Consider the following 225249-nt stretch of genomic DNA (forward strand, 5'->3'; position numbering starts at 1 on the left):
CAGGGCTCCAGTCCAGGCGTTCACGGCCTGCCTTCAGCTCCTCTACCTGACTTCTGCAGCTGCTTCAGGCTGCTGTGGCTCTGTTAGCATAAATGTGGCACAGCAACATCCCACCAGGAGCAATCCTTCCCTTCCCTGGCTCCAAGCTCTCCAGGAGCAGCAGTGATCAATGCCTCAGAAGAGATTTAAGCCCTCTGTTTACAGACCCGTAAGAGGCAGCAGCATCGCCCTGCTGAGACCGGGCTGTAATTATGGCTTTGAGACCACAGCTTATTAAACATCCTCAGCTCTGTATGTTGGGATAAGCAATTATATCCTGGGTGCCACCAGTGAGTTCAGCCTGCAACAGTGACAGTCACTGCCAGTCTGTGCGGGGAGCAGGGGGGAGCTGGGGCAGGGGGGGACCGTTTGATGTCCAGGACTTGCCACCAAAGGGCCACACAGTCATATGTGGGGGTGGTCTGCAGGTAGAAGCTGAGGAGAATCACATCCCTGGAGTCCTTCAGAAGTACTTTATTTGCCCCTTTTAGAGCTGTTTCCCCCCCCCATCACTTGTGATCCACAGAATCAGGGGAAACACCAGGGGCACCATCTTCAACCACGTTTTCATTTACAGCTTCTGTGAGAAACAGTTTGTAGGATAGCTTGGGTGAGCTGATCCGGTGACCTAATGCTTTCGAGCACATTCTTATTTTACAAATCGCAGTTACATCTGTTAAGAAAATCCACTCTTTGCCAGTTCAATGTCCATGCCAGCTATTTGGAAGCCGCTGCAGTCCCCTGAGCCCAGCTAGCGCCCTCCCAGCCAGATCCACCCCATAAAATACCACCCAGCACCGTTTCCCCACAGAAGAGGGGGACAGGTTTAGCACTGATTGCAACCCAAAGAGCTCAAAGCTGCCTCACTGGGTGCTGAAGACCCCCCTTACCCACGGTATCCCCGTTACCAGGCTGACATTTGTCCCCTCTGCGTGCTCCCTGCTGCGTGCTCTGGCAGCACAGCACCACAAGTGCCCTTTGGCACATTTTAAAGCTGGCATCCTCCTCGCTTCCCACCCTCCCGCAGCTTTCCCAGGGCCTTGTTTGAGGCTCTGCCTGGGGACTGCCTGTCCTCGTCCCCTCTCCCTGAGGTTTGGCCGTGCGGTGCCGATGACTCCCTCATGGCCTCCCCGGGACCCGCGGCCCTTTGCAGGCTGCTAGATGGGAAGCCCCAGTCCTGGCTGGGAGCTGTGTTTGGAAAGACTCATTCTGGAGGAGAAAAAAAGGGGAAAAAAAGAACTTTTATCAAGGCAACACAACACTCCCCCCTGGGTCACAGCCAGACCCATGGATAGCTGCGATGGCCGCAGTAGGAAATGCCACACAAGCTGAGAGCAGCTGCACTTCTTCAGGCAGCCCCGGGAAGGGCCGTGCCTCCCAGCAGCCGTTTTTTGGGGGGGAAAAGCCTCGTTTCAGCCTCCCTCTGAGGGCAGCTTCCCCTGCTCGGGGGCCGCACAGGAGGCACTAACGGGGTGCTGACCCCTCAGCCCCACACCTCACACACCACAAGCACCCACCCACGAGTCAATTCCACAGCTGACAGAAAACACCGAGCACTAAACACACCCCACCTTCCCTAGGGGGGTTGACACAGACACATATTTTATTAATTTCCTCAGGAAATCAGGGCTGGACGATTACAGCATGCCTATTAAGCGGCTAACGGGCTGGGCTGGGCGCTGCGTTTGGGGTCGGCGCTGCCTGTCCCGAGTGCAGGTGGTGGCTGGGGATGGCGGGGGGCGAGGGGACACGGGGCCATGGGGGCTCCTTGGGGGGCTCCATGGGGTCTCTGGGGGTCTGTGAGGTGTTGGTGGGGCACGGGCCGGCTCCAGAGGCCGAGGGCCGGGGTTGGGGCCGGGGCTGCTCCGCGGCGGCTCCACACGAGGGCGCCGGGCTCGGGGCTGAGGGGGCGGTGTGAGGGGCCGCGGAGGGGGCGGGTGGATGGAGGCTGAGGGAAGGGAAGGGGAGAGGAGGCAGGAGGAGAAGGAGGAGGAGGAGAAGGAGAAGAAGGAGGAGGAGGAGGAGGAGGAAGGGGAGGCGGCCCCAGCTCGCAGCCGGCTGCTGGGTGCCGCTGCCATGGGGCCCGGCCCCGCCGGGCTGCGGGAGGGAGCTGCAGGCAGCGGGTGAGACCCGGGATGGGGATGGGGATGGGGATGGGGATGGGGAGGCGAGCCCGGCCAGGGTGAGCCCTTCCCGGGGAGGGGATGCTCGAGGCTGACGGCTCTGCTTCTCCCTGCCTTTCCCCATGGCTCCCTTCCCCTTCCTCCTCCGCAGGCCGTCGCTGTGCAGGGCTGTGTAAGCCTGAAGAGCTCGGGGGTTTTTAGGGGTTAAAATCCCCGCCTCACGCACGGCAACCATGCCCGAGCAAAGCAACGACTACAGGGTGGTCGTGTTCGGGGCCGCCGGGGTGGGCAAAAGCTCCCTGGTCCTGCGTTTCGTCAGGGGAACCTTTCGGGAAACCTACATCCCCACCATCGAGGACACGTACCGGCAGGTGATCAGCTGCGACAAGAGCATCTGCACCCTCCAGATCACGGACACCACGGGCAGCCACCAGTTCCCCGCCATGCAGAGGCTGTCCATATCCAAGGGGCACGCGTTCATCCTGGTGTACTCCGTCACCAGCAGGCAGTCCATGGAGGATCTGCAGCCCATCTTCGAGCAGATCTGCCAGATCAAAGGGGACGTCCAAAAAATCCCCATCATGTTGGTGGGTAACAAAAGCGACGAGACCCAGAGGGAGCTGGAGGCTAGCGAGGGGGAGGCGCTGGCCAGCAAGTGGAAGTGCTCCTTCATGGAGACCTCAGCCAAAATGAACTACAACGTGCAGGAGCTCTTCCAGGAGCTCTTGAATCTGGAGAAGAGGAGAACTGTCAGCCTCCAAGTGGATGGAAAGAAATCCAAGCAGCAGAAGAAGAAAGACAAACTGAAAGGCAAGTGCTCTGTTATGTGATTGATGGTGGCTGGACTTGCACGCTGCATGGTGTAAACAGAGCGTGGACTCTGAGAAAATACGCTTCAGAGGGATCCTTGCCTTACAGGGCTACTGCTTTTCTGTAAAATCTCTGGATTATTTCGTGTTGGTCTTAAAGGGGATGGCTTTGTGCATGTTTATTTTTTTAAACAATAAACGTTCAATGTTAGTAATGACGTGATGAAGTTTTTAATGCGAGAAGTTTACAGAAGAGAAAAATGTCACTTAGAAACCAACATCTCTATTCCTGTGAGTACATGCTCGTTTTTAAGTATTTCCAGGCTGTTAGCTTGAAAGAAATTGTTATTTATAAAATGTATATTTCAAAAACCATTTTCAGGAATCTTATCAGAGCAACCCCCTAAAAAAGCTAGGGGTCTGCACTGCGAGTGATCATGTCTGTGACTCCAGATGCTTACACTTCTGGGCACGAAGGCTGGCTTGCCTACCAAAGACATAACTTTTTCATTGTCGAAATTGTTTTCCTGTGTGCTCTGCAGTTCCTGAGTCTTCTGCAGTTCTGTGAATGATTAAAGCTATACCTGTGTATAATCAGGATGGTTTTTGCTTATTTTTTTCCCCCCTTGCTACCATGTCTATTTTCCAATGCACTGTGCTAATGGTTGGTTTTACTTCTGCCTTGTTGACCTCTGTCCCTCAAACCAGTGTGAGCCCTGTAGGGGGTACAGCACCTCCAGGACATAGTGGGAGAAGAGCTGGCTTGAAGCTGGAGTTCAGATCTCGGAGCCTGGCCAGCAGGTGTGAAGAGGCAGCTAATTCTTCCTTTCCAATGTGAGCCTGAATGACTGGAATAATGCCGTAAACTTGTACGGTGCTTTTACACTCTACTTGTGTAAGAGCTTTAAAAGGTGAGCAAGTTCTGTCCTCGTGCTTCTGGGGAGCAGTGGGTACAGACTGGAGGGAACTTCAGCCTCTGTGCAGCCCAGGTGTTGCCACCGTTCACTGAGGCAGGAGGTTTTGTGCTTTTTGGCTCCACATGTCAGGTGATTCCTGGCATCTTTATGTAAGAGCAACATCCTTCATGAAGTTAATCAGGCTGCTCTGAGTACCAGGTGGTTTAATAGCTGGCTACTTTGGTGATTCACCTTTCATCCTCCTGGCTTTCCATGTGACTGTTACTCTTGTAGTATCTTTTCCCCACACCTCTTTATTTCATCCGAGTTACCAAGGTTTTGGTTGAAATTCATGAGAAGCTGTTTTAGATAACACTGCTTCAGGAAGAAACATCTGAGCTTGGAAGCTCCTCTCCTGCTGAAACTTCTGGCAAACACTTTCCACAAACGAGAGGACAGGAGATGTGGATTTTGTTTAGCTCTTGCGTGTTCCTCTTTTGTGTGGGCTGTTCTTAGCAAGAGACAGGCAGGATAAGCCTCATCTGCAGGGCATGATTGAAAACGATACCTGGGAAATAAATATTCATTGTATGCCACAGATCTGCTGCTTTGGGTATGGATCAGTCCAGGGCTGCAGCCTTCAGGAAGGGAGGGTGGATTCACAGTTGAATTTACAACTTCCAGCAGATTTAGAATTGAATTTTACCCTTCCCTCTGTCCCCACAGGTGTTTGGTTTGGGTGGGCTGCTGACGGGTTGCAGGACTGGGACAGAGGACGAGGGGCCCCTGGAGCCAGCTGGGCTGAGTGTGGGGTGCTGGTTTGGCTGCTGTGGGTCTCTCAGGAGAGCTGCGGGGATGGTGGCTTGCTCAGAACCACGGGGCCTCCTGAGCTGAGAGCAATCCTACAAAGTTTGCCCTGAGTGAAGCAGGAGGCTGTAAGGACTTCAGGATCACGCAGCAGACTGGATTTTTTAAACGGTAACTTTGTCTTGACAGGAGATATATTGCTTTTTTTATAGCACTTCTAGTGAAAGGAGTTAATTGTTGAGTAAAATGTGAGCTGCTTTTTGTCATCTTAGACTGGTTCTGCATGGACCTAAGGGGTCAGTTAGCTTTGTGGTGGTGTGCTGGGGGATTTGCCCCCCTCACAGCTGGGGCTCTCACACCACGGAGCCAGCAGAAAGCCCTCAGGAGCTGATTGCAGGAACAACAGGAGTGCTCGGTGCAGGATGAAACGTTTTGCAGTTTTCTCTCCTCGCCCATATGTGCTCAATCTCTTTGCCAAAATAAAGAGTGGGTTTGCCAAGTTGGTCCGTTGATACGGAGGCCCCACACCTTTTTCCTGGAGATGCCGTCCCGCAGCGCTGGGTGCGAGGCTGGGCCCTGCACTCGGGGGGCTCACACTGACGGGGGGCTGCAGAAGCAGCCGTAATGGCTTTGCTTGAAAACAATTTGCTTTTTCCTCTCTGTGCCTGGATTTCGGTCTGTGCTCTTTCACTTCCAAACTGTTGGCCTTTGTTAGTGTCTGGCAATTCTGATGGCAAAGACTATTCCAGTTCCGTTCCAGCCTTTGAAAGCCCTGTAAGACATTACCTATTTAAGCCTATTTAAAAAGTCATAAGACCTAGTAATGCCTTTACAACTCCCACTGCCTTCGTGGAGACGTCTGCACGAAGGCAGAGCAGCACGTACCCGCAGTTACTCACACGTGGGTGCTCTGAGATGTGTCCTCGTTGCTCTGGTGTTTCTCCTGTGTCCCCCATGGACACAGCTCCAGAATGGGGCCTGGTGGAGCGTGGGGAATTCCTGATACCACGGGGACGGACAGACCCCTCAGCACCCGGCAGAACCACCAGCAAGTCTCCCGAGCTGCTGTGGTGGCCGTGAGATGGGAAGTCCTGCGTGGTGGAGCACGATGGAGGTGCCCTGGGTGGTGCAGGGGCATCCACACGGGTGGCTGCCTCTTACCATGTCCAAAGGGGTGTTCGGGGCGTGCTAGGTCAACTGCAGCAGTTGTACAGCTGTAAACCAAAATTATTAATAAAACTGTATGAGTACTGCATGGTGTAATCATATTTATTTCCATACAAACTGAATTAGTTTGATTTCTTCTGTAATATTCCTATACAAAGAGAAATTTAATTGTGGTGGTGCCTGTCAAGGTGTTAGCCCCACACAAATCCGAATTCCAGGGTAGGATCCCCACGGTGAGCCGGGGGACTGTGCAGGCAGTGGCGATAGTTAGGAGCAGGGTGACAAACACCACGCTGCAGGCACCAGTTGTTACAAACCTGTGGCTCCTACATGGGAGCAATTTCCTGAGCCCTGCGTTCGAGGCTGCTTACTCACAGCCAGGGTCTGACGGGCTGCTGTGGAGTGGGATGCTCCGGCACTGCTCATCCTGTGCTGCTACAACCAAAAATACCGGCTGGTAGTGTTCTGGCACTATAACCACGGAGTTATGACCAAATAGCTGGAGATCTGTCATTTTGGGGTGCTGATGGGTGAGCTTTTGCTACACCAACCCTAAAGCATTACTCACCTCACCTCTTACAGCACATGGGGGCCTTATTGCACAGGTGCAGGTTTTTCTGATGCAGGAGCATTTAGCTGAATTAAAGGCATAGTTTTTTTTAATTTAAGTATTAAAATGCTTTATAGCTTAAGGACTGTAAGTTGGTAGCAAATGCTTTAACCTTGTATTTGCATAGGTGGGGTCCTTAAACAGATCTCCTAAAAAAAAGACTGATTAAAGGCGTTCAGGAAGAGTCAGTTGTCTGGAGCCAACAGGCAGCTCTGATGCAGCTCCTATAGGAAGTCACCAGCCCTGTCCTTCGCTGCTGGTTGCCATCAGTGTGTTTTTCATGGGGCTATTTCCATATCCCGTTCCAGGTCCCTCAAACTGGCTGCACTTGCACTGAGAGCTGCTTGTGCCTGCCCGGTGCCTCCCTCCCCCCGGAGGAGCACCACGGGCAGCAGCAGCGTTTGCTCCTTCAAAACCTGGCTGGCACTGGGCTCCCTGCAGCGGGGAAGCTCAGAAAGGAAATTTTTCCTTCCTACGCCAGAAGTGATAACTTCCAGGCCAGCCAGCAGTGGGCGAGGATGCCTGATGCAGCCAGAACCAGCGAGATGACAAAATCCCCCGGCCCTGCCTCTGCCCACCCAGCAGAGCCCCAGGAGAGGATGGAAGCGAGGTGGAAGGATGGAGCATCAGCCCAGGCTTTCCGTACGTCTGCGTCTCAGGACCTCTGGCTTGCCTAAAGCTTGGCTCCAGTTTTGCTCAGTCAGCTCCTTCCTTCCCACGGCTGCAGAGCTCTTTTAAATAACTCAGAAACTCTCGCACTGGCCTCGTTCACCTCTGCAGACTTGGTGGGCAGGATGCAGATGAGGTGTCAAATCATCTCTGTCCTAATGGACCAAGATAATAGCTCTGCAGGCCTTCTGCTTCTTTGCTCCAGGAAAAAAAGTGATCGACAGCTTTCATTTTAAAGCCGCTCCGTGGCTTCCTCTCTGCCACCCAGAAATTCAGACACTTCTCAATTAGCAGCGCTTATTATTTCCACGCAGCGCTTGTCAACTGGCTTGAGGCAGCCCCTTCCTGAATCTGGCCAGCAAAATCGGTGTCAAGAGAAAGCACCAGGGAGGAGAACTGCAAACAGCTCCTCTGCAGCTTGCAAGAGACAAACGTGAGCAGCAGCTGGAGCGCCCACCCACACAAGTATCTTAAAAACAAGCAGCCAGAATATTGCTATATTCTAATTCCTCTTCCCGGAGCACAGCAAGCACATGATTAATGTGACAAACAGCCCTGAATAATGCGCAATATTGTTTTATGTGCACGGTCTGCAGCTACGAGATACCCGGAGCTGGAGGAACACGAGCACATCTTAATCACCTGCCATCCTCTGCAGGTTATGGAGTGAGTTAACTATGCCAAATGCACCCAAGAGCTGGCAAAAATGCTAAAGACCGGACTCGACCACGTGAGTGAGATGGATTTTCTCGAGCTTTTCAGGGTCAGCTCTGTTTATGCATTTCAGCTCTGGGAAATGCGATGATCTGTACCTGTCAGGCTCTGGTTTGTTTTATTTAGCTGGAGTGAAAATTAAGCACTTAAGCAAGTGCTGGCAAAAAGTCTGAAGCTGAACCCAACCCAAATTGACTTCTCGTGCGCAGTTTTTCCCAGAAATGCATAAATGACTCAGTAGCTGAGTCCCTTTGGCTGCAGGAGGTCCTAGGGAATACGGCCGAGCAGCCTGCAGTTGGCTGGCACAGAGCTCGTGCCATCTTTAGCACACAGAAGTAATCCAGCCTCTCGTTCTGGGCAGCCAGGCAGCTTTTCTGTGCGAGCTGCTTTGCTCCTAAAACAGCAGTTTAAATCTAGAAAAATCCACAAGGGAAGCCGGATCCTCCAGGAGGAGCTGGAAGTGGGGTGATGCGAACCCCAGAGCACGGCGCGTGCCCTTTCCCTGTTGGAAGCAGTCTCCTGCTGGAAGGTATTGGAGTGGTTCTCAGTGAGTGCAATTAAAAACATCTTACTGACAGTGACGTTATTAACACACCCCTGATGAGACCACGGTGTGTCCTCCAGCTGGGGGAGATCGTTTCTGAGTGCCTGGGAGTGCTGCCACCGTGCTGAAACACCCGGGCAGGGCAGGAGCCAAAGCCTCGCATCTTGGGCTGCTCCCTTCACCTCTGCTTTCCTGCAGGGGCTCTCCTGGTGTGCCAGCTGGCTGCTCCTTGGGGTGAGACCGACATAAAACAAGTCAGCGTCCCAAGGCTGAGCAACCCAAGTTTGCAGAGATGCTCCAGGACCCCTAGCGGAGGCGGGGACGTTGTTTGCAGTCTGGCGACCAGAAATATGCAGAATCCGACAGGGAAGCATCAACTGCTCAGCAAACGCTTCCCAGCTGGTGCTCAGGGGTCTTCAAGGACTGGTGTCTGAATGCCAGGGCACGTGGCTGAGTCCTCTGCCTGCGAGACGGGGGTCTCCTGGGAGCACCTGCAGGAGAAATATAAAGGAAATGTGTGCGACCACTGCAGCGAGTGAAGGAAACGCTCGGGAGCCTCGGTGGCACATTACAATGCTGCCCGTGTTGCAGCGAGCTTGCAGCCCAGCCGTGCTCCTCCTGCTGCATCCTGCTTGCAGCCGGGGACAGAGGAGGAAAAAAAACCATGTCCTTGGCAGAACCCTTACCAAAGCACGCCGTGGGCATAGACTGAGAGGAGAAAAGGAGCAGCAGGTTGGAAAATTAGGAATAACACCTAAATCAGCATTGTAAAATCCATCCTAAATGCATTTGTTTGTATGATGATTACAGTTTTCAGAGGAAATCTCTGAGGAAAGCTCTGCTGTTCACTGAACCCGTCCTTGCTCCCAGCACCAGTCTGCTTGGGGTCGGAAAGCAGTGACCACGCCGAGGGGGATGTGCTCTGCCATCCCCTGGCTCAGTCCCCACCCCGTACCGCAGTCCCTGGCCTGCCAAAATGTGCCCCAGGAGAAAATTGGTTGGGGTGCGCTCCCAAACCGAGGGGCTCAGCGGAACCGCCTGGCTGGGAGGTGAAAAAAATATATAAAATTGGCTCACGCTCCATAAAACAGCACCCGTATTTCGTGTTCTTTGGAAACACTTAAATCTTGTTCTTGGACGTGGCCTTGGAGAGCATCCAGCTCCCGAAGGGAGAGCCAGACGGGCCCAAGGAGAAAGACCTGACGGGGACACGGCGCGGCCCTCGCTGCACGACCCACGGCAGCAAGGCCCTCACCAGCATTTGGGATCGGAATGGGGAATGAGACCGGGACAGCGACCAGAAACATCCCTTCATGAGCATGGACAGCATCCAAATCCCCCTCACCAGAGCTGCGTGTTAAGCAGATCCCCAAATCTTTCTATTGACCATACGAAACTCCTCTTTTCCACCGACGTAACTCCAGGCATTGGTTCGTTGGGTTCTTTTTTTGGGGGCGAAAAATGGTCTGTGCACAACAGAGGGGATGCTAAATGGGGCTCGGTGCTTCTCCACAGCGTGAGTAACGCGTAACAGTGGGATGCCTGGCATCTCACATTTTCGTGGCATTCATTTCTGTTGTAACAGCACCGGAGGAAGCCGTGCTCAGAAAGCAAAAAGGGAGGGATGGGGGATGCGAGGGGTGCTCGCCCGGCTGGCCGTACCCAGGGACTTCCCCGTGGGTTAAAGCCCTGCTGTGTTGTGTGCTGGGGCTGCCCTGGGGAGGGGAACAGCCTGGGGAGGGGAACAACTCCGCTCCCCGATCCCTCTCCTTTCCTCCTGCTCTTTCTCCTTTAGCACAGGCTGTTCAGCATTCAGCAGAGCGGCCAAGATATTGATTTTTTTTTGGCTCATTAATTCAGGCTCTGCGAAAATGAGAAAGTCCTGCGCTGGGGTGGCTGGGACGGAGCCCACGGGCAGCAGCTTTGGCGCATGGGGTGATTGTGGCTGGGAACGCTGCCCTGTGGTGGGATGGGGTTATCGGGGGGGGACAAGGGTGGGCTGGGACCCGTGGGACCCCTCAGCGGCGTCAGCAGCTCTGTCAGTGGTGATGCCACAGCCGGCGTGACTCAGAGCCGGGGGTGGAGAGGGAGCAGCAGCCCTATTTTGAGCAGCAGCCTGCTGGGGAGGATCAGTGCCCCCGGCCGCTCTGCCCCAGAGCTGCGGGGGATCCCCTCGGTGCTGCAGAGCAGCCCCAAACGGGGCCTCTCCACGTCACAGCCACCAGAGGAGCAGCTCTGCTGACGGGCACGATGCCAGCGTGTGTACAAACACACACAGAAGGGGACACCGTGGCCACAGGCTCGGGCTGGCCTCCAGCGCATCGCTGTGATGGGTGACGGTGACCTGCAAATTGCGTCGTGTCTCCTGCACCTCCGGTCCTCCTGCCCTGGATGCCCACCAGAATCGGATTAGTGCTCTGCTCCAGAGAAAGCCCTGCTGGCTGCGGGCATCCTTCTGTTTCATGCGCGAAGTACCTGCCTGTAGATATTGCTCCAGGCTCTGCGCAGTGAGCCAAACGCACCGTGGGTCTGGGGCTGCCCCTTCCCAAAGGAAATCACAGCCACACACCTCGGCCCTGCGTGCAAACCAGGAGGAAGCCCTTGCCTCGTCTTAGCTGTTTTCTGAGTAGCTTTTCTGTGTATTTATAGTTAAGCACAACCTCAGCAGAGCCGTCAAGACAAAAATCACATTTTTCAGGAAAGAAATCCTGGGGAAAATCCTCCGGCACTGCCCCGTCCCCTGGACACGGGGTTTGCTCAGGGCTCTGCCATCGCAGGTGGGGTGACACCTCACCCATCCCACAGCTCCAGCTGACCTCTAAGCCATGTTCTGAGGCTAACAGAGATTTCCTCTTCTTCACCACTGGAACTGGCTAAAAGGCACCCGGACAGGAGGAGCAGAGCGCTCAGAGGAGATCTTGCCTTGCATTAGCAGGGCCGAAGGACGTGCCGAGAGCAGATCTTCTGTTTTCCAGGTTTGCTGTTGCAGTGTGTCCCCTGGCTGAACTCTAGATGTTGTCACACATGGAATAATAAGAGTTCAGCAAAGATAAATGGTTGTGGTGGACACGATGACACCCTGAGTACTGCACCAAATCCCACAGGCTGGTGCTGATACCTCACATTCAAAACAGTGCTCATGCGCCCTGCTACGGGTTAAGGGGAGCAAAGTAAAATAATAAAGTAACAGAAAAGTCTTTGCAGTAGCCCAAGTGGAAATACAGATGCAATATATGTAAAAAGCAAGCTGCAAAAACAAACCCCTGCGTTGTGTGGTTGTCCTTGTGTGTGTTCGTGCCAGAAGGAAGTGGTTACAAGTACATGTAGAAGCAATGCCGAGACAGAAGGACAAGGAGGTCGGGGCTGTGGCACCACTGACCTCGCTGCAGGGCATATTTCTGCAGTTTTCTCTGAGCTGGTTGCTGTCACCGCTCTGCTTTGTGTCCTCGAGAAAGTCACTTTGTCTTCCCCCTGTCTCCTCCAAGTCCTTCTGGATGGACAAAGTGTAGAAAGCAGGAAAGTTCTTGAGGCAAAGACTCTGAGGATATTAAATATTGTGGGACTCTAGGCTTAGTCCTCTTGCAGTATACATTAACAGTAATCAGTTTTATATATTTGTAGTGGAGGAGAAAGGAAATACGGTGCTCGTGTCATTCTGCAGATCAGAACTCAGTCCTGTGTCCTCAGACAAATGTGAGGAAGCCCTGGCTTTAGGGGCTCTGGGGCAGGAAAACATCAGATCCCAAAAGGATGCATGGCCAAGAGTGTCTCCTCTGGCTGAGTCCTTATCCAGTCCTGTCCAAAAAGTAAAACAGAAGTTTAAGAGAGAAAATACACAGCTCAGACTGCTCTAATTTTTACGGTTTTGTTGCTCTGAGCCAGAGCTGGAAGTTTAGTCCCACGCGTGGCAATTTTGTACTACTTGGGGTTTTTTGGTTTTTTGTTTTGTAAGATGGAGAGGTGTAAGATGTGAAGGTGTAGGATGTGAAGGTGTAAGATGTGAAGGTGTAAGATGTGAAGGTGTAAGATGTGAAGGTGTAAGATGCTGTAGCGTTGCTTAGCCTGGAAAGGAGGAGCCACCAAAAAGGGCAGTCTGTTTTGGACCGAGAGGTTTAAACGCCAACATTTCTGCGGCCCTGCTATTAATTATTGCTGGCTTCATACAAGTGTAGTCATTCTCCAGACATATGGCCGCTATTTGTTTGGTAGTTGTGGATGGCATATAAAATGCCTTTTTTAAAGGATAAGTGTATAAAAATAAACGAAGCTCATTAATCACCGCAAGGACGGCTGGAACAGCAAATCCTATCGTTCATCAAAGGAATTATTCAGCTGGTCAAGAAGCACAATTTTGCTGCTAAACACCTGAATTTTTTGCATAGTCCCGATGCGAGTGTACTTAGTGCTTTTCAAAACCTAGATAATACTTGCTCCATTTCGCCCAAAGATGGGAATTGAGCTCAGTTTTCTCCTCTTCTTCTGTGTGTTGAATGTGGGAGCCACCAACAAAAGACCCTGCTCCCATCAGAAGACCGTCGGAGGAAATGTGTCAGCAGGTAGGTAAATGGTGGTTAATTAAGCTGATGACTATAAATGAATTACTGGATAGCTGCTGCTTTAGCCCACGAGAGGGCATTGCTTCCTGGGAGCCAGCTGGCTGCCTGCAAAGCTGGAGGAAAATTGTCTTTTTAATTAGAAATTGCATGAGTTCACTCTCTTTTGACTTTTTTTTTTTTTTTTTTTTAATCTCTGTTGCTTTTACATCAAAATGCAAACAGTGGTCTTTAAAAGCCAGCTCACTTAAGAGAAAAACAGACACCTTTACACTAATTTGGGAAAAATAAGCCCTAACAAAAACTTGAAAAACCAGATCAGGATTCTTGCCATTGTCAGAAGTCTGAAAACTTACATCTGTAATGAAAACTGCTGCCAGAAATGCAGTGGGAGCGCACCTGGGGTGAAAAGACCCATTTTCCCCCAAGCTAGGCAGAAAACCATAGCCACACAGCCCTGTGCCTGCTCTGTCCCCATCCCTCCCTGCCAATGGGGACACCAAACGAGGTGGCAGGGGGACACCGTCCTGCTGCGGGATGCCCACAGGTGTGTGTCGGGTGATGTTTTTTGGGTGCAGAGCCCTTTTTTTGGGCTGTGTTGTTTCTGGCCCCGGTGCGGGTGACACCTCCCTGCCTGCGGAGGGGCTGACACCGTGCCCAGACCTGGCTCTGCCAGGAGAATCAGGGCTTGGCTGCGCTGGGAAGGCGTCAAAGCCAGCTCGGCTGTGGGAATTAGAGGACAGGACAGCCGTCCCTGGGACCGTCACCTCTGCCAGACTGCGGGGCTGCAGCTCGGGGGATGCTCTCTGCACCAAATCCCTGCTGATAGCACAGCAGCTTCCCCAGTGTCGGTCTCAGAAAGCCACGGCCACGATGGGGCCGCCGTTTGCTCCTTCCCCAGTGCCTCCTTCAGGCCCTTTGCAGGGTGAAGGCAGCCGCTTGCGTCCCCCTCGATCCTCACAGAAATCATCCGGGAACAGACCCCAAACTGAACGTGATCTAACAAGCGCTGCCGCGGGCTTCCAGGCCTGCGTTCGGATTTCCACCAGCACCTTCCCCTGCCAACAAACATGATTTTCAGGCCACGGGGGCACCGGGCAAGCCCTGACAGCCCAGCACAGCCCAGCTCCTGCCTCCGCAGCGGCACTGGGGGAACTGGAGGGACCGGGTTTGGTGGCGCAACCGCTTGCAGGGCTGGAGGAGGCCCTGGCTCTGTATCGGGGTGTTATCAGGGGCATCCCAGCACGGAGCCGGGCCGTGGTGCCGTGGTTGGTGCCTCCTGGCACCAGGTCCCCATGGAGGCTGCTAGCCAGGGCCTGGTGCCATAGACATGGAGTATTTTTGGGGTTCTATGGGTTTGCTCAGCCCCCGTTCTGGTCTCTCAGAGTGAGGGCACTGAGCTTGGTAAAACGCCAAAGAATTGCCAAAATTTGTCTGTGAAGTGCTTGGGGCTGCTGTGCCACCCCAAACCCCGAACCCCGCTGTCACCGTCCTGCTGCTGGGGACAGCAGGAGCCGGGCTGTGTGAACCCCCCCATACACCACAGCACTCCAACAGCCCCTCACCGCCCCCAAAACAAGAGAAAAGCCTCATTTTTAACACAAAAAACGTTTATTTCCGACAGCCCCAAACCGCGTGGCACCACCGGCAGCACCGGGCACCCCCCAGCGCGCAGCCCCCGGCCCCAGCCCCGGCCTCTCCGGGGCGCTGCGGGACCGGACCGGGGCCTCTCGGAGCCTCCGGGGGCCTCCTCCGGGATCCTCCGGGATCCTCCCGGATCCTCCCCGGGGCTTCCCGGGGCCGGGCCAGGCGGGGCGAGCGCGGGCGGAGCGGGGCGGAGGAGGCGGAGCGCGGGGCCCGGCCGCCCGCCCGCTCCGGTCGCCCCTGGAGACGGGCGGAGGGGCCGGAAGGACGGACGGACCGGGGGACGGACAGACGGACAGGCAGACCGAGGGACAGACGGACCGAGGGACAGACCGACGGTGGGTCGGGGGCTGGAGCCGTGCCCGGGGCGGTGGCGGCGCAGGGCAGCGGGTGGGCCCGGCCTCGGGTGGGCCCGGAGCGCAGTTTGTAGCTTTTTTTTTTTTTTTTTTAAATTTATTTATTTATTTTGCCGCTTTTTGCTGCTTTTTGTGTTTTTTCCTTTTTCCTTTTTTTTTTTTTTTTTTTTCCCGTCCCCATTGACGCTTTGCCCGCCGCGTGCCGGCCCCGCTGGGGGCTGCAGGATGTAAATTGGAAATTCTGCCCCACGCTGCGAGATTCGCTCGGTTTGGGGCAAAAAAAGGGGAAATGCGCCCTGCCCGCCCAGCGTGGCTGTACAAACCCTGGCGTCGCCTGCACAGCCTCGCCCCGCCAGCCACATGTGCTTGGCAGGAGGGCGATGGTGAGACCGGGACCAGCACCAGGACTGGGACCAGCACCGGGACCAGCACTGGGAAACGGGGCCAGGACGGGGCCGTCCCCATGGCCCAGGGGCTGCAGTGGGACCGGGGGGACCAGGAGGTCCTAGTGAATGGCACGGTTTGGGTAGAGCCGTGTGTTGCGTTGGGTTGGGTGCCCCCCGTCAGGCTGCTCGCTGGCACTTCGAGAGAAAATTGTGTGAGTAAATGTGGAGTACCGGGTGGCCGTAGTAGTGTTTTGTGCCTCTGCTGTGCCACTGAATGGGATTAAGGGATTAGCACGCGGTTAATGACTTCTCAATCCCGTGCTTCATCCTCGCTCCGGGTGCGTTGCGGTAACTCGGGGTGTCTTTGATCGAGCGCTGAAGTGGGAAATAAATTCAAAAAGGGAGCGCCTTGCGAGGGCTGAGCCGTGCTGTAAGGCTGGCTGCTGTGGTCGCACAGCTGAGGGGACCACCTTTGCTTGTTAACGAAGCACTCGTTAACATCATAACGAAGACATCGAGGGACCCCAGACAGCAGTCGCTGCTGATCGGCATCACCACCAGCATCCCGACCCCTCACCAGGACTGTGTTTTAGCACAGCCACCGCGTTTCAGACACCGCTGCCGTTTCCGATCTCTCCCCGTGGCTACGTAACAACTCTTTTATGAACGCTCGAAGTTCATTTCGCAGGCTGCCTGCCTCCAAATACTCGGAATACTTGAGCCCAGCTCACGAGGAGTTCCTACACAGCGACGTGGGCGACGCGGGCTCCACAATACCTCCGGCTGTTCCCGAGGCCCTCAGCCCGCCGGGGACACAGCGAGCGCCATGGCCCTTCCGGGTGGGAGCGAGCTTTCCTCCCAAAACGCATCGTCTGGTGACGAGGCTCACTGCAAAAGCAAGTTCAGACCTCTCCAGGAGCCCGCGGGGCAGCCCCGTAAATCCCCACCGTGGGCTGCATCGCTTCGTCCCCCCACCAGGGCAAAGATCTCAGCGCGAGCCATGCCGTCAGGGGCAGAACGAGGGGCTTCCGAAGCAGTTTTAATTAGCACCGAAGCTTGCCCCGATAATATTGGCCAAATTATTTAGCAGCGTGCTTCGAAGGCTTGTACTGCTGCAAATAGGTTGTCTCCCAGCAAGGAGCGGGGCTCTCGGGGCTCGTGTTCCAGCACAGAAAATCCCTTATCTCGCCGAGATAGGAATCGGTAGTAAAACTTTCACTGGCTGTAACGAAAGCAGCAGGCGAGCTCCCCGGATCTGGGAAGTAGCTGTGGGCTTGCCGGTTCTTGGGAAACTGCAGCTGCAGATGTTGGGTGGCTCTCGGGATTTGCCCGGAGTTAATCGCTGCTGGAATCGTGCGGCTGTGCTCCGCGTTTTGTGCTCGCACACGCTGAGAGTTTGGGTTCCCAACCCGAGCACCGGCGCTGCGTTTGCCACGGTGCTCTCCTCTGAAATCTGTTGAGGATTATAGGAGGGAGGGAGAAGAGCAAATCCTGAAGGCATGAGCAAAAGATTTTTGCTCTGTGTTCTCTAAGGATTAATGAGAAGGAGCAGAAGGAATGACAGCAGTCCTCGAAGCTACGCTGGAATTCTCTGCGGGGTTTTCTGGAGGCAGGTAAAAGTAGGGGTTAGCAGAGGAAAACCCTAAATATGGACAAATGGGTAGTGTGGCAGGCTGCGAGAGGACAGATTCAGATGGTTGCCTGCCGAATAAATCAGCAGGGTGTGGGTAATGCCACTAAACCCCATTTACTGCCTCGCCTGTCATGCCTCCTCCAGCATACCCCTGTGCAAGCAGAGCTTCCAGGTAAGCGTTGGTCAGGGGCTGGACCCCAGCCCCATCCCATGGCACTGTCCCCAGCCCGTGGCACTGTCCCCAGCCTCATGCACGTGGGCCCAGGGCTGGCTTCACGCTGGGGATTTCGGAGCGGGGCGGGCAGGGCGTGAGCAGGGCGTTCTCCTCGGAAGCAGTGGGTGTCGTTCGGAAGGGAAGGTGTGGGCAGGGGATGGGGAAACCTGTTGTTGGAGTCTGGCTTGCAGAGCAGGACCTGCAGCGGCGGCCCTGGGTGGGTTGGAAAAGCCTCACGGGCAGCGGCTCCAGCCCCAAGGAAGGGTGTAAGAGCTGGGAGGGATTTGGGCTGTCCTGCTGTGTCTGCTGCAGCACCACCGCCCCGCACAGCCCCGAACCTCCCCCAGGATCTCCTGCCTCTGGGCATCTCCCAGACAGCCCCAGGAGCAGCAGGGTTGGTGGCCCCAGTGCCTGCAGCGTTTCTGAAGCGCAGAGCCTCGCTGTAAGGAAGAAACCCCTCGGCCCATGGTCACTGCAACGCTTCTGCTGCTTTTCCCTGCTTCGTGTCCCTGCAAAGCTTTCACAGCACCAACCGTGTGCGTTATTACACGGGGGTATCGGACAGAAACAAAGCGATTTTAGTTGTTTAAAGCTTATTTCAAATTGGTTATAACGTAGGAAGTCTGGCTGCAGCAGGCCCGCTCCTGAGCCGCCTGTCCCTCGTGGGACGTGTTTGGATTTCTGTCCTGCCCTCTCAGCTCTCTGTGCTTCAGCTTCCCCGATCGTGGTGCAGTCTGCACGTCTGAGGAGTTTGATGTGTCTGCGTATGCCTTTTAAGCTAATAAAAGAGGAAAAGGCTCTTTGCAAGGCCATCAATCACTTCAGTGAGCAGCCGGTGTACTTCCAGAAGAAAATCTCCTTTCTGGTTTTAAAAATAAAATCAGACCAACACAGGAGGCATTGACACCTGATTTTTTTTTTTCTGTGCTGCCACTTTAGAGTAAACGTGGAAGAGGTTCTGCCCAGGGTGGTTTACTCCAGCTTGTGTTGGGGAAATGAGGTTCTCCTGAAGGAGCCCTTGCAGCACTGCTGTGCTTTCAAACGTGCTCTCTGTGTGTGGGGATGGGGCTGCCCCCTCCTCGAAACTCTTAGAGAGTTTCAGACTCGGGCAAGTATGGTTTAGGCAGGCTAATGCATCACGAGAGGAGGTAAGATTGTGTTTGTGTATAGGTTTGGTTTAGTGCCGAGCTTGTAAAAACCTCTCAGGCATCTAGCAGCCTGGAAATCACCAAAAAAAACACAGAGTTTGCTCTGCCCTCTCCCTTCGGCTGGCCTGAACCTCCGCGGGCACAGCGCTGCTGCAGGCCGTGCCTGAGGGGCACGTGAACCAACATTAGGTGTGGGTTTAGAGCCAGGTACTGGTGATGCAGAAGCCCAGAGGGCACTGATTTCTGAATCAAATAATGAGAAGAGAACCCCTGAGTTAAGCCACCGGGAAAGGTGTTGAGGTGTTGGTCTCAGCGCTGCGGAGGGAAGTTAAGCGAGCGCGATGGAAAGATTGAAGGTTCAAGCCAAAGGACTCGGGTGTTTGGGTCTCTGCTCGAGCCGGGCTGAGCAGAAGGCAGCTCTGGAAGCCTTGGTTTGTGTCGCTGTGAGACTGGGGGGATTTGCCCTGAAAAAGGGGCTGGTGTTGCTGCAGCCGGTGCTGGGCCCCCTGCCTGCCTCCTGCTCGTCCCGCTGCACGCACGTTCGAGCTGCTTCTGGAGCCAAAACTTCCTCATTTCAGACGGATTTTTTAGGTGGGCAGAAGCCTCCTCCTTTGGTTTCGCTGCAAAGCAAAAGCTCGTTGCCATAAAAAGCTTGTTTTGTGCCACGCAGCCATCCGTATGTGTGCAGGCTGGGTGCTGGGTGCTTCGTGTCCTCGCTGTGCGTGAGCAGCACGGGCTCAGGGCTGGGATAACAACTCCTGCAGCTGGGCAGCCTCCCTTGGGATGCTGTCAGTGGTGATCCTGGCTCCTGCCAGGCCCTGGTTAATGAGTTATTGGTGTCCCGGCTTCTTCCTCAGCCTGAAGGCAGCCGGGGTGGGTGGTCGGCGGCTGGCACGGTGCGGGCTCTGCAGGGACAGGGCTGTATAAATTTGCATTGTAAATGCCAGGGGAGGTGAATGTGCTGATCACAGCCAGGGCCAGAGGCCTCCTGCTGGCTGCACAGCCTGAAGATGTGCTGCACACCCCTGGAGTCACAGAGTCGAGAGCAGAGCCAAGGCAAGGAGACTAAAAAAGCAACCTGGACTCGTGAGAGAAGGCCCTGCTCTTGCTCCCACAGCAGGTGGGTCGCCTTGGCATCGCCTCTCCCACCCCAGCATCTTACGGCAGGGAACGGCACCTGGAGCAGGAGTTTTGTGCTTTTAGGGTTGGCCAAACTGCGGGAGCGTGGTGCTGCTGTGCTGCGAGGCTGGCACGGGGCTCCTGCAGTGGGGGAGCACCACCCGCAGGTCTGCGTTCATTTTTCTGTGATACAGAGCAAGGTTTGCGACCAGTGCTGCGTTAATCTCGTTTCTTGTAATCCTGTAGTCAAGTGTGCCTGTTAATTTACTTATTTTCCCCAGTGGTAGCGTGGTGGCAGTGAGAATGTGCTGGCTCCCCGCACGGCTGGCAGGGGGCACAGAGCTGGGTGGAGGGAAGGCTTGAGGGAGATGTTTTGGGGGGCCTGGCTCAAAATGCTGCTGTCCTTGCGACCAGAAATAAACCCCGGGTGCTCGTTCCTCTTTGCTTTGGCTTTCCTGCACTCCTTACAGTTGTTTTTCTCTGTTTCAGGCTCGCTGCACAAATAAAATCCAAGCCAGGCGGACAAGCACCGAGGCTGCCTATGTAGGTGAGTGTCCGGCACACACACACTCCTTTCTTCATTGCAGAACACCAAGCAGCACGGCAAGGCCCAAACCCCTGTGATTTCATTTAATTCTGGAGCAAAACCATCAGAAAACGCTCAGGCTCTTTGCAGAGGGCTGCGTCAGTTAGCCAGGGGTGGCACGGAGCCCTCCATAACTTCAGTACTTGAAGTGCATTCCTAATTATCGCTTTCCTACTCATTTCCTCCTAATTCTCCCTTTTCTCAAATGAAACACTCGGATATCCTGCAGCCAAGCACCTCGCGTGCTGCTGTGCACCCCTTTGGTGGCTTTGACCCGGGAGCCTTGGAGCTCTCCGCAGAGCATCTCCCACCCAGCTCTCCTTTCTCTCTCTTTCAGACTGAAGAATTTGCTCAAGGTCACGTAAAACCTGCGGCCGGGCTGCATCTTGTGACTCCCTCCCCGTCTGGAGCTTTGACCGCGGGCCGTTCCTGCTTTACATGCCGTAAGACCAGCTGCTTTTGGTGCAGCCCACGTCTCTCTGCACGTTTCTGTAGATGGTTTTTGTCTTTTTCTGCTGTCCACAAGCGGGGCAGCGCTGCGCGGGGAGGAGCAGCTCCCATCCTGGGGGAAGCTGCGCCCCCGTTTGGCAGGGAGCAGGTTGCCTTTCCTCAGGGCATCGGGCTGGTGACTTGAAAACATCAATCCTCAGATGTTTCTCAAGGTAACCTGGATCTGGAAGTGAGTTTTCATGGCTTTAATTTACACTGAAGACATAAAAAGGCCAGGCAGTAAAAACACAGAGGAAAATACAAGCAGGTTTTTCCACTGCTCCTTTCCCAAGAAGTAAATTGGGCTTGTCAGAATCACGTGCTGGGAGGCTGGCTTTGAAATCCAGCGTAGCCGGAGCCCAGCCTCAGTCAGGGCTGTACTGGGCTAACTGGTGGAAAGCAGCTGGAGAGGGAACAAGTCCTTAACGGAGAGCCCAGGTGGCCAAATCCGTGTGAAGATCTTGGCGGCTGTCAATTTTTCATTTCGGATTATTGGGGGTTGCTGTGCGTGTTAGAAAGAGCTGCAGGTGAAAGGAGAGTTTGTGGTTGCTGTGCATTTCCTGTTAAAAAAGCGATTTAGAAATCGCTCAGGAGCAGGTCTTGGTGCAAGACCCCAGGGCTTGCACCAAGGGAGCTGTGCTCAGGGCAGCACCGTGCACAAACGTCCCCGAGCCCTCTCCGTGCAGGCAGAAGGGTCAGAAACCATCTCCAGTCCACGCTGGGTTTTGCCCCTTACGCTGCTGTGTGAGGAGGGCAGGGTTCGGCTGTGTTCCCACTCACCCAGCGCTGTTTCCTGCTGTGTCTGGCAGAAGGAGGAGGCTCAGCAGCTGCCTTCCCCTCCGCCAGGCGTCTCGCCCTGCTTTCCACTGGGTGTCAGTGCGGCCCCGCGCAGGGCTGGGCGCCTCTCTGTCCGTCCGTCCCTCTGTCTGTCCCTCGGGCAGCCCCAGGGGCAGGGTGCTGAAGGTGCTGTTCCCCCCTGCCGAGCTGGAGGAGGGCTGGACACCTCCTCTCCTTTGGGTGCTCTCTATTTAGGGCTGCAGCCAGGACAGCGGGGTCCCCACCATGGGTGGCTTCTGTGGCGTGGCTTTTGGAGCTGTGGATGGGACGAGCAGCGCTGCCCAGGAGGCAGGCAGGGAAATGCTGAAGGTGTCAGCAGGCTGACGGATGGGGGAAGCTGTTCTCCTTCCTCTCCCTCCTCACCACGTTGTGCACCACGCTCGGTGCCCATCCTGGCTTCCAGCTCCTGATGCAAGCCGTGCTGTGCCCTCAGTGCCTGGGGCTGGAGAGGGGTGAGCAAAATCGCTGAGCACGGAGGTAGGAGCGAGCTCTGGCCTTTTATTCCTGTTAGCACTGTGGAGGTAAGAGGAGAGGGGTGGCTGGATGTGGATTTTCCTGCTGTTTTCTTACTGAGAGGGCGCCCAGGAGGGTGGTGTGGGGGTAAGGTCCCCGCAGAGGGCTGTGGGGTGGCTCTGTAAGCAGCTGGGGCTGCTGGAGTCCTCGCCTTGGTGGGGATGTGCGAGAGGCACCCGGCTCCAGCTTGCAGAAAAGCCTCCAAAGCACCCACGGGCAGGACCCCACCGTGCAGGGCTGGTGCTGTGGCAAGCCCGTGGCTGGCCGCAGGAGGGCTGTGAGCACCTTGTGCGCCTCTGCACGCCGCCCTTCTTATCACAGCCCCTCCAGGTGTGGTTTAATCCGCCTGGCTGACCTGCAGTTTTGAGTTACCCGGCTTAAAAGCTGTTTTCCTTCCCCAGGAGCAGTAAGGGGACACCCGCCTGAGCCCCGTGCAGCTGCTGTGCCCGAGCTGCCTTTACGTAACGCGGGGCTGGGTAATCACAGCGAGCTCAGCAGGGCCAGCGCTCGGAGCCGGGGGAGCACGAGGCACAAATTGGGCTTTAATTTGCCTTCATGCCCAGCTGGGGACCTGCCGGGCCGTTGTGCCGAGCGCCTGCTGCATCCTGACCTCCTCACTGACTGCCTGCGCGGAGAGGTAGGGCAGAGCCTTACAAGCAGGGTGCTTGGAGGGAGGAGAGGCAGCTCCACCTGCTCCTGGCCATTTCTGGTCTCACTTAGTAAAAAAAAAAAAAAAAAAAATGCTGCTGGTGGGCGTCCCTCCCCCGTAATAACTTCATCCTAGAGCCTCACGGCGTGCTCAGGAGAGCTTGTAGCATTTCTGCACATCTGGTGCCCTGGGCTGTGTCCCTTTAGAGGGGATTATGGACTGTAAAAGTGTTCTCCAGGGCAGCTAATGCCGTCCTTTCACGATGGAGGAGTGGGAGACGCAGTAACAAACAGAGCAGGAGGGTTGGGGACTGCTGGCAGAGGGCACGAGGTGACCCCGAGCGCACGGCAGCTGTGCCACGGTGTGTGGTGAGCTGGGATCCGGAGCTGAGTCCTGCTGGGGGTGCTGGCTCCTGCAGCAGAAGCTGATGGCTGATCTTGCAGCCATCCGGCTGCACCTTTCTGCTCCTGCAGGCTCCTCGTATTCAGAAGGGGAAATCAAAGCTGCCCGGGGTGCTGAGGGCTCGGGGAAGCAGCTCGGGGGCTGACCCAGTTGTTGGCAGATCTCTGCAGGAGGGGTTCGGTAACCCTAGGAGGGCCGTCAGGGCAACGCCGCTTCTGTTTGCGCGAGGAGGAGATGCAGCACGCTGATTTTCTAATGTTACATGGTTTTGAAACATCTCATTTGTTAATGCAGCCGGGAAAATAAGCACGGCAGCTTTGGGAACGAGGCCGTTCCTTCAGGGAGGGGGCACTCGGTGGCAGAGGCTCTGTGCTGGGGGCGCGGGGAGCAGGGGCAACAAAAACCTTACAGCTGCCAGCGAAATGGAAGCTTTTAGTCCTGGCTTTTAGGTCTGTGGTAGCAGGTTTTAACCCCGTGTTTTTACAACTGAAGTGCCAGGGGGGCACTGCTCAAAAAAAAAACAGCGGGGGGCCACGGGGCAGCAGCGGGACCTGCCCGGAGGAACAGCCCCGTGCCTCCCACTGGTCCTGCTGCCTCCCCTTGCTCTCGGGTGAAGGAGCTCAGCACCCCTCTCCCTGCCAGCCCTCCTCACGGGCAGGGTCTCTCCCCCAAATTCACACAGCTCTGCTTTGCTTTTCTGTGCGGTGACCCCCGGCGTGCTCCTGCGTTGCGCGCTGCTGCGTCAGCCTGCCTGGTTGGCTGGGCTGCCCGTCACCGACTGCAGTTGGAAAAGGCTCCTGCGTGTGACTCACAGGTCTCCAGGTTAATGTGCCGTGGCTTTTGCCTCGAATTCCTGGGAGCGTTTTCACTTTGATTGCATTTGACAGGTAAGGTGGAACGCGTCCAGCGTGCCCCTCCCTCCCCTTCCCAGTGGCAGACAGGCCCCGCGCCGTCCCCTGTCCCAGCAGGAAGGCGAAGCACCTGGAAATGAACCTGGGTGAGCAGGCTGTGACTGTCCCAGACCGAGGTGTCAGTGTCACTCAGCTTCTCTCCTGCAGCCTGGATCACCCAGCGCCGTGCCTGGCTCGGGCGGCGCAGCGCTGGTGATCCAGCACGCACGGTGCTCACTAAGGACCACATCCCGGTGCTGGGCACGGTCCTGGCAGCAGCACGGCGCTGTGTAGGGCGTAGCTGGCTGTCACTGTGACCTGCTGGTGGTGTGTGCACAGCTTTGGGACACCACACGTCCCCCCTTCATCCCGGAGGCACAGCCGGACTTTGCCCCCCGGCCGGAGCTGCTCGCGGCGCCATCCCCGCCCCGGCGCTGGCTGACTCACGGCGTGGCTGCCTCGCCTCCTGCCTCTCCATGCGGGCTGGAGCAGGCTTGCAGCGCTGCAGGGCGAGCTGCTGCCGTGCAGACAGCCCTGCCTGCCTGCCTCCCGCTCGGCGGGCGGCGTTGATGCTCCTTGATGCTGGCTGCCTGCACCCAGGGCCGCTCGCGGTGCGCAGCGCGCTGCCAGCGCGGCCACGTCCCGGCCCCAGCAGCAGCTCTCAGCCTGCAGGGTGCTGAGCAGGGCTCCTGCTGCACCTCCTGGTGCTGCCGCCCCGCGGGCTGAGCGCTGCAAGGAGCCTCCTGCTCCTCTTCCCTTGCTTCTGCTTTGGGGAGCGGGGGGTTCATGGGGAGAGGGGCAGCCAAAATGCGGGTGTTGACCCGGCTGTGGCAGCGGCACAGCCACCTGCATGGCTGTCCTGCTGCATGCTGCTGGGATTCAGCTGCTTGTTGCCCTGCCCAGGGGCACGGGGGGCTCCTCTGCTCACATCCCTGCAGCTTCTCTGCAGCTCTCCCCGGGCAGCTGCAGGCAGGCCAGCGGGACGGGCACGCTCAGGGTTGGTGCTGCAAGCGCAGCGCCTTCCTGCAGCCACCTACAGCCTCGTCTGCTGCCGAGCACTTGCTTGGCGCCGTGATCTTTGAACTGGCACACGTTTAAAGACTCTGAACTTAAAAAAAAAAAAAAAAAAAAAAAAAAAAAGCACTTCCCCCGCTTACCCCGGGGTTGGCACTCGGCGTGCGTGCGGCGTTTGAACCGGTTCTGCTCCGCGCCTGCCTCCTCCCGGCTGCACGCAGCAGGAAAGCAGCCAGCAGCACAGGAGGCGGCTGCTCTGCGGCCACAAGGATCAGGGAGATTCGTAAAAGTGTTTTACTGGTTGTTTAGGGACACAGGATTGTCATATAGGGTTGAAATCCCAGCACCAGTGATTGCTGGCCTGCGTGTGAGCAGGAGGCATCCCTCGCACCTTGCGATCACCGTGAGCCAGGGCAGCGCCGTGCAGGCAGCCCTCCCGCGTCCTGCCAGCACGGCTGCTCCCAACCCGAGCTCAAGGAGGCTCAGAAGCTGCCCCGTGCCCTGCTGGAGGCTCCCCAGGGGCTGCACGAGGCAGCTGGGAGCTGCGAAGCGTGAAATACCTGTTGGTACGGCCCTCAGTGCCGCACCACGAGCTGCTTAGCCCAAAGTTAATCATCCCAGCCTAGTTAATCATTTAAAGATGTCTTTAATGGATACGAAGTTGTTTTCTCCAAGTCAGCCGACGCTGTCACGGCCTCCCCACACTCTCTTTTTGGAGGATAACCTGCTTCTTGCCTGCTCGGCTGAGCCCCGGGTGCAAGCTGCCTGCCGGGGGGCTTTGGGCAGGCAGCAGGGTTCCTGCCTTGGGAACCCCTGGGCTTGGGCTGCAAGGGGCTCTCGGGGTCTCGGGGCAGCAGCTGGGGCTGCTCTGCTGTCATCTCAGAGCCACGGAGGCCACCGGGCCGGTGCTTTGCCTTCTTACCCAGAGCAGGAAAGTCCCAGGGCTGCTCTTTTATTTTTTTTTTTGCCTGCACGGCCATATGGGAGCAGACGGCAGCTGGCAGTGTTTCTGTGAACTTTGCCTGTTGTTCTGTGTGTGCGTGGTGGTTTTTTTTTTCCCCTCGGCTGTGTCACAAAGCTGCTGCAGGCCTGGAACAGCCCAAGCAGATGGGGCAGGGCAGGGGACCCGCTGGGGTGGCGGTGGCAGCACCCAACAGGAGGGCTCCATGCAGTTTTCCTGGGGATTTAGCTAGCTGACACGCAGCTGGCAGCTCCCGTCGTGTAAAATAAGAAAAAAACACTTTTTTCAGTGTGTTGCTGTTGCCTCTTTGTCGGGGTGCAAAGCGCCGGGCCAGCTCCTGGGCAAATAACCCTCCGTCTTTCCAACAGAGCGCCTCCGGATCCCTGAAGATGTCTGGCAAAACGGCGAGCACCACCAACAACATCGCTCAGGCCCGCAGGACCGTCCAGCAGCTGAGAATAGAAGCCTCGATAGAGCGGATAAAGGTGGGGGCCCGTCCTGCTTCACCCCTCCTTTCCTCCTGTTTTGCCCTCGGAGTGCTGTGCGTGGGGGCACGCTGTTTGTTTGTTTTTTTTTCCCCCATTTGGAGCTTGACCTTTGTGCTGCAGCCCGGGAAATCTGAGCACAGCCCAGTCTTGGGGCCGCTCTGAGAGGTGGCCTCGGGTACTTCGGTGTTTCCTGGGCTTGCAAAATGGACCGAAGCAAAACGTGAATGCAGGTCAAAAGGGAAAAAAAACAAAAAACAACCAAAAAAACAGGTGTAAGCTTCCAGTTTGATGTGTTGTGTTCCTTTGGAGATTTTGCTACATCCTTCCAATGGCTGCAGGTTGCGTCTGCACCTTTGTGTCACCGAAAGGAAGGTCACTGAAACGGCTTTTCAAGGCACAAAAGAAGCCCGGCTCTTTTCCCGGCTGGCAGGGATGGGATACTGGGTACGTTGCTAACATTGCCTGGACAGATGTTGTCTGTTTGGCTTCTCGAATTATTGCCCAGCCCCTCGTGGAGGCCAGCAGCACAAAGCCCGGGGTGCACGCAGCAAAGGTGCCGTGTCCATGCTGGCTGCGGGGCGGCGTTACGCAAGGAGGGACCGCGCGCAGCATTGTAGAAAGTGTTAGTCATCTCAGGACACCTCTGTTTGTTCTCCCCAGCTTTACAGGTGATAAGTTCCTTATTACAAAGCTGCTGGATATTTCGAACCCCTCCTGTTTGTTTATGGTTTTCAGCAGGAGCTACATAGAAGCTGAGCAGCACTTTCACCTGCTGCCGCAAGCTAGCCCCAGGAGGAGCATGGCACCGGGATTCATCTCCTTCTTCCCCCTGCAGATAAAGCTGGCCCCAGCGTGACACCCAGGGCAGTCTGCCTTTCGCAGGAAACAGGGTCTGGGCCCAAACAACGTGTTGACTGCCCAGCATCAATCTGTTCGTGCACAGGGCTTTTCCCCAGTGGGCAGCTCGTCTTGCTAATTGCGGGGAAATCCGTGGCCATTTCATGTTTTTTTTTTTTCTGTCTTCCGCAGGTGTCAAAGGCATCGGCAGACCTAATGCTCTATTGCGAAGAGCATGCCAAGAAAGATCCGTTGCTAATGGGCATTCCTGCCTCTGAGAACCCCTTCAAGGACAAGAAGACGTGCGTGTTGTTATAGGAGCGCCCGCGCTACCGCCGCTCTGCGACGCGGGGCGAGGCACAGGCAGATGTATAGACAAATAACCCGTAAGGTACCTGCTAGTAACTCTTCCTTTTCCACGTGTATAAATGGTTTCTTAAGCTTTCTAAAGCATTTCCTCTCTTCCCGGTCTTCATTAGGAAGCAGGTCTCAAACAGATTTAATTGCCCTCTGGGCCGGCGGGCGCGGGGCTGGCTGCGCCGTGAGAGCCGCCCGTGTGCCCGGGGAGCTGCTCGGCTCCGGCCCCGCTCCCGAGATCCACAAACACCACCAAAGTTGCCTGGCTTTGCCGACAGAACAGGGACAGATTGGGAATCCCAATTAACCATCGTTTGTTTCAGTTTTTTAGACCGCGCGTGCACGCAGGGCGGGCAGCGCTGCCTGCCTGGGGAGCGCACAGCCGTGCCCTCGTGCACATGCACACGTCCAAGTGCATTATTTAGCAACAGCTGCCTTGAAAACCATTGTAGCAACTGCTGGCGAGCTCCAGCGACTCATGCCTACATCTCTGTTATGCCTCTTTCTCTTGATGGGTTTGTAAGTGCGAAACCTGAAGTGTCAGGAGTCAGGTGTCTGAGGGGTTTTTCGTAGCTCCTCAAGAGGAGTTGAAAAAGCAGAGTTCTCAGCTTCAGTTCTGCTCGATTCTGCTTTTCTGCTTTCTCTAATTAAACCTCTGTGTTGGTATTCAAAAAAGCTGTCAAAAGAATCAAAGGCTGCAAGCTCACGTTTCCCTGGCTTTGTGGCTGAGGTAGAGGTATGGTTCTGTCACTCCAAGCCTCGTCTGTGTTTTGTACAGGGATTCAGAATTTGGCTCTCTTTTAAATTCCTTTTTAGAGGGGAAAAAAATGCCAAATTGTCTCCAGATTGTGGTTATGCAAATATAATTGGGGAGCCTTTCCATCAAGTACGTGATTTTATATATATACATAATAAAAACCTCCTTGTGTGTGTGTGTGTGTATAAACTTTAATAGAATATTTATACAAACATTGCATATTAACAGAAAACTTTGAGGGGATTTGAAACAATCCCGACTTCAGCAGGCTCCCGATGCTCTTTGCCTTTCCCTGTAGCCGGTGGTTGGGAGGCTGAAGTCCTGATCTGCCATAACCGTGCATTTCTGTAACCACGTCTACGGAACTTATTAACCACTTGTAATTTACTGTCTTACATTGCCTATTTGTCATTTCTATATTAAATTATATACGCACTGTTGATAATACATTGAGAAATGGTATCTTTGTTTAACAAGCCTCTTTAACCCACAGCTCTAAATCCGAACGCGGGGCTGGCAGTGAGGGAGCCGTACTGCTCATTCTCTGCTCACCTTCAAATTATTTTTACAACTATTTTTCTAGTGACAATTTCACAACAATGACGTAGATCCACGCTGAGTTTTTTTTACTCTCATTTTATAAGGCACCTAGTTGAGAACAGCCCTTGGCTGCGGGTGGGTGGAAAGGGCCAGGGGCACCAGGGGGCCTGAGCAGCTCGGGGGCGAGGGGAGGCTGCCCGCGGGGTGTTCTGCCAGCCTGTTGGAGCTGTGTGGACACAAGGATGGCTTCAATGCCGTGCTTTTTCCCTGTACTGTTCCACCGAGCCACGTGGGGGCTGCTGGCCGGGGGTGCCTCTGCCTGTGGGAAATCCATCGTGTCCTACAGACCTGTTCCCTACAAGGTGCATTTTTCTGCTTCTTCATACAATTTTGAACTCTTTGCAGCTCTGGGGTGAAGATTTATCCCAGTATCTCCTTCGTTCTTGCTTCCACGTTGGAAGATGGTGTGGTCAGAGACGTGGGATTAGGAACGCTGCAGGTTTTCCTCCAGGTGCTTCTCAGTTCAGGCAGCCCACCCGAGGGTGTCAGCTCGCCCAGCAGCACGCGGGTGGCAGCTTCTGGCAATGTGCTTTATGGCTGCTCAGGTACTTTCTGTGCTTGTACCTGCACTACACGGGGGGGGTGTGGCCGCACACCCGTCTCCGCTTGTAACTTTGCTCCTTTGCTATAAATACTCCACGAAACAACAGGAGTTGTGCAGCTCTGAAGAATCACAGACTCGTAATCAGTAAAATGAAAAAGGAGAAACGAAACCAGTGGCATGGGCAGCAGCCGGGAGGTTCTGGCGGGGCAGGATGGGGCAGGGCCCTGCCTCGGGGTGCTCCCACCTCCAGGCCCTGATGCCAGGAGGCCCTGCTACCACCCCAGTGTGTGCTGCTGTCCTGCCCCACAGACCAAGCAGCCCCTCAGGTGGCTTTGTTTTCCTCTGTACTTCTCATCGAGGCACTTTGGTTTGGAGGCAAAGGCCCGATGTTTGTTACAAGCCCAGAAAAGGAGGCTTTGGGAGCAAAAAGCCTTTAGTTTTACGCGTGTGTGTGTCTATAAATACACATAAATATGTACATATGGGGGGGGTGTATTTCAGGAGCTGTCTGTTACTGGGTTGATGGAAGCAGGGCCTGAACCACCCCCTGCTATGGGGCTGGCCCCAAGCAGCAGCCCCAGCTTGTCCCGAAAGGCAGGCCTGGCGCTGTACCCCCAGGTATCTTTGGCCCCACCTCCAGCCTTTTCCCCCGTTCCCAAATTTGTGCTTCCCAAGCACCACGCAGCGGGAGGGGGCTGTGTGAACACGCACACACGTTGGCTTTAGAAGTGCTGACGCCGGCCACGTGCTGTAAAAACAAAGCTAAAAAAAAAAAAAACAACGAGCTCAGAAAGCTCCCGTTCGGTGCGGCGGCGGCGGTGCCCCAGCACAACCCGAGCTGTCCCCAGCGCCTGGACCGGGGAGAAAAATAATGAAAAAATAATGAAAAAATAATGTAGGATTGGTGTCCCAGCCCCCCGAGCCGGGGCTGCAGAAAGCAGGGCATCTCGGCAGGCAGGATGTAGGTCAGCGGTGTCCCCGGAGCCTCCCACCTTGGCCTGGGGCAGAGCGTGGGCGCTGCTGTGCCGGCACGGTGCCGCTGCCAGCTGCCCGGCTCCTTTGGGGCCAGGATTGGGGATTTCTGCCCCGCGGAGCTCGGCTTTGTGTGGTGTGCGACAAGAAGAAGGAAAGCAGCTGCTGGCGGGGCCCTGCCTGGCCGCGGAGAGGCTCGGGGAACGAAGCCAGCAGGGAAGAAAGGGGCGCAGCTGGCGGGGCGTGCTGCACCGCGCCGGGGGCTCAGCACATGAAGGGTTCCTGCAGAAAGGAGCCGAGTTCCCCCAATTTTCCAGAAGACTCAACCCCCCCCGCGGGGCTTTCAGGGCGTCCCTAAACGCTTCCTGGTGTTCAAACTATGCTTTTAAGTGGCGGGGTGGAAGAAAAATAGCTACCATTTCCTGCAGAGCGCCGGCTGCTTTTTCGGTGGCTGGTTTGGGGCGGGGTGCGGCAGGAGCCCAGGTGCCATTCCGGGACCCGTGCACCAGGACCAGGACCCGCCGAGCGAGCCAAGGAAGGCAACACAACAGCACAGAGGATCCGAGAGTCAACTTTATTCCAAAAAAAAAACAACAAAAAAAAAAAAAAAAAAAAGAAGAAAAAAACACCCCAGAACAAAGCATTATCCACTTTCCAACACCGCCAGTAGGGCAGCTCTCAGCAGCCTCCTGTTAAGAGGTGGCGTCGGCCAGGACCAGCTGCTGCAGGGGTGCCTGCTTCAGAGACCGCAGGGTATAAATAACTTTTTTTTTTTTTTTAAAGTCAATATCATAAAATAACTTACTATATATCTTAGCATTAAAAACTCGAGACTGAACATCCCAGAAACACGCTAAAAATCGGCTGCAAAGCGTTCCGATCAACCGCCGAGCTCCTCGCGGAGTCGAGCCACAACCTGCGAGCGAGTCGCACTTCAGGGAACCTCGAGGGGCGTTCGGCGGCGTCCTCGCTCCTGGGGCAGGCTCCGGCTCCTCCCAGCCTCCTTCCCTTCGCTTCCCGGGCCGCGTCGCTCGTCCTCCATCCATCCCACGCAGCTCAACCCCTCGATATTATTTTTAAATCCTTTTTTTTTTTTTCTTTTTTCTTTTTTTGGACGATTTTTTTTTTGTTTTTTTTTTTAAAACCTTTATCCCCCCCCCCCCCCTCCCCTTCCCCTGCTGCGTCCTCGCACGAGGGCAGGGGGGATTTTTTTTTCCTTCCTGAGCTAAGCGCCAACGCACGGAAAGCATCCCACCGACCCCGGTGCAGTGCTGTCACCGCTCGGGGAGGTTGATGACCGGCACCCACTGGTCGGCGTAGCGCCGCTCCCGGCAGAAACACATGAGCTGACTCAGCGCCGGGTCCTTCCACTGGGACGCGTGGGGGTTCTGGAACGAGAAGAGGGGTCAGCACGGGGAATTAAAACCCTAAATCCGGGTGCAAACAGCGGGAAGGTCCCGGGGACCCAGGCTTTGCTTCAGCCCCGTCCTCACCGTGACCAGGACGCAGTGGAGGTCGGTGGGGGGCTCGGTGGCGGTGTGGGGCAGCAGGAGCTGCGCCAGGCGGGCCGGGTTGCTGACCCGCAGGATGTTGATGTCGTTCTCGCAGCAGAAAGCCTGGATCAGGGTGAAGTGGATCTGCAGCGCCGCGTCCTCCGCTTCCTCCTCGTCCGCCGCCAGCAGGCACAGCACCACGTTGTCCGGGTCCCTGCGGGGGCACCGGGAGGGGTCACCGGGAACACTGGGGGGTCACCGGGGGGGGGTTTACCAGGGGGAAAGGGGTCACCGGGAGGGGTCACCGGAGCACCAAGGGGGGGTTACCGGGGTCACCGTGGGGGTCACCAGGAGCACTGGGGGTGGGGTGGGGGGGGGGTGTCACCGGGAATAGCGGGGGCTGGGGGGTCCCCGGGGGGCAGCACTCACACGTTGAGCAGTTTGGCCGCCTCGTAGACGCCCAGGGTGAGGCTCCGCTGGCTCAGCGCCTTGCTCAGCACCTCCTCCAGCGCGTCCCCCGCCTGCTCCATCCTGCGGGAGGGCACACGGCGTTGGGGAGCACCGGGGGGAGCACCGGGAGACCCCGACCCCCCCCCCCCCCCAACCCCCCGGTCCCGGTGCCGGTGCCGGTCCCGGTGCCGGTCCCTACCTGCCGGCCGTGCGGTGCTCGCCAGGCAGCCCCTCCAGAGTCATAGTGCGGCAGCAGGGCAGGGCAGCGCCGCCGCCAGCCCCGGGGCCGCTCCCGGGCCCGATTACGGATCCGGATTCGGATCCCGGTCCTAATCCGGATCCCAATCCGGATCCCGATCCCGGTGCCGGCCCCGTCCCCGCTCGCCCCGCGCCGCCGCCGCCTCTGCGGACAAAGGCTCCCCGCGGGCGTTGTCCTGCCCCGCGCCGCCCTCATTTGCATGCCCCCGCGCCATTGGGCCATGCAAATGAGGCCACGCCCCCTCCCCCCTCCCTCCCGGCCTTTCGCCTTTTATCCCCCGAGCGCACCCCGCGAGGCTGCCACGGGAACCGGAGAGGGCGCCGCCGCTGATTGGATGAGGGGAGAAAGGGGCGTGGTTTGGGGGAGGGGGCGGGGTCTGTATGGAAAGGGGCGGGGCTTGCGGCGCGCCATCCCGGGCAGGGCGCCGCGGGCTCCCCCCGGCTGCTGGGTCCCAGCGGGTCCGGGTGCTCCCCGGAGCCTTCCTCCTGCTCCTCCTCCTCCTCCTCCTCCTCCTCCTCCTCCTCCTCCTGCTCCTGCTCCTGCTCCTGCTCCTGCTTACTCCTAGGTGCCCATTTCCCAAAGCAGTGCCTGGGTTTGGCTCAGGAGCTGGGCCCGTGACCCCGGCACATGGCTGGGGGATGCTCAGTTTTGGGATATGCTCAGCTCTGGGATGTGCTCAGCTCTGGGATATGCTCAGTTTTGGGATATGCTCAGCACCGAGGGATGCTCAGTTTTGGGATGTGCTCAGCTCTGGGATGTGCTCAGCACCGAGGGATGCTCAGTTTTGGGATATGCTCAGCTTTAGGGTATGCTCCTCTCTGGGATATGCTCAGCACTGGGATATGCTCAGTTTTGGGATATGCTCCTCTCTGGGCAATGCTCAGCTCTGGGTGATACTCAGCTTTAGGATATGCTCCTCTCTGGGATATGCTCAGTTTTGGGATATCCTCAGCTCTAGGATATGCTCAGCTCTGGGATATGCTCATCTTTAGGATATGCTCCTCTCTGGGATATGCTCAGTTTTGGGATATGCTCCTCTCTGGGATACGCTCAGCACCAGGTGATGCTGAGCACCGGGCACGCTGCCTGCCATCACCTCACCCCCTCTCAGGACACCCTTTCCTTCTGGAAGGGCTCTGCGCAGCCAAACACAAATCCCTGGGTGCAGACACTGCCAAACAAACCCCTTTGGGGATCTCCAGGAAGGTGCCCGAAGGTCATCCCCGGCCGATCCCAGTGCCCCACGGCACTGCCCGACCCCCGAGAAGCGCTCAGGTGGGGGCGGCAGATGGCAGGGCCCCGGCGCAACAGGTGGGAGCTTTGTTTGGTGGCCTCCCAATTAAATCCGCTTCATTTGCCCCATCTCTCATGGCAACCGGAGCCCCCGATCTGTCTGGGAGGGAGCCGACCAGCAGCCGGGGCCGGTTCGGGGTCTCGCCGGGTATCGGCGGTGCCCTGGGCCGTGTCTCCAGCCTCCTGCTGGCCCTGGGTAGCTCTGGTGGTGCAGGATGATCGAGGAGGGGTCTCCTCGGGGTCCTGTGCCCGTGCCTGATGGGTGCTGCAGGAGGAGGTGCTGCGCCAGCACGGGGTGGGTGCCCTGCACGTCAGAGCTTTGAGTTGTTTAAGGTTTTTATTAAATTCCCCAAAACTTAACCAGCAGCCGTGGTGGGATGCGCGCAGCCGCTCGGCACCAGGCCTGCAGGGAAGGCCGAGGCCGGCAGGTGAATAACCCGGCGTAGCCAGGCAGGGACGAGAAAATCAGGCTGGTTCGCTCACAGCGAGGGAAGTGAGTCCTCATTACTCACCCCCATCTGCAAAATACCCGCAGCAGCATCCCTCTGCCCGGCCTGCCCTCTGCCCCAGCCCCGGGCGGGGATGCCATCTGAAGGGTTTGCCTTGGCCCCGAGCTGACCACGTCCCTACCCCACATCCCCTGCCCCCGGGCTGCCCCCTGCCCCTGCAGCTCCCCCTCCTGCTGGCTCCTTGCTGGCCCCGTTTTGCAGCAATGTCCCCATCCATTCCCAGGGCCGTGTCCCCCTGGGGCTGGCCGAGCCTCTCACCCACCCCGCTGAGCCCCCGTTTTCCCCCAGCCCTGCTCCGTGAGGGTCCTGGGCTTTGCGTTTTGGCCACAGACCCGTGCTGCCCGCACGCTGAGCACCAAAAAGCCCCCGCAGAGCTCGCTCAGCCCCTGGCATCCCTCCTCCCGCAGCATCCCCCGGGTAGGAGCTCAGCGCAGGGGGCACCTCGGGGTCCCTCCAGCCCCCCCGGAGACCCCCGGCCCCCTGCCCATATCAGCATCAGCAAGGCGGCCAGGGGCTGAGCCCCCGCTCAAGGTCCTAAGGAGCGCCATAAAAGGGTTGTTATTATCATTATTAGCATCATTTTATCTTTTTTATTTTTTTTATTTTTAATAAAATTAGCATTTTATTTGGTTAAGAAAATGCTGGTGCTGCTCCGGGTGTGGGGTGCCGCAGGCTCCCCCCTGTCCCCAGGCAGCCTCCCCAAACCCCAGCCCTCCCCGGCCGTCCCGCTCGGGATGCTGGCAGCAGCCGGCCCCGCTGGTTTTATTTTCCTGCCCGGTGGGAGCTGCCAGCACCTCCCAGCAGCTAATTAACTGCAGGATTTTCGCCGGGGAAGAGCGGCTGCGACGAGCCCCCGCGTGGCCCTGCAGTGCTGGAACCTCAGGGCCGGGCCGGGGGCTCCTCTTTTCCATGGGAATCCCGTTTGGGGTCTGGCTTTTCCCATCTCCCGGCTGGGCACGGGGTGCTGGTGCACCTGGGGAGCTGATATTGAACTGATTTATAGGGGTGTAGTCCATATATTGACAGCTGTGCGCAAATGATACATACACACATGGCATCTATAGGATAATTATATATGAAATACGCAACAAAATGCTGTGGAGAACATGGGTACGAAACGATATCCCTAAATATTTAATGCCAGATCTGGCACACCACGGATGGGTTGGCTTTGAGGCTGTACGGGAGCAGGTGAAGGAGGGCACGGGATGGGGGGGATGCTCTGCAGGAGATGGGGATGATGCTGGCATCATGGCCCTGGGTTTAAGCACCACACGAGGGCCGGCTGAAGCCCAGTAGGAGCAGATCCCTTTAGGAACGGTGCCTTGGGGCTGGAGGAGCTGGCAGGCTGGGTGCCGAGGGGTGGGCAGGACGCGGCCATTCCCCCCGCAGGGCGGCCGGCCGGGCGCGGGTGCCGTTCCCCACGTAGCCGCCTGCTGCAGCCAAGCTGCTCCCAGCACCCTGTGCTGCGCCTCTTTCATCAGCGGCACTCGGAGCAACTCGCGGGCGGTGATTTGGGTGTGCAGCACGCCCACGGTGAATGCAAATGCTTTTTTTTTTTTGCTTTTTTTTTTTTTTTTTAAACTCCGTTCTCGCACGCGTGCGCGCTGCCTGGGTTGCAGAGCGGGCGCTCCGGTGTCCCTTGCCGTGCATCGGGCACAGGGATGCACCAACCCCATCCACCTGAATCCTCCAACTCTTCTTCCAGGCCTCGAAATCTGTCTCTGGAGATGTTTGTGGTCGGGCTGTGCCGAGGCGTGTCCCCCCCGTGCCCCCTGCAGCCCTGGGACACGCACCCCGTTATCGCAGCGGGTGCCCCGTGCTGGGAACCGGGACCTCGGGCTCGGCACCGTGCTTATCGCAGCCAACAGCCCCCGTGCTGCTTTATCCATCCCAGCAGCACTGCCCCCCCAAAGGCTGCACCGCTCGGCCAGGAGCTGAGGATGCTCGGGATCTCTGCAAACCTTGCCTGAGCCCACGCCAGGCGGTGCCACCAGCGCGTGTCCCCAAGCAGCAGGTCCCAGAGCAGTGACCGACCCCACGGGGCACCTCCCGCATGCTTCAGCCCCCGTAAGCTCCCTGCCCGGCCGCTGCGGCCAGGGGACCTGGGCCTGTGGTGCCTGTGATGGGGGACGGGGAGGAGCAGGAGCAGGGAGGAAGCCTTGGGAGCAGAGCCCAGCATGTGACAACAGCCCCGGGCTTTGTTTGGGCTGCACCGGTCAGGCAGCCCCACGCTGCTCATTAGCAGAGAGCCGGGGTAGTTCCCCCGCCTGTAATCACCCTAATGAGCACTTGTCTTGCCCATCTGCAGCAGAGGCGATGCCGTGACCTGTTTTCAGGCTGTTTGATCTTGTTCTCCCCGAATTTCCCCGCCGGGGCGAGCCTGCTGCCGCAGCGTGCGTGCCGGAGCACGTGCGGGCCGAGCGCACCCAGCAGCGGCACGTTCACTGGGGCCGGGGTCCGGCAGCGCCCCGAAACGCTCTGCGTGCTCCCTCCTCGCCTCCTGGGAGCTCAAACCTCATTAGTGAGCGACAGCACCAGCACTAATGGCTCGGGCTAATTGCCCCGGCCTGACATGGGGCTGAGCAGGGTGCTCCTGGGCACCCCCGCCTGCCCGGTGCGTGCTGGTGCCAAGGGAATCTGCAGCAGGTTTTGGGGTTCCCCTTGTTGCTTCTTGCTGCCTTCACGTATGAAGCTTGGTGCCTCAGAGCCAGCACGGGCACCCAGGGCTCATCTCTGCTCCCCGTCCCCCAGCCCGAACGCGCTGCGTGTCCTCCCCTCGCTCCTCCTCCGGCTGGGAGGGCGGCCTCGAAACTCGGGTCTGCCAGTGGCAAAATGCAGGAAAACGCCCAGAAACGCACAAAGTGCAACGCCTTCTTCCCAGGAGCGCCGCGCGGGATGGCAGAGGGCTTCCCTTGGCCTCCCGACGCCGCCTGCACTCTTTGGTTTAATCAAAAAAGGGGCCTGGGGGTGGTGTGGGGGGACACGGGGGGCTGGGGGTCGTGCCCGTGCGCCGTCCTCATCCCCGCAGGGAGCAGCGCGTGCAGGCAGTGCCAGGGCTGTGCTGGCAAAGGTCCTGCAGTCAGTCTGAGCTGCTTTTTAGGAAAAATTTCAGCGGTGGGAGGGCGAGCTGCAGGGCTGGGCTGGGAGCACTTTTTCTAACGCGTTAAGGAGGTGATTTTTTGGTGTGCCACGCTCCCAGCGCAACCAGGAATGAGCCGGGGGAGATGCTGGCACGGCGAAACCAGCAGGTCCCTTCTCTTTGCACCACGGAGAGGGCTCTACGGGGAGGCAGTGAGGCTGGATCCTGGAGGCTGCGAGGCTCGGTGGCTGCAGGCAGGCTGGGGACGGGGAGGGGGACGCCTCACGAAGCCGTGGGCTCCACAAGCAGCACGCAGAGGGGACGGGCTGCTTTGTGGCACGGGGACAGGCTGGGCTGGAAGTGGTGCTGCACAAAACGATGCCCTGCATGGCCTGGCAGGCGCTGGGGGCCGTGCTGATGGCTTTCCCCAAAAATGCACGGGCTGCAGGCTGCTCTGGGTCGGCTTCCAGGGGACGGCCACCGGCACAGCGCAGCAGCAGAGCACCGAGCACGCGCTGCAGGGAAGCAGCGGCCAGGCCTGCCCCCAAAACCCGGCAGCACCACTCCCTTTTTCCCCCTTGTATTGCCAGAGAGCTGATCCAGCTTAAAAATAATAACACGGACCAGAAGGAAAAAAAAAAAAAAGAAAAAAAAGAAAAAAAAAGCGTGCTTGCTTTTTTTCCTGCAGAGCAGCAGCCATGGCAATGGGAAAGTGCCCGTGGCCGCGGAGGCCGGTTCAGCCGGCAGGGAAGAGCAGCTCTCTGCCCGGGCAGCCACCCGCCAGCCTGCAGGATTTGCTTTGGCTTGTCCTGGGCTTCCCAGCACTGCTGCCGGCCCTTTCGCCGCGGCACCTCTGCGTTCCCTGCTCTTTTCCCCAGTGCCACCCGTGGGAAGAGGCACCGCGGGTGCTGCGCCTGCTGCGTGCTCGGGCTGGGCTCCCACGGCACCGCTCGTCCCACCGCTGCGGGTTTTAATTCCCCCCCAGCCAATGCTCTGCAGATCTCGGAGGAAATGTTTTTCTCTCCCCTTCTCCATCTTCTGAGCAGTGCCGAGGGGCGCGCAGAGCAGGGCCGGCAGGAGCGAGCCCCGCGGAGGGGGCTGATAAAAGCAGCGCTCAGGCTCCCTGACCTTCTGCTTCTTTCTTCCTGTTCCAGCGCTCGTTTTCGGAGCTAAAAATACCTTTTACCTTGGCTGCTGTTAAGGAGGAACTCCCTCTTTGCAGGTTGTTTGGGATTCGAGGGAAGAAAGAGCCTGGCTGAATGTGCAGGCAAAGCTCTGCGGCTGCACGGTGTGTTCCCTTGCCCGGTGCACATTTTGATGGGCCTTTTTTTCTCCTCCGTGCACGTACTTGGTGTTGTTATTCCTGTGTTTACAGCCCTCCTCATAATGCCTCTGCTGGTTTTTCTGCTCTGAAAAAAAAAAAAAAGCCCAGAGCCGTGCTGAAATGAGCAGAATATCCGGGAGGACAAAGCCGCGGTGCAGCTCGTGCGGTGCAGCTTTCCTGAGCTCTGCCGGACCCCTCCTGGTCATCCCCGCTGCCCGGCTCAGCGCTGTGTAATCCTGGGACTTTATCCCAATCAGAAGCCCTGTGCCACGAACCCACTGATGCGAACATCTCCGTAAAAAGTGCTCGGTGTGCGTGCTGCCCGCTGTATTCACCGCGGTGAGCCAGCAGCAGCAGGTGCCTCTGAGTTAACGCAGCGTGCTTTTAATTGCAAAAAATTAGCCGTAGGTAGGCTGCTTGGTTTTCTTCCACCGTCTGCTATTTCACACTCGCCGGCACCCATACTCTTCACCCACAAGACCTGCCACAAGTAGGCCATCCGGCACACTTCACCCCCCGAGCTGTCCCTGCTGGAGTTGTGCAACGCGTTTTGGACACTCGGTGTCTTCATGCAGCAGGTTGAAAACCCAGTGAAAACAACTGCAAAAAAAATGAGCAGAAAGTCGCTGAAGGTACTTTGTGGTGCCGTGATTACGTGGTGTGTGAAGTTTTCCGTCCTGTTCTGAAGTCCTGGCCGTACCTGACTTCATTCAGAAGCAAATGTCATGTTTTTTTTGTATAAAAAAACAGAGCATTTTGTATGACCTGGGAAGAGATCCACCTCGAAGAGATCCCGAGCAACCTCCTCCTGCTCGGCGTGCTGTGTGCTCTGGCAGGGAGGGGTGCATGCATCTGGAGAAAACCAGCAGCACGGCTTTGTAAACGTCCTTCAGCCAAAAAAAAAAAAACAGGAAAAATGCACCTCAGAGATGGAACAAAGACCCAGACGGGTTCGTCTCCCCCTGCCCTGAACTTGCCGCGTTTCCTCCTCTTGCTTCATAAGCAGACAGCCGACAGCTGCTGGCAAAGGCTTGAAAATAGCCTGGGTGCAGCGTGTCACACAGCACGCCGAGCCTCTTTTGGGCAGGAGCTCCCTCGCTGGGTTATCTATAGGCCAGCTTCAGGCTGCCTGCCCCGGCCACAAATAGCACCCGCAGCCCCTGGGAGCGCTGGTTCTGTGCTGGGCCTGAGCAATAATGGATAAAATCAGGCTCTGCTCCCCCAAAACCCAGCACTGCCATCCTGTCATTGATGCCAGCTCTTGGAAGCCGCCTGTGAGCGTTTCAATCAGCCTCTAACGACCGCATCAGCAAACAGCGCTAACGAAATGACCGTCCTGAGACTGCCGTGCGGGGTTTCGGCGATTTGGAAGCCGTAACATAAAAGTTACAGCCCTGATTAGAAGCAGAAGTGCCGTGTTAATAGTCCTTGGCTATTTAATTCCCAGGCTATGGCTGTCCGCGGTTCAGGTTTTCAGGATCGATTGCAGTTGGGCATCACTGAGCGTGCACAAATGGTCCTCCAGCTGCAAATTTTGTCATTCAGCCGACGTCGACAGAATCACAAAGCCCCAAACCTTGTCACCAGCCCTCCTCTGGGCTGGCCATAGCACCAGCTATGTCCTGAGTGTCCATCAGCCCTGTCCTGAGCACCAGGACGTGGGGAGCTGCGATCCCCCAGCAGCTCTGCTAGGCAGGAGCACGGAGGGATGTGCCTGTCCCCGTATGTGTGAGCAAACTGTGCCCGTGGCCTGCAGGGGAGCTGGGGCCGTTTCTCCAAAAAGTGCTGTGTGGAGGGTTTGGCCGTGGTTGCTGCTGGCTGTGCCGAGCTGCCTGGTGCGGTGCAATGGGTGCTGCCCCTTCGCCCTGCGCTGGAAGCCGGCCCTGCTTATCTGCAGCAGCACCACCCAAAAAACAGCAGGCAGAAAACCACCTTTTCCACCAATTCCTTTTTCCCTGGCTGTGCCCAGGAGAAAACGTGTGTGGGCCAAGCTTCCTAGGGAAGCAAGGCATGCCCAAACCCCAGCCTCAGCCCCCCTCCCGGTCTCCTTTGAGCCCTCTGCCCAGCAGATTTGACGGAGCAGCAGCCCTTCGGGGAGCCTTATCTTCCCGGCAGCCTTGTGCACCAGGCAGCTGGGCCCAGCTGATGCCCCCGCAGGAGGGCAACGCTCTGGCCTCTGCGAGATACCAGCGAGCCCTCGGGAGCCCACCCCGAGCTCCCCAGGTGTAGGCAGCCCGGCCTGTCGGTTCTGCAGCTCACAGTCACTCGTCAGACCCAAGACTTTCTTCATTTTGTGTTTGAGGGATGCAGCCAGCCGCCCTTCACACCCCATCGCGTTTCCTGCCTGTTTTCCCCGCAGACCACAGCCCGCCCGCCTGGCCAGGCTCCAGAGCCCTGCCTGATCCCCTCGGTGGCATTTCAGCTCCTAGTTCCTCAGGTGAACATGGACCTGAGGCCTCCCCAGCTGCTGCATTTCTCCGGGGGGTGATGCACAACTGCAAGGTGCAGTCCTGAGCAGGAAAGGCCAGAGAAGGGAGCTGCCACGTAAACATCTGGGTTGGGATTTCTGCAGCACTGCGCTGGGTGTGCCTGTCCAGAGAGGCAGAAGTTATCACCGTGAACGTGGCGATCAATGAATTTGCTTTTCAAATACAAAGTGCCTGAAAACTGGGCCCCGCGTGGCTGGTAATTAGGCCTCTTTATTGCAAATGTCCATGTGCAAGCACAGTGTGTGACAAAGCACGCAGCTTCCTACCATGCACCCTTCAACTTTGGCTTCTTGCTGTGTGGAATAAACACATCTGGCTGTTGGTGAGCATGTACATACGATAGCCAGTTTATTTTTCAGTTTATATTAAAGCATTTTGAATCTGTTTTGTGTGTGCTTGATTCAAGGCGTGACTCAAATCCCATTAGGTCATAGCTTCACTTGGGAAATTTGGGAATACTGAATATATCTTGGCTTTCTTTGTCTACGGTGGGATTTCATTAGGTGGTTAGAAGGCACTAGAGTGCAGAGCTCTTCGTATGGAACCAGTGTAACAAGCGAAGGTGAAATATGCACGGTCCTTGCAAAACCAACAAAACAGAGCTGCTGTGGCTTCCATTTGAGTGAAAAATCCTACAGGCAGGTGACTGAAAAATCCATTTGTGTAATCGAATGCCATCGTACAACCACGAAGCCATCCATGCCATCTGGCAAGCAGCGCTTCAAGGCTCTGAGTGTGAATGCTTGCATTTTATTAATAAAATGTATGTGATGCAATGCAGGCTCGGTGCCTGTGACGGAGCAGGGTGCTGAAATGGGTTCCAGCTTTTTCCAGAAAACTTCTGCCCTGACTGTTAATTATGTGCACGTATCATTTGGTGGTATTTGATTCATTCCAAAAGCAAACAGGCTTGCTTGAGGAAAATATATTGAGTTCTGAGGATTTCATTTGCGGGAATCACTTAAAATATCCCAAGAAGAGCGTGAGCTTCTTATGCGAGAGATCCGGAGCTTCAAGGGGGGCTTCCTCAGAGATATTAGAAATATTATCCTTGCTGGGGATAAACACAAATATACAATCAGGTACCACAAGGCTCTGACATACAGAAAACATGTATTTTAGAAAATAAATATATGTAGAGAAAAAAAGTATTTTAGAAGGAGATGTCAAGTATGTGCCAGTTAAGTATGTTTTAACTTTTAGGATGTTTATAATTTACACTGAGTATAAAAAGAACTAACGACTAATTAGTACTGCTAATATTTACCATCTTGTTTTTCTGACAACTTGATATTGTCTTCTAATTGTATCTGCTAATTAGAAGAACATAATTGTTAATGGAAGACGGAAATATTATACCTCTAAGCTCAAGGTAAATCTTTGAGGTTGTGAAACAACAAGTTTTATTGGTTATAGCAGCAAACCTCTTAAACCAGTGTCACTGAAGTTGCATTCAATGACACATTTATCGCAGTGCCGTGCTTTAAAAAGCCATTTAGTGCTAGTGTGCGGCGTCAGATTCACAGCTTTTGAATGCAAAAACAAACACTATCTTCCCAAGAGCAACGCATCCCTCTGTTAACTCCATCTCTTGACAGCAGCACTGCGTCCACACTCCAGCTTGCCCAGCCTCCACGTGCAGTGTGTTCCTGTAACAATATTCACCCGCACGACGTGTGATGTTCACGATGTGCATGATTTTATTGTAAAATCAGACTCCCCACAGGAGCACACGGAGCGGTGCTGCTGACACCCGCCGCGGGGACGAGCACACGGAGGCCTTGGGTACCCAGGGCACCCATGCCACCGCCTGCCCCCGTGGCCTTCCTGTCCCCAAAGGTTTTTAGGGGGCTGCAGGGTGGCTGTGGGGACATGGAGCTGCTCCCTGGGCACAATTTTCCCCCCGGACATGTCTGAGGGCAACGTGTGGGTCCGTGACTGGGGCACATTCCCCTCAGAGCAATAGGAAGACTGAATATATCTCAGCTGGCTTTGTCTACAGTGGCATTTCATTAGGTGGCTAGAAGACACTAGAGTGCAGAGCTCTTTGTATGGAACCAGTACAACAAGCAGAGGTGAAATATGCACGGTCCTTGCAAAACCAACAAAACAGAGCTGCTGTGACTGCCATTCCAGTGAAAAACCCTACGGGACGGTGGGGTGGTATATGGGGAATGGCGCTCTGCTGCAGCCGGCCTGCCTCCCAGCTCAGTACCCGCATGTCCAGGTGCTTTGTGACACTTGTGGGGCACAGTGTGTTCAAAAACGTGGCGTTTTACTCCAGATTTGGGGACTGTTTATTGACAGGGCCTCGAATTTGACTCAATTCACCGCTGCCACACCACCTCTGGCGGGGGGCGACGGGGCTGCGCGCGGAGCCCCCTCAGCAGCGCCCTGTGCCCAACGCCCTCCCTGAGGCGACCTCGGGGGGGGGGGGGGGGGGGGGGGGGGGGGGGGCACCGCCATGACACCCCCCCCCTTTATCCCCCCCCCCCCCAATTAAAGGCGGCGCGGGGCACGCCGGGAGTTGTAGTCCAGCGGGCGGGCGCGGGCGGCGGCGGGCTCGGGCCGCCTCCAAGTCCCGTGAGTCCCCGCGCGGGGGTGAGGTGCCCGGATGCGGCCGGGCGCCGGAAGAGAAGCGCGTCTGCTCGGGGCCGGCCATCTTGTGCGGCAGGCGGCAGGGCGCGGAGAGAAGGGGGGGGGGGGGGCCCGGCAGCATCGCAGCAGGATCCCGCCGACGGGGCCCCATCATGCCCGGACACCTGCAGGAGGGCTTCGGCTGCGTCGTCACCAACCGCTTCGACCAGCTCTTCGATGACGAGTCCGACCCCTTCGAGGTGCTGCGGGCGGCCGAGACGCGGCGGAAAGAGAGCGGCGGCGGCGGCGGCCACCAAGGGGGCGGAGGGGCCCGAGGGGGCCCGGCCGGGGCCCAGAGCGGCTCCACGGGCGGCGGAGCTGGAGGTGGCGGCGGAGGCCCGGGCCAGGCGGGAGCCGGCGGGGGAGCCGGCAGCGCGGCCAAGCAGCTGCGCCGGGAGTCGCAGAAGGAGCGCAAGAACCCGCTGCCCCCCTTCGCCGCCTCGGCCGGGGGCGCCGCCGACCGCCGTGAGGAAGGGAGCGGGCAGCCCGGAGCCCCGCTGCGCAAGGAGGGTGAGCGGGGACGGGGGGGGGGGCTCAGCACAAAGGGGATGCGGGTTTTGGGGTGTTTTTTTGTTATTTTGGGGGGTGGGGTCCTGCTGGAGGCCCCCCTGGGGGAATGGGGTTGGGAGCGGGGCTCTCTCGGCACCTGCTGGGGCAGGGCCTGGCCCCTGGAGCCCCGCGGGGCCGCCGCACGTGGCCGCCCGCGAGGCGCCCAAAATGGAGCCGGGGCTGGGGTTGGGGCTGGGGCTGGGCTCGGGGCTGGGGGCACGGCTCGGGACGGGGCTCAGCACGCCCTAAAGGTGTCCCCCGCAAAATGCTGTGCGGCCATGGGGGTGGGGGTGGGCTCTGTGCGCCCCACACGGCTCTGCGAAGCCAGCAGGGCTCTCTGGACAGGTGAGCCAAGGGGTTCTGCCTTCACTCCGTGTAAAAGAAAAGCAATCAGAGTGTAAATAGAGTAAATAAATACAGCCAGGGTGCAGCGAGGGCTGTGACAGGGCGCTGCGTGACAAGCGGTAGGTGTCGGCCCTCCACGTGCTCCCGTGGCGGGCAGCGCGGCCGCGGCGCCCAGCGAGCTGCTGGGGCCCTCGGGCTGTGCCAGAGCCTGGGGAAAACTCGGTGTGCGAGCGAGGAGCTGATTTTCTAACTGCAATTCACTCCCCTGATCTTCACAGAAATGCCCCCAGCCCAGAACGTGGGGCTGCGTGGAAGCGCGGTGCCGCTTTCGCCCTTCCCACCGTGCCAAACGGCCCCCACCACGCCTTAACTTTTCTAATACGGCGTAAAAACGCGTTCCTGTGCAAAGCAATACCTGCAAAAAACCCCAAACGGCTCTGCAACAAGCAGAAGTTGGGAGCTGTGTTGCAGCACTCGCTGCCTGTGGATGTTTTGTACTTTAAAGCGTGACACTCGAGAGCTTTTTTCCCGTGAGGAATGCAGTAATTTGTCCCAAGTGGCAATTTACTAAGCCTGCGTCCTCTGTAAATGTTAGTCAGATGCAGATTAATGGCGTTAGCCCTCGTGAGGCAAGCCTGAAACATGGGCAGTGTTTTTGGCCGACACAACAGAACGCGAGGGCTTGGTTTTTTTGCTAGGACAAGTTGTTCATATTTACCTCCCAGCTCTCGTGTTTACTTTCAAGAGCAAACACTGCATTACGGAGGAAAAAAATAGCATTTTGGGGCTTATTATAGCAATGAAACGGAGAAAATCAGACCTGCTTCTGCAGCAGTGTGTCCGGAGCGCTGGAGTGAAGACTCACTTTCCGGATTGAAAATTTCTGCTTGCTGTAGGAGACAGTGGTCACATCTGGCAGGGTGTTGGGTGCCATGGCAGTGCCAGGGTTTGTTTCTGAGTGAATATATTTCTGTCCAAACTACTGCCCTGCTCTGGAGAGGTGTGGATGATTTGGCTAGTGAGATACCAGGTCAAAGTTTTGTGCTACTCACAAAAAAATCCCTCACTGTGGTGAGGCTCCCCTGGAAGCAGGTTTTTGTGAGTGCAGGGCTTGAAATTTGAAAGCTGTGGATTGTTCATTCCAGTTCTGCAGCGTGCCTCCCGTCTGCCACCGGCCTGCTGGCTTCCCTTGCTAGCCTGTGCCTCCGAATCAAATGGTTCCTCTCAGCTCCAGAGCTCTTCTCAGGGTAAATTTAACCCCCCCGTGTTCCTCGGGGAGCGAGGGCTCCCCAAAAGCAGCGCATGTCATGCAAACTTCATGCTAAGTACAGCTTGTAAGGTGAGGAAGACATTGTTCATCTGGGTGTGTTGGCTTGGATATCATTACAGCTGCAACTTCTGGGGCCCCACCCAGCACGGCATTGCTTGTTAGGCAGGAACTTCTCTCTTGGAGAATATTAAAAAGCGGCTTTTTTTTAAAATTTAAAAGATAGCTCACGCTTCTCGAGGCAGCCGGAGTGGGTGGCGGTTTGGGGAGGATTTTCTTCCCTAAACGTTTTGGAAATAGGGCAGTATAACGAGAGGGGTGAGTGGCAGTGCTCTGCAGGAAGAGCTGTGGAACAGGCCTGTCGGGAGGCGAGTGGAAGGGAAAGCTGTGCGAGAGCCCTCTCGCACCCCAAAGGGAGTGTGTTGGAGCACGTGGGGCAGTGTGGGGCAGCGTGGGGCAGCGCTCCACGCAGTGAGCAGCCCCTTTTGTAGGGGGCTCGCCGCTCCTTAGGGTGCCTTGCCTGGGTACTCCTGCTGGCCACAAATATCTCCGGGCAGCACGCGTTAGGATGAAGCAAGGCGGCTGTCACGGGGACGTAGTTGCAGTGAAGTTGCTGACCCTTTGGTGCCTACCAAAGGAGAAGCCCAGGGGCTGCCTGAGAAGTGCCCAAGTGCCCTTCAGGGAAAACCAAAACTTCTCTCGCCCCTCTGCAAGCTGGCCGCTTACCACAGGTCACTAACGGGTGTGTGCTCTGACAGGTCTTGGTTTCTGCAGCACTGTAAGAGCGTACGCTTGTACGACGTGCAGCTTGATTGCCTAAAAACGTGGAGTAGAAGAGTCAAATGGTCTGCAGTGACCTTTTTATAAAGGTATTGTTCCGGTGGTTGTGTGGTCACAGGGCTAGAAGAAAAACTTGAATTCCTGCTTACGGTCACAGTGCTACAACCAGTATCTCTCCCGGAGCAGCTCCGCATTCTGCTGATGTGTTTTGCCTGATGTTTCAGGGATAAGGCGCATTGGCAGGAGGCCTGACCAGCAGCAGCAACAGCAGCAGCAGCAGCAGGGGGAAGGCAAGCCCATCGAAAGGAGACCGGAGCGGCGACCTCCTCGCGAGCGCCGATTTGATAAACCTGCTGATGAGAAGGGCGAAGGAGGAGAATTTTCCGTTGATAAGTAAGAACTTCTCTTGCGTGAGGAGGAGATTTGTGATATTCTGGAGCGGGGCTGTCCTATCTTCTGCTACTAAGCTTAAAAAAACCCCAAACCCCACTGTTTCACTCAAAATTTAATAGATGGAATTGGATTTGTCAGTCACAAGAAGAGCCTGTGTCAAAACACTTCTCTTTCCTTTTGCATGACCTTAGTGGCAAACGTGGCTCAAGTTCTAGACCAGGAATCACGTAATGTGAACAGTCCTGCTGGTTTAACAGGAGGCATGGCTTAAATCAGTTGGGTACCCACCACACTCCTCACAATCCATTTCAGAGAGGAAAAGAGGAGCTCAAGTGTTGCTCTTGCCTGCAGCCTGAGATGTTTGCTCTTACGGCTGTTGCTTAAATCCATACAGCTGACTTCAAGTTTGGCTGTGTAGGTGTTCACACCTTGGCTGCAGTGGCTTCAGATCTGGAAGTGATGAAGCCATCTTATGGCTCAGGTGTTTTAAGTGTCATGTAATAGTCACTGCTAAAATACTTTTAAATTTGGGTGAGCGTGAAATGAGTGGAAATTGTGGCATCAGCTAGTGGTGTGACACAGCACAAACACTGGGTTGGAATAGTGGGCAGAAGATGCAAATAGTAACCCAGAAGAGTGTTTCTTCCAGATTGTAAAATGCAGACTGCACGTGGGTTTGGTGTTGAACTGCACATAAAATGAGTCCCTTTGGAAGGGCCCCCCAAAGACCCTGCAGCCCAGCTGCCTGCCCACCCCCAGGCCATCACATTCCCGAGGCCATCACCCAAACGCCTCCTGCACCCCTCCAGGCGTGGGGCACCAACCGCCCCCAGGGAGCCCACGCCACGCAGGGAGGCAATTTTTCCTTAGAAGTTGAGAGTCCTGACATAAGCACAAAAAGTAATTATCAAAGGAGAAGTAAGTAAATAAAATTCTTGCTAGAGGAAAAAGAAAACCGTAAGAGCCATGTCATAAACTCCTGGTGGTGAAGTACTGCAGTTTGCCTGTTCCATCTAGACCCATTCTTGACCGACCTATGCGTGGACGTGGTGGACTTGGAAGAGGACGTGGCCGTGGCCGTGGCATGGGCAGAGGAGATGGGTTTGACTCTCGTGGCAAGCGTGAATTTGACAGACATAGTGGCAGCGATAGATCGTAAGTCTTCCTCTACTGCTTCTTTGGCTGTTCTTTACAGTAATTACGTTTTTAAGTTTGCCTTTGAATTCCTGTATCTGGACACTATGATGTTAACTCAGTTTTGTTAGTTCTGTTTCACATTCACATTTCAGCGGCCTGAAGCATGAGGACAAGCGTGGTGGCAGTGGATCACACAACTGGGGAACCGTCAAAGATGAGCTAACGTTAGTAATCACTAATTCCTCAGAATTAGCACTGTGTTAATAAATCTGAATTGCTACGCCTTGCAAAATGTAAACCAAGGCTGCTTTTTTGCCTTTGGTTTTGCTAATTGTTGGTAAACTAGTAAAGAAGCCTTTGCAGAATTCAGAAAATTACAAATTTAGTAATGGATGAGATGGCTTCGACTTCTAAAATGGGGATTTTTTTTTGAAGTTTGGAAAAGGGGCTGTCTTGTACTTCTTTTACGAAGAACAGCCTAGTTTTCACAGCTTTTTTATCACGTTAAGCATACTTTTCTCCAAGTATTGCAGTGAAAACAATGTTGTCAATGTCTAGATGCCTTTAGTGTCTCAAGGTATGATGGGAGGCGTTCAGAATGGGAGCTTCTCAGTGGGGAAAAACAAGGGAAGATGGAAGACAGAATTGTACCGGTGGGGAGGGCAGCAATTTTTAATGAAATAGACACAGCCTACTCTTCTTTAGAAAGAACTATGTCCTATAGAACCTAGTCATTCGTCTTGCATAGTTTAAAGTAGGGATGAACTTTAAATTTAAAAAATGTAATTACAGCGAGTTGGATCAGTCGGCTGTAACTGAGGAAACGCCAGAGGGAGAGGAACATCCGCCTGCTGACTCTGAAAATAAGTGAGTAGCCCCCTCTTTTCAGATGTTCTTTGATTGCTTCAAAGGTATCGATGATTTGCCTTTAACTTCTGATCATTTTCCTACTTCTGCTTTTAAAACATCCAGATTATGTCCTTCAGTAGATCCAGAATCACAATCTAGCTGAAAACCTGTCTCCTAAAAAAATAATCTGCATCTGTAGAAGTTATCTTGAACTTTCTGTTAATGTCACACAAGCTCTTAGGTCACTTTCAGATTTAGTTATTAATAATCAGTTGTAATGTGCTTAGGATCTCAGGATTGCAAGTGCAAGTACCAAATCCAAAAGCAACCACGCTCATAACTACTTAGAACAACCAAGCAGAGAGAATAGGATGTTCTTCTGATGGTGGAAGGCAACTCTTTAAACTTAGCTTTTCAAAACAACTGCTGAGACAGTGTGGCTGGTGTTGTGGAAGCAGGGATGTATCTCACTCTTCCATTCTCTGGCTTCTGGGCAGCTGAGAAGTGAAGTTGCTTCTCATTTCACTTCGGCGCTGTTAAAGAAGAAGCCAGTGACTGGGTGAATCAAATAACTTCAGAGAAGCAGAGTGGTCAGCTGTGGGACCTGAACTTCATTTAGTGGAATACCATTTTTTAGGGAAGTGCAGTATTTTAAAGTGTGTTTTATGGTGCATTCAAAAGAAAATGGCAAATGGGTATATTAAATACTTGTTTGCCCACAATTTTTAGTGTGCAGTCATCTGTAGCTTGATTTCCTCAGTTAGTGGTAAAGGGGAGACAACTGCTCAGTAGAGATTAAGTGATTACTTTTAATTACATCACTAAATGCTGTCATTTCTCTGAGGTTCTGGGTGTCCAAGGGTAAAGTTGTCTTGTAAACAGAAGGAGCCCAAGGATTTTTAAGCAACTACAGCTTCAGCGTTGGTCAGAAAATACAAACTTGCTAGTCCTGGAAAAAAAAATGTGTTAAAAATCTGGATCTACGAAATCAGCTGTGTATGCAGTATTTTCTGGGTCTTTAGTAGTAGTGTCCTGGTGCTTCAACAGATACCAGCCCGTCCTTGTGCAGATCAGCCATCTGCAAAGTTCTGATGGGTTTTTTTCTTCCTCAGATCTGCAGAAAATGAGTGTTCTTTGTGGTTTCAAGTATACCACTTCTGCTGCAATCCAACAGTTACATTTACAAGCATCTTCACACGGGTTAATTTCCAGTTTGTCTATTTTGGATCGCTAATTTAAATATTTCAGTAGAACTGTGGGAGGTTTTACTGGATGAAAATAGGGGGAATACCAAGGAGTAGTGTCTTTGCACCGAGCAATAAGCATGCTTTTGAATATGTAACATTTAAAAAAAAATGATTCTGTTCTGTGGAATGCGAAAAATCTGAAATAGAGTAATTTTGATGCAAAACCTCTTTGTTATTACATCAAAATTAATGGCTGCAGAAAAGCCTTTTCTTCTAAGTTGATGCTTTTGTGATGTTTGTGCTGCACATGTGACACTACCCTTCTGTAATGTCAAAATACCTCGTAAATCAAATGGAGTTGCATAAGCACGCAGAAGAATGACGAGAGGATTGACTGCCTGTATAGCTGGAACACGATCTGTTACTGAACATGGTGGCTGTGTTTTACTTAAAAATAGCTCTTTGGCAGGAGCTGGAGAGGATTTACAATGAGGTGATACATCTCAAGTCACTGAGTTGTGTGCGCTTGCTTTGTCAAGTTAGCTGAGAGTAAAAAATTGGTTACCTGGGATGTTAATAACTGTCTTTGAATAAAGGAAGCTGATTATTAAAAATAAAGTTCTGAGAATTACGGTAAGAACAAGCTCCATCGCACTGTCCAACTTGAAACGTGAGGAAGGTCTTGGAAAAGGTTGAGAAACTTGTTACAGTCTGTTGGAGAAGGTGGGCTCCCACGTTGGAAAGAAATTTGCAATTAATATGGAGAACAGACAGCATCAGTGAGAGAGGGGGAATTGGGTTTTAGATAAATACACACATTTCAATGCTTTTCTTATAACAATGGAAATGGTTATTATAATCTGGTGCTGATGAGGAACTGCTTTTGAATTCTCTGTGTATGGAGTACGAATTCCAAGTGATGATCATGGTATCCGTGAATTTACCACAGGGAGAATGAGGTTGAAGAAGTTAAGGAGGAAGGTCCTAAGGAAATGACCCTGGACGAATGGAAAGCTATTCAAAGTAAGGATCGTGCAAAAGTTGAGTTCAACATCCGTAAACCAAATGAGGGTGCTGATGGGCAATGGAAAAAAGGATTTGTTCTTCACAAGTCAAAGAGCGAGGAGGTAAAGTGATTTTCGATATTTGCTAGTGTCCAGATTGTTTAGGCTTGTCTATTGATGCATATTTCTGGAGGGGAAAGCTCTGCTCCAACAGGCTGACCTGCTGCTGAAAGTTTATCGAGTGAGAATAACATTTCTCATCGTAAAGTTGAGGCTGTGCAGCAGTAGCTACTCTTCAAATGGTTAGTTCTTGTGTTTGGTGTATGTCCTGAGGCTGACGTGTAAATGCTGTGTTACAACCTAACCTCTCCGAGTGGAGACTGCAGTGCTGCTGGGTCATGGCGTAAGGACTGTCCCGTGGTGAACATTTCTTCAGAAGTTCGTTCATCACAATTAAATTTTCTCGCTTTTTAAAAAGGGTTCACGATTCTGTTAGCCTCACTCAGCGTGCAGACTGCCTGCCTGCTAAACTCTGTGTCAGGCTGAAGAAATAAATACTGGTGGTGCCTCAGCCACCTCGGTGCCTGAAGTTTGTGGCTTCTGGTTCTGTAATACTCCAAGGCCATGTGCCTCTGAAGTTCCTGTAGCCACCAGGTGAATGATGTTTGTATGCTGCAGCGATACTGCACGTAGTTGCTGCAGAATCACTTTAACACTGTAGTTTCTCAACCGTACTCATTGTGGTCATTACAAAGTGTAATTTCCTTCTTAAATAGTGAGCGTGCCCGGGAGAGACACATCTGTCCCACTTCAGAGGGAGGGAGGTGCTGAGAGCTCTGTTCCCTAATGCAGGGCGATGGCAGCTGGATTCAGTTCCAGAACTGTCAGGACCTTTTAATCTCTTGCTTTTAACACTCAGTAATATCTGCGATGGCCTTTGGCTCTGTTCAGCAGATGGTTTTGACTCCCTTTGAAGTAACTCAACACTGTGTAATGTGCTGCTTGGTCTTCCGATGTGTATTTCTGCTGTTTACACCTTGTCACTTTTTTCTTGTAAGCTGGGGCCTGGTGTGCAATGGGAAGCGCTGTTCATCACTGCTCCATGAGAACTCCATTTCTGATCTCATTGAACTTGGAATGAGTTTGCCACAACCATGCCACTTTCTTTTCCTACCGTGTGCAGTAGTTCTGTTATTTTCCTGAAGCTGCTTAGTGCTTGAAATCTTCATAAAACGCTGCTTTCTCTGAAATAGAGCTAGACTCAATGCTGCTGCGTACTAGGACAATGAAGTTGAACAGAAGTTCTCACTGACTTTACCAAGATGTATTAAACTGGAATCCTGCGAGTGTCAAGAAATTCCCCCCAGCTCCAGTCTCTGGAGCAGCTGTGTGATGTTCAGTTAGTGGCACGCAGTATTTTTCTTAAACATACAAACATATGATAGCGTAAGAAGATGGTTGTGTTCTTGGGTAGTTCAAAGCTGCAAAACTCCATCCAAAAAATAAATCGGTTAATAGATAAGGAGAAGGAGTAATCAAATTACTTTAGTAATTAGTAGGTTGTTCTTTTTGAGGTTTATCCAGTTAATTTACGCTGGTATGAATGAATTGGGTATGTTTAACACTTGCCTAAGTTAACTGTTCCTTGCTGCATAAGCACAGAAGTGAGAAACCAAGAAAAGTGCCTCCAAATCTAGAAGCTTCCAGATTCTATCCAGCCAACGTCTGTGCCCGCTGCAGTAATTCATTGTTCGCTGATCCCCTGGGAGACAGCGTGTGTTCTTCTGCGAGTTTTAGAGCAGGACAGTTCTTGAAACACAGGTGTTAGGTAAGCTTTGGCTGCAGTTCTCTTGTGAAGAGTTTGAGAGGGTGGAATGATGAGAAGTTAGGAACAAAGCCTCCTAATCATCTGCTGCTCTTGCTCTCCGTCTTCTTGGACATCCCTTTGAGTCATGAGGTGAGCTTGGTGTAAGGCTTCTGTGACAGTGATAAGAAGGGTGTTGACACGTGCAAGTGACTTGGTTTATAGGTAAATTCTGTGTTTCAGCCCCAAAACTTCTGTACTTGAGTAATCGCAATGTGTACCAGCAGATTTTTCTGAGAAACTGGGAGTTCAGTGTTGCAAGAACCTCCCTTCTTCTTGTAGCTCGAGATCTCCTGGGAGAACGCCCTAGGAAGCACGTGGGGATCTAGTGCTGCTCATCTGCCTCAGTCTTGTGAAAGAGCTGCCGTCCTCCTCCTCCTGTTCCTCACCGAGGGCTGAAATGCTCAGCTGTATCTTGAGTCTTCCCTCTCTTTCCCCTTTGCCGTGCAGTTACCAGAAAGTGCCACATTACGTGCAGTGAACTCCTAATACCCTCTCATTCTTGCTGTCTACTTCAAATCCATATGTGCTGGCAGCCCTCGTGTGCTGAGCCTCCTTCCAGAAGGCTGGGTCATGTCGTAAGAGATCCTTCTTCTCTGCAGCTGGCATAATGTCTTCAGTATTTTGTTCTGCTGATGCAGCTGAACAAAAAAATGGGAAGGAGTTAAACTGAGATGAGATCTTAAAACTTGTTGAGAGCTCGCTGCAAGTTCCTTGGAACAATTCACCTCGTGGTACATCGGTTCCTGCTCTATTCATCTGCGCTGGGCCCCTTCTCCGGGACTTGAGGCTTTCTTGCTGCTCTGATCATTTCCTTAGAGGGCAGATCACAATGGAGGGCTGGGAAACGTGTTTTGGAAAATAGTTCATCCTCTCAAAACGGAGAGGAGTCACTCTTGAATCCAGGCCGTGCAGAAAGCCTTGTTCCATTAACAGGAATTATTCTGAACAAAGCCAGCCCCCAGCTCCACCATCTCTTGCAGCTCTGTGCCTCGGGGAGCTCCCAGCAGCTTGCATTAAACAACTTCTTATTCCTGATCCGAGATGTCTGTCTCCCCATACAAGTCCATCCTCTGCTCCTTCTGGCTGCACAACTTGCTCTCATCCTTCTGCTGCCCCGTGTGCTCAGTGCCACCCGTACCCAAGCTCGTGCGACCTTGTTACCTGTTGTTTCTGTGTGTAGCTGAGTCTCATCTCTCCCTTTTGTTTTCTCCCCTTGTTCTTTTGTCACTTGGGCGTGGACACGCAACTTTCATCAGACAAAGGCGATGACAGAAATGCAGGGGAGTCAGCTGGAGTCGAATGAGGTACTGGTCCTTTATATCTAACTGGCAGTGTGGGTTTTGATCCGAGCCCCTTCTCAAACGAAGGTCTTTGACGCAAAGAAGTCACAAAACTAGCAAATACGAAGCTCTTCTGTCCATGCCTGTTGTCTCACCATGCACCACGTAGGACTCCTCGTAATTAGTACCTCTGCTCCTAACGAAGCTGAATTCCAGCCTTACCACAAATGCTTCTGTCATGAATCTCTTGCGTTTTGTTGTTGCTGTTTTCCATCTCTCTGCTTTGGCTCTCTTCCCGTTAGCAGCTTGTTCTTAGCATTTTCGACAGCCTTCCCTGGGACCCACACGTGCAGCACCCGATGCCTTCAGGAAGCTATCAGTTACTAGATCAGAGCACGGCCGAGAGCTGCAGTGCGTGCCAATTAAATACTTCCCAAGCTGATTCACAATAAGCAGTCCTGTGGCGTGTCTGGGACTGTGTGTTACCACCCAACATCGGGAAGAGAACAAGGAAGAGGTGCCAAGTCATCTTCTAGTGTTTTACATCATCTTGAGTTATTCGGGGTAAAAAATTCCGTAGGTTACACGTAAAATGTGCTGCTTGGTGAGTTTAGTGGTTAAATCCAAGTGAAATTGTAAAAATAAAATGTTTTGATAGACTGCAGTCAATTTTTCGTGCAGTAACAGTGTAGGGAAGGAAACGCACAGGACTGCTGTACCAAGGCACTGATACGATACCACCTCTCAGAAAGAAGTCGTTGAACTACCAGACAGCTGAAAGTACCATCTTAATACCTTGCAGGGACCAAAGCAGCAGGTGAAAACAGTAGGTAACGAGAGAGGAAGTGAAACCATGCCAAAAGGTGGTGCTGCAGCAATCCCCAGAGCTGCCACCACCTGCGCTGGGGTATCAGAGCTCTGCTTGTGCCGTGCCAGGTTCTCTGAACAGGACCTGCTGAGGCTGACTTCTGGGGCTTGGAAAAGAGCTCTCAGGGGTGGGAGTGGAATTGGTGGAATTGGCCAGGGAGCAGCAGTTACCTGGAATAAATACCCCGATGGGATGTGTTTGAAATGAAGCAGCGTGGAGTGGGAGCTGTCCCTGTGCCCTCCTCTGCGGGGTGCTGGGGAGGCCACGGGCACAGCTGGGCCTGGAAAGGGGTTAATAAATAAAAAAAATCCATGGGGGCAGAGACTTTGGGGTGTTGGGGCTGACCCGAGGCATCTCCGAGAGCAGCTTTCAGCCTTTGGGCTGCAGCCCCCTCTGTATCCACTGCTGCCTTGAGCAGGATCAACAAGTGGTAATTAAAGGTGTCCCCCCTGATTGCAGGGCGCTTACCCTTGATACTGCAGGAGCTGGGAGGCTGCAGGGGAGGAAGGGCTGCTGCCAAACACCACGAGTGGGCTTTGTAGGAGGCAGCAGGATAAACCCAGCCTGATCCTGTGCGGGCAGTTCTGCCTTTTGTTTATCTTTGTAGTGCCAAAACCGGACTTATCAGACGGAGAAATCGTTCTGTGCAAAGTAGGAGAAATAAACATAGCTGGTGCTTGTTGTGCTCAGGGCTGTGCTGCCGAGCTGCGCTCAGGGCATTAGGTGGAACCGGTCAGCACACACCTTGCTCTTGGGCTCGGGTTTCTCATCCTTCATGCGTTGGGAACAAGGAGCTGTGAGAGGCTGTTTGATCGTGGCAGAGGTGGTACGAGTCACAGGAGTCCTTTCTCGGTGTGATTTGTGTGATCAGTTCTCTGTTTTAGCAGAAATGTGCTGGTTACCCCAGTTACGCTATCTGGAGGGTGGTGGTGCCTCTTCTCGCTGCCTGTTGTGGCTACTACAAACAGTAAGGGGTCCTTGCGGTCTCTCTTGCTTTAAATATTTACACAAAGCCAGGCAAATGGAGTGTAAACCACTCGCTGAGCAAAATTGAGATGGATTGCTGAGTACTTAAAAATAAATGAATTGGCAGAACCCAAAGATTCCTCAGAATAGGAAGTGAAAAGCTAGAAAGTAGGGCTCTTTTTGGCTCCATAGTCAGTTTGGTCTCAGGTGAGCCTGGCCTCGTTCCTGTGAAGGAGCTCTAGACTTTCCCTCAGTATCCTGAAAATGTGAAATGGCTTTGTTGGAGTGCTTAAACTCAGAGATTGTTACCTGTGTGTGCTTTGTGGTACTGTTCGGTTCGTAGCAGCCCTGCTCTGGTGAGAGTGCAGCTGCAGCTGAAGACATTTCCTTGGTGGTTGCTCTCGCTCACTCACACCCCTCGTTGCAGGCTCATGCTGAGGACTCTGTAATGGATCACCACTTCCGTAAGCCCGCGAACGACATCACGTCCCAGCTGGAGATCAACTTTGGAGACCTTGGCCGCCCCGGACGCGGTGGCCGAGGGGGACGGGGTGGCCGAGGGCGTGGTGGCAGGGCCAGCCGCGGAGGCAGGACTGACAAGGTGGGTAGCTGCAGCTTCGTCTGCAGGGCAGCATACATGACACTAGGGCTCCTGCATGCTGCCCTGGGTGTCTTTATTTCTGGGGGAATCGCTCAGGAATTGAGCTGCACGTTAAAACCAAGTAGAAGGTGTGTTTTGTGCAAGCTGACTTTGAACTAGTTCACTGTTAGGGCAAAAGGAGGAGGGTTTTAGCAGTGGACACACAAAAAGGGGGAGAGTGGGGAGTAGGTTGGGCTAAAAAAGGCCCCTCTTGGAAAGCTGGATCTGAACCTGAAAAATGATTTGTCCGTGGATGGGTCTGAGCACCGTCAGACACTCCCGTTGGTGCCCGAGCAGAACCACGGTGTGCTGGAGATTTTGGATGCACTCAGGGCCACGTGTACTCAGTGAGCCTTTGAGGCTGAAGGCGACTAGTTTTATGGCAGCGTGCTCTGCCTCGAATTTGAGGAAATGAGGGGCATTCATGCAGAAGTAGGACTTGCTGTATTTTTCCTAGTGTATAGGAGTTTTTCAGTTTAGTCTTAAAGCCCTAAAGAAATGATCAGAAGTACTGCAGGGGGCCTGGGGAGAGCGTGTAGGGCTGAAGGGCTGTAGGACAGCTGTGGGAAAGATCTGCCCAAATGCAGGTCACTTACTTGCCATAAATGCAGTTACTCAAATTGCTGCCTGCTAGGAAATGAGTTCAGGCTGGGTGGCCTGACTTCTTTCACATAAACCAGGCTTGTTCGTTTTTGCCTCTTGCAGGATGCTGGCTTTCTCTTTGCTGCATCTCTTAAGTTTTTAGATGTACGAGTTAGAAAATCTCCCCTGATAACAGCACAGGAAGATCAGTTCAGGAAAATGATAAGGAATTGATCCTAAACGGGGGTGGGTTTTGCTCCGAGCTGTCTCACTAGCATGGCATCCTCTTCGAGGCTGCTGTCATGAAGTAGTTAAGCACTTTGAGGCCTGCAGCTAACTTTCTGCTGACGGTGTTCCTTTCCTTCCAGTTGGTGAAGGAGTTTGACGTGATCCACACGCCCAACCAGGTTGGTGATCTCTGCTGGCGCTTCCCCTACCCCTGAGCACGGCCGTCCCGCTGCAGGGAGCAGCTCCCCTCCCTCAGCAGGCAGCCTGCCTCGGCCTGCCCTCTGCTCTACCCCGCAGCGAGGCAGCCAGTCTGTGGCCTGGCTGCTTCTGCAGGGACTTAGTCCTTCCTGTGGCTGCTGACACAGGTTTTATCGGAATGGTTTAATTTCTGTCCTGTTAAATGTAGAAGTTTACAGAAATTTCCACTATTCTCTTTCCACTCTTCTCCCTATCCGCGTTTCTCATGCAAGGTGATTCTCCAGTGCTTCCTTTCTGCATTTCATTGCAGTGCTGTTTTTTCAGGCGTGGCACAGAGCCTTTTAAAAACAGAACAACAATAATTAAAAAAAAAAAACTGCTAGGGAAGTACTGAGGAGATTTCTGGGTACTGTCTGACTGATACAAATTTTTTTTATTAACAACCAGCTTCTGAATGAGGAACGTTAAATGTGGGAAACTCGATGTGTGCTGTGAACAGGCCTTGTCTGTAACACTTCAGTCGTGTCCATCAGTAAGAGCTGATGGTTGTGTGCTGCTGCTTCGTGTAGGGAGCTTGTGAAGAATGGGGGAAAAAAAAAAGCACAATGTAAGCTAGTGCTATAATCATGTGCAAATACAGCCCACTTGATTTCTCCAATGTCTCTAAAGATGGTTTCAATTAAAAAACATATCCATGGCCAACTTCTCCTCAGGAAAAAGAAAACAAGGTGCTGTGCCTGCGGGGTAGGTGGGCAGCACTGACAGCAGGACATGGTGATGGGCAAGGGGCTAGGGATGTGGCAGGGCTTGGTGCTGCTGAGGGTAATAAAATAACTCTCCAATGTTTCTCTTCCAGTCGAGTGCTTCTGCTCCTGATGTAGATGACCCAGAGGCTTTCCCAGCTCTGTCCTAAACTGGATGTCATAAGCCAACCCTGCCCTCGTCGGGCCTTCCTCTCCGAGGCTTGCATGCTTAAGGATCCTAAACAACTAAGAAATTTAAAACAAAAAAAAAAAAAAGAAAAAAAGAGACTGTCATTCATACCATTCACACCTAAAGACTGAATTTTATCTGTTTTGAAAATGAACTTCTCTCGCTACACAGAAGCAACAATATGGTAGTCAGTTTTGTATTTAGAAATGTAATGGTAGCAGGGATGTTTTCATAATTTTTTCAGAGATTATGCATTCTTCATGGATACTTTTTTGTATTGCTGCTTGAAAATATGCGTTTCCAAACTTGAAATATAGGTGTGAACAGTGTGTACCAGTTAAAAGCTTTCACTTCATTTGTGTTTTTTAATTCAGGATTTTAGACGTTTTCCCCCCCAAACTGCAAACTGGTTTTTAATTATTGCACACTATTCCTGTTTCCTTAATTCCTGTTCAGCGGGTTTTTACCAGCCCATGGTCTTCTGGAATACACGAACCTTTAATTTGGCAGACTGGTAGTGCTGTACGGAGTGCTAACTCCTGGAGTACTTTAGTTTTAAGCTTAATTTCAGACTTGGAGAAGCAGTCATTTTCATCTGTTCGGTAGTTTGTTTACGCAAAATCTTTATACAAAATTGATACCAGATACTTGAAAAATACTCAAAGCACATTGGTTTGTAGTTGCATACCTGTGTATCGATCCAGCGATGATGTGTGGATAATTGGTCTAAACAGTTTTTTAAAGTTAATGTATGACACCTTTCACTCACCCTTTTTACCTCTATTCCCTCCTCCTTGTCCCTTCAACAGAACAAGATGCTTTGTTGGCAAAAAGAAAAGAAGTTTTTAAATTACCTATGCTTTTTCTTTGGGAGAACACCCTGCAGATGAGTGACCTTTCCTGTTTGGAGCTGGGAGGGGGGGAAGGTGGTAGCTGCTGCTCGGGTAGTCTGTCCGGACTATGGCTGGGCCGTGGGATTAAGCAGCAGTGAGAAGTGCATCAGCATCTGATGTGCTCGCAGCACTGCTCCCGCAGAGGCAGTTCTGAAGCAGCAGCAGCCACGGGCTGAGGTTGGTGTGGCAGGAGGGAGTCCTGGCTTCTGTATCAAGCAGGGGCGTTGCAATCTGTGTGTGATACAAAAAAAAAAAAAAGGCAAAACAATCCCTGACATTTCCCCTTTTCATCTGGATTTAGTTCTGGATTTTGTGCAGTGCTGATTGCTAGCTGACAAAGGAATGTTTTCCAGAGAGCGATTGTAAGAAGTTCTTCAGACCGCCGTAGGAACTCGTAGGTTTAATTTAATCCCTGTGAACAGGAACATTACCACTCAGTACCCAAAACGAGGTGAGAGAAGGACAAATAACGAGGGTTTCTTGGGGTTTTATCTGCAGCATTCGTTAGGAGACTAGGAGCGGGGTTTTCATTTTATTTAATGTTTTACACTTTGGACAGCTTATAACATTTGTAGTTTCTTAACTAGGTAGGTAGGAAACAAATGGTAATGCCCTATTTTTTTAAAAGCTGTACAGGACAGGCAAAAAGTATCGGAGACCTTTGAATATGTAATACCCAACTCCTTAATGGCGGGGTTTAGCTGGCTTGATTTACCTGAGCTATTTTCTACAGAAGTTTTTGTTGTAAACCACTGTTAATACCATCAATTATTCCTTAGTGCGCTCACCTGTCAGTGGAGGTACCAGGCTGTGAGAAGGGGCGAGCTTTCAAGCAGTGGATGGGGATCTCTCTCGGTTCACTTCTGACCAAGCAGATCTGACGCAGGCTGTGCTACTTCTGGCACCGAGCTGTTTCTCTTCTGCCTCCTTGGGTAGGACGTGCTGCACTTCCAGCGTTAGGGAAACCTCTTATAATACAACTAAACAAACACCTTGATGTGCAGAAACACTTCGGGGCCCTCCAGTCACTCAGGGCCCTGCTGGCTGGACTTGGCCAGAAGCTTTCCCTCTCCCTGCTGTAGGATAGAGAGCAGTTTCCCGGTGGCATGTCACGGATGACTTTCAGGACAGCTTGAGCTTACCCCTGGTCTGTCTGCTCTGCTAGATGTACATTTGCCTCTTTCAGTCCATTCCTGTCGAGAACTAAAACTGTGAACGTCTATCTTTAATATTGGTGGGTGTTAACTGAAATAAAGGTTTATTTTCATGCTCTTTTAGAAATGTCATGAAACACACGGAGGTGAAAACGCCTAGGTTAGCAGCGTGTCATCTAGGTCCTGCCCCGAGTGGTCCAGATCTTCCCCTTGCTGGGGAGGGACTCAGGGAACAGGTCTCTGTCAGTGAGCTTGCTCTTCAGTAACACTTCTATCCTGCTTCTACTTACGCTGTCATACCAAATCCAGGGGATTAAACCTTTAAAAATCTGAACAATCTGGAAAAGGTGGCCAGCAGAAAAAAGGTCAGAGAGGGAGAAACACACAGTGCAAATTGGCTTGTGAATTTAACAAGGGTAAGGTTGGAGCAGGAAAGTTCATCTTCCAGGTTGGATGCTGCTGATGCTGGGAGGAAATGGGAGTGACCAATAAATGTAAGTGTTGTCTGTGTGGGAAAGACGTTTTTCTGAGGAACATGGAACATCAGAAAGTGGTGTGAATATGTGGGAGTTGACACCCCTCAAACCTATAGCAATTTTGCCCGTTGGGATGGGTTTGTGTAGCCACACCTTGCTTTAATAAATGCAGGATGTACGCCTGGAGCTGACACTTCAGCAGCTGCTATAACCCGCTGCTTGTCCTGCAGTCACTACAGAGACCACGCTGCCTTCATTGCACACCCGTGTTTGCTCTGCCCTTGCCTGGTTTGGGGTAAAATTGAGCCAGAACCAAGTGCCCCGGCGCAGAGGTTGGCTGGAAAAGCCGAGTGCAGAGCTCGTGCTGGGGAGCTTGAGCCTGACAGGGAAAAGGGGTTGTGTGGCCTTGCTAGGAGACCCTCAGGAGTTCAGTAGCTGGCTCTTACCCCTACCCGTGCTGCCGTTTGTCTCCTCAAGTTGGAGCAGGACTTTTGGGGAGCCCCATGTGGGACCCTGGTACTTTAAGGGAATGAATGCGTCCTGGCGTGCTGTGATGAGTGATTTTGGAAGCAGCTAGCAACGTGCCTGAAGTCGAAGGTCAGTGCGCACAGGTAGGTTGCTGACGATTTGCTGACAGCAGTGCTCTTTTCTAACCTTTTTGAAGAAAAACTGCTTTGGGAAGGGGTGGCTGGTTGGGTTGTGTGCGGCTGACAGATGGAGAGCTGTCTGATGAGTGGAGCAGAGGGGAGCTCTGACACCTCGGGCGTGAAACTGCTGCTGGGCAATGCCTGCACCCCTGGGAGCAGTCTGAGCACCGGGCTGGGGCCAACACCTGGGACAAGCTGCGGATCCCAAAACGGAGCTTGCCGAGCTGATTCTTGGGTCTGCTGTTCTTGAGGGTGAAATGCCTGATAATGAAAAAATGATGTACTGCAGTAACAGAGCTGCTCTCTCCTTGTGCTGAGCTCCCCCACAAGCAGCCCTGCTTTGTTCTCTGTGGGGCCGTGGAGCCCCTGGGCAGGTCCCGGTGCCCTCAGTGCTGGGGCTGCTGGGCCCATGCACTGCTCAGGCTGTGCCCAGCTGCTCGGAGACCTTACGGGGGTTTGGGGGTGGCCGTGAGGGGGTGAGTGAGTCCCAAAGCTGGAATACTGTTCCAAATACTGTTCTGAAACACTGTTTGGAAGTACAGCTCCAGGCCGAGCCCGCAGCAACGCCGTGAGCAGGGCTGTGCTGCAGGAGCTGCTGTGGGGCCTCCTGGCACGTGGCTTCATTGGGGTCTGCAGGTAGCAGATCCTGCGGGTTTTTAAAGCCCTGTTGGAATTGGGGGTGGAAGGGGGGAGTGTGCATTGCTCGTGGTGATGCTGTGGTGAGGCAGATTGCATTGAGCCTTCAGGAGTTCGTGTGTGTGCGTGTCCTGAGCAAGAAGAGGGACATCTGGGGGTCACTTCATCACAGTGTTTGCCGTGAACGCGGTGAGCTCGTGTCAAGTGGCTGGAGAGTAAGGGAAATATCCTCACCCAAAAGGGACTGCCGAGGTGATGGACGGGAAGAACAAACCCTGCCACAGCCCCGGTAAGAGGAGGATCCCTTGGGATGCCTGCAGGAGGGCCTGGGCACTGCGCCCACCCGTGCCGGGTGCAGGCAGAGCAGGGGGATGCTCCCCAGGATCCCGCTTCTCAGAAGCTGTTTTTGCAGTTGGAGGAGCCCCGAGGAGCACAGCACGAGGCTGCTGGGTGATGGTGTGCTGCTGTCCTGGGGGCTGCTGTGGGATGCACAGCTATAGAGCAAATCTACCAGCAGTTGGCTCAATGTTGGCTCTACTTTGTTCTCAGTACGCAGAAACAGCAGGCTGGAAAAGGAAGGTTTGAGAGGAGCCGGGGTGCTTGTGATCACTGCTGATTAAAAGGAAACACTCTGGGTGCTGCAGTGAAACCTGTGAGATGGCACTGGCTGCCCTACACAGGGAGAGCTGGTGGCAGGGCTTGAATTTCACCTTTCTGAGCAACCCTAAAACCACTGTGCATGCAACCATTTTTGTAGACACTGCCCACTGTAGAGGTGTCAGTGCAAGCAGAGGTACAGCACCCTATACAATCGGTGATGCTGATAATCCCCGTGTGTTTTGGCACCAAATCAGAAGGCAGTGTTACCATTAAAATCAGTCTTGTCATGCAGCGGTCTTCGGATTTGAGATCACAGCAGTTTATAGAGCTCCTGTAGAAGATAACATAGCTGGATCTGGAATAAAAACTAGGGGAATGGGCAAAGAGATCTCCCTAATGCAGCGGTGAAGTTTATTTTTCTATTTCAAGTGAAACGTGGTGGGGAGAGCTGTGGCCTTGAAGCAGCAGTCTTGTGCTGCAGGTACATTTGTTTCTGCTTTAAAAGGAGATGTTTGCAGAGCTGCCAAGGATTGTCTCCTCCTCAAGCTAGGTAGCAGATTTTAGTGTCACAGGAGGCTGTTACATGAATTTATGCCACTGCTTAGCAGCTTGTATGGCCGGCTGGGGGTGGGGGAGTCACCTGAGTCAGGGAAAGGAGATAAAGAGCTGGTGCTCCAGGTAAGGTCAAATCTGGACAACCTCACCCCTAGGAGCAAACCTCCAGCTTTGCTTTTAAGGGTGTTTTGTCCTGTGCCCAGCTGCACTTGAGCTTGAACAGAGAAAACAAGAAAACTGCAGGTTCCCAACATCCTATTTATAAATATGCATTACATATCTACACCGAGTAAACAGAGTCATTACGTGTGTAACACGTGCTTCAGGCCTGTAATTAGAACGCTTCAATAAATCATTTAAATTCTCCACGGTCCATTTGACTTACTGTACCCATGTGCTGCCTCTTCCTTTATTTCTGGTGAGGATTTCTCCAAACTGAGCCATGGGGGCTGATGGAGCTGCTCAGCCCTGCTGCAGAAACAAATCTCACATCCTTTGGGGCCCACGTGGGGCTGTAGCACCAGGGTCATGGGGATGCAACGACTTCGTGCCAGTGTTCCCTCTCTTTGAGGAACGCTGTCTGTGGGGTGTTGGGCATGTAGGTTTAGCACCAGCTCATGCAGATTTCCAAATGTTGCATTTCTCACTTGGGTGCAGCTGGAGCACAGACTGCAACCGTGATCCTGTCAGATGCTGAGGGCTGACCTACTGAAATCAGCGCTTTTTCTTCTGGGCAAGCATCATTTTAAATGATTTTTAGCTTGTCTGATGTAGTTCAAGCCAGACTTGGTTGCTTGTGGTCGGTGGGACAGGGACCTGAGGGTACCCAGGCTGTATAAAGGCAGCCTGAGCAATTAAACTCTCAAAAAGCCAGGCTGCTGAGCCCCAGCAATCCTGGCTCTTCTGTCTTTAATTCTACCTTAGCGTGCTCTGTGGGCGAAGAGCTGCTGCGTTGCGATGTAAGGCATGAGTGGCACTGCTGGAGAGGTTTGGGAGTTGGCTGTTGTCCCCTGGAGGTGTCCCATACAAGTTGTTGTACCGGCTGCAGTGAAACGCGCTGAAATACTCCACCAAGTGCAGAAATCAAGGCCAGGCCGTTCTGCCCCCCTACCTCGTGAAAGAGCTGCAGTTCAGCCTCACCGTGTCCAAATTCAGTTTCCCTCCGTAGGAAAACACGGGCGTCAGAAAAGTTGTTGGGAAGACAGAGATCGGGCTGCACTCCAGCTCCTGCTGCTCGGCAGCGGTGTCCGTCGCAGGGGCCAGGATGCCTGCGGGCAGGTAGCCTGGAGCTCTGTCGGAGATGGGGTTGGCGAGGTACTCGGAAGCAGTCTGCATCTGTTCTGTCACCTCTGCCATCCTTCTGTACAAGTACGGGAGCTGGTGTTCGTAGCTGTCCCCGTCCGTTGTGCTGGGCAGAGCCTCGTACTCCGACTCCTGCTTCCCGAAGCTGCTTTCCGATTGCCAGTCGTGATTTTCTCTGCCGTGAACCTTGCCGAGGATGAGCTTGTCGTGGAAAATCTGGGAGTCTGTCTTCGTGAAGCCCTCCTCTACTTCTATGGTTTCGGGCTCTTCGAAGCTGCTTGTGTCCCGCAGGAACAGGCTGGAGGGCACGCTCAGCTCGCCCTGGTGAGGGGCACAGGGACAGCAGCCGCGTTAATCCTGCAGGCAGTACCTTGCGACCTCCCACCCCTGAAATGCAAGCACCTCCGCACAGCAGCTACTGCTAGAAGCAAAAACCTCTGCGTTGTGCTTGCCTTTGTATGATGCACACTACAGCCCAATGTAACATGGAGCGGGGCTTATCCAGCGCCAGAAATTGCTGGATTTGCTGCATTAAGAGCTTACCGACGTACAAGGCTCTGATTGCTTTTTCCGCTGAAGATGGGGGGATTAGGAGAAGAAGCAAAGCGTAATTTACCTTCACAGCAGCGTAACTCTTAGCCCACGTGGCGTTAGCTGGATCTGGGATGGCTTTGTTGTGCCACTGGGGCACGGTGGCAGAAAGCAGAGAGTACAATCTGCAAATGGAACAAGTGAAATTAAAAGCAAAAATACCGATACCTGCGAGTGCCGCTGCACTGGGCTGTGCTGCTTGCGCGTGTAATTACTGACGAGTGCTGTTAATCACAGGTCTGCCTTAGCAGAGATCAGCAGAAACCCAGCCTGCATGGGACAGATGGATCTTGATGAAGTTTTGGGGAATGCATTGATTTTGGCTGACTGGACAGAACAGCTTTTGACTTTTTCAAATGTTTGGGGCCATTGCAACACTTCAAGAGCATACAATAATTCCCCCAGTCTTAGTTTAAATCTGAGTTCAAATCCCTCAGTCTTAGTTCAAATCAGGGGGTGCCTGCTCTGAGTGCTCATGTTTCCCAGGTACAAGGCCAGGGGTGAGGTAATGCTGAGCAACTCCTGATTTAGCAAAAATAAATGCTGCCCAGCATCTTCTTCCTGCCAGCCCTCGTTAGCTGTTCATGAGTAATAGCAGCACCTAGCACAGTGTGCTAGGCACGGCCCCAACCTGCAGTCCTGGAAGGGCAGCTTGGGGAGGTGTTCATGTTGCTGTAAAGAAAAATGGCTTTTAGTCACAGTCTGACTTCATTCCCAGGGAGTTACCAAGGATTGTACAAATTCATTTCAGTGGAAGCAGGCCTTAAGCTCTAGATTAAACCATCTGAGATATGAACTACTGCTGTATTTTAAGCACAGTTTGTGTTCTTACACTCGTAATCTGAAACCTTTCTTCAAAACAATCCTCTTTCTTCCCCAAGATGTCCTGAAAGCAAATTTTTGCGCCTTCTAACAGAACTGCTATCTTTTGTTGAACCAAAGCAGGTCGATGTACTCACACTTTTCTTGCAGGACGCATGGAGCACACGCAGACTGAAAACACGAAGAAGCTGCACGTAAGTACAACGACGAGCCAGTCCACAGCACCTGAAATACAGAACACGCACATTTTGGTATTTTTAAATAAGAAAAAAATAAATAAATATCTGCATTCAAGTTGGACAACAATCATGGCTTGACTAGTGCTTGTACTCATAAAAAATACCAAAAATTTTTAGGCTTAAAATCAGGAATCTGAATGGACTGATGGCTTTTGGAGAAAACGGTCCATTGTCACATTAGAAGGTCTACTGCTGCCTCTCGAGATGGCCCTCAATCCAAAACGTGCAATTGCTGGTCTCTCCTCTAGTACTGAACCTGCCCCTGGCAGAGGAAGCCAAGGGAGTGGTGTTAAGTAGAGAAGATCTTAGGGAGCTCTTTAGTACATGTTTAATAAACTATCAGTGGCTTAACTGGTCTCAGTGAATAGCTTGGCTTCGATATGCTTGCACCATCTATTTTAAATGTAACTTTCAGAAATCCACACTTTTCTGCTGGGAAAACTTTTAACTTGTCCAGATTGTTTTAACTCCCCAGACTTCTTCTGAGACCATGAAACGAGCGTGCCTCCAGAGGGCTATGCAGCATCGCCAGGCTGTGGCGATGTATTTCTGAACTCGTACAGCTCGGCTGCTTAGAAGTTAGAGCCTTCTCTCAGTTTGCACATGGGTCTGCACAGCATGGAGCAGTTAAACCAGGGCTGTTGGCAATAGTTTGTGCTCCAAGTGCGTGAGCCTGTGCCTGCTGCAGCTGCTGCAATGTGCTGTATTTAGAGGTCAGGTTCCCATTCTCCACTCTGATTCCTGTTGTGGCATACTGCGAGGAAAATGAGCAGAATAAACTTTTTGACAGTACTTGAGCACAAATTTAATTTAAATTAATACAAATTTTAAATCTAATACTTTTTTTTTTTTTTGATCTGGGCTCAAAACAAACATGATCAAAACAATTCACCTTGCAGGACAAAACCCGATTACTTCTGTTGTCTGTGGTCAAAAATCTTTTGTCAAGGGGCTTGTTTTTGCATCCCCTGGGCAGCACAGAAGCAGGGACCACATAAGATAGCCTTGCACACTACACAAGCTCACTCGTAATTCTGTGCTCCCTATGTCTTTGGGGTGACAGCTGCTCCTGTACCACAGTGAGGGTTCCCATGTGAGGCTTTGAGGCAAGCAAGACCTGTACATAGATATCTGTGTACATAGTTATCTGTGCCAGAACCTGATGTGCACAAACACCTGGGCAAGCAATTTGAAAGGGTTAAACCCTTCTTTCCCTCTTTGCAATAAGCAAGGCTGCTAGCCATGAACTATCAATGATGCAGATAAAAGCTTAGCACAGAACCAGAGGTGTGAGACAAAGAAAAGTATGGTGCATCTTAAACCCAGCTGAAACAAGAGATCTTCAGCACTTAAAAAGTGCATAAAGCATTTCTAGTGTGTGGAAAACACTGGGCCAGGGACAGAACCTCTCTGCTGGGGGCAAGAGACCAAAAGCTTCATTACTTTCCAAGCAAACCAGCTCCCTGTTGCCCCAGGGGCTCTCCCCAGCAGCCGTTGACGCTGTCATCCACAGGATGTAGTTCTCACCGCGTTGTAGGTTCGTGATGTAAAACTCACGTTGGGAAGTTGCATTAGAAATGGCTGAAAGGAAAAGGGGGAGAAGAAAATGAAGCATCTAGCACACGTTTTTACTGTGTTTAATGCTAAAGAACGGGATTTCCTGACCTTGGAGCATGGAGAAGCTGTTTGTGAACAGCTGTAGCAGAGCTCTGCATCTGAATCTTGCTGCTAAACCTCACTATAGAGTGTCTGTCTGTGACTCCTCAGCAATATAGAGCTGTCTGAAGGCATCTCTCCCCCCACCCCTCTCCCCTCAATGCACAGCACGTGCACACCACGTCATTTTTCACCAGACACCTACTGTAGAGAGCCGGAGCCACCTCGCTGTCCTTTTTTCGCAGGTATATGTTGTACGCCGTGATGCAGCCCATTTGCTGGTGGGATGGGATGTCCTCCCACGAAACCAAGACACCATTTGTCTGCGGTGTTGTGTACATCTGGGGCCCAGTTGATGGTGCTACAAAACACAAGACTGACTTTTAAAGCTGAACTATTTAAGCTGGCTTAAAAATCTCTGGAAGGGTATTACCGCGATTTACCTTTTTCTCTCGAGTATCCCCTGACTGATGCCACTCGTCCAGCTCTGTCCTGATAAAGTGCAAATACACTGATGTCATAGCACACGTTATCTTTTATGTGTTCTAAATAAAAAAAAAAAATAAAAGTGGATAATTACCCAAAGAAAGTATTTACAGTTATGGCTAAATATTTTCATTACCTGTGAGTATGAGATGACTGTTATATATGAGTATGAGATGAGACTATTACCTGAGAGATCTGAGATGAACTGTCTCATTTATTACAGATCTTTCATAAAGTAAGAAAAAAAAATGCATCATGGTCTCCTATTTAGCTTGGCACAACCTTACTGTGTATTAAAAACCCATCCTGACACTCCTCAAGGGTGAAACCCTTTGCTGTTTCATGAAGCAGTGGCTGTCAGAAGACCTGGATCCTCCAAAGCAAACCTTGGACCACATTTTGTGCTCAAGGTAAGCAGAGGAGGAAAGTGGCTATTACACAGCTTATTACTCTACAATATGCCACAGAGGGTTTTGCTACGTGTAGGGTCACCAAGGAGGCACAGAAACCTAACAACCTTTCTTCCTCATGACTTCATACAAACATCGTCCCCCCAAAACGTTTAATGGGGGTTATGAATGAGTGACAGTAATTTATTTTTCTATTTTTCAAAACCGACTATGAAGTAATAGCATGAACTTGCTGGTTAATTTTTTTCCAGTTGCCCAAGAGCAGGTATTTAAAATCCAGGGAGGCACAACACCAGGATGGAAAACGGGAAAGACTAACTAGAACAACACTGGCTGTCCCTCTGTAACTTCACAGCTACAGCTGATATAAAGAATACAGACACTGGTTTGGATGAGTAGCAAATAACTGCTACAATGGAAATACTGTTAAGTCTTTCATCTTGTGTTCCAGCTGAGTTTTAAATGTCCTATTTCATTTCAGAAGGACTGATTATTATTTTATTTTTTTTTGAGGCATTCTACTTAGTTGAGGGACTTGCTGAGTTGAACTCCAAGCAGCCATTGACTTTTTTTCTTCCTATATAGAAAGCTTTAAATACCGTAATTTCTTATGCTGAATTAGTAAAAATCAGAACCTGACTTGTTCCTTAAACAGTTTCCAAAATAAAATGGCACTTCAGCACCGTCCTATGTCTATGTGGCAGTTACCTGATATCACTGTAGACAGGTTGGATGCTACGAGCTTTATCCAGGTCGGAGGAGGTGCTAGGCTCTTCTTTCTGTGTGTGTCCATCCATTCCACTACGTAGCCATTGATGAATGCAGTGGATTTATTCGGAGGTTTCCAGCTGACAAAGATGCTGCTGTTTCCCATGGGTATAGCAGAGACTTTCTGAGGAGGAGGTAAATCTTACATGGAAGAAAGAACAACCAAACAAAAACCACACCATCAGCACAAACTGCCTTAACCAGGTTGACTTGATAAGTTTGCTACATGTGTTTTACTGTGTTTCATCCACTTTGATGCTATGCAGTGTATGAAAATAAACTAAAATTGGAGGAAAAGGTTGTGATTATTAGGGTGATCTCTGCCTGTGCTGGCAGGAATACAGCCATAGCCTTACCTTGTCTCATGGTGTGGTGGTCTGAACATACATAGCTTTGTTTCTGCCACCCCCAAGCCCTAGAAAGATCCTGTGACAGCACCCAGTAATGCCCCTGCTCCTGCCTTACAACCACAAACACGCAAGATTCCCACAAGACCAAACTTCGTCCTTTCACAGACAGGCCCTGCTTACTTTGTCCTGGAGGAGAAAATGTGGGGAAAATCCCCAGTTTTTCATCTGTGGGATGAAAACACCAACATCTTTTCTGAATGTTTTTTTTTTTTTTTGGTAACAAACACAATTCGACTCAGCCTGCAAAACAGTCTTTGCCTTACTACCTCCATGAAATTATACACAGTTCTATTTCTGCTGTGATTTCCCCTCACCATCACTCTCCCTGCAGTTCTGCCCTCTCCCATGATTTTTATTTTTATTTTTTTTAATTTTGCATAGTTTCTTTTCTGCTGTGTCAGCCTGCCTAGCTTACAGGGAGGCTTCCACCCATGTCAGCAGAAGGAGTTACAGTCACAGCTGTACTAATTCAGGGCAACTTGACTTGTCACGAACCTGCACCCTTGCCCTTGACAATATTTGTAACTGGATCTAAACTCCAGCCACTGCAGATTCACTGAGATCAACCCTAAGGAGCACAAAGTGGTAGGACCTGGATGCTTCTGTGGCACGAATATTATTTCCTGTGGCTCAGACCCTTACCCCCGATGCCTAGGTCAGTCACGATGACTGCAGGAGGTGAGCTTCCCCTCGAGTTGTCAGCAGTGACTGTTATCCTGTAGTCCATCTTTGCAGTGGTTCTGGTGTAACTGGTTTGTGTGGTAACCTCTGCTTCGGAACCGCCGCGATTTAGTGCTTCCAAGGTCACCGTGTACTGCAGGATTCTTCCTTTTGCTTCTGACTTGCTCAGAGCCTGAAAAGAAAACACATTTCTTAGCACTTCAGTCTTCTGACAAGAGCAAGGACTGGGAGACAGGGGGAATAATAAATAACAATAAAACAACAATAACCATCATTCGGTGCATTGCAAACACACTTTGTACCAAACCGAGGAGCTGCCTGGGAAGGTTTCAGAACTGCCCCAGGAGGGAGGCACTGGTTTGGCTCCCAAAAAGGGGTGTGCATTGCCAAAACCAGCTGGTTTGCTGCCTCTCTGCGGGATGAGCATGCAGTGGGTGCACCCCACAGCTGCAGCACCTGCTCCCCACGGTGAATTTAAGCACAGAAAAAAGCCTTTCTTCAGCCACCACCAAAGCGACTAGCTCAGCCAGGTAATTCAGTAACGTGAACCGACTATTTCACCTCCTTCAAAACTAACCTTCTGTCATGAAAGGGATCTTTGTTACACCTGTAAGCCCTCCTGAAGGCTCTCCCACACTCATTTGGCCACAGTTTGTGCACTCACGGTGTGATTCCCAGCCAAACAATGGCCACGGAGCCTTTTCCACACAAGACCAAGAACTGAGGCAAGCCCTACTTTCAGACCCTTCTGTGAAGGCGGCTGGGATGCTCGTTATTTCCTGGCAATAATGAATCAACATGTTTTTCTTCCTTTCCAAGAAACACTACATCCAAAGTAACATTTCACCACCTCCCGGGAGCCAGTGATCATAATTAGAAGATCAGACAGATCACTTGCCTTGTACAGGCTATCAGCCTGTTATCAGCCCTCCAAAAAAGCCTCTTTTTCTGGAACTCCAGATCTCCTGCCCTGTGGCAGATGGTGGCTTCAGGGCATCTCCCCAGTTCAAATGCTCAAGGTACCCAGTGTAAGTCAGGAGCTTTCACCTGAAGGAAATTTTTTATTCCTCCCTTTTTGTTCTAACACAGAAGAGGCTAGTTACAGTGACAATGTTACTGGCTGGACAATAGCAAATTCCAGCTAACGTTCTTGGTAACAGATGAGCAGTTTTTACTATTTTCTTTTCTAAAAGCAAGAGGAAACATGGCACGGCGATGCTAGAGGGATGAAATATGGCATGACAATGCTAGAGGGATTGCTTGGTCATCTTGTTGAGTATAGTTATGGCATTTTAAAGACAATATAGTTCCTCCTCAGTACCAGCCTGAGAATACTATTCACAAATGAACTGGTATTTTTATTACTAAAAAAATAAATAAATGTACTTTCCAAACAGCCCAGCTTTATCGACTAGTATACTGGCTGCAGTTTCCCTTTTCCCATTATTTTGCATGTCTGTGTAACAGCTGCACGATGTAACACCTGTGTTGGGTTCTCCCTTTGATTTTGCTGTAGCCCAGCCCTGTGACCTGTCCTTTCCATTCCCAAACCTTTTTCCAGCTCCTTCATTGCTCTTCTCTTAGGAATCTGTAGCATCTGCCCACATTTTTCCCATCTCACCTTTTGGTAAGTGCCACATTCTTCTCCTTCTCCAGATCATAACATGATAATGTGCTACCTGACGATTTAGTGCCTCCACAAAGATGTTTTCCATTTTGTATGCCCAGCGTTCAGTTGCTGAAGAGTTCCCTGGTAGCAGTTATGACCCTCCGAAAGAAGGACCCCTGGAATCTCTCCCTCGCTAAATTTATTAGACCCTGCATCTTTGTCACGTTGGGTATTCTTCATACCAGATTGCTGGGTTTGGTTTTTTTTGAAGCAAAAGTGTTACTGAGTTAATTCCCTAATTATAGGCACAAGAGCACACATTTTTCCTGAAATTCTCTCTTAAGGTTACATATCTTTCTTTTTTATTTCTTATTTATTTATATATTCCTGTGTAAGTCCAGTTTAGTGAAGCTCTTTAGCTGGTGAACTGCTGCCCTTCCGAACAGAAACATACCCGGGGCAGTGAAAGATACCAATTTCTGTTTCTTCAGATTGAAGTCACACTTCTCACAAGGGGAAAAAGAGCACTGACTTCATAGCTAGATATGTAAAAATGAGCAAGTTTTGATTTCGGTGAAATCTAGAATTTTGATAAAAGCCACAATGAGATAAAGAACTATTTAAACGCAACCACTTAAATACACATCGCTTTGAAGAGTCAATCTATACTGTCACTTGTAACACTTCTGTAGCTGTTTTTTCCACTCTGGGTGACTGAACGCACTCTTCATACTATCAGTTTCACAGTTTCCTACAGTTCCTACGTAGTTAGTTAATTTGTTTGGATGTTTGGGTTTTTGTTGATTTTTTTTTTTTGGTCATAACTAAACAAAACTAAACAAAAGGAAGTGGGGAAAAAACCCTTAAAAACAGGAAAATGTTTGCAGTTTTACAAACACTTTGGCAGTGTCTCAGGACAAATACAGTGTCTGAACCTATTCTGAAAACCTTCTGAAACCCTGATGAAACTAAACTGGCACTAGTTTCCTTGGTATTAATTAATGGGAAAACACAAAAACATACACTGGTAATACATTGTACTGTCTGCGTCTTCTGCCTTGGATCTGTTCTGAAAACTATAAAAACAACGTATCACACCCATTTTATGAATGATACTACAGGAAGTCCGTGTAGATAAAGAAAGTGTTGCCAGCACTCTACTGCAAGGTAAACATCTTAAAGCCACAAAGTCAAATAATTACCCGAGAATTACTGCTTTCACTTACAGTGTAGTACTACTTGTTGTGGAGAGAAGATATAGCATTTGGAAGATTAACTACAGATTGAAAACTGCAAGTCAAAGAAAATGTAAGCTTAAAAAAAAATAAAAATCTTAATGGGTTTGAAAAAACCACTGCAACAAACACCCCACAATCTGAACACCCCTCCTACGACCTGACTTCTTAGTGCTGTATCGGTAAGACTGGAGAAACTGAGTTACTGAGCACCTTGGGTGGCACCTGTCTGCATCAAGTTCCACAGAAAGGATGCAATAAGGAGCCTGTAAAGCCCAGCAACGCGTTTTTATTTATGGCTGGCTGCCTTGCTTCTCTCTGTTAATGCGGTCCCTGAGGTCAGAATCTGAAGCACGATGTGGGAGAGATGTCACTGACAGCTCCTTGCTGCCTGAAGACAAACCTTCACTGAGCACGTTGTTAGAAAAGAGCCCAAATTGTATAGTAATGTGGAATTTTTAATCCGCAGGTTATTCAAGTGAGTTGTAATCTGAATTCTTTTGAAGCTACTGTCCATTTGGGACATCATAATTTCCTTTATAGGGCCTCAGCCACCAGCCCTCCAGCTTACTGAGCAGACCCAAACAACCAAATATTTTCTGCCCCTTGTATATGAAAATACTTGCACTGAGTTTGTCCAGTTTCAGATTTGCAGCTTTATTATTAGCCAACTATTTTGCATGTGGCTTGCCTGTTGCTTGTTTCATACCTGTACAGAAAAACAGTTTCCTTCTGCTCCTGCAGTATGATGAGATTCAACTGACCACTGACAAAGCACCAACACAGACAAAACAATTTCAATTTCCCAGACTATATCCAGCTTTAAAAAGTTTTATATAGTTTGGTTATAATAAAGGCCTTTAAAAATAAATCACCTCCTCTAGACCCAGTGTGAAAGGGGGAAGGGAATGTCTGTCTTTGAGAGAAAGGTGGTAACTGAATGTGATACTTCTACTTTAGGCAGTCATTATCTGCTTTTCACTGACATGATACGCTGGAAAGCTTTGGAAACTTTTAAAGGGACATTCTAGACAGAAAAAGATTTGATTAAATCTTGGTGAGGAAAGCCTCGGGTAGCAGAGTTATTCTATATCTCTGGACAAAGCAGTGGTAAGAGTCCTGTGCTCTATCTGGTTAAACACCCTTCCAGCAAACATGTAAAGTAGAGTTCACCCTCCAAAGTTGCTGATTATTACTGTATATGCTCTAGTTTTACCTAAACGTCTTACCTTCCAAAAAAGAGAAATGTTCTGTGTTTGAGAGTCCACATCCTGCATTTTGTACCAGACATCTAAGAGACCAGTGGGCACTGGATGTCAAAGAAAAAAGGGAGCAGAATTAATGTCTGTATTTTGAAGCAAACAAACAAGACATTGAATAGGCTACATAGGTAAAAATCCTGAAATGACTAAAATTTAGGATTTCAAATCTCTCTGAAATGATGTAACGTGCTGTGGCCTTTAAAGTATTATCTTGTATTTTAAGTCTATATTTGCTATTCCAGCTGGAGCTCAGCTGCCATGATGACTGCAGTCACAAAGAGACCAAACCACAAGAATAAGAGAGGGTTATGCTCTTCCAGGCACTATTTTGCACTCTGTAATCACTGACTTTCACGGAAGCCTATAAATCACAGTGACAGTATTAGTTCTGACCTTTGCATAGAAGTTGGGCTAATGAAGGTCCTTAGGGCTGGTTATATCAATTCTAAAACAATGGACAGCTTAAGGTGATAGGGATTTTGTGTACCCGCTCCTTGTTATCTAGATCTGGGCAATAAATGTCTTTAACAGCTAGTTGGGTAGGACCTTGTCATACGTAGTTTTAAAGCCTGGTTCTTTCCAAGATTTTCATTATGTTTACAGAATTAACATTTAGTAGTCAAAACACCAAGCAGAATCACAGCCAGTCCTGGGAAGATAATTCCGGAAAACCCTTGGTGTTTAGACTGCTTGATACTCATTCAACTTTACAGTTTTGAGTAAATCTTCCAAAATAACACTAAAGCAAACTTCTTGCTGCAAAAGCTAGTGAACAGTGTGCTCAAACAGTTCAGAATCAGATAAAGATATACAAAGACAGCCAGTGTGATAAAAGATAATAAAGCTTGGTTCCTCAAGGTCCCGGCACACAATAAACTAATAAAATTACAATAATAAGTGTCATGGATAACATAAGCAGCAGGCAGTTGATGCCCAACCCCACCTAGAATGGGACTAGGGCTGTCTGTTACTTACTAAATTCAAGGACAGATAAAATCCTCAATACCAGCAATGTTAAGAACCATCAATCCTGTATCCACTGCAAATAGTGACAGGAATAGAGAAAAGAAACAGGACCCACAGAAGAAATAAAATCCGAATGCACTCACTGTGAGCGAGGGAGGAAGCGGCGAGCTCAAAGCAGGAAAAAAAATAAATCAGATTGCCTCTGTTGGACTCCAGCCCAGATTTTAAGGTTCATTTCACATGTGAACTATATAAGTTAGCTAGAAAAAAATGCTCGCTTTAGAACAGTGCTCGCATAAAGCAAGTTTTTGTGGCAGCTCAGGCCTGGAGAAACGTGGAAAAAAAAAAAAAAAAAAAAAAAAGCACCTTAAAAAGGTACACTCCTGAATTTGTTAAAGGCCAAATTCTCGAGTAGAACTTCAACTCCTTTGGAGAAGAGCAACCATTGTGCAGACAGAGCTCGCTACCTGCAGCCTCACCTTGCTAACACTTAGTCTGATGTCAGAAGACATTGATTAGCTGGAAATATTCTTGTTTTACAGCACGGGCTGGGGAGGAGGAATGCTGACCACAAGTACCATAGCAACCCGGACTGCATCAGGAAAGTAAGAAAACTGTTGAGAGGAAGGTGGGGGAGGGAAGGAAAAGTTCACACCTTCTGCATCAATCAATGCTTCTTACAGAAACTGATGCTGTCAGTAGTGGTAAACAGCATGAGTAATAACTGCAGGAGCCTGAAGGTCTTATAGTAATTCACAAAAAAAGGAGCAACGAAAGCCAAGTACAATATGAAAGGAGAGAATGCCAAAGCAGCCAACACATCTTTGTTAAAGCACAGACTTCTGAGAAGCTTTCTTCTTTCATCAGAACTGACAGTTCTGCAGCCTGTGACTTCATACAGCTCAGCGGGAAGTCAAGCAAGCACATATAGGAGCCTGCAGCACCACCAAGACCTCTAGTATTAGAACTGGTACAAACTAACACAATTGCCCCCACATTTGTGCTGTGTGTTCCCTGGAATCTGCTGTGCAGTCCCGTGAAGCAAGAAACATTATCTGCTCACGTTGCAATTCATGAGGGCACTGCTCTCCGGAATGCGTGGCCAGGTTAAAACCATTCGGATCTCCAATGACTCCACTCCTTAGTGGAGGAAGCGACCTGGGAGTTCTCCAAAGGAAATATTTTCTTTACTCGGAAAAAGATGAATTGGCAAAATCAAACCATTTTGTTAAAACCTCCCTCAGGTCTGTTGAAGCTGACAGAACAGGCAGTGTCCTGGCCGATTCGTTCAGCTCCTCAGCAAATTGTCAAGTGAGCTCAAGAACCCAGAGAGTGCTTCCCAAACCTGAGGTTCCTTAGTGACTGAGGGCCGCTTGGCAGCCATCCTGACTTTTGTATGCTATTATTGCAGAAATTCAGTAAAATGCTTAGATATGAACCAATACAAAACGTTTTCCTTTTCCCAGTTAAGCTGCACAAACTTTCTCTGACTTTTCCAGATGTGCAGGAATGCAGGAGGCTGCTGCTAAGGCTTCAGGCAACATGGAGAAAATGTCTCCAACTTCCAGCAATGTCAAAAGAATAAATCCTTCAGAATTTCTCAATGAGCTCTTGAAATTCCTGTTTCATAAGAAACTTAAACAGTTTCTTTCTTACTTTTTTGTTCATGAGGAAGGCTGTTCTGTTACACAAGCTCACTTCTCTGTTGGCTTTGTTTCTGGATTTACAGAGCATCTAACTCAGGACTGAAAACCAAGCAGCATTTTGAATTCATTACCTAAAATTTACACTTCTATGTACACTTTACAGACAGGCATAGTGTACCAAGCCACATCTTGTGTTACCTGCTTCTGGAGTCTGGGTTTGGAACGCGCTCCAGTTACTCCACAGTCCTCTCTCAGGATGAATTTTACAGCTAACCTGAAATTCGTATTCTGTATGAGGCTCCAGACCATAAAGACTGAAATTTTCACTATTGACATTTTCAACCTTTAATGGAAATAAAGGACATATAACTTTAAACTTGCAAAGAAATAAAGTCGATAAATATTCTGTTTTGTGTATTTTACTCAACTTCAAGCAATGCATTCAGCATTTAAAATAAATACAAAGACTTCCAACCAGCATTAGATAAGGCCCAAGCATTTGTAAATTGAATACCCGTAGCCATGAGCTACACTGGGCAGATACGACCACATTTTGATAAAGTAGTGTGCCAAACATAAGCTCAGATTCTTCGGTGCCTCATACGTGACATAAGGGGAACTATTCATGCCTGCAGATTTTTACAGGATGAGAGTTTTACTTTCTTTCAGTTTTAGACAAATGACGGAGGTTTTGATTAGCAGTCAGTAGTTTTTCTCAAATATGATGCTAGAGAGCAGAGAGAGGCCAATTTGAAAATCTGACTCTAAAAAGAAACAAGGATATTAAAGCAAGCTCCAAGGATCACAACTTCCTTCCTTCTCCAACAAAGGATTACCGTGTTCCAGGCATAACCAGTAAGCGGACGGTATCTTGTTCTACAGTGCTGTGCTCGTACTTCATCGTGCCAAACAAATGTGAAATTTGTCACAGAATTTTCAAATTCCACCAACAATCTCGGAGGATGTGGTTTCACTAGAGGCAAAAAACAAAAACAAGAAAATGGCACTCAGGCATGCATCACAACTGGAGGGTTAATGGAAAATAGAATAACGAGTTGAGACTGGATGGATACTTCTTCTGACAGGTTTAAGCAACAAAGGTACAGGGCTCAAACTGTTTTCACTTTGCTCTAACTGAACGAAGGTAAGTAATACATTTACCTATGTCTATCAACATGAACATGAGTGGCTGTGAAAAAGCACTTCCTAGTTCGTTGGAGGCGGCAACCACAACTGTGTAAGTGGAGTCAAAATTCAACTTCTTGCTCAGAACCAGCGAGCCAAATTTATTACTCAGATTTTCTTCTAGAAAACAGAAGATGTCAGTGCCATCTGACAGCCTAGAAAAGAACAAATCCTCTCGGTTAACACTTCCCTCTACCCTGTGAAAGTTGAATCCCTGAGTTCACAGAGGTATAGCACACATCTCTACCAAATTGTGCTGGTTCGGATCTGCTGAGACTCTTTGAACAACTTAAATGATTAAGTTTAATCGGTGATTAAATATTTAATTTATCTGTAGTCTAATGGTCAGATGGTATGGCTTCAAACACGACTTTTCATTCTCAATCTGTCATTCAACCCGTTGTAAAGGTAACTCCTTTAGCTTCTCCATGTACTTTCCTCCACATGAATCAGAGATGATTATATCACATTGCTTCGGGCTGATCTGTCGCATTTTATAATATACTTAATAAATTTCTAGCAAGCACTGCTGTATTTCTATGTGCCATTGCAACACTTACAGGACTCATCCTTCCCTCCTCTTCTGTGAATTAACCCCCTAGTGTCCTTCTGCTTAAAGAGCAATGATGAGTTTCTATAAACTAGGAATGCTGCTCCTACGTTGGCCAAGAGAAGCAGGTAATAGTGAGCTTAGCAGGACAAAGAGATGGTCACATACAGTACCTCCAAAAATAAACAGGCAGTAGTTCAGTCTGTCCAGCTGATTGCAAGCGTCAACATTAATTCTTTCTACCCACATACTTGCTTGAATAGAGCTTTTCTGTTGCAGGCATTGCTAATCACATAATCACTAAATAGAGAAAATCCACTGCAGGAGAACAGCGGGTTTAAGCTGCCGTTTTAAGACTACTCCCACTATTAACAATCTCTTTCCAAAACAGGAGCCATGACTTGGCTTATTCTCTTTACCCACTTAACCCAGAAGTGAGTAAACCACTGCTGTGCAGCACACACAAATGTAAACAGGAAAGGTGTTTTTCAGCTGAGAGAGTTGGCTTTTGTGATCATGGCAGCCTTGGACTGATCGATTCATAAAGCAACTCTCGTGCGATTTGCTAAAAAGGTTGGATCTGGAACAAACAGTGCAAAAAAAAACAAAAAAAAACAAAACTCTAAGATATTATTATAGGTATTGAAGAACCTACTTTCCTGTGTTACTTACTGTATTACATATGTAGTGTTTATGTGTGTAAGCCTTCCTTTATCCCAGGTGCAGGTAGGACTGCCATCTGTCCCATACTGGATACATGACACGTTTCTTGGCTGATCTGGAGGATCTTAAACAGATACTCTTATCAGTTTCTTCCTTAAAATTGTTGAGAGGAGAAATATGAAGAAATGCTGGGGTTTGGTTTTGTTTGCTTGTTTTTTAATGACAAGCGATTAAGTGCAAAGGATTCAGAGGTCACTATATGTGAAAATAGCTGAGTCTATCATGCAGCCTCTTGAGACATGACACTTGAGCAAACCTGCAGTGAATTTGCAAGGATACCAAATGAATACAGGTGCTGAACAACTATCAGACTGGGCACTCCAAGCTTTGCTTGGAGCAGTCAACCATTATTCCTTATATTAAAAAATAAAAAAAAAGGCAACAAAGCACTCATACAGAAGATGACTACTGCTGTAGCAGTTGCTCTTCTATAGCAAGAAGAAAATCTAAAATTTCCTTAAAATTTTAAAATTTCCTAAAATTCCTTATTCTCGCAAGTCTCCTGTGTCCTGAAGAGCCTGGTGTGTTTCAAGCGTAGAACAGGAGAGAGTGAGCATTATTATGCTTGCTCTGAACAAGCAGTTTCATTCAGCACCTCTCTGTTTTTTCAATTACTGGAACTCCTTCGTTCCACAATAGTAAATGAGTAAGTTGGGTAGCATTTCAGTGCTGCTACACGTGAACCAGCACATTAGCTTTTTCAGAGGTTGCACAGTGATACACAGTGGGTGCAGAGGGCCAGACATGAACGCAGAGCCCTCCAGATCCCAACATCCATGGGGGTGGCTGGGAATCTGGGTGTGGAAGCCCCCTTTTGTTGCATAGTTCCAGCCAGCAATATTTTAGATACAAAGCCAATAAAACACAGCACCCTTCCTGGAAAAGGCCACCCACATACTAGTTCTTAACATAAGTCTCAGAAGAATCCCAGAAAACGTTTAAGAACAAGAAATAATGAAATTCTCCTTACTTCCAGACATTATATCGACTCCACAAATGAGTTTTTTCTTGTATTCACAAACTATTTTGCAAGTAAACATGTGCTTGCCATATGTCAGGACTTGAAATTTGGTGCTCACGGAAGTGCCATAATTAATAATTAGTTCGGAACTGTTAAAGAAAATAGCTATCTTGCACTGCTCATTGTATTTCAGTTGTTTCAGCTGGCACGAGAGGGTAATGTTAGTTCCAGGCTGGACATGCGAAGCAGAGTTAGCAGTCATATTTCCTTTGTCGCATATTTCTGCGACCCCGTGGGGAAGTTTGTTAGCAGTCACGTTTCCTTTACTGCACGCTTCTGCAACAAAACAGGGAAAAAAAAACTTTAAAATGAATACATCATTCAGTCTGTAAAGCATGCTGCCTTCTAGGAAGAGGGTCTTCCCGAATTTTTAATGTAAGAATTCCTGTCTCTGCATATGTAACTCGTAATATATTGTTGTGCAGTCTTCACTGATCCGATTACCTGGAGATCAGAAACCAAAGTCTCGCTACCAGTTATCGTACGAAAAAGCACAACCCGAGACAAAATCTACCAATCAGACCTGTTTTTTCACTGCTGAGAGAAAAAAATAATTAGCTAGAGTGCCTCTTTTAAGTGATAATTTATATATATATACATGGATATATATATAAAGCCTTACCTGCTGTGAAGTGCATCAACAAACAAATTGCTGCAGGCACAATCCATGCAAATAACATTTTGCTTCCTATAGAGAAATGAGCACCTTTTACCAGTTCCTAAAAAGTGAAAAAATCGTTTTAAAATATTGGTAGTATTTTTTAACTTCACAAAATTCAAAATGCTTATTTGATGGGTCCTTTCTAATTAACTGTCTCTGCTGACATTGCGCAGTGACTCTCAAGATGCTGTCCCGTGCAGCTGCTGATTTTCAGCCTGGTTCTCCCTAGAGACAGGCTCAATAGCTAGAGGAACGTCAGAACTGCAGGTACTTTACAACTCTGCATTTTCAAAACAGACATTCTTGCTCTCTTCCTTCGCAAAGATGCCCTGCAAGCCCAGAACCAAAAATCTTACTGTGAAATGCACCCAGAGCAGACCAAAAATCTTACTGTGAAATGCACCCAGAGCAGACCCTAAGTACGCCTTGTGCGAAGGATAAATATTTTCCTTATTCATTTCTGCTCTTACACCTCCTGCCTTCCACTTTTGTGCAGAAGTGAACAGATCCCAAAATTTTAAAGTAAACTTCTCCAGCTCCTCGCAGCTGCCTAACAGCCAAAATTTGGCAGGGCCTTCAGCAGAAAGAACACACCGTACCAGGGAGGTTTGAACACCCAGTACGTAGAAACAGCAACTCTCAAGCTTCTTAATTCTCTCCTGGGGATACTCACAGACATTTACATGATGCCCCCTCACCCTCCATCCCCTTCAGCTTCTCAGGGAGTAAGAACATGTGCTATTTCTCCCCAAGACAACGTTTTTACATGCCAAATCCAGAGCAGAAGAGATGTGGTAGAAACGCCTGGTGCTTCCCAGCGCCCAGCCCGGACACTTGGCTCACCTCTCACATCTCCGCAGGGGCAGGCAGCCGTGGCACGCATTTGGAGGCAGCAGCCTAGCGCTGTGGGAACACCAGGGAGAGGGAGTTAAGGACAAGCTAATGAACGGTGAGGAGGGACTAAGGGCATCTGCTAGGCAGGAAAACCTGACTGTCAGTCTGGAGTCAGATACGACGTCCACTGCTGCATGTGAGGGATGCAGCAGCCCCATTACCAAAAACATTTCAGCAGACCCGCACCCAGACTTCCCAGGGATGCCCCCAAACCCAAAGGAGTTGATTTCATGCCGGGTGACTAACACAGACTGGAGATTCCCAGAGTTGAAGCATCGTGCATTAAATGTCGGCTATGACTTTGGGAACTAGCAGCCTTGTAATTTCTTTAGATGAGTTTCCAAAGTGAAAAACATCACACACAGCTTATTTATGAACATTTAACTCTACCCTAAGGAAAAAATAAAAAAAATAAAAAATGCAGACATAGGTAGTGAGCACGTTGTTAAGAATAAACCAAACAAAACAGAGCTTTTGAGGTGTTTTTAGCTCTCCGCAGGATCGCTCAGAAATTCGGTTCAAACGCAAAGCGATGCCATGCCTCGAATTCCTGAACAATCCCGGCACTGGGGTAGCGGCAGTGACAAATGCAATCGGTCACACCGATTATTCAGCACTTAAAGTCGCCCTGCTCTTGCGATCAGCATTCACAACTGTTTCCTTTTTTTTTTTTTTGCCCTGCCACTGCAGAGCAGCAGCAGCAGCGAGAGCGAATCGGGTCCTTCAGCACAGCACACACCAGTGACCATTTTCCATAGCCTCTGACCCGCCGCAGAGACGCAGTTATTTTAACAGCCTGATGTCATTATTTCAAGCAAACCACTGCAAAGCGAAACTTCACAGCCTGATCACCCCTCTTGCTACTGTGGAGGGGCACTTCCAGGGGGACACATGGACAATATAACGTTTGGTACGTGTATTAATACATAAAAAAGTTATTTCAGGTTGGTTTTGTGTAACGAGACAGGAGCCATCCCACATCTTTTTTTAAGAAAATGAACTCTCATATGATGGGAAATATAAAAGAATCGCCCCAAATGCATAAACACCGTGCTTTTTGTTTAAATCCAGGGGTTCTTCAGACCAAAATGCTGCAGCGCCCCAGCCTTAGCGGTGCACGTAACGCCGAGGTCTGTAGGTGCTCTGCAACTGCGGGATGAGCAATCGCAGCGCCCGAGGTCTTCAGGTAAATGCCCTGCTTTCCAATAAACTGAAATCGCCCCGGGGCTGTAAACATCCTCAGACAGCACAACCGTACCCCAAACACCTGAGTCACCACCCAAAAGCGGGGCTTCTTCAAGTAATTTCAGGCGCTAGACAACTCAACGCGGCATCAAAAGAGAGCAGCCAGCCGTCTAAAGCACGACCGGGGCAAAAGAGGGGGAAAGAAGGAGAAATAGGCTTCGGCTTGGACCAAAGACACACGGCAAGCTTTTGTAAAAAAAAATAAATAAATGAAAAAAATCCCCAGATTCCACGCCGGTGTGGGAAAAAGAGAGGAAATGTCTTGCTGAGCGGCACACGAGGGGCACAGCCGCCCGTGCGGGAGCCCCGGGGGCTGCCCGGGTGTCGCTGCGTGCCTTGAGCCGCAGGCGGGGGGCTGAGCACCGCCTCTGCCCCTCACAACGAGCCCTCACGCTTCAGCACGGCGGCTGCCGGAGCACGGCGGCTCCCCGGCTGCCTTCAGCCGGCTTGTAGGAACCGGGGATGCCCCCCCAAAGAGCTCCGGAGCCGCCCGCCCGCCCGCCCCGTCGGGGGTACTCACCGGGCGGCCGCGCCGCTCGTCTCAGCCCGCAGCCTCCGGGAGCCTCCCGCATGTGCACGGCGGCTCCGGCCCGCCCCGGCCCGGCCCGTTCCGCCTCCCCTCAGCGCCGATCGGCTCCGCCCGGCCCCGGGCTCACCCTCCCGGGGGTCCCGGTGGGGTCCCGGGTGCCGGCCGGGGCCGAGAGCTCGGGGTTGGACGGGGCCGGGGGCGGCCGAGGGGGGAGATGAAGAGGTAAGAAGGAGGTTTGCTGAAAGAGGCTGGCTCAAAAGTTAGCTCTACTCACAGCTTCCCTCCCCCTCCCCTCCTTCCCAGCCCCCGTTTTTCTCTCAGGGAAGGCAAGGCACAGGAAATTTCAATTACAGAAAGCCTAGGTATGAGAAAAGGGTGAAGATTACCAGAATAAAAAAAAAAAAAAAAAAAAAAAAAGAAAAAGAAAGAAAGAAAGAAAAAAGCCTGTGAAACCCAAAGTATAACTCTCACTACCTGCTGGTAGACTGGAACGAGAAGTGCTCAGGCAACCGCAGCGCAAGACAGAGGTGGGGGAGAGGAGCCTGTCCTCAGGTGCAGCCGCTGCTCCTCTGCACCCCCGTGGCTATTTCAGCACCGGTCCGTGCTGCCTTTCGCACATTTTCAATCCGCCCGCTGGTGGACTGCCACCATATCTGAAAGAGCTTATCATTAACAAGGTCCCCGTTAGCTATTGTCCCTCCTCTTTGTTAGGCGTCGATAACAAACTCAGCTTTCCCGGCAGCGTTGCTTCATAGTAACTTTTGCTAGCTTGAGTATTGAAGCAAAGGTGTTTTGGGGACTGACATCCAAACAACCAATTATAGAAAGCATTAAGTTGTAGAGTCCAGAGTCTTTGAGTTTGAACCCCTAGTACACTTTGTCTCTCTTCCAAATCCCTGTATAACATTAGCACTTTTTTTTTCTAGACAGAAGAAAGTGCTGACGAAGTTCACAGAAATACTATGCATGCACTGTGCAAGTCTGTACCCTGTGAAACTCCAAATATCACCAGTTTCCTTTTAAGTATATAACTTATTTCCCCTCTGTCTTTTTTTAGTTTACACTTTTAACAATACTTCTTCCCAGCACGCGCTTCATCTACAGCCTGTAAAGCCAGGATTCGTGTCATTTTAACATAGGACTCCAAGAGGATTTCATATGAAGTCTCATCTCTGGTACCCTGTCCATCGCTCCCTCTTACTGGGTGTATTTGCTTTTCATTTTTTGAAAAAAAAAATTATGCAGCCGTTACATGAGGTGCTCAACTGGCACTAGCAAAACTTGAGTAGCATTTTACTCATCAATGAGGCATTTAAGGGAAGGTGCCCGTCAGGTGGCCCGAGTGATCAGAATTTTGCGTCGCGATGACGGGAAACTAAACTGAAAACACCGATCCAGTGCCTATCATAAGGTGCAGCTACTTTCTTTTTTTCTTTCTTTTTGCCTAAGGCTTAACACCAAAGTCTGCTTTTTCATGCGATTCCTTCTCATTGAGTTGTGTCGAAATAGCGCGTATGTTCCCAAGAACTGTCATGGAACAGCTTTGATATTCCAGATGTTTTATAAACCCTCTGCTATTCTACCAGGCTTTGAAGCAAGATATTTGCTAACTATTATTCTTATTTCAAATGCTACTGCATTCCAGAAATGGATTGAAAATGGTTTTTGCTGCCAGCCACGTGGACTAGCCCAGTACGTTGTGTGCTGGGTGTTCCTTCAAGGCGACGGAGCAAGGCTCTGTCTTACAGGCCGAACCCAAGGTAATTCTGTGTTGCCTCCCACAAATCTGAGTAAAGGCATGGTGCTGCCCAGGCAAACACCGAGAACTTCAGAATCATAAAGAAAACAGCGTGCTCCCTGCAGCCAGATGTCCCACCGAAGCCTTCATCCAGGGCTCGGCTGCACAGAAGGAGCAGGAGGGCAAGGCCCCAGCTGCAAACGGAGCTGCCGAGTGCTGTGCCAGCCGGCCTGCGCCCCGAGAGCTGCCTGGGACAGAGGATGATGTCAAGGAAAGTACGGAGTCATCTGTTCTCTGCGAGGAGGTGGCGTCTGCAGTTCTGAAAATGAAGCCTGGGAAAGCACCACCAAGAGCTGACATAACGTGGTGTTCGGTGATCGTGGTGCCGGTGCTCTGAGGAGCATTGGTAGCAAAGCAGGGGGCTGTAGCAAGGAGGCCAAAGAAAGGCCGTCACGAAATGTAGTTAATGGTTGCAGTGGGGTCTTACAGCTCAGGCAACGTTGTGCCTTCTGAGATCCACAGCTGCATGGTGCTGAGAGCAGGCCTGCTGTTCCAGTAAGCTGGTTTTCGAGGGGTGAAGCCTCCGTGATCAAACTGAGAATATGCCAGTGCATAACTGTAAACGCAAGGCATACGGTCGCTGGTTGAGTATGCGCTTCAGAGAATCCTGTTACCTTGGGTGGAGTCTGCTGCCGGGGGAGAATTGCAAACTGTCTCCTGTCATTTACTGCCTACAACATTATGGTGCTTACAGAAACAGAGGCAGGGAGGTATGAGATACGGGTCTGGTGTTACCATGCCTCTCTGTCACATCTACCACAGCCTCCAGTGCTACAGATCAGAAGGGAATCACCAGTGGGAGATAAACTAGCCTGGCAGAATCCTTTCTGCTTCAGCCCACTCTCATAATCCGATGAATGCTGGGACAAAGGAAAACAGTGAGTACAGAACATGGATGTTCCGTGTATACAGTGAAAATAAAGCTGATGTTCATGATGTAATGAAATCCATATGTATACTATCCCTGGCAATCCCTGCTCAACTTCTAGAAGTGAAAGATGAAATATTTTATCTGGGAAAGAAAAGTACACATAAAAGGAGATTTCTAAAACAAAACAGATTGGGAATGGCTTACTCAGCCTTTGCAAGGAAAAAATGCTATCTTTGCGTATTTTAAATACAAGATTTAAATAATAAGAATAATAAGTACACGTAAAAATTTTTAAGTACAAGAAGTTGTAAATGGTGAAAAGCTGCCTTTTTTCCAAATGTTTTAATGCAATCAGAGAAAGTTAAAATGATGATTGATGAAAGAAGACTGGAACTCGGTCAGAAAATAGGCAAGTGCTAATGTTAAAATTATTGCTGAAGAAAACAGAATTCAAATTCAAAAGTGAAATCAACGGGTGTAGACCTTACACTCTCTGGTTATGTCAAGTGGTAGATCTGGAAATAACCTTGAGAAAGAGTAATTGTGAAGGAATAGTTGTGAGTCATCACCAACAAAATGATACGTGAAGAGTGACAGCTTGCTGGGAGTTAATTACTGAGTGCTTAAAAGCCAGGAAAGAGAATGTGAGTATATCCAAAAAATCTGCAGTGATTGTCATCAGTGATCAGCCATGGAAGAGTAATGGTTGTTTCTTTAATGCATTCCCTTGGTGACTTTCTCTGGAGCTCTTGGTTTTAGTACATTGTCTAGTCTAGCTTAGGGAAAGCTGTTGCAGTGTTTGCATCCCCGTTCTTTGAAAAGTGCGCCACAGGTTTTTTTCTTCTTCCCTTTATTTTATTTTTTTCCCAACAAAATTCCATGTTCCACTCCATGTGCCTTTCCTTTCCTTTCCTTTCCTTTCCTTTCCTTTCCTTTCCTTTCCTTTCCTTTCCTTTCCTTTCCTTTCCTTTCCTTTCCTTTCCTTTCCTTTCCTTTCCTTTCCTTTCCTTTCCTTTCCTTTCCTTTCCTTTCCTTTCCTTTCCTTTCCTTTCCTTTCCTTTCCTTTCCTTTCCTTTCCTTTCCCTCTTTAAGCGTCTTGACCAGCCTTGCCTCCCAATTCTTATATTAGCAGTCTGCCCTTGCATTTGAATTCTCTTGTTCAGGCCACCTTCCCCAAAAGTTCCTTTTGGTGAGCTATTTTCTGGCACCACCTTCACGATGGAAGCTCCTTGCCTCTGTCACTGGGGTCCCAGCCACTGTGCTGGTGTGAGCCAGACGGTGGCTCAAAGCAGGGAAACGCCTGCCTGAAAAATCATCATTAATACCATTTTTTCATGTTTTGCCAGCTGACATTTTAGCCCCACCAGTCCTTTGATCCAATTTGCTGTGGAAGAATATGACTCAGGCCCCAGTGGAAGAGGTGGAAACCCTAAATGTGGCAGAGGAGCCACGGCCGCTCCGGCTGGCCAAACTGCACCGCTGCTGAATGTCAAACCTCAGCACACGCTGCCCCGTTTCCAGGAACCAGACTTGGGCTGTTCATTCCATCTGCCCCTCTTGCTGCTGTGTCTTTAGCTTCGTTAGTGGCTTCAGCTACTCAGATGTCGGGTTCCTTGCAATTGAAGTAACTGCTACAGCAATAGGTTGGGAAGCAATTAATTGCGTGTTTGTTTCTTTGATATTCCAGGTATTCTGGGTGCTGGCTCTGTTGGCTGTACACCCACCGTTGATGCCCATGATTCTAGATTTGCCTTTACCTAGCAGAGTGAAATCAGTTACCTAGTTCTGTAAATGCAGTTGTCCTGACTCCTTGTAACTGAGCAAGGTAAGGCTGAACTCAGGGAGCCTGAGTCCCACAGTACAAGTTTAGGAAATCATATGGAAGATGTAGGATAGACGCTGTCACCTGGCACCTTTATGAAGTTAAGAATTATGGAGGTTTTATTGTTGTTGTTTTGTTGTTGTTTTTTAATATTCTTGTGCCAAGACTGATTTCTCTCTATTAAGGAAAGACTTGACTGCTTTGGTAAATAGCAATCCTGAAGTCTTCTTTAATTGATCACTTTTACACTTTGTGTTATATTTATTGTGTTTAATGCTTGCTTTGATATTTTATCCTAGTGCTGCTTCCATTGTTTTACAAGTGACATTTTCATAGGATTTGGCTTTATGAAGCTAACATTCAGTGAAGCTAGTAAAGACACAAAACCACAGCCTTAGTTCTCACATCCTCTTCTACGAAATTCAAGTTTAGTTTCATTCTCTGCTGCTGTGCTCAGTCCTTCTGCCCTTTGAAAAGCTACTCTTCCCTCTTAAAGAATGAATCCTGTTGAAGGCTAAGAAATGTGAGGCATGCCAAATAGCGTATTTTTAGTGAATATTTGTACTTCCATTGTGTAACCATTTCACCTGCTGTCATTTTTCAGTTGCTTTGTGTTCAGAATGATTTTGCTGATCCAAGCATTTATTTGCAGCTTTGCTTGCAAGTCTTGGTCACAACCTGGGCTTTGATCTTTTGTCTTTGCATTCAGAAATCCCCAGATGTTTACTGTTGTCATTTTGCTTTGTGAAACTCTAACTAAAGTTTTTAATCAAATTTTACCCTCTGTAGTGTATTTATCTGTAGCTAAATCTTTTTCACAATTTATGGATAAGCAAATGCTTATAAATCTTTCAGCATGGAGTAGTCTGACAAGCACATGCAGAATAAAAACGAGCAGCACAAGATTACTCATTGAACGTTTCCGTTATCTTCATTTTCTTGTACTGTTCCTATTACTGGATGTTTTACGGTGCTATACTCTAGATCCTGAAGCTTTACAGGAAATAGCAATTATTACTGCCCTGGCTCTGTGGATAAGAAACTGAGGCAAAGTGACTTGGTTGCAGACAGCTGGTGACTGAGCCGAGACTGAAAGCCAGCTCTCCTGTGCTTCAAACGCTCAAACAGGATGCATGGGATGGTGGCTGCAGTAGCATAAATGATTATAATTGTAACTAGTGATGCATATTTAATGCGTATCTTACTACGCATTTCTTTTATTTGTTAAACATTTAGTTTAATTAATTTTTAAACATACTTTTTGAAGGGGAGCAGCAAGCAACACGTCCCAGAGGACAGTGTCTCTGACTAACCTGTATCACGCTGTCAATAACAGTTTTCCATCCGAGCTTAGAATTCCCACCGGTACACGATCACACCTGATACACCCTGTACTGACACAATGGCTGCAGATAAGAGCTGGCAATGAATGACTTTGCTGTTGTCAGAGCCTGTCTGAGCTTTGAAAAGGTTGCTTTCCATTTTCTTACTCCTTTCTACTTTGTTCTCTCTTGCCATTTTTTTTTCCTGAGGTTGTGTTAGGTCTGTGAATAGCAATGAGGAACAGCCATGGTGCATCTCTCTGGATCAGGAACTAGAGTGGTTTGAAATTTAATTACTTTACATTTAAATGAGTGGCTTGCATTAAGAGCATTCCTGTTACAGAGCTCGTCCTCAGGCTGGTGAGCACGGATTTTCTGAGGGCTTTATCTGCATCTTCAGGACAGACACCAAGATAAGGAGGCAGGGTCACTGCTTTTGTACATCAGGAACAACAGCACCATGCGAAGTTCTCCCACACTGTACTTCGACAGCAGCTGATTTCTCTGTGTTACTCATTAGGCATAAAAAAAGAAAAGTCTTGTCATAAAATAATTACATACAGATTTCACTTGCATGGGATAATGTATAGATGAGTCTGCAGTCTCACAGGTTGAGTGGTACATAAGTGAGAGATCAATGCTTTTTGGTCTATATTGTCTGTGGAGACAGACTTTAGTCAGCACACGCTTCCTTTACGTGCCTCAGCTGCACATCGAACCCATGCTACAAGTAAGCTGAAGAGCCCATGAAACTCATTGCCAAACTGGTAAAAAACCTGTGGAACTCACTGCCACGAGATTCAGCTGCCAACAATACAACCAAACTTGGAAAAAAGGTTGGGAAGTGCTGGAACTGAGAATTAGAGAGCTCGTAATATTTGGGGAAGGAAGGGAATCTGTAGATGTTAAAGTAGCTCTATTAAGAATGACAGCGTGATTTGATTCTGAGTGCTGAGCCGTCCATATACTCAAGAGTTGCCTGCTGCAAGGATTTTGGTGTCGTGCTTACATAACAGCTAGCTCAATTCCCGTCACTCAGGATGCTGGTTTTTACCACTAAGCACTGCACTTGGTGGAAAGAGGGCTTGGGCCTGATGCAAGGGCCTTGCAAGGTCAAAGCAGGCAAAGACAAAAAGCAGAGTCAGGAGCACGTCTAACGGGTAAAATCTGAAACTGAGGACACAACGTGGTGCCAGGCTGCTGGCAGAATCCCAGCTTTCATCATGCTCTGGGCAGTTTATGAACATTCATTGCCAAGCATCACAGGGGTCTATTCCATACCTAACCCATCACCACCATCTAAATGGGTTAGAAGGAAGAGAGAGGGAGACTGCGTTGTATATTTGTGCCCTTCTCCTTCTGTTTCCCCCTGGTAACCAGTCCTTATTCACCAGATGCATCCATTTGCACACGTGGAGAAGAAAGGCTTCCTTCAGCCCCAGCAAAACCCATGGCAGTCACGCCACTGATGAAGAACGTGTGAATGGCAAGAGGGGGGCAGAGGATTCAGCCCTGCACGACTGCGTGTGGTGATTTCCTCAACGGGAAAGGAACTAGCCTCCTTCATCCACAAATCCATTTGCAGGTATCTCTCCTAGGGTAATTTAGCAACGCTACACGTTCAGACTTTATACAGCAGGCGCCTGAAATGTAAGATCACACTTTCCGTTCATTTTTTCTGAAAACAAACAAACAAACAAACAAAAACAAGCACTTCCATGTAGCAGTAAACACCCCACACAGGTTGCTTGTTCAGGCAACATAGGCAGCTCAAGTCTCAGGATGTGGACATTGAAAAAAATATCTTCCACACCTCACATTTTGGCTGCTGATAGTATGTGGCTGTTCTTTTACAATTTCCTTCCTGCACAGGCAGCAATCACTAATTTTAGACTAGCTTACATGTAAGAGTAACATTTCAGGCTTGGAAACAGTTTGCTGCTTCTCAAGAACAAACCTACCACATCTTGCCAGGTAAAATACTACTTGGTAAATTTAAGTGACAAATGGCAGATCTCTTGGTTTAAGAGGAGACAGGAATAGCCCCCAACTGTTCTGGTTTGAAGGTATCCAGGACTAAATGCCGAAATCGATCAATTTGTGCAACAGCCATTAGAGAAGTACATAGGGTGCCTCAGAAAATTGAAGAGAAAAGTTATAATCTCCAGGCTTAGCAGCTTTACTGCAAAAAATGATAAAGTGTATAATGCTGGATACCTGCTAACATATAGGTTAGCATTTATGTTAGTTTTTTAAGTCTAATTAAAATGTGTTGAGTCTTACTCTTACGCTTGTACAGGCTTCGACTTGGTAATGCACAGGCAGATGATCTTTTTTCCTTTTATTGTGATGATGTTGACATCAGCCTTGCAGGATATATCCCCTGCATATATTTGCTGCGACGTGCACAGCCAGCTGAGCTACCCAGACCGCTAATTGCGCAGGCTCCTCTGTGAACAGAAGTCACACGTCCTGCTACACAGTTCAGAGGCTCCTCGGTGCTGCTGCTTGTGAACGGGGACTCAGACCTACATGCAGGAGTGATGGGTAGCCCATGATCACGCAGAGCTGTCCATACACTGCTCTGCAGGGCACCCACGGGTGTTTTTAAGCACTCAGCCTGCAGTGAGGGCTCTGGGATGCCCACAGCCACCTTTCTCAGACAGTAGTTTTTACAGTTTCCATGCGGTGCTTTAGAAAACCCTAAAATGTGCACAGCTGAGCTTTAGAGCACAGTGCTGCTGGCCTGCGGAGGTCAAGGGGCTCCTGAGGGAGCTGCCCTGAGCTGGCCAAGGCAGTGAGGATCATTCCTTCCTGGGCACTGTGCTGCTGGCTGGCCATGTTCAGAGGTAAAAGAGCACTGTGTCTATGCTCTGGATGCTGCACCGGGGCGTTACAACTCTCTGGGCACTAAAAGTACACTTTTTTAGCATTTCTGTGGCACCTGGGGGTCCTGCTCATGGGCCAGCACCGCCCTGGGAGAGCAGCGAAGTGTTTTACAGGGTGTAGTAAACTTTCTTTGTGCTTCTATTCCTTAAAAGCATTTAAAGTGTTTCCTGGAAAAGGCCAGGGTGGTCAGTCAAGTAAGGGCTAGATACAAAATCCAACCTCTCCCATTTCCAGGCAGTTTCTGGTTGCTTTAGGAACATCTTGCAGGACCACCTCTGAAGCCCTGGGCAAACTTATAATGGTTCCAAGACCCCTAATCAGGAATGGGGCTCCCATATTTCCTTTTCTGTATTTCAGAAGATCCGAATTTCCTGTTATATGCCTAATAAATGCCATTTCTCTGTGCCGTGTTCTGCTTCATGCAGAACAGCAAAGCTGAACCACTGACAAACTGATGTGAGACAATAAATCCTTCACCCAAACCAAAACATCACCCATCTAGAGACAAATTTAGAGAGAGATTTTAAATCAGGCTGGTAGGCCAAGCTGATGAAGGCTTGTTCTTATCTGATGCATTTTTTATTATTGAATGGAAGGGAAAATGAAACTGAGTTATCCTGTCAAACAGAAAAAAAATCATATGGTCGCCGTGGGTGCTGCATGATAGATAAATCATGCTCAGTGTAGTGTCTCCTCATTATGAGTGATCCCAGGGTATTTTACACAATTCAGTCAGAATGGTCCAAGGGATCGTTTTATCCATCTTAAAAGATATCAGCTCCAGGTATTGAATGTTCCAAGTACTTAACCAAAGAGTGACTTAGAATAATAATTGAAGCATATTGCATCCTGTAGAAATCACCCGCTTTGTAGTTCAGTTCTTACAGGAACCCCTGCATTTATGCATTGTTATGCTTGTAAAAATATGAGGTAAGTGTAAAACGATGATTTACTGGCCAAGGTGATCCATGCATCCAAAACTATTCACAGTCCATTAAGGGAGTGAGTTTTGGATTCGGAGCTTTGTTCCAGTTCTGATGTTTGTAATCCCAAAGGCAGATGCGCACCATGATGATCCACTCGTAATTTTGTGTTGTGTTTTTTTAATCCCAGTTATAACTTTGCTCAAAATAACCTTCCGATGCGTTGCTGCAGACAGCTCTGTATATCCACAGGTTCTTCATTCATTGCTCTCAAGCAAGAGACCAGCTCATCTGGGACCAGTGTCTGCTCTTGAACGTTTTCACTCGACAGTGCTTTTTCCCACTGGTTTTCCAAAAGGGTATTTTGTTCCTCCTGCGCTGAGCTGAACGCGTAGTTTTGCCCGCTTCTGTTGTTGTTTAAAATGAGGTTGATCTTTTCCAGCAGACAGACGTTGTGCTCCGCTCCTTCGGCGTTCCACAGATAGCTAACGGGACTGGTGTAGTCTCTGAAGAAAAAGGTTGTCTCGGTTGTCTCTGGTTCTGGAGCTGGTGTGTGGGACTGTGCTTGGTAAATATTGGCAGCTACATATCCCAGAGGGCTCCCGTCGGAAATCTGAGGCTTGTAGTCACTGACATGCTCAGGGGCAGTGCTGACGGCTGGTGCTGGGCTCTGTGGGTGCTCCACGTTCTCAGGGACCGCTGTGCTGGGTTTCTTTTTGATGTCCACATTCTTGTATTTCTCGTGCACTGACATCTCCTCTATTTCCATGATTGTGGGATCCAGGAATGGCTCACAGGAAGTGTTGCTTGTGAATTCATTCTTCTCCTAGAAAGAAAAAAAAGAGTCTAGTAACAAACTGGCAAATTTTGCCAAGGGGAGAGATATCATTAGAGCATCACACGGAGGAAATAGGGCAACGACTTCTTGTCTTCATCTCAACATCCTTCCCTCTTCTCCCATCTAATCCTCTCCATAGGACAGACTACTGCGAGGTGGCAGAGAGAAGACAGGAGCAGCTGTGCACGTCACTGTTCTTCTCCATGCACCACAAGGTCAGCTTGATTCAATTGGCACTACTGGATAAAATTTATATTGAAGCAAGGTTTAAAGACTCCAGCTAAGCTGGGCTTCCATGCACCTTGCAAATGGCTGGCAAATGATTCTCTGATCAGTTCTAGATCCCCTAAATCTGAATCCTGCTCTGTCCATGTTTCTCACAGCTGCAGAATGATTTTTAAGTATATGTAAATGGGGAAAAAAAAAATAATGGTGCAATTACCTGGAGTGACTTTATCACGTTGCTGTTTTCCATGTGGGGAAAATCTTCACGTAGCCATTTCGGTAAGAGTGATGCAACTGTTGCTTTAATTCTTTACCAAAATAAAAAAGCAAAATGTTAGTCAATTTTATTAGTCATTTACTTGTTTGTTCTGGATAAAATTGTCCCCAGTCAGGGAGGGAACACTGAGTGTATCCATCATTCATGGCCGTTGTGGAGGGCTGGAAAGCCTCAGTTTCCCCATGTGTGTAGGTTTTCCCATCTGAACCCCATCTCTTCATCTCTCAATGCTGTTCCCCTGGGTCTGGTTGTGGTGGTGGTGGAGCCTGGCTCCAGCTGGCAGAGGGGCACTGTTCACCCTAACGTTACGCTGTATGGCTGCAACACAGCGGGTGCTGTTTCCCTCAGAACAGGATTGGGTTTTGTCACTGCACTACATTCAAAATTACATTTATTGAGCAAGTCTGGAAACTAAATTACTCTGTTTAAATCCCTTGTGTAAAACATACATGTATGGGAAAATGTTACTAAACTGAGGTGGGTGGTGGAACCCAAGCTAAGTATTTAAATAAGAGGATGCATGTGTCCTGAGCTGATGAAATAAAATACACAGCAGTAATGAAAGTTGATTTTCCTACAAACAAAGCTGCTGCAGGAACGAAAATTGATTTTCCGACAAACGAAGCTGCTGCAGAAATGAAAATCATTTGCAAGAGATTTTGATTTAGTTGAGCTTTGCTGATGTTGTGTGCACTGCTGTGTTCCTGAGAAAGTACACGCTCTCTGTTCTTGCTGTCTTGCCCAATTACACCAACAGCAGAAAAATTCAGACAGGGTTCAGGAACTGAAAGGGGCAGCCCTTCAACATCCTCTAACCCCAGGTCTTCTCCACCCTCTTTCTTGCTCTATCAGGAATGTCCAACAGCCAGCTCTGTGGCACAGAGGCGACCGTTTCTATTTATTTGTGTCAGGAACAGCACTGCTGGGACTCCTCTCACTGCGGAGAGGGTGCTTGGCAAGCTAGGTATGCAGCAGTCATGTTAACAAAATGGAAGGAAGACTTTCCCTGCTTGGTTTTCCAGCTCTTTTCCAACTCCCCAGCCTCTGCCAGTCTCCCAAGGTGCAGACATGGGGGCAGCCAGCAGCCTGTCCCAGGGGCAGCATCCCTTCCTCATTCAAAAGAGTAACAGATCCTAGTATAAAACTTATTTAAAGAAGGTTTTATTTTCCCTATTTTTTCTTTTACTCCCCCTAGATCTGTATAATAATAATATATCATGTCTGGTTCCTACAGAGGAGTGATTTTTACTTTTTTATTGGTCTCTACCTTCTTGTGGAGTGCACGGATAGCCTCTTATGCAGCAATATTATGAACAGGCAAAGCTGCCCTCAGTAGGAGACGAGCATAGGGAGAAGGACAGCTTTTTCTAGTTACCTTTAGAATATTCTAGAAGAAAAGTATGAGTTACATATCAAGAAAAAAATGTGATGAAAGTAATACCTTTTTCTAGCTGATTTTTTAAACATCAGAATAGCAAGAACAACTGACGATACCATCACACTGACACCCATTCCCAGGAAAACTCCAGTGTCATCATCTGAAAGAAGACAAAGAGGAAAGAGGTTAGTCAGGTAGCTCCCATTTTAAAACAGATGTTATAGGCCACATCCTCAGTCGCACTTGTGAATAATTCTGCATCACAAGCAGTCATGTTGAACGTGACTCCTTGCATGTCTGTTGTCATTCCTATACGTTTGCACTTGCAGTTCTAATGGTTTGGGGAAGGGGCAATATTTATCTAGACCTGGAGGCCACGAAGGCATCAGGGCCAGGCTCTGGAGGACCCTTCTGCTGCTCATCCATGCCACTGCCAACCACAGGCAGCTGGCAATGAACCTGCTCCCGCTGCCTCATATGCCGCTACGTGAACTTATGTGAAGTGGTGATCATTGATAAAATAAGCCCTTAGCATTTAACTGGCCCATTTGCTTCGCAGCAAAGCAATCACAACACCAAAGCAAAGCCCTCTGTTCCACTCTGTTTCAGAAGCGTGAGCAGAGCAGTGCAGCAGCGGGCGGCCGAGGCTCTGCGTGGTCCTCGGAAGTGGCCGCCCCTCCGCTGCCCCGAGGTGGTTGCCAGTCGCCACCCGGCCGGGATCCTCCAGCCAAGTAATTCTAGTAAGTGTGGTCACTGTGTTTAACCATTTCCTACACAGAATTACTTTCCAGAAATACTTGAGCAAGCTCTTCTGCTTATGTTGGTTTTGGTTTTGCTTTAAATACTGAAGCAGAACATAGTATAACCTTTACCAGAAGCCGTGCAAACCAAAAGCATAACTGCAGTTAGAAACATGCATGGGAAATGTTTAAACCAGCTATGGCTCAGATTGTAAGGCCAGAGCAGTCCGTCATTGTTATTTTATATGTTAACATTATGATATTTTCCTTGGTTTCTTAACTCCTGTTTGCCGTAACGTACATTTTATTACGTCTCATAAGAAAACAAAACTCAAAGGCAGGAATTATGCAAGCTGGATTCACCCCAGGGCAGGACTGCAGCCTTTCTTGCCATGTGGCTCATTTTCCTGTCAAGTGAAAAGTTGCTTTGCTGGCTCTGACCTCCCCAGATTACGACGGAGCTTTCACTTCCCTTTCACTGCTACATCGCCAGATGCTGCGCTCGCGGCTCTGGCCGAAACGTCCACTCCTGGTCAAGCAGAAGCTCTCACTCACCAAGCCTGAAATACTTCTTACCGTGTGAAGTCTCGTTGTAGCTGAAGCTTGGGATCTGATCCTCTGAGGAGACTTAAGCAGAGAGAAGAAAAAAAGGCTGTCACTTCATCTGGAGAATGTACAGCAGGTGAAGTAGAAGCTCTGGTTTATTTTTATGTTGTTAATATTATTTAGGAAAATAAATACTGGTATAATAAGAAAAATAAAGTCCTGTAAAGTAATTAGTGTCTTCTGCTTATCTGCACTCTACATCATCTTGTATTTCTCTGAGTTCTAATTAAACAAAATGTTAACAAAACCGTAAAATACATTACAAGAAATCTCCCACACACATCTCAGTACCCGAGACAAGAATTTACCCTTCCTGAGGAACCCCAGGCCGTTTTCCATGAGCACCTACAGATAATTTCCCAGTGTCCAACCCCCAGAGCACTGAGTTCTCCAGCAGCACCATTTTGTCTAAGCGGATAGCTGCAGCTGAGTCTGCCATGGCAAGAAGCTTATTTTTCTGTTAAAAGAGGCAGCAAGCTTTCTTTCCTGGCCATATGAAGCAATTCCCTTGCCATCTCCTTTCCTCAGCAAGTGCCTGCTGTCCTCACTGTTACCGAAGGGATCACCTCGCCATGCTGATAACCCCGGCCCCAGCCCGCAGGTAAAACCTGCCTCGGTGGGACCTGAGCCACGGGGGAGTGAAGAAATCGCTGTGCCCTACAGCAAGCCCCTATCTGGGGCAATCTGCTGAGGCTGGGGCCAGCCTGCAAGAAAAACGGGCTCTGCAGGGACGCCGTGAGGTGCTCGCTCAGCGCTCGGGGAAGCGTCCCGAGGGAGCAGCCCAGGCAGGAGGAGTGCTGGGGCTTCAGGCACACGCTGCTGTGGGCAGGGAAGCTCCTCATGGGTTCCCTTTTGGCCGTGGACAGGCCCGGAGCCATCATCCTGAAGTAGAGCAATTAAAGCACTGGTCACTAAAGTGGAAAACTGTTGGGCAGTGAGGATGAGGAGCATGGGGGTAGCTTGTCTCAGAAGCCCAGAGGCCTCTCTGCCTGAAACCCAGGAACAGTTTCAGCACATGAAAGCAATACAGCTGATCTTCCCCTGGGATCGGGTAACACAGCTTTCGAGCCCTGTTCGCTATGGTTTTCCTGTGAGGAAAATGGCTCGGGCCACATCTTGTACTGGCACAAAGAGCGGTCAGGCATTGGGACGGGTTGCCCAGGGAGGTGGTGGAGTCCCCGTCCCTGGGGGTGTTCAAGGAGAGGTTGGACGTGGTGCTTGGGGACAGGGTTTAGTGGTGACATTGGTGGTAGGGGGGTGTTGGACCAGATCTTGGAGGCCTTTTCCAACCCTAATGTCATTCTGGGTCCATGATCCCCACGGTGCTGCCACCATGCGGCTGGCACCGGGTGGTGCCACCGGGTGGTGCCACCGGGTGGCCCTGCAAGGAGGAGGCCTCCTGACGAGGAGGTGTCCCCAGGCTGTGGCCTTCCAGGCTCCCACTGTCCGGAGAGGGACGTGGCAATATCAGCCGTGTCCCCGTGTCAGATACATCTCATGTCACCGGGTTGCCACCAGGCTCCGTCCGATGTGACCTAACCTGGGTAGCGCTGCCGCTGTTTCACCAAAGCACAATTCTGTAGATTTGAGACGTCCATCTCCTAGCATGGCTGGTGGAGACCCAGTGTTTTTGTTCCCTAAACAGTGTGGTTACAGCGCTGCCCGCTCAGCTGGGGAGCTGTGTCCCAAAGCAGTCCTCGGCTAAGCACGGACTGTAACAGAAAGCGACTGAGTAAATTAGATCACTCAGCAGCCTTGGAACTAGGCACGTTTTGGGGCTGGTGTCACTGGCACATTTATCTTGTATTATCTGTTAATATGACTACAGAAATGCCTTGCTGATGGGCTCAGCTTGTGTAAGGAACATAAGGAACAAGGGCCAGCCTGTGGGGTCAGGCAGGATGTACGGTGCTGGTTGGGCCCGCTGGGTGCCTTACGTTGGTGCTTTCCCACATAAACCCCCAGGTTTTATCACAGGAGTCTGTGTAACTAAGAATGATGAGCTCTCTATTTTAAGCATTTAAAGCATTCAGCTAGCACAAATAACAGGTTCTTTCCAGATATTGCTGTATGACAGGTGTAAGATAAGAAGTCAGACTACATGTCTGGAATGATGAATGCCTACCCTGAGCGTTATCACACCTGGTTTATGCTCAGCCTGTCCTGCCCTCAGGCCGGGATTCCCCAGGATGCTCACTGTGCCCATGGGGCTCCGTGAAAGCGCAGGTGGTGAATTTTCCCTGCATGGTGGTGCCCTTGGGACAGGTCTGGTGGTGCTGGGACGTGTCCTCAGCACTCACATTGGGAGCTGTGCATGGCTTGTCCTGGCCTAGGTGAGGGCCAGTAGGGGACTCAGCATGCCCAGCTCATGAGAGCGATCAAAGCCAACGCACACATCACTGGAGATGATGCACAGATATCCTCATGGTCTTTTTTAAGTTGGTCCATGCCCTATTTTATCTAAAATAGTTTCCAGGACTGAAGCCTGCCTACGTGCAGCTTGAGTTAAGAAAGGGAAGCTTGCAGTTTTTCTCCGTAAAAGTTGTTTTCTGCTTTGTCTTTTCTATAACAATTTGCTACCAAATAGGCAAAGCAGCAACCTCCTATTTTCTATCCCAAACAGGGAGAGCAACTCCACTGGTGTACCCTGTGGAGTAAGATGCAGTTCTCATGTGCAATAGAGATCTGTGCACAAGAGCAGGCTAGAAAAGCCTTTCATACAGGTGTGTTAAAGCCTCTGACCTGTCACCACAGTTTCCTTTGTCAGCCTCCTGTTTCTCTCTGGCCCATGCCGGGTTTTTGCCCCTTGTCTCTAAGACTAACTCCATAAAACTGGCAGACTGTGAGGACAGCAGGCACGAAGCAGCAGCCTGAACCCTGCAGCTCCACCACAGCAAGCGACAGCTTCTCCACACAGCTGGGCTTACCTTGGCCAGAGGTGGGTTTGCTCACTCCGTCTGGGTAGACTGCATAAACCGACACGTTGATGTTGCTTGCCACTGCTGTGTCTTCTGAAATAAAGCATTGTTTGCCTTTAAAACATATTTGTAAGCTGCTGTTAAAGCTGTAGACTTGCTTGAGGGCTTCTGGCTGAGCCCTGGGGGACCAAACACCCCGGCTGCCCTTACATCCCTCACTGCTCCGCTCCCTCCTGCTCCCTGGGCTCCTCACAGCCCCCAGCTCCTGAAGCGGTGGGCAGGGGCTCAATCCCAGTGAGATTTTGGCTTTGCGATACCTCGACGAGCTGCAGCCAGCAGCAAAAGGCCCCGTGGAACTGCTTACCTTGGATGTAGGTGAGCGTGTCCTGGTACGGGACTTTCTTCCAGAAGAAGCGCTCCTCCTTGCTGTATGGAGCTGTGGAAACCCACTCCACGATGAACCAGAGCAGGGGGCTCCTGCTGCTTCTCGGGGGCTGCCAGGACACAGAGACATTGCTCTGGTTCTGGCGCTGCACCTCCACCGATGCCGGTGCCGGGAAGGCTGCAAGGAGAGAGGGGTCGGAGCTGGGAGGCCTCTGCCTGGGCAGGAGCAGGGCTTCATCGGGGGGACAGGGCTGGGAGGGAAAAAGTCTTCTAGGATGCAGTGAGTATGGGTGTGGGTACAGGTATGGGTATATATATAGGCATTGGTATTGGTATATATACGTAAATGTATGGTTATATTTATATTTATAATATAAAATATTTTTTCCACATATAACATAGATTATATAATTGTATAATTATATATTTAGTTTTATAATACAATATTATATAGTCTATTATGTGCTATATTATATCATATCACATATCATATCATATCATATCATAATATATTGTTATGTTATGTTATGTTATGTTATATTATATTATATTATATTATATTATATTATATTATATTATATTATATTAAGTTGTTATATCATATCATATTCATTATAACAAAATAAAATAAAATAAAATAAAAATAAAAATAAAAATAAATAAAATAAAAATAAAATAAAATATATGCGCACACCTGCATGTGTATATGTATATACACGTGTCTACCTCACAAAAGCACGTGTTCAGCTTTGTCATGCCTCTTCTCTCTGAGATGCTTTACCTGACATTTTTTACCAGAAACAAGCATCATTCTGATAAGTATGAGATTAGAGCATTTTTTCCACCTTATTTACACTGCACGGTTTCGTTTTAGTCATGCTCGCTATTTGTCCTGAACTTGAACGGGACTTTCCCCTCCCGTTGCTCATTAAAAGTGACGTTTTCAAAAATAGGAAAGTGTGGTTGCGGGGAAAGCCACAGCCTGTGGCGCAGGGAAGCCGAGGCAGCCCGGGAGCTCCTTCTCCTCCCTTCCTGCCCCAAAGGCTCCAGCTCACGGCCGGGACGGCAGCGGGAGCTATTTCGGGAGCTGTGGGCACAGAGGGGTGCCCGGAGCCGTGCCAGGCACAGGCAGGACAAGCTTATTTTTATTTTTATAAGCTATTCTTGTCGCTGCAGCCTTCGGAGGCAAAGGGCTGTGCGGCTGGGGCATCTGCAGGGGACGCTGGCCTTGTCTGGAGGGCGCTGCACTCCCTAGGCGGAGCGCCTCTTGCTTTGAACCCACGTGTCTGCGTGACGTTTTTCCCCCCGGGTTCTGATAAAAGCAGATCTCTGATATCACCAGCGCTGCTGTGGGAGATATCCTACCTTGCTGCCTGGCCTCCCGGCCGAGCGTGATGTTGGCCGGGCTGGACGCCCCCCGGGAGTTGTGAGCGGTGACGTGGAGGACGCGCACCCCCGGGGGCACCAGGACGCTGCAGGAGGTGCTGGAGGTGTTGCAGAGGGGCTGTCCTGATCCCGCAGACACGGCGTAGCCCAGGATCCTGCCACGGGCAGCACGGGGCGGCAGCGGCTGCGGAGGGCGAGAGGTGGAGACGGGCACGGGGTGCCCCAGGTCCCCTCCTCACCCTCATGTGCTCAGAGGGGCCCCACCACCCTCTTTTTAAGGTCACGCTATGACCTTAAAACCTCGCTGCCAGCCCTACAAACCCCAACCCTTAACCCCAAGGCCTTACCTTGATCAAGACTGTCACCTCGTGGCTGCCGTTCGGGAACACCGAGCCCAGGCGCCGCCAGACATCGGGTGCTGCCGCGGGGGCTGTGGAGAGAGCCACGGGGACGTGGTCCTGAGGCTGGGGACATTGCCCACCACGGCACGGGGCCTGTGCCCACCCGTATCGCCCTCATGGCCCCCCGCCAGCTGCCTTGCACCGGCTGTGCCGTACCCAGAGGGTGTCACCACCGCGGTGCCAGAGCTGCCGACGTGTGGCTTGGGGAAGGAAATGGCCCAGATTGAGAGCAGCGGCTGACAGGGCTTTTTAGGGCAGGCACAGCCCCAGATCCCTCACGCTGCCGTGAGCGGGGTGCGGGTGAAGGTAGGGCTGCCCCACAAGCCCCGTGCAGCCCGCATCACGTCACACAGGGCTCATACGGGACACTTACCGGCCTCGGGGGTGGTGTACACGAAGGGGGGGCTCCAGGCACTCCAGGGGCTGTTTTGGGGGCTGCGCCGGCACCGGGCCTGGAACACGTAGCGGGTGTCACTCTGCAGGGGGTGCCCGGCCCGCACCGCGCTGTCCCACGCCTCCACCTGCAAGGGAAGCCGGGTGCTAGGGCAGAGCGGGGCCCAACGCCTTCCCCGTCTGCATGGATGGGGACCCCACAGCCCCCCCGAGCACACAGGGACCCCACAGCCCCCCCAGCACATGGGGCTGCTGAACCCATGGCCATGGGGTGAGCGCAGCCAGTGAGTGGGTAGTGGAGTGCCCACGTGTGGTGTGATGGATGGGCTTGTCCTGGCTGCCCTGCATCACTTTGGAGCACAAAAATTGGGAGGAAAAAAAGAAAAAAAAAGCGCTGGGATCTGGTCCTCAGCCAGAGGAGGTTCCCAAACAGGACCCCAGAGCAGCCTGCCCGGGTACAGTTGTGTCTGCGAGAGGGACGGAGGCTGATGAAGTGGGCGCACGCTGAGCACCCTCTGTGGCTTTTTTCCGCCTTGTCCTTGCAGAGCTAGATAACATTTGGAAATGTTTGGGGTTTTGCCCTCTTGCTTAAAACGCAAAGATAACACTGCCGGAAAGGCCGACTGCTGGAGGCGCTGGGGGGGCCGGCACCGTGGGGTCCCCACGGGTCTGTAATTGGGGGAGATTTAGGGGTCTGGCGCCGTCTCACATGCCACATTGGGGCGTCCTCCGCCTTGTGCCGCTCCTCGCAGTGCACGTCCTCCAGCTGCGTCTGCTGCCTCCAGAGGACGGTGGTGATGGGAGGCGAGCCCAGCGTCGTCTCCGCGCCCTCGGCCAAGGGCAACGCGGGCACCACTGTGGGGGAGCGAGAGCCCTGAGCCTGGCCGGCACCCATCTCCCCACGGCTGGCACAGGAAGAGCCAGCGAGCGACGGGAGGGCTGTGGGAGCGGCGCCACTCGTGCTTGTCCCCACGTACCCAGCTCCTGCAGGTCGAGGTGCCGCGGGGCAGAGCGGGCAGTGCCCAGCGCGTTCCGGGCCTGCACCCATGCCAAGTAGCGGCTGCCACCACGCAGCGTGCTCAGGGGCACCGGCGAGCCCGCGGGGAACACGTCCTCCTCTGCTGTCTGCGTGCTGGGAAGCAGAAAGAGCCCCGTCAGAGCCCGTCCCCGCACCGAGGGGCTCGGATCCCCGGCAGGAGCCAGGCTGTGGTCTGGTGGTGGTGCCACGCGCCCACCCGAGCACGTGCAGGCCCGTGGGGAAGGCACCCACGCGTCAGCGACGGGTTACAACCGGGGCACAGTCATCCCCAGAGCGGGAGTTTTTCACTCTTAAAGTGAACTAGAAAGTAACTCCCTTTGGTTCCTGGCACCGCTGGATGGCGTTGGCAGTTTTGCTGCAGAAAGGCGACTCCTGCAGCTCTCTGGCTGCGGGGCTCAGGGCTCGAACCCGAGCGGCTCCACCGGTGGGGCTGCTTCGACAGCAGGAGGGCAGGCACTGCCCCCCACACCGCCTGCACGTGCCTGCCCCGAACACGTTGAAGTGTGAAACTGAGCCAGGCTGACTCCAAAAGCCCGGCAGCCTTGTGTCGAGCGGGTTTTGGCATCGGACGTGGCATAAAGCGTGCAGGGTCAGCGTGCACACCGAGCCTGCTGGAGAGCCAAGCCCTTACAGCAGCTCCGTGTTGGGTTTTGGGCACCGTTAGGTGCGTGCTGCTGGCTGCACCCTTTCTGCTCGTACCCTTCTGGCACCCCGGTGCCACCGCCAGCTCCGCACGTCCTCGCGGGGCCCTACCTGCTCAGGTGCAGGCGGTACTCGGTGCGCAGGTGGGTCGGCCGCCCCGCATCCCACGTGCACGCCAGGCTCCCCGAGTGCTCCCCGATGGTGCAGGTCAGGTTGCTGGGGGTCTCCGGGGGGTCTGGAGAGGCAGCGTCAGGAGCAGCGCACAGACACCCCCCTCCCCACATCCCCACATCCCCACATCCCCACATCCCCACCACCACCATCCCCGTCGCTCCCCGCTTCACGACGAGCTCCCCGGCCCCGTGGCCATACTCACAGCCGGCCCAGACCTCCGTCCCGCAGACCAGAACCACGTTCTCTCTGCTGCGGCAGTGGTCGAAGCAGAGCACGGTGCTGTAGGGCAGCCTGAAGTCGTGCAGCCGCAGCTGGGCCGCGCTGCTGTTGAGGGGGCGCAGGGTCCCGTTACGGGCCGTGCTGTTGAGCTGGATGGAGAGGTTGGCCCTCGGGCAGCCGGTGGTGGACAGGCAGTTGATGGAGATGTTGGAGCCCATCAGCACCTCCAGGCCGGGCTCGATCCACACGCTGCCCTGGCACTTGATTCGGGCAACACCTGCGCAGCGCCCGCGGCTTCAAACACGGCACCGGCGGCGAGTGCCTCCGGAGGGGTCCCCCCCGGCCCCCCGCGCCCCCCTGGGCACAGGGTAAATCCCCCTGCCTCCAGCAGGCAGCCGGTGACTCACCCACTCGGCTCGGAAACGAGCGACTTTCACCCATTTTACGTTCTGCCCTAACGCTCAAATGACTACAGGGAAATAACGCGCCGGCGTGCTATCTCTTGATCCCCTGAGATTACGGCGGCCCCTAGATGGGAGGCGTGCGCTGCCCTTTGCTATCAGATCGGGGCCCTGCAGCAGCCCTGATAAAGCCGTTGCTCTCGACTGGTATCGGCTCGATCTGGCTTTCCTGGAAAGGGCGCAGCTGCGCCCAGAGCTCGTGCAGCACGGAGGCAGGAGCACATGGCAACAGCAGCAGCTCGCGGGGTGCTCGGGGCTGCTGAAACCCCCCCGGGCAGCTCAGCGAGGCCGGGGTGGGGATGGCAGCAGGGAGCTGAGGTACAGCAGGGGCATGGGAGAAGGTGGTGCTGAGCTCCCCAAAGCTTTTGGGGCCGTGCTGCAACGTTCCTGCCCCGGGGCTGATCCTGAGCAGGGATCACACCGTGCCGTGCCGTGCCGTGCCACGCAGCCACTTACCTCTGCAGAGGAAGCAGAGCAGGACGTGGAGCACCAAAGCCTTGCCGGCCCCTGCCATGGCCTGGGCTGCAGCCGCCGTCCGTGCGTGGCATAGTCTGGGGGGGCAGGAGAGGTGTCAGCCTCGTGGTGAGAGGCGCCCGTCCTGGCTGCAGGGTGCTCAGGGACCAGCCCCGAGGTGGCCGGGAGCTGTGGGAGGGAAGGGTCCGGACCCTGCCAGGATGGGGATGATCCTGCCCCTCGGCCTGGTGACACCCCGTGGGGCTGGCACCCGGCACCGAGGGGCTGGGATTGCTTGGGGGGAGCAGAGGGGATGCAGCCAGGCTTCTCCTTCACAGGCTTACATTAAAAATCAGGAAATCCCATTTAAATGTAAGGAAAAGCATTCTGCTGTGAGGGTGACGGAGCTCAGGAGCAGGCTGCCGTGGAGCCTCCATCCCTGGAGACGGCCAAACCCAACCGCCCACGGTGCCCTGGGCAGAAATCCCCAAATTTCCCAACACGTTCCCACCCGCCTTGCTCCTGCTGCTCCTTCCCCGTGCTCACCCCCGGGGTCGTGCATCACCAAACCCCAAAGCAGGGCTCGTGTTCGCATCCCACGAGCTCCCCCGACTTTAGCTGCTTACTTCAGCAACTTCTTCGCCTTCCTCCTGGCCAGGCACGTGCCGCCCGTCCCGGCGCAGCCGCCTGCCCCGGGGGAGCCACGGCTGGAGCTCGAGGGGAGGCGGATTGAGGGTCTCCGAGAGCTGCACCCACCAGGAGCACGGCCGGGCTCTGCTGCTGCCGGACCCCCTCAGCTCCGTGGCGTTCCTCCTGGGGCAGCACAAGACAAAGAGCCGCGCACAGGCTGTGCCAGAAGTGGGACACGGCCGAGTCCGCGGTGAAAGTGTCAAAACAGCAGAAATCGACCCAAAGCAGGCTGCTGAGTGCAGCTAACCCTCTCGTAGTCCTCCCCCCGCTAGCTCGGGTGTGGGTAGGAGCTGCCCTGCTTGCTGGGAGCACTGTTCAGGTGTTCCTAAGAGCGAGTCCCATTTCCAGTGCCCTTTTGCTACCTGACCCACAAAGAGCCCTCGACAGCCCCCAGCTGCCTCCTGCCGCCTAACGCCACTCACAAACACACACCCCTGAGAAAAGATCTGAAAAAACAATAAATCTCCCCAGCTGCCAGCTGTAGTGCGCGACCACGGGCTCTGCCTCCTCGGGGGTTCCTGCAGGTCGCGTTTTTACCCTGATTTACGGCCGTTTGCAGGCTCCAAAGCAGAAGGAACGAGTGCGCTCCCGTTGCCTGCAGACACGGGGCTGCGATCTCACCTCTTAAAAAATCTCCCAGCAGGTTCCCATAAATACACGTAAAAGCACAGAAAGGAGAGGAGAAAGAGGAGAAAAAGAGGAGAAGGAGGAGGAGAAGAGCTGTCCCAGCCACTCAAGCCCCACGAGACCCTTACCGACGGAGCACGCCGGGAGCCACGGGCACGCGAACGCAGCAGCCGAGGCCAGGGCCGGCCCCGGGCGTCTCTCCCGTTCCCCGTTCCCATTCCCTGTTCCCCGATCCCCGTTCCCAGTTCCCCGTTACCTCCCCAATCCTCAGGACCCGAGCTGGGGCCGGCAGGGCTGGCGTGGCCCCGCTGCCGCCCGCTGTGGCCGGGGCTGCCGGGTGCGGCGAGGAGCAGCAGCGGCTGCGAGCAGCCCTGACCTAGATAGCTGCTGCTGCTGCTGCTGCTGCTACCGAAGAAGTTTCCAGTTTGAGTCAGTCCATGGGAAAACCCAGCATCCCCTGAAGGAACAGACTCAGTCGGGGTTGTTTTTTTTTTTTTTTTTCCTCTCTCTCTCTGTCTTCAAGCTGTCACAGCACCATTAGTCACCCCGCAGCGCCGGCTGCATCCCAGCGCTTTTTTGTTCCCAGGGCTTCGTGCGACGTGGTGCGCAGCTCGTGCTGCCCTCCCGGCTGCCAGTGCTCAAACTTGACAAAATGACTTATTTTTTTACCTTTTTTTTCCTGCTTCTAAACCCAAAAACCTTCAAGGTCCCACCAGCACCCCTTGCACCCTTCCTCCTGGGGGAGCGGTGGTGGTGCCGGTGCGGGTGCACCCCAGTGCCACCAGTATGGGTGTCCCCTGGCACTGGTGCGGGTGCCCCCCCGGTGTTGCTGTGCCCCCCAGGCTGCCCCCCAGGCGAAGGGTTAATCTGGGTGACGGTGTTAACCTCACTGGAGGCTGCAACCACAGGAAATACCGCAGCTCTGCAGCACCAGTAAAGGTTATGGAAACTGATTTCCCCCCCGCCGGGCAAGGCAGCCCTTTGTTCGGCTCCAGCAGCCCCTGCCCGCGGCTGGGATTTGCCTGATCCGCCTGTTTTTCTTGGGAAAGTGGAGGCCGGGGAGCCGGGGCCGGGCGGCAGCAGCCAGCTGGCAGCGCCAGGGCACAGCCTGGGGTGCCAAAAAAAACAGCAGCTGCGGAGCTGGGTCCGGGCTGACGTGCCCGTGTCGGGCAGGCCCGCGAGGTTGCAATGGGAAGTCTTGTTCCAGCGTGCTCCCGGTGTGCCCAGGGCGTCACGTAGCAGAGTATTAATTAATCTAACGACATGGGGGGGCTCTCGTCTCATGGGTGGGCACGGCACAGCACGGCACGGCACGGCACGGCACACAGTGTCCCGGATTTTCTCCCCCCCCCCAACCCCATCAGCCTTTCGGGGCCACCCGCCAGCCCCACATCGAGTGGGAAGGGAAACGTGGGGGGGCCCCACAGACGCCTCCGTGCTGCCGTCACCTTCCCGGCCGCCCACACGCAGGCGATTGCATCTCACAGACACTTCCTCGCCCTCCGTGCGCCCCACAAGTGACATCCGCCGGGACCCAGGGCACGTGTGTGTCCCCCGGCACCCCACGTCCCTGCTGCCTGGCTCCCGGGGGCACGATTGAGGTTGGAAGGGATTAATTAATTAATTCCCTGCTTGTTATCCTCGGGGGGCTCGGCGCTGGCCGGGCATGCTAAAATTGTGCTGGTGAGTTAGTGGCTGGGTTGGGCAGGAAGGAAAGGTAGGGCTGGGCGGCCGGGAGCGGTGGGGACACGGGGACGCGGGGACGTGGTGGCACGTGGCCCTGGTGGCACGTGGTGCTGCGCCGGCACGTGGCGTGGCATGGGCAGGAGGAGGGTGCTGCGGGCAGGAAAACCTCCGTGGCTGTGGCTTTTGGTGCCGGCCGGGTACAGGAGGCTGCTGGCAGCACCGGGGGGCATTGGGGCGAGGGGAGGTGAGCGCAGAGCGGGGCTGAGCTGCAGCAGTGCCCGGGTCAGGGGCTGGGTTTGGTCTCGTCTTCGCACGAAGCACTGAGCAAGGCAGTTCTGCTAAGGTAACCTACTTTTTTTTTTAATCATTATTATCTCTTTTTCCCCTTTCTAGGCTGCCTTACTGTGCTTTGTCCCCGCCCCGGGTGCCACGGCCCCGTTCTGCGCTCGTGGGGAAACCCCCCAGAAGCAGGGAGCTGCACGGATTTGATGAGCAGCCTCGCTTCTCGCACGTTTCAGCTGGGAAGTGGCAGCACAGAAACATCTCCTGCGTGGCTCCGAGGGGAGGGCTGGCTGCTGGGGGCACCCGTGCCCCCCCGTGCTGCGTGCCTGGCTTTCCCTGTCCATCCGTCCGTCCATCCCCATGCCTGGGGACACACAAACCCGTGCCATAAGCACGTGCCCCGCTGCCATGCAGGGATCCCAGCCCGGGCCATATCCCGGTGCCCTCCCCACGTGTGATGCCCCCCACACCTCCTAATTCCCCCCTGGCTCCCTGTGCAGTGCTGTGCCCCCACACCTGACCTCTGTGCGGTTGCCCCCCTGGTGTAACACCCCCTGTGAAGTGCCCACCGTGCAGTGTCCTGGTGCAATGGTGTCCCCATGCAATGTCCCCATGCAACATCCCTGAGCAATGCCCCACATGCAACACCCCTGCGCAATGTCCCTGCACAATATCCCCGTGCAATGATGTCCCTGTGCAATGATGTCCCCGTGCAATGCCCTCGTGCAATGTCCCCATGCGATATCTCCATGCAATGTCCCCATGCAATGCCCCCGTGCAATGATACCCCTGTGCAATGTCCCCATGCAATAGTGGAACGTACCCATGCAATGATGTCCCTGCACAATGTCCCTATGCAACGTCCCCGTGCAGTGATATCCCTGTGCAACTTCCCCATGCAATGATGTCCCCGTGCAATGATGTCCCTGCACAATATCCCTGTGCAATGTCCCCATGCAATGTCCCCAGGCAATGATGTCCCCGTACAATGCTCCTGTGCAATGACCACCATGCAATGCCCCCGTGCAGTGATTTCCCTGTGCAATGTCCCCATGCAATAGTGCAATGTCTCCATGCAATATCCCCGTGCAATGGTGTCCCTGCACAATATCCCCATGCAATGTCCCTATGCAATGTCCCCATGCAATGTCCCTGTGCAACGACCCCGTGCAGTGATATCCCTGTGCAATGTCCCCTTGCAATAGTGCAATGTCCTGTGCAATATCCCTGTGCAATGGTGTCCCTGCACAATGTCCCGTGCAATGTCCCCGTGCAACGCCTGTGTGCAATGATATCCCTGTGCAATGTACCCATGCAACAGTGCAACGTCCCCGTGCAATGATGTCCCTGCACAATGTCCCCATGCAATGTCTCCATGTAATATCCTTTTGCAATGCCCCTGTGCAATGATATCCCTGTGCAATGTCCCCATGCAATAGTGCAATGTCCCCGTGCAATGATGTTCCTGTGCAATGATGTCCCTGCACAATATCCCCGTGCAAGGGCCTTATGCAACGCCCCCGTGCAATGACATCCCCGTGCAATGTCCCCATGCAGTAGTGCAACATCCCCGTGCAACATCCCCGTGCAATGATGTCCCTGCACAATATCCACGTGCAATGTCCCCGTGCAAAGATATCCCTGTGCAATGATGTCCCTGCACAATATCCCCATGCAATGTCCCTATGCAATGTCCACATGCAATAATATCCCTGCACAATGTCCCCGTGCAATGTCCCCGTGCAAAGATATCCCTGTGCAACGACGTCCCCATGCAATACTGCAACATCCCCGTGCAACAATGTCCCTGCACAATATCCCCGTGCAACGCCCCCGTGCAAAGACCTCCCCGTGCAATGATGTCCCCCCCCCTTTCCCCCTCCCCCCCTTTCCCGCCTTTCCCCTCCCCCCACCCCTAACCCCACCCCTCTAAGCCCCTCCCCCTTTAGCCCCTCCCCCCCCCCGCCATGTCGCTGCGTCCCGCGCGCAGCCGCCGGGCGCTGGGTGCTGGGGGGGGAGCCCCCGGGGGAGCCCCCGCGCGCGGCGATGCGGAGCGGGGCCGGGGCCGGGCCGGGGCCGTGGCCATGGCGCTGCCGCCGGGGCCCCCCCTCTGCCTGCGCCTGCTGGCGGCGGCTTTCTACGGCCTCAGCTCCTTCCTCATCGTCGTGGTCAACAAGAGCGTGCTCACCGCATACGGGTACGGCTGCACTTACCCCCCCCCCAACCCCTCCCGTGTCCGTGTCCCCCCCCCCCCAGCCCCGTTTTGGGGTCGGGGTCCCACTGACGGCCGCGCTCTGCCCGCAGGTTCCCGTCCTCTCTGTGCGTGGGGCTGGGGCAGGTGAGTGGGGGCAGCCCCGTTAAACAGCCCCCCCGGTAACCCCCCAATCCCCCCCCGAAACCCCTAATCCCCCATTGACCCCCCCAGTCCCACCCTAAGACCCCCCAAGCCCCCCCAACCCTGCCAGTCCCCCAATAACCCCCCCAACACCTCCTTAGTCCCCCCTTAACCCCCCCCAGAAACCCCCATAATACCCCCAATCCCCCCAGTACCCCCATAACCCCCCCAGTCCCTCCTTAACCTCCTCCCCTTATCCCCTTTAGCCACCCCAGTACCCCCCATAATACCCCCAATACCCCCTTGACCCCCCCAGTACCTTCCACAATACCCCCCAGCCCCCCCTTGACTCCCCCCAATACCCCCATAACTCCCCCAATCCCTCCTCAACCCCCCCCAGTCCTCCCTATAACACCCCCCAATACCCCCTTGACCCCCCTGTACCCTCCATAATACCCCCCAGCGCCCCTTCACCCCCCCAATAGCCCCATAATCCCCCTTTAACCCCCCCAGTACCCCCCATAATACCCCCCAATACCCCTTAACCCCCCCGATAGCCCCATAACCCCCATAATCTCCCTTTAACCCCCCCAGTACCCCCATAATACCCCCCAATACCCCTTTGACCCCCCCAATCCCCTCATAATCCCCCATAATCTCCCTTTAACCCCCCCAGTACCCCCCCCCAATACCCCCTTGCCCCCCCAATACCCCTATAACCCCCATAATCCCCCCATAACCCCCTTTAACCTCCCTAGCATCTCCCATAACACCCCCCAATCCCTCTTTGACAGCCCCAATACCCCCATAACCCCCCCAAAATCCTTCCTTACCCCCCCATATCCCCCCCAAACCCCCCTTAACCCCCCCCCCGGGGTCCCGACACCCCCCCCATCCCCTATCCCACAGATGGTGGCGACGGTGGCGGTGCTGTGGGCCGGCAAGGCGCTGCGGGTGCTCAGCTTCCCCGACCTGGACAGGCACATACCCCGCCGGGTAACATGCCAGCACCCCCAAAACCCCTTTTTGGGGGCTCCTTGCCCCCCAATCCACGCGGGTTTGGGGGATCCCATGTGTGGGGAACATCCCCGGCTGCATCCACGTGCTGGGTGCAGCCCCCCAGCCCCTTACTCACCCTGTTTTCCCCCCCCTCCCTGTTTTATTTTTAATTTTCCAGACATTTCCTCTACCTCTCCTGTACTTCGGGAACCAGATCACGGGGCTGTTCAGCACCAAGAAGCTGAAGTACGGACGCTCCCCTCCTCCCGGGCCGTATCCTCGCTCGTGTGGGGCTGCTGGGGGGCAGCTCCCGTGTCCCCCAAAGGGGTTGGGGGCTTTTGTGGAGGGTGGGCAGCTCGGGTGGGAGCAGCGCGGGCTCTTCGTGCCCCTCTCACTGCCCGACCTTCCCCTGCAGCCTGCCGATGTTCACGGTGCTGCGCCGCTTCTCCATCCTCTTCACCATGTTCGCCGAGGGCTTCCTGCTCAAGTGAGTCTTTTCGGCCGCTTTGGGGTGGGTTTTTGGGGTGGCTGGAGGTGCTGGAAGGCCCCAAGCCACCTCTGGTGCTTCCGGGCTGGCTTTTGGGAGCGTGGGTGGGAGGAGGAAACGGGCACGGAGCTGCAGCACCTCGCTGCCTCCTGCCCCGACCTGTGGGGGACCCCAAAGCAGTGCCCCCGAGCCCTGTGCAGGGCTGTGATGTTCCCCAAGTGCGTGTGCACCTTGTCCATGCCAGCTTTTTTCACATAATAGTAGTAAAACCCTTCAAAATCATCAGGTTTTTGGTCTGTCTTGCTGCTCGTGCACCTCCTGGTTAGCTTGGAGCTCCTTGGGTTCGGTTCCCCCGCCCGGTGCCGCTCCTTTTGGGTGCTTTAACGAGGATTTTCCCTGCCTGTTACCGATCAGGGCGTCCTCATCCCTTTCTTTCCAGGAAGAAGTTCTCCTGGGGCATCCAGATGACGGTGTTTGCCATGATCATCGGCGCTTTTGTGGCTGCGAGGTGAGCCCCCTGTTTGCTGCTCCCACAGCTTCCCCTTGCGAGGCTCTGCTCGGTGTCCGGCAGCCCCATAACTGTGCTGTCCGGCCCGAGCACTCAACAAAAAACCACACATTTTGTTCACCTTCCGTGGTGAAATCCTTGGCAGCGTGCTCCGTGCTGCTAGGAAAGGAGCCGCGGTGCCCCACGGAGGTGTCAGCTGCCTGGGGTGGGAGCTGCACCCCGTTAGGGCCTGGCACGGGGAGCACACCGTGACCTTTCCTCTTCCCCTTCAGACATGCTGTAGGGTCGGAAGGAATGTTTCAGGACTCAAATCCCACGGATAACTCTTTCTGACGGCTGCCAGCAGAGCAGAAGCTGTCAGAAATCCCACAAGCGGCGCGCTCTGTGCGGCTCAAAACCCCAAACTTTTATCTTTTACCTTTTATCTTTTACCTTTTCCCAGCGCTGACCTGGCGTTTGACCTGGAAGGGTATATTTTTATCCTCGTTAACGATGCCTTAACAGCTGCAAACGGTGCCTACGTCAAGCAGAAGCTGGATTCCAAGGTAGGCTGGCCTCTGGCCGTGCTGCACGGGGCTGAACTGTGGGGGTGGCACCAGGGGGGGGCTGGCACCGGGCGTGTGTCACCCGTGGGGGACGAGCTTTTGTGGTCCTGCGTGGAGCCAGCTTAAGGATTCGGATTTCTCCAATTCCTAGGAGCTGGGGAAATACGGCCTGCTCTACTACAACGCGCTGTTCATGATCCTCCCCACCCTCACCATTGCCTACTTCACCGGAGATGCGCAGAAGGTAGGGTTCCTGGCCCCAAAAAGCAAAATCTGTGGTGGCACCATGCCTCGTGGGCAAGATTTGCTCAGAAAAGCATCTCGGTGTTCATTGTAGTGCACTTCTCTGCAGCTCGGCCTCTTTGCATAACAGCAAATACCCCAAACGTGGAGCTGGGAGGTATAGCTCGCTACCCGGGCTTGTAGCTAAGATGCTACGTGGCCTCTGGTGGGTGAGTTTAGGGCAAAGAGTGGTTTGAGGCCAGCTTTTGGGGTAGAGAGGGGAAACTGCCGAAGTAGAAAGAAACTGCAAGTCTTATGTTTGACTTAAAATCCACAGAGTTGCCTCATCTGAGCGTTCTTGTAATGGTGCAGGAATGGGGAAGTAACAGGAGCAATAAGTGAAACCAAATATTAGCTAAAACAAAGAAGTGGAGTATTTTTAGTATAAATGGGATTCTTCAGGCTTTGCAGTCCTCCCCCCTTCCTGTAGCAGCTACATTGAACCACTCCAAGGCGATCCTGCCTCCGTTGCTGCCTCATCCCTGGGGATTTTGGTTTTCCTGCGGGTCTGTGTCCCCGAGCTGTGTGTCGTGTTATCATCACACCAATTCACAGCCAGTCACCCTTGGGGAAGGCCGGTGGCTCTTCTCTGGGAGCCCAGTGCCGTGCTGATGAGCCTGGCGAGAGCTGCGGGGACGAGGAGCAGCAGTGAGCGAGGGGCAGGGCTGTGGAGCCAGCAGGGATAAAGTGCTCCTTGATAACCAGGAGCTGGCAGCGAGGAGAAAACGCTGCCGTGTGTGCACTGTGCAGCCTCTGTTCGGCCTCAGTTGAAATCTCCTCGCTGTTTTTTTTATTTTTTTATTTTCCCTTCCCCCTGAATAAACTCCCGGCGGTCGGGGCGCACAAAGCCGTGCTCTGTCGGGGCTCCTGCGATGAACAGCGCCGCTGTGAGCGCCGGCAGCTGCCCGTGGTGGGCTCAGGAGCTGCTCCCCTGCCTCCTGCACGGCCGTGGGACCTGGCCGGCAGCAGCAGCAGCAGTTTCTCACCCTGCTGGGCCTGGCAGGGCCGGGTGTAATTAAGAAATCTGTCAGCAAACAAGGAGATTAAAACCGGGACCGTGCAGGGCTGCAGGTGGAGCAGAGCCCATGTCCTGCTGGCAGCCAGGGTCACCATCAGCCTCCTGTGCCCCGGGGACGTGTTTTTGGGTCAGCTTCGTGTCTCCCAGCTCCTGCTTTGGGCGAGGAGCGAGGTGTTTCACGGCCAGCCTTCCTGAGCTGCCTGCTGCCTCTCCCAGCACCTACACAAGGTCTCTGCGTGATCTCGTGGCCAAAGGTCCGGGAGTGCAGCTGTAAATGGTCGGGATTTCTGGGGCAAGGGCTGGGTGCTGAGCACTGCTCTCATGGCAAAGTGATCCCAGCACCCTCCTGGGAGGTGCCTCCTGCTCCGCTCAGCTCCCGTGACACCACGGAGCCCTTTTTCCAGGAGGGCTGTGCTTGGGCATGCGCTGACCCCATGCATCGGGGCGATGTTGATGCAAAATATTCCCCTGGGGCGGCTCTTCTGCTGCTGTGGTGTGAAAGCTGGGGCTGGGGCTCGTCTTGCAGTGAATTACCATCCCTCCTCCTCTTGTTTCTTTGCAGGCGATGGAGTACAAGGGCTGGACAGATGTGTTCTTCGTCGTGCAGTTCATGCTGTCGTGCGTGATGGGGTAAGGCTGCTCCCTGCCGTGCTCCCGGGGTGTGTGTGGGGCTGGAGGGGGCACCGGGACCGCACCGGGGCTCCCGGGCTGGGGGGCACAGAAATGGTGAATTTCCGTCGACTGAGTAATTCTGGGTTAAAAAATATCTTCAGTCCTGATAGAGACGATACTATTGAAAGCTAAGGTGGATAGAAGTTTGTTTTTTTTTTTTTTTTTTCACCAAAAACCCAGCAGCACAAATACATTCTAGAGCAGGGGGTGCAGGGCAAGAAGCTGAATTGCCGTGCTCTGAGCGCACCCCGGAGCCTGACCGCTGTCTGTTCCTCCCGCAGGTTTATTCTGATGTACTCCACGGTTCTTTGCACTCAGTATAATTCCGCTCTTACAACTACAATAGTTGGCTGCATTAAGGTGAGTGCTGCAGTAATTCCCGCTGGCTGCTGCTCGGGCTCGCAGAGGCACGGTGCTGGTGCCACGGGACTGTCAGAGGTGGAGCAGCACCTCAGGGAGCAGCAGGGGGACACGGGGACGTGCTGGTGTCATGCCTCGAGGCCGTCTGGGTGTGTTTGCACAGCGCTTGCTGCCAGCAGCTGTGCAGGGACAGCTCTGGCATAGCTTGTCCTGGGCTAATGAAGTGCAAAACGCCCAGAAAGAGCCAAATCTTCTGGGTCACCTCGTCCTGGGGCGGAACAAGCTGGCTATAAAAACAGATGGGTGCTCCCGGGGGGTTTCCTGGTTTTTTTCTGCCACGGATGAGCTGCCCGTCCTGCAGGGCTGGGGTCGGAGCGGGGGCAGATCTGCGGGCAGCGGGGGCCAGGACTGGCATTGCCCCGCACCCGTGTGCTGTGCCACGTTGCTGCACCCGTGTGCCGTGCTGCTCTGCACTGCTGCCGGAGGAATCAAAGCCTCCATTCATCCAGCAGCCCTAAACCTGACTGCTTTTAATCCCGGATTACCAGCGCTCGCATATTTCCCACTGCCCACAGCCAGGCTTTCCTGTTTCCACCTCGTTTTAAAAACCAGAGCGTACACTTGGCTCAGGTTATGCAGACACTCACTCTTGTTCTTGACGTCTTGTTCCTTTGCAGAATATTTTAATAACCTATATTGGGATGTTTTTCGGAGGAGACTATATTTTTACATGGACAAACTTCATTGGTCTAAATATCAGGTAAGAACGGGGGGGTTGCGAATATTTACGCCTTGCAAATGAAAGTCGCTGCGAAGCTGAGACGGTTTGACCAGTGAGGCACTTGTCTCAAAAAGACTTTGGGTTGGACTCTTTGCATAGTTGTGGTTTCCAGCTGATCCAGGCAGGAAGGAGAGGAGCCACGTCTGTCTGTGAGCCGGGACAAGTCTCGGCCCCGCGATTACCCGGGCTGTGAACGGGGGATGATGCGTTCACCAGCGTAGCTTTGACGTGGGGTTAGCTGCTGATTTTAAGGAAAGTAGAAAAAATAATAATAAAAAAAAAAGTGAGGAAGACCAGGTTTGCTTATGATGACACCGTGTGGAGGAAAATAGCTCCCTGCCTGGAGCTGGCAGGGGGTGGAAAGGCTCCTCTGTGCCTTGCTGTGCTGCTGGAACAGCGCTGTTGGCCTGGATGGGTCGTGCTTTAATTTTTGGACCTACCCTGCTGGCAGAGCACGTGGGTGTCCTTTCCCCTGCCTCTCGCTGCCTGGCAGCACAGGAGCTCGGTGCCATTCGTGGCATGGCGCAGAGCAGCTGCTGTGTGCAATTAAGGTAGCAAGAGAAATATTTGCTTTATTTCACCTGCTATTTCAGGACAGCTTTTGGAGAAGCATTTTCAGCACTGGGGTGTGTTCATCTACTGCAAAACATCTGCCTTGGTGGTGGGGTTACAGGGTCTGGTGGACCTCAGCCACGTGCCTCGCTTCACGCCTTTCTCCCAACCTTTTTTTTGCAGTATTGCTGGAAGCCTGGTGTATTCCTACATCACCTTCACAGAGGAGCAACTGAGCAAGCAGTCCGAAGCTGGCATCAAGATGGATATTAAAGGAAAAAGCTCTGTGTGACCAGGGGAATGCTTCACCTGAAAGCAAAGTGTTCCTGCTGAGCTGATCACTGGCAGAGTACGGCAAGGAATCAGCGGTGCCTGCTGCAGGGGAATGTTGATGCTCTTTAATTTGCACAATGCAGATTGCTGCCTTCAAAAATCATGGGGAAGAGAAATGACTGCACGTGTAAGGATTCGTCTGATTGAGGCTGATTGATTGGGAGGAAATCCCGGGGTTTTAATCACGCTGAGACTTGGCAGGAGAGGCTTGCGCAGGCGGTGCAAGGGTTTGGACTGCAGAGGACTCGTCAGCACCTGGGGAAGGTACACGAGCTGCAAACGTGGTGTCGGATGGTCCTCGACGGCCAGTGCCACCCTCACCAGTTGGCCTCGAGGGCTGGTGGCCCTCGGCTCCGTGCCGTGCTGGGCCATCACCTGCCGGCCGTGGCGTGGTGACAGGATGGGGTTTTTAGTACGCCCAGCAGCGTTGACAGGTTTTTAAAGGTTGTCTTATACAGCACTTCTTTCTAGGTCTGTCCTCAGATTGTCTTTTGGTTTTAAAAAAAACGATTCTTTATAATTTTGAAAAAAAATTTTTTTTTAGTAAAACTGTGTATTAGTGAGTTTTTGTAGGCTTTCCTTTGGTAAGTAGGAGACCAAGCGCCGTGGGCAATGCGTTTTGTTTCTGGAAGGTAACTGCTAAAAACAGAACCGGTGCTCAGAGAAGCTGCCTCGAGTGGGCTCATCCGTGCGAGTGAGACCGGTGGGGACAGAGGGGGGCTGCCACCCAGCAGCTGCTTCAAGACATCCCCCAATCCTTTTTTTATAGCTTCCTGGGTTTTGTTAAACCCTCGGCTTTGCAACCTGCTGCTGAGCTGCTCGTTTGGTGGGCTGGCAGGGGCGCAGGGCAGCGCAGGTACTCGTGGCACTTCCTTGAGCACTCGCTCGTAAGTCACGTTTTTATTTCCCCCCCCAGGTTTGCTTTGTATCTTTGCTGTGCTGAGGCATTTGCAGTCAGGATGTTGGTTCTGTTGAGAGCTTTTTTTGGTTTATTTCTGAATCTACTGGTTAGATTTATTGTCCAAACGGTTAAAATGTTTTTAAAGCTTATTTTGTTTGTAAACGTGCACACTTCAGTGCCAGGTCTGGATGGTATTGTATACACTGGGCAAGCCAAGAGTTCCTACAACAGTATTTTCTATGCTATTAATCTACTAAATTGTTTTCTATACAGAATCTATTTACAAAATTCACCATTTTAGTGATTAAAAGGGTGACCTTTTTATTTGAATGTATGGCAGGCTTTATATGTCAGTCAGTAATGATAGCAAAAAAAGGATTTTATGTGCCTCTGTATTTTTGTACCAGCTTCCAATAAACCGATGACCTTCCTTGGACCTTGTCCCTGCTGTATGTGGCTCTGGGGGCTGGCCCCTCACTCCCTCCAGTGGCAAGCACGGGAGGCTGGAGCTGAGCCAGGTGGGTGCACACAGCAACACCCAGCACCAGGCTGTGGCCCCAAGATGAAATTCATCAGGGGAAGGGGCCCAGAGCGTGTATGGGAGTCAAAGGCTGATGTGTTCACCTACAAGGATGGGTTTCGGCAAGTTGTGCTGACGTAGTCAGTTACTGGCACGCTCCGACAGCAGGCACGGGGCTGCAGGGCAGCCAGAAGCAGAAACTCTGCCCCCCTCTGATCCAACCACTCAGGAATTCTGTATGCAGACAGTGTGTTTAAAAAAATAGTTTAATAAGCTTTTTCAGAATTGCAGACAGGGAACAGGGATAAGACAAGGGAGTTACTAACAGTGCAAAATTACTATGTGTGACAAACTGTATAAAAACTAATTCGTAAATTCCGTGTGTCTGTGGTTGGTGGCTTTAACATCACTTTAAATAGCCTTTGGAAAGCCCAACAAGGATTTACTCAGTTGAACTGGAGCTGCTTTCAGCTCAGGCTGCAGTCACAAAGCACTCAGTGAAAGCCAGACCACCCCCATCCAGCTGAACACAGCATGGTAGTGCTTAAAAAACATACCCAGGTGGCACTGCAAGCTCCACCTCGTCAATGCCAGCTGGAAACTGAAAAAAGTCCAAACGTTTCTGGGCTCCAAGGTGTACTGAATGCTTTCTACACAAAATCAAAGTTACTAAACTCCTAGATTTTTAAATAGCTTTAGTAGTGCAATGACTTATCAAGTTATAGTGGCTGCGTTTTGAAGAACATGAACAAAGTATTGTATAAAACACCAGCATGAACAAACTGTAAATTATAATTAAATAGTCTTAAAAGTCTAGCTGAGCATTACATAGGTGTCGATTACGGAATGTCAGGTCTCTTCTAGGTATCACCAGAAAAAAAGTAAGATTAAAAAAAACAAAGCAACATTCCTGAAAATATACACAGTGCTGTATTTCACACACAAGCCTGAGACAATTCACTTATAAACTTTCCTGTAAATTTTTGGAAGTATCTCCAACTTGCAAACAAAAACGCGTAACGATAAAATTGAAAAAAGGACTCTAGCTGCAAAGACTTGGAAGCGCCGCACTGCCCTCCGGTTGGAAACCGTCTCAAGCCCACCTCTGAGACAAGGCTGTGATAGTTTGGGGCTCCGTTAGTGAAACGGATCACAAATCAGCAGCAACAGCTTGCTTAATCAAGTGATTAAGGCAAGGCCGTGCATTACCAATCCTTACCCACGTGCCTCTCAACATCAATTACTGCCTAAGGTCGGTAGGTGTCAACTTCGCACGACAGCTGAACCAGTCAGAACATCAGTCCAAACACTTCTGGGAACAGCAGGTGAACGCAGTCCAGGATCTAACCACGTTGATGAAGCTAATCTGGATCCAGGGAATTTGGCTCGTTAATGACCATGACGTCCAAGTACATGTAGTTGAAGAACAAAACGAAACAAAACCTTTAGCAGATTTTTTTTCAGGTTGATACATCAGTTTCAAGCCATAGGACCCTACATTTAAAACTGGAATCGTGAAGACATACATTTTAAGACCATTTAGGTAAAAACCAATTAAAAATCAACAGCACACTTGTAAGCCACAGGAGGAGGAGGAGGAGACACGATTATAAATTATACAAATGAACAATTTTTCCTATTTTTACTTCAGTAGAACGTGTAGCTGTGGCTCAAAAAAAAAAAAAAAGGTTTTAAAAACCCACTGGTATTAAACATCTTTCTATTTCATGGATGTAAGCCCTACTTGTGCTAGTGGGAAGGGGAGCATCGCCCCGCTCCACACACACACACAAACAATTTTAGTTTCTAGCACGTTAATCTTTAAAGAGTTACCCATACCTACTCTCACTTCTTACATACGTGACTCTACATAGCAGACGTATTTATGTGTATATACTGTACCGAGTATTTCTGGGTGATGTTTCTGCTCCCACTGACCTATCCATCCACGTAAGGTCCATCAGTATTCAGAAATTCAAGATCAGGCAGCAGGTTACCAGCTGCACAGCCATTTCTAACCGGTACAGCCAGAATCACTTGACCCATTTCGTGTCCTTCCTGTGCTCGGTGAAATGTAGATGATGAGAGATATACTGAAAATAGATCAATGAATAATCTAAAACCCGACCCTGGTGAACAAGGTTTAGTAAACTTAAGCATTTGGCTGCCATGAAATTTATCTGAGCTCAAAATAAAATGAGAAAATGTAAATGAAAGCAAGAAAATTTGTGCAACGCAAGCATCATGCTTAACAAATTCTTAGCATCACTATTTGTCATAAAACAAGAAAAATAATCTTTTCAAAAATCAAAGGACTTCTAACCATTCTTGATGTTAATGATTTACTGTTTGTTTTTTTTTTTTGAGAAGAAAATAACATGTTGGTAACTGATAAGCATTCGTTTTTTTTCTAGGTCAATTGGTTTGGTTTGTCTTTTTTTTCTTTTTTTTTTTCTTTTTTTCTAAGAAAAGAGTTCAGCAAAATAAAATGAAGCTGACATTAGACTCAGGATATCAATTCTCTCATAAAAGTTTACCAACTGTACAAGTTAAGAAAATTATACAAGCTTTTGTTTTAAGAAAGGACAGTTCAATCAAGACATAAGTACTGTAAAAATCTTTCAAAGGCTACAAAGAAATCTGGAAAAATACAGAATGTATTTCTTTAGCCCAGATAAGAATATGGAAAGACATCATTGATGTCAACAATTTTACATATACAAACCTGACCTGGTTTAGTTATTACCTTTTAAAACTTCTATATATAAAAATAGTTGTGCTCATAACTTTCAGGATTCATAAGGGTTCCTTAGCAATGGGGTGACACGTTTTTCCTCTCTAGAACGAGTCTCTGTGCCTGCTCTGATGCGTGCCTCGGAATTCGCTATTTCATTGGAACTCCCCACAACAATCAGAAATTTAAACCAGCCCCCTGCTTCAACAAATAGGATGCTTTGTTCACTTGTACAATGCTTAAATAGTGTATATACACAGAATTAATTTTCTTTAACGTACTAGGCTGGAAGCATTTTTTCAGAGAATCACTGATTTGTCTCTCAAACATTTTGAAGCGCCTTAAGTGTTCCCAGAACTACAGCTGGCAGCTCTGAGAAACAGAATATCCTCCTACTGCTTTTCAGCACTGACAGAAACAAATAATCAGATCTTAAGAGCCAACTAGAAGGTATAAGGAAAATCTCAGCAGATTGTTTTACAGAACTGGATTTTGTAAGGTAACCCATCAACCCTGAAAATTTTAGACACCCAAAATTTACTCCAAGGAATAAAATCAGCTCTTAATATTCAGTCATCCAAAGATTCTAGTTCTTCAAGCTTCCCATGTGAGTTTGCTTCTTGGAAGAACTCTGATGAACCAGGACTCTCTTTTCCATTGCTGTTAATTCTTCTTCTTTTTAGAGGTCTTTCACTTTTTTCTTCAAAATCATTTTCATTTCTTGAAGTTGAATGAGCAAGTTTTGGGTCAATGGAAAGGTTTTCAGTTTCATACCCATTTGTATCCAGATCTGTGTGAGGTGTTTTCTTGCCACTGGTAGGTCCATTTACATGCAATCCTTCCATTTTTGCTTCATCTTTATTTGGTACCTCGCCTGGCCCGTTAGCAGACACCCCTGCGGTAGAGACATATCATAAAGAGAGTAGAAGCGTTAAGTAGAACAGGAAAAATTGTGACAGGTCGATAAAACAGCAGCCTAACTACTCCCACTGAACTAAAACGCCAATACTGCTCTTTGTGTCCCCACTGTGCGATGAACAAGTGGTTTATTAGCATACAGACAGATATATCATGACAGTTTATGGAAGCCCTCAGAAGCATCAGCAGCTAAGAAAAGGTCCCTGAAACCCACAACAGCACAAGCTGCAGGTGGATTGCCCTCACCTGGACAGTCTCTGTAGTTTCTATTCTTTTCACAACCTGATTCAGCTCCCAGGCCCTCCCTCTGTTTGCTACAGCTTTTACTTCAGCTCCTTCAGGACGGCTGCCCCTCGCTTTTGAGGTTTTAAAAACCCTGCATGGAACTGCTCACAAAGTTAGGGTTACACTACTACAGCAGCACGGGGAAGACAAGAGCAGGTAAAGTGCGTTTAAAAGGAAGGTTTTACTGAGATTTATCTTCAATACATGGTTACTGGCTCCATGCAAAGATGGAGCTTTTTTTAAAAAAAAGCATTTTTAAGGTAAAGCTGCTAACACCTTGGAAAATATTGAAAACTAAACTAGAGCTGTTTTTAGTGAGGGAAGCTGAACTTTTGGCTTGTCGTCTGCAACGCTGCTGTGACTTGGCAACCCGATTTCAGAGGGACGGGGCACTCACCGTTCTGGTTACTGCTGCTGGTGGCACCGTCTTCTCTTTCCGACTGGCTGGTGCTGCTGTTGGAAGTGGTAGGAGGCGGGGACGGAGCTCTGCTGGAAGCAGCACTTTCGCTTTCATCCAGGAGGCGATCCATGTAATCTCTGCACAACACAAACAGCACACTCAGCACTGCCCTCGCTACTGAAAGGACTGATTCTGTTTGTACAAAAGGATTCACTGCACACACTGCACGCGTGACCTATTCACATCTTTGCATCTCTTTGAAATCCACCAACTGCTGCAAACTTGAGGGCTTTAAGATCAGCTGTGTTAACTGGCCCGCGTGCAGACAGACTGACCACAGCATTTGCTGACCCACCACTGCAGCCAGCTTGCAGAAACTCAGCCCACGCTTGTGCTACATCCCGTAAGATCACGCACAAGCAGGAACATCAACAATGCTGCGATGCTGTGGGCTGGGTTTTCAAGGTGCTGCTCCAAGGCAGGTGCACACTACGCTCTCGCTGTTTGCTGCGGCAGTGGTGGCACACTATGAAATAAGTTTTGGGTGTATACAGTCTCGAAAGGGGTAAGAGTTCAAAGCAAATGAAAAACTTCAGTTAGACAGAAGACACGTTCCCATATCTGAAATCTATTACGGTCCCACAATTTAGGTCACTAATAGTAAATCTCTTCTGACAGATACAAACAAACACAGCCAGTTGGTAAAGCCCTTCTATTTAGGGCTTTAGTCTGGATTAACTCCAGAAGCAGCATACCCTCACACACGGCTATTCTGGAACTGATACTGCACTCTGAATTCCAACAGCTATCTGCAGAAGCTTTCAAGAACAGACAAGCACAATCCGTAATGACTCTTCTTCTGATAACACTATTGAACACCATATGCAATCAACAGCAAAAGAATGAGGATATTTTAAGTGATTAGCAAGAAAAAATGTCTATCAATTTGGGTAAAAATGGGGAAAAAAAGTGTGGGGGACGGAGAAGAAGGGCAGACAGACTGTCCCTGACAACTGAGAAGAAAATCCAGCAGCTCTGTAACAGTCCACGTAGCAAAGGAGCCACAGATGGCAACCCTCAACGTCATACTGCTATTTCACTTTGGTGGTCAAACACACAGTTCTAAAATGTTTAGAGAAACAATAATATTTAAAAGAAGGAAGGATAGGCAAGCCAGAAACAAATTAGGAGAAAAAAATAATTGTAAAAAAAAAAACAACTTGGAGAAAGGCAGTGGAAAGAGCAAGACACAAAAATAATAGCATTGGAATGAAGGGCAGAAGATAAGGTTGGCTCACTTGCTCAGATTTGGGGGATGAGAATAAAGAGCCATGCACAGACATTTCCCTCCTTGCCTAGCAGAGTGAACATGGGAAGAAGCTATGTACCACCAAAAAAGCCCTGGTGCAGGGCAGTGTGTTGGCCAGAATGCTTTACAGCCGATGCACTTCAAGCATCCATCACAGCATGGACCACAACGTGTGACTCATGCCTCTGTACAAAACATGCATTGAAAGCAAAACAAGTACTTAAAAAAATCACATATTTGCAGAAACGTTACATTTGTGAAGCATTTAGACAGAAAAGGCACCAAATTAAATAGGTGTTCAACACAAACTGTTGGCCTACTTCCAAACAAACGTACTTTAGCAATTGCATTATACACACCAATTTGCTTTTCTTATACCCTGTTTTTTTCCTGCTGAAACCTGGGGCTATGGAATCTCTAGATTGCCATTCCATTTCAGACTAGAGAGGTACAAAAGAAAGATTTAGATCCAGCATGTAAAAGCACATAAGAATAATGCACATCTTACGTTACACCAGGATGAAGATTGTATTTCTTCTTTCCAAATCGGGTCTGCTGCGCAAAGAAATCATAACGCTCTGATTTCTTCCACATGTAATAAAATGCTACACACTCACCAACTGATCTTGTTCGTACCTAGGAAATACGTGCCATGAAAATTTTGATGACTTCAAATAGGTTTTTTGTCAAAAAGCTACCATTTAAATCAAAATGTGTGAAATTCAAAGTCAATGCTTCTTTGTGAGACATATGAAAGAGTGGAAACTATTGACTCAAAATTTCAGAGGCCCAGAAATTAAAACACTTTGTAGTAATACTGATGCCATCTCAAGGCGCTGCGAGCAAACCTTCAGGAGAAATATCCCTGTCTGTTTCCCCACTCTATTCAAGACCAGAATAAGACTGCAGGGCTGTAGACCCTTCCTGTATGTACGCACAAAGACTTCTGCACTTCCCTGAACCTAGGGTTCACAGTCACAGAGGATTCTGGACTTTGACAAAGCAGCTTGACTACCAGCGTAGTCAGAATGAGAAGAAGTAAATATATTGATTTGTGAAGGAAATTGAGCACAAGAACTTATTCACATTTCTTAAAAAACAAGAAGTAAGAACTACATTTAAAAGCAGTGTTTACCTTATTTGCCTGAATCACATGAAAATCCTTGCCATACGCTTTCAGCCCTTGCTCAAAGTTCCTGCATTCTTCTTCTGTCCAAACAGATAATTCTTCTAAAGGAATGAGATAAAGAAAACACTTAACATAAAAGCATATGGCCAGTAAAAGAGAATTTAGTGACAGAAAACATATGGCATTCAAGTTTCTTACAGCACTTTCTGACTAATGAGAACCACCTCCAGAAATTTCACGTACTGCTACAAAAATGAAAATTCTCCCTTCTAGTCAGTAGATGTTCATCCTATGGACTCAAACTAGTTCTGGGTATTTTTTTTGGAAGGAGCAGGGGAAAAGGAGTGGGGAATGAGATCTTCCCCTACCCCTGGCAGGAGCCAGCAATGATAGGATGTTAATTCCAGTTAGGTAAAGTAAAACACTGCGCAGCTCACACAAAAAATGGGAAACGGGTGGGAAATCTTAGCTCCAATGAAGCCAGAATAAACCCCTAAAAACGTGCAGTCACAGTTCTAAGAACTTAATACAATTTGGCCTTATTGATTGCTCAGGTCACAAGTAAGGACTAAAACAGAGTGAGAACAAACTGATCTTGATTTGATCACCCTTGTCTTGTGATTTGCACAGTAAACTCTGGAGAAGCCAACTGTCTAAAAGAAGAACCTTTTGTTAGTTGCCTGTTACCGTGAGCACAAAGACCAATACCAAAACAGCAAATGCTTCAGGCTCCAAAAGGATCCTCAAGACCAGTATCTTTTTAGCGCTATACCTTTTCAAATAAAAGGTTTTGATGCTCGCTGTCCCTTACTTAGAACTGAGTTATCTCATTTTTTAAGTTTGTTCCATTAACTTTAACGACTGAAGAGGTGTAGAACAAAGAATGAAATACCAAGGAAATGCACAGTTCAGCTGCTGAGAAGTCATTTTACATGTTAACTTGTTATTAAAGTCACAAATATAAATATCAAGCTTTGTTAACAGAAGGCTGATTTACTTGCTGTCTTTGGGGCTGTAATTGTTTACACTACATCTGCTAATTTCATTCTCTCAGAGAACAAAAAGACATTCACTGAAGGCTGCATTTAAGCAAGCACTGATACGTAATGCTGACGTGCAGTCAAGCTCTAATAAAATGTCTCAGTCTGCTGACAGCAAAACCTGCTATCTGTGTGACAAATTAAAGGGAAGTTCGACAATAGGAAGCTAGCTTTGGTGTATGCTCACCTCTGGCTGCTTTCACATTAAATCTCAACCTTCGTAATGATTCTTCAGTATCAAAATTGCACTTAACCAGTTCATACAATGCCTGTGAAGATGGAAAGACGTGCATTTAAGATCCTTAATAGCACTGAATTTACGTTGTGCCATAGGAGCATACTTAGTAAATCATTAAGACCTAATTAAAAGAGGATTAAAAATAAACTTTTTGAATGAACGTGTTGCAATTTACAAAAGCACACAGACATATTTCCTCCGTTCAATTTCCATTTCTCTTAATTACACAACCAGATATACACCCAGGTGAAGTATTTTAACATTTTCATCACTGCATACATTTATAAAATTCATGTTTTATTTTTGTATAAAGACTCTTATACATTTAGCTTCACACATTCATGAAGCTTAGAAAAAATCTGTAACTGAAAGAACAGAACTCATTTATGCACGATTATTTATAAATAAAATAATGCATTGATACAAAAAGCAAGGTTAAGCCAAAGTTAACAGTTCAATATTTGTTGACAGGAAAAAAAAAAACAAACACATTGCATGTCTATTTCCAAAAGGAATATAAAGCTTTTGCAAGCCCAACTTTAATTATTGGGATTAAAATAAAATAAAGGGATAATTCATTCAGTAATATTAAACTACAAATCCCATTATTGTTATATACCTGCTCATTGTCTTTAATATGTGATCCTTCAGGAATTGCATCTAGGCCTTTCTCATCACCCGTACGCCTTGATGCTTCGTTTAGGAACTCAATCACTTTATCTTCTGGTAAGAAGTCAGGATTCCACAACAGCTGGTCATCGTTTTCATACACTGAAATAACCAGAAGAAAAAGAAAAGCGAGCTAAAACAACCATGCAGATGTTTATTCTCTCTTATAAAGCCAGCACCGAGGCCCACGGCTCCTCCATCACAGTTAATGCCCAGATGCCAAACATTCTGCAATCAAAGTGACACTTTGCAAGGAAATTTCACTTGGACTTTCCTATTAATTCCTAGAAATACTTTCTAAAACAAAAACATTCAGGTGAAGAACATTTATTTTTAATACTACCAGATCTCTACTGTCTTTTCAGAGCTTTTGCATGGGCTTTCAGACCAGGGGAGCTTTCACAAACTTACATTAATGAAAGCAGCATGAACAAAGGCCATATCCTCTAAATTACCTCCTAGTTTTATACTGAATAGCCTACAAGCTTTGCAAGATTAAAATATCAGTATAGCAAAATGAAGTAAAATTCAAGTTATTAGATAAACAGAATCAGGAAAGCATCCTGACCTGCCTGTGGCCCGGTCTTCCCTGAAAGATAACTGTACAAAAACCAGCAAGAAAGTAATTTAAACACTGATTCCATTAGCTTGGTGAGCATCTTTAACTCTTGCTCAACAAGAGAGAGAAGGAGCAAGCCCCTGTGAAGGTACGGTGAGCACAGAAAGGGCCGGTGGAAAGGTCAGAGTGGAGGCTGAGTGCGTCTCAACTTGAAAAAAATCTAATTTTACATTAAAGTAAATAGAATACAAATAGAAAATAAATGCAGAATAGAAATACAAATAGGCAAAATGGTAAGAAAAATAACTAAGTGTCTTGTGAAGGAAGACACTTTCATTTGACAAATACCACACACTTTGGGAATAGCCCTCAACAGTTTTCTATGATTTATTTTTTTCTCCCAAAGGCTAGTCCTAATCTGATGTTTGGTTGCCCATTTGAGAAAAGGATTTTAGATATCTTGGGATACAAACCCCATTAGAAGCAACAACTCTTTTCAGGAGACACCTGAGAACTGGTTCCAAGCCACCCTTACTGATGCAAGCTCAGCACACTGCCATGCTCACTGAGGTCTGCGTCAGGAGGTCTGAAAGCAGCTTCAGCACCTTTTGGTTTTCAGAGCTACCCTGTGATTTTCAGTCCCGAGCCTTCTGAAAACACATTGTTTAATTCTGTAGATTGTTCATAACCTGAAATTCTCTAATAGTAGCTACTTGTACTCCAGGCACAGTCCTCAAGAGAGCCAGTCCACAGTAATTAGCTTAGCACAGCATCCACGGTTGTTTGTCCTCACACCAGCATGTCAGAACATACTCTGAAAAGCAAGCTGGTTATTCTTAAGAGTTCTAGCATTTTTGTGCTTTTGTTTACGGGAGTGGATCCAAGAGGACCGGTCTTCTTAGAGAACAATAAAGATGGGATATGGACATAAAAGGACTAAAGACATAATTTCAGACACTTGCTTTTCAGCTCTAGATTTCATTCATATTCCATCTTGAGTCCTGTCAAAGATTTAATCTAAAACACAGCAGAAAGGAAAAGGAGGGGCAGAAGATACCAAACCCCACTGGTATACAAGACTGGAACAACCCTAGAACATTGGTGAAAATTTAACTTTCCCCCTCAACAGGTTTTGCCCGTGACGTAGGCTCTGCATTCTGCAAAGAGCTGTGCAGGACTATGAAAAACTGTTTTATATAGGTTACAGCAGTGCATAAAACAGCAGTATCTTTTTTATTATTGGAGGCCAGAAGCCATTTAGAGCTGAGTAAATACCAGTAAGAGCAGGTGAGTGATCCATAAAGCGTAATTTACCACACCTCAGGTAAATACATAATTCAAGCTCTATTTTTAGACAGTGGCAGGAAAAGTGTGCAAGGAGCAACCTCACAGGAAAAAGCAGGTATTTTCTCATTTACTGCTTTCCATTTGCAGTGGAAGCTCCTGACTTCTCACATGGCTTTACGTTACACGCTCTTCAACTTCTGTGGGTACCAAGCCCAGAGCTGACAAAACGTGTCAGCCTCACTGCCAGCCTGCTCTGTCAGCAGCACGACCGCTGCCCTTCTCAGTTTGCAGCCAGATCAGGCTACAGCACGGCTACAGCAACCTGCAGCCTGAAGCCAGACAATTGCCAGCACCTGAGTGTATTCACAGATTGTAAGAAGGCATGGAGTTTTCTGCTGGTTAGCTTAAAAACTAACTTATATGAAAGCTGCAGTCTCCAACTGACCTGCAGCGTAAATGTAAGCCCTTAGTAATGGGCTGAATGAGCAAGAAAATCTCTCACAGCTGGGTTTAAACTGTGTCTGCTTTTCCTTAGTCAATTACACCGACAAAGCATTGACAAACGCTCTGGTTGGGAGTGGGAAAAAAAAAGTAGAATAAGAGGTACTCAAATAACGACTGAAGAGTTGTAAAATGTGAAAATGAAAGCTGCTGGTGCCATTTTGTCTCTTTTAACACCAACAACACCATTTCTTTACTACATTTCACACAAGCATAGTGTATTAGGTGAAGAGATTAACATATTCGATATGAAAACTTCTGTAAATTACCAAATTACAAAACAAGGGCTCAATAGGCCAGCAATATAATCTTTTGTTTCCAAGTCTCAAGCTCTGATGGTGAAGCACACGAACTACAGTTTGAGACTGTGGTTCTATTTTTCATTTGAAGGAGCTGTTATGTTTTGCCACACACATGACCTAAGTCTAATATGTCTTTTATTTTTCCCCACTAGAAACTTAAGTCAAGCAATGACAATAGTGCTGCTATGTCTCACCTTTTTCATTCTCTTTGTATTTGCAAATGCCAGCTGGAATTTCAGCTTGAAACATAGAGCCCACCATGATTTCCTGTTTAGAAATAACAGAAACAAAAAGTTAAGCAACCAGCAACCACAGCCTTGCAGGTTCTTTTACTGAAAGGAAATATGACCGTATCATTCTTTCTCTCTTCAAACTTTAATTCTTCAAAATCAAAAACGAATTGGCAAACAGCACTATAGAGAAACGTATTTCTCACTACCTGGGGAGGTCTTTAACAGTCATTACCATAAAAACATCAATATCTGTCAGGACAAAATGGAGAAGAAATGTGTGATCTACAGAGCTCAAAGTTACTAGGTAACAGATCAGCTCATTATTCACGGAACACATACTTCTTTAACAGCCCATATTTACCTTTTTCCAGTCTTCTGAGGGAATATAATCTTCATCTTCTTCGGATTCCTCTTCTATTTCGCTATCTACAAAAAATTTTCCAACATTTACTAGAGAGAAGGAGCCACGCTGGAGCCATGCTGAGCGAGGCAGCCCAGGACGTCCCAGCGAGCTCCTGTGCAAGGGTGAGGGGAGGACAGGAGCCCGGCCACCCACTGCAGCCCTGCTCTGCCTCCCGGCCGCCTTATCTTACACCACAGAAGTGCAAATGGCAGTGCGAGTGACGAACCAGATGCCCTGGCACTGACTGCTTTCAAAACAACCCACCCAACATGTACATTTAGAACGGCTCAAGATACAGGGCTGACTGTGAAAAGTTAAGGCAGAATACATCCATCAATGTTAAGGCTTCCTAATAAAACTTGGCTCTTGAAAGAAAACTTGGATCCACCTCCGAACTGACTACAAACAGCTGCTTTCTGAAAGTGTTTGTGTGTGGACATTCAGCATCCACAGGTGGATTTCAACACCATTCTCCACAAGCTCCTAGCTCTGTTACTGCTCTTCTTTCTCCCTTAGAGCAGCAGACACTGAATTTAAGGTAAAGTACAGCACAACGTGTATGGCGAAAGACAGCATCAGCACTAAAATGATTTGTGCAGTAAATTACAATTTACACACAGCTGAACACTGTAAAAACCCCAAAGCTAGTGCAATGCACTTGCATTATCCTAAGAAGAGTTCATTTAAGATACTTGCAATCTTCTGCATAGCTACACACTGAGGTTTCTCGACATTTCTGGATTAAAATAAGCTACAGATTAAAAAATTGCATTAATTACGGATTAAAGAACTCCATTTCTGCTATGCTATGACTATTAAGATATCAGAATGAGCCTTTTGCTTTAATTTGTGTTAGTTAAAACACAGTACAGTAGGAATTTAAACATCGACGGTGATGACTGGTATGTACATAAAAGTCAAAGGTAAAATACCTGTTGTCCAAATGGCCTTCCTGGTAGCTCAATGCTGAAAGGTTCAAATCCCACTAAGTAAAATTGCCACAGAAATGGGAACTGCCTAAGGGGACAGCTATGTAACTGTAGCTCAACAGTCTCAAACAGATGCAAACCCAATTATTATTATTTTTTTAAACAAAACAAGAGAAAATACTAAGTCCACAACGCTGGCCATGGTACCAAATATGGAATTCTTGAAATAATTTTTTTTCATTGTTATCTCCTCCTTCATTACTTCAGGTTTAAAAATCCATCAGCCTTTTCCTGATTTCATTCCTTTTGTTTTATCTATCAGTGATCTTAAAGGTTTCATTTCTAGTAAATTTCAGCTTTTATTTTTATTCATTCAGACTCTCACCTTTGAAGGAGTACGTAAACCAATGCCACCTGGCCTTCTCAGGGTAATCACACACTGTGCAGCAGGTATCTAGTAGAAACAGCGCATTTTCTACTTGCAGGATTTTTAACCTATGTCCTTAGTGTGAAGTGGCAGCTCTGACAGCAAGGTAATACCATACTGAACAGCCAGGTGTTGCTGAACCCCTACTGAATGCTCCACAGCAATGCTGTGACTGCACAGTGTAGCAAGGCCCAGGCTGCAGGCCCCACAGAAGGGTATTTGTTAGGAAGGGCACATCCCTCATGGTGCAAGTTGGTCTCCGAAGCCATTTACTGCACCCGGACTCCACGTGCAAGGAAATTTTCCTGAAGGGCACATCCGCACAAGCCTGTTTGTGGGATCATAAACTGCACTGCCACTAGGCCAGGAGTAACGTAGCAAAAGGAGTTACACTGGCTGAGAGCATGCTTTTCCAAATTGCAGAAATTCAGATTTATTTCCACAAATACAATCCTTTATAAAGACAGGATATTTAGCCTTAAACAGAGAGCCTTATCTGGGGAGAAGAGGTAGCATTCAGCTAAAAATAGGGGTTTTTTGTTGCCCATTGAGAGTAATGAGAATTGAGAACAGTGAAATCAAGAGAGAACACACGTTTGTAGGTATCTAGATGCATATTTCAGAAGCAGAATACTGTGTTAATGAAGCTGTTCAAAAGCAAAGGTCAATCACGGTGAGATAACTGTTCGTAGTACTAAACTGTACATACTTGTATCAAAATATTTACACCGACGGGGGCGAATTATCTCCTGTGGATCTTGAGAAGCAACAGATGGTGCTGGGTCGTCATTAGATGACTGCGTCTCATCTTCCTGACCTGATGAATCCTTTATGGTTTCCTCCTTAAAAATAAGAAAGCGAAGAGGAGACAGGTATACCTTCTGTGTGGCAAATACTACTTTGGCAGTATTTTATCCAAAATTGCCAACGCATGAAAACCAAACAAATACCCTTATGTATCTGCCTTCAAGTGACAGTACAGATTGTGGGCTGTTCAGACCGAGCCATAACAAATGTGTAAGCACATCCGTGTTATTTGCTGACCTTGATTTTAAGCAAATCAGACTGAACACTCTGATGCTAACACACAAATCAGAAACATGAAACACAGTTAAGCGCCATGTCTAGTTTTAAAATAAGTCAAGAAAATCCTTGTGGTACTCATTTAATTTCATTTAAATTTAAATTTTACTTCAGTCTTCAAAGCCCTTCCTTAGGATTTTTCAGTAGGAAGCGCAGATCTTTAATGGCTCTACTTTTCTCAATCAAATAGAAACATTATGTTCCATAACAATAAATGTCAATAGAGTGGTCCAACCCTACGGGAATAGTACCTTGGTAAACTTGCATGCTGCGTGTAAGCACATTGTTGAGTCACCGAAAGAACACAGATAAGAATAAGCTACTCTATTAGAAGAGAACTCACAACAACAATGGGAATTGTTACAATTAGTTAAGATGAAAAGGCTAAAAAAGCCATTATTTTCTCTGAGGCCTGTTGTCTCCACCATTCATGGGCTTTCTGACTACGGGTGAGCGCTCACGCTTGCTGGCTGTGACACCCAGGCACACGGCTGTGTGCACCTTTAACAGCGAGCCCGGCGCTACCACACGTGCAGCTTAAAGCAGCTTAAAAATAGAAAGCAGCTAAGTGCAGCAGAGCTAAAAAAGCTGTCGAAAGATGTGCACTTGCAGAGAAAGCCTGAATGATTTATAAAATTATTCCACCCCCATGGCTGCATTTTACTGCCTCGCTGCTAAAAGCACCGAGCGTTGCTGGAGCTCTCCCTGGAGCCCAAGGCACCCACCAGAACGTAAGGTGTCAGCTCGTGCTCTCCAGCCCCAATGCTCCCCTCCACCCTTGGTCCTGCCCTCTGAAGGCTGGGGTAGGATATGAGCACGCATTTTTGATCCAGCCACAGCTCCAAGTGTGCAGTTAGGTGAAATGCTGCCCGTGGTCACTGCACCAGACTGCGGCGGGGCAGGAACACCCCTGGCTCTGCAGCACGCTGCGAGGGGTTGGTGCCCTGCAGGGGGACAGGGACAGGGGCTGCTCCTCTTGCTGCTGACATCTCAGCCATGGCAGAGACTGGGATTGGATCCATTTAAGAGAAAAGAGGGGCACTACCTCACATCAGCTAGTACCTCGACTGGAGAGCCAGCAGAGGCCCTGAGAGCACGGGATGGAAGTTGTGTCAGGAAGTAGTTGAGATACAAGGATGTAAGAACGAAGTGGGGTGCAGGAATGCTACTGGGCACAACAAAATTAAACACTTTTGTGCCTTTAATTTTGTATATTTCACGGTATGTAAATTTCTCTGCCTCTCCAGCTTCTTGAAGCTTTCCTAATGCAGTGTAGCTCTGCATCGTTCTCCTTTCGGAACCATTCAACCCACAAAAAAAAAAAAGATCTTTCATAGCATATAACAAGGGAGCGTGCAAATCCTAAGAACTTCATTTTTGGAATCAAGTATGTCATTTCTCATCTTTCTGTCTCATTCCAGACGCTCTAAATGGGTAAGATATCAAAGAAGAAAATGTATCTTGTTTAAATCCAGATTAGGTAATTCAACTTCCATTAATGCCTGTGATTTTTTGTCACTGACAGCACAAAGAGTTTCATATTTTAATGGAATTCAGGAAGCAACTCTGAATGCCACCAGTAATGGAGAAGTTACAGCTGTGCCTGTGACAGGACAGGATTATTACAAATACACAGGACATACACAAGTAGAAAAGACGCTTCTAAAATCAGATAACTTATTTTAAGAACACGCAGGACAGGACTTTGAAGATGCTAAATTCAAAACCATACATTCTGCAAAGATATTAAAGCATTAGATTTAATTAACAACTTAAAACAAGCAGGGAAATTACTGCCAGGCTGACAAAATACAATTTAGATGCTGAAGTTAGAAAACTTGCAGTATCCTGCAATGCTCACAGACGCATCTTTTAATTCAACTCCATACTTCACTGCTCAGTTTCAGTAGATCAGCTTTTCATCTTGGAACAAGTACTCAGCCATACCTAGAAAGGTACCTCCAGGCATTGAACACTTCAGTTAAGCCAGGCAGTATTTCTGAAGGACAATTACAATTCCTTCTTACATGATGCTTATTGTATAAACATACTCTAATTTGCCTCAGCAATGGTTTGGAATGATACAGATGAAATTAAGAACAATTAAGAGAAATACTGATGGGTGATTAAGAAGAAACATTAGAGTTCAGTACACAAAGCATCTGAAATCAACTGTCTTATGAACGATTTCTGCAGGGATCTGGCACTTTGAATGGCTCTCTAGTACAGAATGGATGTACGAAAATCAGATCAGTGTAAACACTTACTTTGTTTTCACCACTACAGCCACTGTTGTCATCATTATCAACATCATCGTCATCTTCTCCCTCCTCCTCCTCCTCTTCATCATCTTCATCATCATCATCTTCTTGGAGTGGAATGGTACCTTCATAGCCATAAAGGCTAAGTAGCTCCTGGATTGGCATATCACTTTCCTGATAAATATTCAAACAAAGTTGGAGGTTTATCAGAGGTATTTCACACCCCACGTCTGCTCTACAGCCTACAGGTGTGCATTTTAAACGTAAGAGCAAAACCAGACAGCTGATGGGCAGCTATACTAGGAATGCCCACTCTAAACTGAACGGACAGTGAGAAGTTTTGGCTCCTAAGAAAAGGGTGTGGGTTTTTATGCAGCAGGACTTTTAATTTCCTCATCCTTTACAAATTTATAGTAGACTTCACATACCACACACTCTCAAAGGGGCCACAAAGTTCATTAAAAGGGCACCAGAGGGCTGCATGCCCCATCCCCTCCCTGGTATTTGCCTCCTACTACTTAACCAAACCACAAGCACTGCAGCGTGGCAGGTAATGCCTGGTTCTGTATGGCAGAGAGATGCTTCTGAATCGATCCCGAGCTGTGTTCACACCTATGGAACAAGGCACGCATTGCACTGGACCCTAAAAGGTGGCTGGACGTCCAACCAGTCATGCAGTGGGGATGTTTGGGGTTAGTTATGTATTTGGAGGTGGTGTCAGTGTAGCTGACTGAAGGCTACCGAGCTAAACCATCGGCTGTGATCTGTGTCGTGCCCAGCTCCAAGATGATCTCAGAAAGGAGAGGAACAGAGTTTATTTGAAGACCTTGGTGGCCAAGCATGAGGTGTGCTCCACGCAACACCCTTTTAGTACATATACAGCAAACACACTCCTTATTGGAATATAAAATCGATTATATTCCCTTTATCACCCCAAAACTACCCAAAAAATGTGTAGTATTTTGTGCATATCTACAGAAACAAACAAAATGTGAGTCAGCAGCAACTGCTTCCCAGAGACAGCTAAGATGCTGACAGTTTTGCAGGAAATCTGAAGCTAGCTGCATGGCAGGGGCTTTTTCTACTCAAAAGCAGTGATTTTTGCAGTGTTTCCAAGAATTCAGCAGAATAAGGACCTGAACTCGCAGCGCCTGGCTTGAACACGGAGTTAAATCTTTGTTTGGAGAGCTGCACTACAGGGACAGCTCCACGTGGTTCTACAACCTGAGCTTCCAATACAAAATAATGCAAAAAATGCACCTCACCTATGCTCATCTCCCCTTCCTGTGCATAACAAGCCACGAGGAGTTGGATACAGGTGAGGGATCACCTTAATTCAGCATCACTGATGTCCAGGCAAGGACAGCAGTGTTTACACACACGTCTCCTCATTCACAAACACGCAGCTTTAATCCAGCTGCCTACAAAAGCAGATGTAGGTAGGAAGCAAATCTAGTAAAATGTGTGCAGATTTAGAAACCTTTCTATAGCAAACTCTGGTCTGCTCTGCAGAGATACTTCACGTGATCCAGTCAGATCTGAAGTTTGGTGACTCCCGAGCTGTTGCCAATTAATTGCATTCAGTTTATTAACACAAATGATTAATTGCCAGGCCTGCAAATTAGTCACTTTAGTGCTTGTAATACCTCAGTGTCTTGTATTCAGGGGCAGTATACGGAACACTTAAAAGGATTTCTCAGCGATGAAACTCTCAGGGAGCATTTTCCAATTACCTCTCTCTGAAGATCAAATGCTTTGTTTATTATTCAGCAGTGTATGCAGCTCTAAATACTGCTTCTTGGCACGCAGTGTGAATCCTGGCTGATAATCAGTGTTAGTTACCTGCTGGCCCTGTACTTCTGCCACTGAACTCCTCCCCTAAGGGCCTTCATTGCTCAGCACACCTCTATTTTCTGGAAGCACACTAACACTGCCTTTCACAAAATGTAAGTGCATTTAGCTCTGCTGTGTAAAACAGAAAGTAACACAGGAGTTACCCATCCTCATCGTCTGTGTATTTTATTTTGCTTCCAAGGACTACGCCTTTCACCCACTTACTGGGCTAGGCTTTGGTTAAGCTACATCCACAGCAGATGCAGGCCATGTGGACCCAAATCTCCCCTTCCCTCTTTGACTTCTTGGTTCCTACTTTTACCATTTTACAGAATGAACTCTCAGAAGCAGGGAAATCATGTCTTATTGGTATGGACAACATGACAGTGCTGTGATCTTAATTAAAACCTTACCGTACAGCTATCAAAAAAATCATATAATTTTCCAAACAAATGCTCTCCAGTACGTTTTCAAAAATACTGTACTTTTACAGAGCACCCCTCATTGCTATCCTATTTGTAGATACAGACTGAGAATCAGGAGGAACTTCTGCTATGATTTGTAGGTATGTGTGAATTATGCAACAGGTGGATTACTCGATGTTGCTTAGGGAAGTGCTGTTGTATTTAGGATGTTTTTCCTAGACAGAGCCTTGCAATAGCCCACTGCAATTAAAAAAGCTCCGAGTGCCTGTGACTCTCAAAGGTAAAATGCTCTCGGTACCAGGATCATCATCCCTGTAGTGGTTCAGGATATTGTAGAAACAGAGGTTAAAAAAAAATAACATGGGTAATCAATGGCACAGAAATTTCTCTGGTGGAAGATATTTAATAAAAAGAAGTGGATTATAAACCATGCATCTGGAGTAGGGGTAAGCGAGGGGGAGTGATGTAGCAGAGAACTGTTTCATAAGGAGCACAGAGAAGGTCGATATAAATGACTGCTCTCTAATTGAAGAGCTCGGGGCAGCCTCTGCAATGAACACAAAACACATCTGAAAAACACAAACACTCCTCACACTAAATGAACTGCGCAACGCTGCCACATGCCTTGTGGACACAGAGTTTACAGAGGTTAAAAATCAAATGGACAAATCCACAGGAGGGGAAAAATAACCCCGGGAGGCATGACAAGAGACAACATCTGGTTCGTATGTGCCTGAACTGCACCCTGCCAGAGGCTGGAGGAGTATTTGGGGGAGCCACTGCGTACTCCCATGCATGGATCTCTCGTTTACAGAGAAAAGGAAGCTGTTGTACAACCCTAAGAAAACCCAAGAGCCCTCTCTCTAAAAAGGGGGACTTCAGAGGGAGAACCCAAGTGGTTATGTATGATAAATGGAAAAAGGAGAGGGGTCAAAGGCTTACAAATCCTGAAGCAGTGCAGGGAGGGCGCCTCACACAGCACCCAGCACTGCTCTGCCCACAGCCAGGGCAGCACAAAGGTCAAGACCTGGGCTCCAAGCTCCTTAAATCCTCCATCTGACACTTTGCCACTTTGTACCGTCAGCTTAACTAAGAGTGGGAGGAAATTGAGTTTCTGCAGCTTGCTGGGCCTGGCCACTTACTGCTTCCAAGGCAGAGTGCAAAGACAGCTTCCTCCTACCGAAACGATGCAGCCAAGTTTCCTGCACCTTAAAGAACTGCAGCACCAGCGTGCGCAGAACACCAGAGCAGTGCAACCTCAAGCACCACAGATTCCCCAGTTTCAAACAATGAGCAGAAAAGATCCTCCTCCTGGGAGGAGGAACGCATAATTTTTATGACACTCAGGAGTTAAATCACTAAGGTTCAAAAAATTCTTCTGCAAAACCTGACTGCCATCTCGTCTCTGAAGGAGCTGTACTAGTAAATCAGGCACACTCACAGCCTGGGGGAAGCTGAAGTAATAGGCATAAATGTCTGGGGAAAGAAAAAGACAGGCTAGTACTTGTCTTGACAATAGTTTTGAGATTTAGATTGTCTGTCATCCATGCCTAAGAAAAAGTGTGATTAAAAGAAAAAGGGAGAGAGAGAAAGGCAGCACGAAAAGGAGAGGGAAGCAAGCCTGGATGTGTGGCTGCTATCCCCCAACCAGAAATAACCATGGGTCCCCAGCAAGACCCTGCTGGGGGGAAGCATCTGCAAGGCAGTGCAAGCTCTACCTCCAGCACTGCCAGAAACCAACCAAGTTTCTGGGCCAGCTTCTAAGAGCATCCTCCTGGGTCCCACGGGGAGCAATGCGAGCCCCAGCGAGGACATCCCTCGCTGTCCTGACCAGGGAGAGCTGACACAGGCAGAAATCTGAACACACAGCCCCTCTAACCATGAGGGAACACACCAATTGCTGAACTACACTCATAAACAAAGCACTGCAATGTGGTGAGAGATTATACAGCCAGATGTTGACTCCTCACCAATTATGAAGAAAAAAATGCATTTTCAACTTAAAAAATGACGTATGTGGAGCTTCATTTCTCACTCAACTAAATGAGGCATATTTAGATTCACATACAATTTATTTATCTTTATGTTTACCATTTAATATCAAACTTGAAATTACCAGGAAGAAATTAACACATCCAAAATGTAGATGAAATGTACTCAATCAATTTAATGCCGTACTGGCACAACCCCTGGTGCTAAACAGGATTTGTACATTAAATATGGATTTAAAAATCATTAATGATCTGCTCCGGCAGCCTTTTCAGCCAATGAGGTCCCTGACGGTATCTACATTACTTTGCATTTACAATGAGCCTCGTTTGTAGTTTAAGGATATTATTCCTGGCTGGGTAGTAACTTAAAGCAGTACGTGAGTGACAGCGTAACCTCAACATGCAAAATAAATCTAATATGCAATTACTTCAGAAGATCCATATTTTAAAACGTATTTATCACTATTATCAATACATGAGAGTTTTCATCCAGGCTCTGCTGACAACTTTTTGCTTTGAGCAAATCAGTTAATCTACATCTCTGCTTCCTCTGCCTTAAAAAACGAAGAGACTCCTATCTTCCCCACAGAAGCATTATATGGATGGTTCTATACAAATGCGAATGGAATGCAACATTATTGGATTTTTTTTAAATCAAAATCTATATGCACTGAACAAGTGCAATAGTTTTGGAAAGCAGTAACAGTGGAGCATACGAGTTTAGCCAGAGCATGCTTTAACTTACAGTAGCTCTAAAATGTAAATCACATACCCGTATATATGCAACAAGAAACTAAACAAGTACAGCATCATGCGTTATTAAATATTTATGTACCAATTTCCTTTTCCCGAACTTTGACAACTGCAAATTTAGCTCAACCCCTTTTCCCTATCTACATTATTTGCCTATGTTTTATGAGTGGTTTGATTTTTTAACCCCAAATATAAGGGCAAAAACCTGCATATGTTTTGTGTGAGACTGTGGGCTGTGGTTATGTTTTATAGCTACTTAATACTACCTACCCTGTTAAGATCCTCTATTTCAGAACTGATGTTTGTTTCTCCTTCCATCATTTCCTCCTCTTCTAATGTCCGTTCATCATCAAAGTCATGCACCAGCATATCAGCTGATGGATCAAATTCATGGTCATCTGATGTTGCTGAACCTCCTGATAGAAAACATTTTAAAGAATTTTTTTAGTTAGAGTTTAGTTTTTATTTTTTTTTTATTACTATTACTATTATGGTGACATTTTAATACTCAAATTATATTGAGAAATTAAATTATCTTCAAAATTGCTCGATCATTTATCTCAGGAAAAGCCAATCACATTATTCAGAGAACAGTGAAAGCTGTCCTCCAGGTAGTAAGAGATCAAGGGAAAAGGAACCAGGAGATGATGTTTAACCAGCCAGTTTCTGAAGTACTACGTATCTGGACATCAGGTCCCTAGTTAGATGTTTGTAAGATGTTCAGTTTTTGAAGATTTAATTCCTAAATAATCATAAATCTCTTGAAATCAAGAGTTCTACTGGAGTAGACATATTCAAAATGCAAATTCAGGGCAGTTGTTTCCTCGATACTTTGCAAGCTTTATTGTTTACAACTACAAAGATAATCTAATGACTTTTCCAAAATTTAAACCTAGAGTAAGCTTCACAATTACGCAGATTTTATTTCGGATGATCAATCATATTCTGTGACAATGAAAAATAAATGAATGGATGAAGGGTTGGGCAGATGCAGCATTCTGATGGAATTCAGCAATACCTGACTTCTAATTCTAGCTCTGCTAGCGTTTTTCCACTTGTCTCCAGGAACAATTTAAGCTTCATTTCCCAAAGCCTGAAGACTGTATCAACACTATGGGTGCAAGAGGGAAGGGTTAACTGTAAGGGCTATGGTTAACTATACTCAGTAATTTGAAGCATTAAGGTAATTGATTGTTTTTTCTGAAAGAAAGAAGAGTTCAAGAGACAATGGCAGTCCAGCCAAAGCACCGAGTGGAAAGCTTTTCCACAAGTAGGATGCCAAAAACCCTGCACATACATAAAACTAACTGAAGTGGTACCGAACTATAAAAAAAATAGACATTTGTCATTTATACTAAGCATGAGTTTACACAGTAACTCTGGGATCCTGGGATATGAGAAAATAACCATTTTTAAAAGCCAAAGTCTTGAAAATCCTCATTTTTAGCAATTCAACGAGGAAAAAAATACTGCTTTTCTTGCTGCTTTTGTTCTTGGTGTATCTACATGTAAAACCACACAGCAATGGCATGTCTGATAACTGGGAGCACACGGTGCCCTTAACTTTTGTCTCTCTTTACTTCTAACACCAACGGGGAGCTCGTCCCAGCGACTGAACCAGCGGCCTGGTCTCTTCCATGCTGCCAGCACCAGCTCGCACTGTGCTCCTCCGAGCACACCAGTGCTCCCACCACGTGTTGGTGCAGCTTTGCAAACAACAGAACCCGTTCCCCGGGGTATTTTAGCACACAGAAACTTGTGCTGGTACAGCCTGGAAGAAAGCAGTCACTAGGTAAATGAATGCTGCCACCAAGCTATCCATCAAGCTCTATCTGTAGATTACCAGCTGGAAGAGACCTGCAAAAAAGAAAATTTTCCCTCACAAATTTAAGAAATGCTAAAAATACTTACCTGGGCTTGAAGACTCAACAGAAGGCTAAAAAAAAAAAAAAAGAAAAGAAAAGACAAGAAATTATTTTTTCTATGTTGAATGTGCACAGACTTAATTCAATAATTCATCTGACATAAGAGGTTACAAACGAGCAAGTCATTGCAAAGATACTGATGAGCAGGGCACCACAAACACCCCGAAGCAATTCCAGGGAAGCAGCATTCATTTCCTGCTTTATATACCTATGCTGCTCTGTTTTAGTGAGAATAATTGAAGATCCACCCGTTTTGTGACACAATAACCACGTTCATGAAAGTATCAAATAAAGCAGCACAATTCAGTCTGAAAATACCATTACAACTCCCTAACCAACTTAGCAGGGCTTCAGCTGGTGCTCCTGCCAGGAGGAGGGATGGGGAGGAAGCAGCACGGCCCCAGCTGCTCCTTTCCACCCCCTTCTGTGTGCCAACACAAAACAGGGAGCTGACAGTAGTGAGAGGCGAGTTCCTAACAGATCCATCCCCGTTCCGGCCCTGCACACCAATCCCCCTGCCCACAGCCCAGGTTATGCCAGGTTACACCAACACTGGAAGCACAATTTAATTTAAAACAAAGCATTTTTCAGATTTGAAGAGGTGTAAAATAAATTATTCTCCGTATTTGAAGCTGCACGTTCCACGACACAGAAATCCCGTTCGGATTTAAGGGCAGGCCCACTTTTAGCAGACAATCAGTCGCAGGGCGCAGTAGCGACTCTTCCCAGAACAAAGGGAACAGCAATTTAATCTCTGACACAGCTGTGAGAAAAAACAGAACAGAAATTGTTCTGCGAGCCACTTTCTTCCCAAGTACAACACAAACTGACAAGGATCACGGACTGCAAAACAAGAATATTTTCTGAAACACGGAAAAAACATCACGCTTTGACAACAAGCTTCATGTAGCAGAGACACCCCCGTTGGGTAACTCCATGTTTCTCCAGCACAAAACCACCCAATTCTGCTCTCCCTTGCTTACAGCGTGGCCAATCCGCACCGGCCTGGGCCCAAATTTGCATGGCAGAGGTGCAAACCTCATTTGTTTGGAAAATTCAAGCAAATGGTTCCCCTGCTTTCAGGAACGTACCTCACGGAGTGGTTTTTTCCAAGTCAGAAGGTGCCTTCTCCATCAGAGGACACCAGCACCCTGTGCTGTGTTCAAAAAGCTCCCGGCAAGCTGTGGGGGCTGATCCTGCCCCTCTCTCTGAGCCCACACGTGGAGCAGGACGCTCACAAAGCAGCTGAGGTTTCTGCAGGGCCGAGCAGAGGGGCAGGATCGCCCCCTCAGCCCACCAGCACTGCTCTGGGCACATCCTTCTGGATCTGAGCTCCCCCACACGCACAGTAACGCAGCCTGCCCCCACTTTCTGATCAGAGGGGACACAACAGCACAGCAAGACGCGGTTCTGGTGAGCGATGCCCCGCCGATCGCCTCCTGCCTTCTATTTGCAGCTAGGTGGGGTTTCACTTTACAGCTCGGCTGTTTAGTGGCCAGCTGCTGCCCAAAGTAGCAGCCTGACCCCTTCCACCGCCCCGCGTGCCTCTGCCACTTGTGGCAGGCCCAGCAGTGGGGAAGCTGTGGCACGGGCTGCTTCAGAAACAAGCTCAAAGAGCACTGACCTTGGTTCTCCGTCCTACCGGCGAGCCAAACTCTCGTTTGGGGCCTTGAATCCCCACCCCAAGCTGGATGCCAGACTCCTGGAGGAGAGGCAGGAGATGAGGAGCAAACAGAAGGTGAAAGAGCATCCTGTGACTAAGGAGCTGCTGCAGTTACTGCAGTTCTTGCCTACTCAGTCCTTATTTCCTTGTCTCCGAGCAATCGTGACCGTGGCCAGGGCCGAACAGATGGCTTTGAGGGCATTTGCTTATGAAAATTTCCTGGCAGTAAAGATCACATGGCTACGCCAGGATCGTGGTATCCCAAGTCCTGAGCTATGGCACGTCCATGGAACTGCAATTCCTGTGAAAAAGGAGACCCCAGGACTTCCGAGGCTCTTCCTTCTCTGCTGCAGCAATTGATGGAGAAGTGCAAAGCACTTCTTGCCCCAAGGGCATTCATGGGGACAAAGAGTTGGTATCTCTAAAAGATAACGGCATCCAAATGTTTGTTGTGGGTTGGAAGGAACGAAGATGTATTTGTGAACTAACTCAAGGAGAAGCAGGAAAAATGACCAAGGGTCGCTGCTGAACGGACACAGCACGGCACAGCACGTTTGGTCACGCTGCAGCTGAGCAGCATGAAGGAAATCCTAATTCTGAGATATGAAGAGTACCTCAAGGGAAAAAGAGACTGAACAAAGCATCAGGCCTGGGTGGCAGCTAAGGATTGGTCATCGTTTTTATTCCGTGTGTATTTTCAGGAATCCGAGCAGAGATGTGCAGACTGGGTGTTTGGGAGGGTGAGCGGCACTCGCAGCACCAACTGAGCCAAAACAATCTTAGGTCAAAAATATCCTGCAGTGTACGGCTATAATGAGTGGAAGTGAAGTTGGCCAGGCTTGCAGTCTTTGGACTGGCAAGTGAGGAGCCTACCAGATGTGTAACAGGTACGGAAAAATCCCTGCTAGATGCACAGTGTTACTCCGGTGATGGGAACACCCTGGGCTTTGGGAGTCTGGATCACTGCAATTTGTGATGAAGTGGTAGAAGTGAAACCAAAGGGATGTCACCAGAGGTTTATTGCAGGTGTCCAGCAGGCTGCTGGCATTACTCGTTTTGCAGGGCTCGTTTCTGAGCCCACTGCTCCAGAAGCTGCAGCACAGGTCGGCGCCCAGCGAGGCTCACCCCGCATGCTGGCAGGGGATCTTCGCGCCTCATTCCAGCGCTGCATCGCTGCTCCGTCTGGATGGGGCACTCCCCAAGTGGTAGCACCTCGCCGAGCCTTCTGCATCCCTCCCACAACCTACAAATAAGCACCTGAACACACTGACGCTGCAGTTTCACTCCTACCTCCAAACCCACTGCTGTGATTAACACCTTTCGTGCCGCTTCGCCATCGGTTTGTAGAGAACATCTTACAGCACACCAGCTACAGTCTCTACCAGACAATGGCAAACATATATTCTGCTCAAATTTACTCAGTTACGTTTAGCAGCTCTTTAAAACAAACATTAAGATACTAAAATTAAATTTATATTGATGGGAATAAGCCTGACAAATCAAGTAGATGCTCAAGTCCTTTCAACTCTACTGCAGGAAAATACCGAAGTTCGTTTCTGGGCTGCAGCAGGTTGCTTTAAGAACATTTGGGGCGCTGAAAACACAGCAGTAACTGGCAACTCCACCTTAAAACGTAGCAGTGTTCCCTGTTATATAGCTCCACACGCAATGAAGTGCAAGCAGCTGGTGGGGAGTCCATGCCATCACTTCAGAAGCAGGTACCCACCTCACTTCAACATCACTAGGGCTCCGTTTCCGTAAGCAGACTAATCAGAAGTGCCCCTTTCACGAAGGGGTATTTCAGTGCCAGGCTTTCTGTTCCATCCCGGCCCTCCCTACCTGTGCTGCGTAGCAAAATGCCTCTGATGTCTGCAGTGTGCCTTGGTTTCATCTCAGAAATAATATATTGAAGAAAAATGAAAAAAACAAGCCCTGTTGTCCCTCATTTAATGGGTTTACATGCATGCGAACACGTCTACAGCCGAAACTATGACATTCAAGCCCTTCTGCACGTGAAACAGAAGCCTCTATCAACATGATGAATTTATTTTTTAATTTGGTTGCTTCATGCCAGAATTCCTGCTTGCAGAACACAAAATGAATGTTTCAGCTCCCAGGTTTCAGATGTGTCCATCTGGGCCTCCACACCAGCACCGCTTGGCCTTTCCCTTCCCCATCCTGATTCCATTTCAGTTTCTAGTGATGACTTCTCACACCAGACCAGCTGGACAATGGATATAGTTTTTCTGTTCATTAGTATTTGATTAAAAAAAAAAAAAACAAAACAACAAGCTGAGTCTAAATTTTGCCCTGCAGGCACTGCCTGATCAGTTACACGGCACCCAACTGGCAAGAGCCATGGGTTGCCTTTAATGCACCTTACTTTCACCCCGTATAACCTAAATCTCTTCACCAGAAGGCTGGGAAGGGGCAGCAGGTGGTGCCCAGGATTTCACTAGGATCATCAACCCGGGCCTTTCAGACACCTGGTTTGGCTCCCCAGATCCGCAGCGGCACGCTTGAGGGGAAGCCAACTGCAGCCTTGCTGAAGTAGCCTTTGTCTGGAGACACCTTCAATCCTGTAGATAGCACTACCCCAAAATTTCTTACTCGGACCAACGGGGAGCCTACGGATCGATGGCACCCCGCTGCAGCTGAAAGCAGACACGGGCACGCGCCGAGCACCACAAGCAACCATCCCCGTGCACCGTTTGGGACCTGACTGGATTAGCAGAGAAACGTTAATACGGAGTTAAGATTGTTTTCTCTTCGATGGCTTGTAGGGGAAGCGGAGGGAAGGCAGCAGGGAGCACACCGGGTGCTGGGGAGCTGAAACACTTCCTGAGGACGGCAGGGAGCAGCGCTCCTGCACGGCTCCGCGGCCACTCCCGAGAGGCGTGCTGCAAAAACGGCCCCAAAGTGAAACAAAAAGTCAGGCAGAGGTAACGAGAGGAGGAAAAAAAAAAAAAGTGCTGCTCAGCAGCAGGGAGGGCTGTGAATCACCAGTTTTCATCAGCCAGTGGGAAACCTCAGTTTAACCTGCGCGGGCCTCGCTTGGTGTGCAGGCATCGCTCCCGAGCTGCCGGAGCATTTTGGGCTGGAAGCACAGCAGGGAGCGGGCTGACTTCTGGCTGCTTCCTACCCGGGGGGCCACCACCCGTTTGTGTGGGTTATTTTAAAGCAAGAGTATAGTGGAATAAAAATAGAAAGAGCAAGAATGCGAAAAATGTTCTTAGCTGGCATTTCCCAAACGTGACGTCCCGAACTGGTCTCGGGATGCAAACAAAAAGCTCTCAGGGAGACCCACGAAGCCCAACACACCTCAACGCCACGGCGTGGAGCGTTTGGGTAACAGAAATGTTGCCAGACATTACGCTCCCCCCCGGCACAGCACGCTCCTGCTTCTCCCCGGCCTGGGCTGACCCCTGGGGAAGCTGACTCCAGTTGTTAGCCCCACGAATTCAGGTTGCAGAGGGAAGCTGAAGTTGTTTGTTGCGGGTCTGGCAGGCTGAACCACCTCCCTGAGGGGCAAGAAACGCTCAGAGTTTGTTGGAGGAACCAACAAACGCTGGTGTGAGGAACATCAGCTGCCCACCCAGGAGCAGTGACAAATGGGACTGTGCTTTTCAGCACCCATGAGTGGTCAGAAGTGCCTGAGATGAGGGTGCTTGACCAAGGAGAAGCTGCATCAACCCCACGGCTTGGTGTTTTGGGGAGGAGGAAGACATCCTCCTGCTGGTCCCTGCGCCTGGTTTCACCTCCAGACCTTCCCAGCAGGCAGTACCACGGGTTACTGGGGGAAGCTCCTCTGCTCTTCGCCTTGCCAGCTTCAGAACTGACCCCTGGGAGGCGGCCTGGGAACCTCCCCTCCAGCAGCAAGGAGCCCACCTCGAGCCCCCTGACGGCTGGAAATCCCAGCAAGCTGTGCCGACCCATTGTGGGGGTGCCACAGCCCTCGCTCACCCACCCCAACCAAAGCTAGGCACCCTCTCTGCCTTTACTCTGCAGGGAGTTACTAAAAACCAGCAAAACCAAACAAAAAACCCTCAGCATCTACCCCAAGTTTTGCCAGTTTGGCATCCTGGCAAGTGCCTGACTGGTGCATACGGCCACAGAGCAAAGCAACGGGGCAGCAGGTCCCAGCTGCCAGCCTGCCCCCACTCCTCCAAGCGTCCTGAATCGGAAATCTCACTCTCACGTTCATCCAAACATCAAAAGGCTGAAAAAATTAAAAAAAAAAAAAAAAACACATTCTTTCAACTACTAATCGAGCTTTTCAGTCAGATTTTTCTCTTCCAAACAGACATTAAAATAGTTGTATTTGGAAAAAATGCACGCATCAGCCAGCGCTCCCTGCACAAGGGCTCAATAAGCTGCTCAACGCGGGATACTGTAATATTCACAGTGCCTGAGCTGATCTTACATGAGAGAAGGTTTCTTTCTGACCACGACTTGAACAATCTTCAGCATTTCAGAGAATTAGTGCTCAGACCCATCCCACCAGCATGCTTTGGGCTGGAATGAAACCCTGCCGCAGGTTATTCATCCCAAATCCAAACCCAGTTTAACGTCTGTTCATTCACAACCCTTTTTTTTTTTTTTTTTCCTCCTTTTCAGTGAGTTTCTACAAAAGTGAAAGAGCATTTTGGGGTAGTTCAGTTTCGCTTTCTGGACTCAGCGGCTTGCTAACCAGGCTCCGAGCTCCTGTCTGGAGAACTTCCCTGTCACATCACCAAGTTCCACGCTTACACCATTCATCTTTTAAAGTCCACAGCTCGAGCATCCAACCTGGTTGGCTCTCTAGAACACATCTGAGGGCTTTTTCTGACTTCCCGACGAATCCTGGCACATTTCTTTGTAAGAGCCAACATTGGGTTTTCTACTGGGGCAGAAGGCAGGAGAGCAGCCTCCTTCCCACCTACACTTCCACTCCCAGCCGTCTCCCAGGCCCCTGGTGTGGCCGAGGCTGCCAGCCAGCCGCCTCCCCTCGCTCCCAGTTCAGCCTGTGCTGCTCCCAGTACACCCAGCAGCGGCTCGCCTCGCACAGCGGCACCTCCAGGCCCAGGGCTGCTGCTGGAGGAGCCTTCCCTTCCCACCCCAGCCCCTACAGGCTTCAGACACCACACCAGAGCCATACTCAGCACATTATTACTAGTTTAAATCACTGTTTTTAAAAATTTGTGTTGGTTTCCAGCTGCAGAATGCAGCGCGGCCACACAACTGCTATCTGCAGCTCAGTGGATGTGGATGAACTTCAGCCGAGCCACTAAACTTACCCACAGGTGGCTCACGGCTTCCTCAGCCTCTTTACGTTTCTCCTGCCCCTGAACCCAAGAGAAAAAAAGCCACAACAGGCTAAAAAATTAGCTTATTAAAAAAAAAAAAAAAGTGATGGTGAAAAAAAACCACCCTCTTCCTTTCTTAGTAAAATAAGAAGAGCAACAAGCGATAAAAGCCTCACAACACTGGAACATCCATGAGGTAAAAAGCCAGCCTGATCTCCACACCCCACTGCCTTGCCTGCTCTGTGCAGTTCGGATCCCCTACAGGTCTCGGTGCTGCACGACATGACAGCACAGAATAGGAAGCGATTCGGCGCCCTGCCTGTGGCTCTCCAGCAACACGGCGAGCCTCGGCTCAGCCCGGAGCAGAGTCAGTGCGAATATTTCCCAACAACGCTGTGTTTAATTAACAAAACTTCCAAGCAGTTGGAGAAACTCGAGGCAAACCCCCCAACGCGGCGATGCCTCGGTCGGCACAAGCCCCAGCCCTCGCCAACTTCCCAGCTGACAGCAGTTTAAAAGCCACAGTTTTTCAGCCAGCCAATTATTCAGGGCCAGGACCTGCGATCCTCTGCCCCTGGAGGGGGGGAAGAACCACAGATGGATCCTCAACTTTTAAGAGCAGATCAGTACATTTAGTACCAATTACGGGAGGAACACCACATCACGCCTTTCACTTGGGAGATAAAAATAAAATAAATCGAGGGAGAAATTCGCATAGAGTCAGGAATTTCGAGGGAAGAGGGGCAAGAAACCTCCTCTGGAAGATGCTGCCACACCAAACCCTCCTTCCTTCCCCAAGCCTGGCTGAATAAACATCCATTCCACCCTAGAAGTGCGGTTTTTTATGGGGTACCCCTCACGCATTTCCAATCCTTGTGATGCCGCTCAAGCCCCAAACCACCTTACAATTTTAATTTTTGGACGATTTGAAGGAAACTTGACGGGATATCCGTGCAGCCACCCCAACCTTCCCCTGAGGAACCTGAGGGGCTGCCCTCACAGCTCCTGTCAGGACGCACAAACCCCAACCCCAACCCCCACCCCAACACCTCCCCCTGCCCCCCCAGGGGCACTGAGCCCATGGAGCCCCCCCCACACCCCATATCCCCCCCCCCACCCCATATCCCCCCCCATATACCCCATATCCCCCCCCACACCCCCCATATCCCCCCCAGGACCTCCCCTCCCCCCCAGCCTCACCCCTTTCGCCCCCACAACCCCAAACGCGCCCCCCCCCCTCCCCCTTTTACACCCCCCTCCCCCGTTGAGGCCGGAGCCCGCGGGGCTGTGGCGCCGGGGCGCGGCCCGGCCGGGAACTTGTTGCTTCCCTCAGCCCCCGGCAACTTCCTGCCTCCCTCCCTTCCCTTCCCTTTCCCTTTTTCCCTTCCTTCCCTCGGGAGCTCCGCTCTCACCTCCGCCATGGCGGGCCCGGAGCCGGTGCCGTGAGGGGAGGTGCTGAGGGGGGGGGGGGGGGCGGGGCGGGCCCTGCCTCACATCGCGGGAGCGGCGCCGCGGGCGCGGGCAGCGCGGCGGGGCCGGCGGAGGGGGCGGGGCCGGCGGCACGCACGCGCCGACGTCACCGCGTAAGGGCGGGGCGCGCGCCTCCAGCGCCGCACGTCAATCACGGCGCGGAGCCACGCCCCCCTCGGTGCTAAGCCACGCCCACTCGTTGTCAGGCCACGCCCCCGGCCTGTCAGCCGCGCCCGCCCCGCCCCGCCCGGCCCGGTGCCGGTGCCGGTACCCACCTGGGGCCGCCGCCGCCGTCCTGAGGGGCTCCGCGGCTCCTCCGCGGCCTCAGCGCTCGGCCGGGCCCGCGTGGGGAGCGCGGCACAACGCAGCCACCCCGCCGGGCTCCGCGCAGCCGAGCCCCCCGCTGCCCCGCTGCCCTGCTCCGGTACCGCGGGGCCTCCCGCACCTCACGGAGCGGCGGCGGCCGCCTCCCCGCTGCTCCCGGGGCTGCGGTGGGAGGCGGGAGGAGGCGGCGCGCTGCCGCCCGGCCGGACGAGGAGCTCCGCGCTCCGCTGACGGCGAAGGGCGGGCGGGGGCGGGCGGGCAGCGCAGCCCGGCGGGGCGCAGAGGCCCGGCAGGGACCGGGGCCGGGGCAGGGCCAGGCCGCAGCCGCCGCCGCCGCTCCCGCTCCCGCCGCAGCCTCCGCCGGGCGCCAGCAGAGCGCGGCCCGCGCGCGCCGCGCCCGCGCCAATCGGCGGCGCCCTTCTTGGCGGCCAATCGGCGCGCCGCGTCTTGCGGCCGCGTTGCCATGGTGACCGCGGGACGCGCTGCCCGACGCCGCCGCCATGCTGGGCCCCGCGGCGGCCCGGCGGCTCTCCGGGTGTGTGGGCGCCGGGAGCGGGGCCCCGCCGCTCCCCCTGCACCCCCCCGGCGGATCCGGCCCGGTGGGGAAAGCCGGGGAGCCCCTGTGTCCTCCCGGGCCCTCCCAGCGCGGCCCCGCACAAGCAGACCCCATTTATACGCTTCACGCTGCGGCCTTCTCCCCCCCCCCATCTCCTCCTTACCTGTGAGGAAAGCCCCTCCAGACCCAAATCAGGGATTTTTCCCCAAAAAGCCACCTTATTCGTTCATTATCCATCATCCCAACCAGTTTACAAAAGCCACGGTATTTGTTTTATTTGTCACTCATCACCCCAACTGGTTTAAAAAAAAGAAGAGCCACGTTACTCCTTTTATTTCTTATTCCTCCTCCCAAATGGTTTAAATGCAAGTTAAGGAATGGGTGGGCTCGTAGATCACATTTGGTGGGTTGTGTTCTGTTTTGTTATGTGTTGCGTCACTGCTTCTAATCCCGATTGCAGTGTCCGACAAGGATCGGGAACAAGCCTGGGCATCCAAAGAAGAGGCAGCATCGCAAGCAGCGTGTACACGGGCAGGGCAGCGAGACGCGGGAGCCAATTCTCCATTTCCTATGGCAAAGCTGCGGACAAAAGGTCTCCCGTGGAGAAGTACGCTGTGCGGGTGAGAAACCACTGACACCGGCACTGGAAAGGTTTAGATCTCACTTACTGGGGATTTTAAAAGTTGTCAGAAATGAAGTGGGAGTGGGAAGAGGAAAGAAAAGGCCTGGCTGAAGTTGCAAAGCTGTGGAGAAAATGATCCGAGAGCTTTTCATACATTCCGAAATGGTGACCATCAGTGCCCAAAAGCAATCTGCAAGAATAAAAGCAAAGCAGTTAAGCATCCTTGTTTCTCCATGGTATAAAACCCCAAAGAGTAACATGGTTTGCTTTGTTTTTTCTATTTTTTTAAACTTTCTATTATTTGTGTTGTGTTGTGTTTTTTTTTTCTGGTGCTTTGGGGCAAGGGGCTGCATCTGACTTGAGAGACTCCCAGCAGTCCGCTGTATAAGCCAATCATACATTCTACATAAATTAACAAAAACAGCATTTTAAAGTAAGTAGTTACTTTTAAAAAAGCATTTAAGCAGAGTATGATGTTCTTTTTCACATATTTGCCTGCACTGAGTTGAAGGTAAGAAACTTAAAGTAACACTTCTGCTTTAAGAACTGCTGCTTTCAAACCTCCAAGAGATACAGTAACTGTGGCATCCGTATGCATTTGCCTAAAAAATGGGAGATACCCATAGCGTAATTTGAGAGTCCTGTTCAAAGACCTTGCTGAATACCTTACAGCAGAGTGATCTTTTGAGCCGTATAATAATAAAATAATAATAATAAAAAGATGCGTTGTTTCTCTGGTTGCTTTTGCTGTACCGTTAATTTGATATTAGCATGTTAGGCATCATTTGCACGCCAGGGTTACCCGTCTGTTCTGTCAGAGGGTGAACGCCTCCCTGTCCTGCATTGTTTCAGATAAGATAAAACGTTGTGTGTGTCATCACTGTCACTTTTGGGATGGCAGTGAAACTACTCTCATTATTTAAACATCTCTTCAGGTTTTTGATGATGAAGGAAAGGACGTGACACCCCACCCGCTCTTCCATTCAGATCCCGATGCTGCTGTACCCAGGCAAGCCAAGCTCCTAGCATCAAGTGATTGCTCTGGGGCCACAGGGTCAGGTTTTCTCTCTTTTCCCATGCATCAGACAGGAGGGGATGGTAGTTTTGTAGACCCCTTCTCAAGGTAAGTCAGTTAGCTGTTGCCTCCTAGCTCCTGTCTCACAGAGTACCGATCCTGCAACAGTCACACATCTGCTCTTCAGAGGGGAGGAGAGCTGGAATAATTGTGCAGGGCTGTCAGTTATACTGTATTACCAAAATACATACATTTACTTGTCATAGTCATGATTTAAAATTTGAGGAAAAGTAAGAAATAGAATAAGTGCAATCGATCAGTACCAGTGACTAAGGCTGGTTCTGTGTAAGAACTTGCTGAACGCTGATACAACAGTTGAAAGCAGACTGCAGCATACACTGCTGTGTTACTTCAAATTTTATTCAAATTCTCCTTCTTAAAGCACGTTCTTCTATGTAACATTCTAATATGGACCATTTTTAGAGATGGAACATGCATCACAGTTTGAAAATGCAGACCTCCATCCTACAGGTTTTGTACCGGTTAGGCCTGCATGCACAGCTACGTCAGAACCTCTGCACAAATACATGATGAAGCACTATCCCAACGGTAAGGGAAGCTGTGTTCCAGCTGTCTGAGCAAGACTGCACAGCTAACAAGGGGCCCTTGCGGCTTTTCCATATGCTGCCCCAGCTCTACCTTCCTCACACTTCTGTCTTCGCAAACTGGAATGCGTCAAGACTTAATTAAAAACCTCTTTTGTGTTTAAAATGAGAAATAATGAGCCACAGCATTTTGTCAGATGGTGTGTACAGTCAGAATGCATGGAGAGGAGATTCTATTTATTTAGTCCTGGGGACTAAAAGACAAGTAAAGTCAGCAATGGAAGAAAAAAAACACTACAAGTTAAATCAATGTTATTTAATGTTTTCTTTGGCAAAGTTAATGCCATTGTAATTTCTGAGAAAGAGAGATTGCTCTTTGAGAACTTTGTCATGCTTCCTAGGGTGGCTGATCATAAGGGGTAATCCTAGAGGTAGGGATATTGAGCAGGAGTAAATATACACAAAAAACGGCTTACATAAAATACACAGTATCTCCTGAAAAATAACTACGTCCCTTTTGGAGACTAGAGCTCCTAATTTAAAAGATGAAATGATTTTACTTTAGCTTTAAATACAAATCTTAAAAATGTCTTTTCAAATGCCTCTTGTATGCTTACAGTTGCTCACACTTAGCTTTTGAGGAAGAGAAATCTGCTAAAAAAACTCTCAACTGTACATCAGTTTTGAGTTTTACTTCTAGTTATTATCACAGCTATCCCTTCTATGAACATTATCTACTTTTTTAACAAGCTAATCCCTTCAAATGAGTTTCTTGTGTATTTCAAAGACCTTTCGGCACATGCAAAGCCCCAGAGGATCTTAATTCCAGTTGAGAACCGTGCTATCTGTAGATAGGTGTTATCACACAGCAGGTAACCAACACTTGGCGTTACTGCATGCTAAGAATGAATCTGAAGCTCACCAGCTTCTTTTCCATCAGCTATTTAATGCCTTGGGATATGCTGTCAGAGGAATTCTTCCTTTTTAAGTCTTTTTCAATCCATTTCATTATTTTCTTTGTAAAGCCTTCTATGACTCCTTTCACAAGGCAGGCATTCCTGTGTGTGCTATTACAGTCTTCTGTGGTTTATCCTGATAACAACGCTGCTATTTTTGTAGCGCTTTGCTAACTGACATCTGGACTCTCACGTACCATTTCTGCTTATTTCTTTGTTACAGAAGGACGTGTGGAAGCAGCAGTATTTCTAAACCAAACGCATCACCAATGGAGTCCATACTAGATGAAACTGTAGAACCTGACTCTCAAGGAGACACAGATGTTAGCTTATCTGGTAAAGAACATACACTGCATAATTACAGATTTAAACTGTTCTTTGCAGCACCGAGATTTGTGAGAGACTGCAGTCACAGTGCATGCGAAATGCCCAGCACTACAAAGGAACCCAGTGCCTCACAAGTTTTGGCTCCTGATCGCTGCTATGCTTTTAGAATTAATTTGCCTTCTTTTAAAGGTAGAGCAGAAAAAGTCTCGCTTGCTAACCTCACATAATTTGTCAGATGTGCAGGTGAGGCCAGAGGAGATAAAAGAACAGCTGACAGAAGAAGACTTAGATAGGAGAGTGGATATTTATCTCACGGAGACGGAAACTATCTGGATGTTGGATATGCCATCTGTTGTGGCGTCTGTAGAATCAGAAGATGCGGGAAGAATTCTGTACGTATATTTGTAGTTGTTTACATGCGTGTAGCATGCTCAGCACACCCCATTTCTCCTGATCACAAAGTCCTGAACAGGCTGCTCACACATAGGTTCGGTGTTTTGACTACTACAGCCTGCCATTTCATCTTTGTCTGAAGCCATATTGGGCTGAATTCTCTCTTTTGACAAGACTGTCTACATTTTTTAACACCTCCATTTTGCTGATCAAGTTCACGTCCTCTTTCACTGGTAAATGAATGCGGATTAGCAAAAGCAGGGGATGCTGACAAGACAACACACAGGGAATGGGGGAAAAAGAAGATGGAGAAGTGGGGTATACATGAATGTCATGATCTAACAGTCAGAAATTGTAAACCTCTGGACTGATTATTATGTTTAGTTTTACAGCTAATAATTTATTAATAACAAAGATAGAAACAATCTAGGCAGCTCTTGACTTCTTCTGAAGCTCTTTACAGTGCTTCTAGCTAGAAGAAACCTCACCCACCACAGCTGATCCTGCCTTTTAAAATGTTATGCCTCCCCTCGATAATACCTAGTTTGTTTCCACTTCGGAGTCTCCTCCCTGAACTGGCATGAACTTTGGTAGGGAGTTAACCCAGAAGGCACAGGTTTTTTGGCTTTCACCCAGGAGCTGGCTGTGACAGAGTGCAGCAACGTTGTCTGTGATGGATGTCAGACTGCTAGACTTGTCACACAGCTTTTGTAGATGTAAACCCCAAAAGCTGGGATGCAGCTTACTGCAGCTGGCAAGTTAAACAGCTTAAATAAATGAGTTTTTTTCTGCTAAAATACGAAGTTTGTGGTAGGACTCCAACCCCCACTGTCTGTGAATCACACTGGAGTAATTTTTTGGGGAAGAAGGAAGAGGAAGAACATTCATTCTATGAATCAGACGTAGCTGGTGTACTCAGCACATAGTGCCAACTCTATAGGAACAGGCAGTGACTGTTCCTGAATGCAGCAACCTGTTGGTGGATTAAGGCCAGGTATAATCCACGTCTGCTGTTAGAATACTGAAACCAAGATAGTAGAAAATGCTTCACAGTTCCCACTGACCATTTCTGCAGACCTGAGGGCTGTAAGAAATAGAAATGTACTAATTCATTTTTGTCTCTTGGAAGCACTGCCTTTCACTCCCAGGTGACAAGAGCTGTGTATTTCTGAACTCATCTGGGTTCTGCCCAAGCTCAAAGGTAGTTGGAGTAGAGATTTTTGCTAAGGCCCATCTCTACAGGCTATTTCTGTTTCAGAACAGCATCTCAAAGTCAGAAATAGCTGCTGAGAGGTGGTATGTGGAGTGAAACAAAATCCATAACACCCCCTACCCTCCCCCCCCAAAAAAAAAAAAAAGAGCAATAAACTTAATGACATGGACTATACTCTTCTGTTCAACTTGTGCTAAATGACATTGAGAAGCTGAATGCAAATGTTTTTCAGAAAGCAAATGTACACTTTTTTTTTTTTTTTTTCCAAGGGAGCGTAATAAGATTTATGTTGACATTTGCAAAAATAGACCTGGTAATGATCGCTTTGCAGAAAAAATGATGCAAACCATTAACGGAGCTGCAAAGAACAAGGAAGTACAATGTGACAAAATCGTCATGGAAGATAAAGGTAAACACTCTGAGTACCATATAGGAAAGGCTATTTAATAAGACCAGGCTCCCATTTACTACAAGTTCCCTTGCCATTTGTATCCGTGGCAGTTGGGTTTATTATTACATTTTGTTTCCTCATTAAATATTAACGTGGGAAAACACTAGCATATAGCTAGGCATGGGACCTCAGAAGACTCCCCCCACACAGGTAGGACAGTGAGGAAACTTTTCTTTTCTTTCTGTCATCTCTAAGCAGGAAAAGATGTTTCACCAACTTTCACTTCCAGAGCTTTAAGTTCAGACAGGCTAGTGTGATGGTGGTGGCCTTCTCTGCCTCTCCTAATACTTGAAAATCAGTACTGGTGCACTGTATCTGTTGCAATAAGAGCTACCTAAGACCTGCTGTGTCCTGCCTGCCTCTCCAGTTTACAGAGTGCTTCTTAGGAGGCAGAATTTCACCTAATATTCAACTATGCCCTTGAAATATGAAAGTAAACCGTTCCCATTTCTCCTCTTCAATTTTTAGTGACACTAGTTTGCATTTCTATTTGTCATAATACAAAGAAGAAAACTTCTGTTATAAGATTTAAAATAGTGAGGAAAACAGAAAATCTTGGCAGTCTCACAAGAAAATGCAATTTTACAAAATGTTCAACTTCAGTGCTGTAAAAAATTTAGAAGAAATATCAAGTTTGTGTGTGTGTGTGTGCTGAGATTTGCTCACTATGGATCTTTTGTTTGTGTGGGAGGCCAAAGAAAACTATGGGGAATGCTATTCCAAACATTTTTGTTTTGTGTTCTTTACTGTATGTAAAACGAGTGAAAAAATATCAAAAGGAAGAAGTAAAATACATATTAATCTGGTTCGAAAACAAATCTTCCCCTTTTCGTGTGCCTTCAGCGTCAGCAGGGCTCATTCCAACCCATGTTGGAAGAGCTGAGCACACAGAGGCAAGGCTACAGAGCAGTTTTGTGGGGAGATGGCCCCACTGAAGGGAACCCACACACCCAGAAGACCGTGCTGCAGCCAATGTGGTCACACAGCAGCTCTTGCTGCTGTCTGACCCTCAGTTTTGAAGCCCCCCTGCCAAACAGTTGGGTGTATTGTATAAAAAGTAAATCGTGCTCAGCTGTAATTCTTTATAACGATGTACAGAAATGAAGGGCTTTTATAATACCGTATAATTAATTTCTAGGGGTGGTGGTCACTTCCTGGGACTTGTATGATTCCTTTAATGTGTCAGAAATAGAACCTGCATCAAAAGGAGAAGCCACAAATGGGAAGAGTAGCACATCTCATACAACTAAAAAGCATGACCAGACTGCATTGGTGACTTCTGCCAGAGGTAACATTTTTCTAGGAGGTTTACATTTCTGCAGTGTTTTCATCCTTCTAAACCATGTATATCTCTCTGTTTCATGGTACAAACTACATGAAGAAAATGCTCGGTCTGCCTGTCTGGCACTTGGAGGAGAGATGGCTAAAGATTCTCAGACAGATCTACACCAAGACCTTTTCTATACAATCCCTTTATAAACCATCTTAAATAAAGATAAATAATCGGTGACAAAGTTTGATGGTACAAAGTTACTTGTAAAGTAGAAAGTAGAAGCAAAACACAAATGGTGAAAAATTCTAGAAGTATCTCATCATATTGAACATTTGAGCAGTAAGAGAAAACAAAACTAAAGCAAGAAAAAAATAATAGCGGAGGGATGTTTTGATGACAGGTTCTTCTACGCTTTTCGTAGGGGAGGAAGAGGAGACTGCTTATCTCTGACTTTTATGTGCAAAATGTTATCACATTAAAACTGCATTTTCCAATATTATCTGTTTTCAGGCAACATAACTTCTGTGACTACTTTGGAACGTGCTGCTCTTGCCAGAACCCATAAAAAGGAGAAAAACTGTTTAGAAGCTATATTGACGACAGAAAAATTTCAGCAAGATTTATTTTTCATGGAGAGGGTTCTAATGGAAAATATTTTTCAACCCAAACTCGCAGCTTATCGACAATTTCCTGTCCTTATAGGTTAGTTTCTTACTGGCTACCCCATTTTCAGCACAAGGCTTTGCATACTATTGAATGTCAAGGTGTCCCTCATTGATGGTCTTCACAGATGACAGGTCATTTAAGAAACAGACAAAAGAGTTTATGAAATGTCAACACCAATTTTGCAGCTTTACACTCACTTCAACAGACATTCCTACAATACTTGGTGGAAGAACGGAATAAATGTGTTTAGAGCTTGAATCACTCGAGATATTGGTCAGACTTGTTTCCTGACAGCTAAGATACAATAATTCTGCTATTTCTCCAAGGTTTTTTTTATTTTATTTTATTTTATTTTATTTTATTTTATTTTATTTTATTTTATTTTATTTTATTTTATTTTATTTTATTTTATTTTTTATAAATCGGTCTAGACTGATACCTTTTACAGGAGTTCCAAGTTAACACAGGAATAATTTGTAATTCCTGTGTTATTAAAAAGAATATTCTGAAAAAGCAGATTCAAACTGATTTACAGTATTGTACCTTTTCATATTATACAGAGTTTCAGATTCACAGGCAACAAACCTGTTATATTCTGTCACTAACTGGCTACTGGCTAGTTGGAGCGTGATAATGACTAGGACTTTTGTTCTGTCACTAGGACAGTTATTGTGTTGTAATTTTGTTAACAGTGATCTGGGGTCATTTTATGATTTGCATATTACATAAAGTAAACAAAAAAAGCACTTAACAAACAGTCTAAAAATATTCTCTATACTTAGTTTTGCCAAATAACGAGCAACTTTCATTACAGTACATGTAACTTAGCTAAGGTGTTACAACATCAATGCTTAAGTATGTCCCTTTAAAATTTGGTATCCAACTTGATAAAGACCCTGTTTAAACTAGTTTTCTTAATACAAGATATTAGAAACATTCCTGGTGGGGTGGGCATAAATTCATAACTGCTAGTTGCTAGGTAGCTAAATCCACTCTTTAAGCTCCTTGAACATAACTGGCACACTACAGCCTGATCCAGACATCTTTTATGGTCCTGTCACCATCTTAACCATAGTTTTAGTAGTTAGGGTGTCTTAATGCCTCACATCTTCCCTTTTTCATTTTTGCTGTAAAATATTTGCTGAAATGACAATTTTTTCTGGGAGGTGAATGACTGGAGTTAAATAGGTGAAGTGTAATTATTCAGATTCTACTGTATTTATGCATTTTAGATCCATCTGTTACATCAGACAATGCCGGTACAGTAGTTGCTGTGAAAGAAGCTAAACAGCAAGAGCATGACAAGGGAAAGAAGGATAAGGAAGAGCAGAAGGAAGCACTTATTGACCCATCAATTCCATCAGATCTAAATAAACCCTTGGAAGAAACTGTACCTCCCAGTTTGGAACAATTATGGTCATATACGTGTGATTTAACTAAGGGTCTCAATGTGAGCAGCATGGCTTGGAACAAAGTAAACCCAGTGAGTTAACAAATTGCTTCTTCTAAGCTGTTTACGTAGAGGTGTACGTGATTGTCAGGGTATATCAACTCCTGATTTTTATATATCTCACTGGGAGGGATCTCAAATTGCTGGATGCATCCCTACAGTCAGGTGGGTTGTGTTTGCATCCCAACATCTGTATTCTGTCCTTCCTTATAGCAGTATCACTACATTATTCTACAGGTTGGACAGCTGCCTTAGGCTTTCCTTACACCTGTATCACAACAGCTTTAATTGGTCAAGAATACATCAGTTTACCATGGATAGTCACACAACCAACAACGTTAAGATAATAAACTTGGTCTATTACAGAATTGCAAGTCGAAGTATAAACCCCTGCCACTGAACTATTGCCCTTGATGGTGTTTATTCATGACGGTTTAGAGACCACATCTTTGTTTCTAATAGCAATCTCCCAAGAAAGCTGCATTCATCAAGATTTAAGCAGAAGATGTGTCATAACAGGTGCAGATTTTTGAGCAGCTGGCCTGAGTTTATTTAATTTGATTTCGGTGGAGGTGAGAATGGCTCGGACATCTCCACTTTCAGAGTAACGTAAGGCTTAGTTTTTCAACAGAGCTCTCTTAGAGCTACAATAAAAATAATGCGTAGAAGGAAGGTAAAAAGCAGGTGAAGATGAGAAACATAAAACCATTCAGATTTTCCCATGGGGAAAAAAGAGAAAATGGAGAACATTGCATAATGTAAACACACCAGATCCCCAAATGTAATGAAGTATGACACACTTAACAGACTTTAGGCTTAGCATTCTAAGGCAAACAAATACCCACCTACTTTCAGAATATTAGCTTCACAAACGGGTTGTTTTGTGTAGCAAAATTATAACTAATGGAGTTGAAGACTAAAGTCTTGATGCTGTTTCTTATTTTTCCTTATGGAAAAGAGTGAATGGAATTCATCAGACTCCACCATCAACAGCTGAGAGCTAAGTTTGAGATGATCATTGAAACTCCTTCTATAGCTAACATTGATAGGGAAGAGTAAAATTAGTATTAAATATTCTATTGAACACTGCACATTAAAATGCACTTGTAGAATAGTGTATATCCATCCTTGGAAAGGGACTTATTTTTTTAATGGCCTTGGGGAGAAAGGGTTGCAAACACAACCGACAGTGACTATAATTGCCCTTTTAGTTGAACCAGTTTCTACTATTCTAGAAATTCTGTTTGCGAGTGTTATGCTGCTGGCACACAATATAAACATGTTTCTGAGCTTTGCACTCAGCATCACTGTTAGTAGAAAGTTGCATTTTAAAAATGTACGACTGAACGTCAAGTTAAACTGAGGTACATCTGTTAATCTGTGCTTTTAGGATCTTTTGGCTGTTGGTTATGGAGCGTTTGATTTTAAAGAACAGAAGAAAGGCTTGGCGTGCTGTTGGTCATTGAAGAACCCCATGGTAACAGCAGTATCAAGTTTGTTTTCTTTCTTCAGTGCATTTTCCTGCTGTACTATTTCTGCTACATTTAATTCCTTCTTCCAAAAACAAACAAACAACCAAACCAACCAACCAACCGTCCACCCAAAACATAGGATCTAGCCAGTAAGGTTTAATTTGCTAGCCCAAACCACACATTTCCGGAAAACTGATTTTGACTGCACTACCTAGCGATGTGCTTAAGTCTTGACACAAAGAAAGTGCCTATAGGATGCAGTTTAGTTTCTGCACCTGTCCATCATCTCAATTCAAAGTGCTAACAGAGGTGCCAACTGTTCTGGTGGTTTTGTAACGTGGATATCTGTTTGCAGGAACTGCACTCACTGTACGTAGGCCACCAAACAACTAACAGATGGTTACAGCTCTCAGGTAATACCAGTCTATTTTAGGCAACTTAACAACGCAGACCTCTATATCCCATTTCCAATTCCTAGGGCAACCTACCCAAGACTATAAATCAGTTTTGTTATTATTATGGGTAAACCCAGGTGTGCAGATCTTTCTGGAAAAAAAAAAAAAAAATATATATATATTTTTTAGTCTGTAAGAGTCTTGAGCACAGAAAATGTGAAAATCCATCCATTTACCTTTTGTTTTTCAAACACTTGTTCAATTCTTGCAAACTCTGATTAAAATACATCCATATTTTAAATTTAAAGATTATCATTTCCAATCCATTTTCTGTTATACAATGAAATTCTACGTTAGCCTGAAGGAAAAATATACAAAATTAAATATGTAATGTAACTTTTCATAACAGTGGCAAAAAGACAGTAGATTTCATTGATGTAATATTTACATTTTTATATATGCACCTGAAAAGTGATCCTTTCAGATTTTCTTTTAAATCTAGACATTTTTTTAAAAGTATCTTGGAATTTTCCAGTACAAAACGACACAGTAAAAATTATCTGATCACCAGTTGGATTTATTCTACAAACTTCCCTTGGCCAAAAATGTGCATTAGACTAATTTAAATCATGCAGGCTCAAACCTTCTCTAACTTTTGTTGCATCATTATCACATTGACAACAATTAAACATGTTTCCCTAGCATCATGATAGTCCTCAAGTGCCTAACGTTAAGAAATTAGACCTTGCATGCATGCTGAAATATAGTTCTTTGCAAACTGATACTTTGCTGTTTCACATTTCAAGAGATCAGTGCAGTGACTTTAAGGGTTTAACCTTATAACAGAGCTGAATCAGTTCTTTGGTTATGAGGAAAAATAACATGAAAATACTGGTTTTACAGATTACCTGAGGTACGTTAGATTATATTGCATCTTCAGCTAAGGTTCTGCAATTAGAAAGTCACTTGCCTTCTAACTGCAAGATAGAAAACAATTGGAAGAACTTTCCAAAATGTTATTTGTTTTAAAGAGAAAACAAACAACAACAAAAACTCCACACTGTACTAGGCTGAACCTTAGGGAACTTGTTTTTTAGGTAACTGGTTGGAATCTATTTCACAGTGTCATATTTCTGCACAGTCTTTATTTTTCCCTATCTTTATCAGCACACCAAGAAATAATAAATGGAACCATTCAGAATATAATCCCTAATTTTTGCCTGTAAGTAATCATTATGGTCATCGGTACTTTAATTTCCCAGCATGGCCTGGCCATTTATTATCCAGTGTTGAGAAGACCAAGGTAAATTAAGAAACTAACTCAAAACATTCTTGTATTTTTCTACTGGTCAGTGGCCAGAGCGTATTTTCCAGTGCGAGCATGGTGTTACTGCATTGGATTTTTCTATGGCAAGCCCGAACCTTTTAGCAGTTGGGATGTACAACGGTACCATCACCATCTATAATGTGCGGAGTTGTACCACCACTGCAATTCTGAATAGCAGGTAAGGCTACGATTTGCTGTCTTATCCCACCGTGGTCAGGTCTTAGCTTCTCAGCTATGGATATTCCTATATTTGTTATTTGCTGCGTGAATAGCAACGCTTGCTAAGTAAAGCTTGCTTGTGAATACTCAGGGATTTTGTGTATTTTTTCATTTCCAACTTCTCATCAGTACCTTCCAGTTCTGACTGGAAATGCCTTTTTTAACACATGGTATTCTCAAATAGTAGAGGTTTTGGGAGCAAAACTGAGGGCGCAAAAGATCTGTAATAGTACATCATTGCCCAGAAAGGGACAGAGAGGGGAAACCAGACTTTTTTCCATCCACCTATTTACACTGATACAGCCAAATCCTCAGACACTGCCCTTCTCCATCTGCACTGCCATCACTCTCTCATCTTTTTTACTGCCACTAAATGCTTACATTAACACCAATACAAAACAAGTTCCCTGCATTGGAAGGGAAAAATCAGTACTGTGTTCTTGCTTTTTAAGAAAGTGCAGCAAGTTACCACCTCTTATGATTTGATGTAGTCGCCATGTACTAAGTAGGACAGTCCTGCTCCAGTAAACAAAGACTTACTGGAGACTAGCAGTGGCTTTTGTGTTTTCTCAATGATTCCACTTGCCAAAAAAGGGAGCAAGACATAGACATCAAAAATAAGTGAGATAAGCAGGAATTACAAAGAAATGAGAGAGAAGGGATGATGAGGGAGACATTTGCCCTGAGGGCAGCTCACCAGGTCTAGGGAATTCTCCTACAGGACACAGATTGATTTAATGATCAGGCATCAATGAAAGCTGTGTCTACACATGAAAAAGGGTGCTGAAACTGAATATAAAACATGTCTGATAAACAAACAAACAAACAACAACAAAAAAAAAACTGGTGTAAACAGCTGGTACTGGGAGATACATATTTGTAAGAAAATCTAAATTGCATTTCTGTCATAATACTTGACATTCATTAGAAAGTGGAAAGTTATTTCTACTTTATTTCCCAATTATTTTTCAGAAACGTTGTCTTTGTTGATACATGGTTTATCTTCTCTGTTTTTTGTCCCAGAGATTCTTCAGAAAGTCATACGGGTCCTGTATGGCAACTGAAGTGGTTGGAACAGGACGGCAACACAGCAGAGGATGACAAGAGAGAGAGATTAATCTCTGTCTCAGCAGATGGCCGACTAACCAAGTGGCTTGTACAGAAGGAACTAGATTGCACTGGTAAGCATTTTCCCCTGCAGCTTTTCTGCACAGTGCTAATACCTGGAATAGCAATTGCCTGATTTTATTTCAGGTGGCACTCTTTATACACAGTTATTATAAGCAAAACATTTAAGAGCTGTTGAGAATTCCAGAGAAGCATATGACAGTGCTATGAATAACTCATATCTGCTTGACAAAAACTCTTGCTATTTGCACAGACCTGATGAAAATAAAGCGAGCAGGAAGTGAGAAGAAAAACTTACCACGTGAGAAGGAAAGGAAAAGTTTAGTTCTAATATCTCGGCAGGCAGCTGGAATGTGCTTCGACTTCCATCCAAAGGTAGGCTCAGCAAGTCCACTGGGGCTAAAGTACTGTGCAGGAAAACTATGCAGCAGAGGTCCAATCCTCAGCTCAAGCTACTGTAATATGCACTAGCCTGGGATTCAGCACTGGCATTTAAAGCATATTTCGTTTTGAAACAAATACTTCTTAGCTCGTAACAGTTTTACCCCAACTGCATGATAGGGTAAACCACGTGGGTGATCTCTGAATGTGAGCAGCTGAATTGTTTCAGCCATGTTACTCACATTTGCTTTGGGCGAGATCCTGTGGTAGCTTTCCTCCATGTGTTGGTCAAAGCTGTGAGAATTTGGCTGTTCAGCATATCCCAAGTCTTGGACTCTGATGTTTCTGCCTCTCGAAACATGCTTACCAGCACAATCCAACTGATTTTATTTTATTTTATTTTATTTTATTTTATTTTATTTTATTTTATTTTATTTTATTTTATTTTATTTTATTTTATTTTATTTTATTTTATGTGTGTGCGTGTGCATGTGTATGTGCACAGAGCATTTGAAGAATCCATGCATTCATCCACATGAATCACAGAAAATCCAAGATTTTCAGGAGTCAAAGATCAGGCATATATGCTGCACAGCACACATGCAGGCAGCCCAAACCACAACGTCCTAGCAGCTCCGCCTTAGTTCTTCAGAGGACTGTCACTGCCCAGACTCACCCAGTTCTGTACATATTTTTGGATAAGTCATAAGTAGGTTAATCCAACTTAGGTTATTTTTACTTTCATTTCAGGACACTAATTTTTATCTTGCTGGAACAGAAGAGGGTCTTATTCACAAGTGCTCTTGTTCATACGATCAGCAGTTTCTGGAGACATACAAAGGACATAAGGTGAGTGATGGATAGAAAAAAGTAATGAGAGCAGAAATGGCACTCAATAAAGTTTACCAATTTAATGGTTTCGTTGCTTTTAGTTCCTAAACAAAACACCTGCAATGAAAGAAAACTAAACTTCTTTTCTTACACAAGGAATGAGTTCCTGTAGCATGAAGTATCACAGTCTTACAGGATTACTTTCTACACTAGAAGCGTTTTTTAAAGTAATTTATTAAAGCTTGTACTAGAAACTGTTTTAAAGCTTTAGTTCTGGCATTGTTTAAATAGAACAGTCAGTGATTCGATTGTCCTGGAAACCACAGTTAAATAGCTTACATCTGAAAGAAAAATGCCAGAACTTTAACAGCACCTCCTATTTTTTACAAGTCTCTGCTTCATCCAAGAAGCTGCCCTTTCAGCATCAGCTTCTCCTAACAACAAGTGAAGGGACAGAATCAGCTGAATGCTTTTGTTCCCAAGACCTCTCTTCTCTTATCACATTGGCTGAATCCTAATTTCCTATGGCTACACATAAAACAATGCTGGTTTTGCTACTAAGGTCAGAGGACAGTTTGGGAGTTCCGTGAAAGGTCTGTGGGAAGAGAGCACTATTAAAAGCCATCCCATGAGGCTGTAGCTCTGGAGTAACACAGTGTTGTTTTTTGTTTCTTCCCAAACACCAAGGGTCCTGTGTACAAAGTCGCCTGGAATCCGTTCAGCACTGACATGTTCCTGAGCTGCTCTGCGGACTGGAGCATTAAGTTATGGCACCAGAACTCACAGACATCCATTTTAACTTTCAGTTCCACCACCACTGTTGTTCATGACATTATGTGGTCGCCAAAATCAGTCTTTATATTTGCAGCAGTGAATGAAAGCAGAGTGGAAATTTGGGATCTCAGTGTCAGCGTGTAAGTAACTACTTTTCTCAAAGAAGATTCTGAAACAATTTAAAGCACAGAGGCCGAACATTATTGCTTAATCAGTATTGCTACCAGATCATTACAAGTCCATGACATTTGTTTTGCTTGCTTAGCTACTGATAGAAGTATTACATTTTGTAAAAACAAATGCTAGTTATCAGAGAATTGTAATTATAAGAGAAGAAGCTGGGTCCCTCCAAAATGGTAGAGGGTAAAGTTGCTTTTCTGCTGCAAAAATGATAGGTTCTAGCACATCTACAGCCAAAAGAAAAATAACAAAACCAAACTACTTCAGACCTTTTGTAATGATGAGAGATTGTCAGAGGTTCGGATACGTCTCATGTTTTCCCACTATTGCAAAGTAGTTGAGAATCACTCATATTTTATGTAAGTTTAGTTAATCCTAGTCAATCCGTGGCATTGTACTACTGCTAGTATGAATTATTTAGTAATAATGGCAGCATTAAGAAGCAGTGGAGGGGGAGCCCACTGAATCTTGTGTTAGCAGAAAGCAAATTATTCATATTGTAAGAATATTAACACACACATAGTCCGCCCAAGTATTAGGCAACAGGACAGATTTTAGGCAACCAGGATATCTTAGTTAATAACAGCTGGAATTTTTGTTCTTGGTAGAGAACAAACAAAACATTGCCTCACTTCTTTACCCGAACAAAAATCCCACCCTCACGTCTTACTTGTGGAGTTAAGCTGGAAAATAAAAAGCAAAACATGCGGCGTTTATCAGGCCTGCACTACCACTAGACTTTGTGTGATAGTACACTCCAGGCAAATGCACTTTTACCTTTATCATCATCAATATCTGCCTTTCCTGTGTTGCAGCCTGGACCCTGTGATCACTCACTCTGGCAACCCAGAAGCGAAATTCACATCTGTCCTCTTTGCTAAGAACACCGACTGCCTGCTAGTAGGAGACAGTCGCGGAGAAGTCAGCGTGTTTGAGCTGCAGAACCTGGCTGCTTCCAGCAGGACTAAGGTATGGCTCCCTAGGAAGAGGTGCTGGTCCTCAGTGGTCTGCGTGTCTGGTACTTTGTTCTTCAGAAAGGAATTTCTGCTAAAGAATCTAGTTGACGATCTAGCTAGTAGATACTGAAATAGGTGGAATCGGATACAATCAGATGACCAGATTAAAAATTGAGGTGGTTCCTGCTCTTCTGCATGCCACGCAGACAGAAACCTCTCAAACCAGAAGGAACAGGTAAGTCAACTTCAGATTTCAGGTTGCACTTGATTGCAAATTCAGAGGTTCCCCACATTTGGGTTCGAGAGGACACGCGGGGCAGAGCCGGAGGCCCAAGCTCCCCCCGAAGGCAGGTAAGTGGCAGAGTGCAGGAGTGACATGCCCTCTCCTGGCTGCCTGTAAGACGGTCTCACCTCATCTCCCTGCACAGGGCCTGGAGCCCTCAACTATACTGCTTGATGATCTCAGCTCTCCCTTCATCCTTTCAGCTTTGAGCAAGGAGCGCTGCCTTGCTGGACTTGCATTCCCACTTTGTAAAATAGCGCTGGCACTTTTTAAAAGCACTTCTGAGTTACACAGTGCAAAACACTAAACAATTTTTTGGGAGGATGAAAATGCTGGTGTTAATCTAACTTCCATTCTTAGGGAATTAAGAATTAGTAATTCGTGATTATTAGCATTGCATTTAGAAGTTCTGGTAATTACTAGCAGCCTCATTTGCTAAGTACTGTAAACCACAGAGCAAGAAAGTACTTCCCTTGAAAACTGGAAGTGAGGCCATTGTTAACATAAGATAAATGTTTGTTTATTTGTTTGTTTTCTCCCTTACAAGTTACCATGAAGCAGTCCAAGATCTCTGAACATAAGTTTTTCAGCCAGTAAGAGTATAGGAATCATTTTCTGGGTATATCAGCGCTTAATTTCAGACTTGGGAGATGTGGCACAACTGGGGACTGAGTCGCAGAGCCTCATTAGACAGGGTTCTAATGAGCATAGACCCTCTCATTAGTACAACTAGTACTAAAGAAAGATTATTATGGCAGGGGCAATCACTTCTAAGTACAGCTACCACACATGTATCACCTTGAAAGTTATTTTGCTTTATAAACAAGATAATATGTTTATGCCCCAAGTATGGTGCTACAGATGCAATCCAAACAGGCCTGCCAAGTGCTATTTTCAAGAAGCTCTGTTAGAGGTGAGCATAGTTTTCACAAAAGGCCAAAGAAGAATCAGCTAACATAATACAAACTGCCTCAGCCTGCTTTCTGGATGTTCATTACACAAGCGATTCTGTTATCAGTTTGTAAATAGGATTTTTGCATTTTTTATGCTGCAATCGCACTGCCACGCAGCCTTTTTTGTTTTCCATCTCACTTTTTTATTTTACAGGTTGATGCCTTATATGATGTAATCAGTCCTGCTCTAACTACTTAACAGTAGCTAAATGACACCACTTCCCAGTCAGCAAACAATAGGAGAGACTTCTGGTAGTATTATCATAAAGTGTTTATTGCTTTTAAATTCATTAAAATCTATATTTGGAACCATATGCGTTGGAAATCTTGAATGGTGCAAATTTTCCCCAGGAATCCCCCCCTCACGTGATCAGGCTGTTGCATTAATACACAGAGGGCTTCCCCTGTAATACAGATAAGGCAATAGAAAAGCTTCCATTAAAGTATTTTTTTCCTTGGGTTACTCAAAAAGCATAAATGCCCCAAATCCCCTCCTGTGCTGGCCACTCATCAGGAGACAGAATACCCCCTAAATCCAGGCTTAAATCCTAGAACACAGCCATTTGCAGTCCTTATTGTCCGTCGTGGTCTCAGATCTGCCTTGTCTGCCACCCCATAACCCACAGCTAAGGCTGAAAGCCACGCTTTGAAAGGCATCAAGTGCTCCTGCCACCTGCAGATCGCCCCACACCAGGCAGAATTAGGGGCTGACTTCTTCACCCTGACAAACCCGAACAACGTAAAATCACAGTTTAAATTCATTGTGCTCCACGCTGATACTTTTCTCAAAGATCCTCATACGAGACAGCGGCGTGGCTGTGGAGCAAAGGATTGACTTCAGCACCTCTGGAAGCCAGATCTGTGCTTTTAGAAACGTCACCACCTCCCCCAGACCCTCCCCAGCAGCGGGAGAGCCGAAAGCTGTTGGTGGGAACTGGTGAGGAAGTGGAAAAGCTGCAGCCTGAGCCGGGAGCTCAGGGCGCTTCCGCTGCTGCAACCGCTGCTGTTGGGTGACAGCGAGGGCTGGGATGGGAGCTCCGGTCAGCGTGGAGCAGTCCAGGCTGTCTGCTTGGGGGCACAACAGAAGAATCTGAAACACAGCACGCATTGGTGCACATGCACACACGCACAAAATGCCCAGCGGGCCACCAGCTGCACCATGGTACCTTAGAGGTTTTTTGCACAAAATCTGGAACATTTTTAAAGATGAGTCGCTAAGAACATGAGCGAGGTTACAGCCACAGAAGAGATCAGCACAGCAGAGATCCCCTGTCACAAGAGCTCGGTGCAGTGAAGTGCTCTGCCTGTCAACTGGCAAAGGCAATAGCTGCCAGCTCCTGAGAGCATTACGTGGGGAGACATATATTTTATAGATACAGGACATTCGGGCTCTCATTAGGCTCCCAGTAAATGCCCAACATTTAAACACATCACTGAAGTTAAAGATCATTTGTGATGCATTAACATTCACTTCCTTCTGCAGCCTGCACATTACACAACCTGCACGCAGGCTTAGCCTTGACGTGAGATGAATCTTCGTGCATCGCAAAGACATCCAGCCATTAAGGTGAATCATGTGTTAATCATTAGTTAATCATTATTACAAATTAGATCAAAATGCACCATATATTTTTCATCAGGGCTCATGACTGTTTACTTACCGATGCTTTCTGTCGAGGCTGTAACATTTTGTAATTCACCCTGCGCACTGAGTGTCACAGAACTGTAATGTTATGGTGCTGGAAAACACTCGTGGTGCTAGGAAGTGCTACAAATCCCCGAAGTTCCTCATGTATTTTGTTCTCAAATATGGAATTCCTGACCGGTTTTTTTTCTTTAAGGCATTTTATTGAAAGAATTTTTAATTGAAGCTCACAGCAACCGCAGCCAACAACATGCAGAACAACACCGAGCTCTGGACACCAGCTGATGTTGTCAGCCCCTGGTCCCAGGGCTGCTCCCTGCTGCTTTAGTGCACCCATTTCTGCCTTTCAGATATTTATTGAAAGGGAAAGGATGGCCAGGACAGTGCTCTGCAGCTATCGGTGCTTTGTTTAGAGCCACTGCCTGCTCTTTTCCATGCCTTTTGGACAGATGCAGAGCGCTGCAGCTGCAGTGGGGCCTTTTCACTGTGCCCGGGTGTCTGCAAGGCAAGTACCTATGGATGCGAGGCACAGAGCAGCTCCATGGCTTGTTCCAACAAGCTCACTGTGCTCAAACACTCCACGTGCTGCAGGGCTGTATCCCATCACTTAGCACGCTAGGAAGCATAGCGTTTGAAGGTCTGAATAGCTACTTTGGCCACGAACACCCCTCGGGATGTGATTTTCTCCTGCCCAGCTGCCCTCCTGCATGCACTGCAGGCTCCCCAGAGGTGTGCAGCTGCTGCTTGGCCAGAGAACCAGGCAGGGTTGATGGAGAGGTGCACAACTGAGGATGTCCATGGAAGAAGTCACCTCCCTTCTCATTTGGGATCACAGAAAAAGGCCCGGAGTCCCTCAAGCTGTGCTAGCACCTGGGCAACAGGCTGTGGTGGCACAGCTGTGCTGAGACTGGCAGAGAGGAAACCCATTACCTACAAACCACGCAATAAACGTTTTTGCAGAACATACACATTAAGGGTATTGCTCTAAGCCCGTTCCCTATAAAGGTGCCATACTCCGTGTTCCTATTTTAAAGCACTTAGGTAGCCTGAAGATGTCTTTAACACCAAACCCCAGCGGCGTAGCCCAAAGCCCATAAAGCTCCACCAGAAAGAAGCGATTAACTTCTTTTGGGCAAACATCACCACCCTCGGAGCGAGCCATTACCCAGCGGAGCGCACGGAGCAGCCGTATAAATGCGGGGATTTCAGCAGCTCTCCCCAGCTCAGCCTCGCACATCTCCTCCTCCTCCTGGCCCTCAGCACCTCGCAGAATGAGGAGCACGCTGCTGGCCCTCGCTGTGCTCGCCCTGCTGGCTGCAGCACGCCAAGCTCACGGGGAGGGCAGCGCCGTGAAGCTCTGCGGCAGAGACTTCGTCAGAGCCATCGTCTTCACCTGCGGCGGCTCGCGGTGGAGAAGGGACTTGGCCGATTACCAGTACCTGTTTGGTGAGTACTAATTAGTGCATCATCACAGCATCGACAGTGTGGACTTGGCTTTGAGATCCCCCAGTGATGTGGTGCAGCTTCACATCTCTTGTTTCCTCGCAGCTTGTTTTGCTTAGCTATTTTATTTGCTATTCTGCTAAATTGAAAAGATTTGGATCAAGATTTTCCAAGTCAGCCTGAGGAACCATGAGTTAAGTGCAAGGTTACCACTGAACGCTTATACTATAACATTTTATACTAAATTTTATTTTAAATGTTATGCTGTAACACTTTACATGTCAGAGAGAAGTCTTGCTGCAGTCAATACAAGTTTCACCATTATCTTGGGTACCACATTACCTCTTTCCCCATCAAAACCCAGAAACTTTATGAACAGCTTGAGGATATTAAAAATAAGAATACAGGATGCCAAATACATGCTCTGCGATTGAAGTATCTTTACGTGCTGCTGTGTATTTATTATATATTTATTGGTGCATTCTTAGGTAAAGTCAGAAAATTCAGCCACTACATGCAGTGCTAGAATTTGTACTCAGACAGGTTAAAATAACTAGAAAAAATGAAAATAAATGAGGCAGATGACAGGAACAGAGGCTTCCTATGTTTTCCATGCAATAACAACTGCCTTTTCTGAAAATTTTATGGTAGCAGCAGCTTTAAAAAGTGATCCCATCTGCAGCACCCTATCAGAAAGTATGGTAAAGGAGAAGGAAACACTGCTGCTGAATTAAGCGAGGTATCTGCTATAGCTTTATAAACTCCACGTGCAGTGCCCGGTTGTACGGTGGTGTTTGAAATGCACATGAATCACAAGCATGATTTAAGTGGGAACATCCAGGAACTCTGCGTGTCTGATGTGTTAACGCAGTAGCTGCATCTCAGGAAACCCACAAGAAGTCCTCGGTTAACACGCTCATCAAGTGCCGCTCACATCAAATCACTTTTATCCTCTGAAGCAAACGTATCAGTGTAAGGCTGATTAGGCAACCGCTCCTGCAAAGAACACTCTGCAGTACAAATCCACGAATTCCTGTTATTTTAACATGTTAATCACATTTACCATTCATGTGATTAACATGTTAATCACAGAACGTGCACTTCATGCATCTCTTCTAACACCATCCTGGTGACAAGACAGTGATCCCATACATCCCAGCTGTTACATCAGGAGCGTGGCTAATACTCTCAGCTCTCTAGCTGTAGCTCGGTTTGACTTTCCTTCTGATAAACACCTATAATTGACTCACGATTCCATGACTTGTAATGCTTAGCTTCTAATTTTTATGCAACAGAGAGTGAAAACCCCCCGCCCTCCTCTGAGAATGGTTATGCAGATCCCTTGACATACACGGACCGGAGGCTGGGGACTGACAGCGAGGAAATCCTAAACACCAAGCCCGAGACGAAGCGAGGCGTACAGCGCCCCAGGAAGATGTCGATGCTGAGAAAGCGCGAGGTGGCCAAGTTGCTCACCACATCCTGCTGCAGCGTCGGCTGCAGCGAGAGAGATATAAGCTCGCTGTGCTAAAAGGCAGCAGATGCTGATGAGGCTCGCTGCCGTAGCTTTCATGGATTAAAATAATCATGACATAAACGCGGTTATTTCAGTTGTATTCTTTAATTGTGGCTTCATTCTTTGGAGTACACTAAGGAGTAAAGGCTGAGTAGTAAATGTTCTAGTGCAAACCAGCTAACGGCTGCAAGGGCAGCTCAGGTTGGTTTGTCTACATTCTACAAAGTACAGTGTTTTAATTTTTACATGTTAAAATTGTTACATTTTTAGACATGAGGACAATTTCTTTCTATCCAGCGACTAGTCCAGTTTCAGCTTTGCACATAAAATGTAGTAACATTAGCCATTTACCATAGGTGTTTCCTCTTACTTACGAAAATCCAACAGCCGATTTTGGACGTGGTATCAACTGTGAAACACGGGTAGCAAAAAGCCCATCTTCAGTAGCAACAGACTAAAAACAAGGCTGTGCAAATAACTCTGTGCAGAGCATCACACCACGAGGCCTCCAAGTCAGAGCCCTGCCACAGCATGGGAATTGCTATAGCAGAAGAGACTGTGATCAATTCAGCACTGATTCCCCTTAAAAGGGGCAGGTGCCGTGATTTGTTTCCTATTGCAGCTGTTTCCAAGAAAGTCTGCCCAAGCTCCTGCCTAGCGGGCAGTTAATTTGCACCCAGACAGACTGGAAATCTGTTTCTGAGCGCAGAGAGGTGTTTGTCCCCTGCTATCCATAGGCAGGAATCAGCTGAGAAACCCAAATCAAATTTTTTGCTAGATTCAAGCACCTTAAATAAAAGGGGCCAGACATGTTGGATGTATGTACTCTAAACATGATATAATTTAAAGGCATTTATCATTTGATTTCAAATGCTGTGGGACAGTTAGTCTTAAGCACATGCTTAACTGCCTGAAAATGCCATTTAATGCAGACTATTTCAAAATGCTTTTGTTTTACTTTCAAAAAAATCCCTCTGTGATTTCTACTTGGGGATCATGTAGTCACAGTAAATTCAAGGAGAAAGAGTATTACAGGGATACACTGTTCTGAAAGCAGTTAGAATTAGGTGCAAAACAGCATTTTACAGAGAATCACTTCCCAGAGAAAGCCTTGGGAAATACAATTATTACATCCACCACCAAAAACCTTACGGTAACCACATTACAAAACATTTTAGAGTTGCCTTGGTCCTTCACAACTGTTCTCAGAAACAGAAACAGGAAGAGTTCGAGAGAATGATAATTTTTCCCACTGCTAAAACTCAACTACCTCATTATTCAAAATAGACTGCGTAGACATTTGCAAGAGCAAACAGTGAAGTGTTTTTGAACACATATGATGAAAACGTATCAGTCGCAGGATCCCACAGGCACCTGCTTCCGATCTGCATGCTCTGCTCATTCAGCTGCCCAATGTGCGTCACCACAACAATCTTGTACCTCGGCACCAGGAGGGCTTTTACCCGAGCTTTGATAACCTGCAAGAGAGAAGCGTGGTTAGACTCCAATGGTGAGCTCTCTTCGCAGGAGATGCTCAGTGACTGGGTTTTCTGGGATGCAGCAGTGTGAGCACTGCACTAGTGAGCCCTTGCAATATTCCTGATGATAATCTTTGAAATGCTGCAATTTGAAACATCTACAGCACGCTACCCCAGCCCCACGAGCAGGTGGATGCATGCCACTGATGTCATTTGACAAAAAAAACACAAAACTTCCATCTGCTAAAGCAGTCACATCTTTCTGCTCGACTACAGGAATGTGAGCACGGGTGTGAAGTGAGGAGTTAGGGTACGTGAGTGCCATCCTCCCACTGCACAGAGATCACCTTCCCACACACACTCACACTTACCTGCTGAGCACAGGGGGAAAAGGTACCTGAGGCAGTACTGCTTTTTCTATGCCGACAAGCCCTCCTGGGCCAGATCGGCTGAAAAACTAAAAGCTCAGGACAGTCTTTTCTGGGCAGCATGTGCAGCAAGGCTGGATTTAGCCAACAAGGAGTTTGCACGTGTCACTGAGCAGAATTGAGCCACTGTAATAACACAGGTACCACCAAGGGCTTAGTTTGGAAAGGTCTGAAACACACTTCAAACTTATCAGTAGCATTTCTGGACAGGGCAAGAATTTTTGTCCAAACCGTGTGTTTGGCCAAAGCCACTGCTGTTCAAACAACCCCCACCATCAAACTGTATAGCTCTGCTCCTGCTCCAGACCAACCCTCGGTGCATTTTGAGGGCCCCCTCCAGCGTTTGCTTTACTCTGCTATTGACCCTGGATGGTGCCCACCGCCCTTGCTCTGCCTGTGGTTACAAGTGAGAGGTGTGCTGCTGGAAAAAACAACCCTAAAACCTCAAGTTTTGCGTTAACTGCTACCAGAAATGGCACGGGGAGGGGGATGGATGCCTCAGTACCTACCAAGGAAGGAGAATACAATCGAGACCACGCTGTGGGACCCCCTCCCAAACCTCCCTGAAGCAGCAGGAGGACACCACAGCCCCCAGAGCGAATGAACCATGGGGGTACCTCGGCGATCGTCTTCGCCATCTCCCTGCATGTGCCAGGCTCATAGGGCAGCTCCTGCAGGTGCCCCCGCAGCACGTCCCGCAGGATGGCCTCCACCGCGCCCACCGGGAAGCGCTCGGCAGGACCTGTGGCAGAGCGGGGACACACGCACTGAGTCCCCCCCCAAACCCCCAAAACCCCAAATTCCCCAAGGAAATTGGGGTTTCCCCAGGAAATCCCATCGCCCTGAAGCCAGGGCGGGCTCCCCGCTGACACCCCGGCCCCACAGCCCCGGCCCCTACCCGTGAGGGGGCAGCCGCCACCCCGCTCCCCGCCGCCCCGCTCCCCCTCGCCCGGCCCGGAGGCGGTGCTGGGCCGCCGGGGGGAGCCCGGAGGGCACCGGGGCTCCGTGCCCGACCCGCCCGGGCCTCGCCGCATCCCCCCTCGGGGCCGCTGAGGGGCCGGGAGGGCCTCGGCCAGCGCCGCCCCGCGGCCGGCGGCCCCTCAGCGTCCCCCTGTGTCCGCGCTCTCCTCATGATGTCGCCACAGCCGCCTTGTTGCTCTTTGTGTCACTGCAGCCCCTCATGGGACACCCCCCCCGGGTCTCTGCTGTGTTGGCACAGCGTCCCCACAGCCGCCACACGTCCCTCTGAGCCCCTCAGGTCCTTCCAAGCACCCCCTCCCCGTGTCCCCATGTGCCCCGCCATGTGTCCCCAAAGCCCTCCAGCAGGGTTCAGCAGCCCCCATAGGTCTTATGGTCCTATATAACGGGTTCCTACAGTCTCCCCCATGCCCCTATGGGTCCCCAGGGGTCCCCGTGGTGCCTGCAGCCCCCTTGTGTCCCCAAGACATCCACAGGTCCCCGCCTGTCACTTCAGTCCCCTCAGGTCTCCGTGGTCCCCGCAGGTCTCTAAAGGCCCTGATGTGCCCCTGTGGCCTCCACGGCTCTTCCCATCCCTCACGTGCCCCTACAAGCATGGTCCCCGCATGTCCCCACAGCCCCCATGTGTCCCTACAGCCCCCATGTGTCCCCACAGCCCCCACGTGTCCCCACCAGCCCTAAATGTCCCCATGGGTCCCCACATGCCAACCCCAACCACAGCCCCGTGCCCCAGCTGGGACGCTGAGCACAGTTTCCTACGGGGATCGTGGCAGCCTCCATCCCTCTGCTTGGCTCCTCCGGGTGCTCCTCCACATGGAAGCAAAACGCACTCAAAGTAGTGTTTTCTGGTTTTTATTTTCAAGGAAAAAAGAAAAATCACATTTAAATCGCAACTTAGGTGGGTGTTTGATGTGGTTCTCATGTATAGAATTAATAAACTTTGTTCTGATGTGGGGGATTCTTTGTTGCAGTATTATGCATGGTAAATAATTGCATATTCAAGATTTTGTGAAATGGGTGAGAGGGAGAATGGAGGAAAGACATTTATAAAAAACATTATTTACAAAAATGATATCCACATATTCGTATCCTAATCTATAAGGCAAGTAACATTTAAAATATGTTGTCTCATGATTATCTTCAACAAGTCAATACAACACATTCATATTACCAGTGGTCAAATACAAAGCTTTGCTGCAGGAGTCCATGTGCAACAAACCTGTACGTCTTTACAGTTTTTCTCTGAGAACATTAGGTAAGCAGCAAAGTTTTCATCACAGACTAAGCAGTACCTAGGCCATCGTAGACTAAAGGTATAATATATCTCATTGCACGTTTAGGCAAGAAAGGCCAGCCATTCATTAACTTATTTAACTTAAATCTTAAAAATAGACCTGTGTATCTTAATCCACAAATATTTATAAACATTTTATACACGAGGGGTTTCATAAAATGATATAGCTTATATATGGTGATACCCCGGGGAACCCAATTTGCTGCTGGGGCTCCCTTTGAGCCCGGAGGGGCTGCAGCAGCGGGGGCGCAGCCCAGCCTCCCGTGTCCCCCCGTTGCCAGCCCGCCTGGGCAGGACCGGAGCTGCGAACCGAGACCTGACGCGATTCCTCTCTCAAACTGCGACTCAATTTTGGGTAAGATTTGTGCCACCAAAGCACCTGGCCGATTTCATCAGCCTTGGAGCATCCTGGATGGAGCTGGAGCTGGGAGAAAGGAGTGGGTTTCAGAGACACCATGCATGGATTACAGGGCTGAACCGCAGCGTGGCATTTCCCCCCAAAATTGCTGCTTGTCAAGATGTAGAGAGAGTTCGAACAGAGAAATAAATATTCTAAGCACCTGTTAAAACCTGCCGTATCTTCTCGCATACTGCTCGGCCTGTAGTGAAGTCCTGCTTCTGTGCAAACCCTTGAGGAACCTTGCCTCACCAACACCTGTGATTTTCAAGAAAATTGCCAGCAACACTACCGGCAGTCCCTCCTGAAATGCAAGGAGAGATTGTACAGGAGGTATGGGCTATTTCTACAGGCCTTTTTCCTGCTCTGCAATGAAGTGAGAATTAAAATACATCATAAAAAAATCATAAAACCTCCTAGCTCTACGAGAATTGCTTTCCTTGTAAATTTGTGAGAAAAAGAGTAAGTATTCTGGCTATGAAATGAAGTCTTTGAGACAGTAATTCCTTACAGGGAAAGTACAACGTGATGAAATTACGTATTTCAGTCACGGTAAGCTTCAAAATTAAGATTTTTAACAAAGACATTTTCACATAAAGATGACGCCTTTGACAACAAAAGAATAGGGGAAAATCTCTCCATATTCAGGGTATAGAACTGGCTTCCTCAAGCACGAGCTGAAATAGGTGCTACGTGTTCAGGGGGAGCACCATCAGCTCTACTGAGAAAAAAAGCCAAACGGAGACGGGTTTGTCTGAGACACAGAATTACAACATACATCTGAGGGCATTTTCGGTAAAAGATGTTTGACCCTCTTAGGTCATTTAAAAATACAACACCTTCTCACGGTAGTCTGGCCATTTGGAAATGTTTCTGCGGCAAAAAGGTGAAGCTGTGGCTCCTGATGTGACACTCGTGCTGCAGGAGCCCCAAGAAGCACCTCTGGGATGCTCACCTTGAACTGTCCAGGTCCCAGGAAAGGAGCACAAGGACAGCGTGTGGGGTCTCGCTGAGAAAATAACTGCCCCTGCAAGAGCAGGGCAATTTATCACCTGGGCACTGAACGACTTCCCTAGGTCTCCCTGATCACGTTAAAAGGAAAGGCAGCTGGCTCTCACCTGCAGGTGTGCATGGCTTCAAAACAAAGGGTGGAAGCAGCATTTTCCTCCGGTGCAGCCCAAAAACCAGGCAAAAGGGACCCTGAGAGCACCCCACTGTGATGTCTCCCGGTGCCTACAGCCTGAGAAAATGCTGCCCTGGGAGCCAGAGCTCACCTTAACGTTACTAGGGGCATTGGCTTTTTTTTCTCACCTATGTTAAAAAACCCGCTATAGTGGATAACTCCTGAAAGAGCACACTGAAAACAAAAGAAATAAATGTATTTTAAATATCACATAACTGCGCTGACATCCTAAGAGCAGCCTGCCCCAGGAGGAGCGTGCAGTTGTGCAACTTCCTCGCTGCACGATTGCGCTCGGGACAAGGTTTTGCAAGGGAAGCCACACGCACACGGCGAGAGCCCAGCACAGAGCCAGGAGTTTGACATCCAGCGGCCTTACAGCAAAAATAACCAGCAGCTTCACAGCAGGGGAGCGATATTTAAGAACAAAAATAAACACCAAATGAAATGCTTTTGATTTGGGGATGTTTTCTAGACTTATCTCCTAGTTATTAGATATTGTTCATGTAGAAAGTTGGTCAGGAACTCCTCCTCCTGCAAGGAGCACCCTTGGCTGGCTGTGAAACCTCAATACTTGCAGCAAACAAGAGAAGAAAAGTTGCAAAAAAAAAGGACTTTCTGTTCCTTACATCTAAAGAGCCACGTCTGCAGGTGTCTGTAGAGAAAAACAGCCCGGCCCCATCTGCAACAGGGCGAACCCGCAGGTGCCAGGACCCAGCACAAGGGAGCAGGGCCCGAGGGGACCACGCTGAGACCTTTCTGTGCATGCACCCAGCCTAGTGACTGTCTGAATGCTTCCTTTTTTAATCAAACAGCCCGAGTGCTGCTGAGGGATGCGAAACGTTGGCAAAAACAGCACGAAGGAAAACTGCCCCAAACCGCTGGGTTCGGTCCCAGCATCGCCCACGACAGGGGCCCAGGCGTGCACAGGGAATGGGGCACGCGGCCAGGGAGGGTGCTGAGCACCCACACCTGGACAAAGGGACCTGGTCTGGGGGACACGAGTGGGACAAGCTTGGGAGCTTTGGGTTATTTGGTTTGGTTTTCTTTTTTTTTTGTGTTTTGTTTTGTTTAAAAAGCATCTAAAAACCCAATGCTAATGTAAACACCTTGTCTTTCAAACAAAATATAAAGTAAAATATCTATGTTCTGGCAATATTTACATTATAAAATCCTTAGTTTCAGGACTATGACATAGATCTCTTCTGGAAGCATGAGCTTATAACATTTGTACACAGCATGAACCAATTATGCGGAAACTGATTCTTAGGTTTTGCCTTGTGTCTGAAGGGGGTGGGCTGTACAGTTTATACATATTTCCATTTTGGGGGGGGGAAATAACTAAACGGCCTGAGTGCTCCATCTGGGAATACCGGCGAGTTTGCTCTCAAAAACTTGTGCTTTACCTTCTGTGTTTGCACTTCTCTTGGGCACCCGTCCCACCACACACACCCCGACCTAGAGCCGCCTCAGGACGGAAACATCTCCAGGCCATGCGAATGCTGATCCCAGCGCCAGGTGCTTTTGGCTCGAGCTGCGTTAGTTTTTTCAATATTTGTATACTAATATGTCTATTTTGCCTGCCTAATTGGTAAAATGGAAGGGCACAGGGGCTGCACGCCCTCAGATCCCTGACATGGGACCTGCGGGGCCCGGGGGACACGGGCTCGCTCCCGGAGCTGTCTGGCAAGGGAGGTTTGAAGGAAATGCTCTGTACAGAAGTGGCATTTTCCCTTCTTTTTTTTGCTGGGAGGCTGCACTAGGAGCCTCCACGTTCACGGAAATGTGGTTCTGGATTTGGACCAGCTAAACCCAAAGGTCGAGCTTTTTATTCATCTCCGTCGGCCATACGAGGGACTGAAGAAAAAGTAAACCAGCACGTGGGCTCTGCTTAGCTCTCTTTCTGTGAGGCACCCCCTTTATAACAGCTATCAGTATTGAATTTAAATCGTATATATTGACAAAATGTAATCTACCTCTGTAAGCATTGTGCCATTCAACAGTACTACTATTAAATTTATATACCACAGTTTAAATTACATCCATTTCATGAATGGTAAAATGCTAAAACTCAAGTGTCTAACTGCCAAAATACAGCCTTACTGGAATGAGTACAATTTACAAATACAATAATTACATTTTAAAACCATTAACAATGTTACATCTAGAAGTAAATACTGTAGGACTGGTCAAGACGGTGTTTTCCGAGGAAAAAAAAAAATGCTGAAAGTTGTTGACACTTCCAACAGAAATGTCCCGAGTGCAGGATTTAGTTCATTTTCCTTAAACTGCAATTAAAACCCGTTCCACGCAGAGCAGTCCTTGGTTATTTTCCGTGTTATTTTCCACAGACTTGCATAAGCTTCCTTCAGTTATCGGCCAAGTATTTACCTGGAAATGGGACCAGAAATCAGCCGCCAGCCCCGGGGTGCAGCAGGGGGGCGAGCAGTGGGCGCTGCCCATGCGCAGCCAGAGACACCGCACCCCCACGGGGGATTTTTGGGGGGATTTCACTGGGTATTTCACCCCGGGGACCTCCTGCCCTCCTGCCACCCCCCGTGGGAGAGCCGTCGGCTGGCACCTACCTGCCGCGAACCTCTTCTTGATGAGGGAGAAGCGGTAGCCGGCGCCGACGAGCTCGATGTCGCAGCTGGAGAGCGTGCTGCCCTCGCTGGTGAACTGCACGGCCAGCGGGGCCGGGACGCTCGGCCCCTCCGACAGCTGGAAGCGGGCCAGCAGAGAGCCCACGCCTGCGGGTGGAAAGCCCCCCACGGGTCCCTTACGACCCCGCAGGGGCACGCCGCGAGCCCCGCCGGCGGGTTGGCACGCGCTGCCCGCTGCCATGGGCGCACGGGGACCCCCAGGAGGGGGCAGGAGGTGAAACCCCTCATTCTGCCATCAGATTTGTGCTTTTTGGACACCCGTGCATGAAGCACACGTGAGAAGTGACCCACGGGTTGGTGCAGCCCCCAGTGGGATGCAACACCAACGCAGGGAGGGCTGAGGGAGCGAGGGGCTTGGAGAGCAGCCGAACCCGTGCCCCGTGTGCTAACACCCTCCGTGAGGCCAAGCTCTGGCTGGCAGAGCCACGCCAGGGACATGGCCTGGATTTTTAAGGCTCTTTGTGGGGTTTTCAACAGCATCATCCCCAGCCAGCACTGGCAGGCGTCGCTCTGTCCGGACTTGGGTGCGGACAAGAGAAAGAGGCCAAGGTCTGGGCGCAGCATTCATCGCTAACAACATGCAGATTTTGGGGCATTACCTCCATTTTCTGACTTCTGAGAGATATCGGGGATCTTCCACAATATCCTCTGCTGCTCAGCGTTCCTGCAAGCAGAGGAAGAAGAGCGTTTCTGTAGGAACCAAGTCGCTGCCCAGGCTGCCTCCAAAAGCTGCTAAAAGCTGCATGCACCGGGCCTCAGAGCTGCTTGGCAGAGCTGGAGCTTCAAGCCTGACCCGAGCAGAAAACACCGTGCCCCTTTGTAGAGCAGAGCTACGGCCTCCATCCTGCAGGACGGGGATGGGATTTGGTCCTGGCACCCCCCAGCACCCACACCACCCGTCACAGAGGGCTCCTACCAGACAGCAGGTGGAAGCACAGCTTGCAGCTTGGTTACTCCTCCATCGACGGGGACGAGGAACTGGACGTTGTTTAGAGCTACCGGTGTGGTCATTGCCTCTGTATTGTATTTGTAGTCGATGCGGAGGTCAGTGCTTGCAGGGTCACACCGCCAGCTCACTGCAAGGTTTAATGGAGTAGACTGAATACCCTGGGCAGATACCTTCCAAAATGACAGAAAAAACATTTAGTTTCCGTAGGGGTGAAGGGAGAAATCCCATTTTACAGACGCAGCAAATGCAAGGTGTTTCAGAGGGGGCAACGCCGTGCAATCACACCGCAGGCGTGCTCGGGGCTCGAAACCTAGCGGCACACGGGGGGGGGACCCCAGGCCAGCACTTCCCCACCTCCTGCTACCTCCACGCGGCGCCCCTCGCACCGACAGGGCACGCACGGGTTTTGGGCAGAGCTCGGCGTGAGCAGAAGCCGTACCTGGTACTTGAGCATGTCCACGTTGTAATAGGTGGCTTGTGGTTTCTGCTCCGAGACCTTCTTCAGGTGCGTCATCAGGTTTGGCATGTTGACCCAGAACTCCTTCGTGCTGGCGTCGCTCTGCGTGCTGTCACTGCGAGCAATTAACGGGGTTAATTAGGGAGGGTTAACCCTTTCCGTGAGCAGGGCACAGCCATCCCCAGGCCATGAGCAGGTTTAATCCCGTGCTTACAGAAACACCACGTCCCCCCCGAGTGTCTTTGCTCATGCTCAGGGAGGCACCGCAGGAGCATTTTGTGAGCAGAAAACGAGCAAACCCCAGGAAAGGGCCTGTTCCTCTGCTGCCTGGCAAGCAGCTTGCTCAGAGGGAACACCCCCGCCAATATTTAGGGGCTGAGAGTTTCCTCCCCAAAACCTGCCCAGGCCCTGGGGAGGACAGAGACTTCCAGCACGTGTTTTTGCGAGCGCCCTGCTCCTGCGGAAAGCCTCCTCGCCCCGGCTGGATGTGAGGGCTGGCGGCGTGGGGCTTACCAGCAGAGGAGCTGGGGGTTTGGCAGGACGTGCTCCAGCCGGTTGTAGTTCAGCACGCGGAAGGTGAGCACCGCCGGAGCGGGGTTGTTGGCAAAGTGTCGGGTGATGCCCGCTGGGAACGACAGCACCATCTCCCCCGTGATCTTCACGATGCACCTGCAGCGCCGGGCACAGAGACCCAGGGGAGGAAATGGGGGGGCTCGAAATGCAGCACGGGGAGGGGACGGTGAGGTGACAGCCCCCTTTTCTGAGCTGGGACCCCCCCCCGAGATGCGCACCCGGACCCCCTGGTCGGCACCTACTTGCTGGGGTCGGCCCCTTTGAAGTACGCGTTGACGGTTTCGGTGAAGGCGGCGGCGACGGGCAGGGTGTCCTGAGCCCCCATGGTGAGCGGGCTGGGGCCCCGCGAGGAGCCTGCAACAGAGCAAAGCCTCCGCTCGCTGGGGCAGGGGGGGCACCCGGCTCAGAGCCGAGCCCCACACGGGGCTTTGGGGGCAGATATTTAAAAAAAAAAAAAAAAAAAAAAGGCCCCCAGGCTTTGGATGAAGCGCTAACGCCATTACGGGATTATTTCCACCCCCCCTGAAATGAGCAAAGAAAACAGATGAGCAGGAGCACAGGGCACCAGCACGGTGGTCAGTGCAGGGTGGTTTGGGCATTTTGAGGGTCCTGGGGGGGCCGGGAAGTTTGGTTCCCATGCCCAAGGGAGCAGGATGCTCGCTGGCTTCTCCCTCCCTGCAGCAGGTGCTGCTTTCCCAAGGGCACTGCCCAAATCCTGCCCGCAGCACCCCCGTGCGTGCATCCACGTGGGTTGCTGCTGCTCGCCCTGCACACCTGGAAACCCCACGCACGGCTCCGCAGGCTGAAAGCCATCGAGGCTGCATCGTGCCGTGGTGGGCTGCAGGAATGGCATCGGTGCGAGGGGCTGCCCGAAACCCTGGGGCGTGCTGGCAACCCACCGTCACCGAGGGCAGCGCCAAGACGGGCTGCCAGCACGCAGGGTGCTGGTTTCTGCCCCAAAGCATCAGCCCCAGGGGAGCTTCTGGCCCCCTCCTTGTGGTCCGACGTGCACCACCACACCCAGGGCTGAGCCTTTGGGACCAGAGCACGTCCCCAGGAGGTGGCAGGGAGCGAACCGCAGCCCTGCCGGCTCCAACGTGCCCCCAGCGCGTTTCTGCAACGCACCCTCCTGCAACCTTTTAAAAAAATACATCACTGCCTGCACATTAGCTAAACACGGGGGGTTGTTTTGCCCCCAGAAGACATCACAAGTCATGGCAGCGGGCGAAATGGGCTGTTTCGGGGTGGTTTCTCTCGCAGCATGCTCCCATGCAAGCTCCCAGCGCAGGCTGCGGGCAGGGCCGGCGGGCAGCGACCCTCGCCAAGACGCCAAGCGAGCGGCTGCTGCGAGCTCATGCTTTCCTTGGGAGGCTGTCCTCAGCAGGAATCCCCTCTTCTCCACCTGCTGCTCCCCTGCTGTCGGTGTGGGTGTGTGTTTGCTGGCTCCTGGCCGCAGCAAGGCCCTGCCTTGTGCCTTGGCCCTGTGGCATCAGGCGAATCGGGCACGGGGTTTGGGCAGGGAAGCCAGGGTTCATGCAGTCCCCTGCGAGAAGCACCCCTGCCAGCTGAATTACACTCTGGGCTGTGATAGATTAGTTTTGAAGGGATGCAGCACCGCAGCTGACGATCCCACACGCCCTACAACAACCCCAAAGGCACGACGCCAGCGCTGCTCCCTCCCCGCGGCACGGGTCAGCCCTCCCCAGTGCTGGCACTGTCCTTCCAGAGGGATAGCACAGCCTGGAACGGTGTTAAAAATTAAGGTAGCCTCACATCTCCCTGGTCATACATCTTAAAAGACCCAGGAGAATGCATTATTTCAGCCCTGGCCTGGAAGAAATGATGCTCAGCGAGTGGCAGCGCTCAGAAACCACGTCCACCACACACAGAGACCCCCTAACAAGCACCGCTGGACGTGTTCACGTCTCGAGCACACCGTTTGCCTTCAGTTCAGCTTTTTTTCCTCTTGGAAAAAAGGTGATGAGCTGAGCAAAGACAGTTTACACCAGGGGAAGCCTCACCGACCCGCGAGGAAGCAAATCACCACATCCAGAGACCAACCGCACGCATCCTAGCCCCGGCACGGAGCAAGGGGCTCTCCAAACCCATACAGAAACACTTGGGGGTCAAAACTACCCCAACCACTGTAGGAACCAGGGTGAAGGCTTTGGGAGGTGCTGGAGGTGCTGCCAAGCAGCACATTTCGGCAGGGAAGGCAGGAGGAAGGTTTCGGGCAGGCAGCTTTGCCGTGTAATTGTGATTTTGGGGGAGAGAAAAAAAGAAATCCTCCCAAATAGACACATGGCACCTGCAAAGCGATGGAGGCAGCAAAAAGAGGATTTGAGGAGTGAAAGGTCCGGCTGCAAAGGTCAGGCAAACACATGTGTAGGGGCACGGTGGGGTGAGCAGGGCGAAAGGAGGGGGCGACCCCAAGTCCATCCAGGCAGGAGCAACGGGAAAACCTCCCGAGAAATCCTGTGGCTGCAGCTGGCATGCAGGGCTCTCAGTCCCCTCCGCCCTTCCCCAGGAAAACCCCTGTATTATTCTAACGAGCTCAGAGCCTAACCAGCTTTTTTTTTTTTTTTTTTTTAAACAAAGTTTTAATTCAAAAAGAGAAGTACAAAACTCTCTGCTCTAAGCCCTTATATTCTTTTCCAGCAGCTTGTGAGACGATTCTATTTTAAGCACGTGCTGTGCTGCTCCTCCACCAAAAGCCTGGCTGTTTGGTTACTGCTTCAGGAGTCGCTTTTAGAAACATGACATTTTGGCAAAACAGCCCGGTAACACAGGATAAATCCACCTTTGGGGCTCGGGGTATGGACACCAGCAGAGTGCTGGGTTCCTTTGCCGTTATCTATTGGGAACGTGGCACCTGAACGCATGATTTTGGGTCTGCAAACAGCCAGACCCCTGAGCGCTGGGTGGCTTTTGCAGCAACGTGACATTTGCCTCGCTTTTCCCTGCACAAAGATGGGGAATAGAGGTCCGCGAGTACTCTGATTGTAGCAAAAAAATAAATAAATAAAATAAAAATCCTACAGAAACACTGCCACAAGGAACTGCAGAAATCCAGAAATACCAGCCAAAAAAATATGTTTGGAAGCATTCATATGTAAACCCACACGCAAACCTGCCACGTGCTCGCGGGGCTGCGTGCCCGAGCGAGCGAGGAGGAGGAGGGAGAGCTGTGGGGATGTGCAGGCTCGAAGGTGGCCACTGCGTGCCCTGTCCTGCCTCATTCCATCCTCCCTGAGCCCCAGCACGACTCCCAGCACGCGGACGGACAGACGGACCCTGGGGATGGGAGGGCTTGGGCTGGAAAAGGCAAAACTCAACCGAGCACCAGAAGGAAAGGGCCCAGCAGAGGAAGGGAAAGGCGAGGCAGAGGGGAAGGAGCTGAGCCCTCGCCAACACTGCCTGCACGTGCCCGTGCTCGGCCCTTTCGGCACGCTGCTCCCGTGCCACCGCGTCCCCTCCGGGTGGCTACATCAGCTCCTGCGTCCTGCTCCCGTGCGCTGCGTGCTGGGGAATGGGCAACGAACCACAGGGCTCTAAGGCAGCCGAATCGATGTGATGAGCCAAAAAAGAAAAAAAAAAGAATTGCTGTCGGTTTTCTGAGCATTTCTAACCACCTGGCTTTGTCCTGGACTCGTCTGAATTTACCACCTGGTGAAGCCCTGCTGGCAAGGCAGGCAGCAAGCGATTCGGGATGGCTTCGCCCCGACGGGTCTCCACGGGCACAAGGCCATCCCGAGGGGCAGGCAGGGACCCCGCTGCAGGGCCTGGGGGCTGCGGGGCTGGGTGGTGGTGGGATGCCCCTCGTCACAGCCCGATGGGGAGCCCAGCCCCACAGCCCCCACACCCTGCAGCCGGCAGCGACGCCGAGCTCCCCGGGGGGCTCCGTGCCGGGGTCCCGGGCGGCTGGCGAGGGCGCTGGGGGCTTCATGGTGAGCACCTGGTGTTCAGCCCAGAATTTTTATTTTTTTTTTTTTTCCCCAAAATAAATAAGATGAACGGCACAAATCAAGCCCAAACGGCGGCAGCTGGCCGCAGCACCTCGCAGCCACCTGGGCTGGAGCCTTCGGAGGAGCCCGGGGGAGCGAGCGGGAGCGGGGGCGAGCGGCAGGCGGCGTGCTGTGCGCTACTTACCTTCGAAAGTCAAATAAAACTTTCCTCTGTCAAACCAAACGAGGGAAGGCTGTTCATTCTCTGTGTGGCCGGGAGTTGAAGCGGGATGGGGAAGGTTCAGGAGAGGGAGAGAGAAGGACACAGAGTGAGTCACGGAGCAGGACATTCGTCTCGCTACGGGGCGGGGAGCGGCGCCGCAAGCCGAGCGTGCAGGGCAGGGAGCGGGCGCTGGCACTCGGGGGTTTGCTCGGAGAACAGAAAGCAGGAAGCAAAGCTATGGAAGCCCAGATGGAAGGGAATTTTTGCCCGCTTAAAAACGATTTTTTAATTTTTTTGTTTGTTTGTTTTCTCTTTTCTGTCTATGGGTGGAGTGGACGAGGCGCCCTGGCCCACGGTCCCGGGGATGTCACGGGGGGCTCGCTTCCAGCCTCAGCGCTGCAAGCAGCACGTGCAGCAAAATGCAGGTGTGTGTGCGTGCATTTTGGGACAGACAGCTCACAGAGAACCACGTGTACGCAGGGCAGGCGATGCCTAACTGGGGTTTTCCCGTTCTCACCAGTTACCTGCACTCACACCACCCAAAAACCACTGGGGAAGGATCAGCGCTTGGCATCGGGTGCTGCTGCAATAACCCTTCACCTCTGAGTTTAGGAGGCGGTGGCGTGGCACCTCTTGGTGCTGTCTGTCACCGAGAAGCCACCAGCATGCCCACTTTTAGGCCGGATTTCCCCAAAAGTGCACCCGCAGGTGCCTTGCCGAGGTGGGCAGCGTGCCACTGAGAGCACCCTCTTCTGATGACACGGGCAGAAGACACGCAACAAAGAGCAAAAAAAATAAAAAAAAAAATGTGAAAACGAGTCCCTGGTGAAATCAAGCAGCGCGTCTATCCACAGGGACACACAGAGAAGAATTTTAACGAGAAAAATAATTGCAGGCTCGCTGGCACAGACATAACAGCGCCTTTCTCTGCAGTCAGTGACCGCACATGCAGCCCCCACGGAAGCACACCAGCACAGCACGAGGGACACGTAAACGAGGCGACAGCTCCGAGCGCTCTGGGACGAACTCTGACGGATTTGCCCCTACAAAAAACGAGGCCGGGAGCGTGGTGCTGGCCGTGGGCATCCCTGGGGAGCCGCAGGGCCACCAGGTCCCCGACCTGCTGCCACACACCACCTGCACTCCTGCCCACGCGGCCCCAATTCTGCCTCCTGGTTTCCCCTTATCTTTTTTATCTTTTTGCATGAAAAATCATAAATGGAAAACGCTGCCTCGTCCACCGTGGAGCATGGGGAGTGTTGCACTGGTGCTCGCCTGGCACCGGTCACCCTGGGGACACGGGGGGTGCAGAATAAGCCATTACGAAACACAGAGAGGCAGCTCTGCTCACAAAAATACATGTTAAAGGGAAAACATGTACATTTCAAAGCGAGTGCCCCAAGGGCTTATTTCATGCGCATCCTATGGGAAAACCCACCCAGGCCTTGGCAGGGCAAGGGCTGCTGGCCTCACGCACAGCCTGAATTTCACAGCCCTGGCTCCGGGACTCCCCAAGCCCCTTACCCTGTCCCCAAACAGGCTGTGCCCTCCACACCACAGCCTCCACCCCCCCACCACAGTCCCCATCTCGCCATGCCCGCTGGCACCGCCAGCCCCACGCCCGCTGCCGGGTCCCCCAGGACCCCCAGCCGGCACCCCAGGCACACGGGCTGCTGGCAGCGTGCTCTTTGAGCAGCATGCTGGCACGGGGACCGACGGACAGAGGACGGAAAAACACCCACGGCACCTCCAGGGTGAAGCAGCAGCGGGATGGAGACGCAGGCGGGAGGCTCCGGCCTCCCTCGGGGCTGCGGCGCCGCCGTCCCCAACAGCCTCGTACGGGGATGTCCCATGGGAACGCCTCACGCCGTGGCTCAGCACGTACAGACCCGAGCAAATCTGCTTTTTTTTTGTTGCTTTGTTTTTGTTTTTAAAGAGTTTTGGGGCTCCAGTTTCCCTCCCTAGCAGCCAGCCTGCTTCTTCCGCCAGCGCCCCCGGCTGCTGCCGGCCTGCAGCAGGCGGCACTTTGGGATGGCCCCGCCGAGCACACCAACATTTCAGGGCAACAAACGGGGAAATAAAATAAATAAAATAATAGAAAATGGAGCTGCAGGAAGCGGGGTGCAGGCGGGAGGGCAGCGGGGATGGAGGCAGAGGCATGGGGAGAGCCGGCAGCACCCAGAGAGCGGGACCTCGGGCCTGCATCGACTGCCTCGCGCCGCACCAGGCACCCGAGGGATTTGGCAAAAAATCTGTTTTTTTTTTTGTTTTGTTTTTTTTTGAGGGTGTTTCCTCCAGAAGCAGCACCTCGTTACGATCTAAGATGTGCGAAGCTCAGGGTTTTGATGGGCCTTTGCCAAGACCCCGTTTCCCACCCCTCCTTTAACGGGAAATGTGAATTTCAGGCACCCGGAGGGGTTGAGCAGCGATCGCTCCCCGGATCCCACATCTGGCTTCCAGCCCCCTCCCCACCAGGGTGTGAGCAGCCCCCCAAAAAAGCGTGTTTTGACCAAATTTACAGCCCACAAGCACGTTTTCTGCTGCATTCCGCTCGGTGATAACCTCTACCCTCACCCACACGTATTTTGCACAACTTTTGGGGCTGTGAGGAGGAGAAAGCTTCCCTGACAGCATCGCCCTGCTGGGCCGCTGCGCCCACCTCCGGTCCCTTTTTGCCTTTCAAAACCTGCTTAAAGTGAGCCAACGTGAAACCAAAGACCAATCGAGCAAATCGAAAGGGCTCGGGACTCTTTCAGGGCTGTTGAGAGGTAGGAAAGGTGAAAGAAAAGCAGTGCTGGAGGTTGTTTTTACCAACTGTGGGAGTGGTGGCTGCACTCAGGGAATTGGTGGAGGATATGGAAGAAGTACTTTCAGCACGGGCTAAAGGTGCTATCGGAGGAGGACTGGATGAGTGAATAGGAGGGCTAAAAGGCCTGGACTGTAGAAAAAACATAAAATAACACAAGGTTAAAGGAAATAAAGCACAGAACATCCACATCAAACAACCAGAAGCTTTTGCTGAAGACGTGACCCCTGTGTACCCCAAGGCAGGCTGCTCCCGGCTGGCCCCAGCCTCCCTGCCAGGTCGGTGCAAACCTGAGTGACTTCAGTTATTTAATGTGGAGATATTTTCTTCTAGATCCAGGAAAACAGCAGATTAAATCCTCCACTGCATGGCTCACAGGAGAGCAGTGGGGCACTGCAGCTCTGGCAGCCACTGGGTGCATTTAATGCAACTGGTACTGGGAAGAGAGCAGCGCCAGCTGTCCCCATGCACCTTCATTAGGTCTTCACAGCTCCTTTTGGGATAGTTTTGTACCACAACACCCATCCAAAATTCTCTGCATGCACTGGCCCCAAGCTGCAGGGAGGAGCCCAGCACCCTGATTGCAGCACAGCCACAGGGAGCCCACCCTGCTGACCCCATCCCCGCTCTCCGTGCTGCTTCGTGTCCAAACCCACCCCTCCTTGCACAGGAGCAGCAACCCCGTACCCATCCCAAACCCCCCAACCCCATACAGCCCCGACGCCTTCATCCCATGGGGATACCACTCCCGACTCGCTGGCTGCCCTTTTCCCATTCCAGCCTCATTTCATAAACCCCATAAAGCTCCAGACAGCCCCAACCCCAAGCCTACCAGGTCGGCGACGGCGGGCTTGCCGGGGGGCAGCTTGGGCCGGGAGGGGGGCCGCGGCGGTGGGGGCGGCGGGGTGCCGCAGGCGGCCAGCGGCGTGCCGGGGCGAGCCGGGGACGAGGAACCTGCAACAGAGACAGGGGCATCAGCACCACGTCGGTGCCCGAATGCTGCTCCCCAGGAGCTGATGGGGTGGCGGGGAGGGGATGGGGAACTCGGCACCCCCGCACTGCTGCTGCAGGGTGGCAGTTTTGGGCAGGAGAGCCCCTCACCCCGTATCCATATCCTTTCAGGAACCCTACAACGCTGCCCAAACAGGAGGAGACGATGTGCCAAGAACCAGTTTGACCCCAGTAGCAGCTGATGCTGCTTTTCCTCCATCCTAGTAGCTTGTAGCAGAGATTTGGGCTCTTCCTGCGTGCCCTGAGGCTTTGTGAGCTGCGAAACCACCACGTGCCTCCATCCGTGCCTCCATCTGCCCCAGCACGGCTCCCACAGCTCATGGGACCACCATAGGGTCAGACGAAGAAAGGAGGCCTGAGAGGGATGGGGCTTTACCCCAGTGATGAAGAGGAAGGGCAGGAGGTGCTGGAGAGCAACGTTATGGGCTCTGCTGGGAGCAGAAAGCGTTTCCCAGCTCGCTGGAAGAGTTTCCGTGAACACGATGGTGATGCCTTCATGGTTCGTGTGGTCGTCACGGGCTGTGACCGTGCCACGAAGGCTGATGTGCCATCAAACAAATTTTAGCTTTGTGGTTAGCTTTATTTCTGCTGCTTACAAGAGGAACAGCTCATGGAGCTTTGTGGATGGTAGCTCTGATTAAACCATCGGAGCAAGACCTACAGCAATTAGACCTCACGGCAGGCTGCTGAGAGAAGAGGGACAAGTCCTGGCCATTGATGTGAGCACCTCAGAAAATTAAGTCGGTTTTATTTAGAAGCCTAATTTGGGTGCCAAAGATTGACTTCTTTCCCTCCTTGTCCACTTGAAAGCCTAGGAAAATAGGAATTATTCAGGGCAAGTAACCTCGCAGCACTGAACGGAGGCCACAAGGTGGCTTTTGAACGCTCATCACACCCAGAATCAGTGACGTGCAAAGAGTCCAAGGCCCTGCAAGATGCCAAGTTTAGCAGGGGGCCTCCAGAAGATGGAGCAGGAGTAGGACCCGCTGCCACCAGAGGTGGCTGATGAAGGCTCACACCACCTTTGTGTGCGCATTTCAGCATTCTTACAGCTCGCTTTTCTGGCTTTTACATAGGGACTGGCCCAGGACCAGGTCTCAGCAGCCTGCAAAGCACAGGGACAGGAGCCAGAAGGCAAGTTTTAGCCAAGAGGTAATGATCCTCCGAAGCAGGTGATGATGCCACGCGAGCCCAGCTCTGGGCAGCAGAGTGGGGCTGCTCCATCAGTCCCCACACACGCAGCCACCTTCACACCCCCGTCCTGCCCCTCTCAGCTCATTCAGAGCCACTGGTGTCTCCCGCAGAAGTCCCAGCACCCATGGGTGCCAGGCTGGGGCTGTGCGACCCCGGGTATAGTTTCTGCTCTGTGGGGTGGCAGCAGCACCACCAGGTTGGGGGAGAGCAGCTGTAAGCTGACCCCCACCACCCAGACATTAATAATTAATAATTAAGCAGGTGAAGCCAGGCAGGATGCACATGTCAGACAGAGCTAGGGGGGTTGTTTTTCTGAACCACATCCTCCAAAAGTCATTTCTCCAAAAGGGGCTGGGGCTTTGCACCCCACAACCGATGGCCAGGTGGATGGGGACTGCATTCACCCCTGTGCCTGCTGCTGCCAGCCCTGGGGTGTTGAGGGGTGAGGAGGTGCCTGCAACACATTTTATTCAAGCACCACAGTTCCAAGGCTCGTTTAGAAGTTGATCACCAGCTGGGAACACTTCTTCCTTCCTTCACTCTGAAGCCTACAGAGGACGCAGCCACGAGCACGCTCACGCCAAATGTTTCCAGGGGGGGTGTTACGCACATAGCAGGGGGTGGGGATGGACACCGACAGCCCCCGAGCTTTGGGGAAGGCACAGCGGGGAGCACGAGACGGGAAGGGGGCTCGAGGGCAGCCAGGCACACAGCGGGTGGTGGGGGACGTACCGCTGGGGCTTCCCGCGCCGCTGCTGGCGCCCGGTCCGGGGGACGAGACCACCGTGCGGTAGGTGGGCGGCGGGGGGGGCGGCGGGGTCGCTCTCTGTCCCGGCCCAAAATCCTTGGGGGAGGCAGCGGCCGGCTCCGTGTTCTCCTCTAAAGCCTTCTTCTGGAGCTCCTCCAGGCGCAGCGGGGACGGGAGGGCACGGGGGGGCTCGGCCACCGGGCTGCCCGCTGCCCCCGCCGGGGGGGACGCCGCCGCCGCCGCCTTCTCGCGGGGCCTCGGCGCCACCGTCGCGTTTTCCGGGGAGGGATCGGAAAAATTGACCCACTTGTCTCCCGTGTGCACAGCCACGGACTTGGGGGACAGCACGGGGCCAAAAATGCTGTCCAAGTCATTGATCGACGGCACTTTGTCACTTTTGGCCTCGGCGGCTGGCTGGTCGCTCCCTGCGGTCAAAGCAGTGGGGGTTTAGGCTTAGGGTTAGGGGCTGCGCCCGCTGCTTGCTTGCTTGCTAGAGAGGGTTTTCCTACGAGCTGTCAGGACCACGATGCAGGCACGAGGATCCACAGCAGCACATGTGCAACGTGTAACAAGCCACACGGGACCGGAGCACACACACTGCGGGGAAAGCATGCCGGGCCCCGCCGGCCCCCTCTGCTCTCACCCCTTACCTGCCAGCAGCACCGAGTTACTGCAAGACACTCAGCTCCCAGGAGACGTTCAGGTTACGCACTCGACTCAAACGAAAGCTCTCTTGCACACTCTGCCCATATATTTATATACAGCTCCATATAAATATATACGCTAAGACATGCTGGCGTGACAGCCACACTGCCGGGGGCATGCAGCACAGGGAAGCAGACCAGGGGATGGATTTGGGCTGCGACCAGCAGCAGGTAAAGGGACGAGGCTCCGCTCGCTCACGGAGCCACCAGGAGGCTGTTAACGATGGCACGTTAACGAGCACGTTAACAGCAGGACACAGCAGCTCAGGCACACGCCTGCAGCACAGCACGATGCTCCCCGGTCCCACCACTGCTCATTTTGGTTGTTTTGGTCCCTGCTTGCAGCCCGGGGACACAGAGGGGCTGCACAGCACAGCTCATGGCCTCGGGGACGTGCCTGGCACCAAGGGGACGGCCAGCCTCGTGCAGCAAGGCTTGGAGGAGCAAGGGCGGAGATTCCCCCCTGCAGGCACTCGGCAGGGTTTCGGGTGAGCTTTGGGGTCACTGCGAGGAGCCAAACACCACACCAGCAGCGTGGGGAGCAGAGAGCAGGAACCCAGCCAGGGCGGTGCCACCTGGGCTCAGCTCTTTGCAGCATCGCCCCGCACACAACACCACCAACGCCACGAGGAGGATGCGCAGGGGCAAATCCACGTCCGAAATGCAGCCGTCACACACGGGACACCCTGGGGATATAGGGGGGGGACCGACCCCGGCAGAGCAGCCCCTGGGGGGTCCGGATGGCAGGCGCTAGGAGCGGGGTGCCTGCCCTTTACCTGGGGCCACCGTCAGGGGCGAGCCGGTGCGGGGCGGCGTGGCCGGGACGTTCTTGGGCGGCAGCGGCGGCGGGGCTGCAAGGCAGAGGAGGGGGAGGTCAGGGGCTGAGCTGCCGAGGGGCACCCACCGCAGTTATCTTGTCCCCAGCCCACCGGGGCACGGCTGGAATAAAGCCAAATGGCTGCGGGGGGACCTGCTCCATGCCCAGCCGAAGGCAGAGCAGCCCTGGGACACGGCAGAAAATCACAAATAAAGGGTTTGCACGGCTTTTCTGTCACCCCCCCCGGCACAGCTCTGAGCTGCTCTGCCAGCATGAAGCGCCAGAAGTGGCAGGCTGGGGCTGTGCGTTTGCACTCCTGCGTTTTTGGGAGACTTACTTCCAGTTGGAAAAGGTCTCGGCAGCTTCGGGGAGTCGGCGCTGTTGGGGGGCTGGATGGAGCCCCAGATCTCGGGCTGGTCCAGAGGAGCTGGGAAAAGAAAGCAAATAAATGCACGTGCAGAGGTGGAAAGCAACGTGACTGTTTTCTTCCAGATACCAGAATCACGCAGATACGGTGCGTTCATCTGAGGCATGCAACGACAGGACGCTAAATATTGACAGCACCCCCCCCTCTAATTAAAGACAGGGTTATTTCTGTAATGTTAGATAATTACAAGCCTGCCCGATTTTGAAGCAGGACACGCAATTAGTTTGACAATCATGATGCTTGACAAACGAAACAATGCCGTTTGTGTATTTGGAGGCTCATTGCATTAGGCGAAGCATTGAATAATTGCAGAAATCCTCCGGAATTTTAGGATGCGCAGGAAAAAAACCACGCAGGTATTAAAATGAAGAGATCCAACTGTTTACACAGATCGTGTGGAAAGCACCACGACTCTCGTTTGCTCATCACGTGCTGTTTTTCTTAGGCTACGTGCAAGGAACGGCACGTAGAGGTTGCTTTGAATGTGAGGTTTACCTGGAGCTGTTCCAAGGCCTGGCCCCAAGCCCCTGCCCCCCACACACATCCCCGTGCCCTACACACCATCCCCGTGCCCCACACACTGTCCCCAACCCCTCTGTGCCCCACACACCATCCAGCTTCTGCTCCTCGAACGCCGACTCCAGCGGGGGCCCGAAGAGCGGTGCCAGGGCAGCGGGGTCCTCGGGGGGCTTCCTGCTGCAGGGGGACAGAGGAGGGGACAACCTTCAGGCTGGGGGCACAGCACTGTGGCAGCCCCCCCAGCAAGGCAGCTGTGGGTTTTTCTGGCTTGTACAGGATTTAAATTATTCCCCTCAAAAAAAAAAAGCTTGGTAAGAAGTGACGCTGAGTACAGGTGCGTGTATTTGCGGGGAGTTTGTGTCCTGGACCTGCAGGCAGCTTGCAGAGCATACGGGTTGGGGCATGGAGAATGAAAAGAAGAGGGGTAGCATCTAAAGTCAGGGTGTTGAAAGCATTTTGTACCTCAATTCTGTGCATTTTTGTTAAAATGCACATGGGAACTACCAGCCCTGCTGCCCTGGGGAGGAGCCTGCTCATCCCACACCTCTGGCACACACACAGGAAGGATGAGGAGCAGGAGAAGGCTGATATTTCCCCTTGGAACAGTGCTGCAAACGCATTTGTGCACCAAAATGTTTTAATTTATGTCTGGGTGATGCATCTGATGGCAGCTGTAGGGGAGAGCAGCACTGATGGACACTGAGATATGGGGCCATTGGTGTTCTGGGGGGTGCCAAGGCAAGGTTTTGCACATACACAGGGGGTGTACAAATACACACACACACACACAGCCCCCCTGTACTGACCTGCTGGGGTCCGGCGTGGGCGTGGAGCGCCGGGGCCGTGCGATCTCCTCACCTGCACGGGGTGGGACAGAGCAGGGTTAGAAACGGTGCCCCCGTCCTGCACCACCCCCATGCCCCACACACACCAGGCTTGCTGCTGGCACCCCGCACCAAGCCTGCTATTCTGGCTTTAATTAGGTCTTATTTCTACAGAGGACAGGGCTAGCAGGCATTGCTTCTGCTACGGGGCCCCCCAAGGGTGTCCATGTCCCCCTCTTTAAGGGGACATTTGGGTGCCAACACTTCTGCCGCCACCACGTTAAAGCAAACCCACCTCTCCTCCCACTCCCCTTTATAAAATTAATTCATTTTAACCCCCCAGCACCAGGCTGCCGGCACTAATTACTGCTCTGGAAGGCTGAAGGACATACTTACTGGATAAATTCCTCTTAATCGTCCCCTGGAATTAGAAACACAGGAGGTCAGTGGGGTGTGCGGGGACACAGGCACGTTGCCGCCGGCACCAAACGAGACCCGTGGCAGCACCATAAAACACAACGTTTGCTTCGTGTGGCTGAGGCACCCACCTGTAGGGATGCCCTGGGAAGCCAGGTTTGCTCCCAGCACACCGGGGCAGGCAACGCAGGAGGATTTGGAGCCCCTAAACCCATCACCTGGCAGCGCTGAGCCCGCAGCCACCCTGGCTGTAAACGGCTTACGCTCGTCATCTAAACCCAACGGGGGCAGCATCAAAGCCAAACCCTCACCTCCGATGGGCCACGGACTGATCCGAGGCAAATCATGCATGTTCAGCGACCCGAATCCTCTCTCTCCCCGCACAGCACGGCTGCCTGCATGCAGGAGGAGCCCCCCAAACCCCTGTGGGGGACCGGGCGGGCACAACGCCCGCACCAAGGCGCTGCCAGGAGCAGAGGGAGGCAGGGAGGGAGCTTACCGGGCTGCGCCGCTGTGGTCAGCGAGAAGGGAGAGAGAACAGACACCTGGTGAGACACCGGGTCAGGGAGGGACGCCCGGTGCCACACCGAGCACCCCGGGGCCCTGAGCACCCCTGGGTGGCAGCAGAAGGAGGGGATGCGTTTCGTTTTCCCCTGGGTTTTCAAGCAGCCCCGCGCCACGGCACAGGCATCTCGCTCTGCCTACAAGAACCGCGGTGTCCACGCAGGCAGAGCCGACCCCAAAACATTTTGGGGCTCCCCCCATGCAGCACTGCTGGCGTACATGCACCCCAGGAAGCATCAAACCCATCAGACCCCACACCTGCCCTTCAATGCTCCCAGACATGGGATTTTTGGCAACAAAACCCTTTGGAGCCCAGGGTTAGGGTGCGCCAGGAGCAGCTCCTGCAGCAGGGAGGGACCCCTGCACCCCAAACAGCTGGGATTGCCCCATCTCAGAGCAGTCCCGAGCCAAACCCTCGCAGGGATGATGTGGCTGCTGCACCCAGTGGCACCACAGCGGGTACTGCTGCCTCCTGCTACGCGCTGAGGCACAAGGACACGTGCAGACCCCATGGGGACAGCACTGCGCCCTACACATCTCTTCCCAAACCAGCCCCACACCTTCACAGCAAACACAGCCGAGCTCAACCCAAAGGAAAGGGCCAAAAATGAAGGCCACGCGTCCCCAAACAACAGGGCTTGTTCCTCGCACCTCCCGCCCCACTCCTCGAGGCATGCAGAGCAGGCGGCATGCAGGCAGAGCACGGGTCGAGTCTGTGCTCAAAATGCAAGAAAAATAAATGCACATCTTACCGGGCTTTTCCTCTAAAAGAACAGAAAAAAAAAAAAAAGAGAAAAAGTATTTTTATAAGGGGCTGACAATGACAGGCTTTGTCAACGACAGCTTTGAAAGCTCCCAAAAATATCACATGGGAAGAGCCCCAAGCGGTGCCCCAGTGGCAGCCAGCGGATCCTGCCCAGCCCCAGCCTTCCTGGGGGAAGCACCAATTCTCCCAGGAGCTTTCTGTGGGCTTGGTAATGCTGCCCTGGTTTGGGAGGTGAGACTGATTTTGTCTCACCTGTGCTTATATTTGCAATTCGTTCACGCTTCACATACGGGCTGGTTATAAACCCTCAACGGCTCCAGCTGGGAAGATGGAGAGACACCATAGCCCACGCTGAAGCCCACGGAAAACAAAACCCACAAATCTTTCCCCAGCTGAACAGATTGGGATGAGATGAGAAATCCCAACGAGCCTTAGGAAAATCAGTGGGTATCGGTGCTTGCAGCAGGGAGGAGACAGGGGACAGGTACCAGGCAGGGAGCATCCTTTAGCATCTTACAGCGGCACTACGAAAACCCCACTGATGTTCTCCCTGAGCTAGGGATCAGGGCGAGCATCAAACGATTTATGTCCTGAATGACAACCAAACTGGGGAAAAGAGGAAAAGCAGGGCACGTGGTGCCAGGACTTAGGGTGCCTGGGAGGGCTGTGCCAGCCAGCGGCGCTCCTGGCACCACCCCGATAAACCCACGGCGCTGCTCTGCACCGAGCAGACCCCACTGAGCAGGGCACGAAGCCAACGCTCCCCACTCACACCCGAGGAAGAGACTCCCCGGGCTGAAGCACACCAAGCAGCCCTGCTTCCACAGCCCAGGAAAAAAACAAAAAAAAAAAACAAAACAAAAAAAAAAAAAAAAAAAAAAAAAAACAGGCACGGGGCACTCACCACGGGGGATGGAGAAAGTGCGATGTTGCCTACGGACGCCTTCAGCTCGTCCACCGTCGCCGCGCTCTTCAGGATGTCTTTAGCCTGCAGCGGCTTGATCTTGATGTTGAACTTCTTGTGGGCCTCCTCCTCCTCCTCGGACTCGCTGGAGGAGTAGAAGTGCTTTCCTCTGGTGGGTGCAGTGCAGCTAAGGAAGCTCCGGGCTGCAGAGGTGCCACAGCCATCCCAAAGGCAAGCCTTGGCTCGGGGGCAAGGCACGGGGGGTTCAGGAGTGCCCCTGCATCTCAGTAGTGATTCAAGGCTCACATCTCACTGGAAAAATGGGGATTAGGCATTCCCGAAGTGCTCATCCCTACCTCCGATGACAGGAGCAGTGGCAGGGACAACTCCTCCTGCCGTGCTGATTTCCTGCTGCACCACGTGTGGGCAGAAAGCACAAAAATTGGGGCTGGCAAGGATGAAATGGTGATGGAACCTGGGCATCCCCCCCAGGCTGATGTCCTTCAGCAGCAGGAGAGGGAGAGCTCTGGTTTCCCACCCACCTCCTGCAGCTATGAGCAGGACACCGATTTCCTACATCTCCTACAAGCCCAGCACACGGACTGTGAGCATGGGCTGCACCTGGAACCCCTTGTCCCTTAATGGGGACGTGTTATGGACCCGCAGCATCCAAAAAAGCAGAGCACGTGGGATCAGCCAGTGCCCACAGCGCTCCTCATGCCACAGCAGGGGACCAAATGCAGCCAGAAACTTTCTGCTCTGCTGCCTTGGGCAGTGCTCTGGGGGAGCCAGATCTGGCTGCAGAATAAAAGCCCCAAGGAGCAAAAAAGGTGAAAAAAAAAAAATAAAGTCAGTGGCCTGCCTGCGAACCCCAGCTCCTCTTAGGGTTTACAATCCCACAAAGGATATAGCCTGGCTCCTCGGGCCGGATGCTGTACCCCTCCTCGTCGAGCTCCGGGGAGTTCTGCACGGGCACAACACGCACAGGGTCAGGGACACGGCTGCAGGGAGCCCCAGCTGCTCTTTGCTCCTGCAGCCAGCGGTGCTGCAGCACAGCACCCACTGGGGCACTGAGCAACTGCTCTGCAGACAAGCCCAGAGCTTTTTTTCCCCCCCCCCAGTGCTCATTTTTTTGTAAGCCAGGTTTTTCTCTGGCAAGCCTTAATGTCCTCCAGGCAGCAGTGCTCTCCTCTGCGTGACTGGCACTGGAGCCACCTGGTTCCTGGACAGGCTCACACAGCCTAATTAACATGCAAACACACACGATGCCTCGGTGCAAGGGCAGGTTTCCCTGCACAACTCTAAAAACATCTCCAGAATCGCTGTTTTCAGTGGGACTGAGACCCCAGGGCATGAGGACACGGCCCCGCACACCCACAGCCACCCAGGAGCCAAACCCATGGCACACACACACACACAAACCCCATGGGATGAAGGGCCCTCAGGCACTTACATATCTGTCCCAGTCGATCTCTGCATAAAATCCATTGGGGGCTCCATTACTCTTCTTCTGCAACAGATGGGAAAACGAGATTTCCACATTTTAAAATTAAGGACGATAAGATGACCGCAGCGTACCTGTGTTTGTGCATCCGGTGCCGGGACCACAACCTGCCCAGCACCAGCTTGCTTGGAGCCACCCCTGGCTGAGCACGTGGCACTTCTGGAGGGGCAAGGAGCTCAGTGAGGGCAGCTCTGTGCCCCTGCCCAAGCTGGGTTTGGGGCTCACCACGAAACCATAGCAAGCAGCTGAAGCCAACAATGCACAGCGAGTTGTCGCTGCTCCCAAGGCAGGGTGCTGGCTATCCATCGCCTGCAAGAGCTGTGGATGCTCTCTGCTGGCCCCAAGCTCCTGCAGGAGCCACGTGCACTGGAGGCCAGCACTGAGATGGTGACCACAGTTCATGTTTTTCTATACAAGGGGCTGGCCTGTGGCTGGCGAGGCTCAGGACGATGCCACCCTGCACTCAGCACCCAGGGGGATGTGCCCAAGGACAGCGCTGCCCACTCCAGAGGGACAGCAAAGCAAAAAATACAGACAAGTAAGACACCATCCTTTACTTCAGAGCTCGCAGTCATCACAAAATCACTGCCACGTGGCCGTGACCACCACCAGAAATGCTCTTTCCTCCCCAGCAGAGAAAGCACTGGCACGGGCCCCACCATACAGTGGCGTTCCCGGGGCCCAAATATTGGCCTGACTCAACCTAAGTGGCATTTTTCTACGGCTTGGCTTTCTAACCCCAAATTACTCACTGCTCTCAACAAGCCCTGCGTAGCTGTAAACCCAGCAGTGTTCTCCTTACCGAGTTTTTTTTTCCTCCTTCCCGCACGCTGTCGGGTTTGCTATGGCAAGGTGGCTCAGTGGGATGAGGGCTGAGAGGCTGGAAGGGATTTGGGTTGGGCAGAAAGAGGGTTAACGCGTCGGGGGGCTGCTTTTCAACCTCAAAGCAAACGGCAAGGAGCTAGCAAAGGCTGTAGGGTCTGTAGGAGGGGAGGGCCTGGCCTGGCCCCCCCCAAAAGCATGGGGTGCTTGGGGTGGGCGAGGGCCATATTCAGCAGTCAGGGTTTGCAGTAGTCAGGGCTGCCAGCCCTGCCAGGAATGTCGTGGCAAGAATGTGCTAGAGGAGGAAAATTCAAACATTTCCACCATCAATGCCCCTGTCTCCAACGCACTCGGTGGCTTCATGATATTAAAAAACCCTAAATTGCATTTCTGCTTCCTCCGGCTTGCTGGAGCACTGGAGACCCACCTGCCCTACAGAGATAAAAAGCAAACCACCTGGAAAACCCCAAATACGAGCATTATGGAGAAGGCATCAGCTGCTGACAAGGGCTGGAAATGTCATGTCAGAGCTCCGTTCCTGTTCTCCTAGGGGCTCCATTTCCAACTTGGGGATCGGGGCCACCCGAGGTCCCCCAGCCCCATCTATATGCAGCCCCGCTTCCAGCCATGCCCTAGCGAGCTGCCAGCTGGGTCTTCACTCTCCAAAATTAAACTTGGGTTTGCTAAACAGAGCATTTTTATTCAGTGCACAGTTTCGTGACACTTGGAAAGGTGGTTTTTTTTTTTTAATTTTTATTTTTCACTGCTGAATAGAGCCTTGATCAAAGCACTACCTGAGCTGCAGACTTCTTTAATCACCAGTCCTTATCAGCCAGTAACAGAGGGCTTAGAGTGAGCCCAAAGCCAAGGATCTTGGGTCAGAGGTGGGAGGAGCAGCTCTCCCTCTAAAGGAGCAATTTGGGACCCCAATTTCCATGTGATGTCAGACCAGACACCCCAGGTACCTGCAGCGCCCTGCGTGGTCTCTGGTGCCGGGCCAGCCAGGCAAGCAGCACCACTCTCCCTGCTGAGCATCTCCCAGGGGTTATTTTAAGCCTGTGATGTCCGAATTTGCACAGTCCCAGCCTGAGCCCAACATACTTAACTGCAAGATTGAAGTCAAATGGCTAAACACGGCCCTTCCCCTCCCTGTCCTGCTCAAGCAGGGGCATTTCCATCCAAAACCAGTGAAAGCAGAAGTAACAACAGAACACCTATCCTCTTCTTTTCAGTTTAATATAGAAAACACAGCCATCAGAAACAGCTGAGGAGGCTGTTTTTCCTTTAACTCCTCGTACAGCAGATCTGCCCCGAGCCAACTGCGCTCAGGGGGAGCAGGAGCTAGGATTTCCTGCACGAAATCCTGACTTTTTTTTTAAACAGCTTGTTACTGCAATGGACTTTGAAATTTTCTATATTAAAGAGGAGGAGAAGGTTCCCAAAACGCCCGCGGGGCTGGCAGAGGAGGAAGCCATCCCGCAGAGCAGCGCCGTGCAGTACTTACGATGCCGTCCCTGTCCGGCGACCCCCTGCAAGAGAGAGAGGCAGCAGGGTTAGCTCAACACGGCCAAGAGATGAAATGCACAAAGGGTTTTCTGAGGGCACCCACGGCAGCAACAGGCCAAAAACATCATGGCTTTGCTTAAAACCAGATGTGAAAGCCGATGGAGCTGTGAGGGTGACAATCCCCAAACGCTCACGGGCTTCAGACCTCGGGGTGAGCACCGCGGGTCCCGCAGCCACACGCCTGCCCGCGCTGGCCGAGGATGCCGAGTTATTTAGCCAAGAGCCAGATGTATTTATCAGAGCCAGACTGGCTCCTCACCTCCCACACAGCCCCGTGTTTATGCGTTGCCAGAGATTTTCCACAAATTAACGTCTGACTCACGGCCGCGCAGAAAATCTGAAGGGAGCTGCTGCCGGGCTGGGCCTGATTTAATGGAGATTAACGCCTCCCAGCAAACTTCTCCGTAAGGCAGCACGTCTGCCTGCTCTCTCACCCTGCCTTTAATCTCTGGCTTCCCCCACTGCAGCCTTCCCACCTGCATCTTATCACAAACACAGCAGCTTTCCCTCTCTCTGCCACCCTCTTTGGGGACGAGCCTCTCACCTCCCCGTGTTTCTGTGTCCCCCTTTGCAGCAGGCAGTGCCCACGGTGCTGGCACAGCCGGGCTCACTGTGCTGCAGCTTTCACATGTGAAAACCTCTGCACATCCTCAGGCAGCTGCTGAACAGCTCAGGAAAACCGATCCAGAACAAGAACACCATCAGGCTCCTGCAGGGCCAGGCAGGAAGCGCTCTGGGGAAGGTGCTGCCTTGGGACGTCTCCCAAAAAATGCACCAGGGACAGCCGAGGGTCTGGACAGGGCTCAGCACCCCAGCAGCAGTGCTGCAGCATCTCCTGCCCTGATGGGGCACAATGAGCCCATCCCTAACACCCCCCAGGGAGCAAAATCCCCTCTGGCAGCACAGGGAGGGAGCAGCCACGTGTCCCCAGCGAGCACCGTGCCACCGCTGGCCATCAGGGCTCCTGTTCTGATGGAATCTGCATTAAAAAAAAAAATGCAGCAGACAGGAAAATCAGGAGTTTGTGCAGAGATTAACCTGCTGGACCTCTTAGAGGAGTCATCTGCCTGTGATCTCTGCTAACTGCCAGCACACGGGGAGCCAGCTTTCTGCCCCCACAGCATCCTCGCGTGCTGGCCCCTGGACGTGCAGGGGAAATGGCTTTGATGCTCTCGTTGTTTTGGGACCTGACTGAAGGGTGAGGGATGCTTCTGATGCAGCGAGCTCGCCCTGCCCTGGCACACTTCTCCCCAGCAGCACTGTGTGATGTGCTTCGTATCCCAGGGACTTACGTGGAATCGGTGTCCTTTTCTTTCTTGCGTATACCAAAGGCCTTCCTGGTACGTTTTTTCAATCCTGCGGATAGGAAGAGTACAAATAAGAACACAAATTAATGTTATGCTTCAAATAAATCCCCCAAGAGGCTCCTTATCCGATTGCCAGCTGTAAGTTAAAGGAGGCCCAAGCCCAAGAAGTCACCAGCAGGACACTGCAGGTGGTGTGCACTTTGCTTATGCACCAGCCCTTTGCTAAATGAACTCTCACTTGGTCATGGCATGCGTGGCTCCGGATTTCACAGCCCATGTTCCTGATCTGCCTGATAAATGCTGGCACACCAAGGAGGGGTTCTGGAGCATTTTGACCTTTGGCAGGCAGCAGGGAGCCAGGCACTGCCCTCCTCCTGCCCACGTGCAGCCTCGTGCTGCTCACAGCACCGCAACGCGCGGCCACATCCAGCCCCCAGGGACCAGCACAGCCCCCAGGAGCTCCGACTCTTTCAGTGCTTTTCAGTGGATTTCTCTGCTCTGCCTCCTGGTTTGAGCACACCCCCAAAGGGAAAATATTTCTGCTTTCCCTGGAGCACCCCGCTCCTCCGGGTGCTGATGCAACGAGCACCACAAACGCTGCTCCTCTACGACACACCAAAAGTCGCTGGGGTTGAGTTCTCACAGCACAGGGGAGGCTTTAGGCCCTTGATACCCTGTGGCTGGGTGTTTTTTGGTCCAGGACAGGACCCGGTGAGGGTTCTCCGATGGATGGGGCTGTGCTAAGGGACCCAGAGGCGATGCAGCAGCCGGAGCCCCGCGCCTTGCTCCTGCCACCTCTCGCCTCCCAGCCTCCCCACGACGTCTCCAGCAAGTTATTAATAACCGGGGGAGATTTCCTCTGATCTCACCCCCCTAGAATAACTCCAGCCTCCAGACCCAAAGTAGAGCAGGGAGGGACGGAAAACCACAAAAACAAGTTGTTTGGCCTTATCCGGAGAAGAGCCTGATTTGGCTAAGTTCTGTAACCAAGCCTTCTGCTCGGTTACATAACGGGCCCACCATCTGCTTGGGATGTAGCTGCGATTAGGGAGAGGAAAGGGATATTTAGGAAGAGGCAGGACAAAGATGAGAGCCCCCTGGCCCTCCAGGCTCATTCTCAGCTTTCTGGGGGTGCTGAAGTCCCCTTGCAGAGATACCTGGGGGGGAGGATGCGCCACGGGAACACTGCAGGTTTGGGAGAGACGCGGGAGGAGATGGATTTGATGCTGGAACCGAGGAGGTGGCAGCAAGTGGGAGACGGCGGAGACGAGGCAGCAGGAGGAGCAGCACAGGAGCAGAAAGCAGAGCACGGGGGGCACCTGCCTTGGATTTCCCAGCCCCACAGCCACCCGGCTGCTCTGCTGGCACCAGGACACACAGACCCCACAGCCCCACCGAGCCTCTCCTTGATGGGAAGCCATCGGCCACACCACGGGAGAAATACAGGTTTGTATTTACTGCTGCGAAGCTTCGAACTTCATTCTTCAAAGCTGTGCAAACGTCTTCTACACCAGAAGATTTAGCAGCTCTAAAAGAAAAATCACCCAAATCTGGTGCCCTCTCCCACTGCACCCCCAGGGTGGGGGCAGCTTCTGGACCCCAGCATCTTCTTGGAAGGAAAAGCCTTATGGAAGCAACACACACCTCGGAGAAGACATCAATGGCACCGTCACCGCCTCACACACTCCTTTTTGATGACAAAAAGCATTAAAACAAAGCCAATGAAATGTATTGATTCACCGCGCACGGGCTGAGCGGCGCTAAAAATAAACGTGCGGAGCCTCGAGACCCAAAATACCGCTGGAGGAAGAGAAAAAGCAGCAGGGGGGTGGGGAAGAAGAGGGGAAATTCCCATTAGGGTGCCATTTGTGAGCTCGCTCCTGCTCTGCAGCCGGGGAGGTGCCGGGGATGGGGACAAGGCAAAGCACCAAGACCAGCCCCAGAGGCTGCGTGTGCCAGCCCTGCAGGGACAAATGGGCAAGAAAAAGGCGGATTTGGGCCCTTGGATGGGGGAAGATGGAAAGCAGGAGGCAGCCCCCCCTGCTGCGGGCAGCCCAGGCACTGAGAAGAGGGAAATGGTTTGTCCTGGGGCTGGATTTGAGCCGTTCCCTGCTGCACACACACCTGCACCCGATGAATTAATCACCTGTCAGCCACCAGCCTCCCACCCTCCCCGGGTGACACAAATGAACCACGCCAGTTCTTTTTTTTACCCTGGCACAGCAGGAGGGCAGGGGACACACGGGGTGACGGGGATGGGGAGAGCTGTGCCTTGCAGCAGGAGCAAGGCTCTCCAGACTGACACACGCCTGCCCTGGGCTTCCAGCGAGGAGGATTGCCTAGACCTGAAGGTATTTGGTGGGGATAACCTTGGAGATCTCACGGGTGGGGGCCCAGCAGCATCCCAGGGCAAGGACAAGACCTAGCACCCTCCCAATATGGGCCAAGTCTGCGTTTGGACCCCCCAGAAAAGTTCAGTTTTCTGAAAATTTATTGGAAAACCCTTCAAAAAGCTGCAGGAGGCACCTGTGCAAGCTTCCTTTGACACCAAAATGTGGCAAAGTTAGGTTTAAGTGATTTATGTCACTGAGCCCTTCTGTGTGGCTTTACCATTCATTCAGAAACGGGGCCCCTTTCTGTACCGGGAGGGCAATCCAGCCTCGGAGCAGGTTGTGGTGAGCCCTGCCAGAGGAGATTTCCTTGCTAAAAATACACGGTATTTTGGCTGCTGGATGCACAGGGGGAATAAGGCAGCTCCTGCGGCCCCGTGGTCGCCCCGGGGCTTGCACTAGCACTGCAGCAGCATCCCCTGCACACACACACAGGCTTCTTTAAGCCCATCTGGAGATAAAAACCCACAACTGTGCCTTACTCTGGCCCTTTGCCTTAAAGCCCCGATTGAAGCCACATCTGTGCCCGCAGCACACCCCGCACATCTGCAGGCCCTCAGGAAACCTCTGCAATGGGATTCAGCCATCATCATCTATAGGGCACGGTGCAAGGACCTCTAGATGGGCACACAAAACCCACAAGAGGCTAAAAGCAGCTCTTGGCTCCCTGCAGAGGGGTCCAAGGGCTGCACGGCCAGGGCTCTGCACCCATACCCGGCTCGGCGCGGCCAGCTGCCCACAGGCACTCCGTTTGGGGAACATTTAAGGTCGGGAGGATGTAAATAATTGCTCAGACGTTACGCTCTAACCTCAGAAAGGCAGCCACAGGAATTGCTCGCTGCCCGCTTGCCCCAGAAATCAGGTCTCTGCTATCAGCCCGCAGGGAACCGCAGGACACAGGCGTCCCCGCCAGCGCTGCCGGCACCTCGGGCACACAGTTGTGGCTTTCATTCGGGGCTGGCACGCGCACAGGAACGCCAGATGCACTTGCAAAGGTTGCTGAGCTGTGCGAGCAGTTCTCCAGGACAGGCTCTCCCTCCCAGGGATGCTCAGATTCCTGTTTTTAGGGTTTGTTTTTTGGTTTTTTTTTTTTTTTTTTTTTTGGGGTTGGTGGGGATCCGGCACCAAGCAGCCGCAGCAGGGCACCCAGCAGCTGAGGAACCCAATAATTGTCCATGAGGAGATGGATTTTGCAGCCATGTAATTACACAGAACAAGGAGACAAAGACCAGCGTCATCCTTTCCTGGCCATGACACTGACCTTACACCCACCCCATAACTCCTGAGGCCAAGGCCACCCAGCTGCAGACACTCGTGACCCTCCGCAACATCTCATCCCCAGTTTGCCACCAGATTTGGGTTGTGGGGCTGCGACCCCGTGCCAGGGGAGGAACCTGCTCAGGTCAGGGCTTTGGGCACCAAGGCTAACAGAATCGGCCCGTGAAGATGAAAAGCTCAAGCGTGAGACGTGAATGACCAAAATCCTTGAGAATTAAGGCAGTTAATGTTTTAGAGACTGTAGAATTAGACTGGTTTGGGCTGGAAGGGACCTCTCAGACCCTGGCCTCCTTTGGAGCTGCTCCAACAGCTCCACGTCCTCGTGCTGGGGGCCCAGGGCTGAGCACAGGCTCCAGGTGGGGTCTGACAAGAGCAGAGGGCAGCGATCCCCTCCTCACCCTGCTGCTGCTGCCTGGGATGCCTGCAGCTATACACACACATTACCTACGATTATGTGAATATATCCTATTAATGTTATATAGCATATAAATGATAAATAACCATTAACGTGCATATGTAAAAGATGAAGATTTACACCCAAAACCGAGCACAGCGTGGCACTCCCATTAACTGCCTCATCCCTCCCGTGCTCTGCCATCAAACACGCAGCTTTTAAGGAGCTATTAACTAAAAATAAGCAGAGGAGACCTGACCCAAACGAGGCTGCACTGCCAGGCACCTCACACAACAACCAAGCCTCTTCCCAGCAGCTGCTGCCCCGCAGAGGAGCGGTGCTACAGGAGGGAGCTCGGGGTCCCAGGTGGAAGGAGCTGTGCAAACAGAGCACCAGTGACCTTATTATTAGTCACACTGGCTTCTTCATCTTCTGTGCTGGAGCTAAAGCCAGGCCAATACCCCACTAAACTCAGGAAGCCATACTACATCCCTGAAATCACCCCCTTACAGGTTTGGGAAGGCGCCCTCGGGGGGCTAGAAGTGCCCCAGATGAGCCAATTCAGGCATATTTACCAACATCACTGGCTCCCAGAAAACCCCAGTGACAAGGCCATGAATAAAAAGCCACCATAAAAAAAAAAAAACAAAAACAACTCCCAGATAAGCTTGTTTATGAGGCTTACAGCATCTGAGGTAGGGGCAGGATTTAGGACGAAGCCCACCCATCTGAAGTGTCCATGCGATGGAGGTGCTTTAAGGCACGCACAGAAGAAATGCCCACTGACACGCACACGCTTGAAAGCCTGGCACCCATCTATTATTAATTAGCTCTAATAACAGGGTGCATCCTGGATGGTTTCTCCTTCAGGTCCTGCAGATCTGGCTCTAGAGAGGAGCGCCACACACAGCGGGATGCGCCCCACTGCTGCACAGCCCCCCTGGCACCGTGCCCCCTGCCCTCCCACCCCATCCCACGCTCCTGATGCCCACCCCGAGCACGTCTGCTCAATTCCCTGTGGCCTGGAGGTGGGAGGCTTTAGGAAATACCCCACCCTCCATTCCTTCAAAAACTCTCCAAAAAAACACAGGAAAACGTGCACAAAAAGAATACAAAATCCCCATAAATGACCAAGAAGTGCCGGGGGGCACAAAAGCGCTCGGAAATGTGAGAGCCCAGCCAGCAACTTGCCATTGGAGAGTTTGAAAAATCATAATTATTGTGCTAAGAAAAACGTGCCAAAGTCAGGGGGCTTCTCCGAGGCTGGCATGGATAAGGAACGGATCCGGGATAACATGGGCTGGCTGCAAAGTGTGATTTCCCCTGTACTGGTTCCTAACACCACCAATATATTCATGTTTTCTGTGTTTGCTCTGGTAGCAGGCAGGTTAAGTCCCCCTGGGGTTGTTGGGGTTTTACCAGCACGTGGCCGTGCCCAGCCCCGGTGCTCCCACGTGGTGCCGGATCCCGCGGCACCCGGAGGGCTTTCCTTCCTTCGCAGCCTCCCCCTGCACAATTAGCAGCTGTGAAACCCAAAACCCCTAAAACCAACCCCAAAGTTAAAGACGGGCCATCCTGCGGGGCTGACCATGGGGGAGCAGCATCTGCGGGCGTTCTGCAGGCCTTCCTCCTCTGCCAGGGCACCAATAAAGCAAAAAAAAACAAAACCAAAAAAAAAACAACCACCACAAAAGCCCCTAGGATCCTCAGCCCTTAACTGAGCTCCCACACCACCCACAGCTTGGGCACAGGCACCCAAGGAGGTGCCTCTTGCTCACCCTGAGCTGCTTAAGACCCTGGGGTGAGGACTCAAGAGGAGCATGCATCTGATTTAACCTTTTTTTTTGTTTTTTTAAAAAGCATCTTTAAAGTTTTCACACTGCCAGTGCATCAGAGAGTGGTTTTGCCCCAGCAGAGACTCTGATTGCTGCGTTGGGCACCAGAGATACCCGGGGCACATTTTAAAGCAGGACTCACCAAATGGACGCTTTGCAAACCTTCATCACATGTACTTATTGAGTTTGGCTTTACTTTCTACCCTCTCCACCCAAAAAGCCCCATCTGTGGAAATCCCAGTATCTCTCATGGCCAATACTGGGAAGTGTTTCCAGGCTTAACCCAAACTTTCCCCAACTCCCAGGGTTTGGGTAGGGTTTTGTTGTGTTTCGGAGCCAGATCCCTTCATCCCCTCCCTCCTTTACTAAGACCTATTGAGAAACACTGCCTGAGGTGGGAAACCCAAACCAGGCTGGCCAGAAAGGCTTTTATGGCCAGAGCTTGGCTGGCTTGTACAGCCAGCCCAGCAGCACCCCAGCCACCCCATACACCCCCAAATGCTCCACGTGCATCCCGCAAGCACAGCAACAACCCCTGGGAGCACTACGAGGCCTTTCTGAGGACCCTGGGGCCCAGCAGGGGCTTGTAAGGGGGAGACCCCAGCACATCACCACAGCTTGGCCCCACGGGGCAGGGCCATCCCTGCAGAAGGCATTGCCTCCCCTGGCACAGCCGTGGCCCTTCCATCTCCCCCCGTTGGAGCTTTGCGAGCGCCGCGCGGCGTCTGCGTGAGTGACGTGTTGCAGCAGTGGTTTCAAAAACTTAATTAAGCCGTATGAAATACCTTCAGCGCGTTTGAGATGCAGCAGATTAATTAAAAAAAAAAAGAGATCAATACACCCCTTTGTTCTCACGCACGGATGTTTGCCTCAACAACATCACCGGGTGCATTCGGGAGGTCCAGAGCCCGCAGCCACGCACACGGAGGGCTCCCCAGCACCTCTCCAGCACCAGCTCCTGCCCAAGGCCAAGTGTCAGCACCCCACATCTTTTTGCCATGGGTTATTTCCATTTTGGTGTTTCAAAGGTGGGAATTTCAGCCCCTGCTGGGATGAGGTGGCCTCATCCCACCTGGCCAAGTGGTGCCCCAGCGCCATGCAGCACGCACTGCCCTCCTGGGACAGTGTCATCGACGTGGATTTTGGTTATACACCTTGATTTTTGAATGTATATTGAGAAACACAGTGTTTAGAAACATAACCATGGCTTTTTCTCCCTGCCATTGGCTAGAAAATGCTCTATATTGGGTTCAGAACAAACCGCAAGCCCTGCATCCCCCCCCGAGAGGCCAAGTGCCCCCGTTCCCAAGCGGGATCCCAAACCAGCCCCAGAGCCACCCTGTGCCACCAGCACAGGGGCACCAGCACGCACAGCCCCAGCGTGAAGCACTCCACAGGTCATTTCACAGAACAACTGAGGTTGGAAAAAGACCTCCAAGATCTGTCCCAACCATCTCCATACCACCAATATCACCCATCAAACCCTGTCCCCAAGCTCCACCATTAAATATCACCACCGAAATCCCTCCAGCCCATTTGGCACAGGGACCTCTCGCAGCTTTCCAAGTTTCAGACCAGTTCGAAGCTTGGAGCACTAGAAACCATTCCTGTGTTAAAACAGAGCATCTCTGCAAGGTGTCAGCGCTTCAACAGGGCATCGGTCACCGAAGTCTCGCTATTCCCCAAATAGAGCTGGCTTCCAACTCTTTAAAAATTAACCAGAAGCATTAATTATTTCTTCTCACTCCATTTTCTCACTCCCATCCCAGGTTCCCATGCACATCAGACACACCAAGCAGGTAACGGGGCACTCCTCCTGCTTTTCCCAAAGGGGAGACCTTTCCACGCAGCGCGATTCCGCCGCCAGCAGAGCCACCAAAAAAAAAAAAAAAAAAAAAAACACCAAAAAAAGCAGAAAACCAGACCCAACCCTTCCTCGCACACAGGCACAGCAGCGGCGAGCACACAGCACGCACTGCAGCAGGCCAGCTTTCATTTCCCTGCATTCATCCCTCCTGACACGTCGGCGCCTTCGAGAGGGGCCCTGTTAACGGCACCTTCCCCACGGCCACAAACACGTCACGTGCCACGGCTCAGGATTAAAATCTCCTAATATTGATGATCGTTAAGGCATGAATAAGGCACCGAAGGACAGCAGTACCCGTTTCCCTCGCACCAAGGAGTCAAGAAGCACGAGCAGCCATCCTGTGCTCACACACGGTGCTGGGTTCCCAAGGTGAGCCGAGCATCACCCACCGGCACCGAGCTCCCTTCCCGGCTGGCCTGGGCATGGCCACATGTCCCCAGACCCCCATCACCACCCAAAAAACACGTCCCCAGCCCCCACGGCCACCCGTGCCTGCAGGGGCTGGATGCTGCTGTCTGGGCACATCACACCAGGCAGGCCTCCGGCTCGGCCAAGGGGCCGTACATTAAAATGAATCACCTGCATTTTGAGCTTTTTTTTGGCCCTGAAGGCCAAGAGCTCCCCTGCTTGAAGCAAATTAAAACAAAACAAAAAAAAAAAATCTCCCTTCCGTGGCATCTTGCTCAAGAAGGCATAAAGGAGAGGTTTGCATACGGCCGAGACGGATGACACAGGTTAAAATCTGTGTAAGAAATGCCCGGGGGCTTTTCCCACGCACGACCAGACGCGCATTCTCCCAGCGCTCCCCGGAGCATCTGATGCCCGGAGCCCATATTTCCTCCTCGTTTCCTTTTCCATTCCAATAAGCCTCAAAGCAGTGTCCCCCCCCGCCTCCCCCCCTCCTTTCCCAGAGCCTGCAGCTCCAAGCCAGCAGCACTGCAAGGCAGGAATCGCCTTCAGCCCAGCATCCTCGCTCCCCGCCGGAGCGATTCACATCCACACCGCCGTGCTACGGAGACACCGAGTCCCATCTATTGCCAACAGGCCCCTGGGCTGTGCGGGCAGATAGCATTTAAAATCATCCTCTGCATCACACCGGGGGGAACAAGCAGGTTTCCAAGCAGGGGATGAATTCCTGCTCGCCGGAGCGGCCAGCACCAGCCCCAAGCTCCCTGCCCAGCTGCTGCCCCCCAGCACTGGCACGGCGCTGCGAATAATCCCCCAGGCTCGGCATTACAGCACCCAGCAGCTTGCTGACAGCAGGAAGGGAGCTTCAGCTTAGGGGGAGGGGAGTTTTTTTTTTTTTTTTTTTTTTTTTAAATCATCCTTATTTCGATTTTCTGAAAGGAAAAGGTGAAGGATGCACGCTCCCGGGTTCAACGCCTTCTCCTTCTCCCCCACCGTTGCCTTCAAAACTCTGGCGATCCCGAAAGACATGCTCAGATCATCACCTACCTTCCATCATGGTGGCAGAATTGCATTCCTCAATTTCCAAGGAGCCTGAAAAAAAATACAGGAGAATACAATCCCGGTTACCAGCTGCTTAACAGAAGCCCTGAAATCAAACGCCTCCGATCCACGGCTTGTTTAGCTGCCAGAACAAGGGGAAAAAAAAGAAAAAAAAAGAAAAAAAAAAAGAAAAAGCCAGTGCTAATGCTGAGGGCAGGCCATGGATGCTGCTGTGGCTGTATCACCTCCAGGATCACCGGAGGATGCTGAGAGAAAGGCAGGATGAGCCAGGCTGAGCTCCGGCGCTGCCCCCGTCCCTCCCGCCCCACATCTCGTCACATGCGCGCTGGCTCCCGAGCCCTGCCACAATGCCCCCGGGAGCGCACCAACCTATTTCCCATTTTTTCCCCCCCACTTTCACCACCAAAAGCAGAACCCCTTCTCGTACCTCGTGACGCACTTCCCCTCCCCGTAATCCTATTGCAGCAGCTGGGGGAGCGAGATTAATTACCCGGCGCTGTCAGATGAGGAGAGCGCTCCAGCAGCGGGCGGTGGGGCTGGGCAGGGGGGAAAAAAAGCAAAATCCCCCCCATGCACCAGGGCCGCACACCCACGGCTGCTCGGCCCTCGCCTCTCCCGCAGCCACCCGAGGCAGAAATCGATGGGGCTGACGTCACGGCACCGCTCGCCCCAGCAGGGTGACGGGCAGGGATCGCTCCCCGCCGCCTGCCGGAGCATCGGGGACCTCGTCTCCCATGGGGATCAGCCAAAGCGGGGATAAGAGGTGCCATGGAGGGCAGGAGACCACGCTGCACCCTGACCCCAAACCCCCCGGGGCCACAAAGTACCACCCGGAGCTACCACAGGGCACCGGGCACTGCTGGGATTACCCCACAAAAATATAAATTTGGGATTTGCACGCAAACACCACCTCCAAAAGTTTTTTTTTCTTTTCTTCTCCTGGTAAAAATTATGCCTTAAAAATCCTTGCACCTTGCCCTGAAGCAGACCCAGCCCCACATGCTCCCCGCTCCTATGAGGGGCTGGGGGACGCAGCCCCATCCCCAGGCTGGTACCAGCACCCTGCCACACCTGGGGAGGGGGACACTGCCCCGTGCCACCTCCCCAGGGACACCCCCCCTGGGAAACATGCTTATAAATGCCAGCAAGGGCTGCAGATGCAAAGCCACTGGGATTTGGGGCTTGGGTGTAACCCTATGGAAGGGTCCATAGGCAGCTCTGGAGATGTTATTTAAAAATTAAAAAAAAATAAAGGGGGGGCAAATTGCTTTAAGGAAATCCACAAATTTGCTGTACGTGAATGGCAGATGTGAGGGGATGTGATGAGAATAAAAGATTGCAGTATCCGTGGGGTTGGTGAAGTTACCCTCTGCCTGCAGCGGGAGCTGACCCCAGCCCCTCACCCCACAGCACCACCCGCAGGCTCCATCCTAGCTTGAGGGTTCTCTGGGATTGCCCCTTTGAGAAGCTGGGACACCGATGGGTCCAGCATTTTTGCTGTTATAAAAATAATGAAGAAGCACAGCTGGATGCATCCATGGGGACGCACCCTTGGGGACACCCTCACCCACCCCAGGCAGGTGCCCACAGGGTTCACTTGCCAGAGGGGGCATTTATCACCCACCATCCACCCCAGCAGCACTGGGGGTGGAAGAATGGGTGCCCAGCAGCTTTGGGAGATCTGGCTGTAACCCATGAGGGGTACAGCCCATCTAGCACTGCTCTGCTGTTCCCCAAGCCACCTCACACGGTTCCTCTGCCACCACGAGGCTCCTCACTGCCAGTCCCCAGTCCCAGCACTCCTCCAGCACCACCCCAGTGCAGCTGGGGCAGGATCTACCCCACACCTCACTGCTCCTCCTATTTTATCAGCTCACACCACGGGCTCACCCACAGCCCTGGGGCTCCCCAGAAGGCCAAACAGCCCCAGTTTATCTGCAGAAAAGGGCACAAGCGTTTTAAATAAGCAAGGGATCACAGTGGGATGGCCGGCAGACTCTCCAAAATAACATTTATCCCAAAATTCATACAGCTCCTCCAAAGCAGAGGAACCACAGCCACCCAGCACCCCAGGGTTGTCCCTGCAGGACAGTTCCTGTGGATATCCGTGTGGCAAACTTGCAGCTGTGACTTGCTGCAAACCCATCAGAGCCGAGTAACCCTTAACCAAGTTATCTTTGCTCATTCCTCACTCGGGCACTGAGTTATGGCAGCCTCCACTCAGTGCTGGCGTACAGGAGTGCCAGAAAGAAACCCATGGCTTATTGTGCAGCGTAACGTGGCACCTGTGGGGTCCCATGGGACACCTGGCCCAGAGGCACGGAGCTGATGAAGCATCCCCGTGTCTCCCATCCCCGTGTCTCCCATCCCTGCATCCTCCTGCGGGCAAAGGCAGCCACGGGGCAGGGTCCCACAGAGGACACCACAACCCTGCCCTCCCACAGCCCCTTCCCATCACCGCAGGAGGAGGGAGCCAGACCCCGCTGGGTGCACAATGGGCTGCCATGTGTAAACATAAACAGGGGAAGTCAGCCTCAAAGGAGAGAATAAAAAGGCAGAAAATGAGTCACAGCAGCGCATTACTCATACCGGAGCAGTCATGCTCGCGCCGCATGTGACGGGCGATCCCGGCGCGTCCCCGCCACGGGGCAAGGTGCCCCCGCGCCCCTGGGTGAAGGGATTTGCTAAATAAAGCTCAAATCCACCAGCCTCATCCCTCTCAGGGCACAGCCCCGTAAATCCCGCAGCATTAACAGCACTAACGGGCAGCGGTGAGTCGGTGACAGGTCCACGCACCTGCCTCAACGACCCACCACATGAAGCCTAATGGGGCATTTCACTGAAAACAAGCCCATGGGCTTCTCTGTGCCAGGTGGGGACACAGCTGAAGAGGCCAAACAGCCTGTGAAGCACTAATTAGGATTTGGTATCTCTCATTAATTAGGCTTTTGGGCTCTGACACCAGGCCCTGTGCCCGTTGCGCAGGGTAGGCCGCACACGGGGCCGTGGTCGGGAGCCATTGCACGTAGGCCACCTCATCAGGATTTAGAGACTGTGAACATTTGTGCCTCGCTGCGAGGCAGCTGAAAAATACCAAAGCCTTTTATAGGCTGCCATTTGGGCTTTGATACGGTGACATTTTCAGGCTGCTTGCTCCAAATGCCTCCTCCCAGTGTGACAAGGGGGGAGGCTGAAACACTGCCTCACTGGGAGAGCCTCAAGGGGCACGGGGCAGGTTTGGTGGTGGCTGGGCATTTCCAAAAAGATGGGGCACCCGAGCACATCATGTGTGGCTGCAAAAGGCCATAACACCGAGATGCTACTGGGCTTGACCTCACACATTGCATTCTCTGCAGCCAGCACTCCACATCCTCAGCAGGATTGTGGTGTTGCTCCTCGTGTTGAGCACCTCCACACCCAACAAGGAGGAGGACTGTTACCATCTGCTCTGCTGGTTTTTGCCCCATTTATCCCATTCTGCCCCCACAAAAAGAGCTGCTGGGCCCTTCCCAGCCCAGTGAGCAAGGAGAGGAGCTCAGGAGCAAGCCCTCACTGTGCCCTAGCACCAACTACAGCCCTTTGGGGGAATACAGGCCAGTGTGGTGCTGTTCCCCCACAGCAGCAGAGAAGCTGTGTTTGCCGTACACTTCAACAGAGCTTCACTGCTTGAGGCTCTGAAACCACAGCCCAACATGCAGGGCCCCAGCCCCCCGGCCCCGCCAGCCCCCGCACCCTCTGCTCGCTGCCTCCTGCCCCGGCTGGCACCCGGCCCCGCTGCACACGTGGGGAACCAGCCCCACGGGTTGCACAGCCGCACCCTGCCCACGCCAGGGCCCTGCAAGAGCTCCTTGTGCTGCTGAGGAGCCCCCAAAACACCCTGAGCACTGCAAAGCATCCCCCCTACCCTCAGCACAGGCTGGGGATGGTGGCAGCAGCACCCCACAGGGCTCCGATGGGCTCCCTGCTCCAGCACCACCCATCACAAGCATTGCACAACCAAGATCAGCTTAAAACCAACACGACATGCCAGGGCACCCACCGAGCAGACGGCCGCATCCATCCCCATGCGCCGGCAGCACCCACAGTGCCCATTTGGCCAGCAGCTCCGTGCCAGGCAGCAGCAGTACCGGGGTGCAGAGCTCCAGGAGCAATTGAATGCTGCCAGAGCAGCCTCTGCCTTATTTAATGGCTCTCATGCACACAGAGGTAATTAGGCTGCGCCCTGGGGCGCTGGAGCACCACGGGAGCCCCGTGCACACCCTGCCAGCAGCTCCCACGGCCACAGAGCAAGCACACATTTACCAGCAGCACCAAGCTCCCGGCCAGCACTCACCTGCCTTGTGCCCCCACTCAGTTTTGCCCCCACTCGTGAGGAGGCCAAACCTTGCAGGTGGGCTCCCCAGCTTAAATCCTGCCCGGGCCCGATGGGATGAGGCGCAGCTGCGGCCCCACAGCCGCGGGGGCTGCTCCTGCCCTGCCCCAGCCCTGCCCATGGCGCTGAGCGGGGCTGGAGCCAGAGTCACAGCCCCACAGCCCCCGGGTGGCACAGGCCTGGCAGCGAGGCTGTTGTGCCTTTTTTTTTTTTGGTTAGAAAGAAGGTATTCAGGAACATGGAAAAAAAAATCCCCATGTGAATGGTGGGTGTGTGTTTTCGCGGACGGCAGCGCCGCCCCACAGCACACGTGTGTGTGCTCCTGAGCATTGCCCAGCCTGTTTCGGGGCGGTATCGCCGCCAGCATCAGCCCGGGTGTGATTTGGGATGGAAGGCACCCTCCCCGTGTGCCCCACGTCGTGCTGAGCAGCCCCAGCAGCAGGGGGAGCGGGGATGAGCCCAGGCAGTGCCTGGCCCCCGGGAACCCAACAGCCCCATTTCGTGCATTTCTGCCCCAAGAAACACCACATTTGAAAAACTGCACACCAAGGTGAGAAGCAGAGGCTCAGCAGCACGCAAGGGGTTGGGTTTTAAATCCAATGTAAAACCTACAGGAACAGCATTTTGAAGGGAATTTGAAGAAACTTCATGTATTTGGGCGCTGCTCCCCAGCCCCATGAGAGGCTGGAAGCGCTGCCCCGTGCCCTGGCCACAGCTGCGCCCATGCCCACGGGCAGGCACCGCTGCCAGCACCAACAGCCCGCGCTAAAAGCTTCTGACAGTTGCCTGCCTCGAGCTGTTTTCTTTTTTCTTTTTATTCTTTTTTTTTTTTTTTTTTTTCAGGAAGGTTTCCACCGAAATAGCTCAGCTGAGCCTGAAGAATGAGGTTATGGAAAAAATACGTATCTGAACAGCATTGAAAGTATTCGTGCTGCAAAAGCCTCCTGCCTCTGCTCCTGGGGCGTGCTGGGGGGATGTCGGGGCTGCCCCGCGTTTCGCTGTGGACGGGTCCCCGTGGGTGACAGCGAGGGAGGTGACAGCCCTGGCCCCGTGTCTCCTGCACCCGGCGTCGGCTGGGAGGAGCGCAGGTGCCCGCGGATGTGCTCCAGGTGATTGCACCCCCAGCCACCAGTAACATGGCCTGAATTTCCAGGGAAGAAACATTTACCCCTCCCTCGTAAAAACAAGATTTTTCTGCAAGATCTGCCTATTAAGACCTTATAAAAAAGTGTCAGAGCTGAAGGTGGTGCCTGTTGGCGGGGAGGAAGAGAAGCCTGGAGAAAAATAAGCAGGGCTGCGCTTGTGCAATGGGGTGAAAGGGTTCTGTTGGGTGCGACTGGCTGCGCCTGCACATGGCTGAATGAAGCCTTGAGCTCCTTCAGAGCGAGCAGGAGCGGTGCTGGGAGCGGGAGAGAGCAGGGAACAGGAGGGGCTGTGCGGGGAAACGGCTGCGCAAAGGGGCAAAAAAAGTGACGGGTCCCAAAATGAACTCCCTGGGGATGGAAGCAGCCGCCAGCTGGGTGCAGGATCCAGCTGTGGGCATTGGATCCAGCTGTGCTTGGGATCCAGCTGTGCTTGGGATCCAGCTGTGCTCGAGCTCCAGCCACACAGGATCCAGCTGTGCACGGCCCCATCTGTGCACCCCTCCTGCGGCACAGGCCCCAGCTGCGCGCTCCTCCACCTGCGCATGGCCCCGGCCTTGCGGGACCTCAGCGGGGGCACGGCTCCAGCTGCTTGGGGCCCTCTCCAGCTCCATCTGTGCCGACCCCACTGTACACATCCCAGCCGTCCGTCCCCACCGCGGGTGTCCCCGCTGCATGTGTGGTGGCTGGGGCTCGGCAGATGGAGCTGTGCAGCTGCGCACGGCCGCGCGGGCAGGCCGGGGCTGGCTGCGGGGCTGCAGCGGGCTGAGCCCTGGCTGCCACGGCTGCTGCGTGGGTGCAGGAGCAGGGTGCGGGAGCGCCGGGGGCGGCTCTGCCCACGCTTGGCACAAAAACGCGGGGCTGCAGCGCGGCGGGGCCCCCGCCTCTGTCCCGCGGGGCTGCGGTGGGACGCAGGCGGAGCTGCGTGGGGGGCACCCAAGCCGTGGCACGTTGCGCCCCGAGGGGCGGCGAGGGCGGTCAGGCTCCAGCAGTGGGGTGGGGGGACGTGGGGACACCGTGGGTTTGTGTCCTGCTGCCCGCGCTGCGCCCCCCCCCTGTTGGCACATCCCTGCGGCTGTGTATGACTGGGCTGATGGTAACAGTCCTGGTGTGAAGGGAGCAAGGGGAAGGCAGCCCCAGTGCCCATGGGGAGCCCCGTGCTGTGCCCACGGGTCCTGTTCCTGCATGCAGGGAATGTCCTCAGGCTGGTCCCAGGGCTCAGCCCCCCACCAGCACCGCTGCAGAGCCCTAAATTGGGGCCAAACTGTGGCTGGGGGGAGCAGCACGGCCCGGCACACCCTGCCTGAACAAGGGCTGCATTTGGTCTCTCGTGCACCACGGCCAGCTGGGCACGGCACGAGTCCTGGTGCTGCCACCGATAGGTTTTGGGATGGGAAACACCAACACGGGCGGCTTCCTGGCCAAATCTGCTCCAGGCAGGCAGATGGGGATGTCCCATGTGGGCCAGAGGGGTGCCAGCATCTCAGCAGGTGCCAAAACGGCATCAGAGGGACCCAGAACAGGGACTTGTGTGGGTGATAGCAGGGCCAGGACGACCTCGGGACGGGGAGCCCTTGGGGACACACTGCTTGGTCACTGTGTGGTCGCAGCCCTGTGCTCAGCCCCGTGCCAGCACCACCTCCCTGGCACCGAGGCTCGTTGCCGCTGGGCTTGGTTCCAGCGCCGCGGGCACGATAAAATCTGGGCTTTGTGCACCAGCCCCGAGCATCTTCCTGTTTGTGAGTGCGAGACCGTCAGCGCTTGGGATTTTCGTTTCTTTTTTTTTTTTTTTTTAATCTGTAGGATTTTTAGCTGAGCACTAAGCCAGTGGCACCTCAATCACCTAAATCCTTGTGGCCAGCAAAGCGCCTCCAGCTCTCGGCGTCGTTTGCAGGTCCCCGGGGCTGAGTCCTGCCCTGCCAGCTGCTCCTGTCCCGCCGGAGAGGACACGGCGCCACGGAGCTCGGGGCCCCAAGGCAACCTGGGCATGGCCTAAACACAACCAGAAGCCGACAGAGGCTGAGCAGCCACTGCAAGGGAAGCACACTCCTGGAGGTGGTCCTGCTGCTTGTTCATGGTGGGGGCAACTGCCCAACGCCCTGCAGTCGGGGGCCTCGGTGCAGGGACCGTGTTCCTGTCCCTTGTCCCTTGGTGAGGGGCAGCCCTGATGGCGTGGCACGATCCTGCAGCTGCCCTTACCCAGACAAGAGAACCACGGCCTCTGAGCCTCTCCTTCAGAAGAAACCCAAGGTTTCTTTGACACTTTTCAGGGGGTGCACACCTTGCGTGGCTCGGGGTGATGGGCACCGGGTGCTGAAGGAAACTGCAGGAGCTGCAGTGGTGCAGCAGGAGTTGGGGCGGGGGGACGGCAAAGCACAGCCAAGACGCAGCCTCGTCCCCCGAGGAAAGGAGGCTGAGTGAGCTACCAAGCAAGCCCGCACCTAAACTGGGATTTCCCACCCCCAAAATGGGAGGATTTGGGTTATTCAGTGGCAGAGCTGCCGGCAGGGCGCTTACTGCTGCTGAGGAGGAGAGAGAGGAGGCTGCTGTCTCAGCGCAGAGCACCGCCACGCCGCATGCGTTCATGGTAAAGCTGCTGCCTGGCAGAAATGGGTCACTGGAAAGGAAAAAAAAATGAAGGCTGGAGGGGGGCAGAGCCGGGCGGGACGGTGCCACGCAGAGCGGCCGCACCCCGTTCTTCCCGGCCCCCTTGGCAGATTGTTTTTCCCTTCATCCGCCCACCGTGCCTGCGGTTTTGGGGGATCACCTGCACTCGCAGCTCCTTGCTTTCTGCCCTGGGATGGGTTCCCGGCCCCACAACCCGCTCCCCACCTCCGCACGTCCCGGGAGCAGGCGCGCAGCTCCCGGTGCTGCAGGGCAGAGCCGTGCGCGTGGCTGGCCGAGCGCGCCCGCAGCGGGGTAGGTGCAAACCGTGCGCATGGGCACAGCCAGCGGAACAGGGAAATTTGTACCAGCTCTGCCACGAAGGCGTTCATTAGTGGTTGGGATCCTGGCGAGCCGCGGCACCAAGCACCCCGGAGGCGCCGCTGCGGGACGCTGCGGGGCAGGATGCGGCCCCGAGCTCGGCGGCGTACGTGCGCGCTCA

At 50.8% G+C, this 225249-nt stretch overlaps 12 protein-coding genes across 17 annotated transcripts; 6 read left to right on the forward strand and 6 right to left on the reverse strand.

The window, feature by feature from the left end:
- Nucleotides 1–1705: 1705 nt before the first annotated feature.
- DIRAS3 (DIRAS family GTPase 3) lies at nucleotides 1706–2992 on the forward strand (the record flags this gene model as incomplete). Its single annotated transcript, XM_084291409.1, has 2 exons — nucleotides 1706–1755; nucleotides 2314–2992. The coding sequence occupies exon 2, from the start codon at nucleotides 2396–2398 to the stop codon at nucleotides 2990–2992; it is 597 nt and encodes a 198-aa protein (XP_084147535.1). The 5' UTR covers nucleotides 1706–1755; nucleotides 2314–2395.
- Nucleotides 2993–14801: 11809 nt separating this feature from the next.
- GNG12 (G protein subunit gamma 12) lies at nucleotides 14802–28628 on the forward strand. The gene is made up of 5 exons (XM_084291548.1): nucleotides 14802–14913; nucleotides 19921–19978; nucleotides 20355–20460; nucleotides 26141–26257; nucleotides 27290–28628. Exons 4-5 carry the CDS (start codon nucleotides 26162–26164, stop codon nucleotides 27413–27415), a joined length of 222 nt encoding a protein of 73 aa, XP_084147674.1. The 5' UTR covers nucleotides 14802–14913; nucleotides 19921–19978; nucleotides 20355–20460; nucleotides 26141–26161; the 3' UTR covers nucleotides 27416–28628.
- A 2923-nt stretch (nucleotides 28629–31551) lies between these two features.
- On the reverse strand, nucleotides 31552–32634 carry GADD45A (growth arrest and DNA damage inducible alpha). Its single transcript, XM_084290963.1, has 4 exons — nucleotides 32470–32634; nucleotides 32250–32351; nucleotides 31821–32034; nucleotides 31552–31715 (listed from the first exon to the last, which is right to left on the reverse strand). Exons 1-4 carry the CDS (start codon nucleotides 32511–32513, stop codon nucleotides 31602–31604), a joined length of 474 nt encoding a protein of 157 aa, XP_084147089.1. The 5' UTR covers nucleotides 32514–32634; the 3' UTR covers nucleotides 31552–31601.
- Nucleotides 32635–43846: 11212 nt separating this feature from the next.
- On the forward strand, nucleotides 43847–61099 carry SERBP1 (SERPINE1 mRNA binding protein 1). Of its 5 annotated transcripts, XR_014618670.1 has the most exons (10): nucleotides 43847–44373; nucleotides 47029–47197; nucleotides 48197–48352; nucleotides 48463–48558; nucleotides 49127–49201; nucleotides 51320–51497; nucleotides 56783–56956; nucleotides 57946–57984; nucleotides 58860–60280; nucleotides 60609–61099. XR_014618670.1 is itself a non-coding variant. In XM_084291079.1 (9 exons), exons 1-9 carry the CDS (start codon nucleotides 43977–43979, stop codon nucleotides 58914–58916), a joined length of 1341 nt encoding a protein of 446 aa, XP_084147205.1. In that variant the 5' UTR covers nucleotides 43847–43976; the 3' UTR covers nucleotides 58917–61099. The 5 variants fall into 5 exon arrangements, 4 of the variants coding, with proteins under 4 accessions (XP_084147205.1, XP_084147207.1, XP_084147206.1 ...); XM_084291079.1 differs by having other exon boundaries at nucleotides 58860–61099; XM_084291081.1 differs by having other exon boundaries at nucleotides 48487–48558; nucleotides 58860–61099.
- A 3905-nt stretch (nucleotides 61100–65004) lies between these two features.
- IL12RB2 (interleukin 12 receptor subunit beta 2) lies at nucleotides 65005–82139 on the reverse strand (the record flags this gene model as incomplete). Its single annotated transcript, XM_084291564.1, has 15 exons — nucleotides 65005–65520; nucleotides 65816–65915; nucleotides 66750–66837; nucleotides 68295–68432; nucleotides 68713–68868; nucleotides 68951–69052; nucleotides 70112–70312; nucleotides 71224–71434; nucleotides 75336–75415; nucleotides 78179–78323; nucleotides 78817–78953; nucleotides 79142–79320; nucleotides 80388–80502; nucleotides 81409–81735; nucleotides 82082–82139. The coding sequence occupies 15 exons, from the start codon at nucleotides 82137–82139 to the stop codon at nucleotides 65005–65007; spliced, it is 2553 nt and encodes an 850-aa protein (XP_084147690.1).
- Nucleotides 82140–94269: 12130 nt separating this feature from the next.
- IL23R (interleukin 23 receptor) lies at nucleotides 94270–107698 on the reverse strand. The gene is made up of 15 exons (XM_084291136.1): nucleotides 107574–107698; nucleotides 106951–107045; nucleotides 106017–106310; nucleotides 105752–105875; nucleotides 104937–105091; nucleotides 104669–104814; nucleotides 103940–104087; nucleotides 103513–103595; nucleotides 103145–103343; nucleotides 101760–101957; nucleotides 101405–101488; nucleotides 98448–98498; nucleotides 97195–97291; nucleotides 95694–95784; nucleotides 94270–95239 (listed from the first exon to the last, which is right to left on the reverse strand). The coding sequence occupies exons 2-15, from the start codon at nucleotides 107006–107008 to the stop codon at nucleotides 94616–94618; spliced, it is 2352 nt and encodes a 783-aa protein (XP_084147262.1). The 5' UTR covers nucleotides 107009–107045; nucleotides 107574–107698; the 3' UTR covers nucleotides 94270–94615.
- Nucleotides 107699–112198: 4500 nt separating this feature from the next.
- Nucleotides 112199–120435, forward strand: SLC35D1 (solute carrier family 35 member D1). The gene is made up of 12 exons (XM_084291344.1): nucleotides 112199–112429; nucleotides 112537–112570; nucleotides 113477–113563; nucleotides 113745–113812; nucleotides 113982–114053; nucleotides 114493–114561; nucleotides 115004–115106; nucleotides 115258–115350; nucleotides 116969–117036; nucleotides 117360–117438; nucleotides 118116–118198; nucleotides 118955–120435. The coding sequence occupies exons 1-12, from the start codon at nucleotides 112200–112202 to the stop codon at nucleotides 119061–119063; spliced, it is 1095 nt and encodes a 364-aa protein (XP_084147470.1). The 5' UTR covers nucleotide 112199; the 3' UTR covers nucleotides 119064–120435.
- Nucleotides 120436–120568: 133 nt separating this feature from the next.
- On the reverse strand, nucleotides 120569–152954 carry MIER1 (MIER1 transcriptional regulator). Of its 2 annotated transcripts, none has more exons than XM_084291343.1 (13): nucleotides 152853–152954; nucleotides 144146–144170; nucleotides 142505–142650; nucleotides 137239–137406; nucleotides 134598–134730; nucleotides 132491–132555; nucleotides 132091–132163; nucleotides 129198–129349; nucleotides 128528–128609; nucleotides 127307–127401; nucleotides 126680–126807; nucleotides 124860–124999; nucleotides 120569–124154 (listed from the first exon to the last, which is right to left on the reverse strand). In XM_084291343.1, exons 3-13 carry the CDS (start codon nucleotides 142601–142603, stop codon nucleotides 123829–123831), a joined length of 1461 nt encoding a protein of 486 aa, XP_084147469.1. In that variant the 5' UTR covers nucleotides 142604–142650; nucleotides 144146–144170; nucleotides 152853–152954; the 3' UTR covers nucleotides 120569–123828. The 2 variants fall into 2 exon arrangements, with proteins under 2 accessions (XP_084147469.1, XP_084147468.1); XM_084291342.1 differs by lacking the exon at nucleotides 152853–152954 and adding an exon at nucleotides 152520–152627.
- A 447-nt stretch (nucleotides 152955–153401) lies between these two features.
- Nucleotides 153402–172268, forward strand: DNAI4 (dynein axonemal intermediate chain 4; the record flags this gene model as incomplete). Its single annotated transcript, XM_084291137.1, has 16 exons — nucleotides 153402–153500; nucleotides 155015–155202; nucleotides 156882–156991; nucleotides 157218–157374; nucleotides 158858–158997; nucleotides 160178–160327; nucleotides 160823–161014; nucleotides 162211–162461; nucleotides 163819–163905; nucleotides 165649–165800; nucleotides 166865–167022; nucleotides 167223–167344; nucleotides 168101–168199; nucleotides 168869–169095; nucleotides 169951–170104; nucleotides 172119–172268. The coding sequence occupies 16 exons, from the start codon at nucleotides 153402–153404 to the stop codon at nucleotides 172266–172268; spliced, it is 2436 nt and encodes an 811-aa protein (XP_084147263.1).
- Nucleotides 172269–174243: 1975 nt separating this feature from the next.
- On the forward strand, nucleotides 174244–175946 carry INSL5 (insulin like 5; the record flags this gene model as incomplete). The annotated part of the gene is made up of 2 exons (XM_084291522.1): nucleotides 174244–174418; nucleotides 175711–175946. 2 exons carry the CDS (start codon nucleotides 174244–174246, stop codon nucleotides 175944–175946), a joined length of 411 nt encoding a protein of 136 aa, XP_084147648.1.
- A 1259-nt stretch (nucleotides 175947–177205) lies between these two features.
- On the reverse strand, nucleotides 177206–178969 carry DYNLT5 (dynein light chain Tctex-type family member 5; the record flags this gene model as incomplete). Its single annotated transcript, XM_084291138.1, has 3 exons — nucleotides 177206–177409; nucleotides 178455–178604; nucleotides 178736–178969. The coding sequence occupies 3 exons, from the start codon at nucleotides 178967–178969 to the stop codon at nucleotides 177206–177208; spliced, it is 588 nt and encodes a 195-aa protein (XP_084147264.1).
- A 5085-nt stretch (nucleotides 178970–184054) lies between these two features.
- Nucleotides 184055–221122, reverse strand: SGIP1 (SH3GL interacting endocytic adaptor 1; the record flags this gene model as incomplete). Its single annotated transcript, XM_084291139.1, is given in 25 exon segments — nucleotides 184055–184077; nucleotides 184272–184436; nucleotides 184949–185013; nucleotides 185266–185468; nucleotides 185738–185870; nucleotides 186269–186424; nucleotides 186571–186682; nucleotides 190478–190537; nucleotides 193307–193433; nucleotides 194134–194255; nucleotides 196239–196679; nucleotides 197735–197809; nucleotides 198113–198202; nucleotides 198813–198898; nucleotides 199528–199579; nucleotides 199942–199966; nucleotides 200462–200473; nucleotides 202197–202361; nucleotides 203098–203160; nucleotides 203650–203706; nucleotides 204503–204580; nucleotides 206027–206051; nucleotides 207381–207444; nucleotides 216615–216659; nucleotides 220963–221122. Coding segments are annotated over 25 exon segments (2604 nt in total).
- Nucleotides 221123–225249: the final 4127 nt, after the last annotated feature.

The sequence above is a fragment of the Netta rufina genome, assembly GCF_964035555.1.
Source record: "Netta rufina genome assembly, chromosome: 8".
Classification (NCBI taxonomy): Eukaryota; Metazoa; Chordata; class Aves; order Anseriformes; family Anatidae; genus Netta; species Netta rufina.

Bases quoted from the DNA above. Each gene is read 5' to 3' on its own strand.
- GNG12 (XM_084291548.1), top strand. From the start codon at position 26,162: ATGTCTGGCAAAACGGCGAGCACCACCAACAACATCGCTCAGGCCCGC. The intron at 26,258-27,289 runs GTGGGGGCCCGT...TGTCTTCCGCAG, and splicing joins CCTCGATAGAGCGGATAAAG to GTGTCAAAGGCATCGGCAGA.
- GADD45A (XM_084290963.1), bottom strand. From the start codon at position 32,513: ATGACTCTGGAGGGGCTGCCTGGCGAGCACCGCACGGCCGGCAG. The intron at 32,352-32,469 runs GTAGGGACCGGC...GCCCTCCCGCAG, and splicing joins GAGCACCGCACGGCCGGCAG to GATGGAGCAGGCGGGGGACG. The intron at 31,716-31,820 runs GTGAGGACGGGG...TTCTCGTTCCAG, and splicing joins TCCACTGCGTCCTGGTCACG to AACCCCCACGCGTCCCAGTG.
- SERBP1 (XM_084291079.1), top strand. From the start codon at position 43,977: ATGCCCGGACACCTGCAGGAGGGCTTCGGCTGCGTCGTCACCAACCGC. The intron at 51,498-56,782 runs GTAAAGTGATTT...CCCTCGTTGCAG, and splicing joins ACAAGTCAAAGAGCGAGGAG to GCTCATGCTGAGGACTCTGT. The intron at 56,957-57,945 runs GTGGGTAGCTGC...CTTTCCTTCCAG, and splicing joins GCGGAGGCAGGACTGACAAG to TTGGTGAAGGAGTTTGACGT.
- IL23R (XM_084291136.1), bottom strand. From the start codon at position 107,008: ATGGCAGGGGCCGGCAAGGCTTTGGTGCTCCACGTCCTGCTCTGCTTC. The intron at 106,311-106,950 runs GTAAGTGGCTGC...GGCGCTGCGCAG, and splicing joins GCTCTGCTTCCTCTGCAGAG to GTGTTGCCCGAATCAAGTGC. The intron at 97,292-98,447 runs GTAAGAAGTATT...GTCTTCTTTCAG, and splicing joins CTACAACGAGACTTCACACG to ATGATGACACTGGAGTTTTC.
- SLC35D1 (XM_084291344.1), top strand. From the start codon at position 112,200: ATGTCGCTGCGTCCCGCGCGCAGCCGCCGGGCGCTGGGTGCTGGGGGG. The intron at 114,562-115,003 runs GTGAGCCCCCTG...ACCTTTTCCCAG, and splicing joins GGCGCTTTTGTGGCTGCGAG to CGCTGACCTGGCGTTTGACC. The intron at 117,439-118,115 runs GTGAGTGCTGCA...GTTCCTTTGCAG, and splicing joins CAATAGTTGGCTGCATTAAG to AATATTTTAATAACCTATAT.
- MIER1 (XM_084291342.1), bottom strand. The intron at 142,651-144,145 runs GTAAGTATTTTT...GTTTTCTATCAG, and splicing joins TGTTGAGTCTTCAAGCCCAG to GAGGTTCAGCAACATCAGAT. The intron at 125,000-126,679 runs GTAAGATGTGCA...TGTGTTGTGCAG, and splicing joins AATCTTCATCCTGGTGTAAC to AGATTACATGGATCGCCTCC.